General features: G+C 45.3%; 1 protein-coding gene across 4 annotated transcripts; it reads right to left on the reverse strand.

Moving 5' to 3' along the window:
- Positions 1–4854: 4854 nt before the first annotated feature.
- Positions 4855–208172, reverse strand: LHFPL2 (LHFPL tetraspan subfamily member 2). 4 transcript variants are annotated; one of them, XM_073584149.1, is made up of 6 exons: positions 207908–208172; positions 147513–147579; positions 109766–109865; positions 109504–109639; positions 49291–49975; positions 4855–9488 (listed from the first exon to the last, which is right to left on the reverse strand). In XM_073584149.1, exons 5-6 carry the CDS (start codon positions 49721–49723, stop codon positions 9232–9234), a joined length of 690 nt encoding a protein of 229 aa, XP_073440250.1. In that variant the 5' UTR covers positions 49724–49975; positions 109504–109639; positions 109766–109865; positions 147513–147579; positions 207908–208172; the 3' UTR covers positions 4855–9231. The 4 variants fall into 4 exon arrangements, with proteins under 4 accessions (XP_073440250.1, XP_073440251.1, XP_073440249.1 ...); XM_073584150.1 differs by lacking the exon at positions 109504–109639; XM_073584148.1 differs by lacking the exons at positions 109504–109639; positions 109766–109865.
- Between the last annotated feature and the right edge of the window lie 80186 nt (positions 208173–288358).

Here is a 288358-nt window from a genome sequence, read left to right on the forward strand (position 1 = left end):
GTTGACAAATACATAAAACAGTATATCTATCTGTAAGACCTAGCTGAATATGCAAGTCTATTGTCCTTATAAAAGGGGGAAATGCAATAGCCATTTTCATTCAGAGGGAGACGTAATGGACAGTTAGTGTCCAGCAAAAAACGCCCAACATGAACTTCTCTTGGAAGTACGTTGAAGAGACAGAATTTTTTTTCCAGATCCAAACTACAGGTTTCCATTGTTTTCAATGGGGTTCGGGTTCTGGTACCAGGAGCGAACTTTGGACTAAAGTTCAGGTCAGGTACCAGAACCCGAACTTCCACGGGTCAGCTCATCCCTAGTTTTGGTTTGTTAGGTCAAAGGCTGTATGGACTTGACAAATGACAACCACTTTTGCACATGAGACATGAACTCAAGTGTTGCTGAAATCCAATGTCATTTGCCACGTGAAGTCATTATTTCCCTCTACTCCAGTTTTGGGCACCACATTTTAAAAAAGACATCAACAAACTGGAGCAAGTTCAGAAAAGAGCAACCAGAATGGTGACCGGTCTGCAAACCCTGTCTTATGAGGAAAGGTTGCAGGATTTGGGAAGGTTTAGTTTGCAAAAGAGAAGACTGAGAGGAGACTTAATAGCTGTTTACAAATATCTAAAGGGCTGTCACATTGTAGAAGGATCAACTTTATTCTCATTTGCACAAGGAAAGACTAGAAGCAATGGGATGAAACTGAATGGGAGAAGACACAGATTAGATATTAGAAAAAACTTTTTGACAGTTAGAGTGATCAATGAGTGGAACAAGCTGCCACGAGATGTGGTGAGTTCTCCTTCAATGGAAGTCTTCAAACAGAGGCTGGACAGACATCTGACTGGGATGATTTAGCGAATCCTGCTTTGAGCAGGGGGTTGGACCAGATGGCCCAGGAGGTCCCTTCCAACTCTACGACTCTATGATTCTATGACTCTATGATTCTATGATTTGAATCAGCTGTGCTGATAATAATGTAGCAGACATAACATCTTAACCACTGAGTCATGGGATCCTTATCACATGATATGGATTTCTAATAAACCACATATCACATTAACTGTCTGACAGGGCGTACTGTTCCTATTGCATGTACGAACAACATGACAAATGCTATAACATGGCACATTGATTAGTTTCCTGGAGGATTAAACAGATACATTTGACCTCCCAATTTCCACATTCCAGCCGGGAACTTTCTTTACAGCCCATTGCTTGGTTGCACTATTCTTGTTCCACCACCCACCCTCAACTAGATGCACAAAGACCTCCACTACTATGAGGCACCGGAGACCCACAGGAAACAGAAATCTAAGATTTATATTTTTCTACTTTACCACTTGGAAAACTGGAGGAAAGTATTAATATCGGCAGAGCTAGGATCACCGTCTGTTATAAATCACTGCCACATCGTATATGGATGACGGGCACTTCTCATAGACCTTTACCCCAAAGGGAAACTCTATCTGGTTACTCTTCAATTCTACGAAAACTGGAATTGAGCGATGAGCAGCACCGCTATTACATTTATATTATTTACTTCTAGAAATCAAATATTTGACAAAAAATGAAACGCAGACGGCACCTATCAGACATTTAGGCACACGGTCTGGGTACGTTACTAGCAGAAGATCTCCTCGTCTAGAAAAGAAATCATCACACTTTCCATTCTCAACACTCGAGCTGTAAAATGAATTTCTCAGTTTAAACCCACAGCGGTGAGAGACTGGGGAAAGAATTTGAGGCGGACTAGTTAACCACAAACTCACAGAACATTTGGGGAAAAGTTTGTTTTTCCTCCTCCATTAGAGTGAATGTGATTATCAGGATTGGAGACTGTAGGAAGTCAGATTTTTAGGATTGTGACATCTGACACATGTAACATTTATTATTATAGAACGTATTTGATGTTAAATTAAACAAATTAAATTAAAAAGAAATTGAAATTTGCCTTGACAATCCGCCCCATGCCAGGTTTACATTAGCTAGAAATGGCCCTGCCAAATGTGTGGCCAGAAATGAACAACTATTTGTCCATATAGCTGACTGTGTCTACCATAGACTGCTATTACTTTTTTATTATTACAAAGATAAACCTTTTCCATCACATTTTTTTTATTTAGTTGTATTGAAAAGTATACATGACTATGCTGTTCATTTAACTATTTGTATAACAGTGTAAATTTGCTGTGTCATCTAACTAAATGTACTGTCACACTTAGCGATGTACAAGCGATTCCGACCAGCGATATGACGCAGTCAGGATCGCTGGTACATCGCTAAGTGGTCGCTAGTGAGCTGTCACACAGGCAGATCTCACCAGTGACATCGCAGGGGTCGGGGGTTGCTACTTACCTGTCAGACGAGGCGATCCTGACGTCCTCCCGCCCGCGTCCACGCGTCGCTCGTCGTCACAGCAGGAAACCCCAGCAGGAAGCTGACAACGAGAAGCGGTCCAGGACGTTCTCGCGCGATCAGCGATAACCAGCGGGGAAGCAGTCGGAGGTAAGTATCAGACATAGCGATATCGCTAGTGTGACAGGCCCTTAACTCAACACAGTCATTAAGGTCTAAACTGCTGGCCTCAAAAGTGAGCACACCCCTAAGAGAAAGTGGATAAATTGTGCCCAAAGTGTCAATATTGGTGTGGCCACCATTATTTTCAAGCTCTGCCTTGACTCTATTGGGCATGGAGTTCACTAGTGCAGGGTTCCCCAACTCCGGTCCTCAAGGCCCACCAACAGGTCATGTTTTCAGGATTTCCCTTGTATTGTACAGGTGATGCAATTATCACCTGGGCAATACTAAGGAAATCCTGAAAACCTGACCTGTTGGTGGGCCTTGAGGACTGGAGTTGGGGAACCCTGCACTATAGCTTCGCAGGTTGCCACTGAAATCCTCTTCCATGATGACATCATGGAGCTGGTGCATGTTGGAGACCTTGCATTCCTCCACCTTCCATATGAGGATGCCCCACAAATGCTCAATAGGGTTTAGGTCTCGAGACATGCTTGGCCAGTTCAGCACCTCTACCCTCAGTTTCTTTAACAAGGCAGTGGTGTTCTTGGAGGTGTGTTTGGGGTCATTATGTTGGAATACTGCCCTGCAGCCTAGGTGCCTAAAGAAGGGGATCATGTCCTGCATCAGTATGTCACAGTACATGTTGGCATTCATGGTTCCCTCAATGAACTGTAGCTCCCCACAGCCATCAGCACTCATTCGGCCCCAAACCATGACACTCCCGCCACCATCGTTGACTGTAGGTACTCTTGTCTTTGTACTACTCACCTGGTTGCCACTACACACGCTTAGCACCATCTGAACCAAATAAGATTATCCTGGTCTCATCAGACTCAAAGGACGTGGTTCCAGTAATCCATGTCCTTAGTCTGATTGTCTTCGGCAAAGCGTTCGCAGGCTTCCTTCTGGGACGACCCCCATGCAGGGTAATTTGATGCAGTGTGTGGCGTATAGTCTGAGCACAGACAGGCTGACCCTCCCACCCCTGTAACCTCTGCAGCAATGTTGGCAGCACTCATACATTATTTTAAAAGACAACCTCTGGATATGACGCGGAGCACGTGCACTCAGCTTCTTTAGTCAACCATGGCGAGGCTCGTTCTGAGTGCAATCTATCGTTAGACCGCTGTATGGTCTTGGCCACCGTAATGCTGCATCTCAGGTTCAAGGAGTTGGCAATCTTCTTATAGCCTACACCATCTTGATGTAGAGCAACAATTCTTTTTTTTCAGATCCTCAGAGAAATCTTTGACATGAGGAGGAGTCATGGAACTTCCAGTGACCAGTATAAGAGCGCTCAAGAGCAATAACACCAAATTTTACATACCTGCACCCCATTCACACTGGAACCCTAGTGACAATAATGAGTTACATGACACAGTGAGGGAAAATAGCTAATTGGACACAATTTAACCATTCTGACATAGGGGTGGACTCACTTTTGTTGCCAGCGGTTTAGACATTAACGGCTGTCTGGAGTCATTTATAGGGCATACCAAATTTACACCGTTATACAAGCTGCACACAATCAAAGTGTCATATCTTCAGTGTTGTACCATGAAGAGAGATAAAATAATTACAAAAATGTGAGGGGTGTAATCACATTCCCGGTTTATAGCCCAGTAGTGCACAACAAACTTGTAAATTTAGCTTTACAGTGGTCGTCCGGTTTTAAGCTACAACTCTACAATCACTCTGTGACTGCAGAATTGTGAGTCCTCACATCATGTGCACTGCACGGTGTGAGGATTCTCGGTGTCTGGAGTAAGCGGTCATATGACCGCAAGTATGCAACATGCATAATCCCAGCCACATTCTAACTAGATGGGCCCGACCTTGCTCAATGCAAGTGTACTGAGTGAGGTCAGGAACAGACTAGTCGGAATATAGCCGGGAGGATGCATATCACATACTTTCAGTCACATGATTGCCCGCTCCCGCCACCGAGAATACTCAGTGCGCAGTGCTCCTGATGTCAATATTCACAAGTTTGCAGTCACATAGAGCAACTTGTAATTTAAGACCAGACAACCCCTTTAAAGATACCATTATAGTCCATCGAGCCTGTCAATTTTTGAAAGCCTGACCCACCATCTAATGTGTGTGCGGGTCTCCAAACTCTCCACGACAGAATATGTATGAGCAAATAAGTGTCTCACTTTTTCTTCGATGAGAAAATCTGACTGCAGCCTTTCCACTTTCTATTGAAAACACATGAACGCTCCACCAAGAGTTATTTAAAATAGATGCACACTATCACAGTATCTTATGTAAAAACTAATAAAGTAAACAGAGCCCATCACATACAAATACGATCAACACTCATTTTATTTGACAATTTTTTATTATTTTCTATTGTAAGAGTCTCATTTTGCTTATTTCCAAGGACCCCAAACTCACAGTATCAAAAGCATAACATTTTGGTTGTGGCATTTAATAAAATGTTACAGGTTATGTAAAAAAAAAATGAACGTTGTATTGAGCTTCTTAAATGGGTTTCTAGGAAAAAAAAAAAAAAAAAGAAAAAAGAAAAATAGATCTAAATACTATTGTACATTTAAAGGGGATATCCGGGACTTCGTTCTATGGCACTTTTTTTTTCTTCACAAACAAGGCAAGTAGTTGCCCGGCGCCGTTCTTCTCTGGCACATAGTGGTCACAGACCGGCGATTCAGCTGCCTCTGCTGACATCACGTCGACAGAGCGGTGGCTTTTTTCCAACTCCGCTCTGTTGACAGGGCGGGACTTCTGACAGCTCGGTTCCCGCTGCCTAAGGCTTCTTTTACACTTCCCGTCGATCCGCAAATACGGTGTACCGCAAAAACAAGCTACCATTGTTTTTGCGGTACGATTGAAATCTATTGCGGCCGTGTCTGTAAGCCGTGAAAAATATCGAGCAAGCTAGATTTTTTAAAAGGTCGTATATATGGCCCTCATGACCATATGGCACACGGCGCTCTGATGAATTTTTGGGGGCAGTTTTTGCGGCCCCATACAAATCTATTGGGGCCATTTTTACGGCCCATAAAAACACGGCAAGTGTAAAAGAACCCTAAGTGGAGGACCAGACTGTCAATCTGCATGACGTTGGCAGCTACACTCCGTCGACATAGCAGGGTCGAAAAGTAGCTGCCTCTCTGTCGACATTACGTCAGTAGAGGCAGCTGAATCGTCGGCAGGAGCGGTCTATCACCATTCTGTGCCGACAAAGAACGGCGCCAGGCACAATAGGTTGTTAGGTAGCAACTGTGTGAAAAACAAAAAATGTGCCTATGCACCAAGTTCCGGATATCCCCTTTAAAATGGACACCACACTGAAAGAAATCTGTCCTACAGGGTCATCAGGACAGGAGACTGAGCATGTGCAGTTGGAGGATCTGCTGCTGTAACCTGGAGATGACCATACATTATATAGCTCGTCTCCAGGTCACAGCAGTGGTGCTTCCTACCACACATACTCATTGGCATTGGCCCTACTAACATTCTTGAACAGGTTTCTGTCAGAGTAACAAGATGGAGGCCATTTTAATTGCATAGTGAAGAAATGTATTTTCTTCATGGAGAACCCCTTTAAGAATGTTAGAGAACCTGTGGCAGAGGCGTAGTAGAGGTAGTACAGGAGTGGGCTGCACCTTCTTCATAATATAGTATAAGCCAGACATTACCAATACCTCACAGTAAACATGGAGGCCTCTACTGTGTCTAGGCCACAGGTGAACACTGAAGCCGACCATTTCATTCATATTGTATTGCACATTCTCACACAGACCTAAACCATTTTTATTTTTTAAATATGCTACAGATTAGTTAGAGCAAGAAATCTTCTGGCACAAGACAATACATCGCTTGTGTACACAGATTCGCCAGACCACAGACATCCTGATAAACTGTGCCACAATACAAGGACAAGACTTCATTCTGTTTCATGGCATCGCTCTCTATTAAATGGGGGATTAGTTTGATCTGGAGATGACTTACAAGATAAATACATCAGAGGTGGTAAGACTCGATGGTCGTAGTTTATGAACCAATGAAGACATTTGAGGTAAGGGAAAGATGAACACTGGGGCTCTATAAACAGGACATAAATGGACCCATAAACACATGTACATTGCCATACTACAACTGCGTTGGCTGTACCATAGCACCACCATATACCAGAGCTTTTATCGCTCAGACTTTGTATGAATCGGACACAAACTAGAGGGGGCAGGTTCCATTGAATGAGGCTTTGATGCAGATATGTACATCAAGTCTTAATTGTGCTTTAGTCTTTAGAAATCCTATATCATAATGATAATTGAAGGTCACAAAACATCCCAGTAAGCATTTACTAGATTTGGCACATAACAGATTAGAATGTAAATTTCATAAATCATAATTTTCCTCTCCCTATAATGGACAAGTTAGTTTTTATAGGATGTATTTTATTAAGTTTGTTGTTAACTGTTTTTCCCCAGAGAATAGATAAAACCTATAACAAGGTTTGCATCTGCATGGGGTAAGTGAGGTCGGCGACGTCACGTCTGATATACCTACCAGATCGCATGTTTGTGGTTCCAATGAAGGGAAATCTTAATGTTTCGGCATATAAGACACTGTGGCCAAAAGAAGCTTCCAACTTTGTGGGAACAGTGTGGGGAAGACCGCTTTCTGTTCATCAAGACTGTAACCACTGCACAAGCAAGATCCATAAAGACATGGTTGTGGAAGCTCAGTGTGGAAGAACATGGCTGGTCGCTCAGAGCCTGGACCTCAACCCCATGCAACACCTCTGGGATGAACTAGAGCAGAGATTTTGATCCCGGATATCTTGTCCAACTTCAGTATCTGACTTCACAAATATTCTCACAAGCTGCCTCCAAAATCTTGTAGAAGTTTTCCAAGAAAAGTTGGAACCGTTAAAGCAGCAAAGAGAGCCTACTCCATATTAATGTCTGTGGATTATGGGAGTTCATAAAAGCTACTGCAGGTCTAACGTGGAGAGGTCCAATACTTTTGTGAATATCATGAGCTTTTCATGACACTTGAAAAATGCCGTTATTAGTTACCTATGGGCTATTTAACATATACATCATGAAAAACTAATGATATATATTTAAGGTGACACATAGGTAGGAGGGAGTACAAGAAGAATGCTGTCCACATGCAACAAAATTTGATCTGGGATACAAAGACTAGGTTACTTTTGGGGAAAAATGTGTGAGGGTTCAGTCCTACTTAAATAGTTGGAAATCACTGCCCTAAATACTGGAAACCTGTTATCCTTATCAGGTTCTTTTGCATGTATGTAGTGAATTTTTATGCCAAACAATAAATCCCGATAAGTAATGGTTTACAGCTGCGATACACTAAGACTGGCACCACAACCTCAGTTCTTAATAGTCACCAAACCTATACTAAAGGTGGGGGGGACCCACTTATTCCACAAACTGGTATAAATTACGAGCAGTTATAGCAGATATAAAGCACCACATATTTGGTCCCTACTAACACAATTGACATATGAAGTGTGCTTTTACGACCCCATGCGAATGAACCACATAACTAAACAATCACAGTTCGGAATCAGTCCCTTGCTATTGGCATGGGTCAACGTTGTGCTGATTTTATAGCTTAACTGTGTACATATAGAATGTTCGTACATTCACTGGAGTCTAAGTGATTTTATTTATGGCCAAAGCTACAGACCAGAACCTGTGTGAGGTCCCTTTAGCTCATTGTGGCTAATTCACTAAGGCTACGGCCATGGCACTGTGACCGAGCTGACCCTATTGATATTTATTGGGGTCTGCCTGCTTTCTAGCCAAGTCCTACACATTCTATTTGCAGTTAAAATTATGGCAACTTCAATGAAAGCTTTGAACGTAGATAAGAACAGGGCCTAATACTGGATAACAAGGGCACGCTGTAAAGATCAAGGCCTGGACAACCTAGATGAACAGAAAATTCAGCCTCCTAAGGCCAGATGAGGTTCTAACAATAGCTTAAAATGCTCCAAATGATTTAGTAATATAGACTGAAGTGGCACAGCCTCCACAATGACTCATCTGCTGGGTCTAGGGGATATTGCAGCAAAGGATAATATCCTTAGGATATGGTCATTACCCCCAAGACCCCTTTAAAAGTCATTTTGAAATGGCTATAATTAAAGTATTATTAATGCAGTGGTTCTTTCCATACCTAAAAATATTAATCCTATATGTATCTACACATTCGTTTGCACCACATAAGAACCACACGAGAGAAAGAACAATGTTCCAGTTTACAATCACCAAGATTAGTGGCACACACAATTCAACAAGCAGTGGCTTCAAATTAGAAAAACTGGAAAATAGAAAAAAAAAAATCCTACTATGTTAAAAAAAAAAATAAAAAAAAAATACATGGTTAGCTTTCTAATATGTAAAAGGAGAAGATACAGTTTTAAAGTGACGTTCAGAAAACTGAAGGATCAGAACATTTGCAATATACACAAATCTTTGCACTTCATTTCCACGTGCTGAGCACTACAATCACATCTCCGGTCTCGTCTCCTGGTTTAGGACCCTGGTCGTCCACAGGATGGAAAAAGAGGAAGATGCTTGAACATGATAATACGCGAACGGGTATCGTCCAATCATGCAGAAAGGTGGCCGTGTAAACATGATGATCCCTTTATGAAGTCTCTAAAGTGTTTGATGGCCATTAAGTCTCTGCTCATTAAAGCAAGCATATGAGGTTCTTCCCCTCTTCTATTTCTTCTTGAACCTTGTCACTAGACGTGGCAATTTCGGCCTGTGCTGAGAAGACTGCGCAGATAAAGGTAAGGACGGTGCCTCCGATGGCCGTGTAGAAAGCCCACCCCAAAGAACACTCCCCAAGTTTGTATGCAGAGGAATAATGTCCACAGTAATCGGTCACTTTCTGAGATCCCCATCCAGCAGGGTATAAGATAAGGCCAAGTATAAGAAAAAGACCTAGAAAACAAAAGCAAAGAGACAATTATTATGAAGGAAAAACTAAATTATAAAATAATTTGAACTAATGCATAAGTGACCAATCCTGAATACATCAATCCTGGAAATGTCCAACAAAGATACGTTAACATCTACTTAAAGAGCAAGTAAACTTAAGCATAATTTTCTTTTTTTCAGGTTTTACATTGCCCATTTATTTGCGAGAAGATTGCTGGGTGACAGGGTTCTGAGACCCCCTCCTCAGTTTCAAATAGGAGAAGAACGGATGGCTTATTAGCAGATACATTTTCCATAGACTTCAAAAAGATAAAAAAAATGGATCCAGCTGACATTTAAAAAAAAAAAAACGGACAAAAAAAAATGTGTCTGAACAACTTTTTTGTAACAGATGAATCCAATCTAACGGACACTACTGTACATGTGAACATAGCCTTAGAAGTGCTGTCCTTAAGGAATGCACAACCCCTGCCTCAGAGCACACACAGAGTGGAGCATGTACGTACTCTGCTGTGTGCGTACGATCAGGCAAAAGCTGCACATGGATGTCTTCTGAGCTTCACGCATCTAAGGCTACTTTCACACTAGCGTTTTTTTGCGCTGCGTGCGCATACAAAAAACGCATAAAGCGTTTTGCATGCGTTTGCTTATTTTATGCGCATGCATTTTAACCAGTTTGTAGCCATATTGACTCTTAAAACGCATGTGATTTTAAACGCTGACGTGCGCATGTCCATGCGCACGTCTACGTTCCCATAGGCTGTAATGTGATTTTTTGTCGCATTCCGTGCGCACGCGTTTTTTTGAGACAGGTCGGACGGACCAAAAATGCAACCAGTTGCGTCCGGCGCGCCTGGGCGCACACCACAAAGAAAACGCATGCGCACGAAAACGCATACGAACCCGTGCAAACGCTCGACCATGCGCCCCCATGTTAAAGCTAGGGGATCAGGACGCATGTACACGCATGAGGCGCTGTGCTAAAAAACGCTAATGTGAAACCAGCCTAAGAGGTCTTTTTCTCAGGTTTTTTTTTTTACCACGTGGTGCAAATGCTGCTGTTCTCCTGAATCCGGAGTTGTTCACCTTTTGTCTCCGTGCCTCTCTGTTCCAGAGACATAGCCCCCTCTTTCTTGTAAATAAATGTCACTTTGACAAACTGGGTGAGGTCTTCAACAAGACTCCCGCAGAGACAGTTAAGAACCACACCCACTTTGCTAAAAAGACTAGATTTACATACAGGGAAAACGAGGCCATATCTCAGGAAAGGAGAGGCGAAGGAACAGAAGAAAAACAGAACCACATTCTGGGGAGTTGCATCTTTTATGCCAGGTTAAAAAAATGACATTTATGACAAATGACAAGTCCTCTAAATAAATTGACTACAACAGTGAACTCTGCAGAGTAAATGTGCTGGGGCGGCGCAATTTGTAATAGTATACATAATATTATTTGCCTTGCATATTTAAAATATAAAAAGATTGAATTTTAGTTTTGAAATCAATATTAGTTTAGTTTCATCAGATATGGGGACAGACAACTTCTCAATGTATTATTGTTTTTCCGCCCGAATAGAGCCAAGACAATAGCTGCAGTCCCTGACATCTCGGTTGGTTGGTGCACTCGGCCGGGGGAGGAACAGAGACAAACACTCAACTGTCCTAATGGCACAAAGTTGGATTTCTACCGATTTAATGTACACAGCAATTACATTGTCTCCGGTCATACTATAATGTCAGCCTAGCAGCCGTGAACTCATGTGGTGGTAAGAAATATGCACAGACATGGCTCTGCAGATTAAAGATCTCAGGTGCCTGAATGCAGATGATAATGTATTACAATGTAGTGCTACATTACCTGTAAATGGTTACTTACAATACTACTCTACAGCTGCACTCATAAGCCAAGATGATCATATATAAAAGCTGTACGTGCACTCAGAATAAATTGCAAAAAGAGATTTTTTTTCTGGTACGCACCATAAATGCAAAGCCCAAACCTAGTCGGCTGCATAACTGTAAAACAGAATGCTATAATTTGGAAAATGATGGGAGAACAGACTATAAATACACACTGAAAACGCAACTTCATTCACATTGTTTGTTCTCTCCATACAGTGGCGTAACTTGAATATTGGTGGGGCCCAATGCAAAATTCTCCAACAGAGCACCCAACTATCCTAATAGTATTGATGATGTTCTCATATGGGCTAGAGAGACTTTTTGGGCCACCAGAGACCTCCATTGTTCGAAAGCTTCAGTTATATTACATAAGGGTGCCGTTTCACTTAGCAACGCACCAGCGATCGTTACCAGGTCGTATCGCTGTCGGGATCGCTGGTGCATCGCTAAATGGTCGCTAGTAAAATGCCAAACAGGCAGATCTCACCAGCGACACCGCAACCATCCAGCGATCCTCGGCGGTCATTGGTACCTTGTCACACAGCAGCTTTTCTGAACGATTCCAGCCTGCGTCCCTGAGTTCTGCGTCGCCAACGAGGTCGCTCGTCGGGTCAAACACAGAGATGCATGCTGATCAGCGGGACACCTGTGACACCCCAGAGTCCGGTTGTCACAGTGACATTACCTCCCTCTAATGGGTAAAGTCATGCTTGGAGGCAGAAAGGGACCCCCATGCCAGGCAGCATAGATTTAATCACAATTTCCTGCTGCAGGTCAGAAAAGGGAGATGCCTTATAAATTCTGGCCAGCAGAGGGGGTTGGTGAGTCAGCTAGTGGTGAGCTGAGGGGGTTGTCATGGAAACGAAACAGCTGTGAGGAGAAATAATGACAGTTAGACGTGAGGTAAAGAGATCTTTCTGGAAGATCCTGTCAGATGAAGACAGGGAGCTGATCTGTGAAGAGGGAAAAGACAAGAGCAAAGACTGAGAGACTCTAGGGAAGCTAAAATACTGCATATAGCAGACCCCTGAGTGAAGCGCTAATAAAGAGAAAAGGGACATCAGACTCCTAGGCTGACAGGAACTGTACGCCCTGATAGCCGAATCTGAAAGTACAGAGGATTATAAATTCCTGTGCACATTGAACACCTGAGGGTACGTCAGCCCGGGGCCGATGGTGAAGAGAACAGTACCCGTGGAATAGGCTCACGCTGACAGCCGTACAGGTTAGTGAAACCATCACGAATAGAGGGTTGCAGCATAGTTATATACAGCGGAGACCCACACACAAAGCGCAGAAAGGAAGGTCCTAAATCCCCACTTGGCAAGGTGGATCCCCTGAATGCCTCCAGGTGAGCCGGACTCATTCCATCACCTGTATGTGGTACTCCGGACTACAACCAATTACCAGTAAAAGGTAAAGAAACTGCACCTCTCTGTCTTTCTCTCATTTATCTGCACCCCAACGTTCACAGTCATTTTTACTATTTATTTAACATCTTTGCCCTGGGACTACAGCCCTACCTGTGGAGGGCTACAACATCATAGCTGCGCCCAACATCCATCCCAGAGGAACAACACCGCAGCGCTGGTCACCTCTGACTAGAATACCACAGGTGGCGTCACATATTTAACCATCTAAAAACTTTATTTTCATTTTTACCACATAAATTCCACACAACTGTCCCCTATTTTATTACTGGACGCCTCTGGGCCACGGACCGGGTCGCCGCCGCCGTGACACCGTCCCCCATTGAAGTCGACGGGCCCAGTACCGAGTACCCCCAGGCCCCGCGGGGCACTCCACACCAACGATGAAAAAATGGCCCAGGACATTCGAGCACGATCAGCGATATCCAGCGAGGGGGCCGGTCGCCGCTGCATGTCACATGTAGCGAGATCGCTGGCGAGGTTGCTGTTGCGTCACAAAATCGGTGACGCTTCAGTGATCTCGCTATGTGAGACGGGGCTTTAGTCAGGTTAAAAACTGGCCCCAATCTTAAGATCAAGGCAGACCTGATAGAAGGCCCATAAAGGAAGGATCAGGGAGATAGAAAAGCTCTGAGTGTGCTCATTCAAGGTTAGTATAAATTCAGATTAATTTATTGGAATGTGAACGAGATCCTTTCTGCCCCCTGGTCGGTCGAAAACTGCACACAACTAGCCTTTTATGCAATTATGCATAAGCCAGGCCTCTTTTTGTGACGATCATGAAACGGACGGTTGAATGCCAATTGATGACAGCTACTTCTCTTGACTTCACCACACACATGTATACCCAGCTGATTGCGGGCTGCTGCCCAAAACCTCCAGGAGTGGCTTATTTCTATAGGACCGGGTATGCTAAAATCCAACATGTCCAATCTTTCTTTCCCATGACACTTGCTGTGAGGGAATAGTTGTCCACCTTGATACCGACTTATCTAATGGTAGTCCCCCCGTCCATGAAAAAGAATAAAGGCGGGGTCACATGGCTACACAGGCCGTGAGTTAACCTCCATTTTGTGATAATTTTGCCTCATAGGTTTTACTTCACAGTGGGGTTATTCAGGGGTCACATGGGTGGCTCTGGTCATTCAAGGGCAGTTTGAACTGGTTCTGACCAGCTCCCTTGGCGCCCTTTCTAACGGCTCTCATTTGTGATTTCATTTTTGGCGGGCTTTTAAAAGTATATATAAAGCCAGGTTTTGGGGTTTTTCCCTCATTGTCAAGTTCCTGTGAGGAAAAGAAGATCCCCCCCATCCCCCCTCTGTTAATTTTATTTGTCGTGATGTTTTATTTGTGGGAAAATCGCCCATTCTATGGGCAGATTAGTCTTGTGGTTTTAGTATTGATGGAATATTTATGGATTATTTTTTGAGGTTGGATTTATTTGAACTTAATTAACCCAAAAATAAAACTCACGGCCATTTTTCTTCCATTATATTGGTATTGTGTATTTATTTACTTCATGAATCGGTCTTGTGTGGCCATGTGGTTCACAAGCTTCACTGTAGCCAATCCAAAGTGACACATGGCCAATTTAAACCCTTCCTGTCCCATAATATTGCCCTTCCGCACTTTTGTTGTATTTTTTTTGTTTAAAAATGGTTTACATTAGAATATATGGTTCAGACAAAAAATGGCTTAAAAAAAGGAAGCAAAAAAACAAAAACAAAACATAGCTCTAAAAAAAAAAACAAAAAAAAAACCAAGTTGTACAAGGACCTGGGCAAACTTTGCTCTCTGGGAGCATTAGTCTGGTCATTTTCCAGGGCTGAAAAATGGAAGTGAAACTGGAAATCATCTTTTGTTACACTTTCGGTGAGGTTCATTAGTCACAGATCCCCACGTAATTCTCTCCACAAGACCAGATGTCAATGGGAGGACTTCCAGTAATGAATAATCGCTTCTGAAATGTGACCTATAATAAACACTGAACAATCGGGGGGCTCCAGTTACCCCTCTCTATGTGCCACTTTGTGGGTGCAATATCAGATAATATAAAGAATAAGACAGCCATAATTTCTCGACTACAATATTTAACGATTTGGGGAAAAGAAGCTTTCCGGCAGCCAGAATAGCACAGCACGATACAGTACTCTACCCCGTAAAAATAATGAAAACCTGATGGACAGGCGACAAGTCAACAGGATTCATCACAATCTGCTGGAAAATTAGTGAGCCATGGCTCCAGCAAAAGTGGAAGTCATGATGGCAGTGTAGACACCGTCCTATTATGAATCTGTAATGTTATGTCCATTTGCTATGATATTTGGTCAATTTTTTACCTCAGTATTTGTAAGCCAAAACCAGGAGAGGAACAATCAGAGGAAAAGTATAATAGAGACACGTCACCACTTCTGTATTTATCACCCACTCCAGGTTTTGGCTTACAGATACTGAGGTAAAAAACTGACCAAATACTGATTGTGTGATTGTGGCCATATACTGAAGGTAGCATGAAGGATGTCAATACACAACTTATAAAGTACTTGCTGAAGATATTTCTGCATCAAAAAGAGTCTCTTGGTTGTAAAACCACTGCATAAAATGTGCATTTTGGCGCACTTTTTTAAAAAAAATTTTAGGGTGATTTTTCCCATTCATTAAAAAGAGTGGAAAATGTTGCAAAAACACTGACAAAATTGGCAATTAGCAGATTTGAAACGGCTTAAAATCTGAAAAGAAAAAATAAGCAAAGTGTGCATGAGATTTCAGTAATTCACTTTGCTGAGACAGTAAAATGCAGAGTTTTTCATAGTAAAAAAAATGGAAAAAGGCAGTAAAAAAAGTGACGTGTACACCATGGCTGTGGAGTTCGTGTCCATTTTCGTGAGTCTGTGTAAAATAGACCGACACCAAAAATATATAATAAATTGGGCACAGTAGTACAATGTAAGATGTGTAGTAAATCTTTTCATAAGAATTTGGGAAAGTTATGAAATGTCCTATAAATGTCTGTTCTGTTCCTGATCTAAGGATCTCGGCTTTTAGTTGAGATGAATCTGTGCTGCACTTTATGTACATGCTCAGTAGTAATAATAATAATAAATTTTATTTCTATAGTGCTGACATTTTCCGCAGCACTTTACATTTCGGAGGGAACTTGTACAGACAATATACATTACAGCATAACAATAATCACATAGATCATAACAGATACCAAGAGGAATGAGGGCCCTGCTCGCAAGCTTACAATCTATGAGAAAAAAAGGGGAGACACGAAAGGTGGGTGGTAACAGTTGCCCTGATTGTATGGACCAGCCATAATGTTAAGTGTGTAACAGTACAGACACAGAGGGCTAATGGATGCATAAAGCATGTGGGAACATGATGCGGGGATCCTGGTTATGGTAAAAAACTTTTGGCTGTGCCACATAGATTAGGTTAATGTGTTGAGGCGGTAGGCCAGTCTGAATAAATGCGTTTTCAGGGCACGCTTAAAATTGTGGGGATTGGGGACTAATCGTATTGACCTGGGAGATGCATTCCAAAGAACTGGCGCAGCACGTGTATAGTCTTGAAGACGGGAGTGGGAGGTTCTGATTATTGAGGATGCTAACCTCAGGTCATCAGCAGAACGGAGGGCGTGGGTAGGATGGTATACTGAAACAACGGAGGAGATGTAGGGTGGTACTGAGCAATGAAGAGCTTTGTGGGTGAGGGTAATAAGTTTGTACTGGATTCTGGAGTGAATGGGTAGCCAGTGTAATGACTGGCGCAAGGTAGAGGCATCGGTGTAACGATTGGTGAGGAATATGATCCTGGCAGCTGCATTCAAGACAGATTGGAGGGGGGAGAGTTTGGTAAGAGGGAGACCGATTAGAAGGGAGTTACAATAGTCGAGACGAGAATGAATAAGAGAAACAGTCAGAGCTTTTGCAGAGTCAAAAGTAAGAAAAGGTCGAATTCTAGAAATGTTTTTGAGGTGCAGATAACAAGAGCGAGCCAGTGATTGGATGTGGGGGACAAAGGAAAGCTCAGAGTCAAGTATGACCCCAAGACAGCGGGCATGTTGCTGGGGAGTAATAGTAGAACCACACACGGAAATGGCAATGTCGGGTGTAGGTACATTAGTAGCGGGAGGAAACACAAGGAGTTCAGTCTTTGACAGGTTCAGTTTCAGATATAGTGAGGACATGATGTTAGACACAGCGTTTAGAAAATCGCCAGTATTTTCTAGAAAGGCTGGCGTTATGTCAGGAGAAGAAGCGTATAACTGGGTGTCATCAGCATAGAGATGGTACTGGAAACCAAATCTACTGATTGTTTGACCAATAGGGGCAGTATACAAAGAGAAGAGGAGGGGGCCTAGGACTGATCCTTGAGGAACCCCAACAGTAAGGGGAAGATGAGAGGAGGAGGAGCCAGCAAAAGATACAGTAGAGGAGCGGACAGAGAGATAGGAGGAGAACCAGGAGAGAACGGTGTCCTTGAGGCCAATGGAACGGAGTGCAGCACTGGTCAGTAGTGACCAGTGCTGCACTTTATGTACATGCTCAGCAGTGAGGCAGTGCTGCACTTTATGCACATACTCAGTAGTGACCAGTGCTGCACTTTATGCACATACTCAGCAGTGAGGCAGTGCTGCACTTTATGTGCATACTCAATAGTGAGGCAGTGCTGCACTTTATCTACATGCTCAGTAGTGAGGCAGTGTTGAACTTTATGTACATGATCAGCAGTGAGGCAGTGCTGCACTTTATGTACATGCTCAGCAGTGAGGCCGGGCTGCACTTTATGTGCATTCTCAGTAGTGAGGCAGTGCTGCACTTTATGTGCATGCTCAGTAGTGAGGCAGTGCTGATCTTTATGTGCATGCTCAGTAGTGAGGCGGTGCTGCACTTTATGTGCATGCTCAGCAGTGAGGCGGTGCTGCACTTTATGTGCATGCTCAGCAGTGAGGCGGTGCTGCACTTTATGTGCATGCTCAGTAGTGAGGCAGTGCTGATCTTTATGTGCATGCTCAGTAGTGAGGCAGTGTTGCACTTTATGTGCATGCTCAGCAGTGAGGCAGTGCTGATCTTTATGTGCATGCTCAGCAGTGAGGCAATGCTGCACTTTATGTACATGCTGAGCAGTGAGGCAGTGCCGCACTTTATGCACATACTCAGCAGTGAGGCAGTGCTGCACTTTATGTGCATGCTCAGCAGTGAGGCGGTGCTGCACTTTATGTGCATGCTCAGCAGTGAGGCGGTGCTGCACTTTATGTGCATGCTCAGCAGTGAGGCGGTGCTGCACTTTATGTGCATGCTCAGCAGTGAGGCGGTGCTGCACTTTATGTGCATGCTCAGCAGTGAGGCAGTGCTGATCTTTATGTGCATGCTCAGCAGTGAGGCAGTGTTGCACTTTATGTGCATGCTCAGCAGTGAGGCAGTGCTGAGCTTTATGTGCATGCTCAGTAGTGAGGCAGTGATGCACTTTATGGACATGCTCAGTAGTGACCAATCGGGAGGTTTGGTTTGCAGTGCTTAAAGGGAATCAGTCACGAGATTTGTCATATATCAACTAAAACTATCACCTTATTCAGCACCTGTGTTGCAATCCATAAATGCTTATATAACCCTGACTCCGCCGGTATAACCCCCAAAAACCTCTAAGTTCTCCTGTACTGCATGGTAATCAGTTTGGGCTGATCTGATGGGCCTGGTTTCAGGCCTCTCCATCCCTTCCCCCCAGCTGCTCGCACTCCCCCTCTTTTAATTGACATGGATGAAGTCATTCACATTGCCGGGCGAAATCTTGCACCTCCGCACAGAAATCGTAGCTATGCTTTACATTATGCTGTTCCTGTTATTCCTCAAAAAAAAATCTATGAATAATTTGAAAACCGGGTGAAATTAGTTGTGGGCGTCCTTATCTAATCTGACAAACAACACCTAGTCGTCAACTTATTAAGAAATATCCCAGAAGAATAACAGAGGCACATTACAAGGCCAGAGATTGGAGAGAAGATCATCGATGATTGCCACTTCCTGAAGAATACAGGGTCACATGTCAGGATAGCTGCTGGTTCTCTTTAGGCAATAACTCAGCTAGCTATATTGGGATATTGCATATGTATTATATTATATATATATATATATATATATATATATATATATATATATATATATATATATATATACTAGCTGAAGAGCCCGGGCATAGTAACAAACTGTGGTTAGTTATAGAAAATTATAATTATCCTCCATCCCATAGTCCCGTGCCCATATACCCATCATACATATCCTCCATCCCATAGTCCCATGCCCATATACCCATCATACATTCTCCATCCCATAGTCCCATGCCCATATACCCATCATACATATCCTCCATCCCATAGTCCCATGCCCATATACCCATCATACATATTCTCCATCCCATAGTCCCATGCCCATATACCCATCATACATATTCTCCATCCTATAGCCCCATGCCCATATACCCATCATACATATTCGCCATCCCATAGTCGAGTGCCCATATACCCATCACACATCCTTCATCTCATAGTCCCATGCCCATATACCCATCATACATCCTCCATCCCATAGTCCCGTGCCCATATACCCATCATACATATCCGCCATCTCATAGTCCCATCATACATCCTCCATCCTATAGTCCAGTGCCCATATACCCATCACACATCCTCCATCCCATAGTCCTGTGCCCATATACATATCCGCCATCCCATAGTCCCGTGCCCATATACCCGTCAAACATATCCTCCATCCCATAGTCCAGTGCCCATATACCCATCATATATATCCTCCATCCCATAGTCCAGTGCCCATATACCCATCACACATCCTCCATCCCATAGTCCCGTTCCCATATACCCGTCATACATATCCTCCATCTCATAGTCCAGTGCCCATATACCCCTCACACATCCTCCATTCCATTGTCAACCATTATGACATCATAATGAGCGGCGGCAGAGCTTGCAACCTTTGATGACATCAGCGTCGCCATGGCAACCATTGTGACATCATAATGAGGGGCGGGGCTTGATACGCACACACTGCTTCCCCAGTATGCAAATAGGGGCATTATGACATCACAATGAGGGGCGGGATTGACGCGCACACACTTTTTCCCCCAGTATGTAGATAGGGGCAAAATTGTTTGGTGAATTGGAACGCGCGGGGTTAAAATTTCGCCTCACAACATAGCTTAGGACGCTCTCGGGGTCCAGACGTGTGACTGTGCCAAATTTTGTGGCTGTAGCTGCGACGGTGCGGATGCCTATCCCGGACATACACACATACATACACACACACACACACACACACACACACACACACACACACATACATACATACACACTTTGAGCTTTATATATTAGATATATAAAAAAAGAAGGCTAATGTATAGAATAAGAGAACGTAAACATACGGCAATTTTGGAGTGTAGCCATTGTCCAGCATCCTCCCGATTATCTTCTCTGGAAGGTTTTGCTGTAATCCCTGTAGTACTTATCTAGTCAGCACATTACTTTATAGCATCTTTATAGCAGATGCAGCAAATATGGAGACACCGGCGCTAAGTCTTATTAGGATAAGATTTCACCATCTCTCTTGAAACCACAAACAAATGTTCTTAAACCTCAGGATTTGTTAATGGGATGTCAGAATATAGAAGATCATCATAGATCAACATGTGCAAGTAAGACTTAATGCATCTGTATCAGGGCGTTTACACACTGTGTTTAGGCAACTGTTCAGTGGTTCTTTTCGGGTCTTACATCCTACCCACCCTACAACGGGATTCGGGCGTGTCCACCTACTGGAGGCGTACACTCAGATGAAGTAGACTACGCCTGAGTGTCCATCTCCAATAGGCGTACACCCACGAAAATTCTGCATGACATGGCACATGTTCGCTCTATTGGCACCATTATAGTCTATAGCCCCATCAGCACATACTGAACGCAGTGTAAAAGTACCACTAACAGGGTCCTAGCATCCATACTTGTAATTATCCAGTGTCTGACTGCTGAGGGATGGGATCACATTGCTGGGACCTTCCGTAATAAATGCCTAAATACTGGTTCTCTCTCTGGGTCGAGCTACAAAAGGACTGTGTATTCGGAGCCCCCAAAATCCAAACACCAGTTAGTGGACGATGGAACAGATGGCTGGCAATGGAATACTATCAAAGCAGCGCAATCATATTTTAGCTGCTATGATGATCGATCTACATAAATAACATGTCTCAAACACATGAAAAATAAACATCTAAACATTTTCTTCTCCCTGATGACAGGCTCAGCATGGACATGCTGCAAAACAAATAGAGAGATTAGCTCAATAAAGCCTTAAACCTTATATGTTGGGAATCCTGATTGCATTGGTGGGTGGCCTTGGTTTAAAACAACTAACACCATAAAAATACACCTAGACAAACAGAAGATAATTACATTACTCATGTGGCATTAATAAAGAGAGGTGAAATCATACAGTTCTGTGTAAGCTGATCGCACACAAAGGGAACGCACAAAGTTTGCTGTATGGGTTTAACAGGCATCGTAACAGTGGTGTAAATCCAGGGCAGCATGGCCACACACAGTTATCTGCAGAGACCGGGGAAGTATCTGGATAGAACAGCCCTGACAAGACTAAAATCACTCACGGAAATTCCCAATAGTGGCGTTCAGTATCTGCTTGTCAGCACTATTTTGCAATGTAAAGTAAATACAAGGCTGTAAAGTTGCTGTAATATGGATTTATGGCAAAAGCTGCGTGGGAACTTTCTCACACAGCAATGCCAAAAGTGAGACTAGGGACTATTTTTTTACAGTGGCGGAGGAATACAGTGCAGAAGGATACCTACCTCCTGTCATTGGATTATTGAAGCCCCTAGAGAGCGGTCGCATCAGCTGATGCTGCTGTTCTTCACGGGAAATCGGCGTGGGACCCTCGTGGATTTCTGCGGATCAGGGAGTATATCGCTTGTTTGTTATTTTCTAATTTTTTATAGATGACACTGGCTTCGGGGATCAAAGTGACAAGTGATGGTGAGTATGTACGCTATGTTATATGTACTGTGTGTCTATGTATGTATTGTATGAATATATTGTATGCAGTATGTATGTAGTATGTATGTATGTTGTATGTATGTAGTATGTATGTAGTATATATGTATGTTGTATGAAAGTAGCATATATGTAGCATGTATGTAGTATGTATGTTGTATGAATGTAGTATATATGTAGCATGTATGTAGTATATATGTATGTTGTATGAATGTAGTATATATGTAGTATGTATGTTGTATGAATGTAGTATATATGTAGTATGTTTTTTTTTTTACATTCAACACATTAGCCGGATGATGGGACTACTACTGTCCCATCATTGGCTAATGTGTCAATCACTGTCATTGTAGCAGGAATCGGCCGATGGGACTTGTAGTCCCATCGGCCGATGCCTGCACACACACAAGACCCCCGGCAGGCCCGCACAGGCCCCCGGCACAGACCACCGACAGCCGGCACAGGCCCCCAACAGGTCTGTACAGACCCCCGGCAGCCTGCACAGACCCCCGAGAAGCCCGCACAGACCCCGCCCCCGCACACAGACACGCACAGTGTCCGCCCACACTCTTCCCCCCTCCCGAACAGGATGTACAAGGCAAGAAAGGTTTTTTTTTTTGTTTTTTTTTTCGATAATTCTGTCCCATTGACTTGAATGGGACTTCTGGTATCGGAATCGGCGATACCGATACTTTTTGTGGTATCGGGCCAATCCAATCCGATATTTCTGAATATCGGATGGTATCGCTCAACACTAATAGAAACCCCTCGAAAGAAAATTAAGGTGTTCTCACAAATTAGACACTACCGTCCTCACATTGTAGCTCTGGTAGAGACGCACCTGACCAGAGATACGATTCGGTGGGTACAGAAACCGTGGGTGTAATGGTTTATTCATGCTTTTCACACCAGCTACTCAAGGGAAGTTTCACTGTTAATTCATAAAGATGTTCGGTGGGAGATCAGGGAGGCCCGGAAAGACCACGAGGGACGATTTGTATTCGTACATGCGCTGATTAACTCTCAGAAATATGTCATTCTTTGTATTTATAATCCCCCTCCGGCCAATATATCAATTATTCATAAGGCATTGAGCTTTGCTTTAAATTACCCAGACGCACATGTCATCTGTATGGGAGACTTTAATTTGGTCATGAATAGCCATCTTGATAAATTGAGAATGGGTGATGGAATACAGGGTGGGGTCCCCCTATCGGGCACATCCCAACTGTCACAATTCATGGCGGGTAGTGGGTGGCTAGATCTATGGAGAGTGCGCCATCCAGAGACGAGGGAGTACACTTGTCATTCCTCCACTAAACGCTCCCTGTCTCGCATAGACTACATTTTTGGGTCCACCAGTCTGGCAGCATGGGTGGATGATATTAAACATGGAGGCAGGGGGATTTCGGATCATAGTCCAGTTATTCTTAAGCTTAAATATGGGCCATTGACTAATAGGATGGCATGGAAGCTGAACCCTTTTTGGCTGAAGTTGATAACATTCCCTGATAGAAAGATAGATCAGTTACGTTGCTTCGTCTCGTCCCACCCCGAACCCCGAGATATTAATGTATTTTGGGATGCTCTTAAAGCCTATTTACGGGGTTGTCTATCCTCTACGATTTCTCACATTAAGCGGGTGACATCAGAGGAGGATGGCGAGATGGAGCGACGTCTGAAAGACTCGGAGGCAGCCTATATATCGGATCAAACTAACAGTAATAGGGTAGAATGGCTGACCGCTCAAAGGTTATACGCTCAATACACTGACACCAAGACGAAACGTAAATTATTTTTTGCCCGGCAGTCTTATTTTGAAATGGGGAATCAGGCAAGAAGATTTCTGGCCTAGTTAGTACGACAGCATAATGCAACTAACACAATTCTACAGATTCGTGAGTCGGGTGGTACTTTGGTTTCCTCAACTGAGGAGATACTAAAATGCTTTTCTGATTATTATGGCTCATTGTACAATTCTAAGACTGATGTGGATGGCCCGGAGTGTCTAAGTTATTTGTCAGATATGGCGTTTCCTGCGCTGAGTCCTTCCCAACAGGCCTTTATGGATACTGAGTTTACTCTGGAGGAGGTAGAGGACGCCATAAAAAACATGGCTTCCGGGAAGGCCCCTGGGCCGGATGGATTTCCTGTGGAGTTATATAGGAAATATCAGGATATACTGGCGCCCCTTTTGTTGACAGTGTTTCGTGGGATTTGGGAGGGGGGATGCATGCCGGAGTCCTTTTATGAGGCCAATATAATAGTTCTTAAAAAGGAGGGGAAGGACCCTTTAGATTGTGGATTTTACAGGCCTATATCGCTAGTAAATGTGGATTATAAAACTTTTACAAAAATTTTGGCCAAAAGAGTAAATTCAGTTATATTAGATCTTGTACACCCTGATCAGACGGGTTTTATGCCGCGGAAGAGCACCTTCAGAAATATCAGACGTGTCCAGTCAGTGGTCCAATACAGCTCTCTGGTACCAGATAATGAATGGGCACTGGCATCGCTGGATGCGGCTAAGGCCTTTGACTCGCTTGAATGGCCTTTTCTCCGTGCATGTTTGCAGAGGTATGGATTTGGTGATAGATTTCAAAAATGGGTTAGTGTTTTGTACATGAAGCCAAGGCTCGGGTCATCGTAAATAACTCCATATCTGAATCATTTTCACTGCATAGGGGAACTCGTCAGGGGTGTCCCCTTTCCCCGGCCCTTTTTGCTCTAGCTATTGAGGCGCTGGCAATTCGTATAAGATCTTCCCCCAATATTGCTGGTATATAAATAGCAGGTCGGACGGACACCATAGGCCTATATGCTGACGCTATGGTGATATTTATGGACAAAGTGGGGGAAACCTTAACAAGAGTGATCACTACCATAAATAAATTCAGCAAATATTCTGGCCTATACATAAACTGGGAGAAATCTGCTTTGATGCTTCTTTCCCATGCGCTAATGCCACGACTTGAGACTCTCTCCTTACTGCCCATTGTAACCAATTTTAAATATTTGGGTGTTCATATCTCTCAGGGTAGTAAATTTGATCTGCAACTCAATATACAACCATTGCTGGAGACGGTCAAAGGTAAATTCGCGATTTGTGGTAATCTTCCACTATCTATAGCCGGATGTATTAATCTAATTAAAATGATATTACTCCCTAAGCTTAGCTACTTTCTTCAACATAGTGCGGTGGTGGTGCCCAAATCCTTTTTTGCTAATCTGAATTCCCAAACCACATCCTTTATTTGGGGGAAAGCCAGGCCTAAACTTATACTAACCACTCTACAGAGGCCCAAGAGGGGAGGAGGGGCAACGTTACCCGATTTCTTTTTATATTATTTAGCTGGACAGGCCAAGGCCATAAGTACATGGATGCCTGGAGGTCATCTCCCGAACTCTGTGAGTCATCTACTTCATGCTACAGGGATTAGTTGCCCGCTGGGTTTTTTTGGAAATGAGGAAAATAAATGTCCCGAAACTGCTACCTCTGCTTCGTCTGGCACGATCATTATGGAGACAGATTAAGGGGGTGGTTAGATTTGGGGATGTTATAGCTGAAATGCCCCTATGGAATAATGACTACCTCCCGGTACTACTTGAACATCCATCCGACGAGTTCTGGGTTCAGTATAGTGTCTCTACGATAGGTGATCTATATGCTCATGGAACATTGGTATCCTTTGATCAATTACAAGTTAATCGCAGTGTCCCGAGATCCCAGTTTTTCAGTTATTTACAGCTAAGATCAGCTTTTCAATCGCACATGAGATGTATGGGTATAGATAATGCCATTTCGTCTCTACCCCTGATAGGGATTCTCAAATCACAGGGCCCTCAAGGTCTCATCTCCTCTCTATATACATATATGTTGTCAGTGGGGACGGAATGTGCCATAGATTCCGTTAAGAAGAAATGGGAAAGGCTCATCCCAGATACACAGGGTGAAGAATGGGAAGAAATCCTGGAGTCACCAATCTGGGTGTCTCCGTCTGCCAACAACAGGATGATACAATTGTATATTATTAATCAATCGTATTTGACTCCAATTCAACTCTTTAAGATGGGCCGATACCCATCATCGGAATGTTTGAGATGTCACTCAATAGATGCGGACTTTATTCATATGATCTGGTGCTGTCCTGTTATTGCGCAATACTGGAGGGGGGTGACCTCATTATTAACATCCCTGGTACAAACCCCTGTTCCCCTTGAGCCACTGATCTGTCTGTTTGGAGTGTGGGATGAGGAAGCATGGGGTCATTATGTTGGGATTTTTTTTACGGGAAACACTGTTCATGGCATGGAAGATACTAGCATTACGGTGGATGGGGGGAGGGTTCACCTCCTTCTCTTGGGTCTTGGATCACTCTGGTAAATTCGATTATCCCATATGAACGTACACTGTATCAGAATAGGATGCCCGAGTAAATTCGGGAAGATTTGGGAGAGGTGGAACTCCTCTCACCTCACCTTGCAGAGCGGAGATGTCGCACAGTAAACTACCGTATATACTCGAATATAAGTCGAGATTTTCAGCCCAAAAAATTTGGCTGAAAGTCCCCCTCTCGTCTTATATTCGAGTCATATACAAAGGGGGTCGGAGGGGGCGGGGGTGTCAGGTCATACTTACCCGTCCTGACGCTGTGTCTTGAGCCCCCAGCTTCTCCCCGTGCTCTCTCTTCCTGCCTTCAGCGGTCACGTGGTGCCGCTCATTAAAACTCATGGATATGCGCATATTCATGAGTTTTAATGAGCAGTACCACGTGACCGCTGAAGGCAGGAAGAGAGAGCGCGGAGAAGCTGGGGGCTCAAGACACAGCGTCAGGACGGGTAAGTATAGCGATACTCACCTGTCCTGCGTCCATGGCTGCTTGCTGCTGTCTGTCATCGGTCAGTGACTTCAGACAGCAGAGGGCGCGGTGACGTGGTTAGTGCGCGCCGCGTCGCCTGCAGTCTGAACGTCACTGACTGATGACGTGGCAGATAGCGGTGAGCAGCCATGGTCGCAGGACAGGTGAGAATCTAACACCCAGCGACAGAGAGGTGAGTATGTCATTTTTTTTATTTTTACATGCAGCAGCATGGGGGCAGCATATGGGGGAACAATCTATGGAGCTTCTTATGGGGGCAGCATATGGGGGAACAATCTATGGAGCTTCTTATGGGGGCATCATATGGAGGAACAATCTATGGAGCTTCTTATGGGGGCAGCATATGAGGGAACAATCTATGGAGCTTCTTATGGGGGCAGCATATGGGGGAACAATCTATGGAGCTTCTTCTGGAGACACCATATGGGGGAATAATCTATTTCTCACCCTAGACTTATACTCGAGTCAATAAGTTCTCCCAGTTTTTTGTGGCAAAATTAGGGGGATCGACTTATACTCGAGTATATACGGTACTCATTGTATAGATGTAGGCTGCGGAATAGTTTAGGTTTTGGTAGATGTAGGTAGGGTTTAGAAGCTAGGCAGGTTTTATTACTGGTATAATAACATAATACAACACTATTGTGATTCAATTGATATGTTTGCTTTATTTACACACAATTGATGCACATATTATGCTTCATGTTCTCATGTTATCTGAGCATATATATATTTTGTATCAAGCTTAACATCTTGTACTAAATGTGTGTATTATATAACTGCTTATGGTTTAATAAACGAATTTAAAAAAAAAAAAAAAGAATGCTATTGTAAAGTGTGTATGAGTGGTTGAGGGACCTGTGATGAGGTCATAGCCATGTGACCCAGTGGGCGTGGCTACGGACCATATAAGGTGGCCAGGATAGGTCACATGGGGTGAATGCTGGGACCTGGTTGGTCCGTTGTGGAAGGTCCCGTCTGAGAGAGATGGGGCTGTCTTCCTGACAGCAAGTGAACGCTGTGTTAATGGCTGCACGTGCCTGATAGTTCCTTGGAGGGAATGGATGTCTGCAGCGTGGTGAAGCAGCCATGAGGTAAACCCAGAGAGGGGATATAACTGTGAGGCTAAGAGAGCCTGTGTGCTGGACATGGCACAACCTGTGTGACAACAGGGATAACAAAGTGAAGCTCTGTCATGGACGCTATGCTGTTAATAAGAACTTTATGTTGCTGGTCATGGTTTATGATGCCTAAATAAACCGCTTGGACTGTGATTGTTTTATGGAAAACCTGTGCCGGATGTGATTTATTGGCTGCCAAGCGAGTATCCCCTACCCGAATGACAGCGCTACCTTACAGTTTATATAAGGCTTGTATGTTAAAGCACTACTACAATTTTTTTTTATATTTCACCTCCAGCGTGGCATCAATTTCTGTTCCCTGAATGTAGCAAAATACTTACCACCTGCCGTCATCTGCTGTTCCCAGCACTGCCCCGGTTGTCTTCTGCTAGTTTTGACTAACCAGTCCATTGTTTGCTGGGCGAGCTGGAAGCCAGTTCTCAAGGCTCTCATAGACCTATACTGAGAAATTGTGACCATTACCTCTGACTTCGACTAAGCCATGAGCTGCGGTCACAAGGTAACCGAACGGGAATGGAGTGGCGCCAGGAAGAGAAGAAGACAGGGGCTGGTAAGTAACTTACTCTGGGCAGGGAACAGACATTAGTGATACCGCTCTGGTGGTAAAATAAAAAACATAGTGAACTATGTTTTTTTCTAATTTTTAGATTTTTTTCATATAACCATCAATATTTAACAAAATCGGAAAACAGAAATCTTGCTATTTTTATACAGGTCTCTAGGTCTAATACTGAAGAATCACACTTTCTGATCTTTCCAGAAGATTTGTCAGTAGCCTCATTATAAATCAGAGATAGAGTTACAATGATCGGCAACATCTGTATCTACTGTATTAGATAACACACAATTCACCATTAACAGTAGGCGATGTTATAGCTCACCTCCTCCCTCTTCCTTCATAAAGATTTTGGCCTTTATTGGAGCATGCTCAGTGCAGACACAAAAACCTTCTGTGCAAAAGGTAAGACCCGAGTCAGTCTAGTGCTGCAAATGTCTAACTGACAAGACCATCGATTTTCTCATCGCTGTTGATGAGGTGGTGTGGTGGAGCCAGACGCTCTCTGTTCATGAAGAGGTATCCTAACAAGTGAGCGGTGTGCACCACGCCAGAAATCTTACACCAGTCACTGACTAAGTAACGCCAAAGGTAGTCATGATTTAGACAAGTCATGGCGTTACCGTCCGCCGTGTCCCCGTCACGCTCCAGCGCGGCTCATTTTGGCATAGCTGAATGGAACTGGCTTGAAAACGTCAAAAGTTGTAGAATTTTTGTGCAACTCTGAGTTGTGCAAAAATATTTAGACTTTTCAAAGCAATTCATGTAAAAATTCCAGTGAAATTGCTTTTATTAATATGGGCCTGCATATTCAATGGGAAATAATAGTCTTAAATTAGGCCTAGTGGTCAATCAGGATATAAAAAAAATAAAAGTCACATTTTTAAAATATATTAAACTAAGGCCTTACATAAAAATTTGCTCATTTTTTGATGACACATTCAAAAAGGGCAGAAGGTACACGAGAAAATGCAGTCTCTGACCTTGTGATACTTCACATTCCTTGATCCCTTTTTACTTCCAGAAAACCCCGTGCCTATCTCTATACGGCAAAGCTGACTTAAGGGGCACATGAAAGAATGATTGATCAACAAAGCAAGAATCCCATGTGCAGCCGTATTCTTACATTTACATGAAGCAAGTTTTCAACATGCAACAAAGCGCCGCAAGCTGAAATAAAACTCCTAAAAACGGAACTGTCAAAATAAAAGGAACATTTACACTACAAGAACTTGTAAAAATACTCAAGGAACGATAGCTGGGAAACCACAAGCTATGCAAGACGACTGCCTTCATGTGGTTTGTCTTGTAGCATAAAAAGTTGGCATGAGTATATGCAGACCCACAGTGTTAGAGCAGACTCATCATCATGAGTAACACTTGCCTTTCCGCTCCATTACGATGGCTGAAATAAAGCAGGGCACACATACTGGAGACATTATAAAAAAGACCTGCACGTTAGTATGTGCATGTTCCTGTGGCTTAAAAGAATTGCATGATCGTGAACAAGCAGTTTAGATAAACGGAATCTATCAGTAGGGTTTTAGTGATAACCAGAATAATGTCATACTTAAGTTGCTAATCATACGACGTGTTTAAATTGGGAGAAAAATAAAATACAGAACAGCATCTGCTGTTCATCAAGAGTCACGTGGGCGGCAGTGGCGTGGCCAAGAGTCGTGTGGGTGGCAGTGGCGTGGCCAAGAGTTGCATGGGCGGCAGTGGCGTGGCCAAGAGTCGCGTGGGCAGCAGTGGAGTGGCCAAGAGTCGCGTGGGCGGCAGTGGAGTGGCCAAGAGTCGTGTGGACGGCAGGGGAGTGGCCAAGAGTCACGTGGGCGGCAGTGGAGTGGCCAAGAGTCACGTGGGCGGCAGCCTGCAACATTTTTCTGTAGATGAACAGGGGTCCTAGCAGTGGAAAATCCGCTAATTAGCATATTTTCAATCCGCTCTTATAATGGTTGATTGAAAAGTAATGAGAACGAGCGAGAAAAGCCGGGCAATTCTCATTGACAAAGCTGAGATGAAATGTATGTCGCGGGGAGAGGTCTCCATTCCATAGTATGTTACCACTTCATCTTATACCATTCCATTTATAGAAGGCAAATGTGGTGATTAATGTTGTTAATTAACTGGTGCACACACCCAGCTTATTTTGATAAATTTGATGTGTTCTTATTCATCTATAATTTTTATTGATTATACATTTTGTGCTAATAGAACTTTACATGGTTATCTATATTGTCTACATATGGATTCAGCTCATCCAAGCGAGACAAAAAGAAAAAGCAGCACTCATCATTTCCATTATTTAATAGTCTTTTATTGCAGTTCGGAACGTGCAGCAGGACCCCAAGAGGCATCAGACAAGGTGCGAAACGGCCATCATCCACCAATTCTCCCGCACGCACTGCCAGCATGTTTCGCTAACTGCAATAAAGAACTATAAATCTTGGATATGGTGAGTATTGCTTTTCCTCTCGCTTGGATGAACTTTTATCCGCATGACCTTATTCTATTTTTTGATATCGTAATTTGTTTAAATAAGGGCGACTTTTCATAAGCAAAAATTGGTGCCGAAGACTCATTTATTTAGCTGGTTGCATTTGACCATTTTACTATAATTTTCATTGTTCAGGATTTTACTTACTGTGTATTTCAATATGTTTGTGAAACTGAATAAAGCTTTTTGCTATTATACATGGCTTTTGGTTTTCTGGCATAGGTTTGTTGTTCGCAACAAGCGCTCCATCTTATAACTTTTATTGAGTATTTTAGAATTTACCGCAAGTCTATCAGATTATAGTAAAGAAACATTATTTTACTAAGTTTGCCGTAGCAAGAGTTATGAATTTTTGGATTGCACTTCATTAATGGGATATTCTAAAATTCTTAAATTGTTTTAGTTAAATAACATGAAAATAAGCAAGTTTGCAATTAGACTTGCTTTTCCTATCTGTTGTTATTCTCTTGCAATGAGAAATGTTAGCTTTTATTGTGTACATCTAGTTTCCTTGGAGCTTGGCCAAGAGTGTCAGTAGTTAAACTGCAAAAGATGAGAAACGTGAAGATTTAAAATCTGAGGAGGGATACATCCAAAACACGAACACAGACCAAATGAAGTATGAATGTGGTTTATTTTGTCAGTGTGTTTCGAGGTGTCATTTTGTCCTGCTGAAGAGGTTTGAACACCTCAGACTACGTTGACGAAATAAACTGAATTCATACTTCATTTAGTCTCTGATCGGGTTTTGGACTTTTTGCAGTGTGGATTTTCAACCACCACATTCCTCATCTTTTGCATCTCCTTTATTTGGTAGTCCTACAGCAGCCTATATGTGGCTTTGTAAAAGGAGTTGTGACCATCACAACCTTCCAGGTGAGCGCACATTGCTCTTTTAATACCCTTTGTTTTACTGGATAGGACCCAATTGAGCTTATTTTTCTCCAGTTATTTCAGTAGTTATATTCTAGCAGGCGTTAACTCTTAACATCCTAGTCAGCTCTCTCCAGACCATTCACTGATGTTCAGCAGTTACCGGCTCACCTCCTTTCCCCTCTTTTTGCTGCCTTTCATCTTCTGAACAGAGAGTTACAAGTCATCAGCCCAGCAGCTTTCATGCAGGTCTCCTAATCATGACTCCCTACTCTTGCTGTCTATGGATAACAGCATAGAGCAAACCGCTGATATCTGAATGTTTTATCGCAGAACTACTGCTTGGCTTTGTAGTTCTACTAATACCAGAGTTCTATTCACAAGAGCTGTCACTCAAGGAGGTGTGTTTCCGCCCTACCGGAAACCAGTAAATAAGGCGACTGTATGGAGATTGAATAGCTCTGACCTGCTCAAGAGACATCTCAAGAACACTCCTGTGACTTATTTTGCCTCCTTTTCTCCTAGTTGTAGTCCTGTATTAACTGACATGTTCAAGCTCTCCAAGAATCTATTTTCAAGTGCTTCTCAGCAAAAGTCAGTACTTTATTTACAACCTGTGTTAAGCCGTACTTACCCGGAGATTATTGTGAACAAGTATTCTTTAAGGGAATGTGTCAGTAGGATCAACCCTCCTAAGCAGTCTATATACGCATGTAGTTCATAGGAAGCTGAATAAATGGATATTTTGATACATGTCTCATACTGGTAACTCTCCCTTTCAATTAAAATCATTTCTGGAGCCAGATACTTATGCAGATCAATGTCCGGCCCATCGATCTTAACAGTTCTCTTAAATATTAAGAAAACACGGATTTCTAGAGAACAATGTATAAGGCTGGTTTCACACTAGCGTTTTATCGTGCAGCGCATCGTGCGCACGCGCAATATTCCCCTATCTCTAACATGGTGGTTGCAGGGTCTTGCGATTGCACGCACTCATCAGCGTTTAGTGTGCGCTGAACATTTTCCAGGTGTGCGCCCAGACGCGCCGTATGCTACATGTTGCATTTTTTGTTCCGCCTACATTGTTCCGCCTATGTGTGCGCCCAAAAATAGCATTACAGTCTATGGGGTCGCTGGCGTGCGCTTGGATGTGCGCATGTCAGCGCTTTGTGCGCGCACGCGATTTGAGTAAACAATGTCAAGACAGTTTAAATCTCCCCCTAAACAAGCAACATTGTTTGGGAGGAGTGTGGATAAAAGAAGGTGTCTTCAGGGCCACACCACTACAGCCTTGAAGATAAGAGCAGCTACAGAGAGCAAGAGAAGAGCAGCTACAGACAGCCTTGAATAGAAGACCAGACAAGAGCCTTGGATTCAAGCTTCAGCAGCCAAAATGTGAGTATTCTTCAACATGTGTGTGTGTCCTGTACAATTATGTACTAATGTATTTTTTGTTTAAATTTCAGCATGTCTTCTTCCGGATCGGTCTATTCGCCATATCGGCAAGAACTTGCCCAAGCTGATCGTGAGGTGAGGATATTGCTGCCTTTGGGCAAGTTTACAGACATCGGACACGGCCAGTGATGGTGAAGTGTGGGAGCAGTCTGAGTGGAAGCAGCGTAGCCAAGTCGTGGCGAGAAGACGCAATGTTAGTATATAGTCTTTCCTTTTTTTTTTCCGGTCTTTATTTTCATCTTTTATCTTGCTTCTTCTCTGATTCTTTTTCATTCTCCAAAATTACAAAGATTCTAATTTTTTTTTTTCTAGTTACCACAACGGGATGACGAAGAATTTTACATCGACAACGAGCGCCTGATCCGCCTTGTTGAGGAGCATATCCCGTTGTGGGACAGCCGTGACCAGCAGTACAAAGACACAGTGGTGACCCGGCAGCTCTGCAATGAGGTGGCCGCAGCGATGATGGATGGCTGGGACAGCGCCTCTCCAACTTCAAAAAGGGCGTTCAGCAAGTATAAAGCTGCTCTGCTGCATTGATTTTTGGTCCTGATGGTACAGGTGTGTTTGTGGCAAGATATATTCTTGCATCAAACACACCAATGCCTTCTGGAAAACAGTGATTGCTTTGTGTATTGAACTGCTGTCTTGAAGCTGCACTGATTTTTGGTCCAGATGGTACAGGTGTGTTTGTGGCAAGATATATTCTTGCATCAAACACACCAATGCCTTCTGGAAAAACAGTAATTGCTTTGTGTATTGAACTGCAGTATTGATCCTGCTTTCACTCTTGCTCCTGTTGATACTATTATGTTTGCTGCTACATATATTCTAGCAGGAAACATAACAGTGTCCTCAGGATCAACAGTGACTGCATTGTGTATAGAATTATTTTGTGCTGCCGCATTGACTGTTTGCAAAGTTCTATCAGGTGTGTGTGCTGATAATTATGTTGCCTTCAGTACATTGTCTAACGTTTTTTCTTTGTTTTTCCAACAGTGAACAAAATCCACACACGTTGGCGCTCGATGAAGGACCGCTTCAACATTGATGTTCGTGCTGAGGGACAGCTTCGCAGTGGTTCAGCGGCAAGGCGCAAAAAGAAAGTACCGCTATCATCGCGAGTTGGCTTTCCTGAGACCGGTCCTTGGCAGCAGAGTGTAAGTTTTATTTTTTTTTTTATTACTATGTGCTTTTCTATTCCACAGCTGATGCTTCTTGTTAATGCATGATAGTAATGTTTTCCCTTTCTTTCCACAGCACTTGGAACAGCACCCTGCAACCTGTCCCTGGAGCGGTCCATCGGTCGACCTCGGACCCGTCCCAGCCATCCGACAGCCAGGAAACAGCTTGCAGGTCAGCAACACGGACAGCTGTTGACCAGGAAGCTGGTCAAGCAGGTGTTCCCCTTTCCCAGGTCTCTGTCACTGGTTATGCGGGCACTACCCGCCAGCAGCAGAGGGCCTTGGAAAGGAATGTCTTGCCCGAGTTTATGCACTTGAGCGAGGCCTCTCATGCCAGCCTCAAGTCGCTGTCCGACAGAGTGGAAGGCGGTTTTTCACTCATGCAACGTGGTTTTAACCACATGGAACACCGCTTCCAATCTTTCGACCAGCGCCTTGACCGCTTGGAGGCCGACCGCAACAGACCAGCGCACCATTTTTTTTAGTAAAATTGAAAAGGGCATGGCGGAACACCTTAGACCTGAGCAACAGCTGAGTGTGTTGCAGGCCTGCAACACTGCTTACTTGCAGGCTATGCAGCAGAATCGGTATGTGCAGCAGTCAGTGGTGTTATTTCCAACTGTGCCACCACTGAGGGTATGTGCACACATAGCTTTTTGTCTCTGCGGATTTTGTAGAGAAAACCGCAAGTAAATCCGCAGGACAAAGTCCTGCGGTTTATCTGCGGTTTAGCTCTGCGGTTTTACACCTCATAATGGATGAGGTGTAAAACTGCAGCGTTTCTGCAAACAATTGACATGCTGCGTTTTGAAAACCGCAGCAAAACCGCGCGGAAAAAAACGCAGCATGTGCACAGCTTTTTATTTCCATAGGAAATAAAGGTACTGTACAACGCAGCAGAATCTGCTGCGTTTCTGCAGAGCCAAAACCGCTGCGGAAACGCAGCAGGAACCGCAAAGTGTGCACATACCCTGACTCGCTACACCTCCCTACCGACTTCTTCTGCATACCACTGCACGGCCACCTGCATTCCAAGCCAAGCCGGACACCACCCCAAGTCCGAGTGCTGCTGGACACTACTCCGCCACTATGGCAAGCGCTGTTCCTGTATGGAGGAGCACCACCACCGCCACTGCACCATCTGCTTGGAGCAACGCCACCACAGAACCTGCTTGGGCCACCGACACCACCAGTCAACATCATCAAAGGAGCACCGCCAGCACTCCTCATCAAAGGAGCACCGCCAGCACTCCTCATCAAAGGAGCACCGCCAGCACTCCTCATCAAAGGAGCACCGCCAGCACTCCTCATCAAAGGAGCACCGCCAGCACTTCTCATCAAAGGAGCACCGCCAGCACTTCTCATCAAAGGAGCACCGCCAGCACTCCTCATCAAAGGAGCACCACCACCACTCCTCATCAAAGGAGCACCGCCACCAATTCTCCTCCTAGGAGTCCCGCCAGAACTTCTCCTGTTCGGATCACCGACACGCAGCCTCCTTCTAGGAGCACCGACACGACTTTGTCTCCAAGGATCACCGCCACTTCTTTGAGCACCGTGAAAAATGAGGATGAATGAACAGACAGCTGTTCAGCACCAGTCTCTTCAGTCATATAATATTGCACAGACTGAATCGAGCAGGGTTCCCCAACTCCAGTCCTCAAGGCCAACAAACAAATCATGTTTTAAGTAATTCCATTACTTCGGTGATAACTGCTTCACCTGACCCAAAAAAAAGGAAATCCTTAAAACAATCTGTTGGTGGACATTTAGGACTAGATTTTGGAAACCCTGGCATAGAGGATGGTGTTGAGTGCAAGGCATATCTATTGTTACCTTGCCTTTTTTGTACCATCATCATTTAACTATTTTTGAGACAAGGGGATTGTAGATATACCTAGTAATTAACATACTCTATTTAAGTGTATGGAATAAACTGATGACCTGATGCTTAAAATAAATGTTATATTTACTTCACAAATACCCTGGCCTTGTATCATCACCACTATCACACCTGGGCAGGTGAATATACATGAGCTTTAACCTGCAGAGTTGCTTAACTCTCCATATATTTAAAGCAGACTTTATAGATGCTGCAGTTTAAGTAAAATATGTATTGTCATGGCCAAGTTGTATAAACTCTAGTATGTCTCCAGTGTGTTTTCAAACTCAAGCCACAGTGGTTATCGTACAAATAATATTTATAGTCACATGTTTTGGTGTAATAAAAAGTAAAGGATGCCAGTGCACCAACAAATTTTTTTTTTTTTAAATTGGTCCATGTGACAAAAATATTAGTTGTATTTTCTCCACCGTCGCTGCTAATTGAACACACTGTCGAGATGATAACGGTGATACAACTTGTGTGTGTGTGTATGTATAGTCACCTGGTCAGGAGTACTAGTAAATTCATGATGCACAAAACAAAGCATCATAATTTCACTGGTACACCTGGCGAGTTGATAATACTATTGGGAGTGTAAAAAGACACAATGCACTCAGTACAGGTATCAAAACATTGTTTTATTAACCCAACAACAAGAAATTTTTTTTACACCATTTGATCTCGCCATTCCACCCGGCCTACATCCGAGATGAAGTAGGCCGCAAATTGGTCCCTCATTTGGCCAACTTCAACCGATGACCTGAGAGGGTGCTGAGTAAATTCAGGCAATGGGTTAGGAGCAACATCATCAAGATCTAAGTTCGGATGCTCTCTAGCCATGACAAAATTATGTAGAACCACACAGACCTTCATCACCTCATCCACTGTTTCCAGTTTTAGATTAATGGCTGTGGCAAGAATGCGCCATCTGGATACAAGAATACCAAAGGCACACTCAACAGTTCTTCTGGCCCTGGTCAGCCTGTAATTAAAAATTCTTTTTGTGTGGTCCAAGTCCCAGCTGGAGTAGGGCTTGAGCATCTTTTGGCACATCTGGAATACCTCATCTCCAACCATTACAAAGGGCTGTGGCGGAGCTTCGGTGTTGGGAAGAGGACGTGGCATGGGAAAATTAAATTGGTTGCCATACAATCTCCGGCCCATGTCCGAGTTCTTAAAGGCCTGGGAGTCATTTCCACGTCCAAATGCCCCAATGTCCACTGCTACAAACATACAGTCTGCATCCGAAATGGCCATGAGTACTGTAGAAAAGTACGTTTTATAGTTGTAGTACTCCGATCCAGTACTTTTTGGCTTGATAATCCAGATGTGTTTCCCATCCACCGCTCTCAAACAGTTGGGGAAATTGCATACTGTCGAGAATTTTGCAGCGATTTCCAACCACTTTTCTGCGGTGGGCAGGGGCATGAATTCTGGACAGAGAACATTCCACAAAGCCCGGCAGGTGTCCGCTACAATTCCAGACAACGTGGAGATTCCAATACGGTACTGGAAGTGGAGTGAAGAGAGTGTTTCTCCAGTTGCCAGGAATCTGGGAAACAAAGAAAAAAAAACAAATATTACTTCTGTATATGGATTTTAAAAACACCAACAATAAATAAAAAAAAAGTTTATAAAAATACATCTGCAGCCTTTTGTTCATTACATGCCATAAAAAAACGCAGCTTTTTGTTAAATACATGGCAGAACTATAATTCTGCCAGATTTGTAATAGTATATGTCACAACAAAGAAAATTCTGCAGGCATTGGTTTTGCAATACTACGTACCGTAATGTAACCAGTAGCCGTTCCTCAGGAGTAATCGCACGCCGGAGCTGCGTGTCCTGTCTCCGGATGGCTTCTTGGACCCGACTAAGCAAATCATTAAAGCTTTGTTGGGACATCCGGGTATAATCTGTAAATTTCTCCGCGTTTGCCTGGAGCTCGCTGTAGAGGGTGTGGTACGCTCCACGGTTCTCCCGGAGTTCAATAATGGGATGTATCCACAAACGCCGCCGCTGCCGTCTTCGCTGCCTCTCTCTCTCCCTCTGTTCATGGCAAGCAACTGCATAAGCCTGAGTCATCCTGACGTCCAGATTCAAGTCAAAGTAAAAACTCTTCCAGCGCAGATCCATGTTTCACAAGGCAAATGCAAGCAAATGTGAATAATTCAGCTGTAAACAGGGTCTATATGAAGAATTTCCATAAGGCACGCCCACTGCTGTCCCATTGGTGGAGTGTGTTGCAAGAATTTTTCAAGGATTTTTTTCTCCTGTGAAGTGACACCATTGCACATAAAAAATGCAAATGCATGAAAAACGCTTACAAACACATAAAAACGCTGCAATTTTTTGTCGTAATGCGCACAATAATGCTACAAAAAACCGCAGCGTTTACATGCGCTTTTGACATGCGTTTCCTGTGCGCTCGATAAGCTGCGCAAAAAGGCGCAAGTGTGAATGCAGCCTAAGATCACAGATTTCAAGCTATCACTTTATTCTTTCTATAACCTACAAGCCAATATAAACGGCTTAGTAGGGTTGATCCTACTGACAGATGCCCTTTAAGAACACTCACTCAACGATAATACCTCAGTATAAACAAGTTGCTGATAACCCGATGATCGAGCAAAACACTCGTTTGTCCGTTGAAACGATTTCTTGCACAGTGCCAAATAAAAAAAAAAAAGTGCATTGTGTGTAAGAACGATGCTGAAAAGAAATCTCTAAAACATTGGGTTTGATGAACCAGGACTCCCGATGCACCAAGGTGGTCTGCGGGAGTCCGATGCTCCCGTTTCATGAAAATATGAACACCTCTTCATGAATCATGAGTGTCAGACGCGTAGTTTGCACCTCTGTATGTGCCTACTGGGGCAAGATTTGTGGTAGCGGTTGCCACACCGCTGTCCTGCCCCAACTACCCGCATGTCGGCAGAGCAGGCAAAATTTAGGCGCAACTCTTGAGTTGAGTTAAGCCTAAATTTTGCTACTTTTCAAAACTTTTACACCAAAATTACAAAAAAGCTTAGTCTTCAATATCAGAGATGGCAATTCAGTTGGCAAAACACTCCTACACGTGATTTCAGATTTTTAATATTAAAAGATTTTTTTGATACTTAATTTTGTTTTTAATTAAGACATTGCCATGAATAGGTTGGTAGGTAGTACTTCTACTCTTATCGAGGCTGGAGCATTTATTACATATATTTGACTTTGCAGAAGAACTGCACAGAAAATATCGACCCGATTATATTGCTGGCAACCTGAATTCTTATTCTTAACCACATCAACGTAGACCTACAAGAATGTTGCCTCTTTCGCAATGATTTAGTTTATTTTCTACATACGTCATTGATACATCTGTGAAGGCTTTTAGGAAAATGTGTCAGGGTGCAAGTCAGATCCTGCAACTGACAAATGCATGATTTTTTTTTCTGTGCCCAGAGGTTAGATATTTTACAGAAGTGCTTTAAAATCTGGGGAGGCAAGAAATGGTTCCCAGCATTAGGAAATGAGCTCACGTCATACCTGATTGATTACCAGCTATACTCTGTCCGACAGAGAAAGCACAGTGTGATTGAGGTTAGGGCAAAATGTCTGCAAACTAGGTATCTGCCCGCTAAACTTTCAGATTGTACATTATTGTGTTTAACATTTTCTTATTTCAGAGGGGAAAAATAATAAAAAAACGAATCTGTGCAGAAAGGCAGAACTGTGAATATGTTGGCACAGGTCAAGTTGCGAAAAATACTGTAAGGTCTAAAATACTGCACTAATTCAAAACCACAGCAAACTGGCTGCACTCTACAAGTTGCAAGAGCCAAAAGAAGCTTTACATACTGCAATAAAAGTTCAAGTTGGCAGCGGTATTACTCAGCCTATGATGAAAGGTTTACATGTAAAATATGGGTACTACCATGTGGAAATTGGCAAAAATTGCATGTTAATTCAATTTGAACTTTGCTGTAATGTTGGTAAGATACAATTACGTGAAATGCATGGATAATCATGTAAAGCAATCCCAAAAGATAATTATCTTTTTGGCCTTCAGTAAAGCATATCCAGAATAAAAAAAAATCCAAGGCTCCAGTCTCGAACTTTTTGAATGGAACTCTGGATCTCCATCGACCGTGACAATGAAATGTTAGCGTCAATATGAGGCTTATACAGTTCATTCGCGTGGTAGAGCAGGAAGCCACAGGTTTGCTTGCTCCATCACACTCCGTCTTGTAGGCTACAGGCTTCCGTGGGCCCACTGCCTACAAAACGTAAGCGTCCTGGTGGAGACATGTACTTTGGGGTTAGCAACACTGATCTTTTAGACTCTTAGGGTGTGTGCACAGCACACGCTGCGGATTCTGCTGCGGGTCCGCAGCAGTTTTTGTTGCGGTGTACAGTACCATTATTCCCTATGGGAATAAAAAACCACAGTGCAGACTGTGTGGATTTTTCCGTGCGGTTTTCCTGCGGATTTTTCCGCGCGGTTTTTCTTTCTGCAGATTCCGCTGCGGTTTGCCATCTGCTCCATTGTGGAGATGAAAAACCGCAGGGCAAAACCGCAGAGCAATCCGCAGGTCTTTTGACCTGCAGATTTACCTGCGGATTTTACAAAATCCGCGCGGCCAAATCCGCACCCCATTCTGCAGCGTGTGCACATAGCCTCAAGCTTCTAGTAACACCTTTGAACTTCAGTGAGGCTCAAATCAGTAAACAATTGGCAGAAGAGGCCATCAATAGTAGTTCACAAAAACACACAGCCGCATCAAGTCTACAAATGGATGGCAGCTGAATCTATTGATTTCAGCACATTTATTCTAATTTGATCATTGATTGGGTCCAGATTGGGCCAACAAACCTGACACATACTTGAAAAATTGGTTGTGCAAAATCTATAACTGACTGTCCAACATTTGCCAGATTTCTGTGTATTTTTGAAAACAATCATGGGAATGTCTCAGTCCAAAAAAGGGCAAAATTGGTGTAAAACACAACCAAAAGAAGACAGCCATGAATGTTTTCAGGCATTGTTTTGGTCGTTCCTGGGAAGAGAGACATACATCAATTTTACCAACTCAAGATGTTGGAAAAAATGAAAATTCGAAGGGCTTGTTTAAACGAGATGTCCTGTGACGGTAATCGTTTGCTAAGGCCTGTTTCACACATCCGTTTGTCACCATCAGTCAAAATCCGACGATTTGCAAAAAAAAAAAAATGGATCCGCCATTTATCTTGGCGGATCCGTTTTTTCCCCATTGACTTTCATTATCGGCGGATTTTGACTGAGGATCGTCCGTTGCATCCGTATTTCTGCTGATCCGCCAAAATTTTGGCGTCCGCTGAGATCACCGAACAGACAATGCAACGTTTTTTTGTTGTCCGGATCCGTATTTTCCTCTTTTGCTACATGCTTAACCCTAAATCCAATCTGGCTGCTGGATAAAAAATCTCTCTCTCTCTTCTTCATCGCCCGAGATCTCGCCTCCACTCACCTCGACATCGCCCGAGATCTCGCCTCATCTCGCCTCCACTCACCGTGACATCGCCCGAGATCTCGCCTCCACTCACTGCGACATCGCCCGAGATGTCGCCTCCTCTGACCGCTACATCGCCGGTAGTCATTTTTTTCTTTTCAGCCGCGGTTCCTTTAAAATTCCGAAATCGGCGGATCCTGGCGCACCAACGGTCCCGGTGGCTCCTGTTGGTGTTTCACCGCCCACTGATCCGTAAATCCGCCATTTTAGCGGCTGCCAACGCACAGGAAAAACGTAAGTGTGAAACAGGCCTAATCGGCAAACATCTCAATAGCCTGATTAGACAAGCAGGCCACACTTAAGATGTGAACAGAATGATAAGTAACAGCGATCCTTCAAGACCTCCCAATAAGTGTGTGTTCAAGGAAGAGTAGAAAGGCCGCTGTTAGACATCTCTGGTGGTTGATTATTAGAACTAAAGGAGCAGAATTTGCACAGTACAATCCTTCTTTTCCGCAATATTATCAATTGGGTGAAATTCAGGAGACCTCCTCCTATGGTTGGCAGCTCCTGCCTAAATAGACAGGTTCATCACATCTTCATCTCCTGTGTACAGGGGCACAGGTATAACGTTTATCAATACATGAGCTTTTTCCCCCATGATCCTGTTGCAGATTTCAGTCTTCAGCAGAATCATTAGCATTCAGACATTTGAGGAGAATGAACTGTTTTACTTGGGACATACAGCAACCATTATCTTCATCATCACAACATGGAGGATTACAGAAAGGAACAAAACAAACTGCTGAGAATATAGTACAGAGGGGAATTACTAAATATATCAACAAACTGTAATGGTGGACACAAAACCATCTGTTGTCCACTCAATATGGCCTCGTACAGCATAAGACTGCAGCTCCTGCAAAATCCAACAATTCCTACTGCTTTGATCATTGCTTATGTGGCTATAATTGCAGGGTCCTGTTAAGTTTTCTCATGGATTACATAAAACTAACCAATACTGCGATAAGGCACTAAGTATTAGATGGGCTCTTTATTATTATTAGAGCAGGTGGGTAAATCAGTTTGGGACCATTGGTTCAGTGCTTGGCATAACATACAAAACAACGAAATCCTCCAGGCATAGTGATGCCAGCTGTTCATTGCAGACCGGCTAATACTCATCAAGCCAAGAACCCAATCTGACATCCATATGCCCTAATAGGACATATAAAGGGATTATTGGGATGACAGGACCCCTTCACTCCATGCTAAATCTTATTTGCTGCAGCTGCCAGTGATGGCGGTGACAAAGAAGGGAAGGCAATAGACTAGCAGTTAATTAGGTGGCCAACCGATAAGTCAACACTGAAGCCCTCCATACACATTGGATAAAAATGCAATGATGATTGATCGTTTAGCAATGGTCCCAAACATTTCACAGCCTGTCAGCCAATATTGAGGCTTTTTCAGCCAATTATGCAACTAATGCTGAAGATAAAAACCTAATCCAGCTGATCGGAGGTTTTGAACGTCGTTAAACGTTAGTATGTAAAAATGAAAGATTGTTCATTATTGTCAAAACTGGCCAATTAATTAGATTTTTATGCAATGTATATATCACAATTCTAAAGCATAAGTTCCCACGAGGCGATTACTTGATTATGAGTAATATAAAGTTATGCTGGAACTTCCTAGACAGGCAAATGTTTCATCATTTACTGGTATCTACAGGAATCTTTGATTTGGTAAAATAATTACATAAATCAGTAAAACTTTCCAGATTCACAAAGAACAAACTGTTTTTAAAAAGTGAAATGTTGATAAGTAATGGCAAAGTGTCGAATGTGAAGCGAAAATCCTACAAAGTCTCACAATGGTTTGGATTTTCTGGAAGAAAACACTTCTGTGCTCTGCACACGGAATATCGCACACAGAAGATCATGCCACTCAGCTGTGTTTACCCACGAGGAAAAAACCTAGATAAATAGGATGGCGGCTGCCAGTGGATCTGTGATTGTTTGCTCCAATAATAGCTAATTAACCTTCATTCACCGAGTCAATTCAAGAACAGATCTCAGGGCAATTTAACGGCTGTCACCCATTATTACAGAGGTATATCTGCCTAGATCTGCACAATACATACAATTTATTATATACAGTTACAACATATAGTTGAAAACTTAAAGGGGTGCTTCAGGACCTTGAGGATAAGTCATAAATATTTGTGATTGGTGTAGATGTAATACCGGGCACCCCAGCCAATCACCTCACATGCTCCACTTATATGAATCAATAGTAGGCGGATGTGTAGTGCATGGTGATGACATATCCTAAGGATAAGCCATCAATGTAAAAGTCCTGGACAACCCCTTTAAAGATCACCTGGCACTTGCCATAAATATGTATTTTTTTTTTACTTTGTGTAAATGTAGATGTTCTGAATTTGACGTCTTTCTTCTGTTCCTGTACCTCATCGTTTCTGAGATATGGCTTCCTCTTCCTGCATTGAAATTTTATCTTTTTTAGGCTACTTTCACATTAGCGTCTTTGTGTGCGCAAGTAAAAACGCATGCAAAAACGCATCATGCGTTTTTGCATGTGTTTTTTTTATGCGCATTCGATCTCCAGGTGTCAAACCAGTGTCTACACCTGTGTACTCATAAAACGCATGCGTACGCAAACGCAGGCGTACGCATGTCCATACATACACCTGCGTTCCCATAGACTGTAATGCGTTATGATGCATTCCGTGCGCAAGTGAACGCATGCTTTTTTTCACGCCTTTGGACGGACCCAAAAATGCAACAGGTTGCCTCTGGCGCATCTAGACGCACACCTTGAAAAAACGCAGACGAATGCATGCAAACGCAAGACCATGCGTACGCCATGTTAAACATAGGTACGCATGACGCATGCGCAAAAAAAAACGCTAATGTGAAACTAGCCTTAAGGTGCCGTCACACTTAGCGATGCACCAGCGATCCCGACCAGCGATATGACGCGGTCAGGATCGCTGGTGCATCGCTAAGTGGTCGCTAGTGAGCTGCCACACAGGCAGATCTCACCAGTGACATCACAGGGGTCGGGGGTCCCGCCCGGCTCCACGCATCGCTCGTCTCCACAGCAGGAAGCGCCTGACGAGAAACGGCCCAGGACGTTCTCGCGCGATCAGTGATAACCAGCAGGGGAGCGGTCGGAGGTAAGTATCAGACATAGCAATATCGCTATAACGTCACAAAAACCAGTGACATTAAAGCGACACTGCTAGCGATATCGCTTAGTGTGACAGGCCTTTTAGTCAAGTGAGTGTCATCATTGATACTTCTGGTACACCAAGCCAATTTAAATAACAAGATTAGATTTCTATACCGGGAAGAGGAGGCCATTTGTTGGGAATGAAGAGGTGCAGGAACAAAAGAAAAACCATGCCATAGTGAGAACATCAGGTAGAACAATTACATAATTAAATATGGCAAGTGACAGGTCCTCTTTAAAACTAGCCTCAAATAGACACTCTACCAGAAATGGATGATCAATCTTTCTATATTGTTAAAAAACAACTAGTAGTGGAAACTCTTATAGGGTATACTAGATGGAAGCCTGATGCTATCGCATCGGGAGGGCCGTAATGTCACAATGGGGGCAGGCTTTGCAGCGTTGAGAATCTGCCCCCCCTACCCCATGTGCTTACCCACCTAAGTTCATTTTAAAAATGGTCTGTCTGACCGTGTACAGAACATACCACAGCTCCTGGGCAGGGGAGGAAACAAAAAACAATACTGACATTACAGCAGGAGATCGCAGACGATACATTTTGCTAGGTAAAATATTGTTTAAAAATAGTCAGTGAAATATTTTACCTCACAAAATGAATCCTCTGCGATCTCCTGCTGTAATGTCAGTACTGTCTTTTGCTTCCTCCCCTGGCCAGGAGATGTGGTATGCTCCGTACGGTCAGACACAGAAAATTTTTAAAATGAACTATCGTTCGTGGGACAAACCCTTTAATGTGATCGACTTCCTCTGCCTGTAGACAGATAGCGGCGGTCACATTATAACTGTGCATGCGCTCTTCCTGTACAAAGGTGGCGGCGGACAGTGAATCATTCGGCTGATCCCGGCTGCGGTGTGTTTGCGACAGTGTTCCCCTGGTGGTACCGCGCAAGAGGCTGCGTGCGGCGTATACCGCATATGCAGAGTGTGTGTGGTGCGTACAGCAGATACAGAGTGTGTGTGGTGTGTACGGCGTGTACAGTGTGTGTGTGTTGCGACGGTGTTCCGCTGGTGGTACCGCACAAGAAGCGGATACCACCAGCAGTTTCCATATTGAGACACCCATCACTTGGGTGTCCCAATAAGGCGGTCGGTGAACTTACACCGCTTGGAATTCTGGGATCTGGACACATCGGCACGGAACAGGATGTGAAGACATTACAAGGTAATTATATATTCGATAACCACAATCCAAGTTCTGTGCCATGGCATATAGCCATCACAGAGGGATGGTCCTTTGCTCAAGATCATACTCTATTAGCCAGAATATATTACATGGGCAGCAATTTACTTCAAAATTAGCAATTAGAAGATAAGTAACAACTTTGGATTTATAGAAGAGAACTTTATCAGCCTGACATGTTCATATGAGTAAATTGTTGCATTCTCAAAAAAAAAAAAAAGACATAGAATGCTAGAATGTTAGAGTTGGAAGGGACTTCCAGGGTCATTGTGTCCAAACCCCTGCTCAATGCAGGATTCACTAAATCATCTCAGACAGATGTCTGTCCAGCCTCTGTTTGAAGACTTCCATTGAAGGAGAACTCATCACCTCTCGTGGCAGCCTGTTCCACTCATTGATCACCCTCACTGTCAAAATTTTTTTTTCTAATATCTAATCTGTATTCAGTTTCATGATTCGTCAGTGTTAATGCAGTTCCTCTGTTATTCATCTGCAAATGTTTAACTATGTGTTAGGACTAGCCATGATAAACTGACCACAATGCCAAAATTGTCTCCTGTCCTGAACTTACAGCCCCATAGGCATATATGAGGTTATACATTTGGGTAAGGAGACCCTCGGTCTGTTTGACCATTGTGGTCTCTCCTTCACAACATGCCTTGAATAAGATTTTATATAAATTTTAATCAAACGTTAAATACCATCTACCCAACGCCAACGTAAATTCTTGATCTAATTTCTGGAGTTTGCGGGACACGTGAGCAGCAGAAACCATCGAGGTCTCTCCAATTATGTTACTAGAAGGAGAAAATGACTAGGGAAACAAAGCGGCTGCCTGTTGTATGTCTCTTCACAGCTAGATGTCAGATCCGGCTCCTTTGTGGCCTTAATCTCATTAGTCTGTGCCATGTGGTAAGAGCTGTGCAGCGCTCCTGCCCTCAATATGAATTTCCATAGGCGGCAGCAAAAATAGAACTAAACTGCTATCATTTAAACATGTCTGTCAACAGCTCGAGCCCGCGCCAAATCTCATTTCCTCCTGGTCCTCTGGCTTCCTTCAGCCCCAGTGGCACCTGTCTGAAGATCAAACTGTCTAGTGCAGCGGGCATGTTTGTCTTCACACTTTACAGAGCGAGATCACAGCAATATTAGGATACTCTTATACAGACTTATTCCAAGTAAAACTCTGCGCTGCTCACACACAAATACCTGAAAAGAGATACTCCGATATAGCAAGTGGTACAAACCCATCACTTGTGTCCCAAACAACCCTAAAATGTTGGCAGCACTTTGGTTTGTTCAACCATGTGCATAGAGGCAACGTTTTGGCTCAATAGTGATGAGCGAACGTGCTCTGATAAGGTGTTATCTAAGCATGCGCGTCGGGTAACCCAGTGACTTCGGCGTACTTCGAAGATGTGTTCGAGTCTCTGCAGCTCAATGTCTCACGGCTGTTATGCAGGAATTGCCTAACGAACAGGCAATCCCCTGCACGTGTTGCGACTATCGAACAGCCCGAGACATGCAGCGGCGGGGATTCGACCATATTATTCGAGGATGCTGATGTCACTCAGTTACCCTACGAACATGCTCGAATATCACCTTATCTGAGCACGTTGGCTCATCACTACCCATTAACATATGAGCCTTTGATAATTGTTAATGACTCAAAATGTGGCCACCATGTACAAGGGCAAATAAACTAGTTTTCTTTTGCATATGATTTATCTGGAGCACTGCCAACATTATTTGGTTTTCCATATAGATAAATAAAAAAATGGGGGCAGCACTCCAAACATTGGCATCAGATGGTGAGAAAATGGAGTTTAATGACTTCATGCAACATTTCGGCTTAAAACAGCAGAACACTTGGGTTGAGAAAGTCTCTATTTTGAGCCGAAAGGAAAATGGGCTGATTACAATCAGGACAAAAAGGAGAAAAATAGAAAATGTATAGATACACAACAGATAGATAGGAGATGGACAAACAAGCATAGCCAAAAAAGTGACATGTGCAAAAGAAGCAAAGTTGCCCCGTATGTGTCTATATACTATGGTGTTAAATTGCCGTACTATAGCCAGTTCCAGTGACTATGGAGCAAATCTGACAAGAACACTGGAGATTACCATATACAAATATTGACAAGGTCCCGACCGTTGATATGCAACAACCAAAGTGAACCTTGAGGTAGAGAAGGTAATAATCCATCAGGTAGAATGCAGGGCTGTGCAGTCAAATTAGTGGACTTGGAATAAAATAAGACAAACCCAGGCTCCTAAAAGATATAATAAACCGAGTACAGTAGTACAGTGCAGCACGTGCTGTAAATGTTTTCATAGTAATTTGGGAAAGTGATGAAATGTCCTATACATGTCTGTTCTGTTTCTGATCTAAGGTCTCAGCTTTTAGTTGAGATGAATCTGTGCTGCACTTTACGCACATGCTCAGTAGTGACCAATGCTGTGGAGTAGGAGTTGGGGAAATTTAGGAGTCGGAGGTTTGGCTTATTGACTCCACAGCCCTGGTGGAAAGTAACCATCCGTCTGTATGCAGTGATACATCTCAATGCTAGTTACAACAACCAGACATTCACTTATAGATCGGCATGAGGTGGACGACAATGTGAAGTTCATATAATCATCAAGCTCCTTCAATGCCTTCATTTACTTTGGCCACTGTGCACATCTGTAAATCTAATGTCTCTTCTCACAGAACCAGCCCTTAGTGGGCCAATGCATTTTCTAGAGGTCAACACTACATACTTTACCTTTCTGCTAAACACCAAGGCACCAAAGAGATGACTAAGCGAAACTCCTAGAGCTCTGCTGCATCCATATTAGAAGTGTCTGTCCAACCTGTGGATTCCCATCTGTTGCTGAGACATTTTGGAAGCCACAGGTTGGAGACCAGAGATATAGAGAGACAGAAAAGTGATAAGTGAGAATTATGGCACACAAAATACAGAATATTCTCATTGATTACGTACCTGCAATTCCTTGTAGCAGCCCGCACACATTGAATATACTTTTTTTCATTACACTTTGCACGCACATTGTAAAAACAGAAACAAAAGCTACGATACAGAGGATGGATATGCCCACGGCAAGGAAGATAGCTGTAGCCTGCCAGAAGCCACTCGCTATCTCACCGAAATGCTCCGCATACGGCCCACAAAGCGCATCTCTTCTGAAGTACTGTACTTTAGGCACTTTGATACAACGTCCATAGATGCCCAATGTTGGCCGATAAGGCTCATGGTGACCGCCGGTCCTGTTATCGATATTTGTGCTCTTTGCTTTGCCAATCAGCCAGTCCTCACTCATAAAAGCTATGAGCTCTCCAAAGGCAACGACAATGCTCAGGATGGTCCACAGCATAGAGCGGCATGTTACTATGACATGACACATGGTGTAGACCATCGAATGTCCACAACCAGTGCTAAATCAGATTTTAGGCACAGAGTAAAATTTGGAAATCCTGGAGAAAAGGGGAAAAAAAATCCTTCTTTTCGAGGCTTTATAATCCAGTGGTTTTGTAATCAATGAAGCAGCTCACTCCTCATCTGTCCGGCGGCTTCACAATTCCTCTGCTCTAACAGTCATAGTGAAACATGAAGCTTCAATGTTCCAAGGGAGCTCCCAGGCTCGGCCCACCGGGATGACATCACAGATCTGCGAGAAAGGCAGAGACAGAAGAGATACAGTAAAGATTGAGATACAGTAAAGATTGAGGACAGTTTCACATACGTAATCTCTTCTACAATATGTCAAAGTTACCGTAACACTGGAGAATTACAGCCTCCATGAAGCCTGCACCAACTATGTAAGGGCTATCAGGAATACATCAAAGTTTACAAAAGTGAACTGATAAGGAACATAGCATCGTAGTGGAATAATTCTTTATTAGATTTTTCCACACTGAGAATATAAACTATTTCACTTTTAGAAACTTTGATCCCTGAGAGGAAATGTTGGGAGCAAGGTCCTCCAGCCAGATTGCAGGAAGCTGAGTCAATGACTTTAATGTATGTACACATTATACATGCTAGTCATAAATAGTCATGATGTCCCCTAGTTGGCCACACATTGCATCTCATGGAGGTGAATTCTCATATTTTAGTCTTTCTGCTAAACACCAGTTAGCATGGTCTCTGATTTATTTTCTCAAAGGGAAGAGGAGAATAGTTTGCTGCCAAACACCTTGGACGGTGCTCTCTCCCCCGAGAGACCAAAATCATTGTGTGCTGACAAGAGATTGACAGGTTCATTGATACGTGAAGAGTATATTAGACGTTTTACATTTCTCAAAAAAGACATTTTAAACTTTAGGTGGTCTTCTTTAAAAGGGCAGCAACATTCTAGAAAAAAAGAATGCTGCGATTAATTTCCTGGGACCACATGTGCACGGCCCCATAGAATAACATGGGTATGAGTGATATCCGTGAAAACTATGGATAGCACTCATCTGATTAAATTAGTCATCTGCACAAGCCGTTATTCAAGAGCGGAGGATGTGTGTCTGCTATAACACATGCCATTTGGCTTATATGACCGAGTGTGCTACACCTATTGATATTTTGATAGAAGTAACTCTTGTAAGGTTCCTATACATACAAGAATTAAAAGGTAACCAGTCATATCCCCAAACATTATTATCTGTAGATATAGGGTTAATCTCCGGGTTAAAAGAATTACAGTCACCAATCTTTCAGCCAACTTCTACCTAACGAGCATGGTGGCCTTTCTGAAAGAAATGATACACAAGCAAATATCTCTCTGGCATTTTCAATAAGATTCTGAACATTCAAGATTTTCGGTTTTCCAGTGTTTGCCAATCAATTCTTGGGGTCAGGACTGAACTTAAAGGGAACCTGTCACAGGATACATGCAGCCTGAACCACGGGCAGCATGCACCAGACACTGGCTGTATGATTTCAGTCATGTATGTATGTTTGACTCTGAAACGCGGCAACATTTCAGAGAGAACATACTTTAAATGCCACCAGGGACCGAGCTACACAGAACACTAGTCTGACAGGCAGATTGCTTCTACCCGCCCCCTCCCTTTGAGTGACCGGTCTCTCTCTGTGTATAGTGAGAGACCCCAGTCATTAGCAATGGGAGGGGAGAAGCCGCCAGAGACCCACCGGCCTGACCAGCCTTCCGTGTGGCTCGGTCCCCAACAACTTTTAAAGTGGGCAGCATGTACCCACTGCCAGGAACACTTTATAAAGTCCAGACACTGGACAATGCTTATTTACTATATTACTTTGGCCAACTAGCTAAAGACTTACGCTAAGGTAAAAGACAGAATACCATCTGCAAATGGTAATGTGAGCGTGCCCTAGCTTATGTGGATTGTTATTTTCCTGGATATGGAATCAGTGGGATGACACACACTTAGATCACACTTTCTCCCTGAGTTACTCTTCAGCAATGGAGTGTGAATAATACAGTGTACCTGGCCAAGAACATATTACTAGGACTTTACATGACGGCTCCATAGACCAAACCGCACAGTGATGGAAAGGTGCTATAATAGTCACCAGGGTGCAATTACTACCATTTACAAGGAGAATGTAAACTATCCTTTCATTGTTTACTGCCAAGAGATCACACATGAAAGGCAAATGACCAACAGACACCCGTGATCATTCTGTGCTGGTGATGGGGTGAAGCAGCAGCACATACATTTTTCCATTAATACGAGGCAGTTAATATCTGCTTTCTGGAGTTTTTGCCTTCCTCTGGATCAATATGTTAGGTTATAGGTTGAACTCGGTGGACTTATGTCTACCTTCAAACTTTAAACTAAAACGATCACTCTACTTATGTAAAAGTATTTTAAAGACTCTTCGTGCAGTTTTGCATATCCTTCATCCCCAAAACTTTGTGTAAAAAGAGGTTGCAAACTTTCGACAATAATCACTTTTTTCTTGATTACGTTCCTTAAAAGTTAAGATGATCACCGGATGTTTACCTCTTAAATGGAAAATGGCCACTAGTATGTTATTCCCCTACAGGGCCATTATTGGGGAAATTAAGCATTATATGATGCCAATGAATTCAATAGGCTAACCTTTGAAATGCAAGGCCATGGCGGATGCTCCAGATTGAGACATATATATTGTAGCCGTTTAAAATTGGGCTGTCAGGACTAACCTATTGATGTCCTATGCATAGGATAGATCATCAGTATCAGATCTGTCCGATATCTGCTGTCAGGGGTTGGATGCAAATATACTGATCCTTATCTTCTATTCAAATTAATGGGAGATAAAGTGCAGTCTTCAGCAATGGCCTCTAATCAATGTATGGCCCGAGTTCTGTCCATCCATCGAAAAAAAGGAGTGGATTTCACCTAATCAGTGGGAGCGCCAAATCACCATCAATCTCATATTGATAACCTATCCTACGTACAGGTGATCAATAGGTTGGTTTAAGACCAGCATGATTATTCCAGGCAGTTCACATCCTCCGAGGGGTTTTAGAAGATCTTGCCATAAGTGTGTACAGTTGTGCTCAAAAGTTTACATACCCCGGCAGAATTTTTGCTTTCTGGCCTTTTTTTCCCCAGAGAATATGAATGATAACACCAAAACGTTTTCTCCACTCATGGTTAGTGGTTGGGTGAATTTATTGTCAAACTACTGTGTTTTCTCTTTTTAAATCATAATGACAACCCAAATCATCCAAATGACCCTGATCAAAAGTTCACATACCCTGGTGATTTTGGCCTGATAACATGCACAAAAGTTGACACAAATGGGTTTGACTGGCTACTAAAGCTGGAGTCACACATAGCGACTCGCCAGCGATCCCAACAACGATATCAAAGTGTCAGGATCGCTGGTAAGTCGCTATGTGATCGCTGGTGAGCTGTCAAACAGACAGATTCACTAGCGATCAGTGCGGCGTCGCTGTGTTCGTTAGTTGCCAGCGCGCTGATGCAGGGAGCTGGTAACTAACGTACACATCGGGTATCTAAGGGACGCACGTCCCTTGGATACCTGATATGTACATTAGTTACCAGCTGATCGCTGGTCTCCCGCCTGTCACACGCAGCGATGCGTGCTGGCCAGCGGGAAACCAGCGATGGAAGAAATGTCCAGCGGTTTCCAAGAGCGATCAGCGATACCAGCAGGGGGGCCGGTCGCTGACACACACAGCGATCTCGCTGGTGAGATCGCTGCTGTGTCACAAAACTTGTGACTCAGCAGCGATCTCGCTAGCGAGATCGCTATGTGTGACAGGGCCCTAAAGGTAACATCCTTACCTGTGACCTGTTTGCTTGTAATCAGTGTGTGTGCATAAAAGCAGTGAGTTTCTGGGATCCAGACAGACTCTTGTATCTTTAATCCAGCCACTGACATTTCTGGATTATGAGTCACGGGGAAAGCAAAAGAATCTGACAAAAATATAGATATATACACACACACACACACACACACATATATACATACAAGACAGAAGACCCCTCAAAACAAGCATTCTTGGATGACACATTAAGGCGCAACACCACCAGTCCCATTATAGGCCAAGGAGGAGAATTTTGCATTTGTGCTACATTTCTTCCATCGCTGGTTTCCCGCTGGCCAGCACGCATCGCAAGTTTTGTGACACAGCAGCGATCTCACCAGCGAGATCGCTGTGTGTGTCAGCGACCGGCCCCCCTGCTGGTATCGCTGATCGCTCTTGGAAACCGCTGGACATTTCTTCCATCGCTGGTTTCCCGCTGGCCAGCACGCATCGCTGCGTGTGACAGGCGGGAGACCAGCGATCAGCTGGTAACTAATGTACATATCAGGTATCCAAGGGACGTGCGTCCCTTAGATACCCGATGTGTACGTTAGTTACCAGCTGATCGCTGGTCTCCCGCCTGTCACACGCAGCGATGCGTGCTGGCCAGCGGGAAACCAGCGATGGAAGAAATGTCCAGCGGTTTCCAAGAGCGATCAGCGATACCAGCAGGGGGGCCGGTCGCTGACACACACAGCGATCTCGCTGGTGAGATCGCTGCTGTGTCACAAAACTTGTGACTCAGCAGCGATCTCGCTAGCGAGATCGCTATGTGTGACAGGGCCCTAAAGGTAACATCCTTACCTGTGACCTGTTTGCTTGTAATCAGTGTGTGTGCATAAAAGCAGTGAGTTTCTGGGATCCAGACAGACTCTTGTATCTTTAATCCAGCCACTGACATTTCTGGATTATGAGTCACGGGGAAAGCAAAAGAATCTGACAAAAATATAGATATATACACACACACACACACACACACATATATACATACAAGACAGAAGACCCCTCAAAACAAGCATTCTTGGATGACACATTAAGGCGCAACACCACCAGTCCCATTATAGGCCAAGGAGGAGAATTTTGCATTTGTGCTACATTTCTTCCATCGCTGGTTTCCCGCTGGCCAGCACGCATCGCAAGTTTTGTGACACAGCAGCGATCTCACCAGCGAGATCGCTGTGTGTGTCAGCGACCGGCCCCCCTGCTGGTATCGCTGATCGCTCTTGGAAACCGCTGGACATTTCTTCCATCGCTGGTTTCCCGCTGGCCAGCACGCATCGCTGCGTGTGACAGGCGGGAGACCAGCGATCAGCTGGTAACTAATGTACATATCAGGTATCCAAGGGACGTGCGTCCCTTAGATACCCGATGTGTACGTTAGTTACCAGCTGATCGCTGGTCTCCCGCCTGTCACACGCAGCGATGCGTGCTGGCCAGCGGGAAACCAGCGATGGAAGAAATGTCCAGCGGTTTCCAAGAGCGATCAGCGATACCAGCAGGGGGGCCGGTCGCTGACACACACAGCGATCTCGCTGGTGAGATCGCTGCTGTGTCACAAAACTTGTGACTCAGCAGCGATCTCGCTAGCGAGATCGCTATGTGTGACAGGGCCCTAAAGGTAACATCCTTACCTGTGACCTGTTTGCTTGTAATCAGTGTGTGTGCATAAAAGCAGTGAGTTTCTGGGATCCAGACAGACTCTTGTATCTTTAATCCAGCCACTGACATTTCTGGATTATGAGTCACGGGGAAAGCAAAAGAATCTGACAAAAATATAGATATACACACACACACACACACACACACACACACACACACACACACACATATATACATACAAGACAGAAGACCCCTCAAAACAAGCATTCTTGGATGACACATTAAGGCGCAACACCACCAGTCCCATTATAGGCCAAGGAGGAGAATTTTGCATTTGTGCTACAAAAAGAAAATGTTTCTCTAAAGTTAAGGAACAAACTCAAACAAAAACACATTGTTGGAAAATGTTGACAGCTAACAGTGCTCAGCAAATATCAGTCTCGTTAAACCAAGGAGAGATAAAAAGCAGATAAGTTACAGTAACACAGGGACAGATTGCTTTGACAGGGCACAGGAACAAAGTTTAAGTTTACTTTTCCGGGTGGGAATCTTCTGATAAGATTGCAATACCAAACAGCTCTGTTCACATTGTAAATGACTCACACTGTAAATGACATAAACACAACATGGTAGATCCATGCCCATTGCCCCTGACACCGCGCACATGAAAAGGATGAACACGTCAGGACATAGCTACAATGCCCAAAGTTTATATTAACAAGTACAGCATAAGTAAACAGTGTGATGAGTTGTTAGTATCAACAAGACCCTGAGGCTATGTGCACACGCTGCGGAATCTGCTGCGGATTGATCCGCGCGGATTTTCAAAATCCGCACATAAATCTGCAGGTCAAAAGATCTGCGGTTTATCTGTGGATTATTCTGCGGTTTTGCCCTGCGGTTTATCATCTCCACAATGGAGGAGATGGTAAACCGCTGAGGAATCCGCGAAAGAATAGACATGTCAATTCTTTCTGCGGTTTAGAAACTGCAGTTTCCATTTCCCATAGGGAATAATGGTACTGTACACTGCAGCAGAAACTGCTGCGGATCCGCGGGGCCAAATCCGCTACGGAACCGCAGCAGAATCCACAGTGTGTGCACACGACCTGAGGGTCACAATAATTAAATGGGAAGCAAACAAAAAAATGCTGGTTTTAACAAACTGATGCAGTAAATTAGCTCATTTGGCAAATGTTTTAATTAATAAATATTATCCAGAAAACTAAAAGAACATCACACTTTATAGAAACTTAAAATGGTTATTTAGAAGATTGTAAAGGCCTCTGTACACATTAGATAAGTTAGCGAAACTTGTAGATTTTGCTCAGATCAGCCAACCACCTAAAGTCCACCTCAGCTCAGTTCCTAGAACCCTCAGCCAACCACCTAAAGTCCACCTCAGGTCAGTTTCTAGAACCCTCAGCCAACCACCTAAAGTCTACCTCAGGTCAGTTCCTAGAACCCTCAGCCAACCACCTAAAGTCTACCTCAGCTCAGTTCCTAGAACCTCCGGGGTTCTGAACAGTCAGCCTACCAGCAATCAGTACCTTGTCTCCCACTCCATTAATAGAGGATACCTTAGTTTCTCGAGAATAACTCTTTAAAGGCTCCTTGCCTCCAATTCAAAATCTTTAACAATGATGCCCAACTTAACCATATCAAAAATATATGAGGCAGATGAACCTTTGGTCTTCACAGAATGAAGTGCCTAGGAGAAACCTACAAATAATAACTCTGATCTCCTGAAACTTCACCTTTGGGAAGACGTAATCCACAAACTCGAGATCTATATTCACAGAGTTGACCTGAGACAGTTTTTATAGAAAACAAATTATAAAGTTTAGTTTATTCACGATCTGATTGGTTACTCAGGGCACTAACTGTTTTCATGCATAAGGCCCGCCATGTTCAAAATGTAATCCTACAGCTTGGTGTTTGTATGTTTTCCTCATAATTGCTTGGGGATTCTCTAGGTAGTTCAGTTTCCTCCCTCATTACAACGCTGCAGAATAGGTTGGTGATCTATAAGTAAAAGAATTAAATGTCTGGATTGTTTGTAAAATTTTTGAGAAAACAATCAAGATCACATAAGACGGCAACCAACAGAATGTAAGTCCCCCCCCGTAAACATACAGGAATAAAGGGGGGGTCCCATGGCCATGCGGACCGTATTTTCATTACGTTTATCATATTAAAAGGTTAATTTAAGCCTGAGGTGAGGTGGAATCTGCCTGGAAACGGTTTTAACTGGCTATGTTTTCATTGGTTAGCGCCGTTCTAAATGGGCTATGATTGGTGAAAAGACATTTTGGTGGTCTTTTTTGTATTATATAAACACAGAGGTTAGCCGTTTTCTCCTCAGTCAGCGATCTACACTGAAGATAAGATGATTCTCCCTGAAGATATGGAAGCCCTCCTTCAACAAATGCTGTCTAGGGCTGGGGAGGAAGATGGTGTGGACTGGCTGAAGAACTGCCTAGCTATGAAACCTAATTTGGCAGTATCTTACGCTACCCCCATTACCTCAAACCCGTGCTCCCAGTCACAGCCGCAAGTTCAACAGGCTCCAGCCACAACAGCCTCAGTGTCCAGCGGAAGGAAAAGGCGTCCTCCATCGGCCTATTCCCCGTCATCATCTCCTCAGCGCTCCAGGACGTCCCGTCGCGAGAGAGGCAGAGAATCCCGCCGCCCAGCAGCTAGCAAATCTCGCAGCCCAGCGCGGGATTCTCGGCAACGTCATCGTCAAGGGCCGGACCCAGCAGCTGTTTCCGCCGGCAGGGCAGAAGGGCGTCGCGGTCGTACAAGCACCGCGGCGGCCATGAGAAATAATGCCCCGGCGCCTTTTATACAAGCACTGCCGGAGCAGCGGGAAGCATCTTCCGATGAAGAAGAGGACTCGGCAGATCCTGGACCTTCTCAGCGGTGCTCGCCCAACATGGAGGGCTTGAGCGCTGGCTGTGCTCCACCACGATCATCACCTGACAACAATCCCAGGAAGGGTCAGAACTTTGATGTGTGCATGTCCATGCAGGATATAAAAAAATGTTTAGAAATGTTCTAGCTGAGACATTAAGTGGAGCTATCCCTCCCATATCACAGCCTCTGGAAAGTGCAGATATTAATTTGTCTAATGACCCTGTGGCAGTGGGATTACCCTTCCCCAAAAACACATTTAAGGAAACCCTTACTTGCGAGCTATCTCCATTAGGCTTCCATTTAAATTCAAGCACAAAAGATCTTATTTGGCAAGGTAGTTATATCGATTCATTCTCCCTTCTGCCTCGTAGAGAGATTTCGAATAAATTTGATAAAAAAAGACGATAAGTTTGATTCGGAGGAAAACAAGGGGGTATCTCCAAAATCTGTTAACATTTGGTTGCAGGCATTTTCAATTTATTCGTCTGTCCTAGGAGAAAAATACCCTAGCCTGTGCAGTAAATTGTTTCAGCATCTAGATATCATCCTCGAGGCATACAGAAATTTTGGAGGTTCTGCATGGCTTTATGACTAAGCATTTAGGCAGAAATTAGCTGTTCACCCCCAAGTGAGTTGGGGGGTTAAAGATGTTGGATTATGGTTAAACCTAATGCTCCTTCAGAGGTAGCCTTTTTCCAAACAATTGTCAAATACAGCTAGTAGAAAAGGGGTTTGTTTCGCTTTTAATGAATCCTTTTGCAAATGGAGTCACAATTGTAAGTTCAGGCATGAATGCTCCTTTTGCGGCAATTCTCACCCCGCACTGCAATCTACGGTCAAAGATGCTAACTCTAAAAGCTCCAACTCCAGTGAATCTGGAAAACATGTTAGTTTGGCTAAATACTTACCCAAACAAGGAGAGCAGTAAATTGTTGTTTAATGGTTTCTCTTTTGGTTTTCATGTCCCTCCGTTTAATGGCACAGGTTGCGAGATAGTTAGTAATTTACCTTCTTTAAGCTTTCACAATGACATAGCTAAAGAGAAAATAAATAGTGAATTGGGTTTGGGCAGGTTTGCTGGCCCTTTCTCGACCCCTTCATTTAAAGATTTCAGGATTCTCCATTGGGCATTGTCCCCAAAAAAGAACCTGGCTCTTTTAGATTGATTCACCATTTATCATACCCGTACGGTGATTCATTAAATGACCAGGTTGATAGTTCTTTATGTTCCGTCAGCTATGCATCATTTGACACTGCCATTGATATTTTGAGAGAATTTGGTCTTAATGCCCTGATGGCTAAGTCGGATATCAAATCCGCATTCAGGCTCCTTCCAGTTCATCCTGATGGCTTTAATTCCTTAGGTTTTTATTTAAATGGCATCTATTTCTTTGACAAATGCCTGCCAATGGGCTTTGCTTTGTCCTGCTACTACTTTGAAAATTTTTCATCTTTTTTACATTGGGTTTTGGAGAGGAATTCCAGCAATGTTGGTATTTTACACTATTTGGACGATTTTTTACTGGTAGGCCCATGCAACACTTTTGATTGTTCCAAAGCTCTTTCCAACTTTATTAGTCTATGTGAGAATTTCGGAATTCCAATCGCACATGAAAAGACAGTTTTACCATGTAGATGTATTGAATTCTTAGGCATAACGCTGGATTCTACTGCAATGGAATCAATACTCCCGTCTGATAAGGTAGCTAAGCTTCACAACGCTTTAGTAAATTTTGTCAGTAAAGACAAGATTACTTTAAAGAATCTACAATCTCTATTGGGTCTACTCAATTTTGCAACTAGGGTTATTCCAACAGGTAGGCCATTTTCAAGATGCCTGTATGAAGCGTCTAAAGGATTTTCATCCCTAATTCTCATATCAGAATTTGCTCTGACCTAAAGAAGGATGCCAAGATTTGGTTAAGATTTCTTGCTGATTTTAATGGAAAGTCTTGTTGGCAATCGAATTTCATTTCAGCAGATAATTTCCTGTTTAATTTTTCGATCAGCAACTCGGAAGGATGCGCAATTTTATTTAACTCTCACTGGACTGTCCAAAAGATTCCACTACCTTGGATTTCTATCGGGGTAGATAAGGATAATTGGTATTAGAATTGATTGCTGCACTCATGGGCATCTTTTTATGGGGATCTGTTCATCAGAATTCCAGGATCATCTTATGGTCTGAGAATCTAGGCTTCCTAATGTCCATCAACACCTTGTATTCAAAAAATAAATGGGCTGCTGAAATATTGAGGCAATTAACATTACTGTGTTTGAAATTTAATATTTGGCTTAAAGCAAATTTGGGGGCTAGTAATTTTAACCCCTTCACGACCTTTGACGCCACGTACGCGTCATGAAAAGTCGTGCCAGAACGACCCATGACGCCAATGTGGCGTCATGACTTTAAAGCCCCCCTGCGGGTCGGGTGACCTAGGTCACTGAAAGGTCACCCGACCCGCAGATACAGGGGGCTTTGTTTTTCGCCACAGGGGGCGTGGCTTCGCCTCCACGTGGCTACGATCGCTCTGATTGTCTGTTAAAAGTGAAACAGCCAATCAGAGCGATAGTAATATTTCATCAATGAAAATTGATGAAATATTACAATCCAGCCATGGCCGATGCTGCTGTAGCATCGGACATGGCTGGAGACACCGATTCCACCCCCCCACCGGCGATCGCCCCCCCCGCAACTGAATGACAGCGGCGATCTGCCGCCGCTGTCATCATCTGCCCCCCTCCCATTCCCTCTGCTCCCCGCCAGATTCCGATAACCCCCTCACCCCCTCTCACCTCCCCCGGCACCTTCTAAGTCCCCCTGTCGCTCCCGGTGTCCGGCGGGTCCGGTTCATGGGCGCCGCCATCTTAGAAAATGGCGGGCGCATGCGCAGTGCGCCCGCCCGAATCTGCCGGCTGCAGATTCCATTCTTTCATTTTCATCACTCTCACAGTGATCAAAATGAAAGAAAAAGTAAATAAACCCCCCGATTATCACCCCCATAGGTAGGCACAACTAATAAAATAAAGAAAATATTTTTATTTTTCCATTAGGGTTAGGGTTGAAAAGAAGGTTAGGGTTAGGGTTGAAAAGAAGGTTAGGGTTAGGGTTGAAAAGAAGGTTAGGGTTAGGGTTGAAAAGAAGGTTAGGGTTAGGGTTGAAAAGAAGGTTAGGGTTAGGGTTGAAAAGAAGGTTAGGGTTAGGGTTGAAAAGAGGGTTAGGGTTGGAAAGAGGGTTAGGGTTGGAAAGAGGGTTAGGGTTGGAAAGAGGGTTAGGGTTGGAAAGAGGGTTAGGGTTGGAAAGAGGGTGAGGGTTGGAAAGAGGGTGAGGGTTGGAAAGAGGGTGAGGGTTGGAAAGAGGGTGAGGGTTGGAAAGAGGGTGAGGGTTAGGGTTGGAAAGAGGGTTAGGGTTGGAAAGAGGGTTAGGGTTGGAAAGAGGGTTAGGGTTGGAAAGAGGGTTAGGGTTGGAAAGAGGGTTAGGGTTGGAAAGAGGGTTAGGGTTGGAAAGAGGGTTAGGGTTGGAAAGAGGGTTAGGGTTGGAAAGAGGGTTAGGGTTGGAAAGAGGGTTAGGGTTGGAAAGAGGGTTAGGGTTGGAAAGAGGGTTAGGGTTGGAAAGAGGGTTAGGGTTGGAAAGAGGGTTAGGGTTGGAAAGAGGGTTAGGGTTGGAAAGAGGGTTAGGGTTGGAAAGAGGGTTAGGGTTGGAAAGAGGGTTAGGGTTGGAAAGAGGGTTAGGGTTGGAAAGAGGGTTAGGGTTGGAAAGAGGGTTAGGGTTGGAAAGAGGGTTAGGGTTGGAATTAGGGTTAGGGTTGGAATTAGGGTTAGGGTTGGAATTAGGGTTAGGGTTGGAATTAGGGTTAGGGTTGGAATTAGGGTTAGGGTTGGAATTAGGGTTAGGGTTGGAATTAGGGTTAGGGTTGGAATTAGGGTTAGGGTTGGAATTAGGGTTAGGGTTGGAATTAGGGTTAGGGTTGGAATTAGGGTTAGGGTTGGAATTAGGGTTAGGGTTGGAATTAGGGTTAGGGTTGGAATTAGGGTTAGGGTTGGAATTAGGGTTAGGGTTGGAATTAGGGTTAGGGTTGGAATTAGGGTTAGGGTTGGAATTAGGGTTAGGGTTGGAATTAGGGTTAGGGTTGGAATTAGGGTTAGGGTTGGAATTAGGGTTAGGGTTGGAATTAGGGTTAGGGTTGGAATTAGGGTTAGGCTTGTGGTTAGGGATGTGTTAGGGTTAGGGCTGTGGTTAGGGGTGTGTTGGGTTAGGGTTGGAGTTAGAATTGAGGGGTTTCCACTGTTTAGGCACATCAGGGGGTCGCCAAACGCGACATGGTGCAACCATTGATTCCAGCCAATTTTGCGTTCAAAAAGTCAAACGGTGCTCCCTCCCTTCCAAGCCCTGACGTGTGCCCAAACAGTGGTTTACCCCAACATATGAGGTATCAGCGTACTCAGGAAAAATTGCACAACTTTTGGGGACTAATTTCTCGTGTTACCCTTGGGAAAATAAAAAATTGGGGGCTAAAAAATTATTTTTGTGGAAAAAAATGATTTTTTCATTTTCACGTCTCTGCATTATAAACTTCTGTGAAGCACTTGGGGGTTCAAAGTGCTCACAACACATCTTACATACGTTCCTTGGAAGGTCTAGTTTCCAAAATGGGGTCACTTGTGGGGGTTTCCACTGTTTAGGCACATCAGGGGCTCTGCAAACGTAATGACGACCGCAGACTATTCCATCAAAGTCTGCATTTCAAAACGTCACTACTTCCATTCCGAGCCTTGACGTGTGCCCAAACAATGGTTCCCCCCCACATATGGGGTACCAGCGTACTCAGGACAAACTGGACAACTTTTGGGGTTCAATTTCTCCTGTTACCCTTGTGAAAATAAAAAATTGCGGGCTAAAAAATCATTTTTTGAGGAAAAAAAAGATTTTTTATTTTCACGGTTCTGCGTTATAAACTTCTGTCAAGCACTTGGGGGTTCAAAGTGCTGCTCACCACACATCTAGATAAGTTCCTTGGTGGTCTAGTTTCCAAAATGGAGTCACTTGTGGGGGGTTTCCACTGTTTAGGCACATCAGAGGCTCTGCAAATGTAACATGATGCCTGCAGACCAGTCGATCAAGTCGGTATTTCAAAACGTCACTACTTCCCTTCCGAGCCCCGACGTGTGCCCAAACAATGGTCCCTCCCCACATATGGGGTATCAGCGTACTCAGGACAAACTGGACAACAACTTTTGGGGTCCAATTTCTCCTGTTACCCTTGTGAAAATAAAAAATTGCGAGCTAAAAATTCATTTTTTGAGGAAAAAAAAAAGATTTTTTATTTTCATGGCTCTGCGTTACAATCTTCTGTGAAGCACTTCGGGGTTCAAGGTGCTCACTACACATCTAGATAAGTTCCTTGGGGGGGTCTAGTTTCCAAAATGGGGTCACTTGTGGGGGGTTTCCACAGTTTAGGTACATCAAGGGCTCTGAAAATGTAACATGATGCCCGCAGACCATTCCATCAAAGTCTGCATACCAAAACGTCACTATTTCCCTTCCGAGCCCTGACGTGTGCCCATACAGTGGTCATCCCCCACATATGGGGTATCAGCGTACTCAGGACAAACTGGACAACAACTTTTGGGGTCCAATTTCTCCTGTTACCCTTGTGAAAAAAAAATTGCGTGCTAAAATTCATTTTTTTTGAGGGAAAAAAAATGATTTTTTATTTTCACGGCTCTGCATTATAAACTTCTGTGAAGCACTTGGGGGTTCAAGGTGCTCACCACACATCTAGATAAGTTCCTTGGGGGGTCTAGTTTCCAAAATGGGGTCACTTGTGGGGGGTTTCTACTGTTTACGCACACAGGGGCTCAGCAAATGTAACATGACGCCCGCAGACCATTCCATCAAAGTCAGCATTTCAAAATGTCACTACTTCCCTGCTGAGCCCCAATGTGTGCCCAAACAGTGGTTCCCCCCCACATATGGGGTACCAGCGTACTCAGGACAAACTGGACAACAACTTTTGTGGTCCAATTTATCCTAGTACCCTTGCCAACTAAAAAAATTTTTTTTAGGAAAAAAAAAAGATTTTTTATTTTCACTGCTCTGCATTATAAACTTCTGTGAATTACCTGGGGGTTCAAAGTGCTCACTATGCATCTAGATAAGTTCCTTAGGGGGTCTAGTTTCCAAAATAGGGTCATTTGTGGGGGAACTCCAAAGTTTAGGCACACAGGGGCTCTCCAAACACGACATGGTGTCCGCTAACGATTGGAGCTAATTTTCATTTCAAAAAGTCAAATGGCACTCATTCCCTTCTGCGCCCTGCCGTGCACCCAAACAGTGCCCCCCCCCCACATATGGGGTACCAGCATACTCAGGACAATCTGGACAACAACTTTTTTGGTTCAATTTCTCCTGTTACCCTTGTGAAAATAAAAAATAGCGTGCTAAAAAATCATTTTTGAGGAAAAAAATGATTTTTTTATTTTCACTGCTCTATGTTATAAACTTTTGTGAAGCACTTGGGGGTTCAAAGTGCTCACTACACATCTAGATAAGTTCCTTAAGGGGTCTAGTTTCCAAAATGGTGTCACTTGTGGGGGAGCTCCAATGTTTAGGCACACAGGGGCTCTCCAAACGCGACATGGTGTCCGATAACGATTGGAGCTAATTTTCCATTCAAAAAGTCAAATGGCGCTCCTTCCCTTCCGGGCCCTGCCGTGCACCCAAACAGTGGTTTATGACCACATATGAGGTATCGGTGTACTCAGGAGAAATTGCCCAACAAATTTTAGGATCCATTTTATCCTGTTGCCCATGTGAAAATGAAAAAACTGAGGCTAAAAGATAATTTTTGTGAAAAAAAATACTTTTTTTTTTTTTTACGGATCAATTTGAGAAGCACCTGGGGGTTCAAAGTGATCACTATGCATCTAGATAAGTTCCTTGGGGGGTCTAGTTTCCAAAATGGGGTCACTTGTGGGGGAGCTCCAGTGTTTAGGCACACAGCGACTCTCCAAACGCGACATGGCAAGCGTTAAATATTCCAGCATATTTTCCATTCAAAAAGTCAAATGGCACTCTTTCCCTTCTGAGCCCTGCCGTGCGCCCAAACAGTGGTTTTTGACCACATATGAGGTATCGGTGTACTCAGGGGAAATTGCCCAACAAATTTTAGGATCCATTTTATCCTGTTGCCCATATGAAAATGAAAAAATTGATGCTGAAAGAAAATTTTTGTTGGAAAAATTAAAATGTCCTTTTTTTCCTTCCATGTTGCTTTAGTTCCTGTGAAACACCTAAAGGGTTAATAATCTTCTTGAATGTAGTTTTGAGTAGCTTGAGGGGTGCAGTTTTTAGAATGATGTCACTTTTGGGTATTTTCTGCCATATAGACCCCTCAAAGTGACTTCAAATGTGAGGTGGTCCCTAAAAAAAATGGTTTTGTAAATTTTGTTGTAAAAAATGAGAAATCACTGGTCAACTTTTAACCCTTATAACTTCCTAACAAAAAAATATTTTGCTTCCAAAATTGTGCTGATGTAAAGTAGACATGTGGGAAATGTTATTTAGTAACTATTTTGTGTCACATAACTCTCTAGTTTAACAGAATAAAAATTCAAAATTTGAAAATTGCGAAATTTTCAAAATTTTCGCCAAATTTCTGATTTTTTCACAAAAACGCAAAAATTATCGATCTAAATTTACCACTAACATGAAGCCCAATATGTCACGAAAAAACAATCTCAGAATCGCTAGGATGCGTTGAAGCGTTCCAGAGTTATTACCTCATAAAGGGACACTGGTCAGAATTGCAAAAAATGGCCAGGTCATTAAGGTCAAAATAGGCTGGGTCATGAAGGGGTTAAAAAAGCAACTGATTCTTTATTGTCAAATCAGCAAGTGATATTTTACCAACAGGTTCCAAATGCAGATCTAGAAGCCACCCCCTGCCCTCAGGAAGTTTGGGACTTGGTACAGATCTGATTCCTCATTTTATTCAACAGTCACTTTCCGCTCGATCATGGGCTGAGTATTCGGCCGCATGGATGCATTGGTTTAATTTTTGTAGTATTTTTCAAATAAATCCAAAAGATTCCAACCAACTATCTGGCCTGAAATTTACGGAATACCTAGTAAATAAAGGCTTAGCTTACTCTGCAGTGAATAAACCAATTTATGGAGTTTCATTTTTTCAAAAGATTTTCGGATGTCAACCTCTCTCCTCCTTTTTCTCTGTCAAACAGTTCCTAAAAGGTTTTAAAAAAAGTAATTTTACACCAGATGCTAGACGTCCGATTTCCCATTCATTGTTGAAAGACCTTTGTGTTTCTTTGCATAAGGTTTGCATCAACACTTACGAAGCTTTATTGTTTTCTGCTGCATTTTTAATTGCCTTTTTCGGAGCACTTCGTATCGGCGAATTGGTATCTCCAACAAAAACTGCGATATCTGGCTTATTGTTTTCGGACGTTGAGATATAAGACGATTTCGTAATTTTATTCATAAGAACATCAAAAACAGATCAAGCAGGTAGAGGTTGCAGAATTAAAATTAACAGTTTTCCCGACCGTTCTATTTGCCCGGTGGTTAATTTTAAAAAATGGTTTCGGTTTAGACCAGAATCCCCAGGCCCGTTATTCTTGCACTTGGATTTTTCTCTGGTTACCAATTTTCAATTTAATTCTTTATTGAAGAGATGTCTGCAGATTCTTGGTAAAGAGCACCTGAAAATTACCTCCCATCCATTCAGAATCGGGGCCGCGACTGAAGCGGCCAGGGCTGGCCTATCTAATTCAAGAATCAAAAAATTGGGCAGATGGGAATCATCATGATTTAAAATTTATATTAGTCATAATTTATATGATTACTAATATTTTATTTAAATTTCAGGCCCGTTGGTTGTTTGGATTATTGGCCATTCTTTTGTTTATTGGGCCCAGAATGAGCTAAGCTTCGTTATTACTCAGAGAACTTGTCTTTCAGCCCCGCTTCGATTCAGATATTCTGGCATGGATTGCGTGGAATGAAATGGTCAAGTTTCATCTTAGAGTTTAAGAAATGTTCTAATTTATTTCCTTTACCTGATTTAGTATTATTTCATGTTGGAGGTAATGATCTAGGGAAAATGAGAACGCTGGATTTGCTAGCCATTATGAGATCGGATGTTTCATTCTTGAGACAATCCTTTCTGAATACAGCCTTCATTTTCTCTGAGATCGTTCCAAGGTTAATTTGGATGAGAAACGGTCCTCAATTTTTTAATAAAATTCGTATACGTATCAATAGGGGGTTACAAAAATTTCTACCTCTAATTAACGGTTTTTCATTCAGACACGTGGAACTCGAGGGATTTATTGCGGGCCTCTACAGGCAAGATCTGGTTCATTTATCGGACATAGTCCTGGACATTTTTAATTTAGACTTACAATCGATGGTTGAAAGGTGGCTGTCTATGTGGAGGAGCGGGGCCATGTCTCTGAGCCCTGGCTCGTGGAAAATCGCCCGATAAGGGGCGGATTGTTTCTTGGTTTTGGTAATATTGGCTATTTATATGGTTGTATTTATTAATAGATTTTATTATTTATTTATATTAAATAAATCGGTCATGTATGGCCATGTAAGTCCCCCCGTAAACATACAGAAATAAAGGGGGGTCCCATGGCCATGCGGACCGTATTTTCATTACGTTTATCATATTAAAAGGTTAATTTAAGCCTGAGGTGAGGTGGAATCTGCCTGGAAACGGTTTTAACTGGCTATGTTTTCATTGGTTAGCGCCGTTCTAAACGGGCTATGATTGGTGAAAAGACATTCTGGCGGTCTTTTTTGCATTATATAAACACAGAAGTTAGCCGTTTTCTCCTCAGTCAGCGATCTACACTGAAGATAAGATTCTCCCTCCCTCCCCCCTCCTCTGTTTCAAGTAATTGTCGTGTGTTCTTTTTGTGGGAAAATCGCCCGATAAAGGGGCAGATTGTTTCTTGGTTTTGGTAATATTGGCTATTTATACGGTTGTATTTATTAATGGATTTTAATATTTATTTACATTAACCCCAAATAAACACACGGCCACTTTTCTTCCACGATTAATGTCCAAGTGTCGTTTTTTATATTTGAACTATTATCGATCATGTATGGCCATGTACCTTTGCCGATAAGGGATAAGACACTGCCCCCATCGGGTCTTCTACGCCATCGGTAATACCAGTAATACTCATTTTTGATAGTTTCCAGCCCCAATGCTCCACACTGCAAAATTCTTCCACAAACAACATAAACTGTTCTTACTGTTTTCCCAAGACAGAAATGGTCTTCAGCATAAAACAACATTTCTGGATTGATTTCATACCAGAGAAGTAGCATCCAGATGAAAAATATGTGCTGTGACCCCAGTATGTGTTGAAGAGGAAACCCATCACTGACACTTGGAGAAACCACACAATTCTATTGACAGAGAGCAGGACTCACTATTGGGACTAGAGGATTGATGAGCAATCTGCTTCAGCTCAGTATGGGGGCAATGTTATATTACGCATATGTCAAAGTCGCTCTGGTTTCCAGAAACGCAAAGTGATGCCTTAACACAGGATCCTTTCACATCATGCACTACAAAGATGTGAATACAACTTGTCATTGATTCCGAATACCTCACACAGTGCTGAAACTACTTTCCTAATAGTCCTGAATATGTCTTAGTCGTCTTTCAGAAAAAATGGTAAAAGGTAATATTTCTTACGTCTCATTAGTGATGAGCGAGCGTGCTCAGTGATCGTTATCCAAGAATCTCAGGCATGCTCGAATAATATGTTTGAGTCTTTGAGGCTGCATAATTAGCGGCTCTTAGACAGCCCCAAATAATACCGCCGTGGGGACTCAATCATATTATTTGAGCAAGCCCAAGATACTCGGATAACACCCGAGCACAATCATTCATCAGTAGTCGTCATAACATTTGTCAGCCCTTTTACAAGAGATGACTGGCATGAAAAATATGAATTTCATTGCGGATCATCTGGTTATTATCCATGCACATGGGAAGATAAAATGCTCTCATAGCCGGTGACAATCGAAAGGACTTTGAGGTCCAAATTTAACAATGAGAAGCACAGTAACCTTTCCTCCAAAAATGAAAACTTAAAACTTATAAATAAATGATTAAGTATTCCAGAGGAGGCAGATTAGCAATAAACCCATGATCATGGTCAATTATGACCATCTAATTTTATGAATACTACATCTGATTGATCCTTGATTTGGCAGGGTCCTCAATCATAGAATCGTAGAGTTGGAAGGCACCTCCTGGGCCATCTGGTCCTGCTTTGTGCAGGGGATAGGACCAGATGGCCCAGGAGGTCCCTTCCAACTCTACGATTCTATGATTGAGGACCCTGCCAAATCAAGGGATCAAACAAAGCTATTCTAATGTTCCCCCACACACTTTAGGTAGCGGTTGGTCGAACAATCATTTAATAATTGTTCATTGACCACTCTCTCTGCCGGTTTTCTCATACGCAGGAGAACTCACCTGGCCAAGCGCTCCTGTGTCTGCCATGAGACTGCTCCATGGCCAGGTGCTCCTATGTCTGCCATGAGACTTCTCCATGGCTAAGGGCTCCTGTGTCCGCCATGAGACTTCTCCATGGCCAGGTGATCCTGTGTCTGCCATGAGACTGCTCCATGGCCAGGTGATCCTGTGTCTGCCATGAGACTTCTCCATGGCCAGGCGCTCCTGTGTCCGCCATGAGACTTCTCCATGGCCAGGCGCTCCTGCATTCGCCATGAGACTTCTTCGTGGCAAAGCGCTCCTGCGTCTGCATGAGACTTCGCCACACACCACTCATTACCAACTTTAAACTATAACTCTAAAGTCGAGACTTTGGCAAAATTATTTTTGTAATGACAGTGCATGTAACCCTCATTGGGGATAACCAACTACTTGACTGTTTTTGTGATTTTTTTTTTGTTGTAGTGCTCTACTGACCTATTGTACTTGATTTTGCACTATGTGATATGTATATATAAAAAAAAACCCTTAAGGTCACTATTCCTGAAGACACCAAAATGACCTCTGAAAATCATCATCTATTTAGAGAGCTCATTGTTTCTTAGGCTATGTTCACATGTCCAGAAGTGATCTGTTAAAACGGATCAAGCAGCAATCCATTGGCAAATAAAAGTTGTGCAGAAAATATTTTAGCCTGTTTTTAACCCCTTTATTCCCAAGGGTGGTTTACATGTTAATGCCCGGGCCAATTTTTACAATTCTGACCACTGTCCTTTTATGAGGTAATAACTCTGGAACGCTTCCATGGATCCCGGTGATTCTGACAATATTTTCTCCTGACATATTGTATTTCATGTTAGTGGTAAAATTTCATTCATATAACTTGCGTTTATTTGTGAAAAAAACAGAAATTTGGCGAAAATTTTAAAAATTTCGCAATTTTCCAACTTTTAATTTTTATGCTCTTAAATCACAGAGATATGGCATTCAAAAAACTTAATGAGTAACATTTCCCACATGTTTACTTTACATCAGCACAATTTGGGAACCAAAATTGTTTTTTTGATAGGAAGTTACAACACCATTTTATTTTTAGGGACCACATCACATTTGAAGTCACTTTGAGGGGTCTATATGATGGAAAATACCCAAAAGTGACACCATTCTAAAAACTGCACCCCTCAAGATGCTCAAAACCAGATTCAAGAAGTTTATTAACCCTTCAGGTGCTTCACAGGAATTTTTTGAATGTTTAAAAAAAAAAAATGAACATTTAACTTTTTTTCACAAGAAAAATTACTTCAGGTTCAAAATTTTTATTTTACCAAGGGTAACAGGAGAAATTGGACTGGAAAAGTTATTGTGCAATTTGTCTTGAGTACGCCGATACCTGATATGTGGGGGGGGAACCACTGTTTGGGCGCATGGCAGAGCTCGGAAGGGAAGGAGCGCCGTTTGACTTTTTCAATGCAAAATTGGCTGGAATTCAAATCGGATGCCATGTCAAGTTTGGAGAGCTCCTGATGTGCCTAAACAGTGGAAACCCCCCACAAGTGACCCCATTTTGGAAACTAGACCCCCCCAAAGAATTTATCTAGATATGTGGTGAGCACTTTGAATCCCCCCAAGGGCTTCACAGAAGTTTATAACGTACAGCCGTACAATTAAAAAATCATATTTTTTCCACAAAAATGATCTTTTCTCCCCCAATTTTTATTTTCCCAAGAGTAACAGGACCCCAAAAGTTATTGTGCAATTTGTCCCGAGTACGCTGATACCCCATATGTGGGGGTAAACCACTATTTGGGCGCATGGCAGAGCTCGGAAGGGAAGCAGCGCCATTTGACTTTTTTGGCTGGAATTGAGATCAGATGCCATGTCATGTTTGAAAAGCCCCTGATGTGCCAAAACAGTGGAAACCCCCCAATTCTAACTCCAACCTTAACCCCAACACACCCCTAACCCTAGCCCTAACCCTAATGGGAAAGTGGAAATAAATACTTTTTTTATTTTATTATTTTTCCCTAACTAAGGGGGTGATAACGGGGGGTTTGATTTACTATTTATGGCGGTTTTTATTTTTGGCAGCTGTCGCACGCTAAAAGATGCTTTTTATTGTAAAAATAGTTTTTGCATCACCACATTTTGAGAGCTATAATTTTTCCATATTTTGACCCACCGAGTCATGTGAGGTCTTATTTTTTGCGGGACGAGTTGCCGTTTTTATTGGTACCATTTTTAGGCACATGACTTTTTTGATCGCTTTTTATTCCGATTTTTGGGACGCAGAATGAACAAAAACCAGCGTTTCATGAATTTGTTTTGGGGGGTGTGTTTACACCGTTCCGCGTGCAGTAAAATTGATAAAGCGGTTTTATTCTTCTACAGCGATACCTCATTCATTTTTTTATGTTTTGGCGCTTTTATGCAATGAAAAAATTTTTATATAAAAAATTATTTTTGCATCGCTTTATTCTGCGAGCTATAACTTTATTTTTTCGCTGATGACGCTGTGTGGCGGCTCGTTTTTTGCGGGACAAGATGTTTTCAGCGGTACCATGGTGATTTATATCCGTCTTTTTGAACGTGCGTTATTGCACTTTTTGTTCGGCGGTATGATAAAGCATTATTTTTTGCTTTGTTTTTTGTTTAAGGGATTCGCTAAAGGGGTTAACTAGTGGGACAGTTTTATAGGGCGGGTCGTTACCAAATCTGTACTTTTTATTGTTTTTTTTATTTTCAAAAAATGAATTTATTAGGGAATTTTTTTTTATTTTTTTTTAATTTATTTAGCGATTTTTTATAAATTATTTTCACACTTTTTTTTTTTTTTAACTTTATTACATTGTCCCGGGGGGACATCACTGTCATGTGACAGATTGCTGATTGTCACATCACAGATCAGCGATCTGTCACAGGCAGTGCTGGAGGCTTCCTCATGCCGATGCTTTGCAGGCATGAGGAAACCGGCTCCCTGCAGGCCTACGAAGGTCCCCGCCGCCATATTAGATCCGGGGACCTGCAGGGAAGGAGGCCCCTCGCGCTGCTGAGGGGGTCTCAGGGAAGCACGGAGGGAGCCCCCTCCCTGCAGATGCTTCCCTAAACCCCTGGTACACTGCGATCGTGTTTGATCGCAGTGTGCCAGGGGTTAATGTGTCAGGGGAGGTCAGTGACCGCCCCTGACACATAGTGCCGGGTGTCAGCTGTGATAATCAGCTGACACCTGGCTGCGATCAGCGTCGCTCCCCCCTTGAGCACAGCTGATCGCGCTAGACGTACTATTCCGTCCTTGGTACTTAGGTCCCAGGTCACATGGACGGAATAGTACGTCTAAAGTAGGAAAGGGGTTAAATTAAAAAAAAAAAAAAAAAACTGATCCAGCAAATATCAGATAACATTGAAGTCTATGGAAATAGATCTGTTAATTACCCATTTGTTATTTTCCTTAATTTGTAATGGATTTTTTTTCTTACTGAATCCAGTAAGTAAAAAAAGGATCAACTACAAATGAAAAAATGCATTGCTTAGTAACGGATCAGTTTTCCATAGACTTCAATGTTAAAAAAAAATAAAATATAGATCCAGCAGAGACCAGTTATTTAAAAACAGACTAAAAAGTTGTTCTGCACAATCGTTTTGCCAACGGATTTGCTGCTGGATCCATTCTAACTGATTTACTATTGGACACGTTAACATAGACTTCGTAATATATCACGTTTTGAAAAACCACTACTTTTATGCTTTACGATATGGACAAATTTAATGAGACCAAAGCTTGTCCAAATGGTGACTCTCCAAATACTTTGCTTTGTAAGTCTCCAAACTACCACGTAAAGAAACACGGGTATTACATACCTGGTAATGTGTTTTTTCATGACACATGACGGCACCACGAGAGAGAGGTGATCCGCCCCACGAGGACAGGAAACCTTCAAGATAAAAGGGGCGGCTCCTCTCTCCGCATCAGTTGTTTTACAGAGCACGAGAGGAACTCCGCAGGTTAGTGGACACATAAATAATACATATTTTATACTGCTAAATTTCGAACACCAAGGGAGTGTATAATACTAACAAAACACCCAACTAATGACGTGATCAAATAGGGCGGGAATATAAGGGTGCCGTCATGTGTCATGAAAAAACACATTACCAGGTATGTAATACCCGTGTTTTTCCATTCTACATGGCGGCACCACGAGAGAGTTACAGAGATTTGTATTCTCTTTAGGGGGGGATTACTGCCTGTAACACTCTTCTCCCAAATGTGAGATCAGAGGCAGCAGATAGGTCTAATCTGTAATGTCTGAAAAAGGTAGATGGAGAGGACCAAGTGGCCGCCTTACAGATTTGGTCGATGGAGGCGTCCGCTCTCTCCGCCCAGGACGTTGCCATGGCCCTCGTGGAGTGGGCTTTTAGGCCCTCTGGAACAGCCCTGCCTGCACTACTATATGCTAGTATGATGGCCTCTCTCACCCATCTAGCTATAGTTTGCTTAGAGGCTTTAAGGCCTTTCCTTGCCCCCTGATATGAGACAAATAAGGCCCTCTGTTTCCTCCATGGTTTTGTCACCTCTAAATACTGTAGGATACATCTCCTAACGTCTAAGCAATGTAATCTCTCTTCCTTTTTGTTACCGGGGTTAGGACAAAAGGATGGCAAGATTATTTCCTGAGCTCTGTGGAATTTCGACACTACCTTAGGGAGGTATGCTGGATCTAATCTTAACACGACTCTATCGTCCATAACCTGAGTGTATGGCGGGTCTGCTGATGCGTGCGTGTAAGTCCCCAACCCTACGTGCCGATGTGAGTGCCACTAACAAGGCTGTTTTTAAAGTTAACACTTTATCTGATGTTGCGTTTATTGGTTCAAATGGGCTTTTCGTTAGAGATGATAGGACTAAATTTAGATCCCAGGGAGGAGGTTTAGGAGATGGGACAGAGTCAGCTCTAGTACAGGCCCGGATAAATCTGGCGACCCATCTATCGTTTGCCAGGTCATAGTTGAATAATGCTGCCAGGGCTGAGACATGTACTTTCAGGGTGCTGACCGCTAAACCCAAGTCTAAACCCCTTTGTAGAAACTCTAGCACTGCCCTCACAGGTACTTGCCCCTCCTGTATTGGGCCTAAGGTGGACAAAAATTTTCTCCATATTCTCCCATATATTTTTGTAGTCACTGGCTTTCTGCTACTGATTAGGGTGGCAATCAACCTTGCTGAAAAACCTTTCTTCTCTAACAGTGACCTTTCAAATTCCAGGCTGTCAAATGCAGCCTGGAATTCGGAGGGTGATTGAAGGGACCCTGTGTTAGGAGGTCGTGGTCCTCTGGGAGCACCCATGGGTCTGTCACTGACATCACTCTTAGCCAATAGAACCACGGCCTTTTTGGCCAAAAGGGAGCTATCATAATTACTCTGGCTTGGTCCTCCCTGATCTTTTTCAGGACTAATGGAATGAGGCATATCGGAGGGAAGGCGTACAGGAGACCTGATGTCCATTTTATCCTGAAGGCGTCTACCGCCAGTGGCATGTCTGCTGGCCTTAGGGAGCAGAATTTTTGAACTTTTCTGTTGGTTTTTGAGGCGAAGAGATCTATTATGGGTTTTCCCCACCTCTGCACAATTTGTTGAAAAATGGACTCTTTTAGGCACCATTCGCCTTGCTTTAAGCGGTTTCTGCTCAGAAAGTCCGCCTTCAGGTTGTCCATGCCTCGGATATGCAGGGCCGATAATGAGAGAAACTGATGTTCCGCCAGAGTCAGGATTCTTCTTGCTATTTCCATTAATGCCCGAGAACGGGTGCCCCCCTGATGGTTCACGTATGCAACTGCTGTACGATTGTCCGATAGGACTTTCACATGATGTCCTCTCAGGTGTGTCAGCAATCCTTCCAGCGCTCTTTCGATGGCTAGTAGCTCCCACTCGTTTGAGGATAGATCTTTTTCCTCCTGAGCCCAAGGATCTTGGAGCCATAGGGTGTCTAGATGGGCTCCCCAGCCCCAGAGACTGGCATCTGTCGTGACTACTCTGGAGGCTGTATATGTCCAGGGTACACCCCTCGGAGAGGACTATCTGTAACCACCATCTTAGTGACTGGAGTACAGGATCCGGGATGGTGAGCTTCTGTTCTAACTGCCCTTGAAGCGTCAGATCGCTTTGTAACACACACCACTGAAGTTCCCTTGTGTGAAATTGAGCCCATTTTACCGCTGGTATGCAGGAGGTTAGGGACCCCAACACTGACATGGCTTTCCTCAGAGTCATTGTTGGCTTTCCTAATGTTGTCCTGATTAGATTTTTGATTTTCTCTTCTTTCTCCTTTGGGAGGCGACATTCCTGTATTACCGAGTCTATTGTTAGGCCCAAAAAATTCTGGACAATTGTTGGCTCCAACCTGGATTTTTTGAGGTTCAGTTGCCAACCCAGAGTCTGAAGAGTCTCTATCACTATCTTGACTTGTTCCTGACAGTGAGCGAAATCTTTCCCCACTATCAAGAAGTCGTCCAGATATGGTATTACTAGAGCATCTTTTTCTCTGAGATGTGCCGTGACCTCCGCAATTAATTTCGTGAAGACCCGGGGGGCTGTTGCTACCCCAAAGGGCAGAGCCTTGTACTGAAAGTGATGCCACTGAGATTTTATCTGGACTGTCACCCTGAGATATTTGCGGTCTTGCTGCCGGATCGGGACATGATAGTAAGCATCCTTGAGATCCAGGACCGACATGTAACACCGAGGGAAGAGGAGTTTCACTGTAGATCTTATCGTCTCCATCTTGAATGATGGGACTACTAGATACTTGTTGAGGCCTTTCAGATTTATAATCGTCCTACAGGAATCGTCTGGTTTCTTTATCAGAAATAGGGGGGAGTAAAAGCCTTCCTTCTTTTCTTTTTCTGGAACTTCTTCCAGTACGAGTTTTTGTATAAGTGATAATACCTCCTCTTCCAAACTCTTTTGTCTTTCTTGAGATGATTGTACCGGAGTTTGAATGAATTTTTGTGGTGGCCAGTGGTGGAATTTTAACTCCAGACCTGACCCTACTATCTGTCGGATCCAGGTGCTGGATGAGATCCTTTCCCAGGCTGGGAGGAAGTGAGAGAGCCTTCCCCCCACCTGAGAAGGACCGTCACTGGGTGGGTTTTTTGGCTTCTCTTGGGGGCTTACTGAAATAGAAGCCTCTCCCTCCTCTGTATCGTCTGTCAGAATTGTTTCTGTCACGATCTTTAATTGTCTTCTGAATTTTCGGCCCCTCTGAAAGGAGCGCCGAAAGGCTTGAAATGGTTGTTTCGGAAAATTCTTTTTTGTATCACTCGCTTTTTCCAACACTTCATCCAATGCCGGACCGAATAAGAAATTTCCTTCACATGGTAGAGAGCAAAGTTTCATTTTTGCCTGAGTGTCCCCCGGCCAGCATTTGAGCCATACCGCACGCCGTCCTACATTGGTTAAGGCTGCTGACTTTGACGCTAGCCTGGCCGAATCTGCTGACGCCTCTGCGAGAAAGTCTGCCGCCGCTCTAATAGCCGGTAATGCTTCCAGAATCGTCTCTCTGGGAACTCCTTGTTCTAATTGATCCTCCAAGTTGTCTGTCCATATCTTCAGGGACCTAGCCACACAAGTGGCTGCGATGGCGGGTCTTAGTGCCCCAGCCGAGGTTTCCCAGGCTGCTTTAAGGCAATTGTCCGCCTTCCGGTCCAGCGGTTCTTTTAGAAACCCCAGGTCCTCAAAGGGTAGGGAAGATTTTCTGGCGACCTTTGATATCGCTACATCAATTTTGGGGGCCCTATCCCAGGATGAGGATGCCTCTTCCTCAAAGGGGTATCTCCTCTTCAGGGAATTCGTTATCTGGGACTTCCTTTCTGGTTTTTCCCATTCGCGTTTTATGAGTGCTTTCAGTTGCTCATTAACAGGGAAGGTCTTACGTTTTTTCTTTTGCAGTCCACTGAACATGAGTTCTTGGGCTGTCTTTTTTGCTCGCTCTTCTACTAGCCCCATGGTAGATCTAACTGCTTTAATGAGTTCATCCGTAGTTTCTACTGGGAACGAATCTTCCCCGTCCGAGCTACTTCCTGAATACTGCGTCTTATTTGAGACGTCCTCTGACCCTGTAGAGTCTTGTTGAGAGACCCCTGAGGGGCTTGATCTCCTAGTTTTCCTCTCTGTATCTACAGATTGTAATGCTCTTACTGACTTGGAAACTTCTGTCTGAATTATGGACCTCAGACTATCCGAAAATGAGGGTGTCTCCTCCGCTATGGTCTTGTTAATGCACTCCTGGCATAACTTTTTGTTCCAGGCTGCTTCTACGGGACTTTTACATAAAGCACATTCTTTATTTTTAGACTTTCCTCTACATTTCTTAGGGACCTCCTATACTCCACCCCGCCAATGTATGTAAGAGGAGGAGGAGAGGGAAGAGAGGAGAAAAGAGAAAGAGAACAGACATTAGATTACTGGACTTTCTCGAAGTTCACTCACCACTCGGGCGCTTCACAGAACGGGTACCGGATCTGGAGGCTGACTGGTCCTTTCACTGTCTCCCAACGAGACTATGGACCCCTCTTTCCTGCGGTGACGATCCGCCCGTGCGCTGCCCGAGTGGCTCACACTACTGCTGCGGCGTGTCTTTGCTTTCTCCTCTGAGCACGACCGCCTCTCTTTTGCTTCCTGGCGCGGTTGCACATGCTCTGGCGAAGGGCTCTCCATTATGCTGCCTATGGCTGCGAGTAGTCACCTCCAACTCAAAATTGGTGCTGTGACTCCTGCTTAAATAGCACCTCTTTTTTTTTTTTTTTTTTGGACCACCTGGTCCCGCATCTGCCCCACTAGTGTCTGTGTGGGCGCGCGCACGTGCGTGCCCCATGCCTCTGCGTGCCCCCCCGGGACCGTGCACACCTTCTGCCTCTCGCAGGCCCCGCGGTGCTGTGCGCGTCGCTCTACTTCCGGGTCGCACGCAACCACTTCCGGTTCATCGGCCGTCATGCGCGCTCCCAACGCACGCGCCTCCCGGTGCGGCCATACGAACCTGGGCCGGGTAAGCGCCTGGGCCCTACTTGCTTCGGGGCCCCCAGACACCCCTTACCTGCCCGATGGCCTGGCGACCACTGACTGCAGGTATACCTTTCCTCGCTGCGGGGTCCGGTGTCTGGTTTTCAACAGGGAGGGTACACTGTCTGTGGCCTCCGAGGAGCCTTTTACTCTGCCCGGGCACCGATATGTCTCCTGGGCTGCATGGCCACTGTATGTCGACAGGGAGGGAACACTGCAAGTGGCCTCCCTGGACCTTCTTTGTGTGCTGTCATCTTGGAGGGTCCACCGCCAAGGTACCCCGCTTCGCCTGGGCATCTGCCCTACCGGCTGTGGCCATGCCTTCGCTCAGGGGGGACATAGGCATATATGGCCCCCGAGGCGACTACCGGTACCCGGCGTCGGGTGTAGCAAATCCATGCCTGCCATTAATCACCCGACCCGGGTCCAGGCATCCTCTTCTTTCTTCAAAATCTTCAAGAGGCTTTCATCTTGAGGGTTCCCCGTCGAGGACAGGAAACCAACTGATGCGGAGAGAGGAGCCGCCCCTTTTATCTTGAAGGTTTCCTGTCCTCGTGGGGCGGATCCCCTCTCTCTCGTGGTGCCGTCATGTAGAATGGAAAAATATTTATTATCAAACTGGCTCATCACTGGCTTAGAATATTGGGAATTATCAGTGATGCAGCAGCTCAGCGCTCTCAAATACGAGAAGAAAGGACAGTAAATACTTCATACTTCTTGATTTAGTCTAGATTTCTTGTTACGCTGAATCGTGTATACGCTTGACTCAACCCCATAGAGAATCAGTGTTGTATACACTGAGCATAAGAGGCCGCTCTTGTCTTTAAAACAAAGGACCGACTATAATGGATGTGTTCCTAGACAGAAGAGCAGCTTCTGTAATTACCTTTTCATTCACGACTCATCCCACACCAATAAAGACAACCAAAAGATAGGTGGATTACCAAAACAATAGTCCTTGTGAGCATGACCATTTCCATTCAATCATGGGCGTAAAATAAAACACAAGGCATTTAAAAAAAATAAAAAATAAAAAAAATCACAAGCTACTCCATAGTTCAGGTAAAATATACAGGGGTGCTTGAAAGTTTGTGTACCCTTCAGAATTGTACTTACTCCGCATACTAGTGACCTAAAACTACATGAGATTCTCACACAAATCCTAAAAAATGAGCCAAATCATACAAACGCGTAAAAAATATTGACGTTTGTTATTTGTCATTAAGGGAAATGATCCAGTATCATGTCTCAGTGGCAACTTTAAGTGAATGTTTGCTTTCAGTATCTGGTGTAACCCCTTGTGCAGCAATAAACATCTAAAAATGTACAGTAATTGTTAGTCCTGCACATGGGCTTTTTAGGAAGTTTAGCCCATTGCACCTTACAAAACAACTTCAATTGTCGTGGTGGGATTTTTCCCATGAACTGCTCGCTTCAGGTCCTTCTACAACATTTCTATAGGATTCATGTCAGGACTCTAGGACTTTATGGGCATTCCTAAACTTTTACTTTATTATTCTTTAACCATGGGATTGTAGACCCCATTTTATAACTTAACTCTAATCAGCTGAAATAAAGACTACTGTACAGGCAATGCTTTGGCGTGAGGTGGCCATAAGGCTTTATTGAGGGTCACCTATATATCACTAAAATACTCTTTATTGAATTAAACACCTTAAACAACTCAATCAGTTTAGTCGCAGACTTGACTAAAGAAAATACTTAAAAAAAAAAAAAAAAAATAACCCCAAATACATGGGTTAATTTATCCCTCCAATAAAACCGACATAAAAAGATGAAATGAAAATACACAAAGGCACGGATGGTTGGGTGCATATCTTCCAGATGCTAAACAGCTGCTGAGGTGATCCAAACCCAGAGGGCGTATAACACTTTGCTGCCAGAATAGCATCCATTCAGCACCAAGGTCCAGTCAGACGACTCAGCCAATCAATGATCACGAGCCACTGTTTCTAAGGTTAGGGCCGAGCCCCACTGCATGACCATCAGAATTACCACACAAACATTACACCTAATGGGATAGACAACTGTGACAATAATTGATTTCCTAACTTGGGATCCTAAACCATAAAACTCACACTCATTTAGGTGCCACAATCCCACGTGGCCCCTTCCGTTATCCCCTCCAGGGACCTTCCATTCTTCTGTAGAACTTGTTTGCTTTGGGTCATTGTCATGTTACATGACCTACATTCTCTTGAGATTCGGCTAATGGACAGACGTCCAAACATTTTCCTTTATAATTTGCTGATAAAATTCAGAATTGTTTAATCAATGACGACGAGCCAACCTGGCCCAGATGCAAACCCACTATTCAAATAGGTTATAACACAGAGGACCGTGAAACCAAGCATAAACACCATATAGAGATAAAAGGTCCTCCAAAAACACTTGATAAAAAGATATATATTTTATTATTATTACACAAAATTAAAAAAAAGAGAGAAACTGTAGACCATCCAGAAACTGGACAAAAGCTTGACACTGGATGAATGAAGGGTATTGCTTGAGTCACATCAAGTATAACACGTGAAAAAGCATACAAAAATGTGCATAATGAATACAAAAATACATAAAGTGCTAGTGCAGCATACAAAGCTTATAGCATATGATATATGCAAAAATTACATAGAATATTAATGCAAAAATAAAGTGCAAATTTGAAACTTAAATAGTTACTTATTAACCACAAGCTTTGAATATATGTCGTTTTTACGGTGCGTAGACCTGCGCCGAACGCAACGTGTTGGATTTTGTTGCGGTCACCGCACTGTCAAAACGACGCATGCAGAGGCATCCGCATATATCGGCATGGCCTGCGTACCTAATGCTAAAGATAGGGTACACAGGCCGCATGCCGACGTAGGCGGAGGTAAACGGAGGATGTGTGGCCGTGGGCGGAGATTCACGGAGGAAGTCTGCATGCCTTCGCAGCTCCTCCATATGCTAGTGTGAAACTAGCTGAAGCTTTCTTTTGATTTTGTCTACAAAACATTTCAATAGCCTCATTGTTTGTCCAGGTGATCTTTATCAAACTGCAAATAAAACAATGTTCTTTTCGGAATGCAGTGACTCAAACATGTGAAAGAGGCCTTTAAGTGCTTGGAGGTCATCTTGGGCTTCTTTATGGAAATCATTTACTATTATATGCCTTGCTCTAGAAGTGATCTTTTTTGGTCAAACTTTTCTGGGTAGTGTAATAACGTCCTTAAATTTTTCTAATTTGTACAAAAACAGTTGGATTGTGGATTGGTGAAGTCCAAACACTTTACACAGACGGTTTTGTAATAATTTTGAGCCAGGTGAGCCTCAACAACTCTTCTAAAGTGCTCAAAAATGTCCCTCATTTGTGCCATGATACACTTCTACAAAACAAGTTGTGAAGATCAAACTTACGGTATTTAAATAACAGGAATCAGACAGATCACACACACACACCTTACCGTCATCTTACTGATCGAAAACACCAAGGGGAAGCGGCTCTTTGTGGCCGCGAAACGCGCGTCAGGGAGCCTCACACCCTCCCTACTGGTGCCCGCTGCTTTCTTTTGGTAAGCTTGACAATTTGTGTTATCGCATATTGAGCCTGTGTTTACTTACTACTACTAAACGCTTGGTGAGTTCAGCGCCATGTTTGTTGTCAACTCATTGGATTTAACACTCACTGCTTTGGCTCATTTGGCTTATAATAATTATGTGTCATGCTTCTAATCCACCTACAAAGCAACGTGGCACCCAGGGATAGTTTTCCTTTTCTGCTTTATCACTGGGATTCGCATATTGTTACTTAAATATATGTTATGACTATTTATAAAATAAAAATTTGACTTTTATCTTTAGACACCTTTTGGCTCTTTATTTTCCTCCTGTGGTAATGGTTATCTTTGAGCTGGTGCATTCCTTTTTCTTTTCTGGACTGCTATTATGACCTAAGCTGTCCAGACTGTGTCTTGGGAATTTTGTGTGTAAATAAAAATGCTGACCTATGGTCACTGTGTCCCGCAATGAAGCAATCGAGAAATATAACTTCTGTTTCTCCAGGTATCTGGTGTCATTTTCTCTTTTAGTGGGTTTTGCACCATTTTTTTCTAGTTGTATTTAAGTCTTTTTTATTTTTCTTTGACAACTTTGTTTATTTATATGTTTAAGACAGACTAACAAATTGTGACTTCCAACAAATGGTACTTTTGTTTGTGCATCTCACTCCAGTACCTGCCTGGTGTAAGGTTTCTGGTGGAGTTTGATGCATATTTAGACAAAACAACTTTGTAAGGCATTTGCAACTTTTGACACAGAAAGGTCACAAAACATTAAAAACACAAAAGGAAACATTTTTGATGGAGCACCAAAGTCATGATGAACTTGGCACAAAAAATGCCAGTGAATACCTTAAGAGAAAAAAGGTGACTTTGTTTTTCACTTCAAAAACTGCAATAAAAATGGAATCACTGACATACATGTGACTTTGAATTGTTTAAAAAAACAAAAACAAATTACAAAGTTTGATTTTATTTTCTTCATCAGATTTTCACACAAGTCCAAAAAATGGATATGGTTTTAAGCCAAATTTATGTTGAAATAAGGAATATTCTGAAGGGTTTACAAACGGTCAGGCACCACCGTGTATTTAAAAAGTCATACATTAAATCATGAAATAAAAATAAAATGAAATAAACCATGAATGATCCATTCAGCTCAAAACTCATAGATGAGAATATAACCGTATGATATTGGAGCAGAAGTCCTATGGATAAGAGGCCTTTAAGTGTCTAAAACCATCTCTGCCGCCTCATCCTTATCCATGTACGCTTGGTCAAGGGTCTATGTGTTTTGAATGGGAAGTGCAGAGCAAGTCACTGCAAGACACCTATGGCTGCTAGTCTCCCGAGGAAACAAAAAGGATTGTGCATCGTCATTCTTTCAACCCCGCTAACAAGATTTCACAATACAAACTGTAAAAAATGTATAAGCAGATCTCAAACCTAATGAAATTGGTCTATTTACCATGTCGGAATGGCTGAATCATGTGAATATTAAAATGAGCAATTTGTGTATTCAGTCTCCATCCATTTAGCCAGCCTGACTGACAGCTGCAGCTTGTACTGTGCAGCAGGCAGGAGGGACACTGAGGAGCTGTCAGGTGGGTGGAGACTGAGTTTAAACTTTTATAAATGACTATACAACCATTCAGACATGGATTGTCACGGTAAATTCAGTATCATTAGCAAGTCAAAGAGATCTATTTAATAATGAATGCAGTTTGCACTGTGAAATCTGGTTTCAGATCTGCTACAACATACCTACCTCTTTACGACATTGTGTTTGTTGAAAAGTTGCACTTCTAGTTCAGGCAGTTTCCATATGCCTGCACAAAATGTCTTGTCATTGAGACTTCTGAGAGCGCATGCTCCACGCTCCCACTGTCTCATCAGCTGTAAGCCCACCCTACCAGTGTCAATCACGCATCACAGCCACATGGAAAGCAGGAAGAGAAGAGGAGAATATTGGTCAGGATGACTACAGAAGCAGTGAAATCCCAGCCGAGGAAGGTCAGATGACAACTGTTGCTAATGACGACTTTGGAAATAATATGCATTACATGTTTATACTATACATTAAATATAGTATTCAATTGCATTCTATTTATTGAAGATTTTCAATATATATATATATATAGAGAGAGCATTACATTTTAGCACTGATCCAGAGGATTTTATAGGCAAATATTCTCTGCTGAGAGGAAGAGAGCTATAACTCTAGCACCACCTATTGGATGTAGCAATCCTAACAGCCAATATCGCCCCTTTAATGAGCCTTGCTATATGACTTGCTGCGATAAAAGTATTTTATAGTCTCACAATTCTGCTAGTCTCTACTGGATACAGACAAGCTGTCAATCAGATGAAGGAAGTATGATTGCAGGATTAGACAGAGACAAGAGCTTCTTTGTCGGCTGTCACTGTCAAGACACATATAGGAGCTACAGAACCAAAATTGTCCTGGCGATATCATGATCAAAGCACCACTACAGTGTGGTTTTCTTTTTCAGCACTGGTGTGGTGCTTCTAATATAAAGGTCCCTGAGCCTAGAGTCTTACACTTACCTGCCACTGTCCTCACCTTTTCACAGCATCGCTCCATTCCCGCGGCGCCATCTTGCGACCACAACTTTTGACTTGACTGGAAGTCTGAAGTAACAGTCACAAGCGCTCAATGCGAGCCTATGAGAGTCAGAAAGATGCTCTCATTGACTTACATTGAGAAGTGACTTCCAGCTTACTCCAGCAAACAGCGGAGCGATCCAGGTCACAATCTGCCGAAGACCGAGGGAGCTGAGCCGATAACAGGTGAAGACGGTGGGCTGGTATATAATAAGACTATGGTCAGGTACCTTAGGCTAGAAGCACCACTCCAGGGCTGAAAAAAAATACCCATAAAACACAACTCTGGAGTGGTGCTTTAACTAATAAAAAAAAATAGTTTTTATTAACACTGCACAAAAGCTAAAGAAAACTATTATTCCAACATGACACCCATGAAAATGAGGTTAAAATGAACCAAGTCACTAAATTAGCTTAGAATGAAAATGTATAAAACCCCCCACAATCTATCGGTGGCACACATTCTGCAGCGCTTTTAATACACAAATCAAGATTTATCACCTCCCCACAGCTTTTCAAGTAGAAAGCACTACTGAATAATCTAACACAACTAATAATAAAAGCCGCTTTATATCACAACCTTCTCACCAGAAAATGATGAACAATGTTCTGCCAACTGAAGTACAAGCGAAGCCATAAATCAGCGCCATTTCCCACATTGTCAGCATGTTTGTAGGGTGGAACCACAGACGCAATGTACTAATCGGAGCTCCAATGCTAAACATATAATTCAGCTGTCTATTACCTGTGGATCATCCAGGGATTTATAGGGCGATGGCTCAAGGTTTCAAAGATGGGGAACCAGAAGAATATAAAAGGAGTATTCCAGTCTGCAAAAATGATCACCTCGCCATTTCATAGGCGATTTAGGTGGGATTGACAGATGATGTCTGGGGGGGGGGGGAGGGAGAGAAGGATCCGACAGCTGGAATTTCAACTGTGGATTCCGGCCGGAGGAGCCAGGCAGAGAACACTGTAGTCGAGTCCATGGGTATTGGCGGGAGTCAGCAGAGATAGTCGGCACTTGAACAATTGTTCAGGCGACTGCTATCTAATGTTTATTGGGGGCTTTTAGAAAGATGTGGGCCCCACCACTGCGTCCGTAACTGGTCACCACAATGGGGGACTTCTCAAGTCAATAAGGCTTTCTGGGCTTTTTCACTGACTATATGACATCACAATATGGAAGACAGCCTTTAAGGGCCGAGTAGAAATAAACATGCTTGTGCCCATTATAGATGTGCTATATTATATTGCATTTATAATTACTTTTAATATGAATGCAATAAGAAAAAAAAATTCAAGAGTATCTATCAATTGGTTAATGAAATGGCATCAGCTAAATTTATGGAGCAATTCAAAGATAAATCAAAAAGCATTACTTATTTTGTTTCTGAAAATTTCAGCATATATTCTCAACATAGAAGAAATTACCTTCAATCACAAGAATTTAGCTCATTTTCATTACATAAGTGAATTATATTTAGGAAACGAATAGAATTAAATTTATGTCAGTCTCAAGACTTGCAAGTAGCTGTAAAAAGTTTTGGCTTCATGAGAGTTGCGGCTGGCATGGTGTAATAGTTCAGGAATTCACAGGCTTGGAAAACCCTGCAAACTAACCTGAGAACTTTCAGGAGGTCAGGACCTGGCATGAATAGAGCCTTTTTTTCTGTCTACCCTTCATAAACCAAGACTCATTAATGGTTACTCTTTAACCTCCCTAATCCTCAAACTTATTGTCATGGGTACATTTCAAAGTCAAGATCTTCTCATTTTAATTGAGGTTCTTTGAACACACATCCACTTTTAAGTTGGGTCTACAAACTTTTGGCCCTACAAGAATTTGACCTGGAATGTAATTTTGTTGGTCTTATGAAGTGTTTTTTTTTTTTTCTGGACCAGCCTGCCACCTTCTAATATCTTATGGTAACTAGCACCCTAAATTCAAAATTCTTCATGAAATTAATCATGCCTCATTAAATATGTGAAAAGGTGTTACAGTTGACATGGTCTTGGTTAAAAATTGGTAAAAATTGAGATGACCTAGTAATGATTGGGCAAACTTTGATTTGTGCCATTTAGTCTTAGATTGCGCCCTGAAGTCTTTTTTTTTTACTACGTATACATAATAAAAACACAAATTGAGGAATTTAGTTTTTTCACTTGATTAGTCACTAAAGTAGAAGTTAATAAAAAACAGGATCCCAGGTAAAACTGGTACAGGAACACAAATACTGAAGTTACATTTTATATAGAGGTCTCCTAGTTCTAAATGAATGTACGGTATATTTAAGTGTATTTTTAAGTGGTAAAACTTACTAGCTTTAAACACAATTATTCAAGGTGCCCACATCTTCAGACACTTGCTCCACTCTCAGGTTCCAAAGCAATTCGTAATTTGGTAGTCTATGGCCATTGGACAGATGCCCCGAAAACCGCCTCCAACCTCCCGGCATTAGAGGCTCTTCATTTGATTAGTCGTCCTGGCACAATATCATGGCTGTGGCAAGATGCATACAGCTCTGGCAAGAGACCATCACATCAAAACCCTGTCATGGGCAGCCCATTTTCCACACCTGAACCCCCTTGAAAACCTCTGGAATGAAATCAAGAGCAGTGGTCCCCAACCTTTTTGCACCAGGAAACAGCTTCAAGCAAGACCATTCTTCCATGGCCCGGCAAGGCGAGGATGGAGGTGAGGCAGGGGCGGGGCTTTGGTCATATGGAGGCGGGGCTATGAACGGAGTTGTAGTATGTATAGCAAGATGGTCCCACACATATAATCCCCCCATGTATAGTATGATGGCCCAACAAAGTACTGATATGCATGGCTCTGCTCCCACCCTCCCATCCTTTTATACATGGCTCTGCACCCACTCTCCCATCCTGTATACATGGCTCCGCTCCCACTCTCCCATCCTGTATACATGGCTCCGCTCCCACTCTCCCATCCTGTATACATGGCTCCGCTCCCACTCTCCCATCCTGTATACATGGCTCCGCTCCCACTCTCCCATCCTGTATACATGGCTCTGCTCCCACCCTCCCATCCTGTATACATGGCTCCGCTCCCACCCGGTATACATGGCTCTGCTCCCACTCTCCCATCCTGTATACATAGCTCTGCTCCCACCCTGTATACATGGCTCTGCTCCCACCCTCCCATCCTGTATACATGGCTCCACTCCCACCCTCCCATCCTGTATACATGGCTCCCCTGTCCCATCCTTGTATGCATGGTTCCGCTGGGCTCCCCCATCATACTTACCCTGACACCGTTGCTGCACGTCCCTGCATCTCTATCCCGGCGCGTCAGCTTATTCCTGTGCGGTGCAGTCACATGGTACCGCTCATTAAGATCTTGAATATGGATGCCATGCCTATGGGAGAAGAGTGGAGTCCATATTCGCGAGAAACAGCTCAGCACAGGATGAAGCTGCCACGCCAGGACAGGGATGCAGGGACAGAAGGTGAGTATTGATGACTTCTGGAAGCCGGCGGCTGCAGCTGTCACTACAGTGCTACAGCCGCCGGCTCCCCATGTGTCCAGCATTTGAGCCTGGCTCCGCGGACCGGCAACAGAAGTGCAACGGCCCGGTCCAGGGCCGTGGACCAGTGGTTGGGGACCCCTGATCAAGAGGATGATGGATAGTCACAAGCCATCAAACAATTGAGCCAGAAGCAGTGTGAAAGACTGGTGGCAAGCATGCAAAGATGCATGAAAGCGGTTTTTAAAAAAATCATGGTTATTCCACAAAATATTGATTTCTGAACTCTGAATTAAAACATTAGTATTGCAGTTTCTAAATGATTAGGAACTTGTTTTCTTTGCATTATTTTAGGTCTGAAAGCACTATTTGTTTGTTTTTTAAATTTTGACCATTTCTGCTTTTCAGAAAAAAAAACCCAAAATTTATTGCTTGAAAATTCGGAGACATGTTTTCAGAAGTTTGTAGACTAAAAGAGCAATTTACATTTTACTCAAAAATATACCTATAAAGAGAAAAATCAGACAAACTGAACATTTGGGAGTGGTCTCTTGGTTTTTGCCAGAGCTGTATGACGTTGCACCAGGCTGGATAAGAAGACCTGCGAACGCTATCGGCCAAGAAGTGGTTCTAAGGACACACATCAAGTGGCTACAGATTACTGATGTACATCAGCCTTGACAGCTGTTGGGCAAAGAACTTTCTACAATTTTCTTTGTATAGCCATAACTTTACCCCAATCCCTGTACTTTCTGCAAAGTTATTGTCTCTGAAGAAGCCTCCTTCAAACTGTTTGGGCCATCTGGAAGAGTTAGGCTGTGTTCACACGTAGCCTTTTTTTGCGTTTTCGCAGCGATTTTAAACGCGCGATTTTGCAGCGAAAACGCAAAAAAAAAAAAAGCATCCCATGCAATCCTATGGCATTCCACACATGCTGTGCTAATGCTGCAGATTTTTCCACGGCGGAATTGCATCGCGGAAAAAGTCTTAGTTACTCACCGGTTAACGATATTTTTCGGAGTCCATGACAGCACCACCTGAGAGAGGGGATCCGCCCTTCAGGAACAGGAAACCTACAGATACAAAAGGGCGGCACCTCTCCCACGCATCAGTTGGATTACAGAGCACAAGAGGACCTCCAAGGTTAATGGCATGATTTATGTACAATACTATTATTTAACTATTTATCACCTGTGGACATATATAAGAGGAAGAAGTGCACACCAAACTTAAAGACCAGGGCGGGAATATACGGGTGCTGTCATGGACTCCGAAAAATACCGTTAACCGGTGAGTAACTAAGACTTTATTCGGTCATCCATGAAAGCACCACCTGAGAGAATTACAGAGCGTAATAACTACTTTAGGGAGGAACTACAGCCTGCAGCAGCCTTACACCAAAGGAGAGGTCTGCGGAAGCACCCAGGTCTAGCCTATAATGACTATAAAAGGTGCTTGGAGAGGACCAAGTAGCCGCCTTACATATCTGGTCAAAGGAGACTTCTGATCTTTCAGCCCACAAGGTCGCCATGGCTCTGGTGGAATGCGCCATCAGCTTCCCAGGTGCCGATCCGCCTTTTGAGGAGTATGCTAGCGAAATAGCCTCTCTAATCCACCTGGTTAGTGTGTTTTTTGATGCTCTAAGACCTTTCCTAGCTCCTTGATGGGAGACAAATAAGGCATTATCCTTCTTCCAGGGATCAATAACTGCCAGGTATTCTATGAGACATCTCTTAACATCTAGGGTGTGTAGTTTCATTTCCTTCTCGTTAACTGGATTAGGGAGGAAGGATGGAAGGACTACCTCCTGCGTCCTATGAAAACTAGAAGCTACCTTATGTAAGTATGCCGGATCAGGCCTAAGTATTACCCTATCGTCTCTGAACTGTATCTAAAGAGGATGCCTAGATAATGCCTGGATGTCACTCACTCTACGAGCTGACGTCAGAGCTAACAGGAAGACTACTTTGAGAGACAGGTATTTTATGGATGCTGATGAGATAGTTTCAAATGGAGCTTCTGTCATAGCCATGAGAACTAGGTTAAAGTCCCACGGCATGAACCTATCCTTTACTACTGGTCTGGATCTACCTGCCGCTTTAATGAACCTACTGACCCAGTAGTTACCTGCGATGTTGCCGCTAAAAAGGGCCCCCAAGGCTGATACTTGTACTTTAAGGGTACTGGTGGAAAGCCCCATGTCCAGACCTTTTTGTAGGAATTCTAAGATTTGAACTATTGGTGCTGATTCCCCAGCGACTACTCCTGAGTTCTGAAGGAATCTCTTCCAGATTCTAATGTAAATTTTGGTTGTAATGATTTTCCTACTTTTAAGGTACTGTCACACTTAGCGATGCACCAGCGATTCCGACCAGCGATATGACGCGGTCAGGATCGCTGGTGCATCGCTAAGTGGTCGCTAGTGAGCTGTCACACAGGCAGATCTCACTAGCGACATCGCTGGGGACGGGGGTCGCTACTTACCTGTCACACCAGGCGATCCTGCGTCCTCCCGCCCGGCTCCACGCGTCACTCGTCGTCACAGCAGGACATTTTTGCGGCATAGATCATGAACCTCGGCCTCCAGGGCAGCTTGTTCTGATGGGGGAAGATCTGAGTGGGGTAACCTTAAATCTGTTTTTGGGAACACAGGAAAATTCTAGCCGTAGTCCCGAGGCTATCAACCCCAGGATCCAGTTGCTACTAGAAATTAGCGACCAGGCCGGGTAGAAGGCAGCTAGTCTTCTTCCTACCGGAGCAACTAGTCATTGGGGTGGCTTTTTAGCCTCACGCGCTGGCCCTTCCTGGCGCCCCCCTCCTCCAAACATAAATCCTGTACCTTTCCTTCTTTTTTCATCCCATCTGCCTTGATCCCTGGATGACCTTCCTTCTACAGAAATATCCCTTCCTGGTAAAGGGACGTCTATAAGAATGATTCGGCAGACTGGGGAATTTCTTTTTATCATCCCCGGCTTTTTCTAAAAGTTCGTCCAGCACGGGACAGAATAGATATTCCCCCTCACACGGAATGGAACAGAGTCGGGACCTGGCCTGGATATCTCCCGGCCAACACTTCAACCAGAGAGCCCTTCGAGCTGCATTCGATAATCCTGCGGTCCTGGCCGCCATCCTTGCCGAATCCGCCGAAGCATCAGCTAAAAAGGCCGCAGCGTTTTGAATGATCGACAGGGTCTTCCGGATGGATGCTCTCGAGGCTCTGTCCTTCAGCTGAGAATCCAGTTGATCCAGCCAGACCATCATGGATCTGGCTGCGCACGTGGCGGCTACCGCTGGTCTTAGAGCGTCAGCTGACATCTCCCATGTTCCTTTTAGAAATGAATCTGCTTTTTTGTCCAACGGATCTTTTAAGGAGGCCATGTCGTCAAAAGGTATGGAGGATTTTTTGTAGACTTTGGCTACTGCTGCGTCAAGCTTAGGGGCCTTGTCCCATCTGCTTACCACTTGGTCATCAAAGGGGTACTGCCGCTTGAAGGCCGGTGGTAAGGTGCCCCTTTTTCCGGCCTCTTCCATTCTCTGTCTATCAGTCTCTGGACATTGTTATTTAGTGGGAAGGCCCTGCGCTTCCTTGGATCTAGACCACCGAACATCATATCCTGCGCTGAGTGTTCTGGTTTTGTGTCCACTACCCCCATGGTGGACCTTACTGCTTTGACTAGCCTATCCATTTGGTCCAAGGGGAAGCAGAAACGGCTAGAGTCTTCCTCCGAAGAAGAGGAGGAGGCAGAAGGCTCTGAGGAGTCTTCGTCCTTCCTAGGGGCGACTGAGAACTCTGAACCCGAAAAACTAGCTTCTCTTCTCCTAGAAGATTCCCCTTGTGATAGGGCTTTCATCTCTGTCCTGATTATTTCCCTCAGGCTTGTGGTGAAGTCAGGCGTCTCGTCCGCTACCTGTATCACGGATAGTGTAAGGGCCTGTCAATCTAGCCATGGGCAATCGTTCCCTTTTAAACTCTACAGTTTGACGCACGCACAGCTGACAACTTTTTAGGGTGGGCATCTGGCAAGGGGCAGCTACAGAGGGCACACTCCCTATGCTTCTGTTTACCCGAACTTTTCTTCCCCTGCGAAAAAAACATAAGGGAACACTGCATCAGGGTACTTTCACGGAGATCTCTTACCCATGCATTAGAAGCAGGTACCGGATCACGGAGGGAGGCAGCGGAATCCTTCAGTCTGGAGGAACTTCTGCGGCTCTGCCCGCTCGCTCGTCGTTGCTTCTTTAGCTGGGCACTTGAATGAGGCTTCACTGAAGCCTGTCTCTGCGGGTGCTCCAGCACCTCCTCCTGTTGGTCTATGGGGGCTACCGTCGTATCCATTGCTGCAATGGGCCTTCAGAAGCACCCCAGCAGCGTCCCAGCCTGCCTTATATTGCCTTCCTCCGGATATCCGGGTCAGCAGGGTTCTGGCCAAGGGCATCTCCCACTTGGGACCCTCCCCGTACCCTCCCACCCCTCGCTCCAGGCCACTGCACGCGACCCAGGACAGCCGCGCTGCTGCAGCGCATACAAAAAAGCCGGCCGGCCCCCGACTTCCGGTCTCGGCGTTCCCGGCCCTGCCCCCTCCGCTCAAAATGAGCCCACGGGAACGCGCGATAGGGAGCTGGCACGGCGCCCCCGGCCCGGTATGCCTCCAGCTTCCCGTGCGCCGACAAGCACCTCCGACTGGGCCCCAATGCAGGACCGGGCCGAAATGAAGACCGGACCTCGGGGGGGGGGGGGGGGGGAACGCACCAGGAAGGGTGCGGGGAATACATACCTCCGGTACCGTCACTGGAGACGGCTGTCCTCCGGACCCCTTGCTCCACCTGCTCCGCACACTGCCGTGGAGACCTGCCCGGCCCCACCGTGGCGCTTCCAGGGATCCCGCACTGACTGAGGTAGGAGACCCCCCGCTACCTGGGTCAGTCAGCCGGCCTGGGAAATTCCTTGACGATCCATGACGGACGATCTGTAGGAAATCCTGTCCTCTAGGAACAGGAAACCAACTGATGTGTGGGAGTGGTGCCGCCCTTTTGTATCTGTAGCTTTCATGTCCCTGAAGGGCGGATCCGCTCTCTCAGGTGGTGCTGTCATGGATGACCGAATAAATAAGCAGCATGCTCATTCTTTGTGCGGAATCACAGGAAAATCCGCACACATATGAATGCATTGCTCTGCTTACTTTCCGCATGTGGCTGTGCCCACCATGCGAAAAGTAAGCAGAACATTTGAGGATGGTACCCATGGTCTGGAGGAGAGGAGATTCTCCTCCAGGCTCTGGGTACCATATCAGTGTTAAAATAAAAAAAATCGTAATATTCTCGCCTTCCGATGTCCCTCGCAGCTTCACCAGGCCTCAGCGATACTCCCGTTCCCAGTGATGTATTGCGACAAAGACCTTTGATGATGCGAGACCGCGATTTCATCAAAGGTCATTGTCGCAATACATCACTGGGAACGGGACCTGCCGGGAGCATCCCGATGATCGGGAACTCTGCGCGGGACTCCTGAAGGTGAGAATAACACCATTTTTTTTTTTTTTATTATTATTTTTAACATTAGATCTTTTTACTACTGATGTCGCAGAGGCAGCCTCAATAGTAAAAAGTTGGTCACACTAGTCAAACACAATGTTTGACGAGTGTGACCAACCTGTCAATCAGTTTTCCAAGCGATGCTACAGATCGCTTGGAAAACTCTAGCAAATCGCTAATATTTCCTTCTGAATGGAATTCCTGCGGAAATTTCCGCAACATGTGCACATAGCCTTAATGTTCGAAGAAAAGGTGAGCGCTACCATGATTCCTGTGTCATGCCAACAGTAAAGCTCCTGAGACCATTCATGTGTGGGGTTACACTTTTGCCTTGTGACAGCACTGTATAACCAGGCAAAAGTGATAACTAAGTTGGCTTGGGTGAGCAAAACATTGAAAGTTTGTGTCCATCACCATGAAAAACCAAAGGTCTCAATCTCATTGAGAACCTGTGATCAAGCCTCAAAAAGCGGATGGACAAACAAAAACACAGAAATTGTGATAAAACGCTAAGCACTTATTAAGCAACAATGGGTTATTGTCATTTAGGATTTGGCCCAGAAGCCAATATCCACCATGTCAGGGGGAATTACAGAAGATCTGAAAAATAAGGGACAACACAACACTGTAAATATTGTGTCTTTGTATAAACTTGATGCATTTGTTATTATGTAAGAAATACTTGTACTAATAATAATTGTACTTTAGTAACCAAAGAAGCACCTAAGGCTAGTTTCACACTAGCGTTCGTGGGCGCAGCGCAGGGCCGCTGCTAAGCCCCGCCCCCTCCGGTCAGTTCCTCCTTTGATCGCATGAGGCTGCATGCTATCAGCGTATCCTATATTTAGCGTTGGATACACTGATCATGCGCTGGTCTGAGCGCCCACAGCACAAAAATGCAACACAGCGCGTCTTTGTGCGCTGGGCGCAGCGCCAGCAACATCAGACCAGTGCATGGTCAGCGTATCCAACACTACATATAGGATACGCTGATCGTATGCAGCCTCATGCGATCAGAGGAGGAACTGCCCGGAGGGGGCGCGGCCGGGGGCGGGGCTTAGCGGCAGCCCTGCGCCCACGAACGCTAGTGTGAAACTAGCCTAAAAGATCTAAAAACACTGAAGCAACAAACTTTGTGAAAACAAAAATTTCTGTCGGTCTTGAAACCTTTGACCACATCTGTACAGCCAAAGGCTTGATTCCAGCATTGTAACTTGGCTGTCTGCTGTAGTTTTGATAATATCACTTTTATAATCAGATCACTTGAGGACTAGTAGGACCTGCCACCATGCATCTTCCATATTTACGAGCTCTGTATAACCCCGCCTGTCCATCACTGATTGACTGCTTTCTATGTACAATGTGCATAGGCAGACAGCGGCCAATCAGTGGTGTGGGTGGGATTATACAGGGCTCAGCATTCAGAGATCTGCAAGATCCTTAGCAGATAAAGCAGTGATTTTATCAAAACTTCAACAAGCAACCCAATACCAGACATTGCTAAAATCAGTGTATCTGCCCCTACATCATGCTGCTCTCAAATTGATCTCTCCAATGAACTGTTTGTACCAAGGACTGTGAAAAGAACATGGGGGCATTCTCTTTGTTTGGAGGAAAGACAATTTCTGCACCAGCATAGAGGAGGGTTCTTCACGGTAAGAGCAGTGAGGCTCTGGAATTCTCTTCCTGAGGAAGTGGTGATGGCCAACTCACTGAATGAATTTAAGAAAGGAATGGATGCTTTTCTTCAGAGTAACAGTATAGAAGGTTACGAATAACAGAATATTATAGGTAGATGGTTGGCCCAGCTTAGGGGAAGGAATTTTTTTTCCCTATGGAGAAAATTGGCTTCTACTCTGTGGGTTATTTGCCTTCCCCAGGATCAACAATGCAGAACAGCTGCACTAAAAATAGGCTGAACTAGATGGACATAAGGTCTTCCTTCAGCCTTCAAAACTATGTTACTATGTGGTGACAAAACGCTGGTGACAGATTCTCTTTAAGTGATTTGATCTCCACTTCACTTCTGATTCAGCAAGATGCGTTGTACAATTCATACAGCGATTATTAAAGATGAGATAAATCACCATTTCACTGCACATTTGCTACTGGTTTTATTTCCATTAATCCAGTATAATTATTAAGGAGCTAATGTTTTGCCATCCTCAGGACGACGGCCGTGCATGATGGGGTAGTCACAGCTTCTACAAAGAGGGGTGTAAAAGGGAACCTGGAAACTATAGGCCGGTAAGCTTAACATCTGTTGTGGGTAAAATTTTTGAAGGGTTTCTAAGGGATACCATTATGGAATATCTCCTGTCAAACTTACCTGATCAGCTTCTATGAGGATGCAAGCTCTCAAATGGACCAAGGAGAATCATTGGATGTCATTTATCTCGACTTCTCTAAAGCATTTGACACTGTCCCACATAAAAGATTGGCAAATAAGATGAGAAAGCTTTGGCTAGGGGAAAATGTGTGTAGATGGGTAGGTAGCTGGCTTAGTGATAGAAAACAAAGAGTGGTTATTAATGGGGCATACTCAGATTGGGCCAGGGTTACTAGTGGGGCACCACAGGGTTCTGTATTGGGCCCCCTACTATTTAATATATTTATTAATGATCTAGTGGATGGCTTACACAGTAAAATATCAGTATTTGCAGATGATACAAAACTATGTAAGGTAGTTAACACAAAGGAGGACAGTTTGCAACTACAGACAGATTTGAGCAAATTGGAGAATTGGGCTGAAAAATGGCAAATGAGGTTTAACACAGATAAGTGTAAGGTTATGCACATGGGAAGGAGAAACAGATTCTACAATTACTTACTAAATGGGAAACTGCTGGGGAAATCAGACATGGAAAAAGACTTAGGCATCTTAGTCAATAAGAAGCTAAATTGGAGTGCCCAGTGTCAGGCAGCTGCCACCAAAGCAAATAGGGTCATGGGATGCATTAGAAGAGGTCTGGGGACACGAGATGAAAACATAATTCTCCCTCTGTACAAATCACTCGTCAGACCACACTTGGAGTATTATGTGCAATTTTGGACGCCGGTGCTCAAGAAAGACATTACTGAACTTGAAAGGGTTCAAAGGCGGGCTACTAAAATGATAAATGGAGTTGGTTCACTACAATACCCAGAAAGGTTATCAAAATTAGGTCTATTTACTCTAGAAAAGAGAAGACTTAGGGGAGACTTAATATATATGTACAAGTATATCAGAGGGCAACACAGAGATCTCTCCAATGAACTGTTTGTACCAAGGACTGTGACAAGAACAAGGGGGCATTCTCTTCGTTTGGAGGAAAGACAATTTCTGCACCAGCATAGAAGAGGGTTCTTCACGGTAAGAGCAGTGAGGCTCTGGAATTCTCTTCCTGAGGAAGTGGTGATGGCCAACTCACTGAATGAATTTAAGAAAGGAATGGATGCTTTTCTTGTAACAGTATAGAAGGTTACGAATAACATAATATTACAGGTAGATGGTTGACCCAGCTTAGGGGGAAGGAATTTTTTTCCCTATGGAGAAAATTGGCTTCTACTCTGTGGGTTATTTGTCTTCCCCAGGATCAACAATGCAGAACAGCTGCACTAAAAATAGGCTGAACTAGATGGACATAAGGTCTTCCTTCAGCCTTCAAAACTATGTTACTATGTTATGGACTTCTATTTGCCCAAACTAACTTGTGATTAAGGAATTTATAATATTTTGCCACACATTACTTCCACAGGAGGGACCCATGTCTCCTTGCTCATCTAGGATGGTTAAAAAGCAAATAGGAGAAAGGTAGAAACTTTTAAGACATTAAGTGCAGTAATTTTGAGATGCAAAACATGGTCACGGTTTCCATCTACCCATTAATGAATCGGTGGAATCCACCTTCTCATATGTAGGACATGGTGACACACAGGTTAATGACTGTTGCAGCAGAAGACAATGTGAACAGAGCTGGAGAAGGTTTTGCTGGAAACTGATATTTTTCTGCCTTGCTGAATCACAGTCTATTACTGAAGGCTAACAATGGCCGAGCAGCACGCCTGTGGGGAAATCATCAGTCACACAAGCTGGAAGATTTACTCCGCGAAATCCTAAGGGGGAAATCATGACTCAGTGCGCCGCTAACACAAGCTGCAGACATCTCTCAATCTCTCCGATAAGAAGAAGCAGACCGATGACTACAACTCATACGGCCTAATACAATGAGGTCTTCTTTAGTGATGTAATATGATTACTTTGGCAGAACATGGAAACTCAATATACAGACAGTATCCGAAAGGGAAAAGCGCACTGAGCACTAATCTCCGTTGACATCTTTATGAGTTACTGAAAACAACTGATGGACTGCTAGTTTAGAGGCGGTGTGTGACCCTAGTTACAGGCATCAGTCATCCCTGCAGTACATACATTATAGGGGCTACTGTGTCATTTCCAATGGCAAATTTCCATCATAGAGTGTCCACAAGTTCTATTAGCTGTATGAGATAGGATGAAAAGCAGGGACATTTCTTAAAGGGAGTTTGCCAGCACAAAATGACCAGTGGCGTAACTACAAAGTTATGGGCCCCGATGCAAACTTTCAAATGGGGCACCCCCCAATGCCAAAATACACGCGCCTATCTGCTCCGTACGCCTCGTACACACAGCTCCGCTCCATACACCTCGTACACAGAGCTCTGCTACACCCACCCTGTAAACCCCTCCTGACCCCACATAGAAACTTTACCTCATCCAGCGTCATGACAACCAGCACAGCAGATTCCTGCAGACACTGAGGATCCTGATCATGTGACCCGACTCCTCCCCTCCTGTGACCTCCTCACAGGTTCTGTGCGCACAGCCACAGAACAGCCTAGGACGTCATTGCAGGCTGTGGAGGGCTGCGGTGGGTCTATCTGGAAGGGCGAGGATGGGGTGCATGGGGGGTGTGGTGGCTCAGTGCAGGAAGAATAGACTCCCGGGCACGACGCGCGCGCGGGGGGGTTAAAGACGGGACTGTCCCGCGAGAATCGGGACGGTTGGGAGATATCATGGTCTGACCTGCCGGACCCCTGACTCCCCCGGGGCCCACTTGCAGTGGCGACTGCTGCGACCGTTGTAGTTACGCCCCTGAAAATGACTGTTCAAACAAAGCACAGGCGCTCAGTACATCTTTTACATAGCACATTACTGATAGGGGTTTGTTATAAGTCTCCAAAAATAATGGAAGCAACAGAGAATATCCTCATAAAGCAAATAGATGAAGCTGCGACTCAAGGAGAAGTCATTATTATGGGGGACTTCAATTACCCTGAAATACATTGGGGAACCGAAACTTGCAGTTCCAGCAAAGGTAATAGGTTTTTCACAACTATGAGAGACAATTACCTTTCACAACTGGTTCAGGACCCCACAAGATGGGGGGCACTGCTAGACCTAATATTAACCAACAGGCCAGACCTCATATCAAATATAAGGGTTGGGGGTCACTTGGGTAATAGAGATCACAAATTAATAAGTTTTCATGTATCCTTTAATAAGATGTGTAGCAGAGGGGTTACAAGGACACTAAACTTCAGGAGGGCAAATTTCCAACGGATGAGAGATGATCTTGGTGCAATTAACTGGGACGATATCCTGAGACATAAAAATACACAAAGAAAATGGGAGACGTTTATTAGCATCCTGAATAGGACCTGTGCACAATATATACCGTATGGGAATAAACATGCGAGAAATAGGAGGAGACCACTATGGTTAAACAGAGCTGTAAGGGGCGCAATAAGTGACAAAAATAAAGCATTTAGCGAATTAAAGCAAGTAGGTAGTAGTGAGGCATTAAATAAATACAGAAAATTAAATAAATTCTGTAAAAAGCAAATCAAAATAGCAAAGATTGAGACAGAGACTCATTGCCAGAGAAAGTAAAAATAATCCCAAAATATTCTTTAACTACATAAATAGTAAGAAACTAAAAAATGATAGTGTTGGTCCCCTTAAAAATAGTCTGGGTGAAATGGTGGATGAGGATGAGGAAAAAGCCAATATGTTCAATGACTTTTTTTCAACAGTATTTACAGAAGAAAAACCCATGACGGATAACATGATCAGGGATAAAATTCTCCATTGAATGTCACCTGCTTAACCCAGCAGGAAGTACGGCGGCGTCTAAAAATCACTAAAATTGACAAATCTCTGGGCCCGGATGGGATACACCCCCGAGTACTGCAGGAATTAAGCACAGTCATAGATAGACCTGTTATGAATGGGTCACCAAGGAGAAAAAAGCAAAACAAGTTAAGTCACAGAAAACCAGAGAGGTTGGTAGCTATGCAGATTGCAGATCCCTGATCCTACCACACAACTAGCAGCAGCCGTGGAGCGTTCCTACGATGTTCCTAGACGCTTCGTCACAGCCGGAGGACTAAATAAGCCTGAAGCATGAAAAGGGGAAAACTAACTGCCCCAGAGCAGACCCCAAAGGAATAGATAGCCCCCACACATGTATTGACGGTGAAACAAGAGGAAGGCACAAACAGAGGCAGGAAAATAGGCTGAGCAAACGATGGGGCTGAAACTAACTAGAGAGGAAAGGAAAGGAAAGACACTGTCTGCAACCTGCAAAAAACCCTACAAAAATAATGTCCAACACTTCTGAAAGCAAAATTAACCCTGAAGTCACTAGACTTCTCCCACTATATCAGCACTCTGAAGTATTCTGAGACAGAGCAAAAAGAGACCAAACTAGTAAGGGACAAAAAGCAAATTGGCTAAATACTGATAAATAAGAGTGGAAATTCAGCACAGCCCCCAGCCGGGGCTGGCTGACCACACCAAAAAACTGAATAGACCAACAAAATCAAGTGTGAACATTAGCAGAAAAACTTAGCTTTAGATGACTGGAACAGAGCTGAAAACCAAGAGCTGACAAGCCAGAAGGAATCACCAGCAACTGAATAGGGCGACGGCTGTCTTAAATCCAATCTGAGACTCCTGAGGTCCAATCGTCATCCTCATTCTCAGGTGGCAGATCTCCACCGATCAAATCAGCCTCACTACCTCCTGTTACCACCAGAGGGAGTCTGGAAGGAGAACTCACAACTGGTGAACCAGAGAATGAACTCACAACATAGACCATTATTTTTAATCTTTAAAGATTCCATATTAACAGGGTCTGTACCACAGGACTGGCGTATAGCAAATGTGGTGCCAATATTCAAAAAGGGGACAAAAACTGAACTTGGAAATTATAGGCCAGTAAGTTTAACCTCAACTGTGCGTAAAATCCTGGAGGGTTTTCTAAGAGATACTATACTGGAGTATCTGAAGAAGAATAACCTCATGACCCAATATCAACATGGGTTTACGAGAGACCGTTCCTGTCAGACTAATCTGATAAGCTTTTATGAAGAGGTAAGTTCCGGACTGGACCACAGGAATGCAGTGGACGTGGTGTACATGGACTTTTCAAAAGCTTTTGATACAGTGCCACACAAAAGGTTGATACATAAAATGAGAACAATGGGGATAGAGGAAAATATGTGTGAGTGGGTTAAGAGCTGGCTCAGGGATAGGAAACAAATGGTGGTTATTAATGGAGCACACTTGGACTGGGTCATGGTTAGCAGTGGGGAACCACAGGGGTCAGTTTTGGGACCGCTTCTTTTTAACATATTTATTAATGCCCTTGTAGGGGGCATACAGAGTAGAATTTCAATGTTTGCAGATGACACTAAACTCTGCAGGGTAATCATTACAGAGGAGGACAATTTTATATTACAGGAGGATTTATGTAAACTAGAAGCTTGGGCTGATAAATGGCAACTGAGCTTTAATGGGGATAAATGTAAGGTCATGCACTTGGGTAGAACAAACAAGGTGTATAATTATGTGCTTAATTGTAAAACACTGGGCAAAACTGTCCCTGAAAAAGACCTGGGTGTATGGGTGGATGACAAACTCACATTTAGTGGGCAGTGTCAGGCAGCTGCTGCAAAGGCAAATAAAATAATGGGATGCATTGAAAGAGGCATAGATGCTCATGAGGATTCACTACTAAAATTTAATAAGGGTCTGGATGCCTTTCTTGGAAAGTATAATATTACAGGTTATATACACTAGTTTCCTTAATATTGCGTTGATCCAGGGAGCTAGTCTGATTGCCGTATGTGGAGTCGGGAAGGAATTTTTTTCCACAATGTGAAGCTTACTGTTTGCCACATGGTTTTTTTTTTTTGCCCTCCTCTGGATCAACATGTTAGGGCAAGTTAGGATAGGATATGGGTTGAACTAGATGGACTTAAAGTCTCCCCTCAACCTTAATAACTATGTTACTATGTAATTACACCTACTTGTTATCCATATATTTCTGCCACCTTTTACTTCATTGACAGCACTGACTGCGCAGGAGGTGATAGGGTGCTTTCAAGCCGAATAATAACAATCTTTATTTTTATACGGCAATAACACATTCTGCAGTATGTCTTTGGAGTGTGGGAGGAGACCAGAGAACCCGGAGGAAACCCACGCAAACACGGGGAGAACATACAAACTCCTTGCAGATATCCTTGGTGGGATTTGAACCCAGGACCCCAGCGCTGCACAGTATACAGCATTATCCCTGGCTGCATAATTGCACATGTAGACAGTTGAAAGTCTTAGTTACTCACCGGTTAACGGTATTTTTCGGAGTCCATGACAGCACCACCTGAGAGAGGGGATCCGCCCTTTAGGAACAGGAAACCTACAGATACAAAAGGGTGGCACCTCTCCCACGCATCAGTTGGATTACAGAGCACAAGAGGACTTCCAAGGTTAATGCATGATTTATGTACAGTATTCTTTACAATTATAAACTTTTATCACCAGTGGGTATATACAAGAAAAAAGACGTGCACACCCCAATTAAACTAAAGGGAGGGAATATACGGGTGCTGTCATGGACTCCGAAAAATACCGTTAACCGGTGAGTAACTAAGACTTTATTCGGTCGTCCATGACAGCACCACCTGAGAGATTTACAGAGAGTAATATCAGCTTTAGGGAGGGACTACAGCCTGCAGCACCCTTATACCAAAAGAGAGGTCTGTGGAAGCACCTAGGTCTAGCCTATAATGACTATAAAAGGTGCTCGGAGAGGACCAAGTAGCCGCCTTACATATCTGGTCGATGGAGACTTCTGATCTTTCGGCCCAGGAGGTTGCCATTGCCCTGGTGGAATGCGCCCTCAGCTTTCCGGGTGGCGACCTGCCCTTTGATGTGTATGCTATTGCAATCGCCTCTCTAATCCATCTGGCTAGTGTATTTTTTGATGCTCTACAACCTTTTCTGGGGCCTTGATGAGAGATAAATAGGGCATTATCTTTCTTCCAGGGATCAGTAACTGACAGATATTCTATGAGGCCTCTCCTGACATCCAGGGTGTGTAGTTTCCTTTCCTTCTCATTAGTTGGATTAGGGAGGAAGGATGGCAGAACTATCTCCTGCGTCCTATGGAAACTAGAAACTACCTTTGGCAAGTACGCTGGATCAGGTCTGAGTATTACCCTATCCTCTTTAAACTGTAAATAAGGAGGACACCTAGATAAGGCCTGAATATCGCTTATTCTGCGAGCTGATGTCAGAGCTACCAGGAAGGCTACCTTGAGGGACAGGATTTTTAGGGAAGCCGACGAGATAGGTTCGAATGGAGTCTCTGTCATAGCAGTGAGGACTAGGTTCAAGTCCCACGGCATAAACCTATCCTTCATTATTGGCCTGGATCTACCTGCTGCCTTAATGAATCTGCTTATCCAATAATTACCAGCAATGTTACAGCTAAACAGGGCCCCCAAGGCTGACACTTGTACTTTAAGGGTACTGGTAGAAAGCCCCATGTCCAGACCTTTTTGTAAGAACTCTAATATCTGCATTATAGGCGCTGAATCCCCAGCGACTACTCCTGAGTTTTGAAGGAATTTCTTCCAAATTCTGACATAAATTTTTGTGGTAATGATTTTTCTACTCTTAAGTAGGGTGTTATTTAGGTCTGCGGAGAAGCCCTTCTCTTCTAATAATGACCGTTCAAACTCCACGCCGTCAGATGTAGGCCAGCCACCTGAGGATGGAAGACTGGGCCCTGGGACAGGAGATCCGAGATGTCCGGCAGAACCCAAGGATCGGACACCGACATGGTCCTGAGGCATGAGAACCATGCTCTCCTGGGCCAAAATGGAGCGATGACTATAACCCTCGCTCTGTCTTTCCTGATTTTCCTCATCACCAGGGGTAGAAGAGATAGGGGAGGGAAGGCGTAGGCTAGTCTGAAGTCCCACTTTATCAGGAAGGCATCTACCGCCAGAGGATTCTCTCTGGGATTTAGGGAGCAGAATTGTTTCAATTGCCTGTTGTCTCTGGTGGCGAAGAGGTCTACCTCTGGATATCCGCACTTTTGAACAATCAGATTGAATATGGAGGTGTTTAGGGACCATTCCCCTTGCTTTAGCTGATTGCGGCTTAAAAAGTCTGCCGTGATGTTGTCTCTTCCTTTTATATGCAACGCTGTTAAAGATAGAAAGTATTGTTCTGCTAGATGGAACAACCGTTCTGCTACCAACATCAGGGGTCTGGAACGAGTCCCGCCTTGGTGATTGATGTATGCCACGGTGACCTGATTGTCGGAGAACACTCGTACATGATGGCCCTATAGATACACAAGGAGCTTTTTAGCCGCCTGTTCTACTGCCGTTAATTCTTTTAGGTTAGATGACATTCCTAACTGATGATGTTGCCATCGGTCCTGGACTAAAATTTCACCCATATGAGCTCCCCAACCGTAAGGACTAGCATCCGTGGTGACTATGCGGGTTACGTTATACTCCCAGGGCACCCCTTTTAATAAGTTATCCTTGTGTAACCACCACTCTAGGGACTCCCTTGTGTTACGGGATAAGGTTAGCTGACCCTCCAAGTAACCTCCAAGGACTTTTTGATGTAATAAGACCTCGCTCTGTAGTTTCCTTGCATGAAACTGGGCCCACTGGACTGCCGGGATACAGGCCGAGAGAGAGCCTAGAAGGGACATGGCTTTTCTGAGGGACATGGTGGGGTTATTGGAGGCGTTCAGGATCTGATAATGGAGGCGAACGAGCTTGTCCGGAGGCAGACGGCATTCCTGTTTTTCAGAATCCAGGGTTAGGCCCAAGAATTGTTGGACTTTCATTGGCTGCAACCGGGACTTTTTGACGTTCAGCAACCATCCTAACCGTTCTAGGGCAGACATTGCCTTTTGTAGCTGTTGTAAACAATGGTTTGCCGTTTTACCTACAATAAGAAAATCGTCCAGGTAGGGGATCACCAGAATGTTTGATTCACGTAGATGGGCCATGACCTCCGCTATCACCTTAGTAAACACTCGGGGAGCGACTGCCACTCCAAAAGGGAGGGCCGCATATTGGAAATGTCGAATTGACCCATCCAAATGAACCGCCACTCTGAGGAACCGCTGATGGCCTGCATGGATGGGTATATGGTAGTATGCGTCTTTTAAATCTAACACCACCATGAAGCAATTTTTGAACAGCAATTTTATTGCAGATTTAATCGTTTCCATCTTAAAGGGACGTATGACCAAAAATTTGTTGAGGGCTTTAAGGTTAATTATTGTCCTAAAGGAGCTGTCCGGTTTGCGGACCAGGAACAGAGGGGAGTAGAATCCCTTCCCCCATTCTTCCTCCGGAACCTCTATCAGGACTTCCTTAGCGCACAGGATATGAACCTCGGCTTCCAGGGCAGCTTGTTCTGCCGCAGATGACCTGAGAGGGGTGATTTTAAATTGATCAAGCGGAACCCTAGAAAACTCTAGTCGTAGTCCCACGGCTATTATCCCCAATATCCAGCTGCTATTGGAGATCAGAGACCAGGATGGGTAGAAGGCAGCTAGTCTCCCTCCTACCGGGGCAACTAGTCATTGGGGCGGCTTTTTCGTATCCCGAGCTGGACCTTCCTGGCGCCCTCCCCCAAACATGAATCCTGTACCTTTCCTTTTTTTATCATCCCATCTGCCCTGATCTCTGGACGGCCTTCTCCGGAAAACCCCTTTCCTGGCGAAGGGACGTCTGTACGAGGGATTCGGGAGACTGGGAAATTTCTTTTTGTCATCTCCAGCTTTCTCCAACAATTCGTCCAAGACGGGACCGAATAGGTACTCCCCTTCGCAGGGAATGGAACAGAGACGGGACCGGGTTTGAATATCTCCTGGCCAGCATTTTAACCAGAGCGCTCTTCGCGCTGCATTAGACAGACCTGCGGCTTTTGCCGCCATTCTTGCAGAGTCTGCAGAAGCATCGGCTAAAAACGCTGCGGCATTCTGAATGATGGGTAAATTTTTCCGAATAGATGATCTTAGTTCGGAATCTAGCTGATCTAGCCAGACCATCATGGATCTGGCTGTACAGGTGGCAGCTACCGCTGGTCTTAACGCGCCTGCTGACATCTCCCATGTCCCTTTAAGGAAAGAATCCGCTTTCTTATCTAACGGATCTTTCAGGGAGGCCATATCGTCAAATGGTATGGCGGATTTTTTAGATGCTTTGGCTACTGCAGCATCTAGTTTCGGGGCTTTATCCCATCTATTTACTACCGGGTCCTCGAAGGGGTATCTCCGCTTAAAGGCTGGTGGCATGGAACCCCTTTTTTCCGGTCTCTTCCATTCTCTATCAATTAGGCTCTGAACCTTTTCGTTTAATGGAAAGGCTTTACGTTTTTTGGGGTCCAACCCCCCGAACATAATGTCCTGTGCTGAGAGTTCCTGTTTTTTGTCCGCTACCCCCATGGTGGACCGTATAGCTTTCACTAATTTGTCCATCTGGTCTAAGGGGAAGCAGAACCGGCTAGAGTCTTCATCCGAGGAAGACGACGAGGAGGCCGAGGAGTCCGAGGAATTGTCCCCCTTCCCAGGGGCGACTGAGGCCTCCGAGCCTGAACCACTAGCCTCTCTTCTCCTAGAAGGTTCTCTTTGAGGTAAAGCTTTCATTTCTGCCCTGATCATGTCTCTCAGGTTTGAAGTGAAGTCAGGTGTCTCTTCCGCTACCTGCATAAACGGGGGAGAGTATAAGGGCCTGACAATCTACCCCTGGACTCCCTGTCCTTAATAACTCCTACCGTCTGCCGTATGCATGGCTGGCATAATTTTTTAGGGTGGCCATCTGGAAGGGGGGAACTACAGAGGGCACATTCCCTGTGTTTCTGTTTTCCCGTAACCTTCTTCCCCTGAAAAAAAGCATAAAGGAACACTGCATCAGGGTACATTCACGGAGATCTCTTACCCATGCAGATGAGGCAGGTACCGGATCACGGAGGGAGGCAGGGGGGTCCTTTCTGGAGGAACTTTCGCGGCTCTGGTCGCTGGTTCGTTTCTGTCTCTTCTGCTGGCCACTCGCCTGTTTCTGCGGGTGTTCCTGCGTCTCGTCCTGCTGGACTAAGGGGGCTTCCGACGTCTCCATTGCTGGGGCCTTCAGAAGCACCCCAGCGGCGTCCCCATCTGCCTTATATGGCCTCCTGTCCGGGTTAGCAGGCATACTGTCCTAGCACCACCCCCCGGCATTTGCGTTCCCTCCCCCATGCTCCGGCCCCCCTCACCTTCGTCGGGTCGCCGCGCGACCCCCGGACCGGCATGCACCCGCGGCGCGCGCCGGAGGCCACCGGCACCCGACTTCCGGTATCGGCGCCATCGCTCCGCCCCTTCCGCCGCGTCACTTCCGCCGCTCACAGAGCCCTGCGGGAGTGCGCGCGAAGGAGCCGCGCAGGCCCGCCCGGAGTGCCAGCACCCCCCGCGCCCGCCGCCATGAGCCCGGCCAGGAGACAGCACTGACCCGGAGGACCGGGCCTGGGGAAGCGCACCGGGGTATACCTACCAGGTGCTGGCTCTGGAGACGGCATCCACCGGACCCTTGCTCCACCTGCTTCGTCCACTGCCGTGGTGACCTACCCGGCCCCACCGTGGCGCTTCCAGGGACCCCGCACTGACCGAGGTAGGAGACCCCCTCGCTACCTGGGTCGGTCAGCCGGCCTGGGTATTCCATGATGATTCTGACGGGCGATCTGTAGAGAGTCCTGTCCTCTAGGAACAGGAAACCAAACTGATGCGTGGGAGAGGTGCCACCCTTTTGTATCTGTAGGTTTCCTGTTCCTAAAGGGCGGATCCCCTCTCTCAGGTGGTGCTGTCATGGACGACCGAATAAAATACAAGTAAATGCATATACTGTTTATCTAGGCAAAGCACAAAGGCAAATCACACCATATCTCCAAGACATGGAAATAATACATTGCTTTATTGGACTTTATTGTACTCCAGACAGTGCAGTAAATCACAAGCTTCACTGGAGGTAAATCACCAGGTCCTAGTGCCCTGCCTCCATGGATGAGTCACTAGGATTTGTGAGAACATCTGCTGTTATGTACAAAGCTTTGTTGCTCTATATCTACTGGAGACAAGTTTGTGGTCAAGCAGATAAAGTAGAAAGATGAGCGGCTGCTTCAGACATTTATACATTTACGCTAGGTTTTGGGCCAGGTTCACACAATTTTTTTTTGAAGTTTTATTGCCTATGTGCACATTTATTTTCCAGTAAAGAAGCCTCCCATTACTGAGGTTGTCCACTACTTTAACACTGACTACTTATCCGTAGGATATTGATTTAAAAAGGGGATGGATGTGCAGTACCCAGCCGCGGCCACTATCAGTAGATGGAGCAGCTCCGTAACTGAGCACTTTCAGCAGAGAACAGCTGTTTGGCGGAGGTGTCGGGTGTTGCACCACTAAAGGGGGTTTTACACTAAGCGATATCGCTAGCAATATCGCTAAAACGTCACTGGTTTTGTGACGTTATAGCGATATTGCTAGCGACATCGCTATGTGTGATACTTACCAACGACCGGCTCCCCCGCTGTCCATCGCTGATCGCGCGAGAATGCCCGGCTCCATTTCTCGTCGGGCGCTTCCTGCTGGGGCTTCCTGCTGTGTGAGATGAGCGACGCTGGACGCGGGCGGGAGGACGTCAGGATCGCTGTGTGTGAAAGGTGAGTATCGTGCGCATAGTCGCTGCTGCATCGCTGTGAGATCTTTCTGTATGAAAGCTCACTAGCGATCATTTAGCGATGCACCAGCGATCCTGACCGGGTCGGATCGCTGGTCGGATCGCTGGTGCATCGCTAAATGTAAAAGGGCCTTAAGATCAGACATTGATGACCTATCCTAAGGATAAGCTATCAATGTTAAAGTAGTGGACAATCTAACTTTTTTTTGTCTAAACCTGGATGTTAGTGTAGTTCAGAGAGTAAAGCTATGTGCCTACGTTGCAGAAATGCTGCGGAATTGTCCGCAGCATTTCTGCAACTCCCCGCCATGGGTAAAACGCATGCGGAATACACATGCATTTTCCCGCAAAACACAAGCGTTTTTAGCTTGCAGAATGCTTGCGCTTTTCCAAGCGATTTGAAGCATCGCTTTTAAAAGTGATTGACAGGTTGGTCACACTGGTCAAGCATACTGCTTGACCAGTGTGACCAACTTTTTACTATTGATGCTGCCTATGCGGCATCAATAGTAAAAGATAGAATGTTGAAGAAAAAAATAAATAAATAAAAAAATAGGGATATACTCACATCCTGGCGACCCCCGATCTCCTCAGCAGCGATCCCGATCCTCATCGGTGCTGGCGGCAACTTCCGTCCCCAGGGATGCATTGCGTGAATGACCTCTGATGACGTAGCGGAAAAATCAGCAGCATTGGCACAGCAACTGCGGAATGCCATAGGATTGCATGGGAATGCGTTTAAGCGTTTTTTTAAGTGTTTCCGCACCGGTAAAAACACGGCGGAAATGCTTAAAAAACGCAACGTGGGCACACAGACTTAATATACTCACCGATTGCAGTCTACTCCAGCATCTTCTTCGGAGTCACGTGACGCCAAATTCAGACTCTCTGGATCACGGAGCCTCATTCTGTTTTGTGACATAAGTTCTTCTATATGTGTTGCAAAAAAAAAAAAAAAAAAGGAATTTGCCAAGCACCTGTCACCTTTGTGCTTAATTGTATAATTTGCAGCATTTTAAAATATAAAAAAATATCATCTTAATTTGTAATGACATGAAACTTAAATGGGTATTCCCAATGTTATCCCCTATCCACGGGATAGAACATGAATTACTTGCAGTCTCAAGATCTGAGCGTTGTTGAGCCCCATATTCAATAATGCAGGGATGCCCATGCTGGACGTCCACTCCATTCATTACCTACGAGACTGTTGGAATTATGCGAGCAATGTGTTTGCCTTTCCCTCATTCTTTGGGTTGCTGGGGGTCCCAGCAATCAGTAACTTATGTCCTACACTATGGATGATAGGAATTCCCCTTTAAGTTATATTTTGTCATTTTTTGTCCAGATCTTAGTAGTAAGTGTAGCATAAAACTGAAGTTGCAGTTTGCGTTTAAAAAACAACATTCCTTATAAATTTGACATTTTAAGGGTTGTCTGCTCTGTACAGTCCTCTTGTTTGCTTTAAGGGTCCTCCAACAATCTGATCACAAGGCTTTCTGCGGCTTAGACCCTTGATAAATCGCTGTAAATCTGTAAGGATAACAGCAAACATTCATTTTTCCTACAGCGTCACCTCAAAAAGTAATGAAGTATTACAAGGTTGACACTGAAAAATGGATTATCCATGTAATGCATGCAAGTGTAAGGTTGTTCAAGGTGCTAAATAGATTCATTATTATATAAATTCCATATAGCAGTAATATAGCTCCGATTTCATGTCTGCATACATCTTAACACTTACAGAGTGCTGCTGTATTCTTTGCATATTATACAGCCGTACAGTATGTCTGCATACATCTTGTGATAGATTAAAGGGTACAACCCTGCTGACAGGCTCCCTTTAATAATAAAGAACTACATTTTAGGTTTCTGCTTAGGTAGGAAATGCAACATGACACAACAGGAAAGCAGACCTTGGACAGATTGCTTCAAGGATATGGTTTGATCACATAGGGTCAAATAAAACAATACCATTAAGAGCACAAACATGCACTGCGGTATTATCTGTGGCTTTCATTTTAGATGGTCTTTAACGAAAGGCCAAAATAAACACTGCTGGACCCAACTTACTGGTACATTCGCTGCGTCCTCTCCTATGGAGCTACTTCAACAGGAACTCTATAATTAAGAAGTCACAATACCCTTTACTTATTTTTCAGAAATATCCCTGAATAAACAAACTTCTTCAAAAGACAAATAATAGCTAAAAGCTAGCCGATGCACGGCCAAAGAGAAATAATTAAAGATATACATCGCTGTTATGTGCTCCACCAAGAGAGTAATTTCTTATTGTAGTTAATGTGTCTTAGGGCCCCGTCAAACATAGCGACTCACCAGTGATCCCGACAACGATATGAACGTGTCAGGATCACTGGTGTATCGCTACATGATCGCTGGTGAGCTGCCAAACAGGCAGCTTCACCAGCGATCAGCACCAGCGACGACGAGCGCGCGGCGTCGCTGTGTACCTTAGTTACCAGCGCGCTGATGCAGGGAGCTGGTAACCAAGGTAAACAGCAGGTTTCTAAGCGCCGCGCGGCACTTAGAAACCCACTGTTTACCTTGGTTACCAGCTCCCTGCATCAGCAGGCTGGTAACTAAAGTACACAGAGGGTTTCTAAGCGCCACGCAGCTGTAGGGGTTGGGCTGAGGGAGGCGATTAGGTGGTGCTGATCGAACAGGACTGGGGGGTGACCCACTTCGTGGCGCCGGCAGACATGAGACTGAGACAAGGGTTGTGTCCAACAGTTCAGATTTTGTCCGTTTTTCGGACGACCACCGTACTTCACCACAGGAGTAGTCCACGATTCACTTTTACACACAGACCCGGGTACCTTCTCTTTCTCAGGCTGTGTGCACACACAGCGTTTTTTTAGCGGATTTGCCAATAAATACGCTATAAAAACGCTAAAAATAAGCTTCCCATTCATTTCTATGCATTTTGCACTTTTTGTGCATATTGATGCGTTTTTTTACCAAGAAAAAAAACGCTTTGCGGTAAAAACCGCAGCATGCTCATTAATTTTGCGGATTTTTCCACATTTCTGGCCATTTCTATGGGTCTGGAACCGTGCGGAAAACGCGCAGAAAAAATTGCGCGGTTTCTGGGAAGGGAGTCCGATATTTAAGCAGAAAATTTCTGCTACGTGTGCACATAGCCTTAGTTTCACCGTTCATGGCGTCCTCTATGGCTCTTCCCCGCTGTGGCTGCCCTAAGCACTTTCACCACAGCGTTTCACCCTTTAGAGTACGCCGTATACCTGACACTCACAGTCTGTCTCTGTCCGCAGCCACTGTCCTTTTGGGTCACCCCCCGTGACCGTCTCCACTGTCAGTTACTCTCTGTAGGTTTTTTCCCCACTTTTCTCCTTACAGCAGACCCTCCTCTCTAGTGAGCTCCCTTGGCTGACTGGAACGTCCAGAACCTTCCCTGACCCCTTATACTCCCAGTCCCAGTAGCCAGGGCTGTGGAGTCGGAGTCGGTATAAAATGGTCCGACTCCTGAAATATATAATAAATTGGGTACAGTAGTTCAATGCAGAATGTGCTGAATATTTTTTCATAGGAATTTGGGAAAGTTATGAAATGTCCTATAAATGGCTGTTCTATTCATGATCTAAGGCTACATTCACACACAGCGTTTTTGCTGCGTTTTTTGAGGATATGTTTTTCAGCTGCAAAAGCAGATCAGCTTTTGAAAAAACCGCATCACCTGAAAGGTTTTTGAGCTCATAGATAATGTTTTCAATAGCAAAAGCAGATTAGAAATCTGCTCTATCTATATATCCATTTATCCATATCTGTCTATCCATATCTTATCTGTACCAAAAAGAATGAAAGCTGGATAGCACAGAGACTAAAGGGCCTGTCACACTAACCCATATCGCTAGCAATATCGCTATAACTTGTGACGTTATAGCGATATTGCTAGTGATATCGCTATGTCTGATACTTACCTACTATAAAAGAACTTGGCACACACACGTGAATGATTGCAAGTGAAAAAAAGGGGTGATTTAATAAGATGCAGTACATACAGTAAACGTTTCGGTCACAACGACCTTCGTCAATGTACTGAAAATAAAAATTACAAAATTTCTAATAAATCAAACAAAGTATATACAATATAGATAATCTTGGGTACAAGTATATGCAAAAATTGAAATTATGTCGTATACCAATAACAGCTTAAGCAAAAATTGTAATACCGAATTTAATGATTACAGACACCCTGAAAGACTCAAAATTATATGTACGCACGTACCTATATAGTGTACTGACTGCACTTGTATATAGGGCAACCTGGTCTATAAAGAGAAGATATTATATTGTAGATGTTTATGAATGCCAATACCTAAGTCACCATGTGCCCATAATATCAAAAATGTGCTACATACCATAGGGAATAATGCTAGAGCATGGAGGGTTAATTGTCTCCTTAAAAAGAGCCTGAAAATAAGAGGTACTCAGGTGATCTATATGCGCCATGCTGCTGGTCCAGAAGTGTGTAACAGCAATAAGGTATCTTACCGGTGGTGGTAGCGTGGAACAATAAATAGCCTATAGTACCTCTTATTTTCAGGCTCTTTTTAAGGAGACAATTAACCCTCCATGCTCTAGCATTATTCCCTATGGTATGTAGCACCTTTTTGATATTATGGGCACATGGTGACTTAGGTATGGGCATTCATAAACATCTACAATATAATATCTTCTCTTTATAGACCAGGTTGCCCTATATACAAGTGCAGTCAGTACACTATATAGGTACGTGCGTACATATAATTTTGAGTCTTTCAGGGTGTCTGTAATCATTAAATTCGGTATTACAATTTTTGCTTAAGCTGTTATTGGTATACGGCATAATTTCAATTTTTGCATATACTTGTACCCAAGATTATCTATATTGTATATACTTTGTTTGATTTATTAGAAATTTTGTAATTTTTATTTTCAGTACATTGACGAAGGTCGTTGTGACCGAAACGTTTACTGTATGTACTGCATCTTATTAAAACACCCCTTTTTTTCACTTGCAATCATTTACGTGTGTGCGGCAAGTTCTTTTATACTAGCATACGGATTGGGATCCTACTTGTGCACCACCATTTTGAAGTTGTGCCAAAACGTCTCTATATGATACTTACCTACGACCGGCTCCCCCGCTGGTTATCGCTGATCGCGAGAGAACGTCCAGGACTGTTTCTCGTCGTCAGCTTCCTGCGGCGCTTCCTGTGGAGAGACGAGCGTGGACGTGGGCGGGAGGACGTCAGGATCGCCTAGTGTGACAGGTAAGTAGCGACCCCCGTCCCCAGCGATGTCACTGGTGAGATCTGCCTGTGTGGCAGCTCACTAGCGACCACTTAGCGATGTACCAGCGATCCTGACCGCGTCATATCGCTGGTCGGGATCGCTGGTACATCGCTAAGTGTGACAGTACCTTAAAAGGGGGCTTTACACATAGCGATATTGCTAGTGATATCGCTATGTGTGATACTTACCTCCGACCGGCTCCCCCGCTGTCTGTCGCTGATCGCGCGAGATCGGCTGGCTCCATTTCTCGTCGGGCGCTTCCTGCTGCGCCGACGAGCGACGTCTGGAAGCGGGCGGGAGGACGTCAGGATCGCCGCGTCTGAAAGGTAAGTAACGACCGCTGTATCGCTGCTGCATCGCTGTGAGATCTGCCTGTTTGGCAGCTCACTAGCAATCATTTAGCGATGCACCAGCGATCCTGACCGGGTCGTATCGTGGTCGGGATCGCTGGTGCATCGCTAAATGTAAAAGGGCATTTACACTCTTTTTTAGCACCAGTCAGGTGCACCTCATAGCTGCCCAAAAGGACACCCAGGACAGGTATTGCTCGTCTTCAGTAACACATCAACATCAATTGATAGTTGGAATAAATAGACTGCATTCACCACATCTTAAGGTGCAGGCTTTATTTTCAAGTGTAGGGGTGTGCAGTATGAGGTTCGCAGCAGCTGAGGTGTTAGTGGTGAACTCTAGCACCAGTGAAGCTCCGCCTCTACAGACAAGGGTACAACACAGACAAGTAAACATATTCAGAAAGAAGGAAGGCACTTATCTCAGAAGAATTGCTAGAGTAAACAGGATAACAAGATTAAGGTAACTACTTCTGAAAGCATATTTAAACTTTCAATAAACTGTGCATAAATCAATAGTCCAGTATACTGTATGTTCTCTCTGTACACTTGATGCTTGTTTGTTTTTTCTTTGAGCTCATATACTTTTGGGAAGCTAGCTTTTGTACAATATACAGGGAAAATACAGCAACAGGATTGATCAGGACTTACAGTATATAAGGACTTGTATAGGTATAGAAGCCAAAACATCAAGTTATTAGCTCTGTTATCAGTTTCTTTGTTCCTGGAGTATGATACACAACAAACTTGCTCCCTCCCTCCTCCCCTCTTCATAGACTGTGAAGCAATTAGTGAGCTGTACCCTAATAAGAAAAGCCTTGGAAATTCAAAGTAAAGCTATGTAATAACATATTTTACAAACTTTATATTTGTCATCTGTACTATTGATTTATGCAAAGTTTGTTTTATTTCTATCTAAAATTATACAGTGGGGAAAGTATGTATTTGATATGTGGCACCCCTGAGGCTCAGTCGCCACAGAGGTACTAATCCTTCTCCTAAGGTGTAGTGCCCCACCATCCAGGTAAGTTGGGAACTCCTTTCCACACTCCAACACTCACACCCCACACAACAGGGTAGTTCTGCATAACCACATTGCGGCTCAGTGCTTAGAGAGTAGCAGAGCACCTCTGGTGGTTCCCTGCTTGGAACACTGGATGTGATGGGAGGTGGGTGGAGTTAAGATACATAAAAGAGTGGGAAAGTATAGGATGGCAGGTCAGTCTGACAGAAGGTCAGTCGGGAAGGAAGCCACTCGGAAGGAGTGGGGATCCCTGGGAGGACTGCTGCAACTGCCTCATTGATCTGAGCCAGCTGGCACGGAAAGGAAAAGAAGGAGAAAGACGTAGAACTGCAACCTAAGCTTCCATAAGAGAGAGAAAGACCAGTACGGAACGAAGGAGTAAGGAGAACAGAGAGGACGTGGGTTGAAAGAGGAACCCTGCTTATAGGTTCTCAGCGCAAGGCCGGGGCCCGGTCCCCGAGGTTGTATGGACACTTATGGTTCTGCAGCAGACACCGGTGGAGTAGTTGGCTGTAAATTCACTACTCCCATCTAAGACTTGGGGCACAACAGCAACTGATTAGAGAGCCGGGGCTCAGGAGAAGGGAGTCACCGAAGCAGGCTACAGCTGTCTGCCATACGAGTAGAGTTCTTGGGAACATCTGACAGGAGGAACTCCAGAGTACCACGGTACTGGAGATCTTCACACTTTAAGGCGCAATAGAGGAGTCGTTCAGGAAAGGTACATGTTGGCGGAGTGTTGGAGAGGAGCTTTCCATCAGGCCTGGAGGTTGGCCGAGTCTCTGACCCAGAGGACACGGCCCGGAGGCAGGCACCCTTGTGTACCACAGACTGTGAGTAAAGCCTTGGAACTGCAAGCCTCGGTGTCCTCCATTCATTCTTGCACCAACCCGCTCAGCACCGCTACATCTGGGTACCATCCTTTACACTGCCTGCGCCTTTCCACAACCATTACAACTACACTGCCCTGGGACATCAGCCCTGCCTGTGGAGGGCTATACCATCACTGCTGCACCATATCATCTGTCCCAGAGAATCTGCCTGCAGCGTCGGCTTAACACCTCCCTTGCCGAGCACCACTGGTGGCGTCACAAACTATTACATTACAAACTTCCACAGATTTTTGGGCGCCCAGGGCCACGGACCAGGTCACCGTTGCTGTGACACATCCCCCTGACACCGGCCCGGTACAGAGTACCCCACAGCCCTGGGAGGGCAACCCAGATACACTCTTGATTCCCACCTACAAAGAATGGAGAGGTCTGAAATTTTCAATCATAAGTACACTTCAACTGAGAGAAACAGAATCTACAGGAAATGTCTGACCTCTGTAATTGCAAACAAAGGTTTCAGCACCAAATATTAAGTTCTGTTTTTCTATTGTATCAAATACGTATTTCATTCAATAAAATGCATATTATTTAAATCATACAATGTGATTTTCTGGATTTTTTAGTCTATCTCTCACAGGTGGTGTACAATTGTAGACCTCACCATTCTTTGTAGGTGGGAAAACATGCAAAATACTCAGTGTATCAAATTCTTATTTTCCCCACTGTACATGGTCCCTGTTCTTGCTGGAATTATAATATACGTTACTTAATTTTATAGTACAAAATTATTTTGAGTGTGAATTTATATGATTACAAAATGTCTAAGAAGCTCCCCATGAAGTCAGCTGTATTTGAGCATTTCACAGTCACTCAAGATGAAAAATATTTTGTGTGTCAATGTATGACAAGTGACCCAGAGGAAAACAAATGCTGTGATGCCAAAATCAGCGCATACTCAGGCAGTGATAAAAATGCTCCTACAAGAGGTTCCAATCTAAAAAGACATTTACAACGCTTCCACCCAGAAGTTTTCAAAGTTATGACTGAGAAAGATAACAGCAGCACCAAGAAACTCGCGTCCAGCACTTCCTGCCAGGCAAATGAGGAGGAAAGAGCATCTCAAACATCATTAACAAGATATTTTGTAAGTGACAAAGTTACTGTAACAATAACAGATGTGTTTAAAAGACAGCTCATACAGCTTGTTAAGGACGGTGTACCATTATCACTATTTGCACGACCAGCTTTTACAGCTCTTAATGGAGAAATGGCCCGCAAACTTGGTGTCTCTCTGGAAAGAGAAAGTATTAGAAAATTAGTGATTAAAGAAGCCCTTAAACAAAAAGGAAGATCTTAAAAAGACTCTCAAAAGACGCTTCATGTTTCTTAAAATGGATGCCTGCACACGTCACAGAGTGAACTATTCAGCCATCAATGTTCGATATGTTTGTGACAACAAAGAAATTGTTACCAAGACATTGGCAGTAAAAGATACTAAAGCTCATCACAGCAGCCAGTTTCTCCAGGCCTTAGTGGAAAAAGTCCTGCAAGATTACGAACTCAAAAAAGAACAGATTCTTGCTATTGTAACGGACAATGCGTCAAACATAAGTACAATTAAACTGATGAATGAGAGTAATGAACAACAGCTAGAAGAAAATTTAGGATTCAGTATGTTTGAGATGGAAGGCCACAGTACTGTTCATGTAGCTGAGGAACAAACAGATATTACAACAGAAGAACAGCAAAATTATACTTTAGAAATAGATGATCTTGTTGAAGCTGCTTCAAAACACTTTCATATTCATCACATGCGCTGTGTTGTGCACACGCTGCAGCTGGCAATAAGAGATAGTCTGCAAGAGGGACATGCTGGAAATCTGATTGGAAAAGTGAGGAAATTGGCTATTGCCGCCAGAACCCTAAAATTGATTCCATCTTGAAGAGACGTGCTGGGAAAGGGGCAATTGTTGATCAAGCCACTCGGTGGAGCCGCACTTATTTAATGATTGAGCGAATGCTTGAACTAAAACCGTTTCTTACAGATATGGCGAACCATCAGGTAACCCTAAATGAAGGTCAAAGGACACAGGTGGCTGAATTGAAGGAATTGCTTAACCACCCATTTGCCGTGGCTAAAAATTTACAAGCTGAGGATTTAACTCCTGGCATTTTCATAAGGGAGTGGAAGAACTTGCTATTTTGCTTGTCCCAAAGAGGTGGTTTAATCGCAGATGGCATTTCTGCTTCAATGAAACGGAAAGAGACACAGCTATTGGAAAATAAAATTTTTCTGGCAGCTGTTTATGTGGACCCAAGTCATCGTATTCTGCTTGATGATCAACAGCTTACTAAAGGAAAAGAAGCTCTGACTGAGGTAGCAGTTAGGATGAGTGGCCTACAGGAGGACTGCCAGGTGCAAGAGGACAGTGCCACTGATGCCATATCTTCATCCTCATCAGATGAGGAGTTTGACTTTGACAAGTATTTGGATGACATGGAGCAGGCAAAGCGTTGCCGCAAGTAAAAAGACTTCACTCCGTCTCCTATAGCAAGCAGATTGACCATATTTCAGCAAAATGTTTCACTTGCTCTCAAAGAAATAGAAAAATTCAACCGTTCATCAAAACTGACTATGCATGAGGCAATTCCTTTATACCCGGAAATTGTTAGAGATGCTGCCCATGTGGTTACGGCTTTGCCTCCAACCCAAGTTAGTGTAGAGAGGTTGTTCTCTGGCCTTAAAATTATTAGGTCAGATTTGAGGTCATCTATGAAGGAGGATCTGATGGAGGCAATTCTATTTCTTAGGACAAATTCATAGACTGCACAAATGTTATTTAGTATTCAACCATTAAAGGTCACACAATAAAGGACGGGCAGATAACATGAGGCATGCGGGGAAAAAAGACGGACGGCAGCCGTTTCGCGTACACAGACGCTTCAACGTCTGTGTACGGGAAACGGCTGTCGTCCGTCTTTTTTCCCCGCATGCCTCATGTTATCTGCCCGTCCTTTATTGTGTGACCTTTAATAGTTGAATAAATTAACACTGCACTGCAAATCTGGGTGAGTGCCGCATCTTTTTCCTTATTTTACAAATTTAGCATGTTTTTTCTGATGTTGAGCACCGTTATTCCCAGCAGTGTTTTACACACTGTGTGCCTGTGATTGATCCTCGACTTGTTGCTGGTGGATTAGAGCCTTGGTGCCGTTCATCTGGGCTTTCTTTGAATTGAATGTTATTTAGTATGTTTTTGTTGAAAACTGTTTTTTGCCACTTACATAGTTTATTACACAGTGTTATACATAGTGTATTAGATATTTACAATTTATTACAGTTTTTTGTGTTCTAAAGTTGTATTCCAATAAATATATATTATGTTCTATCTAAATATCTTGATTATTGTATCATAAAAATGATTAAGTATCTGATGTTCACATTGTACTACAATAAATTTTTCACTTGAATATAAGCAATATATGTGGGAGTCTGAGTCGGTGTAAGGGAAATTGAGGAGCCGGAGTCGCAGGTTTGGCTTACCGACTCCACAGCCCTGCCAGTAGCTCCGCCCACTATCACCTCACAGTAACCCCTGACACATGGCACTTACACAGTCACTCTCCTAAACTCCCCACTGTCCTCTAATGGTCAAACTACCACGACACCCTTTTCTCTTTATCTCAGCCTACACTGCGCTCTCTCTCTGTCTCCTACCACAGACAGACCCGTCCGTCAGCTCAACCTCCCCACACAGCGCTTAGAAACCCGATGTTTACCTTGGTTACCAGCTCCAGCGTCGCTGATCTCACGCCTGCCACAGGCAGCGATGCGTGCTGGCCAGCAGAAGACCAACGATCAAAAAAATGTCCAGGGCTTTCCACAACGATCAGCGATACCCGGCAGGGGGGCCGGTCGCTGATAGGTGTCACACACAGCGATCTCGCTGGTGAGATCGCTGTTGCGTCACAAAACTTGTGACTCAGCAGCGATCTCGCTAGCGAGATCGCTGTGTGTGACGGGGGCTTTAGAGACATGTCAGAAGTTTAGATCAGTGGGGGTCCGGGTGCTGAGAGCTCAGCGGAGAGTCACAACCAGTCAAAGACAGGCTAAGTATCAAGAAGTGCGCCACAAAATCAGGAATCAATTTTTTGGGCGTAAGGTCCGTACGGGGTCAGTAACGGTCGGCGCTGGTTCATTTTCTGTCCTGAGGAGTCACCATGGCGGTTCAGTATCACTTGAGGAGGATGAAAAATAACAAGGAACGTGGGATCCGCTCCCTCACTGTCAGTGTCGGAGTCAAGAAAAGCGTATGCTTCCACCACTGTGATTGGGATGAGCGAGACATTTTTTCACATATGCAGTGTGTGTGTGTGTGGGCTTGGGGTAACTTTTTTTTTTAATTAAAAGAGAAAAAAAACAAAAGAATCTAGAAAGAAAAAGATAAAAATAAAAGTAAAACGAATATAAAAAGTTGGTCAAATAAAAAACAGACTCACTAAATGGACGTCAGTAAAAAAAAAAAAAAAAAAAAAAAAAAGTTACGGAGCACCCGCAACTATCCGACACTTGCCCTGACTACATTCCATAAAAAAATACTGTAGTTGTTGTCGATTACTACAGTATGCATTTTAAATGTCCCTTCTCTAGTCATATCAACTAATTAAAATTTTTTTTAGTCTTTTTTCACACGCAAAAAAAAACACCGGCTGCCAATCAGTGAGACGTTGCTGATCAGACTCGACGGCTTTAGGACGCACGCAATTCTTTTTTTCCACGCCATCTGACACTATCCCTGACTATACTCAGTAAAAAAAAAAAAAAAAATACTGCAGCAGATGCGGATTACTACAGTTTATTTTCACTGTCCCTGATCTAAAATTTTTTTATTCAATTAATTTTTCACAAACCCCCCCCCCCCCCAAAAAAAACCGCAACCAACCGGTGATTCGTGTCACCGACCAGTAATCGTCGGCTGTAGTGCAAAAAGGGATACAAAAATTAGTTAAAAAAAAAAAAAAAAAAGTCCTGGCCAAAAGCGAGCATGGGTGCCAATCAATGATGTGCCTCTGATCAGTGGCTCGTTGACTGTAGGACACACACATGGAGTGGTGCAAAAGGGAGGAGAGAAAAGGTAGGGGAAAAAAATTCTTAGAAAACAGCGAGCAAGAGTGCAGATTAGTGATTTGAAGAACACCAGCAGCCGTGATGGCACAGGCTTCAAAGAGTCTGCGGCACCACAAGGCCCAGCACAGCGCGACAGAACAGTAGTACGACTGCACACACACGTCCTGTCATACTGAGGTCGAATCGCCTCTGTGCACTCTGATTGGCGAGTTTTGCGTCATCATCTGATCGCGCCACTCAGAGCTGGTAACGCTGGAGTTGCTAAGCTCTAAGTCCGTGATCAGTGCTCTTATAACACCGATCATAGGCTGGACATCAGTGTTTCAAAGAAACAGCAGGCACAATAATGCGATGGTCACGGTGCCGCATTTTAGCCATGACGTACCCAGTACCTTCAAGGTAAATACTTATCAACCATGACGTACTGGGTATATCAAAGTTCGGAAAGAGGTTAAATATATTTTCTACAATATCATACATAGGTTCGGCCATGCAATACTTAACTCTTCTCCGCAGACCACCCCAATATATCTCCCCCAGCATACACTTGGCGCTGGTTAGCAGGTGTGGAAAGCATGCAGTTATTCCATGAGCATCACTAATTGCCCCAATGTAAAACAAAGCATTCACCCTTTCAAATCTAAATGTGAGGTTCTCAAATGTCCCAGGGCAAGATAGGACAAGCATCCCCAAAGTTATGTAAACAAGGCAACACACTTCACACCAATGTATCACGTAACAACATTTGTAGTATAGGACATACGCGGCATAGCTGTCTACATTGTCCCTTCAGCAAGCCGAGCAAATGGTGGTGAGAAGTTAGAAGACAGCTGCTGGGTAGAATGGCCCTCCTGAGCCCAATTCTACAACCCATAGATGGTTATCGAAATCTTACAATATATCTGATGGAAAGATTCAAAAGAACAGGGAGATACATTATTATCAGCCTGATCCCTCTCTACCCTGACATCATCTGTCTTTATGAGAATAAGGCCCCAATACACAGACAAATATCAGCTGAACCTGCCGATATCGATGAGATTGGCCGACGGTCTAATGGGTATGGGGACGCCAGCCAATTGACAGTCAAGTGAGATGTTTATCATCCATGTCCGATTTTAGACTGAAGATTGCTTTGTCGTCCCTTAGATAAGCCACAGTTAGGTGTAAATACCATAGAGGCAGCCCACATGGTTGTTACTGGGTCCGTGGAGCGCGAACCTAGTCCTGGTCGGCCACATACATTTCTTTATTGACGTGAACTTGTGCAGGACATTCTTCCATGGAGGAACTGCAACATCAGCAAAAAAAAAATAAAAATAGTGAAATGGTCAAAAGCGACATGGAAAGCGTGTAGAGGGGTCTAACATAATATGTGCCCCAATTTATCTAGTCTAGCAACAGTGGGATGTTAAACCTCTCTTCATCTGTGGCTTTTTTAATCTTGGAGAAGGTCCATTTTTATGTACAAGAGGCGTAATGATCTTATATCAGGTCTGGAAAACATGTTAAAATGTAATGCACGATTAAACATTCACAGTTAGAATGCAGCATAACCATACAAAAATACTGAAGGCATAACCTTTCCAGCAAAGGGATTTCATCCAGATAGATAATGTTCTGGCTTCCCGAGCAGCAGACACAATAACTGCAAACAATATCCATGAGTCAGCGTGTTGACTCTTCTCCAAGTTCCTCATCAATGCTCTCATCCAACACACCATAGAGGAAGTAATCTTTTATCAAACTGACACTCATACTGACTGCACACCATCATTACTGCATCAATTAGGTTGTTATTGCCTTTGTGCAATAGTTATGAGCTCCAGCAAGAATATTCTGTGTTCTGTATCCCATATTCAACACGTCAACGATGAAGTGTGGTCACCTGTAGCTGAAGTTCCACCAAGTTTTACACTTTCTGACTTATTGACTGATCCCGGTTTTACCTTTGCAATGTTTTATGATCTGTTGATGAGCCATAAAACATTGAACAGCGGGGGTGACGGGACTTGGTAGACTTTGAGATACCGATCATATATTAGGAAAGTCATGAATGCATGATCTGCTCTACCATTACAAACAGCAGCAAAATTAACCCATTATCGGCACTAATGAGGACTCTAAACATCTGCATCTTATAACTCATCCTATCAAACATCATTGTAGAAAAGCCAATGAAAGTGGGGTGGGCCATCAACATCAGATCGGTGGATGTGTGACACCTGTGATAGGGATTGGGCTGCAGTGTCTGGCACAACCAAATGTATGGTAAAACAGAGGAGTGCCAGAGCTCCTTCATACAGCTGATCAGCGGTTGTGATGGGAGATCCACAATCAGATATTAATGGCCTAACCCAAGGAAAATCCATTAAAGTTTACAGTCCAGAAAAAGACTCAAGCGCTTCTATCAATAGAAGCGAACTGAGAGAAGTCTAGTTGGCATGTGACTGCAAGTATGCAAATCCCATAAATCATGACAGATTCAGAGATTTAGATTAGGTAAAACCATGACATTTTTTGACAAGTGACTGCTTTCCCTTAATTGCATCTTTATTTCCTGTAATCCTTTTATATTTGTAAGATTACACCTGCCACAATCTTACTGCAATTATATATAACCATGAGTCCAAAAGAGGGATGAGTAATAAAGTCTCTCTCAATATTCTGCTTCTTTCTGTGGATCTACCCGGTACAGAGCCACGGGTAACGTAAATACATACGTTATCGGCCCAGGAGACATAGTAAGGTAAAGCGAGCTGCAGATTACCGTACATAGCCCCATCCATCAAGGACTATTTCACATGAGCATATACACAATGCCGGCCCGAACACAGGGCCGCCCTCGATCACCACGTTACTGTTGGTTCTGGTCATCAGACTTGAGATCATGTTGGCATTTTTTTCCCTCAATATGGAAGCGAAAAGCTCTTGAATTTGGCTCACTGAAACCTTAACGGAAGAGGCGAAACTAAAAATCCTTACTGCCTATAACCAATATTCATGAGATCATGGAAACTTTCTGACTCCACAAAGATTTTTAATATTTTCTTACATCAATTTTACACCTTTATCACTACTGGCTAATTATAATTATAGTTCTATTCATTAAATAACTGGGGGACCACAATTTACTGGGACTGAATATCAACGAGGGATCATACAAAACTCAGCTTACAACATATCAACAGCAGAGGGAAGTCTGGAGCCACCGCACAGGCAACTTCCATCTTCCCAAGGGTATTCACAAATGGAGACCAGGCCCATAGTCTAATCCAGAAGGCCCCCACACCAAAAAACAAAAAGGAAATAAATCAGAGCTCATCAGTAATGGAACACCAATATGCCTCATTAATTCTGCAGCCAGAAGCTCCATTCATACACTGATGAACAATGAAGGACTGCGCCAAATGCAACAGAAATATGACCTAACAATGTAATAATAAACTTTCTCCCTAATAGGGATAACCTCACCTCGGGAATGCAGACACAGATTCGTTACTTACATTTAATTGTTTTGGATTAGGAGATTTCCATCTCGCAACAATAACCATTTACCAGTCACACAATCCCAAGGCCAATGCAAATATTTATGCTTTAGATAAGAAAAGGGAGACAGCAACAAGTTTTATCTATTTGGATTGGATGTAGCCTGAAGATCAGTGTTTCTTTATTACTCAAGTGTTTAAAAGCTTAGTCATCAAATAATGAGGAGAAAGGCCGGCCATAAACATTAGAAAGCGGTCTCTCTCGACGCTGCTGTGTGAGCTTGGCAAGTGGTCTCTCCCGACGCTGCCACGTCAGCTGGGCAAGCGGTCTCTCCCGACATTGCTACGCCGGCTTGGCTCGTGCATGTTTTCGCAGTACTACGAGGACAAAAATAAATGTCCATAAATATTGAAAGATGACTGAATAAGTGTTCCTAAGAACGCACATTTCTTGATAATCTTTCAGTTTAAGCAGCCTGTTCATCACCTGACGAACGAGCAAGAACATGTTTGTCAGGTGAAATGCATCTTTTGTACTGCACAAAAGATCACTGCTCTATATATAATGCAGTCATTTAGTGCAGGTGGTTTTCCATGTGAACGAACCTTTTCTATTCTCAAGCTGTCTCTTGAGCAGCACACAGTTTCCCAGTCTTTGTTTCTTCTTGGTCTCAGGCAGGACAGGCTCTCCACTTTGAGCAACAGTTCTGGTTAACAGAAGATGTAGTATTAGCAGAACTATAAAGCTCAGCACAAGTTCCACAGTGAAGACTCAGGACAAACCACTAATACCTATCACTGTATCTGCAGGTAGAGATAACAGTGCCCACGAACAAGTACACTGTTCTGGACAGTGAGAGCTGTGATTGTGATGCTGAGCATTGCCATTCTACAGGATTGATAAGAACAGCTCAGTCAGGAGCTGGGAGGAGGTGAGCAGCAAACGGCTAAATAGAAATTTGTGAGCCGGAGAGAGGTGGCTGATATTAGGAATCAACCCCTTTCCTGGAATCAGAGTACTGTGCATATTTGGCAAGGGTCTGCTCAGGCACTACTGGTCATGCTCCATGGAAACTAGTTGTACAGCATGAGAGATAAAGGCAGTCATTGCAGAAGAATGATAGCAGATCGAAAAAGACAATTGCAAATGTGCTTATTTTCATTCTGTTTAACTAGTTAAAGCAAATTTAAAAGGCACTCTCTCTTTAAAGGCACTGCTAGATTCATTAACATGGACAAGACAGAGTTCATCATCTTTCCCCCATCTCATGTGACCCCCCCAACGAACCTATCCATTACAGTAAATGGCTGCCCACTCTCCCCAGTCCCACAAGCTCACTGCCTCAGGGTAATCCTTGACGCTGATCTCTCCTTCAAACCACATATCCAAGCCCTTTCCACTTCCTGCCGACTTCAACTCAAAAATATTTCATGAATCCGTTCATTCCTCAACCAAAAATCTGCAAAAACCCTAGTCCATGCCCTCATCATCTCTCGCCTTGATTACTGCAACCTCCTGCTCTGTGGCCTCCCCTCGAACACTCTCGCACCCCTCCAATCTACTCTAAACTCTGCTGCCCGACTAATCCACCTGTCCCCCCGCTATTCCCCAGCTTCTCCCCTCTGTCAATCCCTTCAATGGCTCCCCATTGCCCAGAGACTCCAGTACAAAACCCTAACCATGACATACAAAGCCATCCACAACCTGTCTCCTCCATACATCTGTGACCTAGTCTCCCGGTACTTTCCTGCACGCAACCTCCGATCATCACAAGATCTCCTTCTCTACTCCCCTCTTATCTCCTCTTCCCACAATCGCATACAAGATTTCTCTCGCGCATCACCCCTACTCTGGAACTCTCTACCACAACATATCAGACTCTCACCTACCATCGAAACCTTCAAAAAGAGCCTGAAGACCCACCTCTTCTGACAAGCCTATAACCTGCAGTAACCACCAATCGACCAAACCGCTGCATGACCAGCTCTACCCTCGCCTACTGTATTCTCACCCATCGCTTGTAGATTGTGAGCCTTCGCGGGCAGGGTCCTCTCTCCTCCTGTACCAGTTATGACTTGTATTGTTTAACATTATTGTACTTGTTTTTATTATGTATACCCCTCCTTACATGAAAAGCGCCATGGAATAAATGGCGCTATAACAATAAATAATAATAATCTGGTGACAGCTTTTTTCCCAAATAATGAATGAATAAGCCAGCTGAAATCCAAAACCCAATCTGCTGGGTGGACTGCTATACACTTCAGATATTAGGCCATTCCGACCAAGGTCATCATGTGAACACTTTTCACAGGCAGCTCTGTTTAGAATGGAGCAGCTGCTGCTGCGTACTGCAGAACAATTCTTATTCCTTTGAATAGGAGCTGTTCTGCAGTACACAGTAGCAGCCGCTACACATTGTATGGCTATTTACCGTACTTAGTAGTATTCATCAATTCATTTCATTTTGGCTACATAATCTCATAGTAATTAAGTTACGTTGTGAGACCCCCTTGCTAGTACACTGTGAAATTTCTAATTTGTGGAGGAAACTATTTAAGAAGATACAGAAGAGGGTTGTTTTTTTATTACACATTGTATTATGTTGCTCTTTGCAGCTCTGTTTTAAGTATTTACATCTGGTGACCACCGAAGCAAATAGTAGATCCGTTTGCATTTGCCAGATGTAGGTCCCCACCGATCTGATATTGATGACCCAGAGGTCAATCCATATTTATAGATAGGTCATCAATAGTTTGTGCCCAGACAACCCCTAAACAGATCATCCACAGTATAGGGGGTTTTACACTAAGCGATATCGCTAGCAATATCGCTAAAACGTCACTGGTTTTGTGACGTTATAGCGATATTGCTAGCGATATCGCTATGTGTGATACTTACCAGCGACCGGCTCCCCCGCTGTCCATCGCTGATCGCGCGAGAATGTCCGGCTCCATTTCTCGTCGGGCGCTTCCTGCTGAGACTTCCTGCTGTGACGACGAGCGACGCTGGACGCGGGCGGGAGGACGCAGGATCGCTGTGTGTGAATGGTAAGTATCGTGCGCTGCGTCGCTGCTGCATCGCTGTGAGATCTTTCTGTATGAAAGCTCACTAGCGATCATTTAGCGATGCACCAGCGATCCTGACCGGGTCGGATCGCTGGTTGGATCGCTGGTGCATCGCTAAATGTAAAAGGGCCTTATGGCTTGCCAAATTGAACCCAGATTGTAGATGGCTAGCAAGAACAATATAAGGGTCTTTGTTCACAAATAGCTTAAAATATAGCCAGACTAATTGCCTCCTCTGAGGCGAGTATTGGAATATGTCAGCTTTTTTTCTCTTACCGACTCATTCATAACTTGTCCCAAGTAGAAGGACACTATCGACCTGATGAGACTGGTGTTCTTACTAATAAAATGCTCCATGTAATATCAGGATTATACAGTCTGATTTTTCAGGGGGCACGGAGGACCTGTCAGAGTGTGTGAGCATAGAAAGAGCTTACACCTTCACAAAGGATTGTACAGCGAGTCTGACATGGATTTTCAAAACAAGTACACCAGCTTTTCAGGTCCAACAAATTTATATAAATATTGGTTGCAGTTAATATTGTGAAGTGTGGTGACAGATCTGATCTTTTATGAAAAATTAATGTGCAAAACTTGCAGTTATCGGCCTCTACCATGGCTAAATTGCAGACATGGCAATACAGTACTACTGCTCAGATTGGTCTCAAGGAAGCAAGCCTAGGACAACATGTAAAATCTATTTTTCATTCTATATACTGGGTGCATCACAACTTCTGCTATGGATTTGGGCAAAGGAAATGTGAAGCAATTCTCCTCCTACTCCCGTTTCTCAGAATGGGGAGATGGAAACATTTACTAACACCAATATAATAGCCCTGCTCAATTCAACAGATGTTCTGGAGACCGTTAAGAAAACATTTTCCTCCCTCATTAGATCTGAAATCCATTTGAAGAATTAATCTGTAAAGGTTTTCTCTTCCGTTCAGAAGAGATGATCGTTTCTGTGTTTCATTATTTAGCCAGAAGCCAAAGATCGGCTCCTCTCAGGGGCAGGATGTGAAGTCACTGGGATAGGCACCTACACGGATCATGTCGGCTGGCGCAGGTTGAAAGGCTTCCATCTCCGGTTATGGTAATTCTTTTCAACTCAATTAATTGGGTATTAATCCATAAGAGAAAACAAAGACAAATACAAGAAATGACTTGGAAGTGCATTAATTACAATGTTCCTCACTTTCATCACTTTCTAAATCAGAGCGCAGATTTACGGGAAAGGTGTAGAGATTAACACATTTTTTTTAGCCATCATTTGAATCAAAAGTAAATTAATAAAAAAAAAATCTAAAACTTCTTTTTATTGTAGTTGGCGAGATGGAAGCAAGTAAAGGAATATCCCCAGGCAAAATACGATACAGTACAACAAGGTGGCGGCCTTTATTTATAAGGGGTACACAAGGGACGTATGGCACTCCACCTTTAAAGGAAAAGTTTACAGTTAAGATCCTTCATTTTCTAGCACATTAGATAATTATCTCTTAGGGTCCCGTTACACTAAACGATGCACCAGCGATCCCGACAACGATACAACCTTGTCAGGATCCCTGGTGCGTCGCTACATGATCGCTGGTGAGCTGCCAAACAGGCAGACTCACCAGCGATCAGGACCAGCGAGGACGCGGGTATCCAAGGTAAATATCGGGTAACTAAGTGCGCGCGTCACTTAGTTACCGGCTGTGTACCTTGGATACCAGCTTCCAGCACGAGCACGCAGGTATCCAAGGTGCACAGCGGGTAACTAAGTGACTCACGTGCTTAGTTACCAGATATTTACCTTGGATACCAGCTCCCAGCGTCTGCTTACAGCGCTGGGAGCTCGCTGATCGATGGTCTCCCGCTGCCACATGCAGCGATGCGTGCTGGCCAGCGGGAGACCAACGATCAAAAAATGGCCCAGGACACTCCTGCACGATCAGTGATACCCGGCGGGGGGGGGGGGGGGAGCCGGTCGCTGATGCGTGTCACACACAGCGAGATCGCTGACGCGTCACAATATCAGCGATCTCGCTGCTTGTGACGGGGCCTTTAATCCTCAACCCAGAATGATATTAGCAGTGCAACATGCCCTGGAGTCTCGAGTTACATAAGATTTGTCTCCATACTTCACAGCCATGTTCGCTCCCCGTAACACTATCATACGGAGGGCACCCCTTGAAGTAATGATTCTCTTCTGAATTAATGCTTCCCCTTATCAAGAATTCAAGAATGAGATGAAAGTTGGAGGTGTTTGTATTGACTACTGCCCAGTAGGGCACAGAGATCAGGGCTGTCTATAATTACAAGTCATAGGATAAAGCATGTTCTTCTAGTCTTCTGTGGGCGTGTTCTTCTTTCCCCCTGCAAGATGCCTCCTGCATATGATTAGTCAACATCATACAGGGGGAAAGTACACATCCCATAGACAAGTCTCTGGCAGCGCCCCCTTAAACTATGTTCCAAATTATTATGCAAAAAGAGTTTAGGAGTGATAAGGTTAGAAGTTTTTTGTTTGTCATTTAAACTCATTGATGGTGATGTGTGTCAGGGCTCTTTAAATCACTGAAAGCAATAACAGATACCTGTGCAAATTAGTTTGGCAGGTGTGTCCAAATAAAGGCAAGACTACTTAAGAAGGCTGTTCCACATTATTAAGCAGCCTACATTTTTTGCCAATATGGGAAAGAAAAAGGATGTGTCGGCTGCTGAGAAGCAACAAATTGTGAAGTATTTAGGTCAAGGCATGACTACAATCAACATTGCCAAGACACTTCATCGTGATCATCGCACAATCAATAAGTATGTAGCTGAGTCCCAGCACACACGTGTGCGTGCTGATAAGGAAAGATTGAGGACTCTTTCCAACAGGCAATGGCGTCCGGTTAAAAGAGCAGCTGCAAAAATGCCTTGTCATAGCAACAAACAAGTTTTTGAAGCTGCTGGTGCCTCCAACGTCCCCCGAACAAGATGCAGGGTCCTTCAGAGGTTTGCAGCTGTGCGTAAGCCATCCTGTCGACCACCTCTATCCACTGCACACAAGCAGAAACGGCTCCAGTGGGCCAAACGATACATGAAGACTGACTTCCAAACTGTTTTGTTCACCGATGAGTGCCGTGCAACGCTCGATGATCCAGATGGATGGAGTGGAGGATGGCTGGTTGATGGACACCCCATGAAAACACGGCTAAGGCGCCAACAAGGAGGTGGAGGAGTAATGTTTTGGGCTGGAATCATGGGGAGAGAGATTGTTGGCCCCTTTAGGATCCCTGAAGGGGTAAAGATGAACTCCATAATCTATGTGGAGTTTCTAAAACAGCACTTCCTGCCATGGTTCAAGAGGAAGAGCCGTGCTTTCTGCAGCAAGATCATTTTCATGCATGATAATGCACCGTCTCATGCTGCAAATAACACATCTGCATCTCTGGCTGTTATGGGAGGACAAACTTATGGTGTTGCCACCGTCTTCCCCTGACCTCAACCCCATTGAGAACCTCTGGAGCATCATCAAAAGGAGTGTCTATGATGGCGGGAGGCGGTTCACATCTAAGCAACAGCTCTGGGAGGGTATTCTGTCCACATGCAAAACAATTGAAGCACAAACCATCCAAAAACTGACAAATTCAATGGAAGAGAGAGTTCGGAAGATTCTTTCGAACAAGGGGTCCTATGTGCAAATGTAACATCACCTAGAATAAAGTTTTGACTTGAAAACTGTTTGATTTCATTTTGTAATAAGCTGATAATGCTTATAATTTCACAATTGACCATTTTTTTGTTCAAAATAAAAATAAAAAGGTTGAAAACTCTGCTGTACATAATAATTTGGAACATGCATTTTGAGTGTTTCTTATTTTTAAAAATATACTGTTTTCATAGGCAGTTTGTTCAAAAACATTACAATTATACTAGAATATTAGATGACTGGAAAAGAACGATGTCTGCAATTCATATTGGTAATTTAGAGAAAATATGAGGAAATATTTTTTGCATAATAATTTGGAACACAGTGTAGACTTATCATAAATTACTACCTAAACTTTACAACGTAATATCTCCATAATGGAGAGGAGAAATTATAAAATTAAAATGTATTTTACTAACCTCTGCAGCAACTATTTCATGATGTGGCCAGTTGGAACATGCAAAAACTGATAAAAAGGTCTTCTTTACATCAGAAAAAATTTCCAGCGAAATAGCCTTCTGACAAGGATTTAACAATATGAGAAAGGAAACCATTCCATGCTCTTCCCTAAGGATTTATTCATGTGCAGCGGTCGCACAAGTGGCCGAAAGCCACTCTTGGTCAATGCAGTCTTTTTACTCTGGCCCCTCACTTAATTTTTGCAGGGAAACTGCTGTTTCACCTGCAAAATCACACAGCCATTACAAATGACTGTATGGTCTTTCAGGTAAAAAGAAACCTCCAAAATTAAGTGATTGCACAGGGGAGAAGTGAATAGATTACAAAGGCGCAGGACTGCCGAGATTTCTGTTCACATTGAATGCAGCTTACTTTTGCATTTTGCAGATTTCAACCATTCAACTCACCTTAGCTAGTGCTAATTGACAAGTCCATCAACACTCATATACTGGCCTGGACAATGAAGGGAAATTAACGATTGCAAATACAATTGCTCTGACTGTAAACATGTGAGTGTAGTAGGCAGTACAAACGGTATACACAGGGCGATGTGCTGCCGATAAAGATGATTTTCAAGCTGACAAACTATCCAATCACCTTATAAACGAACATTGTGCTCGTACTGAGCATCATAAGTCTTAAAAAGGAATCTATCCGAGGGCAAGAGAGTTAATTCTCCTGAACTGGATGGAATCCCTTTGGAATATCAAATACTTGCTGAAAGGTTCCTCCAAAAATTACAGAGGAGCCAGGGCCGTCTAAAAGAGATCAGCTTTGCTTGCTCTTAATCTTACAAAATTAAATCACTCAACCCTGTATAGTGTCAAAAGGCAGCCCATCATGATGCAAATTCTTTATTAGATACTATATAAAGCAGAGAATCAAAAAAATTCTAATATCTCATGCCACAAAGCAACTTCAGGTTTTTCCACATACGGTTTTTACGCTGTGCAATTTCAGCACTTTTTTCAGACCTGGCTATGCACACAGACATCACGAGTATTTAAGTTTAGCAGAGGGGAACAAAAAAATACTGAATGGAAACTTTAACTCACAACAGTTGTGCCGTGCGACGCCAAAAAGGAAAAAAAAAAAAAAAGAACTAACATTTCTGAATTTTAGGGACATGCAAAAGTATGAAGAATTTTTTTTTAATTAAATTAAATATAGTATAAACCAGAATATTTTAGTGACTTGTCTCATACTGGGTATATTCAGATGTCGCAATCTGTGCATGCACTGTTTTTTTTAGCATAAAATCCTTATTGGTAACATTGGGCCTAAATCATCAGTGCTTTCTCGCCAGAATTCTAGCATAAAAGCTTTGAAAAGTCTCAAAACTCAGGTGCAATTTGGAGTTGCACCTAAATTTTGCGACTTTTAGAGTTTTCATGCCAGTCCCCCCCCCCCCCAATTCCACCAAAAAAGGCTGAGCTGAGATGTGACAGGGTGTGGTGCAACAGCTCCTCCAATTCATGATGAGCTATGGTGATCTGACCGTCAGATACTTCACTCCAGTAACTGACTGGTGTGACATCTCTGGTGTGGTGCACGGAGGCGCACGCCACTCGTCAGACACTCCAGATTTATGAAGGGGTGTACACCTATTCACGAATCAGGAGCGTCTGACACCAGCAAGCTCCGGTCTTGATGAATCACCCACTGTACGTAAAAGGGGTTGTCTGTAATATATATATATATATATATATATATATATATATATATATATATATATATATATATATATATATATATATTATAATTTTCTTGCTAAAATAGTGCCACACTTCATAATATGATCAGTTGGGGGTTGTGGGAGAAAACAGCATTTTTTTTCTTTTTTTTTTAATACAATCCCAAAAAATTGTTTTTATACTGAAGTGATTTCTTTTTCTTTTACATTGGAGTGATTTACACACTGTACTTTTTCTGGGAGGGAGGGGCTTCACAAGCTTTTTAAGAATTGCAGAGTGACATCTACCCGTGCTTCATCATCTTTGGAACAACTCGGCCCTCAGTGGTCCGCGGTACACACAGACCCATTTTACATTAAGAAAGGTCTGCCTGGACAGAAATCGTTACTTGGCTGTGCAATTTACGCCAATTGTTAACTGGAAATAAGTGTCTTGTTGACAGCTCTTATATGGTAGGGGCATGTCACCCACTGAGGCACCCGAAATCCAAGATTCCCTACCATTCTTTTCCCTGACTTCTGCGGTTGAGATCTAGTAAACTTGCTATCATACACAATAAACCGACAGCCAATCCAGTTTAAAAATGGACTGTACGACTGACTTTGTTCTACTGTGTGTGGCCAGTGTAGGCCCCAAACCCTACCCCATACAGACTTCATTTACTATCATAAAATTAATACAAACAAATGGGGTTTTCCCAAAACCACATGTAGTGAAAACACTCTAGATGAAGGAGCACAAGCTGAGGTGACCCCTGACATCCAGTTGCAGAGGTCATATACTGTATCGGTGTCAGGAGGTCACCGGTAGAGCATGTAGTGGGGAGATCAATACGGAAAGATTGGGATCAGGAAGTTTTGGAACAGGAATGGCAACCATAAGAAAAAGAAGGCAGTTTAAAGGGGAAAAAAAACACATATGTATAAAATATAAAGTATTAATACATCAATGTACATATTTGTGTCATGTGTCTGCACAGCACTTTTAATTTTGTGTTATGGTTCATAAAATTCTTCGGCACTTTTGTTGGCAATTTTTACTGTAGCAAAATCTTTGGTAACGTCTACATGTACGCCATGCAGGTTTGTGGGCACGCCTGTCTGATGTATGAAGCCTGGTTATCTGCTCTTTTCGCATATGCAAATCCTTAAAGATCGGCCATGGTCACTATTTTAATATCTTCAAGAAAATGTCATCAAGTAAGATTGGTGATCTTTACATAATATCCCCATACCGGCTGCTATAATCTGAAAACCCATCTCTGTAATAATCACAGGATCAGAAAAAAAAAACGCTAAGCAAGTCTTATTATTAAACGACAAGAGGACGCCCCATGAAAATCCCCTTCAACAACAGCGGCCAAAGAACGACTAGCGGCTCCAGATCCGAGACTGGACAAACAAGGCTATCGTATTGCTTTGTGCGGATATTAGGTCAGGAATAATGTGCTCACGCATTAATCCCCACCTAGCAAGCTTTACCCCACATCAGCAGTCCGCAGGCTTTGATGTTCGGTGCACGCATGATTTGTACTGTCCATTACACAGGGCTGCCCTTATCCTCATTCTTGGCCTCCACATAACTGGGGCCATGGACATAACACAAGGATTTATTAGCCGGGATTACACAGATATCTGTGGGGAGCTGCAGACAGACTGATCTGTTAGGAGGCCATCTCTGACCTACAAGAACAGTTTATATAAACAGCAGGACACAGGATTTTATTACTATCTGTACAGATCTGTGTCTCAGAGGCAAATTCTGAAACAAATTGTCTAGAAGTTTTCATAATCCGGGCATTGTTCATTTATGGACTGGAAATAATCATCTTAAAAATGTTGAAAATTAGATCTGTAGGTAAAGGAAAAAAAACGATGCTGCAAGTAGGAGAGGAGACTAAACTATAGGGCAGGGGTGGGGAACCTCAGGCCCCAGGGCCATTTACGGCCCTCGATGACCTTTTATCAGGCCCCCCGCAGGCAGAATCTCAGGGACCGCATTCTTGGGCAGGGAGCTGTATTTTGGATTGCCACAATCTCATTAATTTCTTCTTGCTCTGTTAGCACACACACGCAGTGTTCACTACTGAACATTGAAGGGACATGCAATGAAAGATTAAGTCATGAAACCAGTGCCAGAGTCAGGATGTACTTTGTGGGCGGAGTTTGTACGGCCCCCGAAGGATGGTATAAATATCCAAATGGCCCTTGGCAGAAAAGATTCCCCACCCCTGCTATAGGGCCTCGTTCAGACAGACAGAATACGTATATATGAAAAATAGATGCCTCAAAGAGGTCCAAGTCACTGTCTGACCCTTCAACGAGCCTTGCAGAACAACTAGAGATAAATGCCATTTATGCTGCTCAGCTTGTCTGTTTAAAGGGGATCTGTCAGCAGGATCAACCCTCCTAAAGGCCCCGTCACACTAAACGATGTCCCAACGATCCGACATGATAGGATCGCTGGGACATCGTTAGACAGCCCCAGCGATCAGGACCAGTGACGCTCGACGCTGGTTTCTAATGTAAATGTCGGGTATCCAGGAGCCACGCGACTCCTGGATACCCGACGTTTACATTAGCAACCAGCGTCACTGATAGCTGGTGTCTCGCTGCCACACGCAGCAATGCGCGCTGGGCAGCGGGAAACCAGCGACCGAAAAAAGGCCCAGGCCACTCGAGCACAATCAGCGATAACCGGCAGGGGGGCCGGTCGCTGATCCCCGTCACACACAGCGATCTCGCTAGCGAGATCGCTTAGTGTGACGGGGCCTTAAGCCGTCTATATGAGCAAGTAGATCATATGAAGCTGAACAAAAAAGATACCTTGATATCTGCGATACGATGTCTTATTCCAGAGAAACACACGCTTTTCTTATATGTAAATGAGCTGTTCAGAGCTATGGGCCGCACATAGATCTCCTGGGAATCTGCCTCCAGAGCTTTATTCAGATTCCTGTGATCTGCATGTCCACATACACTGTGTTCCAAATTATTATGCAAAAAGAGTTTAGGAGTGATAAGGTTAGAATTTTTTTTGTTTGTCATTTAAACCCATTGATGGTGATGTGTGTCAGGGCTCTTTATATCACTGAAAGCAATTGCAGATACCTGTGCAAAGTAGTTTGGCAGGTGTGTCCAAATAAAGGCAAGACTACATAAGAAGGCTGTTCCACATTATTAAGCAGCCTACATTTTTTGCCAAAGTGGGAAAGAAAAAGGATGTGTCGGCTGCTGAGAAGCAACAAATTGTGGAGTATTTAGGTCAAGGCATGACTACAATCAACATTGCCAAGACACTTCATCGTGATCATCGCACAATCAAGAAGTATGTAGCTGATTCCCAGCACACACGTGTGCGTGCTGAGAAGGAAAAATTGAGGACTCTTTCCAACAGGCAATTGCATCAGGTTAAAAGAGCAGCTGCAAAAATGCCTTGTCATAGCAGCAGACAAGTTTTTGAAGCTGCTGATGCCTCCAACGTCCCCCGAACAACAAGATGCAGGGTCCTTCAGAGGTTTGCAGCTGTGCGTAAGCCATCCTGTCGACCACCTCTATCCACTGCACACAAGCAGAAACGGCTCCAGTGGCCCAAACGATACATGAAGACTGACTTCCAAACTGTTTTGTTCACCGATGAGTGCCGTGCAACGCTCGATGGTCCAGATGGATGGAGTGGAGGATGGCTGGTTGATGGACACCCCATGAAAACACGGCTAAGGCGCCAACAAGGAGGAGGTGGAGTAATGTTTTGGGCTGGAATCATGGGGAGAGATTGTCGGCCCCTTTAAGATCCCTGAAGGGGTAAAGATGAACTCCATAATCTATGTGGAGTTTCTAAAACAGCACTTCCTGCCATGGTTCAAGAGGAAGAACCATGCTTTCCGCAGAAAGATCATTTTCATGCATGATAATGCACCATCTCATGCTGCAAATAACACATCTGCATCTCTGGCTGCTATGGGCATAAAAGAGGACAAACTTATGGTGTGGCCACCATCTTCCCCTGACCTCAACCCCATTGAGAACCTCTGGAGCATCATCAAAAGGAGTGTCTATGATGGCGGGAGGCAGTTCACATCTAAGCAACAGCTCTGGGAGGGTATTCTGTCCACATGCAAAACAATTGAAGCACAAACCATACAAAAACTGACAAATTCAATGGACGAGAGAGTTCAGAAGCTTCTTTCCAACAAGGGGTCCTATGTGCAAATGTAACATCACCTAGAATAAAGTTTTGACTTGAAAACTGTTTGATTTCATTTTGTAACAAGCTGATAATGCTTATAATTTCACAACTGAAATCAAAATAAAAAGGTTCAAAACTCTGCTGTGCATAATAATTTGGAACATGCATTTTGAGTGTTTCTTATTTTTAAAAATATACTGTTTTCATAGGCAGTTTGTTCAAAAACATTGCAATTATACTAGAATATTAGATGACTGGAAAATAACAATGACTGCAATTCATATAGGTAATTTAGAGAAAATAGGAGGAAATATTTTTTCATAATAATTTGGAACACAGTGTAGACTGCTTTACAGACTTGATCCTACTCACAGATTCCCTTTGATTCCCTTTGTCGGGTACAACAAGTCCAAGTTTATTCAGCCGCCGTCCGCCTGACGGCCACAGAAGTACACCGCACTTCACGGCTCTCCGTTCCTCGGGCCCGCTATGCACACCGCACTGTTACACCAGGGACGTATTAATACGTACCGTCCCTTTACACTTGTGACGCACTGACAGCTCCTCCGTCACTGTGGCTGCCGTAGGCCTGAACACCAACAGTACTTTCACTAGTCAAACGTCGTCCTTAACACGGTATGCGTACTCTCTTGGCTTCGTCTCTGTTGCGGTATTCCTGTCAGGACCACCCCCCTGACGTTCTCTCTCCTCAGGCCCCACTCGTCTGGTTCTCCTCAGAGAGCACGAACTGTCGTAGTCCTCCTGTCACCTGAGCTCCACCTGGGGACTGGAATCTTCTGGAACCCTCCCTCAGTATTTATACTACTCCCGGTTCCCTGTAACTCCGCCCCCCATGACCAACGGTTTCCTAGCCCTAAGCTGCTGTCAAGTCCTTTTCCTCACACTCCCCCCTGCCACCTTGTGGTCACCCAGGGTAGTGCCTATCACTTTTACTGCACAGCTGTTATCCATCTGTTATAACTGACAAGTACGTCTGTCCGTCAGGTCACTGTCCCTACAGGTGCATTGTTGGAGAGGCCAAAGTTTCAGCACATGGTTCCGCCCACTTGTTTTGCATGCCCCGCCTCCCTCACTGGCGACTGACAGCACATGGATTGCCTAGTATGAGCATTGTCTGCAGAGAAAACTCCAGCAATCCAGTGCTAGGGGTATGTGTAACGGGGGCTTAAATGTATTGGTCACACCCAGGGACCACAAAGCACCCTAATTAAAATACAGTATTTGTTTAAAGGTCCATTTCTGTAGAACGAAGGCAGCAATCAAAAGAGTAAAGGATCTATATCCTTTACAAGGCTACCTGCTTAGTTTATACTGGAAGGTAGGACTGACAGACTTCTTTAAAAAAAAAAAAAAAAGAGTCCCTGTAAACCCAAATCTAGAGAACCACGAAAACAACATTAAAGAGGACTTAGAAGGCCAATCTGAAAAGATAAGAGTTGATCCATCAGTACAATATGTGGTTAACTAGGGGAAAACGAACATTAAAGAGGGTCTCCAGCTTGGGATTCCCTCTATGAACCAGATTAGAAAGCCACCAACCAGTAATATTTCTGGTGGGCCCAAGCCTTACAAGGAGTACACTGACAGCCGTTAAAGAGGTATTCCGGTCATCATAAATTATCACCTGTCCACTGGAAGGGCGATAACTATTAAACGAGTAAGGGTCTATCTTTTTAACTTTAGCACCGCAAACTTTGAAAGGAGCAGCAGAAACATGGGGTCCAACAGTGGGGCCCAAACCCATCTAACAATTCTCACTTATCCAAAAGGTGGGCCTGGGCTCGTGAAAACCCTGACAAAGAACTGATTTTGTGAGATATATATGTTGTGGCGAAGTGGTTGTCTGCTACTCATGTCTCCAGCCATTAAATGTAGTATTTCAGTTGTGTGAAAAAGTGTTTGCCCCCTTACTGATTTCCTACTCTTTTGCATGTTTGTCACACTTAAATGTTGCAGATCACCAAACAAATGTGAATATTACACAAAGATAACACAAGTTATCACAAAATGCAGTTTTTAAATGAAGGTCTTTATTATTAAAGTGAAAGGAAAGCCAAATCTACAAGTTCCTGTTGTGAAAAAGTGATTGCCCCAACTCCCCCCTAAAAACAAATTAACTGTGGTTTATCACATCTTTGGGAAGTGGAGATCGATTTCCCTAGCCACCCCCAGGCCTGATTACTGCCACACCTGTTCTCAATCAATAAATCACTTAAATAGGACCTGCCTGACAAAAGTAGAAAAAAGTCTTAGTTACTCACCGGTTAACGGTATTTTTCGGAGTCCATGACAGCACCACCTGAGAGAGGGGATCCGCCCTTTAGGAACAGGAAACCTACAGATACAAAAAGGGTGGCACCTCTCCCACGCATCAGTTGGATTACAGAGCACAAGAGGACTTCCAAGGTTAATGCATGATTTATGTACAGTATTCTTTACAATTATAAACTTTTATCACCAGTGAGCATATACAAGAAATAGACGTGCACACCCCAATTAAACTAAAGGGAGGGAATATACGGGTGCTGTCATGGACTCCGAAAAATACCGTTAACCGGTGAGTAACTAAGACTTTATTCGGTCGTCCATGACAGCACCACCTGAGAGATTTACAGAGAGTAATATCAGCTTTAGGGAGGGACTACAGCCTGCAGCACCCTTATACCAAAAGAGAGGTCTGTGGAAGCACCCAGGTCTAGCCTATAACGACTATAAAAGGTGCTCGGAGATGACCAAGTAGCCACTTTACATATCTGGTCGATGGAGACTTCTGATCTTTCGGCCCATGAGGTCGCCATGGCCCTGGTGGAATGCGCCCTCAGCTTCCCGGGTGGCGACCTGCCCTTTGAGGTGTAAGCTATTGAAATCGCCTCTCTAATCCATCTGGCTAGTGTATTTTTTGATGCCCTACAACCTTTTCTGGGGCCTTGATGAGAGATAAATAGGGCATTATCTTTCTTCCAGGGATCGGTGACTGTCAGATATTCTATGAGGCCTCTCCTGACATCCAGGGTGTGTAGTTCCTTTTCCTTCTCGTTAGTTGGATTAGGGAGGAAGGATGGAAGAACTATTTCCTGTGTCCTATGGAAACTAGAAACTACCTTCGGCAAGTACGCTGGATCAGGTCTAAGTATTACCCTATCCTCTTTGAACTGTAAATAAGGAGGACACCTAGATAAAGCCTGGATATCGCTTATTCTGCGGGCTGATGTTAGAGCTACCAGGAAGGCTACCTTGAGGGAAGCCGACGAGATAGGTTCGAATGGGGTCTCTGTCATAGCAGTGAGGACCAGGTTCAAATCCCACGGCATGAATCTATCCATTATTGGCCTGGATCTACCTGCCGCCTTAATGAACCTGCTTACCCAATAATTACCAGCGATGTTACAGCTAAACAGGGCCCCCAAGGCTGACACTTGTACTTTAAGGGTACTGGTAGAAAGCCCCATGTCCAGACCTTTTTGTAAGAACTCTAATATCTGCATTATAGGCGATGAATCCCCAGCGACTACTCCTGAGTTTTGAAGGAATTTCTTCCAAATTCTGACATAAATTTTTGTGGTAATGATTTTTCTACTCTTAAGTAGGGTGTTATTTAGGTCTGCGGAGAAGCCCTTCTCTTCTAATAATGACCGTTCAAACTCCACGCCGTCAGATGTAGGCCAGCCACCTGAGGATGGAAGACTGGGCCCTGGGACAGGAGATCCGAGATGTCCGGCAGAACCCAAGGATCGGACACCGACATGGTCCTGAGGCATGAGAACCATGCTCTCCTGGGCCAAAATGGAGCGATGACTATAACCCTCGCTCTGTCTTTCCTGATTTTCCTCATCACCAGGGGTAGAAGAGATAGGGGAGGGAAGGCGTAGGCTAGTCTGAAGTCCCACTTTATCAGGAAGGCATCTACCGCCAGAGGATTCTCTCTGGGATTTAGGGAGCAGAATTGTTTCAATTGCCTGTTGTCTCTGGTGGCGAAGAGGTCTACCTCTGGATATCCGCACTTTTGAACAATCAGATTGAATATGGAGGTGTTTAGGGACCATTCCCCTTGCTTTAGCTGATTGCGGCTTAAAAAGTCTGCCGTGATGTTGTCTCTTCCTTTTATATGCAACGCTGTTAAAGATAGAAAGTATTGTTCTGCTAGATGGAACAACCGCTCTGCTACAATCATCAGGGGTCTGGAACGGGTCCCGCCTTGGTGATTGATATATGCCACGGTGACCTGATTGTCGGAGAACACTCGCACGTGATGGCCCTGTAGATACACAAGGAGCTTTTTAGCCGCCTGTTCTACTGCTGTCAATTCTTTTAGGTTAGATGACATTCCTAACTGATCATGTTGCCATTGGTCCTGGACTAATATTTCACCCATATGAGCTCCCCAACCGTAAGGACTAGCATCCGTGGTGACTATGCGGTTTACGTTATACTCCCAGGGCACCCCTTTAGACAAGTTATCCTTATCTAACCACCACTCTAGGGACTCCCTTGTGTTACGGGACAAGGTTAGCTGACCCTCCAAGTAACCCCCAAGGACTTTTTGATGTAATAAGACCTCGCTCTGTAGTTTCCTTGCATGAAACTGGGCCCACTGGACTGCCGGGATACAGGCCGAGAGAGAGCCTAGAAGGGACATGGCTTTCCTGAGGGACATGGTGGGGTTATTGGAGGCGTTCAGGATCTGATAATGGAGGCGAACAAGCTTCTCCGGAGGCAGACGGCATTCCTGTTTCTCAGAATCCAGGGTTAGGCCCAAGAATTGTTGGACTTTCATTGGTTACAACCGAGACTTTTTGACGTTCAGCAAGCATCCTAACCGTTCTAGGGAAGACATTGCCTTTTGTAGCTGTTGTAAACAATGACTCGCCGTTTTACCTACAATAAGAAAATCGTCCAGGTAGGGGATCACCAGAATGTTCGATTCACGTAGATGGGCCATGACCTCCGCTATTACTTTAGTAAACACTCGAGGAGCGACTGCCACTCCAAAGGGGAGGGCCGCATATTGGAAATGTCGAATTGACCCATCCAACTGAACCGCCACTCTGAGAAACCGCTGATGGCCTGCATGGATGGGTATATGGTAGTATGCGTCTTTTAGATCTAACACCACCATAAAGCAGTTTTGGAACAGCAATTTTATTGCAGATTTAATTGTTTCCATTTTAAAAGGACGTATGACCAAAAACTTGTTGAGGGCCTTAAGGTTTATTATTGTCCTAAAGGAGCTGTCTGGTTTGCGGACCAGGAACAGAGGGGAGTAGAATCCCTTCCCCCATTCTCCCTCTGGAACCTCTATCAGGACTTTCTTGGCGCACAGGTCATGAACCTCGGCCTCCAGGGCAGCTTGTTCTGCAGCAGACGACCTGAGTGGGGTGATTTTAAATTGATCAAGGGGAACCCTAGAAAACTCTAGTCGTAGTCCCACGGCTATTATCCCCAGTATCCAGCTGCTATTAGAGATCAGAGACCAGGATGGGTAGAAGGCAGCTAGTCTCCCTCCTACCGGGGCAACTAGTCATTGGGGCGGCTTTTTCGCATCCCGAGCTGGACCTTCCTGGCGCCCCCCTCCAAACATGAATCCTGTACCTTTCCTTTTTTTCCTCATCCCATCTGCCCTGATCTCTGGACGGCCTTCTCCGGAAAAAACCTTTCCTGGTAAAGGGACGTCTGTAAGAGGGGTTCGGGAGACTGGGAAATTTCTTTTTGTCATCTCCAGCTTTCTCTAACAATTCGTCCAAGACGGGGCCGAATAGGTACTCCCCCTCGCAAGGAATGGAACAGAGACGGGACCGGGCTTGAATATCTCCTGGCCAGCATTTTAACCAGAGCGCTCTTCGCGCTGCATTAGATAGACCCGCGGCTTTAGCCGCCATTCTTGCAGAGTCTGCAGAAGCATCGGCTAAAAACGCCGCGGCATTCTGAATGATCGGCAAACTTTTCCGAATAGATGTTCTTGAAGCTCTGTCTTTTAGCTCGGAATCCAGCTGATCTAGCCAGACCATCATGGATCTGGCTGTACAGGTGGCAGCTACCGCTGGTCTTAACGCGCCTGCTGACATTTCCCATGTCCCTTTAAGAAAAGAATCCGCTTTTTTATCTAGCGGATCTTTCAAGGAGGCCATATCGTCAAATGGTATGGCGGATTTTTTAGATGCTTTGGCTACTGCTGCGTCTAGTTTCGGGGCTTTATTCCATCTGTTTACTACCGGGTTATCAAAGGGGTATCTCCGCTTAAAGGCTGGTGGCATGGAGCCCCTTTTTTCCGGTCTCTTCCATTCTCTGTCAATTAGGCTCTGAACCTTATCGTTTAATGGAAAAGCTCTGCGTTTTTTGACGTCTAGACCCCCGAACATTATGTCCTGTGCTGAGAGTTCCCGTTTTTTGTCCGCTACCCCCATGGTGGACCGTATTGCTTTCACTAATCTGTCCATCTGGTCTAAGGGGAAGCAGAACTGGCTAGAGTCTTCATCCGAGGAAGACGACAAGGAGGCCGAGGAGTCCGAGGAGTTGTCACCTTTCCCAGGGGCGACTGAGGTCTCCGAGCCTGAACCACTAGCCTCTCTTCTCCTAGAAGGTTCTCTTTGAGGTAAGACTTTCATTTCTGCCCTGATCATCTCTCTCAGGTTTGAAGTGAAGTCAGGTGTCTCTTCCGCTACCTGTATAAACGGGGGAGAGTATAAGGGCCTGACAATCTACCCCTGGACTCCCTGTCTTTATTAACCCCTACCGTTTGCCGAATGCATGGTTGGCATAATTTTTTAGGGTGGCCATCTGGTAGGGGGGGGGAACTACAGAGGGCACATTCCCTGTGCTTCTGTTTTCCCGTAGCCTTCTTCCCCTGCAAAAGAACATAAGGGAACACTGCATCAGGGTACATTCACGGAGATCTCTTACCCATGCAGATGAAGCAGGTACCGGATCACGGAGGGAGGCAGGGGGGTCCTTTCTGGAGGAACTTTCGCGGCTCTGGTCGCTAGTTCGTCTCTGTTTCTTCTGCTGGCTACTCGCATGCGGTTTTGTCGTGGCCTGTTTTTGCGGGCGCTCCTGCGCCTCGTCCTGCTGGTCTAAGGGGGCTTCCGTTGTATCCATTGCTGGGGCCTTCAGAAGCACCCTAGCGGTGTCCCCATCTGCCTTATATGCCTCCTGGTGTCCGGGTCAGCAGGTATCCTGCCGTAGCACCACCCACCCGGCGTTTCGCGTTCCCTCCCCCATGCTCCGGCCCCCCTCGCCTTATTCGGGTCGCCGCGCGACCCCCGGACAGGCGTGCACCCGCGGCGCGCGCCGGAGGCCGGCCGGCACCCGACTTCCGGTATCGGCGCTATCGCTCCACCCCTTCCGCGGCGTCACTTCCGCCGCTCACCAGAGCCCTGCGGGAGTGTGCGCGAAGGAGCCGCGCAGCGCCTCCTGCCCGGAATGCCCCCAGCCCCCCCGCGCACGCTGCCATGAGCGCCGCCAGGGGCCAGCACTGACCGGGAGGACCGGGCCTGGGGAAGCGCAGCAGGACCGGGGCATACATACCAGGTGCTGGCGTTTTGGAGATGGCATCCACCGGACTCCTGCTCCACCTGCTCCGTCCACTGCCGTGGTGACCTACCCGGCCCCACCGTCGCGCTTCCAGGGACCCCGCACTGACCGAGGTAGGAGACCCCCTCGCTACCTGGGTCGGTCAGCCGGCCTGGGTATTCAACGACGACTCCATGACGGACGATCTGTAGAGAGTCCTGTCCTCTAGGAACAGGAAACCAACTGATGCGTGGGAGAGGTGCCACCCTTTTTGTATCTGTAGGTTTCCTGTTCCTAAAGGGCGGATCCCCTCTCTCAGGTGGTGCTGTCATGGACGACCGAATAAAAAAGGACCTCAAAAGCTAGACATAATGCCACGATCCAAAAGAAATTCTGGTACACATGAGAAAGTAATTGAAATCAGTCTAGAAGAGGTTATAAAGCGATTTCTACAGGTTTGGGACTCCAGCGAACCACAGCAAGAGCCATTATTCACAAAAGGCAAAAACATGGAACAGTGGTGAACCTTTCCAGGAGTGGCCGGTCAACTAAAATTACCCTAAGAGCATAGCGACAACTCATCCAAGAGGTCATAAAAGACCCCACATCAACATCCAAAGAACTGCGGGCCTCATTTACCTCAGTTAACGTCAGTGTTCATGACTCCTCCATAAGAAAAAGACTGGGCAAAAACGGCAGAAGTCCAATATGAAAACCACTGCTCAGCAATAATAGTCTAAAGGTACTGTCACACTTAGCGATGCACCAGCGATCCCGACCAGCGATATGACGCAGTCAGGATCGCTGGTGCATTGCTAAGTGGTTGCTAGTGAGCTGCCACACAGGCAGATCTCACCAGTGACAACGCAGGGGTCGGGGGTCGCTACTTACCTGTCAGATGAGGCGATCCTGACGTCCTCCCGCCGGCGTCCACGCGTCGCTCGTCTCCACAGCAGGAAGCCCAGCAGGAAGCTGATGACGAGAAATGGTCCAGGACGTTCTTGCGCGATCAGCGATAACCAGTGGGGGAGCGGTCGGAAGTATCAGACATAGCGACATTGCTAGCAATATCGCTATAACGTCACAAAAACCAGTGACGTTATAGCGATATTGCTAGCGATATCGCTTAGTGTGACAGGCCCTTAAGTCCTGACCTTAATCCGGTGGAGATACTGTGGCATGTGCTTAAAAAAAGGCAGTTCATGCTTGGAAACTCTCCAATGTGGCTGAACTAATTCTGCAAAGATGAGTGGGCCAAAATTCCCCCAGAGGGTTATAAAAGACTCATTGCCAGTTATCGCAAACGCTTGATTGTAGTTATTGCTGCTAAGGGCGGCCCAACCAATTATTAGTTTAAGGGGGCAATCACTTTCACACAGGGCCCTGTAGGTTTGGATTTTTTTTCACTTAATAATAAAGACCTTCATTTAAAAACTGCATTTTGTGATTAGTTGCGTTATGTTTGTCTAATATTTACATTTGTTTGGTGATCTGAAACATTTAAGTGTGACAAACATGCAAAAGAATAGGAAATCAGGAAGGGGCAAACACTTTCACACAACTGTATATGGCAGGTGATACATTACAAGGACTGTCTGGGAAGAGATAAACCCTTTAATGCTCAGAAAAAACAGACATCTTAGGACGTTGTGTCATGCTACGTAAAGACCATGAATCATCAGCCACGATGGTCAGTTGATTTGCTCTACTTGCCAGTGCTGGAGTTAGTAAGGGTGTGATCGGCAGTGATACATCTTATACATCAGAATGACAGAAGAAGAGTTCCTACGGGAAAATAATAAATCATTTACAACAGCTCACTTACTTTTCACATCACTCAGCAAAACACAATCACGGCTCCAGCCAGAGGAGGAGAACTGCATCAGTCATTCCTGAAATGTAAAATGATAAATATAACTATCGGAGTATGAAAACAGGACATACAGTTACCAATCTATACCTAATACTTCTGTAGCTGGGTGAGTTTACACCAACACAAGATCAACACTTTTTTTTTCTCCTACAAACAGCGCCACTCTTGTCCGTGGGCTGTGTCTGGTACTGCAGCTCAAACCAATCCACACAGGAGGCTGGACAGTCACATAAGCTACAGTCCACAGACTAAAGTGGTGTTGTTTTAAGAAGCCATTCTATAGAACAAATGACTTAAAGCTTTTTTATGAGAGTAGCAGAGCAAGTGTTTAGCAAACTCCATAAAACACACAGAAATAGATCATTTATATTATGCAAAATACACAATATATATCTGTATGTAAACATCCCGAGCAGAAGTCACAATTATTTGGTCTACTTCTCTATAATATGACCCGTTACCCAGAGGCAGATCTGCCACGTATCACTCTGGAACCCTACCTAGATAATCCCGGGATTACGGAAAATGCTACGGCATTTGCAAACATCTCATTAAAAAGGTTGTATTACAGAACTCCGCTATAGCGAGCATGGAAAAGAGATTTCCTCTTTGACAGCACGTCAAAAGCAGTGTGTAAGGAAACACCTCTGTTTATGACATTTCACAGACATGGAGTTTTGATAATGGCTCGGTAATTAAAAGTTTTACCCCTTTTTGCTGCATTATAACCATCAGCAGAATAAGTGGCTACTGGTTAGATCCTAGGAATGCACTTTATTGTAAAGTGAAATGTAAACGTGGCTGAAAGCAAGCAAAAGTGTCTATAATTATTGCATTCATGACACTAAAACTACTGAATCCCAACAATTAACATTTTTTTTAAAATTACACAAAATTTTCTTTTGCCAATAGCCTCCTTAGAGAAGAGGAGATCTGGAACTCCAGCGCCACCTATAGGATACTACAATCCTAAAGTCAATATAAACCCTTTAAACTAGTCTTGCCACATCACTTATGATAAGAAACTAAACAAGACACTTCATTTGCAGACACGTGTTTTGCCCCTCATCAGGGCAAAGCAAGAGACATTTCCTTTGTATTGACGACTAGAAAACCCATTTAACATTGCATTTAGGAAACAAATGTACAATAAAAAGAAATATATGTAAAAATATACATATACTTTTTAGTGAAGTCATTTTTTTTTTTAAAAAAAGGGACCTTGTGTATTTCGGTGGCAAATTGTTAAAAACAGCAGAACTCCTCGTTAACAGCCCTCAGTGCAATAATATGTGCTAGGAGTTATCAAACAACCATATGGCCTAATAATATCACAACTTATTCAATATAACGACAGCACATTCCACAGGAAATCTATACTTTAGCAGGAAAATTTCTGTACAGATGATACTAATCTTAACTGCAACACTGGATATAGCAAATATGAGGGAGATGATGGAGATAATTGCAGAGTCTTTGCTCCTGTTATTCTGTACATCGGACTCACTTGCAGTACATTTTAGATTCTGATTCAAGATCAACTTGACCTTTAAATCACTGTTACACCTGGCCCCCGTCCTGGCACTGCGTCCAGGCATGCCGCTGCTCTCCGTTCTGGGCACTCACCTCGAGCCTCTCATGCTGCTGCTCAGCGTTCTGTCCTCCCTCCTGCCTCCTCCTCCTGGCGTCCTGTGAGGAGATCTGTAGCTAAGGCTATTAGGGCACGCCCGGCCGCACTCTTGCCTTCTTAAAGGGGCGGCGTGCATTATTCAAAAAATGCAATCAACCAATGGCAGCGCACTGGCTGCTATTTCTAGCCTCTCCTCCATAGGGAGAGCGCCGGATCAACGAGTATCTATCATTGATAAATCCGGGTCTCATGGTAACCTGTCTGCGCTGCATCTGCAGTCTCTGTGCATTGTCTAATGCTCTCTGTTTCCACAGCATATCAGTATCCTGTGCTACCTGGTTATATCAGCAACCATCTGGACCTAAGCCATCCCGTTCCGTCTACAGCCATCCGAGTCCAAGGACTGTGTGAAGGTCACTGGAACCGACTCCTTACCAACTAACCGGATCCAGGACCCAGCGCATTACGGACTCTGCTGTAACTTTTGTTATACCTTTTGGTCCCGCTGGGACAGCTGCCACGTGTTCGGGGTCTAACTGGAGGTGGCACCTGTGTCCTCCGGGTATTCCATTCTGGCCCTGCCTGAGAGGCTTTACTACGGGTGCCCGGGGCTCACTAGTCACGCCCCCTTCGGAGCCCCCCGGACCGTGGTCCCGAGGTTCCACTCTAAAAATAAAAACGAATGTGAACTTCACCATCTCTGCCTCCGCTTCCATTTGTTACAATCACTATATATTTAGTACCCTGTCAACTGAAAAACACAAAGAATTGGGTATGAGTCAAAGTTTGTGCATGATCCGCTGTTTCTTGCTTATATAAATTTACCAAATTTATCCAAGTGAAGGAAGTCTTAATAATTAAAAAAAAAAAACACCAAAACTAGGTGAACACCAGCATTTCCATCAGGTTAAAAAAAATTAACTGTGGCAAGTGACAAGTCCTTTTTAATACAGTGGCTAGGAAACCGTATAGCCCAGTTTGTTGGAGGGGCACAGTAGAGATTTTATGCTATACAAGACACCAATCGCCATCATAATGGACTGACTTTGTTTGTATTTTACTTTTAATCTTTTACTGGGTGTAGGTAATAAACACCAAGGTTACTTACCGGTAGCCGTTTTTTTCCGGAGCCCATGACGGCACACGAGAGAAGGGATCCGCCCAGTCAGGACAGGAACCCTACTGAAGATAAAAGGGCGGTACCTCTCCCTCGCTTCAGTTGGTTTACAGAGCATGAGAGGCCCCCCCTGGTTAGTACACTTGGTAAAACTATCACATTATATCTAACTAAAAAAACACCCAAACTATAGCGCACATCAAAGGAGTGAAAAAGGGGGGGGGAATATACAGGTGCCTTCATGGGCTCCGGAAAAACCGGCTACCGGTAAGTAACCTTGGTGTTTTCCAGTCTCCCATGATGGCACACATGAGAGACTTTTGTAGAATAAGACACCTTAGGGAGGGACCACCGCTTGCAGCACCCTTCTACCAAAGGTTAGGTCAGTAGAGGAAGACAGATCAAGTCGGTAGTGCTTAAAAAAGGTGGCAGGTGAAGACCAAGTAGCGGCTTTACAAATTTGTTCAACTGATACCTCAGCCTTCTCTGCCCAGGAGGTAGCCACGGCTCTGGTGGAGTGAGCCTTGATGCCTTCTGGAACCGGAGCGCCACTTGCGGAGTAGGATAACATAATGGCCTCCCTGATCCATCTGGCAATGGTACTCTTAGCTACCCCGTGCCCTTTTCTACTACCCTGAAAGGCTACAAAAAGGGACTGATCTATCCTCCACTGACTAGTTACTGACATATTGTACTATGGATCTTCTTACATCTAATGTATGGAACTTTTGCTCTCCAGGGTTTCTAGGATTGTTACAGAACGATGGCAAGGAGATCTCCTGAGTCCTATGAAACTTTTGGACTACCTTGGGGTGATAGGCCGGGTCTGGTCTTAGAACCACTCGGTCATCCAAGATCTGTGTATATGGAGGACATATAGACAGAGCTTGAAAGTCGCTGACTCTTCGGGCTGATGTTAAGGCTACCAGCAAGACAGTTTTAAGTGTAAGTAGCTTTGGTGACAGTTCTAGTAGTGGTTCAAAGGGGTCTTTGGTTAAGGCCTCTAAGACTAGGTTGATGTCCCAGGGTGGTATCTTTGGGATAATGACCGGCCTTGACCTGCCACAGGACTTTATGATTCGGGACACCCACCTATTGGCTGCTAAAGTTGCAGCTATATAGGGCCCCTAAAGCTGAGACTTGGCCTTTGAGTGTGTTAGTGGCTAACCCCAGTTGTAGCCCCGACTGTAAGAACTCTAAGATAGGTCCCACTGGCACTACATCCCCCAAGGGTTCCCCCAGGAAGTCTAGGAACTTTTTCCACGTTCTACCGTAGATTCGGGATGTTATAGGTTTCCTACTTTTCAACAGGGTGGAGACTAACCCTGGAGAGAATCCCTGGCGACTCAGTAGCGCCCTCTCAAATTCCAGGCTGCTAGATGGAAGCCCTTCACCTGAGAGTGGACCACTGGTCCCTGGGAGAGCAGGTCTGGAATCTCCGGTAGTATCCATGGATCTGTCACTGACATGTGCCTCAGAAGGGAGAACCAAGGCCTTCTCGGCCAAAACGGAGCTGTAAGAATTATTCTCGCTCGATCCTCCCCGATTTTCCTGACCACCACTGGGATCATTGTTATCGGGGGAAATGCATAGGCCAGGATGAACTTCCAGGGTATTTGTAGGGCATCTACTGCGAAGGGGTTTTCCCTTGGGTTTAGTGAGCAGAACTTCCTGACCTTCCGGTTGTGTGTGGTAGCGAACAGGTCTATTTCTGGTTTGCCCCAGGCCTGAACTATTTGTTGGAAGACTTGGGAGTTTAGGGACCATTCCCCTTGTCTCAGATGCCTGCGACTCAGGAAGTCTGCCTGTATAATTTCTGCCCCCTTTATGTGCAGTGCTGAGATGGATAACAGATGTTGTTCTGCTGGCTGGAAGAGTAGATCTGATATTTGCATGAGGCCCCGAGATCTCGTTCCCCCCCTGGTGATTGATGTAGGCTACTACTGCCTGATTGTCCGTCATGACCTGGGTGTGGCGGCCCCGAAGTAAGGGAAGGAAATGTCTCACGGCTTTCTCCACTGCCCATAGTTCTTTTACATTTGAACCGTGATCCCTTTCTAGCGAGGACCAGGTTCCCCTGTATTGAGTGGGATATCAGGTGTGCTCCCAATCCTGTGGCACTCGCGTCTGTTGTAATGATGTCCTCGACTGGTTTTTGCCACGGGACACCGGCTGTTACATTCTTTTCTGCAGTTCACCAGAGCAGGGAATTTCTTACAGCCACTGAGAGACATAGTTTGCCTTCTAAATGCCCTTTTAATTGTTTCTGTGCTGACAGAATTTCCCACTGTAGTTGCCTTAAGTGGTACTGCGCCCATGCTACTGCGGGTATGCATGATGTCAGTGAACCTAAAAGGGACATTGCGTTCCTCAGTGTCATATTTGGTCTTTGAATTGCTGTGCGAGCTAGGCCTCTTATTTTGGTCACTTTGCTCTCTGGTAGGAGACAGAGTTGTTGCTCGGAGTCCAATATCAACCCTAGGAAGGATTGCTCTTTTACTGGGGTTATCCTTGACTTGGGGATGTTTACTATCCATCCTAGTCCTACTAGAATTGCTATCACTTCCTTCACTTGATGTGTGCAGTGGGACTCCGACCTCCCTATTACCAGAAAGTCGTCTAGGTATGGGACGATCACTATGTCCCTGGAACGCAGAAAAGACATTACTTCGGCCATCACTTTGGTGAATACTCTGGGGGCTGTAGACAGGCCAAATGGAAGGGCTGCGTACTGGCAGTGTTTCACCTGCCCCTGGACATAGAGCGCTACTCTCAAATATTTTTGATACTGCCGATGAATTGGGATGTGATAGTAGGCATCTTTTAAGTCTATCACTGCCATGAGGCAATGCTGGAACAGGATCTTTGTGGCCGTGTTGATTGACTCCATTTTGAAGGAGCAATTGTCTACCCACTGAGTCTCCTCAGGTTGACAGTGGTTCTCCAAGAGCTGTCTGTTTTTTGTATTAAGAAGAGGGGGGAATAGAACCCCCTTCCTTCTTCTTGCACTGGGACTTCCTGTAGGACTTGTTTTTTCACTAGTCCCAAGACTTCCATCTCCAGGGCCAGCTGTTGCTCTTGGGCTTTCCTTCTGGGTGTCATTATGAAGGTATGCCTGGGCGGACGGATGAATTTTATTTTTAAGCCGTCCTTGATTATATTTAGGACCCATGTACTGGGGGAGATATTTGCCCAGGCGGAAAGGAAGAGAGAAAGCCTTCCCCCTACCTCCGGCCCAACGCCATTGGGGAGATTTTTTGGAGGACGTGGAGGGCCCTTTAAACATATAGCCTGATCCTCTTCTTTCTTTAAAGTCCCAGCTTTTTCTATCTCCCGGGGGACCACCCCTGTTAAATCTTCTCCTCCGAAAGGGCTGCTTTTTAGGTTCTCCCGGAAATCGGGGAAAGCTTTTCTTCCTATCCCCCGCATGTTCCAAAATCTCTTCTAGTTTTTTCCCGAAGAGGAATTGGCCATCGCATGGAATGGAACATAACCTATGCTTTGACGGTAAATCTCCCAGACACCCTTTAAGCCACAGGGCTCGTCTTGCCGCGTTTGACAGGCTTGCTGCTCTAGCTGTCAATCTTGCAGAGTCTGCAGAGGAATCTGCTAGGAAAGCCGCTGCTCCGTGCACCAGTGTCAAATTAGACAGAATTTTGTCCCTAGGAACTCTATCCTTGATCTGGTCCACTATTTGTTGTAGCCAGACCATGAGGGCACGAGCGGTACAGGTACCAGCTATCGCTGGTTTCAATCCACCTGCTGAAGCTTCCCAGATATGTTTTAGGAAACCGTCTGCTTTTTTGTCAAGCGGGTCTTTCAACACGCCAGAGTCCTCTAATGGTAGGGATACCTTTTTTTGAGGATCTGGCTACGGCCCCATCAATTTTTGGGACTTTTTCCCAGGCTTCTGAATCCTTCTGCTCAAAAGGGTACCTCCTCTTTGATGTGGAAGGTAAGCCCCCTGACCTCTCCGTTTTTTTCCATTCCCTGTAAATTAGTGCTTTTATTTTATCATTTACAGCAGGGCTGTGGAGTCGGAGTCGGAGTCGTGGAGTCGGTGCTCATTTTGGTGGAGTCGGAGTTGGAGTCGGTATAAAATGGACCGACTCCGACTCCTAAAATATATAATAAATTGGGTACAGTAATTCAATGCAGGATGTGCTGAATATTTATTCATAGGAGTTTGGGAAAGTTATGAAATGTCCTATAAATGGCTGTTATATTCCTGATCTAAGGCTACATTCACACACAGCGTTTTTCCTGTGTTTTTTGAGGATACGTTTTTCAGCTGCAAAAGTTGATCATCTTTTTAAAAAACTGCATCACCTGAAAGGTTTTTGAGCTCATAGATAATGTTCTCAATAGCAAAAGCTGATTAGAAATCTGCTCTATCTATCCATTTATCCATATCTGTCTATCCATATCTTATCTGTACCAAAAAGAATGAAAACCAGGTAGTACACCAATATATATTCTGTTCTATCTAAATATCTTGATTATTGGATCATAAAAATGATTAAATGTCTGAGGTTCACATTGTACTACAATAAATTTTTCACTTAAATATAAGCAATATGTGTGGGAGTCGGAGTCGTGGAGTCGGAGTTGGAGTCGGAGTCGGTGTAAGGGAAATTGAGGAGTCGGAGTCGGAGTCGCAGGTTTGGCTTACCGACTCCACAGCCCTGATTTACAGGGAAGGTACGTTTTCGTTTTTCCTCCAGTCCTCCAAACATTACATCCTCTAATGATTTGGGAGTTTTTTCCTCTTTAAGGCCCATTGTAGCCCTAATCGCTCTGACCAGTTTTTCCACATCCTCTGTTGGGAAACATGGACGGCCGCCTATATCGCTGTCCGAGGAGGATTCTGAGGACTGAGTAGAGGAAGAGGAGGTGGAGGGGGACAAGGATCTATCCCGCCCCTTCGGCCTTGGCGAGGCCTCTGAATCGGAGCTTCTACGATTTCTTTTATCTTTCTTTTTAAGGGCTGCCCTTAGGGAACCTTTCACCTCCTGTCGAATTAACTGTTTAAGGCTAGTCACCAAATCAGGGGTCTCTTCCTGTATAGTTTTATTTATACAGTCAGCGCAGAGGTCTTTCTGCCACTGATCTGCCAGCGGGTGTTTACATAGGGCGCATTCTCTATTTTTGGTTTTGCTGCTGGCCTTCCTCGACCCCTAGCGATCAAACAGAGAAAATGGAACCCCGTTACCATAAGGGCGACATTCACGTAGATCACTCACCACCGCTGTCAATCAGGGGTACCGATCTCGGAGGCTCCTCAGATGAACTCGTGACATTTCTCCTGGACGTCTCAGAGTCATGCCGATTGCGTTTATGACTGCCGCTCCCACCACTCGAGCGACTGCTCCTGGTATGTTGGCGGCTCGGCCTGGCATCTGGCGAGAGGTCTTGCTGCTGACGCTGCTCGTCTTGCCACTTCCATCATGAAGCCTTGGGCATGAGTGCGTCTTCTGTGGTCATCCCCCTTTTGTAAGGGGCATCCACTGCACTCTCTGCCTCCTCCGGTTACCCCACAGCCCCTCCCCCCCTCTGCCATGCCGCCGGGATCTCCTTTCGCCGGCCGGCGTTATTTGCTATGGGCGTCGCCATCTTGGGTTGCCGGCGCCGACTCCCGACTTCACGCAGGCACGCCCCCTCCCAGCGTGCCCTGCGTGTGACGTCAGGGGAGCGGGACCCGGAAGTGGCCGTTCCCTGACGCTGGCTGCTCCTGGATGCGGCAGAGGGGGAGAGGGCGGCGCGGCAGCCACGGCAGAGCCCCAGGACCCCAGGCCGTGCTGCTTCTGCGCCCACTCGGACGCTGAGCCCCTGGGGGACCCGTGGACGGCGCTTCCCTCCCCCGACGCACGGCGCCCAGGACCCTGCCTGTTCTTCCACGCTGGCACGAGAGAGAGGGGCAGGTACGTGTTCCTTCAGTACACGGGTCCCTGTCAGGACAGGAAACCCAACTGAAGCGAGGGAGAGGTACCGCCCTTTTATCTTCAGCAGGGTTCCTGTCCTGACTGGGCGGATCCCCTTTCTCATGTGTGCCGTCATGGGAGACGGGAAAATTTAAGATATTATTTCAATTCTACTTAACTTTTGGCCTGAACTATGACAATTGGTGAGGTCCAGGCGTCCACTGCGTTTTCCTGTTTTCTCAATCGAAAAAGGTTTTAAATCCTGCTGTAAAATTCCCATAGGCTGAATCAGTACTTGCTATGAGGGCCATGGAGTCATTTTGGTGGTGTCGGTATAAACTGAACAGACTGACTCAGAACAATTTTGGGAAAGTTACGAAATTCCTATAAATGTCTGTCCTGTTCCTGATCTAAGGATCGCGGCTTTTTGCGGAGATGAATCTGTGCTGCACTTTATGTACATGCTCAGTAGCGAGTGGGACTCGTGGCACCAGTGTTGTAGAAAATTGTCTGAGATTTGGCTTACCGACTCCACAGCTCTGCTATATCCATGATTCCCACTTGCTTTCTGAATGACCAAGGATTTCCCAATGAAACTCCACAACCGTCACCATTTCTTCTGTGCTCATAATCATTTCCAATGAGGATTGAAGCCGGGACACAAGGTTCAATTCGTTGTGGATTTTCGGTTTGGCTTTATCCTTTGCATTTATATCCATAGCTTCTGTTTAGCAGTCAACTGCTTCTCCACCATAAAACTTCTGAAGAATAATTTTCTATAGAATTTATACAGGAGTGTGCCTTCTTCAACTCTTTCCTGCAGATTTTTTTTTTTTCATCTTCTCAGATACTAAAAGCGGTAACACTGAACTCAATAACCCATGCTTGTCTTCTGAGGAAATGTACACAATGTATTGAAAAGCCATAAAACGTTAAGTCATGCTCTTTTTATAACGCAGACAATTTATGACCAGCTGACAACATTTTATGCTACAAGACTAATGAGGCAGCTCGGTCCATTAACAACTATCTTTTGCACTCCACTCTAGTCTTATTAGAATTGGCACTGTATAAAGATGGAATCATAGCTCTTTATGTCCATTTGCCCATCTCTAGCATACAGAAACCACTATTCCCAGTTGTACTCTGGTACAGAAAAAACTCCAGCAGACTTGTGTGGGCGGCAAAGCAGCCAAAGCTGGCCATACACACGAGAGCCACCGATAAAACGTTCATTCAATACACATGAGCACTTTGCTTGGTAAGTGTTGATTTGAGAGAGGAGAAAGTCATTACCATAGGTGTCATCTTTACTGAAGAAAAAAAAAAAAAAGCGACCGGACGCCGAAATCAATGGCCTATTCCTTTTCACCCATGACATCCTCTGGTGTTTTGTCTTCAAATCCAATCAGTATGGAGTTCATATGTTCTTCCTACATTTGTCCTTTGGGTACTCTGGTTTCTTTCCACACACACATACTGATGTTTAACCCCTTCATGACCCAGCCTATTTTGACCTTAATGACCTGGCCATTTTTTGCTATTCTGACCAGTGTCCCTTTATGAGGTAATAAATCAGGAACGCTTCAACGCATCCTAGCGATTCTGAGATTGTTTTTTCGTGACATATTGGGCTTCATGTTAGTGGTAAATTGTTAGTGGTAAATTTAGGTCGATAATTTTTGCGTTTATTTGTGAAAAAAAACGGAAATTTGGCGAAAATTTTGAAAATTTCGCAATTTTCAAATTTTGAATTTTTATTCTGTTAAACCAGAGAGTTATATGACACAAAATAGTTAATAAATAACATTTCCCACATGTCTACTTTACATAAGCACAATTTTGGAAACATTTTATTTTGTTAGGAAGTTATAAGGGTTAAAATTTGACCAGCGATTTCTCATTTTTACAACAAAATTTACAAAACCATTTTTTTAGGGACCATCTCACATTTGAAGTCACTTTGAGGGGTCTATATGGCAGAAAAAACTCAAAAGTGACACCATTCAAGCTACTCAAAACTACATTCAATAAGATTAACCCTTCAGGTGCTTCACAGGAATTAAAGAAACATGGAAGGAAAAAATGGACATTTTAATTTTTCCAACAAAAATGTTCTTTTAGCATCAATTTTTTTCATTTTTACATGGTTAGCAGGATGAAATGGATCCTAAAATTTGTTGGGCAATTTCTCCTGAGTACACCGATATCTCATATGTGGTCATAAACCACTGTTTGGGAGCACGTCAGGGCTCAGAAGAGAAGGAGCGCCATTTGACTTTTTGTATGGAAAATATGCTGGAATATTTAGCGGTTGCCATGTCGCGTTTGGAGAGTCGCTGTGTGCCTAAACACTGGAGCTCCCCCACAAGTGACCCCATTTTGAAAACTAGACCCTCCAAGGAACTTATCTAGATGCATAGTGAGCACTTTGAACCCCCAGGTGCTGCACAAATTGAGCCGTTAAAAAAAAAAGTACTTTTTTTTTTTTTTTTTTCACAAAAATTTTCTTTTAGCCTCACTTTTTTTCATTTTCACATGGGCAACAGGGTAAAATGTATCCTAAAATTTGTTGGGCAATTTCTCCTGAGTACACCGAAAACTCATATGTGGTCATAAACCACTGTTTGGGCACACGGCAGGGCCCGGAAGGGAAGAAGCGCCATTTGACTTTTTGAATAGAAAATTAGCTCCAATCGTTAGCGGACACCATGTCGTGTTTGGAGAGTCCCTGTGTGCCTAAACATTGGAGCTCCCCCACAAGTGACCCCATTTTGGAAACTAGACCCCCGGAGTAACTTATCTAGATGTGTGGTGAGCACTTTGAACCCCCAAGTGCTTCAGAGAAGATTATAACGCAGAGCAGAGAAAATAAAAAATCATTTATTTCCTCAAAAATGATTTTTTTAGCCTGATATTTTTTATTTTCACAAGAGTTACAGGAGAAATTGGACCCCAAATGTTGTTGTCCAGTTTGTCCTGAGTACGCTGGTACCTCATATGTGGGGGAGGAACCAGTGTTTGGGTGCACGGCAGGGCTCAGAAGGGAAGGAGCGCCATTTGACTTTCTGAATGGAAAATTAGCTCCAATCGTTAGCGGACACCATGTCGTGTTTGGAGAGCCCCTGTGAGCCTAAACTTTGGAGCTCCCCTACAAATGACCCCATTTTTGAAACTAGACCCCCTAAGGAACTTATCTAGATGCATATTGAACACTTTGGACCCCCAGGTGCTTCACAGAAGTTTATAACACAGAGCTGTGAAAATAAAAATATTTTTTTTTCCTCAAAAAATGATTTTTTTTGCTCGCTAATTTTTATTTTCACAATGGTAAAAGGAGAAATTGGACCCCTAAAGTTGTTGTCCAGGTTCTCCTGAGTATGCTGGTACACCATATATGGGGGTACACGACTGTTTGGGAACACGTCGGGGCTCGGAAGGGGAGTAGTGACGTTTTGAAATGCTGACTTGATGGAATGGTCTGCGGGTGTCATGTTACGTTTGCAGAGCCCCTGATGTGCCTAAACAGTGGAAACCCCCCACAAGTGACCACATTTTGGAAACTAGACCTCCCAAGGAACTAATCTAGATGTGTGGTGAGCACTTTGAACCCCCAAGTGCTTAACAGAAGTTTATAACGCAGAGCCATGAAAATAATAAATCATTTTTTTTCCACAAAAATAATTATTTCAGCCCCCAATTTTTTATTTTCCCAAGGGTAACAGGAGAAATTAGACCCCAACAGTTGTTGTGCAATTTTTCCTGAGTACGCTGATGCCACATATGTGGGGGTAAACCACTGTTTGGGCACACGTCGGGGCTCGGAATGGAGGGAGCACTGTATGACTTTTTGATCGCAAAATTGCCTGGAATAAATGGTGGAGCCATGTCACGTTTGGAGACCCCCTGATGTGCCTAAACAGTGGAAACCCCTCAATTCTAACTCCAACCCTAACCCCAACACACCCCTAACCATAATACCAACCCTAATCTTAACCCTAACCACAACCCTAACCCCAACACACCCCTAACCCTAATCCCAACTCTAACCCTAACCACAAGCCTAACCGTCATCCCAACCCACCCCTAACCTTAATCTTAACCCTAATTCCACCCCTAACCCTATTTCTAACCTTAACCCTAATTCCAACACTAAACCCTATCCCTAGCCCAGACCCTATCCGAAAAATAAAAATATTTTCTTTATTTTATTCGTTGTCCCTACCTGTGGGGGTGATAACCAGGGGGTTTATTTACTTATTTTTATTTTGAGGTTTATTTACTTTTTTTTTTTTTTTATTTTGATCACTGTGAGAGTTTACCACAGTGATCAAAATAAATGAATGAATCTGCTGGCCGGCAGAATCCAGCGGGCGCACTGCGCATGTGCCCGCTATTTTCCAACATGGTGGCGCCCATGATGCGGGACACCGGGACGGCCAGAGGGACAGGAGGTACCGGGGTGGGTGGGTGGGGGGGAAATCGGAAGGCTGGGGGGAGCGGAGGGAAGGGGGAGGGGAGCTGATGTTGACTGTGGCGACCGATCGGTGCCGTCAGTCAGTGGGGGGGGTCTCTAAGGGTGTCTGCATTCCATGGCTTGATTGTAATATTTCACCAAATTTCATTGGTGAAATATCACAATCGCACTGCGCATGCGCCCGCCATCTTCCAAGATGGTGGCGCCCATGGGACGGCGGGATATCGGGAGACAGAGGGGGACTCGGAGGCACCGTGGAAGGTGAGGGAGGGTGATCGGACTGCGACGGCAGCAGCCAATCGCTGCTGTCAGTCCGTGGCGGGGGCCGATCGCCCCCGCCAGCCGGTGTTGGGGGGGGGGGGTCAGATTAGGGTCTCCAGCCATATCCGATGCTACTGCAGCATCGGCCATGGCTGGATTCTAATATTTCATCAATTTTCATTGATGAAATATTACTATCTCTCTGATTGTCTGTTAAAAGTGAAATAGCCAATCAGAGCGATCGTAGCCACGTGGGGACTAATCCACCCCCTCTGGGGTGAAGTACAAAGCCCCCTGTATCTGCGGGTCAGGTGACCTTTCAGTGACCCCGGTCACCCGACCCGCAGGGGGGGCTTTGAAGTCATGACACAGGGTATGCGTCATGGGTCGGATTGGCACCGACTTTCATGACGCATACGCTGTGTCACAGGTAGGGAAGGGGTTAATTGGCTTTGTAACCACCTTAGGCCTCATTCAGAATTCTCTTTTACACACGTACAAGAAAAATCGACTAAATGTTTGAGCACTGAGTCGGGTGTCAATTTTTGTAGTACATGGAGAGAGAAAAAAAAGAAAAAAAAAAAAAAGATGGAATTAGTCCAACCAGTAATTGTATTTTTAGAAGTCCATCAATGAACGCACACCAGGAGGTAGTCCTTCACATCCTCTATAGGGACAGGAAAACACAGGAGAGGTTAAATAGTCCCTCCAACTCTCACCCACCAGTGTCTTTACTAAGTATTACACCAGAGTATTACACCAGAGTGGATGCAACTCAATTTTAATTAATTCTCTTCTACAAATGTTAGCTTTCATATAAGTACAAGTAATTCAAGTGAGGGAATGTATGGGTGCTATCATGATGGACTCCTGGAAATAAAATTACTGGTAGGACCAATTCCTCCTTTCCAGGATGTCCCTTCTGACAGAACAGCAGGAGAATACCAAGTGATGGAACTAGGGCGGGACTAGTGCATCAAGGACCATTCTCCAAACGGCAGTCTGCTGACAAGACAAAAATGTCAACCTTGTAATGACTGTAGAAGGTGTTTAGGCTGGACCACATTGCAGCTCTACAGAGCTGGTCCACCAAAGCTACTACTCGTTCAGCCCATGAAATGGAAATAGCTCTTTTCGAATGTGCTCTAACATTTTCCAGAGGTGTTCTTCCTTCAGAGGAATACTCCACACAGGTTGTAGATTTAATCCATCTAGCCAGAGAGTCATTTATGAAGCCTTCTTGCCTGTGTTTCTTCCCCCAAATTGGATGAAGAGATTCCAATCCAGTCTCCACTCCTTGGTAGCCTCCATATAGGGCAAAAGGAGGGCAGGATAATCTCCTTTTTCCAAGTTGAAATTGGATACCACTTTTGGGAGAAATGTTGGGTCTAACCTGAGAATTACACAGTCCTCCATCACCTGGAGGTACGTTTCTCTGACAGATATTGCCATAATCTTTCCTATTCTTCCCACTGAAATGATTTCTAATAAGAAGGATGTCTTCAGGGAAAGCATCGTGATCCGTATGAGCTTTGGTAGTAAATAAGAATTGTTTCAAAGAGCGTTGAACACTAGATTTAAGTCCCAAGGGGGGTATAGACTTCCTTATTGTGGGTCTTATTATGTGGACTGCCTTAAAGAATCTGGCGACCCAGGGATGACTAGCCAGAGGGTAATCGAAAAAGATGCTCAATGCTGAAATCTGAACCCTTGATGTATTCTGCTTCAGACTCTTATCGAATCCTGACTGTTAGAAAGTCTAAAATATTTGGACAGGGGGCGTTTATTACTGTCTCCTCGTATTGAGAGAAGAAGGTCTTCCAAATTTTTACATTTATAGCAAAGGTTACTGGTTTCCCGCTTTCCTGACTTGTAGAAATTACTTTGCCTAATCAGAACAGGTTCAATAATTTCACGTTGTGATGCCAGAGAGGGCCCTCAACAGTAGGTCATCTCTCAAATGAAGCACGATAGGGTCTTCCAGAGCAAACTGATTCAGATGTGAAAACAAGCTCCTCTTCGGTCAGAAATGATCTTCCAGGATTACTCATGATATTATCCAACAGGATCCTGACATGCTGGCCTTTGAGACAGTCCTGGCGCTTCTGCAGTGTTTCCCATACTGCTCCTAGCTCTCTGCAATTCGAGGACCTGCCCTGGTTTTCTGGTGATCATGTGCCTTGTAGGTATTGACCGACTTGAGCTCCCCAAGCACACTGACTTGCATTGTTTGTTGACGCAGGGAGAGGACCCAAGAGATTCACTTCGGAAGATTTTTTGAGGCCATCCACCAATTTAAGGAATTCCATAGTACTGGACAGGAAAATATGCTTAATGGCCATCTGTCCCAAGAGGATACAATTTCTAGCTGAAGCTCTCTTAAATGGGACTGTCTCCATCGCACAATGGGTATTCTAGATGTCATTACCCCCAGCATACTCATTGCACACGTGGTTAAAATCTGTCTAAAATGCTGAAAATTTCAAACTCTGTTTCTGATTTCCATCTGCTTTATCGGTGGAAGGAATGACCTGCTTTGAAAATACAAGAGGACCCCCATAAAAACTTTTTGCTTCCCTGGACTTAAATAGGTCTTTTCCCAGCTCAGCCTAGCCTTTTTAATGTGGAGATATTCACCATGAAAAGGCTTTCTGGTTCCTGTGCCGAGTCTGCTACCAAGAGGAGATCATCTAAATATGGAATGATCATTATTCCCCTCTTCCTCAGAAAGGCAACTATTCCCGCTACTAATTTTGTGAAGATCTGTGGGGCGGCGGAAAGAACAAGAGAGAGGTAATGGAATTCAAAGTAATTAACCGTACCCCGATCCTCTATTGCAACCCATAGAAATTTTGACAAGAGGGGTGGATGGGATAACCACATGGTAATAGGCGTCTTAAGTCCAGAGTAATATTACTGAATCTCTTCATATAAAAGGGAACTGTTGATCCTATTGATTCCATACTGAATCTTTATAAGCGACCCACTCATTTAAGGGTTTTACATTTATTATGGTACGAAAGTTGCCTGAAGGTTTTCTTATGGAGAAGAGACCTGAATAGTGGCCCTGGCTCCATTCTGGCTAAGGAACAGGAATAACTGCTTCGGATTTTATTAGTTTCCCAATGTGTTTACTGAGCCTTTGAGGGGTTACGGGAGACTGAGCAGTCATTAGTTTCCACCAGAGAAATTTCAGCTGAGTAGATCCTATTTTGCAACCCTCTGCAATAATCTGAAGTACCTACGGATTCAGAGTAAGCGAAGACTGTTTTTAAAAATCCACTGCTCTAACTAGTTTTCATGGCATTTCTAACTTGCTGTAGGAGCTCGTCCAAATTTTCTAACAAAAAGTAGTATTACTTTATTCTCCCTCTTCCAAGCACTGGGCAGCATAGTACAAGTCTTCATCCATCTCCCATCTAGGTCTTATATGATGAGGCATAACCTGCACTGGCTGAGGACAAACCAGACTGGAAACTGTGCTCTGCACCTCTTCTCTTAAGATTGACCTCATGTCTGCCATGAAAGTGGATTGTTTATCCCTGACAATTTTGGCAATGCAGTCAGCACATAATTGCTTCCTAAATGCTTCTGGTAATTTGCGATTACATGTAACAAATCTTTTGGCTCTTTTTTTGCAGACGTACCTGACCCTAAGGGTTCCTTTATCCTACACTATAGTGTTATGATTGGGTCACTGAGGAGGAAAGCAAGACCAAGCTAAGCCACAGACAACCAGAGAGATTGGTATCTAAGTGGATTGCAGACCCCTGATCCTATCCACACAACTAGCAGTAGTCGTGGAGCGCACCTATGATGCCCTAGACTCCTCGACACAGCCGGAGAACTAAATAAACCTAAAGCAAGAAAGGGAAAATCTAAACTACCCCGGAGCAGACCCCAAAGGAATAGATAGCCCCCAAACATATATTGTCGGTGAGACAAGATGAAAACACAAACGCAGGTAGGAAAATAGACTGAGAAAATGATGGGGCCCACACTAACTAGAAAGAACAGGAAAGGAGAGACTGTCTGCAATCACGCAAAAAACACTGCAAAAAATGCCCAACACGTCTGATAGAAATAATACTGAAGTCACTAGACATCGCCCACTATATCAGCACTCTGGTATATTCTGAAAGCAGAGCAAAAAAGAGGCCAATCTAATAAGGGACAAAAACAAACTGGCACAAGCAGTAACATAAGGATGGAAATTCAGCACAGCCCCAGCCGGGGCTGGCTGACCACACAAAACTGAAATAGACAATTAACCAAATCAAATGTGAATAATAGCACAAGAAAACTTAGCTTGAGCAGGCAGGGACTAAACTGGAAACTAAGACCTCAGGAGGCAGGAAAAAAAATCACCAGCAGGGATAGAGGGAGTCAGCTGTCTTAAATCCAGTCAGAAACTCCAGATCTCCAGTCATCCTCCTCATTATCAGGTGGCAGGCCTCTGTTAATTAAATCAGCTCCATTACCTCCAGTAACCACCAGAGGGAGCCCGGGAAGAGAACTCGCGACCCCTCTATCAATATAACCAGCTCCCCTACCTTCACTATTAACCAGAGGTAGGCCAGAAAGCGAATTCACAACACTATAGTTTGCCATTTATGCTTCCGTGTGTTTGCTTTCCTGTCAATATAGAGCAGTGGTCCCCAACTTTTCGGACCTAGAGAGCCACCTACAGTGCCGAGAGAGGGTCACGAACCACATCCAGCTCCCTCCCCCCTCACAGTAGTGGCAACCAGAGCCCCCATTACGGGTATAATGATAATCAAAGCTTTTCCACAGAAATCCCCCAGAAGCCGTATAACAAGATCAAGTGGTCCCGACAATACCCCGATTTAGCATTCTCCTATCCTGCACGCCCAACACACAGTCACATCCGGCTTCAGGCACCTTCTCCGACAGGTAGTATCATCCTGTCTCCAGCATTCCATACTTAAAAAAACATGGAAACCTCTAAGACCAGTATATTTGCATCCAGATCTGTTCTTCTGTGCAGGGCTATTCACAAAATTCACCATTTTGAGATGTGCTCCTCATACCCGTTAGCTAGACCTGGAGCTAATGCACCAAGCTGCAAGCCACAATTCATGGGACCGCGAGCCACATGTGGCTCCCGAGCTACAGGTTGGGGACCCCGGATATAGAGCATGAGAAGGACTGGTGTGCTGTCCTGGGGGAAAAAAAAAAAAAGTTTCTTACCTTCTCCTTTCAGACAAGCCGTAAAAAAAAAAAAAAAATCGGACCACACTCATGTCATCCAAGTGCAGGCCAATATTTTCCCAAACCCATCGATTTGCATTGCAGATTTTGATCCAACCCTAGGATTAAAATTGGACATGTCTGCCATTTTCCACAAACTGCTCTATTCCTGAAAATTCATAGGCATGTGAATGGCTCCAAAGAGTATCACAGTTATGAGTGCTATCTGTGAAAAAACAAATGGATGTCAGAGTGAGGACTTCGATAAGTCCGACATAGAAAATTAGAGAAAAGACAATGTTTCTACAGCAGTGAAGTATACTGTATGGTTGCCTCATTTAATTTTATTCACTTATCTAGCGCCATCATATGGGATGGCAGGCACCAAACCCCTCCACCCCTTAACACCTTCCCAACTAACTAAATGAAGCACAACACACGGTGTGCAGATAAAAGGCCGCAGTATTAATGGTTACTCAAATATTAAATAAACAAAACCAATAACCAACCATAAAAATTACTCCATAGCAACTTAAACCCATCCAATCTCCAGCCAGCATAGCTGGGCGAGCACTCGTCTAATAAATACCACGACGACATTATGCATTAGAGGAGGGCGGACGGGCAGCGGTTTCTTCAAAATCCCAGGTGCTGTGAGACTTCTGACAGGAATGCTGGGCTTAAAATGGCTCTTCTGTTTGGTGGACAGATTTCGGCACCAATCAGGCTCCTGTCGCTCATTTCTGCCTGGTACCTGGAGACTAAGAAACCAATCTAGAGAAGGTAAGCACCATCAGACATTACATAAGAAAAGGGGGGGAGGAATAGAAGCCCACTGCTAAAGCCTGTTTCACACTTCCGTTTTTGACCATCAGTCAAAATCCGCCGGTTTTTGAACAAAACGGATCCGCCGGGTTTTTTTTTGGCAGATCCGTTTTTTTCCCCATTGAGTTGCATTACCGGCGGATCTTGACGGATGGCCATCCGTTGGATCAGTTTTTTTTGCGGATCCGCCAAATTTTTTGCGTCCGCCGACATGCCTGGACGGACCCTGCAACATTTTTTTTGCTGCAAGATCCGCATACAGTGCGCATACCCAGAGAAAGGAAGTCAGCCGGGAAATTAACCCTGAAATCCTTTCTGGCGAACGAAAAAAACTCTCTCTCTCTCTTGGGCAGCGGTTCCTTTAAAATTCTTCATTCGGCAGATCCGTCAAAAAAACGGATCCGGTGGCATCCGTTCACATCAGTTAGGAACGGATCCGCTTTCCGCATTTTTGGCGGATTTTGACTGACACAAAAAACTGAAGTGTGAAACAGGCCTTAGAGAAAAAACGGGACATACCAAGACTTAACCCTAACTAACTAGACTTTAGTCAACAGGGGGGAGTTGGTGCCACAATCCCATGTAGCCCCCACGCTATTTGGTAATGACTGCTTGGTTAATATAGGTCTCTGAAAAACACTTCTCTCGTTTGTACCCATAACACACAATGAGCAGCTTTCCTCCCGATTAACAATTGGTCCCACACATTGGAAAAGCTAAAAAAACGTAATATGTAAATAAGACTAGACTTAATTGAATGAACTTTGCAGGGGACCTGCTTCGAAATCCGTATAAGAAAAAAAAACCCTCTGCGAACATACCCAGGAAATCCACTTTAAAGGGGTCTTACGTTTGGAAGTTATCACCAATCCATGGGATAGGGGATAACTTACCAATCGTTGCGGGTCAAACCAGAAGGACCCCACTGATCCCAAGAACCGTGTGAGTGGAGCGGTGGTTGACCATGCGAACACACGCTCCTTTTATTTTTATGAGTTGCGAAGACCAGCCGGGGGGATGGATAGGGGATAACTCACAAACTAGGAAATACTCGTAAGTGGTAACACAGATAATTACCTACAGTTTTCTATGTGACTGCCACCCACATTTTGACTTTTTCTCTATATGGAAACACTGTTTGCATATGTGATTTTACAGTCACTTGTGGGAAGATGCATGGTCTCGGCAACCTTAATAACTAACCAGGTTCTGAAGAGTCGCCCCACCCATTAAAAAGAACAAGCCGCATACAGACAATCGACAGTGTGAAAACAAAATATGGAATGAGATTTTAGTCCCAAGGATTTAACAACCTTACTGACTGGATAAACCACAATTAGTTTTTATGCAAAAAAAAAAAAATATATATATTTCTCAATTGCTTCCAGATGACTATAGCGGAAGTAGTGTTAAAATCCAATTAAGCATGGAGGGCAGTGAGAGTGTTTAGAAAGAACAAGCCAGGAGATCTGACAAGGATCAAATGACAAAACCACTGGGAAGCCGACTGGAGGCTCCAAAAGACAGGAATAACACGATTATTCCCTTATTGATCAACATGGCTGAAATACAACTCTGTCAACAACAAAATTACCTATTGTTTAATTGAGTCTTTATTGTAATTTCTTTTAATATTTGTTTTTGGATTTTTTTTTCATATGACTATCTACATAAAAAAAAAAAATAATTGGAATTTTCTCACTGGGCACAGTATTATACTCCTTACTTCCTATTCTTCACATGGACATTAGCAACAACAGACTGACTCAGACCCTATTTGTTTATTAGACCTCATACATGGAACTTTTGTAAACCTTTAGAAGAACAGGTTCTAAATTACAACCTCAATTAAAAAAATGACCCATTATGGAGATTTAACAGCACTAATAAAACACCAGGAAAAAAGACCAACATTGACAGATCTCATAAGAACTCCATTAAAACTGTGAGCAGCGACTTTGCTTTATTGTTCGATGCTTTTAAGGCGCACATATGGGATGTTCTATCTTCTAACATCAGCATAAACCAGCTATAAACACTTCCACATAACATTCCTTCCATGTTTACAAAGACCCCATGAAAACAATGCAGCGAAAACATTCCGCCTAATGGTGCACAGCATGTCCAACACACAATACCAGGGGGGCTCATCCACAAAACAGAACACTAAACTTTACTACACATTACAGAACAGACAGCAGATTGAAATGATCAACCAAAAGCACTATTAGAATTTACCGAACCCAGACACCAAGCAATAAAGAACGTGCATAAATAGACAAATAAGTCTATAAGTTTATATCCTCAAAAATAGATCGCTTTAAACCTTATGATAAAATGGGGTAATTTTACACTTTTTCCTAAATATAACTGGCCAGTGTGTAAGCAGGGCATGATGTCACTGCATTGTGCCCCCCCCCCGCACACGGAGATCAGTTGCTGGAATATTCACTGCTCCCCACACCAGAGACTATGGGCGTGGGGAGCAGTGATTATTCTTCATGTTTTTTAATAGCGGACACAAGTGATTGCAGACTCGCTGCAAGAAGCCGGTGGCTGCGGCTAACACATGTGCCTGTTATTAAAGAGAATGAATATACACTGTTCTCCACTTCTATTAGTCCCTACCACCTCTCAGCAGCAGCTTCAGTGCATAGAGGTGGGAGGGACTATGGAGGTGGGGAGCTGTGAAAAATCTTAATTACTTACCGGTAACGAGATATTACAGAGCCCATGACAGCACCACCTGAGAGAGGGTATCCGCCCACTTGGGCAGGAAACCTACTGAATAAAAAGGCGGTACCTTTCCTCCGCATCAGTGTGAGTTTCAGAGCATGAGAGGACCTCCAGACATTTAGTATCATAACCATCACCAAATATATTTTTCTTAACACCCTTAAAAGTACACACAAGAGACAAAGCGGGGGAGGTAATATAAGGGTTATGTCATGGGCTCTATAAAATCCCATTACCGATAAGTAACTAAGATTTTTTTCCCTTCTCCCATGACAGCACCACCTGAGAGACTTAAAATAGATCAAAGCACCCTAGGGAGGGATCACAGCTTGCAATACCTTCCTCCCAAAGGATAGGTCAACAGAGGAGGACAGTTTAAGGCGATAGTGTCTATAGAAGGTGGAAGGGGAAGACCGTGTGGCTGCCTTACATATTTTGACGATCGAGACCTCTGCTCTTTCAGCCCAGGAGGTCGCTATGGCTCTGGGGGAATGGGCCTTCAGGTTTTCAGGAACCGGCCTATTACTAGAGAAGTGTATGCCAAGCTAATGGCGACCCTAATCTAGCTATGGTCCCTCTTGTAACACCAAGCCCCTTCCTGATTCCCTGGAATGACACAAATAAGGCCTCACTCTTCCTCCATTGCCTTGTCCTGTCTAAGTACTGTAGCAAGGCTCTCCTAAAGTCTAGTGTGTGAAGTCTATGTTCCTCTGCAGTCTTTGGTTTTCTACAGATGGAGAGAACTACCTCCTGGCTCCTATTAAACTTTGAGGCCACTTTGGGGAGATAAGCTGGATATGGCCTCAAAATCACTATCATCTGATACCTGCATAAATAGATGATTAATGGATAGAACCTGTAGATCACTAACCCTGCAGGCTGACGTCCGGGCCACCAGTATCACTGTCTTTAGTGTTAGTATTTTAGCTGATACTTCATGTAGGGGCTCAAAGGGCGATCTTGTTAAGGCTTCAAGGACTTAAGCCCCAAGGAGGCATCTTTGGAGCTGGCATTGGTCTTAACTTCTGGCATGCTTTAATGAACCTAGCCACCCACTTATCCACCTCTGAGTTATAGTTGTATTGGGCTGCCAAGGCAGATACCTGCACCTTAAAGGTGATGGTGGCTAGGGCCCTTCTCCATACCCCTCTGAAGGAACTCTAATATAGCTCTGATTGGGATCCTACTCCCGACAGCCTGTCCTGAAAAAGCTAAAAACTTAGCCCATGTCCTGCCATATATCCTAGTTGTTACAGTCTTCATACTCTGCATTAGGTAGCGACTAAGACTGGGGAGAACCCTTTCTGTGCTAGAAGCGCCCTCTCAAAATTCAGGTCATCAAATGCAGACCTGATTTCTGAGGATGTGATACTGGGCCCTGCCTGAGGAGACCGGGAACATCCAGGAGAATCCAGGGATCTGACAAGGACATCCTCTTCATCTATGAGAACCATGGTCTATTGGGCCAAAACAGAGCAATGAGGATGACATCTGTTCCTTCCTCCTGAATCTTCCTCCGAACTTCCGGGATCAACACCAACGGGGGAAATGTGTAAGCCAGTTGGAAACCCCAAGGAATCTGTAGTGTGTCCACTGCGTATAGCTTTTCTCGAGGATTTAGAGAGCAGATTTTTTTCCTCCTGTTGGCAAACAAGTCTATTTCTGGCTGCCCCCAAACAGCCACAATCTGCTGAAAAATTGATGGATCCAGTTCCCATTCCCCCTGTTTTAGGGTTGTCCAGCTGAGGAAATCTGCTTCCCCGTTTCCCTTTTCCTTTACGTGTAGAGTAGATAGCTGTAGAGGATGTTTATCCATAACCTGGAGAATTGCTCAAGCTAGCAGCATTAGGGGCTGGGATTTTTAGCCCCCCCTGGTGATTGATATAGGCCACTATAGGCCGGTTGTCTGACATTATGCAAACATGGTTTCCTTCTAAATGGGGAAGAAACTCTATTACTGCCTTCTTTATTTCCTTTCCAGCAGTTCCAGTTCCTTGTAGTTCAAGGAATGACCAGCTTCTGCCTCTGACCAGATCTCCTGGACTATTCAGTCCGGGAGATGTGCGCCTCATCCTTCTGTGCTTGCATGTGTCACGATCACGTCCAATACCTGGTAGGAGCATGGAATTCCCCACAACAGATTCCTTGGATCCCGCCACCAGGTCATGGAGCCTAACGCTTCCTGGTAGAGCATAATCTTCCCCTGTAGGCGCCTAGCACGCTTCCTTTCTTCCCCACTAGGACATCCTGTTCTAAGGCCCTGGAGTGACACTGGGCCCACTGTACTGCTGGAATGCACAACGTAGATAGCTTTAGGGACATGACCGGATTGATCAATGCTGCAGATACCAGGGCTATAATTCTGTCTTCTCTTCTGGCAGGAGACAGACCTGCCTCTATGAGTCCAAATAAGCTGATGTGGAGGAGAGGTACCACCTTTTTATTCAGTAGATTTCCTGTCCTGGTGGCCGCATACCCTCTCTCAGGTGGTGATGTCATGGGAGAAGGGAAAAATTCATTTTCTTTAATAGTGGGAACACGTGTTAGCCACAGCCGGCTCCTGCTTCCTGTGTCCCACTACTCCCCCCCCCAAGCCGGGATATGTTACATAAGTTACATCCGGACCATAAGATGCACCCGCCACTTTCCTTCAAACATTTTCGTGAAAAAAAAGTGAATCTTCTAGTCCGCAAAATACGGTATTTTGACGTGACGACAATCGATTGTTCGTCATTCCATTTTCATCTGAAGTGTACAGGGGCCTCAGGTACATTCAGATGTCCACACGAATCGTCCAGAGATCGGTCAACAATGCATGTACTGGCCGTGGGTCTCCCATCTCCAGTGTAACAGCTTGATAGAAATATATGAAGCCGTCATGCTCGGGACAGGAGACCCTCGGCCAGCCATTGAATTGCGGTCTGATCTTCGATCAATTAGTAGGAACTTCTGAATGCGCCCTTAAAGGAAGTCTATTCAGTATAGAATACTGAATGCGCCCTTAAAGGAAGTCTATTCAGTATAGAATACTCAGTGCACACTTGGTGTGGCCAATATTTAAGCCCACCTTTCCACCTTATCTTTTGCCCCAGCATTTTGATTCACAGCACACTCTGAAAAACCTTTAATTAATGACTTTAAATACCTGTGTTCTCTATGAAAAAAACAATCCCGCAGAATCTATTCCCATCTTCCCCCCCCCCCCCCCCCACACACACCATAAATAATAGGTAGATGCCCTATGAATGACGGATTGGCTGATCATTTGGCCCGCCCCCATAATATTAGACCTGCAGGAACATTTGGCAAATTTTGCAAGTGGCTAGTTTTGTTCGTTTTTGCCTACAACCAACCTGAAGTTACATATACACATCCACTCACATGCAAATACATACACACTTTGTCTGAAACCTAGTTCACTGGTATTAGAAGCGGGATGATGCTGTCCGACAATAGTTTGAGGAGGATGTAATCACAAGCATCTGTAACAGTATCAGCACATCACACCCTATGGCTTTCACTCCTGCTTTTAACATTTCAAGCATTTAAAAACTTGGCTTTTTTTCACCTTTGCTTTTTTTTTTTTTCCAAATGAGAAAGAAAATGGAAGTCATCAGATTAGATTTTCTTTTTGTTGGGGAAGAGAGATGAACTGATTAGTAAAGATGTGGATGTATGACATCAGCTAATAGCTCGATGGACTTCTGAAACCACGAGGTATAACAGACCCTGCTTTATATTCTACCTCCCATAGATCACCAGAATACAGGAAGAGGTCAATCAGGCTTCTTACCAAAACACCACTTTGTTCTAAAAGGATGGAAACCAAAGACCAGGTGATACTCAAGCCAATAAATCATAGAAGAGACCACCGCTATGTGGACGCATACTGATCCATTAAGGCTATGTGCACACTTGGAGTAAATGGATGCAGAAATTTATGCACCAGTTCTGCTTTTCTTGGCAGGAAAAACGCAGCAGCCGTTTTTTGTCCTGCGTTATTTTGACTGATTTGAGTGGTGTCAATGGTGAAAACCGCAGGGCAAAAAAGTACGGAGAACTGACGTGCCGCAGATTATTTTCTGCACCAAATCTGCAAGTCAGAAATATTCAACATGTTCATGACACGCCAGGTTTCTCATTCACTTTGCTAGCATCGGGTTTTGCTCGCAAATCTGCAATGTGTGCACAAGCCCTAAAAGGGAACTGTCACACTCTGGTAGCCAGTGCAAGTTGTCTCAGAAGGCAGAATTTTCAAACTTTGTCTCACAAAATGGAAAAACCAGAAAAACGCACATCTATCTCAAGAACAGGGCACTGTCTCGCTCCACTGGGAGCGGAGAGATGGTGGGAATTTCCATACAGCCCACTCCAATCATATGCATGGGACCTCTAGCCACCTTTCCATTGGGACTCGTTCTTGAGGTAGATGTGATCCGCATCTACCATACATCTACAGATCAGCATCCAGTCCTGCTCACCACACTTGCCGCGTTCTTGCTATATTTGGGCTACCGAGACCAATACTAATAAGGTTCATCCACTATACCAGGGGTGGGGAACCTTTTTTCATCCGGGGGGCCATTTGGAAATTTCTACCATCATTCGAGGGCCACACAAAAATCATCACCTTGAGGCTGTGTACCCAAGTAAGCGTTTTTTTTTACCAGCAAAAATGCTTAAAAAATGCTTAAAAGAAGCATTCCATTCATTTTAATGAATTCCGCACTTTGTGCATATTGATGCGTTTTTTTTTCCGCGAAAAAAAAACGCACTGCGGTAAAAAACGCAGCATGCTCGTTAATTTGTGGAAAAATCCGCATTTCTAGATATTTTCTATGAGACTGGGGATGCGCGGAAAACACGCAAAAAACGCTTGGAAAAAAAAAAAACAGAGTTTTCTGGGAAGGAGTCCGGTTTTCATGCAGAAATTTTCTGCATACGTGGGTACATTGACTAAATATACCGGGGTAATTTTCAGGCTAACAATTAATTACGGTAACTCACCCTTAATGTGACGGATGGAGCTGCTTCTCCATCACTGAGGGCTATATATATCACAGGTGGCAGGATATACAGTACTCGGGGGGATATATAGCACTGGGGGTGACAGGGATCGTCGGGGAGGCTCATAGATCACCGGGGGGGACAGATCACAGAAGGGTGACACGAAGATCACAGGGATGCACATAGCTTTGTGTGACAGATCACAGGGGGCACATGGGAGAACAAACATCACAGGGGGTACATAGCAGGTGGGCACATAGATAACATGGGGCACAAAGCTGGGAGCCACAGATATCACAGGGGTGCACATAGCTGGGGGCACAGAGCTGGAGGGCACAGATCACAGGGGGCATAGATATCACATGGGGAAACAGCTGGGGGGGCACAGATGGAGGGCACAGATCACAGGGGGTATATATAGGTGGGGGGCACAGATCACATGTGGAAACATAGCTGGAGGGCCCAGATCACAGGGTATATATAGGTGGGGGGCACAGATAACATGTGGAAACATAGCTGGGGGCACAGATCATGGGGTATATATAGGTGGGGGGCACAGATCACATGTGGAAACATAGCTGGGGGCACAGAGATCACGGGGGGGCACATAGCTGGAGGGCACAGATCCCCAGTGAGGCACAGAGCTGCGGGCATGCACTCAGAGAGATCGCTGACTCTCTGGCTGCATCTCCTCTTCCGGGACATGTGGACGGGAGAGCATTGGGCGCTAATCCCGCCCACCCAGACGACGTCATCATCATGTGTAGGGCAGGCAGCGTTTTGTAATGATCGCTGCATGCCCGTGCACTTGGGGGTTAAAGGGCCGGCAGCTGACAGGATACAGCTGCCACCCGAGCATTGAGGACTCCAGGGACCTACCCGCGGGCCGAAGGTTCCCCACCCCTGCACTATACAGACGAATTCTATTATAAAGGTCTAGCATTATTTATGACATCTCTATATATAAATCTGAATGTGTGTGTGTGTGTGTATATATCACCAACCACGGAGCAGCAGAGTGGGACACCAACCAAACACGAAGCAGCAGAGCGGGGCTGAGGACGGATACAGCAAGACAGTGCATGGAGAGTGGGGCTGTGGAGGACGACAGTCTTCAGGAAAGGGGCCGAATAGTGCCGAAACCCTCCCAACCATGTCCCGGCTCAGTCGGTGCTCCCTGTCACTAACTGCTCTATCCCCCTCTCCCCTGCAGCTTCCTGGCCTAAATTTAGTCCCCGGCTCCTACTGCAGCCTACTACAGTGCTAGGCCACGCCCCCCGCAGGCCGCCCAATCCCATGCGCTGCAGCTCCGCTCTAGCTCAGCCCAAACTAACAATCTGCGCACCTCTCTCTCCTGGTTCCGGCATCACCGTGTGGTGCATGGATGTGGAGGAAGGAAGACAGCTGGACTGTAGAGGGAGAGAGCGGGAGAGCAAGGCTGTGGACGAAGACACCGGGGCTGTGGAGGGACACGGATGTAGAGCGCAGCTGCGGAGGGATAGAACGGGACGGCGGGTGGACAGCGGGGCTGTAAAGGAAGACAGCGGGACCCACAGTTAAGTACTATGCCCGGGCAACACCAGGCTCTTCAGCTAGTATAGGATAAATACCAACTGCACTTACAGGACAATGCATTACAAATTATGTATGGCCATGAATAAAAATACATACATCAAAACTGTTGTCCATTATGTGGCATAGGTAATTTCCCGGAATGTTAAAAAAATGCTGGACATTAACAGGATTGGGTGGGATGAATTTTATTAGTATTACCAGAACATTTATGGCATATATATTAAGATGGGAGTAACCATTTAAAGCAGAAGCTCACATGACAAATTATCTAGAACGTAAACTCTAGTTCAGGACGTCATTGATGAGACATAATACATATTCCGTATCACTCGACGCCGCTAGTTCTGTCCCAATGAAGGCTTTGGTGTAATAGCAGGAAGCGTGCCGGCTGCAGGATAAGCCATTACCGGCACTCAGCTCAATTAGGCTGCAGGAGGTGGAAAACGCTCCCTGTTCAACCGAGCAGGCTGAGAAAACAGACTTTATAGTAGTGATGTAACTGACCATTATCTACTTAGCTGTAATAGATTTCCGAACGACAACTTATTATTGTGGTTCTGCTAAATTGCTTTAAAAAAAAAAAGTGAACCTGTCCTGTTGTACAGTCCCATCCTATCCATGGACAGCACATTACAGCGGAGGAGCAGCGGAGAAGATTGATATATAGTTTGGCAGGAAAAGAATCAGTATAATTTGTATTTTAATGAATATGATCCTCACTCTTACTAGGATTAGGAGTCCAGTGGGCGGTCCTATATAGTGATTGACAGCCAAGTATGCATAGTCTTGCAGTGGACATTACAAGCATATTTTAGAGTATTGTATATTGGCAGGCGTTGCGCCCTATTTTGTCTTCACCACTTAAAAATCAACAAGAGATATTAATCTTTTGGATCCACTTTATGTCCATGAAACAGGACATGGAGATTCACCCGTCTCGTCCTGAGCCGAACAGTCATAAACTTTCTATTTAGGCATAATGTAAAAAGTCTCAAACCTGCCAACTTCCTTGAAAAAAACAAGATCTAATTCACATAGAACAGTATCCAAAATATCTGTCAGCTTCTACCACCATATGTAGACAAACCAAAGAAAAAGGAGTCTATATCCAAAGATAAAAATTACTTTATTATTTTATTTATCCTCATAAAAAGCGTATAAACAGTACATTGACACATTGTCCTATTTATGGTTGTTAATTTTAGAGAGACTAAGGTGCAACCTGGGTGCAGGGTTACTAACAGAAAACAAAATTACCATATACAAAGCAAGTGCTATTATGTTCAATAGGCCCCAGGTACTATTTAGCATAGGTATAATAATCCCTCAGTGAGGTGAGACTTACTAAATAAGCCCCTGCTAATAGTCTGTAGGTCATAACCTCAGGTCATTGCTCACCCATTGCTGTCAGGAACACCACACACTGTGCCCCAACGCGCGTTTCGCGTGGGCTTCTTCCGGGGCTGTTGCCACCATAGCCACGAATGGTCCCTCAAGCCAAAAAATAAACTATTTGGTTATTAACTTAAAGGGATAATCCACATTATTTAATATTCCGGCATATCGCTAGCATGTGCTGCAGCAGTATGTATGGTCAGTGAGGGATCCACTTCTTAGACCTCCTAATATCTCTAAAATGAAAAGCTGAAGGTCCCATCTTCATTTGTGCTGCAGCCAGTCTCTGGCTGTGCAGTGAAACTCCATACAGTTTCATCTGGGCATGGATATATTCTATATGCTTATAGTTATAGGACAGGACTGAAGCTGGTCATACACTTAAAGACGTTAGCCGTTGTTCACTAATAGGACAACCCCTTCTTGATCTAAATTTTTGGCCCCGATAAAATTAAAAAAAGCCTATACTCCCCTCCCGTGAGTATTTTATCGGAGCCAAACATTTACGTCAAGAAGGGGTTGTCCTAGAAGTGAACAAGCCCATTAAGAAAGCTAGAGATAGGAGGAAGGACCTGCACACCAATAGGCTAGGCATGGAGGGATGAACACTATCAGGAGTTTCTCATAGCCACAGATCACAATGGATGAGGTGAAGGGATAATTGGCACAACATTTTGGGCATAATAACCTTCATCAGGCTGGTAGGAAAGGATCACCACACAAGATAGAAAGATCCAGGCCTTAAGGTGGGCTTCTGCAAAAGCCAAACCAGTACACCATTATACGTCACTCCTGTGTGTTGTACGGTGATCGGTTGCCATGTTCAGCTTTTGCATGATGCAGTCTCAGTCACATTCATATCTGGCTCCACACTTTGGACAATCCATTAGAAAGGTATCCTGACAAAAAGCGGACCACAAAGCGCTCCCTACTGCGACCCCTGGCCATCAGCAGTGGTTTGTTCAGTGTGTCAGTAGCGCCACCACAGGGAAAATTAGGCATTGCATGGTGCTCATTGCAATAAATTGGGCTATTTGTGTAAGGCAAAATAGGAAAGGTACTGACCTAAAGATGAAAATCTTAACAGAGGTCACCTTCTATTAACTAAAAATTCACTAAAAAGAATTGAGCTTTATAAGCTTGATGACCACCTCTGAAATCTAGTGCTCCCTGTAAAGGCCCCGTCACACTAAGCGAGATCGCTAGCGATACCGCTAAAACGTCACCGATTTTGTGACGCAGCAGCGATATTGCTAGCGATATCGCCATGTGTGATACTTACCTCCGACCCGCTCCCCCGCTGGCTATCGCTGATCGCGCGAGAACGTCCTGGGCCGTTTCTCGTCGGCTGCTTCCTGCTGGCGCCGACAAGCGACGCGTGGACGGGGGCGGATGTCTTCAACGCCGCATCTGACAGGTAAGTAACGACCGCTGCTGCGTCGCTACATCGCTAATGAGATCTGCCTGTTTGGCAGCTCACTAGCAACCACTTAGCGATGCACCAGCGATCCTGACCGGTCATATCGTTGTCGGGATCGCTGGTGCATCGCTAAATGATCGCTAGTGAGCTTTCACACAGAAAGATCTCACAGCGATGCAGCAGCGATACAGCGGACGATACTCACCTTTCACACACAGCGATGAAGACGTCCTCCCTCCCACCTCCACGAGAAATGGAGCCCGACATTCTCGCGCGATCAGCGATAACCAGCGGGGGAGCGGTCGGAGGTAAGTATCAGACATATCGATATCAATAGCAATATCGCTATAACGTCACAAAATCGTTGACGTTGTAGCAATATCGCTTTGTGTAAAACCCCCATTAGTTTACATGCTCACTTACAAGAAATTTGCATTAAAAATGTGTGAATTAATATGAGCCAATGTTCTTAAAATCTGCACTTACATTCTGCACTTACAGTATATACAGTACTTATGATTTTGTTTTGATGCTCCTTTAAAGGGAATCTGTCGGCAGGTTTTTGCTATGTAATCTGAAAACAGCAGGAGATAGAGGCTGAAACACAGAATTCAGGGATGTGTCACTTGTCAAAGTGCGCGGTGATTACTAACTTTCAAGGATTTATCACTAAGAGCCTAAGGGCCCAGTCACACATAGCGACGCACCAGCGATCCCGTCAACGATATGAACTTGTCAGGATCGCTGGTGTGTCACTACATGATCGCTGGTGAGCTGCCAAACAGGCAGCTTCACCAGCGATCATCACCAGCGACAACAAGCGGGCGCATCGCTGTGTACCTTAGATATCAGCGCGCTGGTGCAGGGAACTGGTAACCAAGGTAAACAGCTCCCTGCACCAGCGCGCTAAGAAACCCGCGGCGCTTAGAAACCCGCTCTTTACCTTGGATACGAGCTGGGAGCTCGCTGATTGTTGCTCTCCCGCCTGCCAAACGCAGCGATGCGTGCTAGCCAGCGGGAGACCAACGATCAAAAAAAGTCCAGGGCTTTTGAGCACGATCAGCGATACCCGGCAGGGGGGCCGGTCACTGATAGGTGTCACGCACAGTGATCTCGCTGGTGAGATCGCTGTTGCGTCACAAAACTTGTGACTCAGCAGCGATCTCGCTGTGTGTGATGGGGGATTAACATTGCTGGACTAATCCAGCAACGCCCCCTCCCGTGATAGGCAGCTCACTGTCTATGAACTTTGTACACAGAGAGCCTGGTGTGGGCGGGGTTAGCTTTCTCAGCTCAGCTTCATTCTAGAACTAAAAGCTCTGATTGGGTCAGAACAGCTGCACCCAGTAAACTAAGTGATACATCGTTGAATTGAGCTTTGATCTACTTATATTATGCTGCTCTCAGAGGAGGGAACAAAAACCTACTGACAGATTCCCTATAAAACGAATATATGAAGTCGCTCCTAATGTAGTCATCCACGTATATGCTATACTATTTTATGATTTAGTCCTATATAGTTCTTGGTTCATGCAGCACAATGCAGGAGTTTACTGGAAACACCGACGGCCTCTTGTTTTCCACTGACGATAAAAAAAAAAAAAAAAAAAAGAAGAGAACAGCAAGTGACAATCCACAGAGCGAGCAGTGGCCAGTGTGAGAATTGCAAGGCTACTAACATTTTTTTGTTTAAATTAGAGATATTACAAAAAAAAAAAAAAAAAATACAAAAATACAAGTAACACAAAAACCTGATTTAAACAATAGATCATTTTCTGATGATTACTTCTCTTCCATCTAAGGGTCACTTCTTTTCAGATCAGGAAGAGTCAAAAGGAAATTAAACAAATCATCACCATAACCCAAAAGCTACATCCTGTAATCAAGGATAGGTCTCACCCTTCACTTCAGCAGGAGGTGCAAACCTCCACCTTCCCCAAGTATATAGTCCCAAGAACACAGCATACCACCCTTGGAGAACACACAGGGCCATGATGGACCGGCAGCAGCTACATCAACAGGGAAACCAGCAAAAAGTTTGGAAACACAATATGGAAATACCTTAATCAAGAATGTGCCAAATATAGAAAGCAACAACTGGAATAAAATACCATTATAAAGCAGATTCTGTCTGAGAAAATGTGTTATTAGCAGCAGATGACACATCTTGTAATGCTTTACAATAAGATGTTATTATTTATAGCTCATTATTCACAAAGAAGTAAATTTACTAAAACAAAACAATATAGACAATAATATTATTTACGGTATTTATTTCTCTTTTTGTTGACAATCCACAAAAATATGAAAATTCTCGAAACATGAAAAACACAGAACACATACGTGAAACACTGACAGATGAATGAGGTCATATGCAAGTAACAATGATTTTTATGAATGCTTTTCCAAGATGCTATTTCAATATGTAGTGGGAGTAATAATAAAAGTAAACATCTCCAATTAGAAACGCTAGTATAGTTCTTCTGATTCTCTGTGTCACTTACTCCATGTGCAGGGCATTGCAGTAGCTTAGGCATCCATGGTTACGATACGATTTTAAGGGACTCAGAAAGAGAATCGGAGGGGTCCAATGGCTGGATATCCTTAAGGACAAAAATGTCCAGGAAGGATTGGAAATTTCGAAAAATTAGATTCTCAAAGCACAATCGTTAGCAATTCCAAAAAGAGGGAAGAATAGGAAGCATTTAATGAAATCAGGATGGATGAACACAAAACTTAAACATGGAAGAAAGAAATGTTTATCAAATGGAAGAGGGGAGACATATCTAAAGAAGAATATAATGCTGTCTGCAGAACCTGCAGGGGTCGCATCAGATTAGCTGACAATGAGTTGAGGCTTGCAAGAGACGTCAAAAGCAATAAAAAAGGATTTTGGGGATTTGTCAAAAGTAAAAGATGCTATAGGATTTTTACAAGATGAAATGGTAAGAAAGGATGTTGAGAAGGCCAAACTCTTAACTTCCTATTTTTCATCTGTTTTCTCTCAGAAAGGAAATGTAACATCAATTGTTCTTCACAGTCCTATTAAAGGAATAGATGAATCCAGGCTATCTATAAACAGAAAGATAGTGACGAAACTCTTAGCTAACATAAATGAATTCAAGTCTCCAGGTCCAGATGAATTACTCTCCAGAGTACTGAAGGAGATAGAAGAAATTTTTGAACCACTCTCCATAATCTTTGAAAATTCTTGGAGATCAGAGGAAGTCCCAGAAGACTGGAGAAGAGCAAATGTTGTTCCTCTTTTCAAAAAGGGGAAGAAGTTTGACCCAGGGAACTATAGGCCGTAGATCTGAGTTCTATACCAGGAAAGATCTTTGAACAAATTATTAAACAACATGTATGTAAGTACCTGGATAATAATGAAGTGGTTAACCAGAGTCAGCATGGGTTTGTAACTAATAAGTCATGTCAGACTAAATTAATTTCCTTCTATGACAGAGTCACTGACTGGGTGGATCAGGGAAATGATATTATATCTTGACTTCAGCAAAGCATCTGACAAAGTATCTCACACCATCCTTATTGAAAAAAATGAATAAGTATGGAATGGACAAAGCAACTGTTAGGTGGATTCATAACTGGCTTAGTGCTCGGACCCAAAGAGTGGACGTAAATGGCTGCACATCCAGGTGGAAGAACGTCTCAAGTGGGGTACCCCAGGGCTCTGTTCTGGGCCCTGCATTGTTCAATATCTTTATCAATGATTTAAATGAAGGCATTGAGGGTACACTGAATAAATTTGCTGATGACACAAAGTTAGGAGGGATAGCTAATACTACAGAAGAAAGAGGATTCAAAAAGATAAACTGGAGCAGTGGGCAGTAACTAACAGAATGGTTTTTGACAGGGAAAAATGCAAAGTACTACATCTGGGCAAAAAAATGAAAAAAGCATATATAGAATGGGAGGAATAGGGCTAAGCAACAGCACATGTGAAAAAGACTTGGGTATACTAATATATCATAAACTGAACATGAGTCAACAGTGTCATGCAGCTGCAAAAAAGGCAAATACAATTCTAGGATGTATTAACCGAAGCATACAGTCTAGATCTTGTGAAGTCGTTATCCCCCTCTACTCCTCTTTGGTCAGACCTCATCTGGAATACTGTGTCCAGTTTTGGGCACCACGTTTTAAAAAAAAGACATCAACTGGAGCAAGTTCAGAGAAGAGCGACCAGAATGGTGACCGTTCTGCAAACCCTGTCCTATGAGGAACGGTTGCAGGATTTGGGAATGTTTAGCTTGCAAAAAAGAAGACTGAGAGGAGACTTAATAGCGGTCTAGAAATATCTGAAGGGCTGTCACATTGTAGAAGGATCAACTTTATTCTCATTTGCACAAGGAAAGACTAGAAGCAATGGGATGAAACTGAATGGGAGGAGACCAGATGGCCCAGGAGGTCCCTTCCAACTCTACCATTCTGTGATTCACTCAGTGACAGTTAGGGTATCCATGATTACAACCACAAACAACTAAGCTACTGCACATTGGGTAATCAACACAGTGAATCTGAAGAACTATACTACATATCTAATTGGAGGCATTTGCTAATATTACTACACCCACAACATATTGAGATTGGATCTTGGAGACGGGAACACCCCTTTAAAAATGCATTCACACAAAGAATGAGAGTTTTAAGCCCCCGTTACACACTGCGATATCGCTAGCAATATCACTGTAAAGTCACTGGTTTTGTGACGCAGCAGCGATATTGTAGCGATATCACTGCATGTGATACTTACCTCCGACCGGCTCCCCCGCTGGTTATCGCTGATCGCGCGAGAAGCTCCTGGACCATTCCTCGTCGGCCGCTTACTGCTGCGTTTCCTGTGGCGCCGACGAGCGACGCGTGGACGCGGGCGGGAGGACGTCAGGATCACCTTGTCTGACAGGTAAGTAGCGACCCCCGACCGCTGCTATGTCGCTGGTGAGATCTGCCTGTGTGGCAGCTCACTAGCGACCACTTAGCGATGTACCAGCGATCCTGACTGCGACATATCGCTGGTCGGGATCGCTGGTGCATCGCTAGGTGTAACGGTACCCTTATTTGTTCCTGGGGTAACTGTTTCAGTCACCTGTCATATTGTCAGCTTGAGTAAAAGATTGGTTATGTTAGATAGAAGCGATAAAAGAAAGTGGATATAATGTTTCAATTTATAAAATTTGTTTTTTTGGTTTTTTTTAAACTTTTACTTAGAAATTTAAGAACTAAAGTACTGTGCAATGCAGGGAAATATATTGACGTTATGAAGAATGAGACCTGCGGACAGATGACTCTGGTCACCGATACAACACGTTAGAAATGGTCAAGATGTAATTCTAAAACATATAAACTGTATAAAAGGGCCAGCGATCGTGTCTGTACGTCGACGGATGATGAAAATGAATAATGTGCATACACGCAAGGACTATCTGGGCTACTCACTGCTCAATAAAATCCCCCAGCATGTTGGTACATAGAAGAGAGGTGACACCCCCCCCCGCCCCCCACCTAGACGGCACAATAGGAATGGGAATTCCAGCAGTTTCCTGTTTTAAGTGTACAAACGACATTCCTAGCTCCAAGTTCACAGCCTCTCTAGGACACCATTATAATATTTCTGGCTGAGATAGAATAGGCTAAATAACCATGAAAGAGAAGAGCAAAAACGTATTGTTTCCCTATAGCTCCGCCACATTCCAACGTGCTGTACAAAAACAAAGCTGCATATGTAATGTAGACCCATGGTACGAGCTACAATGCAAAACGATCAAAGAAAAGGTTTCTACCAGATAGGTTCACCAAAATTTATTGTGACTATGTACCCTACATTAGTGAAGAGGCCATCCGAGCTTGGGAAGAGAATGGCCTGGTGAGTGATGCTCTCTCCTCTCAATCTGGAGGTGGAAGGACATCCATTTAATTGAATTTTTGCAGAGTAGGAGTAGTCTTTTTTCTTTTTTTGCACTTTGGATTTTCTTTCTCCTTTTTCAGAAGCAATTAAAGGGCTTTTCCCTAAACTGTAAGTTACGGTATTCTCCATCCATACGATAGGGATAGCTGGCTGATCCCTGGGGGATTCCACTGATGGGAGCCCACCTCTGCTTTCCCTGCCAGTTCTATAGACAGTTAATGGAGCAGTGATGAAGCACAACCAAAAAAAAAAACACACTTGAAAAAGTGATGCATTAGATCGGTTTCATATTTGCGGGTGTGTCCGCAGCGTTTCTGACGCATACATCCGCATGTGTCGTGTTTTCCCATCTTTAATGTTGAGGACGCAGGTACAATCGTTTATATATGCATTTGCTTATGCATTGTTTTGGGTTGTGCGGTGGGGCACGGCTAACGCAACATGTTGCAATTTTGGAGGCGGTAAATTGCCGCCTTCAAAGGAATGCGGACGCTTGCGGAAGGAATGTGTCTAAACAACGCATTACAGTCTATGGGAAAGAATGTGCACGCTTTGCGTTTGCCTACGCAAGAATTTACATAAGACACACCCATTGGGTGTGGCTTGTGTACATTCAAAAATTCGCTGGGAAAACAGCATTTGCCAATCGTCCGCAACCGCATGCATTTGTATGCGTTTTTGTTTGCGTTTGCCAACGATACGCTGTGTTCTCAACCGCAAATGTGAACCTAGCCTTAGTGATTCAAACCTGCGACCCTTATTCTTGTTCTACATCCTTTCATTCTCATACAAGTCTTCTCTGTACGGTGTTCAACACCCACAAGATCCTTTATGATTTGCCTAACACAGGAGATACTGATACACAAACAAGAAAGACCTTTCGTTTGCACTTCTGATATCTCTTAAGGTCCCGTTAGATTTAGCGATGCACCAGCAATCCCGACAACGATACGACCCGGTCAGGATCTCTGGTGCATCGCTAAGTGGTCGCGGGACGCCAACGAGGAAGAAATGGCTCAGGACGTTCGCGCGCGATCAGCGATATCCAGCAGGGGGGGGGGTGGTCGGAGGCAAGTGTCACATGTAGCAGGATCGCTAGCGATATTGCTGTTGCGTCACAAAATCGGTGACGCTTTAGCGATCTCGCTATGTGTAAAGCCCCCTTTTGTACTAGGATCTACCAGTAGACTACAATTTGCTATTTAGCTGAACACTGGAGTAGACAGTATATAGAGAGTCAATGTAACCTGAGATTAGTGGCTGCAGATAACAGATGAGGGCATTTACTCCTTTCATCTACATGGACGTGATTGTGTACATACAGTGCCTACAAGTAGTATTCAACCCCCTGCAGATTTAGCAGGTTTGATAAGATGCAAATAAGTTAGAGCCTTCAAACTTCACACAAGAGCAGGATTTATTAACAGATGCATAAATCTTACCAAACCAAAAAGTTATGTTGCTCATTTAAATTTTAATAAATTTTAAACATAAAAGTGTGGGTCAATTATTATTCAACCCCTAGGTTTAATACTTTGTGGAATAACCCTTGTTTGCAATTACAGCTAATAATCGTCTTTTATAAGACCTGATCAGGCCGGCACAGGTCTCTGGAGTTATCTTGGCCCACTCCTCCATGCAGATCTTCTCCAAGTTATCTAGGTTCTTTGGGTGTCTCATGTGGACTTTAATCTTGAGCTCCTTCCACAAGTTTTCAATTAGGTTAAGGTCAGGAGACTGACTAGGCCACTGCAACACCTTGATTTTTTCCCTCTTGAACCAGGCCTTGGTTTTCTTGGCTGTGTGCTTTGGGTCTTTGTCTTGTTGGAAGATGAAATGACGACCCATCTTAAGATCCTTGATGGAGGAGCGGAGGTTCTTGGCCAAAATCTCCAGGTAGGCCGTGCTATCCATCTTCCCATGGATGCGGACCAGATGGCCAGGCCCCTTGGCTGAGAAACAGCCCCACAGCATGATGCTGCCACCACCATGCTTGACTGTAGGGATGGTATTCTTGGGGTCGTATGCAGTGCCATCCAGTCTCCAAACGTCACGTGTGTGGTTGGCACCAAGGATCTCGATCTTGGTCTCATCAGACCAGAGAACCTTGAACCAGTCTGTCTCAGAGTCCTCCAAGTGATCATGAGCAAACTGTAGACGAGCCTTGACATGACGCTTTGAAAGTAAAGGTACATTACGGGCTCGTCTGGAACGGAGACCATTGCGGTGGAGTATGTTACTTATGGTATTGACTGAAACCAATGTCCCCACTGCCATGAGCTCTTCCCGGAGCTCCTTCCTTGTTGTCCTTGGGTTAGCCTTGACTCTTCGGACAAGCCTGGCATCGGCACGGGAGGAAACTTTCAAAGGCTGTCCAGGCCGTGGAAGGCTAACAGTAGTTCCATAAGCCTTCCACTTCCGGATGATGCTCCCAACAGTGGAGACAGGTAGGCCCAACTCCTTGGAAAGGGTTTTGTACCCCTTGCCAGCCTTGTGACCCTCCACGATCTTGTCTCTGATGGCCTTGGAATGCTCCTTTGTCTTTCCCATGTTGACCATGTATGAGTGCTGTTCACAAGTTTGGGGAGGGTCTTAAATAGTCAGAAAAGGTTGGAAAAAGAGATAATTAATCCAAACATGTGAAGCTCATTGTTCTTTGTGCCTGAAATACTTCTTAATACTTTAGGGGAACCAAACAGAATTCTGGTGGTTTGAGGGGTTGAATAATAAATGACCCTCTGAATAAACTTTTCACAATTTAAAAAAAAATTAAACAAAGAAATAACATTCTTTTTTGCTGCAGTGCATTTCACACTTCCAGGCTGATCTACAGTCCAAATGTCACAATGCCAAGTTAATTCCGAATGTGTAAACCTGCTAAATCTGCAGGGGGTTGAATACTACTTGTAGGCATTGTATATATATATATGTGGATGCTATGTACGTTTCAATGTATCAACTACATACAGTACTTACTAATTATGTACACTAGCCTCTCATCACTTCCGTATGTTAAGTAAAGGATCTCCGCCCCAGAACCCAAGCCAAAAACTAATGGCAGAAAAGAAAAAAGCCATTAACCTAAACTAGTCATCAAAAGCAAATGTACAAAGTGTTAGTGATTACTTTTATAGTCAGCATGAGGTTATTGATCCTTCCTGGGCTGGTTTCTGAGAGCACTTTGCAATGGGCATGTGTTATGGAAACAACTTGTCTCGTGTGGAATTAGTGTCTGGCTCAGAGTCACGTCTTCAATTAGCCTGGAATCGCCTCCAATTCCTGCATTTCATCTGCCTATGAGACTATTGGATCATGGCGGCTGGCATGGCACTGCAATTGTTGTCCATACTAAGCACTGCTGTTTTCGATATATATGAAATTATATTGACCAGATCTGTTTGGTGAAAAAATATAGTTCTTTATTTCATACATGCAACAATACAAAAAGTGCCATAAAGTAACTTTCACATATAGGCAACGTGTTTCCAAATGCAATTATTTTTCAAGCCTTGCAAAAAATTACACACACAGGCCCTCTAGTCGGACGCGAGGCCCTCTAGTCGCACGCGAGGCTGCTGGCCGTCCACGTCACTAGACGAGGCGCAGCATCGCTCAATCGGTTGTGACCGGACAAACCCTTTACGGTCATTGATTAAAGCTATTGCGGTGTTATTAGGCATAGTCGCCCGGCTAATGCTGGCTGGACTTGGTCTATTTGATATTTAAGCTTGAGGTGATTCTTGATTGTTTTTGAATTTATAAAATATATACCGTATGTGGTTGTACCATTTAGACTAAGCTGACTAATAATCGTGGCCTATTTTATCTAAACATCGATGCGTTGTTTTTATTTCAGTTTAGAGAACGCTTTATACATATGTACATTTAGTACTGGGCATTATGCTACCATGAGGCATAGAAAGTCACTTTGTACTTTGTTTAGCCTCCGTTCAGGCTATATATGGCTTTTTTTAGGAGGACACAAGAACTTGAAACTATGCTGTGGTTTCTGTGTAAAAAAGATGGGCACCGCCAGAATGGAGGCCAATCATAGTACAATGAGCATCAAAGTAAAACAGAAGAGGCGCTCCACAGTGTGGATCAATGAGACAAAAATGTGGGAGTAGACTTTGAAGGAAACTTGCTCACCTGGTCAGGTTCTACGTAGACAGCCACAACATTCCGTACCACTGGTGATTACCGTACATGGATCTGGCTGCAGATCCCAAACAACTCCAAAGAAATGTAGTATGAGGAGGAACAAACATCTCTTGGGAGCTGCCATAGCCCAGAATGAGCAGGATCCGTCGGGTACAAGCCACATGAAGTAACCTTTGCTCTTTTACACCATTGGATCTTGTTTATTCTGGGCTATGCCAGTGCCCAAGTGAAATGAATATTTCTTCTAATATATTCATTAAAGTGAACTGCTTTGTCATGGTAATGTCCAAATCCCATTTTTTGGGTGGTTCAGAAGCATCCCCAGATGGAGTCAAGAACGTGTGGAAGAAGCCTAATGTGAACTGGCCCCAACTTCTACAGAACAAATCCACCATCTGTGCTCTACACCAAAAGTAATAGAGCGACAGACAAAGGGTGACAACAGCCGCCTAATTATGTTATTCACACCTGCAATGTGTTTTGTGGCCATAAACATATGCAATATCTGAAATCAATTCCCAATAGTTGTTTATGCAGTTTTCAGGCAGGTCATCCTGGAATTTTCCATTACTATCTGCTACAGACTGTCAGGAAAAAAAAAAGAGCAAACACAACAGAGATCACTCCTGTGCCGTCAGCGGAGGATTCTGCCTGCCGATTGCACCTGAAAGGCGGCCTCCATCACAGCTGCTGCGAGCGAAGGAGAAGACTGCAGTCAATATATAATATATGCAATCCTCTGCTGACAAACAAGGACAGTGTTCCCATCAGCAGGTGACACCATGTTCCTAGCAGATCATGGTCACAAGTAGAGGCTCTCCTCCTGCTGTTCTTGGCACAACCTTCCTCACAGGTCGCACAGCTCTCCTGAGACCATGCAAATTCTGCTTTCCCATATACAATGCCTTGCGCGCTCTCTGTGCATCAAACAGAACCCTGAGTCTATCACAGAGCAGGTGCATTTATACGGAGACTTGATTACACACAGGTGGATTATATTTATCATCATTAGTCATTTAGGACAACATTGGATCATTCAGAGATCCACAATGAACTTCTGGAGTGAGTTTGCTGCAATGAAAGTAAGGGGGCCGAATAATATTGCACGCCCCACTTTTCAGTTTTTGCATTTCCACAAAAATGTAAAATAACCAATAAATTTCATTCAACTTCACAATTGTGTCCCACTTGTTGTTGATTCTTCACCAAAAATTTACATTTGGTATCTTTATGTTTGAAGCATGATATGTGAGAAAAGGTTGAAAAGTTCCAGGGGCCGAATACTTTCGCAAGGCACTGTACATCACGTGCTCCTCCATCAGCAGGCATGTAGAGAATACTAAATTATGCATTCGTAATTTCCACAAAATAATGTCCCAACCCATTTGCTGTAATAAAAATAAAGTGAGCAACCTATTTAAATCAGGTTTTGCATTGTTCAATGTAACAATCATGTATAAAAATGAGGACCAAATGACTGTTCAAACCAAGCACAGACTGTGTAACCTTGGCGTGACTGAACAGTTCAATGCTCCTTCCCATCTACTTATTAACCATCCATCTCCGCTCCCTCTTCTATGATTGACATCTCAGGCTTTACAAGAGAAGGGCAGAGAGAAAATAGTGCACCAAATGAATTGTGCTTGGTTTGAACAGGGTCCTAAACTTCAATAAATTAGCACCCCTAAAGACAGTATTGGGACAAGTGCAAAAAAAGAATAAAGTTTGACCTCTTTTAAGAAATAATACTAGAGAAAGGGAGTTCATTAGTCCAAAAACTGTTCAAACCAAGGATACATAGCTTTGTATCTATCCCTTCCCCTCAATCCTTGATTAACAGCTTTGCCTTTACAGGAGGAAGAAATGGGAGGCAAAACAAATAGGTAGAAGGTACACTGAACTGTTTAAGCATGCTAAAAGTGCACGCAGCGGATGTGCTTGGTTTGAACAGTCAAAATTTGTAGTGGGTGAAAAATGCAGAAGTGGTGACGTGTCTCTATTATACTTTTAGGGTATGTGCACACGCTGCGGATTCCGCTGCGTTTCCGCAGCGTTTTTGGCCGCCTGCGGTGTACAGTACCATTCAAATGAATGGTAAAAAAAATGCTGTGTAGACGTTGCGGAAAAATCCGCGCAGATTTGCTGCGGTTTTGAAACCGCAGAAAGTGACATGTCAATTCTTTCTGCGGAATCCGCAGCGGGTTCCTATCTCCACCATTGTGGAGATGGTGAATCCGCAGGACCAAACCGCAGTCAAAACCGCAGATAATCCGCAGGTCTTTTGACCTGCGGTTTATCTGCGGTTTTTGCAAAATCCGTGCGGATTAATCCGCAGCAGATTCCGCAGCGTCTGCACACACCCTTACTGATTGTTGCACTCCCGGTTTTGGCTTACAAATACGGAGGTAAAGTACTGAATGTGTGAACGTGGCCTGAGGGTACCGTTACACATAACGATGTCCCAGCGATCCCACCAACGATCCGACATGATGGGATCACTGGGACATTGTTAGCTGATCGCTGGTGAGCTGTCACATAGACAGCCCCTCCAGCGATCAGGACCAGTGAGCAAGCTGGTTACCAACGTAAACATCGGGTTTCTAAGGGCTGCAGGGCACTTAGAAACCCGATGTTTACCCTAGATACCAGCGTGCACTGCAGGCAGGGCGGAAGGTGGAGGCAGAGCAGCGCACAGACAGACCGGCGTAGCTCTGCTACTCCGGTCTGACAGACTGGAGTAGGAGATAGCAGAGCTACTCCGGTCTGTGCGCCGCTCTGCCTCCATCTCCCGCCCTGCCTGCAGTGCATGCTGGTATATAGGATAAACATCGGGTTTCTAAGGGCCCCGCAGCCCTTAGAAACCCGATGTTTACGTTGGTAACCAGCGTGCAGCGTCACTCATCGCTGGCTCCCGCTGCCACACGCAGCGATGCGTGCTGGCCAGCGGGAGACCAGCGGTGAAAAAACGGGCCAGGACGATCCAGCACGATCAGCGATACCCTGCGGGGGGGCCAATCGCTGCTGGATGTCACACACAGCGATCTCGCTGGAGAGATTATTATTATTATTATTTATTGTTATAGCGCCATTTATTCCATGGCGCTTTACATGTGAGGGGGGTATACATAAAAACAAGTACAATAATCTTAAACAATACAAGTCATAACTGGTACAGGAGGAGAGAGGACCCTGCCCGCGAGGGCTCACAATCTTCAAGGGATGGGTGATAATACAGTAGGCGAGGGTAGAGCTGGTCGTGCAGCGGTTTGGTCGATCGGTGGTTACTGCAGGTTATAGGCTTGTCGGAAGAGGTGGGTCTTCAGGCTCTTTTTGAAGATCTCGCCAGCGAGATCGCTGTGTGTAACGGGCCCTTGAGTCTGTGACATCTCACCTAGACCCCATCACGTGCCATACTACAAATGAAACATGTGGTTTCATCAGTGCTTAAATGAAAAAGAAAAATGGTGGAAACCTCTTTCTAAGAAAGGAAATGACTCACTACAGAAAAAAAAAAAAAAAAAAAAAACTAAAAGCAAACTCAGACACAACACACAAATCCTGACAATGTGAAAAGCTGAAGATCACTCCACACATCACAGCAAACTCATTAAAGAGCTGCATCAGCGGCCGTATTTATTTATGCACGTCGATCCAAATCTCCCTCCCTGGAAGAGACGAGCACATGCTGGGGGACAATGGCCGATCCCTTACAAATAAATAGCTTCAGACGTATGGGGTTCTCTAATCCAGGACAGTGTGGGGTAAAAACTACCAATAATGAAAAAAAGAGTATGATCACATCTGAAACCCACTACAATAAAATATTTGAGGAGAGAGGCCGTGGTGGGATTTATTCAAGAAGGTCAATAGTGCAAGGAGTGGGGGCATTCAGAAGCAGCACGCGACAACCACAGAGCAACAAACGGCATTGTCAGATGTGGGGACGTGACAAAGATGTGAGATTAATAGAGGAACGAGTACAAGTGACCACAAGTTTGGGCTAAGGTCCTTAAAAGGTTGTTCACTTGTCTACTTTCTGCCCAAATTCTATTAGTGGACAAATAAAAAGGCCGAGATTCACCTTAATTCTAAGTCTGCAAATCAATGTTAATGTATTTCTTAACATATCTTCAGAACACTCAAATCTACAGGTAGCCAGCATGTAAGGCTGGCCAATGAATCCCCAAACAATCATGAAGAACGTGGTTCCCATGTCTTCCACGTGAATGGAGTGGTGGTCATTAGAGTTGGTGTGAATCGATTTGTATGTTCTCGTTCATCGATCACATAAGTGGTCAGTGGTAGCTGAACGGGAGCAGGAGAGACGTCCCTTACCCAACAGAAGGCTCTTTTTCTATTCGTTGGCCTGGTGTGTCATGCCAAAACGATGACGTTGCATCCGGCTGGCTAATCCAAAGAAGAGACACGAATGCTGTGAGGTCAGCGGATCTCCTGTTCATGGCCTGGGACTTCCAACTCTACCGGTAATCCATCTGCACTGCAGCGCAATTCAGTACAGAGCTCAGCTCAGTACTACTGACACTGGAGGCAGCTGCACTTCAATGTAGTGCGCCAGCCTGACCACCACTATATTCAAAGGGGAACACTGAGGGCCATTCTACCAAGCAATGACTTTCCCAGTGTTGGGCTAAAAACTTTACCTAAAGTTTTTTTTAAGAAAATTTCGAACCCCACTTAAGAAAAAAGGAGCTACGGCTACTATAAAGATATACTAATGTAAAGCAGGTAAAAGGATGCAGTAACACAGAGCAAGGGTGTGGTTTACTTTACACAAAAAGGGGTTCTCCTCATTGGGAACCAACAAGAGGTTAAACAACTTTAAGAATGAAAGGGTTATGTAACTGTTACACTAAGCGACGCACCAGCGATCCCGACAACGATACGACCTGCTAAGGATCGCTGGTGCGTCACTAAATGGTCGCTAGTAAGCTGTCAAATTGACAGATCTCCGTGACGCAGCAACGATCCGGAGATCCGTATAACGACCTTTGCGGTCGTTGGTACCTTGTCATACAGCAGCTATTCTGAAGACTCCCGCGTCGGCAACGAGGTCACACGTCGGCGTCAAACACAGCGATGCATGCTGGCCAGCGGGACGCCAACGATCGAAAAATGGCCTGGGACATTCGAGCACGATCAGCGATATCCAGCGGGGGGGGGGGGGGGGGGGCGTTTTGGCCGGTATGTGTCACGCGTAGCGAGATCGCTGTTGTGTCACCGATTTTGACCGCTAACGATCTCGCTATGTGAGACGGGGCCTTTAGTGTAAGGGTTATTTTAACTCAATAGTCTTTTTATCTGGTTCAACTTATCATGACTCCGCTGTCCTTTACACACTTGTAGTCCGATGGAAGATGGGATGCCGGCGGAGACCGGTGCTGCGTCTTCAGGCTTCCCCACCTAACACACAGTCCCGCTTCTGGCGGCAGCGGGCAGTGACCAGTTTTGCCCGCTGAGCCCCTAGTCCATTGAATTGCCGAGACGAAGAATTAAGCTATGCACAAGTCTACTCTGCGTGTGCTTTCCTGTGCACCCGCCAATACCTGGATGCCCGCACCGCAATGCTTCACTTGGCGCCTGACTCTCAGCACACCCACTGGTACCTGGATAGCTGCACTGCAACGCTCTGCCCGGCGCGCATCTCCCCGCACACCTGCTGATACTTGTGAGTCTTTACTGCGCCTGTCCTTTCGCAACAAACTCCCCCTCGGCATGCTCTGACATGCACGCTTGGCGACGCTCCCCACCTCCTCACTGCACCCGACCCTTATCACTGCCGCGCGGTATATATATATCTTGTATGTTATGCCCTTGTTCATCCCGGTACCATATGTTATATTGTGTATTTATGTACTTTGGAATGCTTACCCTTTCGGTCGGTAACTGCATTGTGTCTATTACACAGGGAAAGGGTAGTACTCCTAGTTAGCCACTAGATAGGGTACATTGTAGTTCTATAGATAAGAAAGTAAATAGTTAAGATAGGAGGGGCATGGTGGATAAGGTAGTAAGGACTTCCTTATAGAGTGGGGCCAGGGCGCCCATGTGCTCAGGTGAGCTGGCTAGCCCTGGGCACCGCCACGCAAAGTTAGAAGAACAGAAGGCCAAGCCAGACAGTATACAGAACCAGGACCTTATCAGGAGAAACAGCAGCAGTGCTAGCGGTGCAGTATAAGTGGGACTACAGGTGCTAGAAGAAGACTAAGCAGTATGGGCAGGTCGCTCATGATGTGGCAGCTTATTACGTGGGTAGATACCCTCAGAATCTAGGCGAAATGGCTGAGGGGGTCCCCAAATGGAGTAAGACTGGGCAGAGAGGACGCTGAAGGATAGGAAGGTACAGTCTATCCCGGAAGCGAGCTTAGTGACAGAGAGAGAAGGACAGGGACAGAAGAGTTGCATGTTGTGAAACCTGATGTTGATGCTGGAAAGAATGCTAAGATGCTGTGTACAAGATTCAGTAAAGTTTCCTATTATAAAGTTGAGTTGGACTGTGGCTCATTTTGTGTAAAACCCGACCGAGAGGGCCTCCAGAAACGTACAGAGGATTCCGAAGGTGCTGGAGAAGGAGCTACAGGTATGCAGAATGGGGGAACTCTGTATGCATGTGATGGGAGGCCAGGGCATAGACGCCCCGGTGACCTCTGCCTCGACTACCGCCCTGGCCCTCCCTCACACTCTCTTACTCCGCCCTCTGGCGGGAAGCCCCTCTCTTTTCCCGCGCAAGCCTCCTTATACTCCCCTGACTCACCACGCCCCCTCTCTACAGGTCTCCTCCATCCTCAATTTCTTTCCCCCCTGCAACAGGAGGATCGGCCCCAAGTGTTCTGGACCTGAGGCTTCGGCAGCACTTGCGGCCTGGTTCTCTCTTCTACACCATGAAAATGATTTCTATGGGCGGCACGGTGGCTCAGTGGTTAGCGCTGCAAGGCAGCGCTGGGGTCCTGGGTTCGAATCCCACCAAGGACAACATCTGCAAGGAGTTTGTATGTTCTCTCCGTGTTTGCGTGGGTTTCCTCCGGGCACTCCGGTTTCCTCCCACATTCTAAAGACATACTGATAGGGAATTTAGATTGTGAGCCCCATCGGGGACAGTGATGATAATATGTGCAAATTGTAAAGCACTGCGGAATATGTTAGCGCTATATAAAAATAAAGATTATTATTATTATTATGGAATAATTATTTTTTGTAGGGCTCAGACTCCCATACTGACATATCCAGTCTACACTGTTATTTTAAGTCCCATATCAGCACACTTGAAATGGTCTTGACACGCCTGCCCAGTCAGTCTGGACATCTCCAGGGTATTGAGATGAGACCAGAAAATAGAAACCAGATAAGACAGAGCAAAGATAAAGGCCAATACACATTAGCCAGACTCCCGGATACCAGTGGGCTCTGTTGTCAATCTCATGTATATGCCCCCCCCCCCCCCCCCAAATGAGGCAAAAACAATCCAACATGTCTGATTTTGGATAGGTCGTTCATTTGTTCTCAGAGGGATATGTCACCGCCAGAGGAGTCTGGCAGCAGCTTTCTCATGGAAGACATACTGTAGGTGCTCTGTTTTGAGCAAGCGCTCCTGCTGTGTTGGACAGCTGGGGGAGATAGCTGCCAGTTGAATGATCTGCCAAACCTTAACAGCTATTTTGTGGGGGGTCCGAAGCATAAAAAAAACGGGCAGTGGCAGATGATCGATGGGTGCAAAGCATTACTTCATTTAATTTTAAGCTGTCGGAGACATTTAAAAAAATATACTTTTTTGTCTTTGAAAACCCCTTAAATGAGCAAAGAATTTTGTACCCATGGAAACCATAAAAGAAATGCATGGAGTTTGTAGTGTGATATGGACGTCTCTAGTTTTGAGTAATGGCCTCACAGTGTTACAAGTCTCGCACATTTACATAAGTCAACAACGATTTTCCAGTTTTCTGTTGATCAGTTTGCAGATCATCACGGGTTAATCCGTTGTGACTACAGCCGTCTCTTGATAGATGACAAGTGGGACATTTAAACAAAAATGTGACCCTTAAAACCTCAGACCCCCTACTTTAAAGCACTTTGTTTATTTCGTGCATGAATTAACCCTAAGAAGCAAAGGTCAGAGGTTATTTTGTGAAGCTTTAAGGCATTTTAAGGGTAACAGGCAAGAAAAAAAAAATACACAATGGAGCTACACTTAATTTAGGGAAGGTTTGACAGGACACTAACCACACTAATGACAAATCACTGATGCATCTATGGGATCTCGAAGAAGGGAAAGTGGAAACTGCAAAGCGGAGATTTATTCTTCATAATGGCAATGTATAAAACAGGTGAACACATTCACTTTGCATTGGCGGCTCCTCCACCACTTAGAAAATCACTGTTTTTCAGACAACTCAATCTCATCCGATAGATAATGCGAGAAATAGACTGCAAATCATTTTATTAAAACATTATGGTGTATAGACTAGGTGTATCCCTTCTGTCTTGTTGCCCTGCCTGTTGTTGATTTAATTTGCCGACAGCAGAGGCATGTAGACGGATTACATGAAAGAGGAACTCAATTTTTCTTACATATAATTTTGTCCAACATGGAAAGTTATGCAACTTTGTACCTTACTTTATTAGGGGGATTTGCTTACATTGTTGTTAAAAATTGCATGTTATGCATGTTTTTCCCCCCTTCTATTTACCTGTCTTCAGATGCATGTCAGAAGATACTCATTTGGAGTACAGATGATGGCAGTGATGGGTCAGCACCTGTCTCCTCCTCTGAGTGTTGTCTATCAAAACAATGTCCTGCAGCAGCATATCCACAGACATAGGGAGAAAAATGCCAAGCTGACCCATCACTGCCATCATTTGTACTCCAAATGAGTACGTTCTGATATCAATGCAGGTGAAGACAAAGAAATACTGTAGACTGAGATTAGATTTAGAAGCCAATTACATGTATTTTATTTTTACAGGACTGAAGACATATTCCCTAATAGTGATTTGCAAAGTTTCATAACTTTCCATGCTAGACAAAATAATAAGAAAAAAAATAAAAAAAAGTTTAGTTACTCTTTAAGTAGGTGTAAATCTCTTCTCCTGTATTGTAAAATGCACACAGGGCAAGTCATTTACCAATAGCAGGAGCAATGCATAATGGGAAGGGAAAGGAAGCTTCAGCACCTATAGTTCTGGTAGAATGCTAATGCACTAAAATGGGATATTGTCTGAAGTAGACTTGTTACACTCTAAGAATGCAATTTTCTCTGTTTGTGTGCACAGAGCTGATACAATGGCACACAGAGACTGGAGCCACAGGCACATATGGTGCCTCTTTAAAACAACATGCCTGATTCTTTGTGATGCCGTCACAAGAGGTGCCTGGCTATTCACTTTCCTCCCAACGAAATAAACAAGCACAACGTGGGAGGTCGGCCGACAGCTGTCTCATGTGTATGACCAGCTTACGTTTTTGTCATATGATACTTAGCCTTCAGTCAATACCACCAGCTTATCCGTATCTCCGGGATCTGCTGACAGAATCTAGCAGACATTTCCCAGCTGCCGGACTGTTAGCGGTTCATTCTACTGGGGGTCTCATCAGTATCTTTTTAGTACAATCTCTTCAAAATCTTCATCACGGTCCTGAATTGCTAATACCACAAATTTTCTGGAGCAAAGTATATAAAAGCCGTTCACCATTATCATCATCAAAAGTCCTAGCAGATCACTGAGCGAGCAGACCGTAAGGAGAAGGGTTAACAGGCCAAATAATAATCAATGCCCACACAACTTCAGCATCAATGTCTTTCAAAGCAGCTAACATTACAAAACTGGAAAACCCTTTCATCATTTCAGCAATTATTTCCATAAATTATTCCTGATGACATACACATTTCCAGAGTCGTCACGAACTTCCACCAAGGAACGCTTAAAATAAGCTAAGGCACTCGCATGTGAAGAGTGGGGTCCTCCGTGGGGACCCTACCTCCAGCCGCCCGCATGCAGAGAGCAACCAAAGACCTAAAAGAGAGCTGGTTAATGTTTAAAGTGGTTATCCACTTCAGGACAACACATGCTTAAAGGGGTCTTGAACTAAATGTTTGGCCCGATAAAATAAAAAAGCCTATACTTACCTCCCGTGCTGGCACCGTTCAGTCAGATCAGTTCCAGCCCAGACTTCCTTTTCATGTGTAACGGTGGGGACAGTAACGGCAGTGCCGATGGGGCACCGGGGTCGCGTGTCACAACAACCGCACAAGAGTCCTGGGACCGTGAGCGCCGACATCCCTGGAGCAGCGCCAGCACAGAAGAATATAGGCTTTTTTATTTTATTGGTCCCAAACATTTAGATGAAGAAGGGGTGGTCCTAGTAGTGGACAACACCTAGTAGTGGACAATTCAGTGCCCCATATAAAATGAAAACAGTGGATGCTCACCTCCTTCAGTGGAGTCATTCCAGCGAAGTCGGCATCGCTATTCACAGTGGGTGACGTGAAATTGTTAAGGTGCCATTTACATGGACCTACCGGCAGCACGATACAACTGATCAGTAAACTTTTACCAATTGGTAGTTGTTTAAATGCCCATATACATAGGCAGACCAAAGTAAAATGGACACTATCCAAATCGCTCAGAGCTTATGGGCTGCTATAGTTCTTGGCAAAGAGAGTTCTGTTTACACAGGACTATTTTCCTTCGAGAATGATTAAGCTTTTGTGCCGAGCAAAAGATAATTTCATCCAAAAAAACAATTGCCGACATCTCCAGACAGGCAGTGCAGGAGAGGGGTAGTACAGCAGAGGTGACAGTGCTACGAAAAGAGGAGAGCTGGTAGAAAGGATTGTAATATGATACAGCTAAACTCAACTGCACTGCACCAGCCACACAATGACTTCTGGAAGCTCATCTGAAAGGTGTTCCTTTTCTGTAGTTTACACCCAGAACTTTCTAAGGCCACATTCACATGTCCAGTAATGATCCATTAGAACCAATCCAGCAGAAATTAGTTAGTAAAAAAGTTGTGTTAACACAACTTTTTAGTTCGTTATTCACTAACTGACCTCTACCAGATCCATTTTTTTTTTTTGCAATGGAGTCAATGGGCAACGTATACATTAATGCGGCATCCGTTGTTGTCTATTTCTAACGGATGCAGCAGAGATCGGTTAATGAATAAGGCATTAAAGTTGTGACAGCACAACTTTTTTTCCAGTGGATTTCTGCTGGATCCGTTCTAACGGATCATTACTGGGACATGTGAACATAGCCTAATCATGCAGGATGTTAGACCAGCAGACCAAAGCTGTCTGTCATACATCTCACCCACTGAAATACTTGCTATAATCTACAGTGGGGTGTGTTCTTTTTTTCTATGATTGGGTAACATCATACAGGAGGAAGAAGCACACATCTCCAGTGAGAACTCTATGATAACCCCTGGGACTTATGAAAATTAACTCATTAGGTGCCATATACTTTGATTGCGGATAGTTCTGCAACAGGGAAAATAGTTCCGCAAAGGGGAAATTTTTTAAAAAAAGTTTTATTCTACTCGGCAAACACTATTACATCATGTGTCCAGTTCAACAGCAAAGATTTGGCAAAAGGTCCTCGTCAATTGAATATTGCCAATGGGCCTCCGAGCTTTTTGCAGGTTTACCCACAAAACAGTGTGGCTAGTTAAGATCAACAAATCAATTAAACAACTTTTAGCGACTAATTTGCACACCACATTTCTTGGCCGTCTGGGGACACTAATTGGAACCGTAATCTTTGGGCAACATCTCTGCAATAAGTTCTTAAAGAGGATGGACAGACATCGTGATCTGAGGGACTTTAATAAGGGCCAAACTATGACCGTTGAATAACTGTGTGAAGGCATGTCAAAAACTGCAGGTGAGGTGTTGCCAGTATACAGTGGTTAGTATCTACCAAAAGTGATCCAAGAACAACCAATGAATTGCCAACAGGGAGCAAAGGCTAGCAAATTTAGACCAATCTCATAGAAGAGCTTATTAGCAAAAGGAGAATTTTGTATGGAGGTTCCGCTTGAACCCCACTAAAAATGTGATTCAACAGGCAGCAAACTGCGAGGACACAAATAGAATCCAAATGAACTCAAATTGTGTTTTTCGCAGGGCTGTGGAGTCGGTAAGCCAAACCTGCGACTCAGACTCCTCAATTTCCCTTACACCGACTCCAACTCCAACATATATTGCTTATATTTAAGTGAAAAATTTATTGTAGTACAATGTGAACATCAGACATTTAATCATTTTTATGATACAATAATCAAGATATTTAGGTAGAACATAATATATATTTATTGGAATACAACTTTAGAACACAAAAAACTAATAAATTGTAAATATGTAACACACTATGTAATATCAATTATATATATATATATATATATATATATATATATATACACTCACTGGCCACTTTATTAGGTACACCATGCTAGTAAGGGGTTGGACCCCCTTTTGCCTTCAGAACTGCCTCAATTCTTCGTGGCAGAGATTCAACAAGGTGCTGGAAGCATTCCTCAGAGATTTTGGACCATATTGACATGATGGCATCACACAGTTGGCGCAGATTTGTCGGCTGCACATCCCTGATGCGAATCTCCCGTTCCACCTCATCCCAAAGATGCTCTATTGGATTGAGATCTGGTGACTGAGGAGGCCATTTGAGTACAGTGAACTCATTGTCATGTTCAAGAAACCAATCTGAGATGATTCGAGCTTTATGACATGGCGCATTATCCTGCTGAAAGTAGCCATCAGATGTTGGGTACATTGTGGTCATAAAGGGATGGACATGGTCAGCAACAATACTCAGGTAGGCTGTGGCGTTGCAACGATGCTCAATTGGTACCAAGGGGCCCAAAGAGTGCCAAGAAAAAATTCCCCACACCATGACACCACCACCACCAGCCTGAACCGTTGATACAAGGCAGGATGGATCCATGCTTTCATGTTGTTTACGCCAAATTCTGACCCTACCATCCGAATGTCGCAGCAGAAATCGAGACTCATCAGACCAGGCAACGTTTTTCCAATCTTCTACTGTCCAATTTCGATGAGCTTGTGCAAATTGTAGCCTCAGTTTCCTGTTCTTAGCTGAGAGGAGTGGTACCCAGTGTGGTCTTCTGCTGCTGTAGCCCATCTGCCTCAAAGTTCGACGCACTGTGCGTTCAGAGATGCTCTTCTGCCTACCTTGGTTGTAACGGGTGGCAATTTGAGTCACTGTTGCCTTTCTATCAGCTCGAATCAGTCTGCCCATTCTCCTCTGACCTCTGGCATCAACAAGGCATTTCCGGCCACAGAACTGCCGCTCACTGGTTTTTTTTTCTTTTTCGGACCATTCTCTGTAAACCCTAGAGATGGTTGTGCGTGAAAATCCCAGTAGATCAGCAGTTTCTGAATTTCTCAGACCAGCCCTTCTGGCACCAACAATCATGCCACGTTCAAAGGCACTCAAATCACCTTTCTTCCCCATACTGATGCTCGGTTTGAACTGCAGGAGATTGTCTTGACCATGTCTACATGCCTAAATGCACTGAGTTGCCGCCATGTGATTGGCTGATTAGAAATTAAGTCTTAACACACAGTTGGACAGGTGTACCTAATAAAGTGGCCAGTGAGTGTGTATATATATATATATATATATATATATATATATATATATATATATATATATATATATATATATATATATATATATATATATACACACACACATACACACACACAAACATACACACAGTATATATATAACTATGTAATAAACTATGTAAGTGGCAAAAAACAGTTTTCAACAAAAACATACTAAATAATATTTGTGCAGTCTATGAATTTTTTCTAAGAAATAGAATTGCCTCCATCAGATCCTCCTTCATAGATGACCTAAAATCTGACCTAATAATATTAAAGCCAGAGAACAACCTCTCTACACTAACTTGGGTTGGAGGCAAAGCCGTAACCACATGGGCAACATCTCTAACAATTTCCGGGTATAAAGGAATTGTCTCATGCACAGTCAGTTTTGATGAACGGTTAAATTTTTCTTTTTCTTTGAGAGCAAGTGAAACATTTTGCTGAAATATGGTCAATCTGCTTGCTATAGGAGATGGAGTGAAATCTTTTTCCTTGCAGCAACGCTTTGCCTGCTCCATGTCATCCAAATACTTGTCAAAGTCAAACTCCTCATCTGATGAGGACGAAGATATGGCAGCAGTAGCACTGTCAGGACCCAAGTCCTCTTGCGCCTGGCAGTCCTCCTGTAGGCCACTCATCCTAACTGCTACCTCAGTCAGAGCTTCTTTTCCTTTAGTAAGCTGTTGATCATCAAGAAATATACGATGACTTGGGTCCACAAACAGCTGCCAGAAAAATTTTATTTTCCAATAGCTGTGTCTCTCTCCGTTTCATTTAAGCAGAAATGCCATCTGCGATTAAACCTCCTCTTTGGGACAGGCAAAATAGCAAGTTCTTCTACTCCCTTATGAAAATGCCAGGAGTTAAATCCTCAGCTTGTAATTTTTTAGTCACGGTAAATATGTGATTAAGCAATTCCTTCAATTCAGCCATCTGTGTCCATTGACCTTCATTTAGGGTTACCTGAGGGTTCGCCATATCTATAAGAAACAGTTTTAGCCAGGATCAAAACTAGGGGGGGCAGAATCTCATACTGCACACCTCAGCTGCTGCAGAACCTTATATTGCACATCCCTACACTAATAAAATAAAGCCTGCACCTTAAGATGTGGTGAATGCAGTCTATTTATTCCAACTATCAATTGATGTTGATGTGTTACTGAAGATGAGCAATGCCTGTCCTGGGCGTCCTTTTGGGCAGCTATGAGGTGTACCTGACTGGTGCTAAAAAAAAAAAAAAAAAAAAAAAAAAAAAAAAAAAGAGGAGTGTTAATCTGTGCGCTACCTGGCTTTCATTCTTTTTAGTACAGATAAGATATGGATAGACAGATATGGATAAATGGATATATAGATAGAGCAGATTTCTAATCTGCTTTTGCTACTGAAAACATTATCTATGAGCTCAAAAACCTTTCAGGTGATGCGGTTTTTAAAAAGCTGATCTGCTTTTGCAGCTGAAAACCGCAGCAAAAACGCTGTGTGTGAATGTAGCCTTAGATCAGGAATAGAACAGCCATATATAGGACATTTCATAACTTTCCCAAATTCCTATGAAAAAATATTCAGCACATTCTGCATTGAACTACTGTACCCAATTTATTATATATTTTAGGAGTCGGACCATTTTATACCGACTCCGACTCCACAGCCCTGGTTTTTCGTTCTGTTGGTGTACGTCAGACGGGTACAAAAATGTCTGCTACATTATTGCGCCCGTCCGAAAACCGCGGCCATTTAAACTCCTTTCGTATCATTACAGTCTTTGGCAACTTCAGGGTTCATCTGGATCTTGTTTGGGTCAAACTTCCAAAGAATGCAAAAATACAGTGTGAACGGGGCCTTGAATAATACCGAACATTTGCAAAAAGTTTAATTTCTTTGGCCCGGTAATTCCCTGCAGACTGGTTGGGATCCAGTGTGATTTTGCAGAAGATCGTCGAGAAGCGTGCAGTTGTCTTTTGAGCCAATCAGTACTCCTCTCGGTGCACGTTCGTGCCTTCTGAGCTCCGTACTTCTCACCTGTGTTTTGAGCAATCAGTGGTCGTCTCTCCCTCCAAACTGTAGAGAATTAACTGACCAAAAAGAATATAGACCGTTTTGCAAAAGTTTAGTTCCTCATTAAAAAATAAAAAGCTCATTCTGAATGATCGGAAACCATCAGAACACACAGTGCCCTTTTCGTGTAGCCACAGACTGGTCATACTGGTTTATGCTGCACATTGACTAAAGAGCGCACTATGGGCATGTGATCAACGGAAGAAGGTGGTCTGGTATGAATGATGTGGATGGCTGGCTACATGCAGGGGGGCTTATCTGGGGAAAAGATGGCACCAGGATTCATTACAGAAAAGAAAAAAATACAAGCCGGAGGAGGCAATGTGCTCCTGACATTCAGGTGGAGGATACTGTGAAATGAACACCTACCTAATCATTGCTGTACTCCTTCATGGTAAATGTACTCCCTAATGGCAGTGCCTGCTTCAGCAAAATAAATTGATATATCTGTGGGAAATGCTGGGAAAACAAGGCTGATCAATGGAGGCCCGTACCACACAACTGTCTGCTGCTGACATCTTGGTGCAAAATACCACAAGGCACTGTGAAAGGTCTTGTGGAGTTCATGCTTCAAAAGGGTCAGAGTGCTCCTGATGGCACACAAAGGGGTCTCCATAACAGAGACACAACAACTTCACGTGAGCCCCGGGACTGCGCATGCGACACCGATGGAACAGCGCCGCCACAGGAGCTGAGCATAATTATTTTTATTTTAACTCTGGGGCAAACATTCAGATTGAGAAAGGGTTGTCCTAATAGTAGACCACCCCTCTAAGTATTTTCGGCTTTAAGGTAGGTACATTCGTGGCCATAGATGGGATACTGATTGAACCACCAAAATGGCCATCACAATAAATATTGATTTACAACTATCCGATAGATCACAATCCACCCAGGGTAGCCAACTTGCATTTTTTTTCTGGACACCCTAACAAAACATCATGTAAAGACAATATTACAGATACCTTGAAATTTTTTTATTTTTTTTTATACGGACAGGGCAAAAAAGTGCCCCATTTTTACAGACTGTCTTGGAACTTCTCGACGGTTGGCAACCCAGCATCAGTCCATGAAATGTCCCAGAAATTTAGGTCTGGATGGACTTAAACTGATCATAGAAGATCACGTATCGGCTGCAGACATGATATGTCTTAGTAATGATTGTAGTTATGGCCACATTTTGCGAAAATTGTTACACAAACTCCTTGTAAGCGTATGCCAATGGAATAGACACTATAGTTACCGTATTTTTCGTACTATAAGACGCACTTTTTTTGCTCCAAAATTTTGTTTGTTGCGTCCGGGTGCCAGCCGTGTTTTTTATGAATAGCACTCATACCTGTAATAGTGAATGGGGCTGATTTCACTTTTTTTTGGGGGGAGAGGGACTAAGCATAGCGCACACTCATGCTACATGGGTCTTTATAGAGTAAAAGAAACACCGAATTCAGTAAGAAGAGCACACCACCTAATTAATTTGGTCTTTTTTCTGAGTGCCATGCGTCAAGCCAGAAATGCTACTCCAGTCTGAGTAGCATTTCTGGCCTAAAAAAGTTATTTTTCGTAATTGTATGGACAGGCGTCCCAAGAAAGGGAAGAGCTCATCCGAACTGGCTTAAAATGCCCAAAATCACAGTTTTTCAGTAACAAAAAAAAAAAAAAAAAAGTGCAACTATTCAAAGCTTTTACACTGGCTTCGTGGTATAAAAGTTTTGATGAATCAGCCGAAGTGTGTTTATCTTCTCTACAGCCAAGATAACATTTACACGACTACAAGAGTTACCAAGTTTGTATACTTAAAGAAAAAAAATAAATAATAGTATTTATTACTCAGACTATAAATTGAAAACATTTATTCCCAATATTCACAATTGCCACAAAAATCAGGGAACAACGGGGGGATAACTCCCAGCGGATCAGATCTGCTGGTCTCAGTAGTCAGTCCCCTATACTGTCAGCCCGCATGGCCGTCTGATCTCTGTAACAGTCTGTCATTGCTAGTCTGTCTTCTGTAATCTATATTCGTATTCCGCATGTAACCCCCTTCTCACATACAAAACGATTAAAGCAATAGTGGGCTAAAAAATAAATAATATGTGCTCATCTAAAAGCAATGATGGAAGGGGTCAGCGGCAAGACCGTATTGCCCCCCACATGGGGATATGTCACAGTATACAGACATTACTCCTCTTCAGTCACTGATGCCTCCGCTGTCAGTAAAGGACCATAAGAGGGCACTCTACTGCCTTTGCTGGACATATAGAAAACTGCAGCTGGAAGAGAAAGGCAGTCCCTCTCTAGATTGCACTTTTATTGCCTTTTTTCCTAGAAGATACAGAAGTAGAGCAGCCAAGTGCGGACAAGCCACACGGCGCCGTCCATTCATACACACGCTTGGCCAGCTCTAGACTTAATTTTTCTTAATACCAGATGAGATAGAAGGTGTTACATTTTGACTTATTCTGAATAAAAAAAAACCAACAACAAAAAAAAAAAAAACAGCTGCAGAACAAAAAACAAAACTAGATTTAAAGCGTAACCTATCATTGTCCCAAATTATGATGGGTCATGCATTAACCAGGCTTGGCATGAAGGGTTAACAGTTTTGTAGATCAGGAGGTAACCAGCCCCCCCAAAAAAGAGGATTCAAGATAACTGCCCACCTAGTGGGGGGAAATCCATCAGACCTGGTCACAGATCAGAAAAATGAAGGAAGAGGGGGGGCACACTGCACATATACGACCCTGAAAATAGGGAAGGGTCAGCATGAGAGCCCCCCCATCACATCACCTGCCCATACACTGTGCCAACCTGATTAACCCTTCATGCATGCAGCTGGTGGGGCTGCAGGGGTTAATTAGAAGCCCTCTGTGGAGAAATGCAGCGGTGAGGGCTGGAGCCGCGCATCCATTCATCAGCAAGGGAAAGTTTCATTCACCAGACACACTGCAAGGGAATGAACTCACCCAAGGAAAGGCAGCGCCGGAGAAGTAGTGCACGGCTGCCCCCGTTATTCGGCTCCTGCTCGGTGCGCCCTCCCCCACTCTCACTAAACGTGCACTGTGGAGCGAGCGCACCCGGTGCAGCGGCGGCGGCGGCAGCCTCAGTCTCCAGGTTGTCCCCGCCCCGTGACGTCACGGCTCCGCCCCCTCCAGACTCCCAGTCAGACAGTCCCTGGTGGTTTGGGGACAGGGCTGCCCGGGTTTCCCGGCCGCAGTGCTGCAGTGTGGTGATTTCCTCCGCCAGCACAATGCACACACTGTCTGCTCTGCTGATACGTCCCGGGACTGTCTGTCAGGATTAATGCACGAAAAACAAACATTTCACTTATTTCTTTTGCGTCTTCAAAAAAAATATTAATTATAAAGGATTTAAGAGTTTTTCAAGCAATAAAACACTTCAGGAAACGCCTGTTGTTGGGGAGTTTTATTTTCCTGAGGTGTGCGCTGTGTGCACATAGCCGAAATGTGGGTCACCCCTGCATGGCCGCAGGATGGCGCAGTGCTCTGTATGGGAAACAATGTACAGCACAGTGCAGACATACTGGGGTCCTTGCTCCCATGCGGAAGGTGGCAGGGGGTGGCAGTCATGGGTGAGGTACTCGTCTCTTTGGAGGTGTAATAACGTGCAGGAGAGTTACGCCGGGGTCACACTGGCGAGGAATACGGGAGAGTGAGAGGCGCTAAAAGCACGCATTACACACGGACCAATGATTATATTGGTATATTTCTCATCTGTATTCTACGGTCCGTGCCACTCGCAGCATGCTGCGATTGTCAGCGTACTACGCCCGTAGTACGCCAATGCAAGTCTATGGGTGCGCAAAAAATACGCATTACACACGGACCAGATGTGTGACTTGCGAGAAATACGCACCCGGTGTCTTTTAGAAAAGCCGGCAATTCAGTGCACGATACAGTAAACTCACACTGACAGTTTTAATAAAGAAAGAAAGAATAGATACAGACACATAGAATACACACACACATATATATATATATATATATATATATATGCATTCTATGTGTCTATATCTATTCTTTGGTTTCTGTTAGAAACCCTGTCATAGGGCTCCATTATATGTCCATTTTGAAAGCCTGCGAGAAAATCTCGCCATACGGATGGCATACGGATTACATACGGATGCTTACATGCGCAAAATACGCGACCACACCTTGGTTACGGATGATATACGGAGCACTGCTTAGGGGCCATTCTTCCGTATTACGCATGTAAAATACTGACCGTATTTTGCATCGGTTAGTGTGACCCCGGCCGTATACGTCACCACGGAGCAGGCAGACCAACAGTAAAAGGGGAGGTTTATTTACAGGGGATAATACTGGTAAAACATCTATATATGCTGTATATAAACACCTTATCGTGTCTGTCTGTAACCAAAATCGCTGGCGACTAATTGGTCGCGGCCGCCAGGCCCCCGCCAGGCCGCAACCAATCAGCGACAGGCGCAGGCCTTAATCTGTAAAAAAGAGAATTAAAATTAAAAAAAGTTATTCTCACCTTCCGACGGCCTCCTGTCTTCTTTCCACGCGCCTGGCCTCGCATTCCCAGTAATGCTTTGCAGCTTAGATCGCTGATGACGTCACTCTCGCGAGAGCGAGAAAGAAGACCGATGTCACTCTCGCGAGAGCGAGAAAAAAGACCGACGTCATCAGCGGTCCAAGCCGCAAAGCATTACTGGGAACATGAGGCCGGGCACGTGGAAAGAAGACAGGAGGCCGTCGGAAGGTGAGAATAACTTTTTTTAATTTTTTAATATTATTTTTGTACAGGGCCACGACAGTGATTGGTCGCGGCTACAGGGCCGCGTTGCTGATTGGTCGCGGCTACAGGGCCGCGTTGCTGATTGGTCACGGACAGAGGGCCGCGGCGCTGATTGGTCGCGGCTACACGGAAAGGGGGGTGAGAGGACCATGCATACCAGGAAAGGAGGGTGAGGGGACCATGCATACCAGGAAAGGAGGGTGAGGGGACCATGCATACCAGGAAAGGGGGTGAGGGAACCATGCATACCAGGATTGGGGGGTGAGGGGACCAAGCATAGCAGGATTGGGGGGTGAGGGGACCATGCATACCAGGATTGGGGGGTGAGGGGACCATGCATACCAGGAAAGGGGGGGTGAGGGAACCAAGCATAGCAGGATTGGGGGGTGAGGGGACCATGCATACCAGGATTGGGGGGTGAGGGGACCATGCATACCAGGGTAGGGGGTGAGGGGACCAATGCATACCAGGATTGGGGGGTGAGGGGACCATGCATACCAGGATTGGGGGGTGAGGGGACCATGCATACTAAGAAAGGGGGGGTGAGGGGACCATGCATACCAGGAAAGGGGGGTGAGGGGACCATGCATACCAAGAAAGTGGGGTGAGGTGGACCATGCATACCAGGAAAGGGGGGTGAGGAGACCATGCATATCAGGATTGGGGGTGAGGGGACCATGCATACCAGGATTAGGGGGTGAGAGGACCATGCATACCATGACAGGGGGGTGAGGGGCCATGCATACCCCAAAAGGGGGTAAGAGGACCATGCATACCAGGATTGGGGGGTGAGGGGACCATGCATATCAGGAAAGGGGGGTGAAGGGACCATGCATACCAGGAAAGGGGGTGAGGATACCATGCATACCAGGATTGGGGGGTGAGGGGACCATACATACCAGGAAAGGGGGCAAGAGGACCATGCATACCAGCAAAGGGGGGTGAGGGGACCATGCATACCAAGAAAGGGATGTGAGGGGACCATGCATACCATGATAGGGGGGTGAGGGGACCATGCATACCAGGATTGGGGGGTGAGAGGACCATGCATACTAGGATTGGGGGGTGAGGGGACCATGCATACCCCGAAAGGGGGGCAAGAGGACCATGCATACTAGGATTGGGGGGTGAGGGGACCATGCATACCCCGAAAGGGGGGCAAGAGGACCATGCATACCAGGAAAGAGGGGTAAGAGGACCATGCATTCTAGGTTTGGGGGGTGAGGGGACCATGCATACCCCGAAAGGAGAGTAAGAAGACCATGCATACCAGGAAAGAGAGGCGAGAGGACCATGCATACCAGGATTGAGGGGGTGAGAGGACCATGCATTCCAGGATTGGGGGGGTCAGGGGACCATGCATACCAGGATAGGGGGTTGAGGGGTAGCATGCATATCAGGATTGGGGTGAGAGAACCATGCATATCAGGATTGGGGGTGAGAGAACCATACATATCAGGATTGGGGGGTGCATTATTGCATTATTATTAAATCTTCAAAAATAAACTGCATATATATTCTAGAATCCCAATGCGTTAGAATCGGGCCACCATCTAGTTCAGTATAACAGCGAATATGAAGTGATAAGATTATACAGTCATATGTAAAAGTTTGGGCACCCCTATTAATGTTAACCTTTTTTCTTTATAACAATTTTGGTTTTTGCAACAGCTATTTCAGTTTTATATATCTAATAACTGATGGACTCAGTTATATTTCTGGATTCAAATGAGGTTTATTGTACTAACAGAAAATGTGCAATCTGCATTTAAACAAAATTTGACCGGTGCAAAAGTATGGGCACCCTTATCATTTTCTTGATTTGAACACTCCTAACTACTTTTTACTGACTTCCTGAAGCACTAATTTAGTTTTGTAACCTTATTGAGCTTTGAACTTCATAGCCAGGTGTATCAAATCATGAGAAAAGGTATTTAAAGTGGCCACTTGCAAGTAGTTCTCCTATTTGATTCTCCTATGAAGAGTGGCATCATGGGCTCCTCAAAACAACTCTCAAATGATCTGAAAACAAAGATTATTCAACATAGCTTTTCAGGGGAAGGATACAAAAAGTTGTCTCAGAGATTTAACCTGTCAGTTTCCACTGTGAGGAACATAGTAAGGAAATGGAAGAACACAGGTACAGTTCTTGTTAAGCCCAGAAGTGGCAGGCCAAGAAAAATATCAGAAAGGCAGAGAAGAAGAATGGTGAGAACAGTCAAGGACAATCCACAGACCACCTCCAAAGACCTGCAGCATCATCTTGCTGCAGATGGTGTCACTGTGCATCGGTCAACAATACAGCGCATGTATAATGCCTTTTTGTATGACCAAACAACTCAATCTTTGTTTCATCAGTCCACAGGACCTTCTTCCAAAATGTAACTGGCTTGTCCAAATGTGCTTTTGCATACCTCAGGCGACTCTGTTTGTGGCGTGCTTGCAGAAACGGCTTCTTTCGCATCACTCTCCCATACAGCTTCTCCTTGTGCAAAGTGCGCTGTATTGTTGACCGATGCACAGTGACACCATCTGCAGCAAGATGATGCTGCAGGTCTTTGGAGGTGGTCTGTGGATTGTCCTTGACTATTCTCACCATTCTTCTTCTCTGCCTTTCTGATATTTTTCTTGGCCTGCCACTTCTGGGCTTAACAAGAACTGTACCTGTGTTCTTCCATTTCCTTACTATGTTCCTCACAGTGGAAACTGACAGGTTAAATCTCTGAGACAACTTTTTGTATCCTTCCCCTGAAAAGCTATGTTGAATAATCTTTGTTTTCAGATCATTTGAGAGTTGTTTTGAGGAGCCCATGATGCCACTCTTCATAGGAGAATCAAATAGGAGAACTACTTGCAAGTGGCCACTTTAAATACCTTTTCTCATGATTTGATACACCTGGCTATGAAGATCAAAGCTCAATGAGGTTACAAAACCAATTTAGTGCTTCAGGAAGTCAGTAAAAAGTAGTTAGGAGTGTTCAAATCAAGAAAATGATAAGGGTGCCCATACTTTTGCACCGGTGAAATTTTGTTTAAATGCAGATTGCACATTTTCTGTTAGTACGATAAACCTCATTTGAATCCAGAAATATAACTGAGTCCATCAGTTATTAGATATATGAAACTGAAATACCTGTTGCAAAAACCAAAATTGTTATAAAGAAAAAAGGTTAACATTAATAGGGGTGCCCAAACTTTTACATATGACTGTATCAACAGCAGAGAGACATATACGGGGTTCAAACAGTAGAAAAGTTATTCTCCTATGAGACACACTTATAAGTCCTCAGAGGTCTTGATTGGAGGGATCACTCTTGTCCAACGTTGGCACCGAGGCACCAACGGTGCTTGCTGTCCTCTGTCTCTGAGGTCCTTAATGTAGTCAAGCTGGAGTATGAGGGGTTAACCCAGTAGCCAAAAGGGTATGAGGCTGACAATATCCCCCTGTGCTCCAAGTCCTTCTCTCTGATACGACAGCGGTGTTCTCCCACCGAGGTCAGGGGCTCTGCCTTACACAGTCTCTCTTTACAGGTCACTGCCGTCAGTGAACGCCCCTTGGTCACAGGGGAGCGTCTCAGCACATAACCCGGTCTCTCTGCAGGGGAGCGTCGGGTCAAGGCACGCAGTCTCTTTGTGGGGCAAAGTCTCATCAAGGTGGGGAGTCAGCAGCCTTCCTGGCAGTGCAGTGACAGGCTTTTCGTACTCACTGCCCACCGCCTATGTCCGCGGTCTCTCTGACTCCAGCAAATGCACCTGTCTCCTCTCCCCTCCTGCGTCAGCATCCTCTGGTCTCTGTGTAGGGAGGAGGACCCCCACAAAGTGTCCGGGCCGGAACCAAGGGGACCGCCATCTGAGTTCCTAAGGAAACAGTACCCGAGGGACAGAGGAGGAGAGTGGACTGTTGAGAGTGACAGGACAGCAAGGGGAGGGGCGAGTATAAAAGGGGCAGGGAGCGCGCAGAGGAGGCAGTTGGTGATACGTCAGACACGGAGCAGGAGACGGAGGAGGCGTGAGAGAACGGGAAGGACACTGACAGTTCAGAGAAGAGACCAGCAGCAGAGGGTAGACACGCAGTGGCCCTCAGGAAGGAGGCACCAAGCTTACCGACAGGGGACTGCCTCTTCACCCCAATCCCGGGTTACGATCTGCCCCCGGTCATCCTCGGCAGTTACCGCTGAGCTTGAGCCCTCCGTGGCCTGTCCGCTCCCTCTCCCGGCTGCTGCCATCCCCCTTCAGCCCGCGGTTGCAGCCTGCCCGCTGCCACCCACGGATGCTGCCGTTTCACTTCAGCCCGTGGTTGCGGCCTGTCTGTCACCGCTCACAGCCACCTTCACCCCGCTGCAGTTGGGGCCTGTTCCTCGTCATCAGAGACACTCTGCACACAGCCCCAGGCTGTACGCGTAGCCAGTAAACCGCCACTCTTGAGCACTGCGACACAACCCTGCTTGGGGACAGGAGTCCCATTGAACTCGCTAACAAGCGCAACCCCGCTGTTACAACAGGGGGTTACTTCAGCTCAGGACTCCATCAGGGCATGTTGTGCCCCAACTCCTCCTGGGCGCAGGAACACCCGAAGACTACTCCAAATCTTCAGCAGCTGGGCCCAGCCCAGGCAGCCTCATCAAAGACGCCACAGCAGCCTCCTCAAAGACGCCACAGCAGCCTCCTCAAAGACGCCACAGCAGCTTCACCAGCAAAGCAGCTTCCACAGAGACGCCGAGGGACACCAGGACGGATAACTGACATTATAGAGTATAAGGACCCGTAGACGGCCATACCGTGGCCCCATGGTAACCGGCCTCGGCCGGGTTAGTCGTGTTCTTTACAAATGGTGTTTGATTGTACTGAGTCGCAGCGAAGACAACTGTTGTTATCCCTTTTTGGTTGCTTAGTATAGCCCTAGCAGCTTTAAATTATAAAGGTTTGCTTTTCAAAGTTCAACCAGTCTCGTGTCTCGTCACTGCATCCTGCGAACCTGCTGTTACCTACACTTAGCGTAGTCGGCAGGATGCAGTCTCCGAGAGCAGACAACAATGCCCCAGACCAGGGCAGGGCCGTGAACTCTCAACAGCTGACAAGGGCCCTCGTTACAGCATTTTGTTGGGGGCTATGCTGTGCAACCTGCCTAGATTTTCCGGCTCCAATACCATGCTATGGAGCTGGACAGAGCGAATGCGCGGGCTCTTTCGAATGCACCCGATGACTCCTGACCTGGAAGCAGAAGTAGCTCTCATGGCATTAGACGGGGAGGCTCGGAATTCAGTGATGTTAAAACCCTCGGGACACCGCAACACCTTTGATAAGGTTTTGCAGATTTTAGAACAGACCCATGGGGACCCAACCAACGTGGCAGAGTTAAGAACCCGATTGTTCAGTCGGATGCAGGGGGAGGGGGAGACCATCACCCAGTATATGAATGTCCTCCAAGAGTTACACACGGCCATCGAAAGAAAGGATGGCGTAGGAGTAGGACCTGTTGACATTACACTACGTGACCTGTTGGTGACTGGACTGCGGGACCCGTTAGTAAAGCAGGCATTATGGGAACAGATTAGAATGAATCCACGTATAGACTTTTCCGAGGTGGGAAGTCAAGCACGCGCTCGAGAGCAAGAGCTGGGAATGGCGGTCCCCGTGGGGATGGTCCGGAGGTTGGCGGCTTCCCTGAACGCAGTTGCGGAGCCTCAATGGGTAGAGGAAATGAAACAGGAGTTGAAGAACATCCAGGGTGAGTTGGCTGAAGTGAAAAGAAGGACGGAGTCCGGGACTGGACGGCCTAGTGTTAACCCTGGTCTTTGGGGACCCCGCTCCCCCCGGGGCGGTCGGTCTGCACAGACCTGGTGCTATGAGTGCGGGGAGCTGGACCACTTTGCCCGAGAGTGTCCGCGGCGTGGGAGATACCCACCTCGGCGGCCATTAAAACTAGAGGGCTCCGGGCTGGGGGGACGCTGCTCGGAGCCAGAACCCACAGTTAGGAGTGGTGGAAGTCCCGAAGATTTGGTCGCAAAATGTCCGGTGGTATGGGCAGAAGTAGAAGGCCGGGCAGTCCGGTGCCTAGTGGACACATGCACAGTGACAACTATGCCTGCAACTTATTTCCGGCAAAATTTTCCTGAAGCAGCGAGACCCCAGTGGGGACCCATGATCAGACTGGTAGCCGCCAATCAACTACCGGTCCCTGTTGCCGGGGTGGTGTGGGTACAGGTGACACTGTGCGGTAAATTCCTCGGCCACGGTTCTGACCCACGGAGAAACTGATAAACAGCACCCAGTCATTTTGGGCATGAACATACTGCGGGAGTTTGGCAACCTACTCCTCAATGATCCCACACATGAGACCTTGAAACAGTGGAGTTCCCGCACGGCCCAAGGACATGTATTCCAGCAGTTGGTGCGGGAAGCACGAGTCCTCCAAGGCTGCCAGGAGGGCGAGGCCCTGGGCAAAGTCATCGCGCCAGCGTCTCCCCTGCTTGTACTGCCCCCTGGACAGACAGTGGTGGCCCTACCCATCCGAGCCCCGATACCATTGGAAGGCGTGGAGATGCAGGTGGAGCCATGCTACTCGGAGCTCTTACCCCTGGTATACTGGTGGCTCGCTCCCTGACCACACTGCAGAAGGGGACTGTCCTGGTGCACTGCGTCAACCTTGAAGACCAAGACATTGTCCTGAAGCCCTGGACAGAACTGGCCAAGCTAGTAAGGCCTTTTGAAGAAGTGCTACCGGCCCCTGCGGTTCAATTGAGAGTGCAGTCCGAGGACCCTTGGGAAGTAACTATCCGGACTCTGCAGGCTACCGAAATTTCAACTCAGGAAAAGGGTCGAGACATCCTGGAACAAATGCGGGCCGAGCTCTCTGGACTAACTGCGGCCCAGCTCTCTCAGATAAAAACAGTGCTCGGACAATACCACAAGGTATTTGCTAGTCATGAGGAAGATTTTGGATGTACCACTGCCATCACCCATGGAATTCCCACGGCAGGAGCAGCCCCCATCCGTGAACGATATCGACAGATTCCTCCACAACTCTACCAAGAGGTGAAAACTTTGCAGGCCCAAATGCTACGAAAGGGAGTGATTCGAGAAAGCCAAAGCCCCTGGGCAGTTCCCATTGTGTTGGTCCGCAAAAAGGATGGCACCTTACGATTCTGCGTGGACTATCGAAAGCTGAATGCTTGCACCATCAAAGACTCGTGCCCACTACCCCGAATAGAAGAATCCTTGTCCGCCTTGGGGAAGGCGATGTACTTTTCTACTTTGGACCTGGCCAGTGGGTACTGGCAGGTGCCCATGTCAGAAAAAGACAGGGCTAAGACGGCGTTCATACTTCCTATGGGACTATTTGAGTTCAATCGAATGCCGCTTGGACTGGCCTATGCCCCGGGGACCTTTCAGCGGTTGATGGAGCGGTGTCTGGCAGATATCAATTTTGAGGCCACGTTGATATACCTGGATGATATCATCATTTATGCTGCCACGTTTGAGGACCACCTGAAGCGGTTGAGGCAGGTAATCGGTCGGCTGCAAAAGTACGGGTTGAAGGTACAACCCCAAAAATGCCACCTATTTCACACCCAGATCGAATATCTGGGCCATGTCGTCTCGGCGGAGGGCGTAAGGCCGTGCCAGGAAAAGGTTGCTGTCATTCAGGGATGGCCTACCCCCGAGATGATAAAAGACGTGCAGGCCTTCCTAGGGTTGGCCAGATACTACCATCATTTCGTATAGAATTTTGCATGCCGGGCTCGAGCCCTGCACGACCTGCTGAAGGGGGCTCCCGCTGGGGCAAATGGACGAAAAATCCAGTGGCGACAACCTCAAGAAGAGGCCTTCCAAGACCTTAAGGCTGCACTTTCGGATGCTCCGGTGTTGGCTTATGCGGATTTCTCGCAACCTTTCATCCTGCACACTGACAGGAGTCTTCACGGGCTGGGGGCTGTGTTGTCACAAGTTCAAGACGGCCGGGAGAGAGTGATCGCGTATGGAAGCCGCTCACTTCATAATTCCGAGCGCAACCCTGACAATTACAGCTCCTTTAAGCTCGAGCTACTCGCAGTAGTGTGGGCCATGACGGAGCGGTTCGCAGAGTACCTAGCGGGCTCCGAGGTAGTGGTGCGGACCGACAATAACCCGCTGACCCATTTGGAAAACGCCAAACTGGGAGCTCTGGAACAAAGATGGGTGGCCCGGATGGCAAAATTCAACTATAAAATTATCTATAAAAGAGGGGCCGAGAATGTACACGCTGATGCTCTCCTGGATTCGACATACAACCCCAGGGAAGAGTCGAGACGACGAACTAGAAGGGGAAGAGATACCATTTGCCCTCACCGCTGCCGTGCTTGCAGCTGCCATCCAGGAAGTACCTCCCACGGAGAACCTAAGGGGCATGCTGGAACCATCCCGGGATAAGTGGAGCAGCAAGAAGACGAAGAAATTGGGCTTCTCCGGAAGTGGGTAACCGCTGGCAAATTGCCCACTGACTCCCAAAGACAGACTTTGACTCAGGACATGTCGCTGATGTTACGACAATAGGAGAGACTGGTTATCCGAAAGGGACTATTGTATCGTAAAATAACATCACGAACAACATCTTTGACGACTTGGCAGGTAGTTACGCCAGGAGCCCAACTTAAAGAACTGGCTCGAGAAGCCCACGAAAAAGGGGCTTACTTCGGAGCTCAAAAGACCTTGCAATGGTTACAACAGAAAATTTACCATCCGCGCTTGCACGCTGTTGTGGACAAGACTTGCTGGACCTGTTGCCTATGCGAATTAGCTAAACCGCCCGCACAGCGAGCCCCAGTACAAACAATCGTGACCTCAACGCCCCTCGAGCTTCTGACGGTGGATTACCTGACCATTGGTCCCGCATTCCCGGGGTATGAACACTGCCTCGTCATGATAGACCATTTCACTAAGTTCGTTGTGGTCACCCCCACTCGAGACCAGACTGCGGAGTCGGCCGCCTCCGCAATTTGTAGAAACTTTATACAAGTTTACGGCTGCCCTCAATGGATACATTCCGATCAAGCAGCAAGTTTTTTGGGAAAAATAATGGAGGAACTACACCATCTCTACGGTATTGACAAATCCAGGACCACGCCATACCACCCGCAGGGAAACCGGGCCTGCGAGCGATTTAATCGGACAGTAATACAAATGTTGCGTACTCTGGAGAGTGACAACAAGGCACGTTGGCCCGAATATGTCCATGTACTAGTATGGGTCTATAACAACCGAGTACATCGAATTACCGGCTATACCCCTTATTCCCTGTTGTTCGTACGCGAGGGCAAGGGGATCACGGAGGTAGAGTGGGACCCAGAGGAACCTCAGCCCTGGACTGGGGTATCATCATGGGTCCGAAATCACTGGCACAGGCTGCAAACTCTTCATCGAATTGTACATACCAAACTTCAAGATTTAGAACACCCAGGAAAGAGTTCATTTCTGCCTCCCGACCTTTAAAGCGGAGACCGAGTACTCGTACTAGACCAACGTCCCTAGAACAAATTAGAGCCACGCTGGGAAGAGAGTCCCTATCGGGTCCTAAGCCGTATAAACCCTGAAGGACCTGTGTACGAAATACAACCCGAGAAAGATGAAACGCTGCCTACCCATGTAGTGCATTGGAATATGCTATGCCCCTGTATTTCCACCGATCCAAAACAACCTGATCCTGCTCCTCAGGTCTCTGAACCATTGCCCATGTTCTGGGACTCGGACGACGAAGAAGACTTCCCCACAATAACCAGGGGCTCTCTACTCAATGACAAACCAACTGACACAATTAGCCCGCCCGAACCAGCTAGCTCACCACCGACCACCACCCCAGAAGACTCCACCCCGTCATACTAAGACGCTCCGAGCGGGCGACAGCCGGCAAACCCCCCGAACGATATGAACAGGACCAGTTCATATGGCAATGAAAACTGACACCTCCGCAGATCAGCCCAAGTATACTGAGGCCCTCGCCTGAGGACTGGCGAGCTTACAGGATGGGAGAATGTAGGGTGGAGGACCCCCACAAAGTGTCCGGGCCGGAACCAAGGGGACCGCCATCTGCGTTCCTAAGGAAACAGTACCCGGGGACAGAGGAGGAGAGTGGACTGTTGAGAGTGACAGGACAGCAAGGGGAGGGGCGAGTATAAAAGGGGCAGGGAGCGCGCAGAGGAGGCAGTTGGTGATACGTCAGACACGGAGCAGGAGACGGAGGAGGCGTGAGAGATCGGGAAGGACACTGACAGTTCAGAGAAGAGACCAGCAGCAGAGGGTAGATATGCAGTGGCCCTCAGGAAGGAGGCGCCGAGCTTACCGACAGGGGACTGCCTCTTCACCCCAATCCCGGGTTACGATCTGCCCCCGGTCATCCTCGGCAGTTACCGCTGAGCTTGAGCCCTCCGCGGCTTGTCCGCTCCCTCTCCCGGCTGCTGCCATCCCCCTTCAGCCCACGGTTGCGGCCTGCCCGCTGCCACCCACGGATGCTGCAGTTTCACTTCAGCCCGTGGTTGCGGCCTGTCTTTCACCGCTCACAGCCGCCTTCACCCCGCTCCATTCGGCAATTGGGGCCTGTTCCTCGTCAACAGAGACACTCTCCACACAGCCCCAGGCTGTGCGCGTGGCCAGTAAACCACCACTCTTGAGTACTGCGACACAACCCTGCCTGGAGACAGGAGTCCCATTGAACTCGCTAACAAGCGCAACCCCGCTGTTACAACAGGGGGTTACTTCAGCTCAGGACTCCATCAGGGCCTGTCGTGCCCCAACTCCTCCTGGGCGCTGGAACGCCCGAAGACTACTCCAAATCATCAGCAGCTGGGCCCAGCGGCTGCGACGCCAAGGCAGCCTCATCAAAGACGCTACAGCAGCCTCCTCAAAGACGCCAAAGCAGCTTCACCAGCAACGCAGCTTCCACAGAGACGCCGAGGGACGTCAGGACGGATAAGTGACATTATAGAGTATAAGGACCCGTAGACGGCCATACCGTGGCCCCATAGTAACCGGCCTCGGCCGGGTTAGTCGTGTTCTTTTCAAATAGTGTTTGATTGTACTGAGTCCCTGCGAGGACAACTGTTGTTATCCCTTTTTGGTTGTTTAGTATAGCCCTAGCGGCTTTAAATGATAAAAGTTTGCTTTTCAAAGTTCAACCAGTCTCGCGTCTCGTCACTGCATCCTGCGAACCTGCTGTAACCTACATCTGCGCTGCTCTGCAGAAAGCACGCGCAGTTTTCCCGCTCCCAGTCCTGCCCTCTTCCTGTTTCTGGTTACAGTCCAGTCCCCTAAAGCGTTCTTCGGGGAACCTAACGCCCTGCTCAATGGTTCTGGGCACAGAGCTGGGAAGGCAACTCCCCCTCGGCTGCTTCGGTGCTTCACCCCCTTACAGAGGTCCTTGCTGGGTGTGTGGGCTTGTGCTGTGATGGCATTACACCCGTGCAGGCCGCATGTAACTGATGTTGCTGGTTTGCCAGGACCAGATGTTTCACAGTTCAATGAGGGAGGCTACCAGTCAAAAATAAAGTTTTGGGGAGCCATGTCATCTGCTGGTGTAGGTCCACTGTGTTTTATCAAGACCAAAAGTCAGTGCAGATGTCTACCAGGAAATTTTAGAGCACTTCATGCTTCCCTCTGCCAACAAGCTTTTTGGAGAGGGAAATTTAATTCTTCAGCAGAACTTGGCACCTGTCCACACTGCCAAAAGTACCAATACCTGGTATAAAAATAACAGTATTACTGTGCTTGATTGGCCAGCACAGGGTTGCCACTAGGAAATTCGGGGCCCCATACCGGCAAAATTTTCAGGGGGCCCCTTGAGACTCTGCCCAGGCTCCACCCCAGCCCCGCCTCCACCCCTCGAACTGTCCAGAGTCCCACCGCTCTCTTGGAAAACTCAACTTCTTATCAATTGCACATTAACAGTTCCCATCACCAGATCACACATAAAGCCAGCAGCTTTTGTTTTGGCCAAAAGATTTGTTTTAACCTGCCACCACACCAAGGTTGAATCCTCTGGTTGGGCCCTACTCTACTCTAACCTATTAAATATTTATTAAAATATCCAATACAATTTACATATAAATTTATTTTTCAATTTTTAAAATGACCAATAATATCACATCAAAAGGGACAAATACCACAGCACCATATCCAGATCACATATTACCATCACATGGTGACCAATAATACCACATACAAGGAACAAACACCACCACACCATGAGCAGACCACATATTACCACCACATAGTGACTGAATACTACAATACGATCATTAATAAAAAAAAACACAATACTATCACCATAAGTGCCATTTTGCACAGGAGATCTGTACTTAGTATGCAGTGTCTGTGTACAGGTAATACAGTGATCACCAGTGACATTATACACAGGAGCTCTGTATATACTATACTGTGTATAGCGTCAGTGTATAGGTAACACACTAACTCACCAGTGATGTCTCTAGGTGAAGTCCTTCATCTTTGCTTTTCATCTTTCATCCAGCACAGACCACCATCACTTCTTCCAGCCAGGGCTTGTCTCTGCAGGAAATAACACAGTTATCTAGAGCACCGCTTGCAGAACACATTCATTTTTTCCCAACATCTACAATACACCACGTGAAGAAAGAAAGGCGACATAGTGTCGCTCTGCACAGTAACAGGACTGCCCACCCATTTAAAACAGTATCCTTAAAAAATAAAATACATCACTGCTGTAATAATATCCCTTAGTTAGCCCCTATGGAAATAATATCCCCCATCCTGGCCCCATGTGTCTTATTCCTGGCTCCAGCCATATGGTCTCCCATCCTGCCCTCATGCGTATCCATTCTGCCCCATATGATCTCCCCATCCTGCCCCATCTGTCACATGATCCTACCCCATCTGTCCCAAGATCCTGCCCCATCTGTCCCAAGATCCTGACCCATCTTTCCCAAGATCCTAACCCATCTGTCCAAGATGCTGACCCATCTGTTTCCATCCTGCCCCATGATCCTGCCCCATTTGTCTCCACATCCTGCCCCATGATCCTGCCCCATTTGTCTCCACATCCTGCCCCATGATCCTGCCCCATTTGTCTCCACATCCTGCCCCATGATCCTGCCCCATCTGTCTCCACATGCTGCCCCATCTTTCTCCACATCCTGCCCCATCTGTCTCCACAAGCTGCCCCATCTGTCACCACAAGCTGCCCCATCTGTCTGCACATCCTGCCCCAACTGTCTCCACATCCTGCCCCATCTGCCTCCACATCCTGCCCCCAACTGTCTCCACATTCTGCCCCATCTGTCTCCACATTCTGCCCCATCTGTCTCCACATGCTGACCCGTGCCTCCACAAGCTGACCCGTGCCTCCACAAGCTGACCCGTGCCTCCACATCCTGCCCCAGGCTTGCCGCTTTGAATAAAAAAAAACACTTTCTCCTTACCTGGCCCGGCTAGCTGCGGTCCAGCACCGACGTCCACCCCAGGTATTTCAGCGCGCACTTGCCGGCAAATGACAATGACGTCATACGCCAGCGACGTGCGCGCTGACGTCAGCTGCCAGCCTCCAATTGGCTGGCAGATTTAACTATTGCTGTGCGGGCCAGGGTGGGCCCTGCACAGGCAGAAGCCTGCCTCTGGGGCCCGATAACCAGAAGAGATGGGGCCTGATGCGGGCCCCCTCTGGTCATCGAGCCCCATACCCCAGTCAGGGCAGTAATGTTCTGATGGCAGCCCTGGGCCAGCAAACTCACCTGACCTTAACCCCATAGAGAATATATGGGGTATTATCAAGAGGAAGATGAGAAACACCAGACCTAACAAAGCAGACGAGCTGAAGGCTATTATCAAAGCAACCTGGGCTTCCATAACACCCCAGCAGTGCCACAGGCTGATCGCCTCCATGCCACGCCGCATTGATGCAATAATTGATGCAAAAGGAGCCCCGACCAAGTATTGAGTGTATTTACTGAACATACATTTCAGTAGGACAACATTTCGGATTATAAATTCATTTTTCAAGCTGGTGTTATAAAGTATTCTAATTTACTGAGATAATGACTTTTGGGTTTTCATTGGCTGTAAGCCATAATCAAAATTAACAGAAATAAACACTTGAAATAGATCACTCTGTTTGTAATGACTCTATTTAATATACGAGTTTCACTTTATCTATTGAAGAACTGAAATAAACTTTTTGATGATATTCTAATTTTGTGAGTTGCACCTGTATATACAAGAGATAGCAGGTATATAAGATGCTCAATTGACATAGTGGTGGGAAATCTTCTGTTCCCACTCACTTTGGCATCCTACAGACACTCACTTGTGTCCCAGTCCCGGTGTGTTGCTGTGTGTGAGGGGCATCACAATTATTTCAGGGCCGCAGGACTTCAGGACTCCCTCTGCTGCAATCAGGGCAGCAATCAATCCAGGAGAAACGAGGATCATAAAAAAACAAACTTTTACTTGGTGAATGTCAGTATTTAAAGGCAGATGTAGAGGTAAGGCTCAACGGGTTGGAATTTTTCCCACAGGTACAGGACACAACTTCAGCGCTGGTTCTAAGTTTAGGTCAAACATCCCTTTTACTATCTTCTCTAGCTCTAGCAAAACTTTTCCTTTTCTAGCAGTATATCTGGATTCTATCTCACTCCGCCTCTTAGAGTTTGAGTCCAATTTCTCCTGCAGCTTCACAGGCAGAATGTGCTCCCAGGCTCCGACGTCTATCTCGAGGTTCCTAGGCTGGTATAAAGGGGACACGTGCGGAGGGGTTCTCTAGCAACCTCTAGTCTCACTCTGACCCTAGCAGCCCCTGACCTGAGCCTTCTGATTGTCATTGCTCAGAACTGACTGTCACTTCCTGCACTTCACACTAACTCTCGGTTCCCCCTCCCAAAATGGGCAGGCCTAAACTGTTAACCTAAGCTAAACTGCAGCCCCTAGGAGTGTCACTCTTTTATAACACACATAAACATCAAATACATTTAATCCTTTAGAGTGTCAGTGAGCAGACACAGTATTATGAATGTTTGCTTTACAACTCAAAGCATTTTCCATAGTTGCTTTCCTTGTTTTCTCTTTGTTCTCTATCTTCAAACCTTGCCTCTTTACTCACTCTACTTGTCCTCTATTTCCACTGTTTCACGCTACTTCACTACAACCCGGCTTTACACTACAGTCTTGCTTAGCAAGGGTCATGTACTCGACCCCGGTCCCATGTCTTCTTTCCCCTAATGTTGCTACTATACCTTTAATTCAGTCTCCGCTCACTTCGGACAAACCAAAATGCGGCACTCCTCATAAAGGACCTTAGGTCCTCTTGTTATGCACACTTTATTTCACTTACTAAGAGAAAATTGTTACTTTCCCTTCAACTCAGCCCCTCCATCTCTGGGCTAGTCCCAAACATTAACTCTCACTATCCCTACTGTCAAACTACACACATGATTAATATCACCAATACCTTTAACGCACTTCACAGTTCACATTACATCGCATAGCTGTCATGATCCATGCTGGATCATGACAGATAAAAGCACTAGTAACCTTTTTTTTTTCCTCACTGTGTGGTGGAAGTGTGTTGCGGAGTCTTACCAACTCGAGTTTCTCCCAAACATGCACATACACAACTCGTTCCCCAGGTCGGCGCTTCGGAGATGTGTGGTGCCTCCAGAACATACATTGCCAATACCAACGGTGCTCGTTTGTCATAAACCTGAAGTGCAGGTAGTTGCAGGGGTGAACTCTGGACCTGGGTGTCCCCTCTGTAGGTGGTTCCCTGATGAGGAGCGGTCTTGAGGGTCCGGAGGCCCCTCATTAAGGGGAGGGTACTGTCATGATCCATGCTGGATCATGACAGATAAAAGCACTAGTAACCTTTTTTTTTCCTCACTGTGTGGTATCAGTTCTAGTTTTGCCCCCGGTGGCCGTTAGGGTCATTGCACGTGATGTTTTCTTTGCTTTGCCTTTTGCCCCTGGGGTTATAGCAGTTTTTGGCCCCTGATCATTTGACCATTCCCTTTTCCTATATAGGGTCACATGGTCTTTGAGCAGGTGTTGGTGATAGCGTCTTTTTTGGATTCCAACCACGGTGAAGGGAGCAGCTGGCTGAGGTGTGAAGCCACTGCAGAAACCTGGTGAAGTTAGCAGCTGGCTTGAAGGTTGGAGCCACTGCTAAAACTGGTGTTGAACTCTGGCTGCCCGGTGTCCGCAGCAGAGTGAGATGGTGAAGGTGGCAGTTGGCTCTGAGGTGTCGAGCCGCTGCGAAAAGTTATTCCGGTGATGCACTCTGCTGCCTGGTGCTGCAGCAGAGCAAGATAAGTCTTTTTGTGTTTTCCCTGTTTGTATTTTTCCCTGGTGTGTATTAGTACAGCGGAGGGGCCAGTGCCTGCACCACCCAGCTCCCTAGCAAGGGATAGGTGTAGGGTGTGCTAGGGTGACAGGTATCCTGATCCGCGCCTGGTGCGGAACCGGCCTAGGGATCATTAGGAGTGGAGGTACTCAGGGGAGTGCAGGAGGTCTCCACGTCCCCGTTCCCTATCGCAGGGCCCAAAGTTGTAACTGTTGCCCCTTTCCCCACGTCTTGCTGTTTCAGTTACCGGCGGGTCGTGTCACACAGGCCAGTTACACGTGCCTTGTCTTGTTGTTTCAGTCGCCGACCTGCGGGTCGTGTCACACAGGACAGTTACACGTGCTTTGTCTTGTTGTTTCAGTCGCCGACCTGCGGGTCGTGTCACACAAGACGGGTCCACGTGACAATAGCATTTTATAACAATAAACTTATTTCTGCAAGAGGGAAACGTGGACACCATGTCCATGTCCTTACACATTGATTAAAGGTCAATCGAAATGGCTGACTTCAACCATAATGAATTATCGTTGAAAGTTTTGGTTAGATTAATGATTATTTGTGTTGACCAATGATCACCCAACAAGCACTCTCTATCTTTCAAAAACCCCGTCGACCATGATTTTTTTGGCCAAAGATAAACACTGACTGCATCATCAGCCGAAAATTGTTTAATGTGTATGGACACCTAAAAGAATGGGACAATGAGAGAAACTGGGAAGGGGTAATAGGAATGGAGTCACTTAAAGCAGCACTACAGCGTTTTATGTTTGAATCATAGAATCATAGAATCGTAGAGTTGGAAGGGACCTCCTGGGCCATCTGGTCCAACCCCCTGCTCAAAGCAGGATTCGCTAAATCATCCCAGTCAGATGTCTGTCCAGCCTCTGTTTGAAGACTTCCATTGAAGGAGAACTCACCACTTCTCGTGGCAGCCTGTTCCACTCATTGATCACTCTAACTGTCAAAAAGTTTTTTCTAATATCTAATCTGTGTCTCCTCCCATTCAGTTTCATCCCATTGCTTCTAGTCTTTCCTTGTGCAAATGAGAATAAAGTTGATCCTTCTACAATGTGACAGCCCTTTAGATATTTGTAGACAGCTATTAAGTCTCCTCTTAGTCTTCTCTTTTGCAAACTAAACATTCCTAAATCCTGCAACCTTTCCTCATAAGACAGGGTTTGCAGACCGGTCACCATTCTGGTCGCTCTTTTCTGAACTTGCTCCAGTTTGTTGATGTCTTTTTTAAAATGTGGTGCCCAAAACTGGACACAATATTCCAGATGAGGTCTGACCAAAGAGGAGTAGAGGGAAATAATGACTTCACGTGATCTAGACTGTATGCTTCTGTTAATACATCCTAGAATTGCATTTGCCTTTTTTGCTGCTGCATCACACTGTTGACTCATATTCAGTCTGTGATCTATTAGTATACCCAAGTCTTTTTCACATGTGCTGTCACTTAGCCCTATTCCTGCCATTCTATATATGCTTTTTTCATTTTTATTGCCCAGATGTAGTACTTTGCATTTCTCCCTGTTAAAAACCATTCTGTTAGTTGCTGCCCACTTCTCCAGTTTATTTAAATCTTTTTGAATCCTCTCTCTCTCTTCTCTAGTATTAGCTATCCCTCCTAGCTTTGTGTCATCAGCAAATTTAATCAGTTTACCCTCAATTCCTTCATCTAAATCGTTGATAAAGATGTTGAACAATACAGGGCCCAGGACAGAGCCCTGTGGTACCCCACTTGAGACATTCTTCCAACTGGATGTGCAGCCATTTATGACCACTCTTTGGGTCCGATCACTAAGCCAGTTATGAATCCACCTAACAGTTGCCTTGTCCATTCCATACTTAGTCATTTTTTCAATAAGGATTGTTTTTATTGCAGCGCTAGAGTGTTGCTTCTAATCTAAGTTCCATGCACTTAGTCTAAGATCCCTTTCACATGTACGTGTTTCAGGTATGTGTAGGTCTTTTTTTATACAAACACCATACATACACATTATATTCTATGGTGGTGCAGAGTATAAAAAATTGGTTAGGCACACTACTCGCACAGACACGAGTGCAGAATACACACGGAGTCTTAACGGCACAGTACTCCCACAGACACAGGAGCAGAGTACACACACAGAGGCTTTTTTGCATTGTGCGCACTGTGAGCCAGTGACTAGTATTATATGTGAGGGACGCTACGTATCTCCCAGGATGCGCATAGAGGAGTATTAAGGCTGCTGGGGTGCATTGCAGTCACAGGTATAGCTGTGGTTGCAATGCAGAATAAAATTAAGTGTGGTCTTGGACAAGCTATTTGCCCAGGCAGATTTAAAAAGACCCAGCACGGGCTTTTATTGTTGGAGCAAACTACAGGATGGTAGTGGGGCTGTTTGCTCCCTTCAGCTGGGTCTTACAAGTGGCTGATGGCCACAGATCCCATTTAAAAACCCTGCAGTAAAGGGATTGGGTGTGTCAGCGTTTGTTTTGCAAGCGGCAGAGCACGTGGCTCTGCAACAGCCGGCTTGTGTGAGGTAACACAGAGCTAAGAGAAGCGAACGCCTGGCACCCCTCAGCGTGACACGATGGTGCAGTCGCCCACAGTCTCGGATTTGAACTGTTTCGACACCCCAGCTGCGATGTGGAGGACACCATGTGCTTTTCATTTTGTTTGAGTTTTTGGACATTAAATATGTTTGCTTTGAACTTTCCTGGGTCACTGCCTCATTACTGCAAGGTGTGGACACCAAGAAACAAAGAAAGGAGAGCACCACTAAGCAATATTGGCGGGGTTCTCTGTGAGCATATGGAAAACACCGTTGAGAAGTCAGAAAAAGTTTATGCTCACACAAATGGGAATACCCACACATAAAAGCAATGACTTTTATTGAATGCAAAACATGTATATCACACTACAATAGGACAAAACGCAGAGTTGATTAAAACATTTAAAAATACACAACCTAGTCATGCCTTCATATGGAGGCAATGACAGCCCACAGAAGACGATCCCCTCAAAGCATAGCAATATGTACAATATGGCTATATGAATCGCAGTTTGAGACTCAGAAAGAAAGCATGAGCAGCAGTTCATAAGAAATTGCCATATTTCCCTGAAATAGAAGAGAAAAGTGAGTGGAGTAGCTCAAGCCAGAAAGTATAAGAGATCCTCGGGTCACAGACAAGCCATAGAGGCTGAGAGGGGAGCGAATGTTGGGTGAATATGGCAATTTCTTATGAACTGCTGCTCATGTTTTCTTTCTGAGTCTCCAACTGCGATTCATTGCAGGAGTTTGATAGTGATTAGGCTTATCTAATTTTGTTCATATGGTACTGTGAATGAGCGTGGTGTTCAGCAGAGCTACTTAACTATGTGTCTAAATACTGTGGTTACCTATAATATTTATATATACTGAGCCATATTGTACATATTGCTATGCATTGAGGGGATTGTTTTCTGTGGGCTGTCATTGCCTCCATATGAAGGCATGACTAGGTTGTGTATTTTTAAATGTTTTTAATTAACTCTGTGTTTTGTTCTATTGTCGTGAGATATACATGTTTTGCATTCAATAAAAGTCATTGCTTTTATCTGTGGGTATTCCCATTTGTGTGAGCATAAACTTTTCTGACTTCTCAAGGTGTGGACACCGCTGCACTACAGCACACATAGAATCTAAGGGTACGTGCACACGCTGCGGATTGGGGTGCGGATTTGGCCGCGCGGATTTTGTAAAATCCGCAGGTAAATCTGCAGGTCAAAAGACCTGCGGTTTTACCTGCGGATTGGCCTGAGGTTCTGCCCTGCGGTTTTTCATCTCCACAATGGAGGAGATTGGAAACCGCAGCGGAATCCTCAGAAAGAATTGACATGTCAATTCTTTCTGCGGTTTCAAAACCGCAGGAAAACCGCGCGGAAAAATCCGCACCGTCTGCACTGCGTTTTTTTATTCCCATAGGGAATAATGGTACTGTACACCGCAGCAAAAACTGCTGCGGACCCGCAGCGGCCAAATCCGCTGCAGAACCGCAGCAGAATCCGCAGCGGAACCGCATCAGAATCCGCAGCGTGTGCACACACCCTAACACTGTCCCTCAGTCCAACTGCATCCTATCTCTATGCTAATCAGAGCAAAATGGTGGCGGCATTTAAACAGGCCAGGTCACATGATGCGCCAGCCAATCACAGCCATGCCAATATTTGACATGGCTGTGATGGCTCTGGAAGTGCCCACAGCCTAAAAGCTTGTTGATTGGCTATGCTGTAGCCTTTCAACAAGCAATTTTAGGCATCCGAAACCGAACAATAAACCGGTCTTCCAGTAAAAAGTCCGTGTTCGGGATTCGGTATTGGACACTAGGTGTCCAGTATGAACCCCGAACTTTACAGTTCAGGTTCACTCATCGCTACTCTATTGCTGGCCTCTTAAAATGTTAATTTTAATACCACCTGAGTAAACTTTCAAAAAAGGGATTTTTCAGATATTCAGATATTCTGACATGAATTTTCAAAGTACATAGTCTAAGAAATCTAATATAGTATGCAGTTTGCACAGTACTGTGCAAATTATTGTGAAAACATGATGATAAAGAGACCAAAGAAATGCTATAAAGTCTAATTTATTTCACAAATTGTTATACATGACATGTCGTGTCCTCTTGTGTGATTAGTTGCTTCACCTCATGGTCATCAATCAACCAAATTACCTTCTCATATCTTTCACTACTTGTTCCTGGAACCACACTTTAAACATGCCATCACACCTGATGATAAGAGGGTCATCTTCAGAACAGTCACGTATCTTCACTGTTCATAATGTCTGCAGTAAGATGGTTGTCCAGGACTTTTACATTAGTGGCCTGTCTTTAGGGTAGGTCATCAATATCTGATCGGTGGAGGTGCGACACTCCCACCGATTAACTGCTCCCGGCCCAGGTGGCACTGGGCACTGCACATCTTCGTCCAATTCATTCATGTTGTTGATACCAGAACCAGGAACAGCTGATCGGCAGCAGTGCCGGTTGTTGCACCCGCATCGATCAGATACTGACGATCATTCCTAAGGCTGGGCCATCAATGTAAAAGTCCAGGACTCCTTTGATAATTTTAGAATGGCTTCATGGATTATTTTTACCCCATTATTAGTACAGTACTGTATTGTGAAATCAAAGTGCAGAGAAGGACAGAGGGACATGGGTAAAAAGTAGTGGTTATTTTTCTCCAAAAGAAGAACACTTTGGACATATGTGCAGACTTTACAGGGATTATAGTCTATCAGGAGTGTCAATTTGACCTGCATCCAGGGAGGAACTGGGAGTGAAATTCAGCCCTGGCATTTGAAAGCACATAGGCCCATGTTGTTCCTCCCCCCTGATGCTCCATCTCAACTGCATCCTGAGGAAGCTGATACTGTTAACAGCATAGCAGACAATGCAGCCCATGACTGGACCAGCCCACCTAGCATTTGCCAGAATTGTCAGATAGCCAGTCCGGACCTGCCTGCATCTATCGTGACAATTTGGCTGCAGTATGCCTCGTCAGGAAAGGAGAGGTAGTTGTCAATGTGCTTCTTTTTCCACTTATTTATATGGTACCTCTGTAAACTGACCGTACTTCTATTGCCATAGTACATCTAGAACAGTGTGAATACACACGTAAGACCTTGGCGGAGCTATGCCCTTGATCCACCTCATATACAATAACCTAAAGTAGTTTCTGCTTGTTTCGCACATATTTCACGGCATGTGATCTCTTGTTCTAGCTTTCATGTGTTTGTTTATAGGTCACATTTATTGCTAAAATGCTAGTAACTGGAGGGGGGAATCCCTGGAGTACTGTGAGGATGTAGAAAAGAAAACAGGAAAGTGATGGAAGCAGCGTTAGCCCCCTCATTTGTCCTGTCCAGATTTCTAAAAAGTGATATCATAGAAAAACACCCACATGTATCATGCAGAGATGAGCATGGCCGGGGACTTTTTGCATTGTCTATGGCAGATTGTTTTAGAGATGTACACTCTGTTATTGACAACATCTACTGAGAAAGTCGTAGGTTCTCGCCAGATACAAAATCTTAACACTAAATTCATTCAACATAATTTTGTGCAGGTCTACTTTCTTTCACCACAATCATAACTGAATCCTAAGACCTCAAGGATATGGCTATATAATGTCTGTCATTATGTCCAGTTTCATGCATATGGAGAGTTTTCTGTATATATTCGTCAGAAATTAATTCTCCATTCAATGCTATTATTATGGCAATGCACAGGAAAATGAAAAAAATGTCATAATTAGTAATAAATGCCCAAAGACAGAACTAATGAACCAGACAGACAGCCTCCTTCATCACGTTACTGATACACAGGAAGAGAAAGGAAGCTTCTACCTGTGCTAGAAAAATGCAGAAGTTAGAAAGCCTGAAATTGGGGCAGTAGTAAATGTACATTATTATTATTATTAATAATAATCATCAATTTATTTACACATGCTCCACTATTTGTTACAAATTAGAGGCACAGGTTCAAATATTATCAGACATTACAGAGTGAGGGCTCATTCAGACGTCCATGTGAATTGGTCCGAGCACGGACTGTTTGCGGATCTCCCAACCCAAGCATTCCATTTTCACATATTTCTATTAGACTTTCACACTCAGGTCGGCAGACCGGCAGCAAGTCCACGCACTGCGATCAGAGGATGTCTGAATGAGCACTAACACACAATTACAAAAAATCTAAGTCGGCAACTGACTAAAATCTTCAAAGTTTTATTTCAAAATATAGAATTAAAATTCATGATGAGGCTTTGAACTTTTTTTCCTCATTATGAATGTATTAACACATAATTAACTATTCAAACAAGAAAAATGAGGGTCCTGCTCAAAAGGAGGATCCTGCTTACAATCTATGTGGAAAATAATAGGCTTTATTATTGCAAAAATTAACTTTATCTCAGGGGACAATCCCTTTAAAGTAGGACAAGTACAATGGAAAGCTTATTGTAGTTTTTATTTTAGATACTTTTCTGTCTTTTATCCGAAACCTAGTACTCAAAACCATTTGATAGGTACAGTGTTGTGATTTCGCTTTCTGGCCTCCCTCTTGTTATTACTATAGGTAGTGGAGCTGGTCAAATTGACAGAGGGGTTGCGAGTTCTCTTTCTGGGATCCTTCTGATGGTTACTGGAGGTAATGGGGCTGATCTGATTAACAGTGGCTTGCCACCTGATAATGAGGACGACGACTGGAGATCTGGGGATTCAGATTGGGATTTAAGACAGCCGACTCCCTCTATCCCTGCTGGTGATTTTCTTCCTGCCTCCTGAGGTCTTTGTTTCCAGCTCAGTCCCTGCATGTTCAGCTAAGTGTTCATTTGCTATTCTGTTTACTTTTGATCTGGTTTTGTCTATCTCAGTTTTGTGTGGGTCAGCCAGCTCCGGCTGAGGCTGTGCTGAATCACCATCCATTTGTTACTGCTTGTGCCAGTTTGTTTTTGTCCTTTATTAGATTGGCCTCTTTTTGCTGTGCTTTCAGAATATACCAGAGTGCTGATATAGTGGGCGAAGTCGTGCAACTTCAGTATTTTTGGCATCAGACGTGTTGGACATTTTGCAGGGTTTTTTGCGTGATTGCAGACAGTGTCTTTCCTTTCCTGTCCTGTCTAGTCAGTATGGGCCCCATCATTTGCTTAGTCTATTTTCCTGCCTGCGTTTGTGTTTTCATCTTGTCTCACCGACAATATATGTTTGGGGGCTATCTTTTCCTTTGGGGTCTGCTCTGGGGCAGTTTAGATTTCCCCTTTTTTGCTTTAGGCTTGGTTAGCTCTCCAGCTGTGCCGAGGCGTCTAGGATCATCATAGGCACGCTCCACGGCTACTGCTAGTTGTGTCGATAGGATCAGGGGCCTGCAATCCGCTTAGTTACCAACCATTCTGGCTTTCTATGTCTTAGCCTGGGCCTGCTATCCACCTCGATGACCCAATCATAACAGAATCACCAGCCTAACCGCAGACTCTAGGGTACTCAAAAGAAGGAGAGAATTGTAAAAAAAAAAAAAGCGTCAGAATTTTTTAATATATTTTTTCCTCTTTTTCTCTGGGGCTGTAGGTGGATTTTTTCTTTCATTGAGATTAAGCAATTGTCCGATTGTGTTGAGCAGCTCGCTGCTGAAGTGTGGGGAATTTCTGCCTTTCTCGCTCAATAATCTGCTGTTGAACCAAAAATTCCTACTCCTGATGTGTTTTCTGGGGATCGGTCTAAATTTTTGAATTTTAAGAATAATTGTAAACTATTTCTTGCCTTGAAACCTAACTCATCGGGGAGCTCTGTGCAGCAGGTTAAAATTGTCATCTCCCTGCTGCGCAGCGATCCCCAGGATTGGGCTTTTTCTCTGACACCTGGAGATCCTATTCTGGCTAATGTGAATGCATTTTTTCAAGCCTTGGGGTTGTTGTATGATGAACCTAATGCTATTGAGCAAGCTGAGAAAACCTTATTGGCATTGAACCAGGGTCAGGACTCTGCAGAGTTATATTGTCAAAAATTCCGAAAGTGGGCGGTACTTACTAAATGGAATGACGATGCCCTAGCAGCTCTCTTTTGGAAGGGATTGGCAGAAACCATAAAAGATGTTATGGTGGGATTTCCTGTTCCCTCTGGTCTTGACGATTCTATGTCATTGGCCATTCAAGTTGATCGGCGTTTACGTGAACGAAAAACTACATGAGAGGCATTGCCGCCTTTTGAACGAACGCCTGAGCCCATGCAATGTGATAGGGCTCTGTCTAGGGTGCAACGTCAGGAGTTTAGGCGTATTAAGCTGTGTTTTTTCTGTGGGGACGCCTCTCATACTATTTCTGTCTGCCGTAAACGAGAAAAACGTTTTGCTCACACATTTGCTGTGGGCAGTGTACAGCCTAAGTTCCATTTGGCAATTACCCTGATCTGCTCCTTGTCTACATTTTCCGCTAAGGCTTTTGTAGATTCAGGAGCAGCTTTGAATCTGATGGATTTAGGCTTTGCTAAACGTTGTGGTTTTCCCATGATACCCCTGCTGACTCCTATCCCTTTGAGGGGTATTGATGCTACTCCTTTGGCAGAGAATAAACCCCAGTTTTCGACCCAGGTGATAATGCGGGTTGCTCCGGACCACCAAGAAAATTGTAAATTTTTGGTGTTGCACAATTTGCATGATACTATTGTTCTGGGTTTTCCTTGGTTGCAAACTCATAATCCTGTTTTGGATTGGAAATCTGCGTCTGTGGTGAGTTGGAGTTGTCAGTGTGTTCTTAGTGACACTCCTGTTTTCTCCACCTCTCCCCAGTCTCATGATATTCCTGACTATTTGGCTGATTTTTCTGATGTATTTAGTGAGAGTAAGTCTGCGTCTTTGCCTCCTCATAGGAATTATGATTGTGCAATTGAGTTAATGCCCGGGTGTAAATTTCCCAAGGGTCTGCTTTTTAACTTATCGGTACCCGAACATGATGCTATGCGATCTTATATCAAGGAGTCGTTGGAGAAGGGTCATATTAGACCATCCTCTTCACCTTTAGGTGCTGGGGTTTTTTTTGTGGCCAAGATAGATGGTTCATTAAGGCCATGTATTGACTATCGTTCCCTTAACAAAATCGCTGTTAAATATCAGTACCCGTTACCGCTGATTTCTGATTTATTTTCCAGAGTCAAAAGTGCCTGCTGGTTTACCAAGCTTGACCTCGGGGGGTGTATAATCTTATTCGCATCAAGCACGGGGATGAATGGACTGGTGAGACCCAACACCGACCCACATCCCCTGACGCCCTCCCCTGGACCAATGAAACAATCACGCCAATTTTATTCCAAACATATAACTTCTTTTATTGAACTTTGAACTTTATCGAACTTTTTCCATTTAAATAACATCTTTATATATTTTGTAAATCTTTTGTTGGGTAAGAAAGGTCACAGCATTAAGGAAAAAACCCTCTCTCGCTCCAGTGCTTCCATTAACATAACGTTCCAATAACAAAACCCCCAGACACAAAGCGTGGTGCGCGTCGGACTCCCAACGCGCGTAACAGCCTTCGTGCCCACAAGGTCTTAATACACTTGACTTAGCGCCAAGGAGGAGCAGAGGGTCCTACACTATGCTCCGACCCCCCCCTCCAACAAGGAAAAAGAATGCTCAATCCCCTCCTGGATTCCTGCCAGGAATATGTCCAAGCCTATATCGGTCAGGTGGACCCCGTCAGGCAACATTAATCCGGTGTTCTCACCCTCTAATTGCCTGTGACGCACTGTAATCCCGGCCCTGAAATGAACAAATCGGGCCATACGTGCATTGAGTGTGCGCCTGGACCGCTCAACCGCCCCCCAATCCCTGGCACCTTGCCAAGCCACCCGCGGAACGATTTTAGACCAGACAATAACTAATTCCGAAAAAAAGGCGTGAAAACAGTCCACATCAGAACGCATCATGGTGAACAACTCAGCTAACCGATAGGAACATATGTCGTTCCCCCTGCGTGAAGCACTAGAACAACCGGGGACGTCACCGCTTGAGCGATTTGGACTACTTCAGGTAGCACCTGTGGCCAGGTCAGGCCCCTTACTTCTCTCCAGAATACATCACAGTTGTGGAAGCCCAGGCACTGACCTCCTGGCCTGACTTCCGCTCTCCGAGCAGCCCAATAAACGTAAGAATGACCTACGATCCACACACCCGGTCGCCTTTCTTTTGTAAAGAAATACAATGTTAATGAAAAAGAAGGTCAGGGCGAACATTTCTCGCATAACATTGTGAGTTCCATCTCCCAATGCGCATTATGTGAGGTCCAGAAAAACCAGCCCTTGCCACCTCGGTCACCACTCCGATTCTAAAGGAGTGTGTACCAAATTCCCGTGCAGGGAGGCCCAAAGACACCAAGCATTTACGTAATACCGTTTGAAATTGGTATCTGGTGACCGATGACCTGTCCTCGTGAGCTAAAAAGGAAAAACCGTTGCGCCTAACCGCCAAGTATGAACTGACTAAACCAAGTGGACACACCGGCCCTAATATAGCGCGGACGGTAATCCATGAGCCAACACCAGCAACATCAGTCTTCGACTTCCTGTCTCTCATGCGCAAAGTATCACCCTCTATGACCACATCTTCCCACAGAAGCGCACTTTCCATGCCCTTCTTAGCCACTACTAGTTCCCCTACACGGAAAGCCCCGAAAAAAGCCATGGCAAAAACGGCTGCAAAAAGAGACCTCTCGAAAGTTGATGATGTGACCTCCGGCAAAACACCGATGATTCGTGATAGTAACAGAAATGAAATGCGCCTTCTGCTGTCGCCCCGAGCGCGTTCTCTGACCCATCCCTTCACTGCTTGCCGGATAATAAAGGTTCATGTAACATCCGGCAAGCTGTTTAATTTAAAGAAAAAAGATAAGCCTGCTAAGCGGTGGCGCGCCACTGTGCCTGACACCCCTTGCTGATGAAGGTGTAACAAAAATTCCGACAGGGTTTCCAAAAGAGAATCTGAGGAGTCCAACGACCTCTGACCAATGAACTGTAACCACTCATTGCAGGACTTACCATAAGCCATCCATGTAGACTGTGCTAAGGACATCTGTACTAGCGGCATTAATCAGGCTCCACTACCTCCCACATGCTGAGCGGGCAGGGTTGCCCCTCCAGTTGGGCGCTGGGACTGGTCTCTCGAAATTTCTGCCAATGGAAACGAGACAAAGCATCAGCAACAGTGTTATTCACCCCAGGGACCTGCTGCGCTCTGAACCAAATGTTTAAACGTAAACATTTCAACACTAAAAAACTAAGGAGTTTAATAACCGGCATTGACAAAGACGACAAGGAATTGATAGATTGTACGACGCTCATGTTATCAGACCAGAAGCGAATTCTGTGGTTACGCATGGAGTCGCCCCATATGTCGACTGCACAGGCAAGGGGAAAAAGTTCCAAAAGGGTCAAGTTCCGCACCCATCCTCGGGATACCCAAAAATCGGGCCACGCCTCCGCGCACCATTCCGTGCCAAAAATTACGCCAAAGCCAGAAGATCCCGCAGCGTCGGCATAAAGAGAGATATCATCGTTGGTAATTTCCGGGGTCTGAAAACATGTGCGACCATTGTATGATGATAAAAATTCCTTCCAAATCAACAAGTCATCTCTCATACTCGAGTTAATGCGAATTCGATGATGCAGGAGCTTAACACCCCTGGTCGCAAGTGATAAACGCCTAGAAAAAATCCTTCCCATAGGCATGACTTTGGACTCAAAAACAAGGAGGCCTAGAAACACTTGCATTTGTTTTAGCGTGACCTTCCTCACCGAGCAGAATCCTTCTAACAGATCTTTGAGTTTCTGAACCTTGTCGTGCGGAAGTCGAAAAACCATTTCTTCTGAATCAATCTCAATGCCCAAAAATGAGAGCCTGGTGACTGGTGAGAATGTTTTTTCCTTCGACAATGGAACCCCAAATTCTCTCATTAGGAAACAAAACTTATCAAGGAGCTGGTGGCATAGATGAGAATTAGCTGGACCGACGAAAAAGAAGTCATCTAAGTATTGCGCAACTGACGAAAGGCAAGAAGCGCACCGAACGACCCACTCCAAAAAGGTTCCAAATTGTTCAAATTAATGATACGAAATCGAGCATCCCATAGGGAGGCACATGTCATAAAAGTAACTTCCATCTGCAAAACAGCCTAACAGATGGTGGCAATCGGGGTGAACCGGCAAAAGCCGGAATGCAGACTCAATATCGGTCTTTGTCAGTAAGGCCCCTTTTCCTGCTTTCCTTACTAAAGACACAGCCCTGTCAATGAAACGTATGACACGGATGCATCTTTGTCGGGAATTCCGTCGTTAACAGATTCCCCTTTTGGGTAAGAGAGATGCTGAATCAGGCGAAACTTACCCCCTTCTTTTTTTAGAACTAGTCCCAAAGGGGAAATTCTCAGATTGTGAAAAGGCGGGGTAGAAAAGGGGCCGGCCATTCTTCCGGTGTTTACGTCTTTTTGAATTTTTTCCGACAAAACTTCTGGAAATTCTCTGGCCAATTTTAAGTTCGGTGCGAACGACGGATGGGTGCAAAAGTTAAAAGGAATAAAGAAGCCGAAGGAAAATCCAAAACGCAACGATGCCACTGCCTCCTTATTGGGGTACCGGTCGAGCCATGGCCCCATCGCGGCTACACTCACCGGTGTCTTTGGCGTCCGCGGGGGGGGTTTGGCTGGCAATTTACCGGTGGGACGTGTACACTTAGTGGCTGCCTGGGCTCCTCCACAGCTGGAACATTCGTGCTTGTATTTACACAAGCCGAAAAACCTACAGTGGCCTTCATTGAACAGCCAGCATGTTCCAGGTCTGCGCATGGTCACGGCCCCACCACCGGTTGCTGAGGCCGAGGCCGCTGGCAGAAAGGACGACGCAGGTTTCTGTGCCATCATGAGGCAAAGCCAAGCGTCCGTGGCCTTCACGCCCCAACCCAAGGTTGGCTGCAAGGCCAACCGTCGTCTGAAATCCTCGTCGTACATCCACCACGCCAATCCCCCATGTGTTTTATACGAGTTGTAAATTGAGTCGATATAAGCGAAAAGCTCCGAACACCTTTCTGGATGCTTCTCGCCCATGACCGAGCCCAGAACGAAGATTGCTTGCAACCAATTATTGATTGTCTTTGCAACTCTTGGTTTTCGGTCAAAACTCTATCTTGTACCCGACGCTCCTTATCCACGGTACTCTGATCCGTGGACACCAGGGACCAAATGTCGACGTAATCATTCGACCATATTTTTTCCTTTGTTTCCGCATCCAAGTGCGCCCCCAAAGGTGAAAGGCCGCAGAAATAAGCATCTTTGTGCACGCTAGCCAGAACTGGGGAAGGCTTGGGAGCGGAAGCATTTAATACCGCAGGATTCACTAAAATCCTCCTGCCCTGCCCCTGCATGGGGAGCTGGCTTAACAAGGCCCCCTAAGTGCTGGTGCTACTGCCGCCGCATCCCCCCATGCCCCAGCATATGGGTACTCACCGTTCGCTGCAGTCGGAGGAACAGTGGTGGGCTGAGACGGCAGTAAATCTTCAGTCCTAGATCGGTGTTCTCTGGTACGTCTCGGGCTGCGGCGGTAACGGCGTGATTCCCCAGATGTCTAATCTGAGGAGGATGGTGACCTCCAACGGGAAGACCTGGAGGGCCGCTTCGCCTGGAAGACTGAGAACGACTTGTGGAGCGGCGATGACGCCTTGCGCGACCTCGCCCGCTGTGCCGATCCGATGTGTCCGACGAACAGTACGCAGAGGATGAAACTGTAGAGCGACTTCCGTGACCCCTCCAATGGCGACTGAGGGTTGGGCCACCTGCACTAAGTACGTTAGCGTGTGCCACACTGGGAGCCACCGTGAGGGTAGGCGCAGGCAGCGTCAATGCCTCGCCTGTTCCTCCTGCCATATTTTGCCCGGTGAGGACCCCCCCTGAAGGTGACATTAACAGGTCCTGTGTCCCCTCCGCTGCAGCCCCTAGCCCAGGAGCTGACATGGAAGGGTTAATACTAGTGCATGGGACATTGTTAGCAGCCTCCTCTGCGGTAGAGGAGCTGTTAGTCTACTTAGCCCCAATGACTTGTTGCAGAAGGTGCGCAATGGGGTTAATTGTCTGTGTAATATGCAGCGGCGCGTTCTCCTCGCTTCTTAACACAGTACCGGCCGCTGCATGTTTCAAGATGGTGGGGGGGAGTGACAGACAAAGGCAGGTGCAAACTTCCAGTGCGCATGCGCAGTGACGCCATGTGGGCGGGGCTATAATGCTCCGGTGGGCGGGTACACCTTGCGGGCCGCTGGCCACCGGTAACAGCGTCTGGTGCAGGAGCGGAGACGAGGTCCTGCTCGCACAGCAGTGCGGCGAGCCATGAGACTCCCTCCCTCCTAATCCTGTCTCTCACAGCCTCTGCTGTGGAGTCAGCCATCTGTCACCAGCAGGCAGCGTGAAGTAACAACCGCCTCCGGGTCCCAGCGCTGAGGAGAGGCCGGATGTCACATGGGCCTCTCCTTATCTACCCTTCCTTGGCTGGAAATTCCTTCCCATTCACCCCGCTCAGAAAGGGGAGGGGAACCACCGCCTTAACCCTATGCTGCCCTCAGCACACCATTTCCCACAAGGAAAGAAGGAAGGGAGGGCGCCCGCAAACTATCCCTTTGCCCAGGGCTCCACAGTCCGGCTGCAGGCAGAACATCTGCTCAGCCTGCCGCGAAGAAGACGGCGTTAAATACTCCGGAGGGACATTTTGAGTACCTGGTGATGCCTTTTGGGCTCACTAATGCCCCTTCTGTCTTCCAGTCCTTTATGAATGATATTTTCCGGGACTTTGTGGATAAGTTTTTGATCATTTATCTGGATGATATTTTGATCTTTTCCAGTGATTGGGATTCTCATGTGGAACATGTCCGGATTGTGTTCCGGATTTTGAGGGAAAATTCCCTGTATGTTAAGGGATCATTTTTGGGATTTATTTGGTCTCCGTCGGCTATTGAAATGGACCCGGCCAAGATACAGACCATATATGATTGGGTTCAGCCCACTTCTTTGAAGGCTCTCCAGAAGTTTTTGGGTTTTGCTAATTTCTACCGTAAATTTATAAGTAATTTTTCTGATATTGTCAAACCACTGACTGATCTGACCAAAAAGGGCGCTGATGTGGTGAATTGGTCTCCAGAGGCAGTCTCGGCATTTCAGGAGCTTAAGCGGAGATTCACTTCTGCTCCGGTTCTACGGCAACCTGATGTCTCACTCCCATTTCAGGTGGAGGTAGATGCTTCTGAGATTGGTGCAGGAGCCGTTTTGTCTCAAAAAGATCCGGTGACTTCTAAGATGAATCCCTGTGCCTTCTTTTCTCGAAAATTTTCCCCATCTGAACGTAACTTTGACGTGGGGAATCGGGAATTGTTGGCCATGAAATGGGCATTTGAAGAGTGGAGACATTGGTTGGAGGGAGCTAGACATCAAGTTGTGGTCCTCACCGACCACAAGAATTTGATTTATCTTGAATCAGCCAAACGCTTGAATCCTAGACAGGCTAGGTGGGCCTTGTTTTTCACGCGTTTTAATTTTGTGGTCTCTTTTCTTCCAGGCACTAAGAATGTTAAGGCGGACGCCCTTTCTAGGAGTTTCTTTGCGGATTCTCTTGCTGTGACTGAGTCTACCACCATTCTAAATGAGGATGTAGTTCTTTCCGCCATCTCACCCGATTTGAGACGTGCCCTGGAGGAATTTCAGGAGAACAAACCTGAACGTTGCCCTATGGGAAAATTGTATGTCCCTGACCAGTGGAGGAAGAGAGTAATATCTGAAATTCATTGCTCCGCATTGGCTGGTCATCCAGGTATTTTTGGTACCAGAGATTTGGTGAGTCAGTCTTTTTGGTGGCCTGCCTTATCTCGTGATGTCAGGAATTTTGTGCAGTCCTGTGGGACTTGCTCTCCGTCCAAGCCCTGTTCTCGTTCTAGTGGGTTGTTGATGCCCCTGCCAGTGCCCAGGAGGCCATGGACCCATATCTTAATGGATTTTATTTCCGATCTTACTGTCTCTCAGAGAATGACTGTTATCTGGGTGATTTGTGATAGCTTTTCTAAGATGATCCATCTTGTACCACTCCCAAAGTTGCCATCTTCTTCTGAGTTGGTGCCCTTGTTTTTACAACAGGTGGTTCAGCTGAACGGGATTCCTGAGAACATTGTGTCGGACAGAGGAGTCCAGTTTGTTTCCAGATTTTGGAGAGCTTTTTGTTCCAAACTGGGAATTCAGTTATCTTTCTCCTCTGCATTTCATCCTCAGACCAATGGGCAGACTGAAAGAACAAACCAGACTTTGGAATCCTATTTGAGATGTTTCATATCTGCTGATCAGGATGGCTGGGTCTCATTTTTGCCTTTGGCCGAATTCACGCTAAACAATAGAGCTAGTTCTGCCATTTTTATGTCGCCCTTTTTTTGTAACTTTGGGTTTCATCCTCAATTTTCTTCAGGGCAGGTGGAATCTTCGACCTGCCCAAGTGTGGACACTGTGGTAGAGAGAATGCAGCAGATTTGGGACTAAGTGGTGGATAAGTTGTCCCACTCTCAGGAAAAAGCCCAACGGTTTTCCAACCGGCATAGGACCATTGGTCCCCGGTTTAAATTGGGTGATATGGTTTGGTTGTCGTCAAAGAATATTCCTATGAAGGTTGTGTCTCCAAAATTCAAGCCAAGATTCATTGGACCTTATAAGATTTTGGAGATCCTTAATCCTGTTTCTTTTCGATTGGCTCTTCCAGTTACGTTTAAGATCCATAACATGTTTCACAAATCTTTGTTGAAGAGGTTTGTGGAGCCAGTAGTTCCTATGGCACGCCTCCTGACGCTGTACTGGTTAAAGGCAATATGGAAAATGAGGTAGAGAAAATATTGGATTCTCGTTTGGCTACACTGAGACTCCAGTACTTGGTCAAATGGAAGGGTTATGGCCAGGAGGATAATTCTTGGGTCTCTGCTTCTGACATTCGTGCCAAAAGATTGGTTCGTGCTTTTCACCGGGCCCATCCTGATCGGCCTGGTGGCGTGGGTGAGGGTTCGGTGACCCCTCCTCAAGGGGGGGTACTGTTGTGAGTTCACTTTCTGGCCGCCCTCTTGTTATTACTGAAGGTAGTGGAGCTGGTCAAATTGACAGAGGGGTTGCGAGTTCTTTTTCTGGGCTCCCTCTGGTGGTTACTGGAGGTAATGGAGCTGATCTGATTAACAGTGGCTTGCCACCTGATAATGAGGACGACGATTGGAGATCTGGGGTTTCAGATGGGGATTTAAGACAGCCGACTGTTATGAATGAGTCACCATAGGAGGCAAAAACAGAAATACTAGTTATTTCCAGAAAACCAGAGAAGTTGGCAGCTATCGGATTGCAGACCCCTGAACCTAACAACAACAACTAGCAGTAGCCGTGTGGGGTTCCTACGGTGCCCTAGACCCCTCGATCACAGCCGGAGAACTACATAGCCTAAAGACAGAAAGGGAAATCTAAACGGCCCCAGAGCAGACCCCAAAGCAATAGGCAGCCCCCAACATATAATGATGGTGAAGCAAGATGAAAAAACACTCACACAGATAGAAAGATAGGCTGAGCAAATGATGGGGCCCAAGCTAACTAAATAGGACAGAATAGAAAAGCTGCTGTCTGCAATCTGCCAAAACCCTCTCAAAAACAAGAGCCAACAGACTGATTGTTAGCGTGGGTGGTCAGGAGCGGGAGCTCCGAGAGTGGACCCTCTGGGCCGTGGCACCGAGGGACCCCGGGCGAGCTGCCAGGTGGAACCGACCCCTATACAGGGACCGTTAGGAGCAGGCCCAGGGGTTCGAGTACCACGGTAGCCGGTACCGAGAGGGGCGGCTCAGGATGGACCGGAGTAAGACTGAGACTGGAGTAGGACGGCAGGAGCACTGAAGACAGGACTGGAGTAGGACGGCAGGAACACTGAAGACAGGACTGGAGTAGGACGGCAGGAACACTGAAGGCAGGACTGGAGTAGGACGGCAGGAACACAAGGCAGGACTGGAGTAGGACGGCAGGAACACTGAAGGCAGGACTGGAGTAGGACGGCAGGAACACAAGGCAGGACTGGAGTAGGACGACAGGAACACTGAAGGCAGGACTGGAGTAGGTAACCAGGAACACGGGTAGCAGGACTGAGAAGCTGCTGTGAGGAGCAGCCGAGACAGGAACTGCAGGAGCAGAGTGTGCACGATGGAGCGAGGCCAGAGTGTCAGGAAACACAACGATCAGGCGCCTCCCTCAGGGGGAAGCGGCCTGATATGGCCCCGTCTGGTCAGCCATTGGTCCAAAGGTGCTTCTGGGTCAGGGCACAGCCGGAGCATAAGGAGCAGGAAGGAGGCGCGGCCGCGGCCTATGGCGCATGCGCATAGCATGCAGGGAAGGCATCGGTCGCGGGCCTGTCTCAGGTGACCGCCGCGGCCGTCGGGTGGAGAGAGGCTGCGGCGTGGGAGCGGAGGGCGACTGCGGCGTGGGAGCGGAGGCCGGGTAAGTATGGCGGAGCGGTGTAACAGTACCCCCTCCCCTAAGCCGCCCCCCCCCGGAGATAAACAAGAAACCTCTTGAGGATACGGGGAGCATTAATATTCTCCCGAGGCTCCCAGGATCTCTCCTCAGGACCAAAGCCCTTCCAATCAACGAGAAAGAAAGTCCTACCTCTAACCCTTTTCACAGCGAGGATGTCCTGCACTTCAAAAACGTTGTCGGCACCCACCGGCTGAGGACCAAGATCAAGCGAGGAATGGAAACGATTCAGCACCACAGGCTTCAGGAGAGAGACGTGAAAGGTGTTCGGGATCCGGAGCGAAGCAGGCAACCTCAATTTGTAGGCAACTTCGTTAATACGTCCCAGAATTTCAAACGGACCGATGTAGCGTGGACCCAACTTGTAGGAGGGCAGTTTTAGTCGGACGAATTTGGAGGAGAGCCAGACCTTGTCGCCAACACGATATGGAGGAGAATCCAACCTCTTTTTGTCTGCATAGTTCTTCATCTGATCAGCGGATCTCTTGAGTGATGTGTTGGTCTCAGCCCAAATCTTAGAAAATTCCGAGGACAAGGCATTGGCCGCGGGTACCTCAGAGGCAGGGGTTATCGGAAGAGGGACAACAGGATGTCTGCCAAAAACAATGAAAAACGGAGACTTGGCCGAAGACTCACCAGCATGGTTGTTATAAGCGAACTCTGCCCAGGGGAGTAAGTTGACCCAATCGTTCTGGTGGGCGTTAGAGAAGTGGCGTAAGTATCCCGTAAGTGTCTGGTTGGTACGCTCTACTTGTCCGTTGGACTGTGGATGGTAGGCCGAGGAGAAGTCGAGGGAAACGTTCATAAGCTTACAAAGCGAACGCCAGAACTTGGAGGTAAACTGAACCCCTCGGTCAGACACAATGCGTCGAGGTAGTCCATGAAGCCTGAAGACTTGATGAATGAAGATCTCGGCCAGCTCTGGTGCTGAGGGAAGACCGGGCAGAGGGATGAAGTGAGCCATCTTGGAAAAACGATCCACCACCACCAGAATGACTGAGCAGCCCGCAGAGCAGGGTAGGTCGGTGATGAAATCCATGGCGATGTTCTCCCAAGGAACCGTAGGGACAGGCAACGGAAGCAACAAGCCAGACGGAGATCTCCGTGGCACCTTGTTCTTTGCACAGGATGGACAAGAAGCCACAAAGTCAAGTACATCTTGGCGAAGTGAGGGCCACCAGTAGTGACGTTTGATAAGGTCAAGGGTCTTCTTAGTTCCGGCATGGCCGGCCAGTTTGGAGGAGTGCCCCCATAGAAGAACCTTTTGCTTGAGATTCTCTGGCACAAGCGTCTTGCCAGGCGGAGGAGTAAGCCAGTTCACTGGAGCCATGGTGATGATCCTAGTGGGATCAATGATATGTGACGGTTCCTCCGTGGATTCGTGTGGTTGGAAGACCCTGGACAGGGCGTCGGCTTTGGAATTCTTGTTGCCGGGATGGAATCGGAGCTCGAAATCAAATCGGGCAAAAAATAAAGACCATCTGGCCTGGCGAGGGTTTAGTCTCTGGGCAGACTGGAGATAGGCCAGATTCTTGTTGTCCGAGAAGATGACAAAAGGATGGACAGCTCCTTCCAGGAGGTGGCGCCATTCCTCCAAGGCCAACTTGATGGCCAAAAGTTCCCGGTCACCGATCGAGTAGTTACACTCGGATGGAGAAAAGGCCTTCGAGAAGAAGCCACAAGGGTGCAGGCGACCGGAGGCGGTTCTCTGGGACAGCACCGCCCCGGCACCAGTCGAGGAAGCGTCCACCTCGAGTACAAAAGGTCGATCGCTCTCAGGGCGATGCAGGACCGGAGCCGTGGAGAAAGCCCGTTTTAGGGACAGAAAGGCCTCCTCTGCCTCAGGAGACCAATCCTTGGAAGTAGACCCTTTACGGGTGAGCACAGAAATGGGTCTTGTGATCGCGGAGAAGTGGGAGACAAATTGCCGGTAATAGTTGGCGAACCCGAGGAATCGTTGTATCGCCTTTAATCCGACGGGGCGAGGCCATTTGAGGATGGCAGACAACTTCTCGGGATCCATCCTTAGACCAGCGTCGGAGATAATGTATCCCAGAAATGGCAGAGAGGTCTGTTCGAAGAGACATTTCTCGATCTTTGCATACAGACGGTTCTCCCGAAGACGCTGAAGCACCAGGCGGACACTCTTTCTGTGGGACGAGAGGTCCGGCGAGAAGACGAGGATGTCGTCTAAGTACACGACCACACAGGAGTACAAGAGATCCCGGAAGATCTCGTTGACGAACTCTTGAAAGACTGCAGGAGCATTGCAAAGACCGAAGGGCATGACCAGGTACTCGTAATGGCCATCTCGAGTGTTGAAAGCGGTCTTCCACTCGTCACCTGCGCGGATACGGACCAGATTGTAGGCTCCTCTGAGGTCCAGCTTGGTAAAGACCCGAGCGCCTCTGAGACGGTCAAACAGTTCCGGAATGAGTGGAAGAGGGTACCTGTTCTTGATGGTAATCTCATTCAAGCCCCTATAGTCAATGCATGGCCGTAGAGTCCCATCCTTCTTTTTGACGAAGAAGAACCCGGCTCCCGCGGGCGAAGAGGATTTCCGTATAAAGCCTTTGGCGAGGTTCTCTCGGACGTACTCGGACATGGCGGTGGTCTCCGCGGGAGACAGAGGGTAGATTCTGCCCCTTGGGGGGGTTGAACCAGAAACAAGTTCAATTGGGCAGTCAAACGGCCGGTATGGAGGGAGGACCTCCGCTTCCTTCTTATCAAAAACATCGGCGTAGGAGCTGTAAGCTGGAGGAAGACCCGGGAGGTCTGGAGGTGACCGTGGAGCGGCCGCCAGGCGGACAGGAGTCAGACAGCGAGCTTGGCACGGGTGCCCCCAGCGGAGTATCTCCCCAGAAGACCAGTCGAGAACAGGCTGATGAGTCCTTAACCATGGAAGACCGAGTAGAATGGCGTGAGAGAGCTTAGGTAAAACGTAAAAGGCTATCTTCTCTCGATGTAAGGCTCCGATTTGCAATTCCACCTCTTCAGTGACCAAGGTGACGGTCACCTGTAGCGGTTTGCCATCCACGGTGGCAATCTGAATTGGGTTAGATAGAGTGACTACAGGAATTTGGTATTTGTCTACCTCTTCCGGCCGAATGAAGTTACCCACTGAGCCCGAATCCACGTAGGCCACCTCGGAACCACGCCTCCCTCCTGAAACCAAAAGCACAGAAATCGTAAGGGGTTGAGAGGAATCATCATCATCACCTAGGAAGGCCTCTCTTACCTGACCTAGGTGGAGTCGTTTCCCTGTCTCTTAGGACAGGTGCGGATATAGTGTGACGAATGACCGCAATAGAGGCACAGACCTTGTGCCCGTCTCTCTCTCTGACGTAACTCGGCCAACCTGAGATGATCTATCTGCATGGGCTCACCCGAAGAGAGGGAAGAAGATCCGACTGAACGTGAGCTGGCCGACTGAGTGAAAGGAGAAACTGACCTGGAGGAGCGCCTGTCTCTCACTGACTCCCGAGCGCGCTCCAGGAAGCGCAGGTCAATGCGGGTAGCCAGCGAGATAAGTTCCTCTAAGGTGGACGGGGTATCTCGACCAGTGAGTTCATCCTTTATTTTACTAGAAAGACCGCGCCAGAATGCCCCCACCAAAGCTGCGTTATTCCATCCGAGCTCAGAGGAAATAGTGCGAAAGCGAATAGCGTACTGTCCGACCGTGAGAGAGCCCTGGTGTAAGTTAAAGAGTGACTCAGTGAGAGAGGCTAACCGGCCCGGCTCATCGAAAACCTTACGAAACGTATCCAGGAAAACCGGGAGACTCGAAACGACCGGGTCGTCACGTTCCCAGTGCGGGTTTACCCAAGAAAGGGCCTCTCCCTCCAGATGGGACATGATGAAGGCCACTTTGGCCCGGTCCGAGGGATATTGCTGCGGCAGCCATTCAAAGTGGAGACTACACTGATTTAAGAACCCCCTACAGAGCTTGGGATCCCCGGTGAAACGAGGCGGCTTGGCGAGGCGGGGCGTCGGAGCAGCAGACGCAGGGGGAGGAGTCGGCACTGCAGCGGCAGCCTGGAGGGCCGACAAGCGACTATCAAAGGAGGCCATGTAGGACAAAATGTGGGTTTGAGTATCTTGCTGCTGACCCAGCTCCTGTTGGAGACTGGCCAGCTGAGTGGCATTTCCAGGATCGGCCACCTGTAAGGCCGACAAACGGGTGTCCATCGACTTCATGATTGACATAATGCGCCCCTGATTCTCCCGTAGGAATAGCAACTCTTTCTGGGTAGCAGCCGTAGTACCGGCGGAGTCCATGGCCTGATCGTACTGTTAGCGTGGGTGGTCAGGAGCGGGAGCTCCGAGAATGGACCCTATGGGCCGTGGCACCGAGGGACCCCGGGCGAGCTGCCAGGTGGAACCGACCCCTATACAGGGACCGTTAGGAGCAGGCCCAGGGGTTCGAGTACCACGGTAGCCGGTACCGAGAGGGGCGGCTCAGGATGGACCGGAGTAAGACTGAGACTGGAGTAGGACGGCAGGAGCACTGAAGACAGGACTGGAGTAGGACGGCAGGAACACTGAAGACAGGACTGGAGTAGGACGGCAGGAACACTGAAGGCAGGACTGGAGTAGGACGGCAGGAACACAAGGCAGGACTGGAGTAGGACGGCAGGAACACTGAAGGCAGGACTGGAGTAGGACGGCAGGAACACAAGGCAGGACTGGAGTAGGACGACAGGAACACTGAAGGCAGGACTGGAGTAGGTAACCAGGAACACGGGTAGCAGGACTGAGAAGCTGCTGTGAGGAGCAGCCGAGACAGGAACTGCAGGAGCAGAGTGTGCACGATGGAGTGAGGCCAGAGTGTCAGGAAACACAACGATCAGGCGCCTCCCTCAGGGGGAAGCGGCCTGATATGGCCCCGTCTGGTCAGCCATTGGTCCAAAGGTGCTTCCGGGTCAGGGCACAGCCGGAGCATAAGGAGCAGGAAGGAGGCGTGGCCGCGGCCTATGGCGCATGCGCATAGCATGCAGGGAAGGCATCGGTCGCGGGCCTGTCTCAGGTGACCGCCGCGGCCGTCGGGTGGAGAGAGGCTGCGGCGTGGGAGCGGAGGGCGACTGCGGCGTGGGAGCTGAGACCGGGTAAGTATGGCGGAGCGGTGTAACACTGATAAGGAAAAAAGCCCTGAAGACGCTAGTCTTCAAAATGACTATATCAGTACTCAGGTATTATCTGAAGACAGAGCAAAAAGGAATTCAGCTCACCCAGCAGGGAAAGGCAGAAATGCAGAAAAACAAGGCAAAACAAGACCAAAACACAAATGCAAAAAGTAGAGCAGAAAACTTAGCTTTTGAGGAGCAGGAATCAGACTGGTCTCCAAGAATCCTTCAGAGTAATCACCCGCAAGGCAGAAGGGCGTCGGCTGCCTTATATCCAGTCAGCAATCCCAGTCACCCAGTCATCATCATTCTGCTCAGGTGCTTTGTAATCAGCCTCACTACCTTCCTTCACCAGAAGAGGGAGTTCATCAGACCTCAATGGTGAAGGGGAAAATGAACTCACAACAGCCGACTCTCTCTATCCCTGCTGGTGATTTTCTTCCTGACTCCTGAGGTCTTTGTTTCCAGCTCAGTCCATGCATGTTCAGCTAAGTGTTCATTTGCTTTTCTGTTTACTTTTGATCTGGTTTTGTCTATCTCAGTTTTGTGTGGGTCAGCCAGCTCCGGCTGGGGCTGTGCTGAATCACCGTCCATTTGTTACTGCTTGTGCCAGTTTGTTTTTGTCCCTTAATCGATTGGCCTCTTTTTGCTCTGCTTTCAGAATATACCAGAGTGCTGATATAGTGGGCGAAGTCGTGCGACTTCAGTATTTTTGGCATCAGACGTGTTGGACATTTTGCAGGGTTTTTTGCGTGGTTGCAGACAGTGTCTTTCCTTTCCTGTCCTGTCTAGTCAGTGTGGGCCCCATCATTTTCTCAGTCTATTTTCCTGCCTGCGTTTGTGTTTTCATCTTGTCTCACCGACAATATATGTTTGGGGGCTATCTATTCCTTTAGGGTATGCTCTGGGGCAGTTTAGATTACCCCTTTCTTGCTTTAGGCTTAGTTAGCTCTCTGGCTGTGCCGAGGCGTCTAGGATCATCGTAGGCATGCTCCACGGCTACTGCTAGTTGTGTGGATAGGATCAGGGGTCTGCAATCCGCTTAGTTACCAACCTCTCTGGTTTTCTGTGGCTTAGCCTGGGCCTGCTATCCTCCTCGGTGACCCAATCATTTCAGTACAGGTAAAAAAAATTTGCAAACCACTACCTAAATTCCAATCAGTAAAGCATAACGTGTATTATTATTACTACCATCTACATTTTTAAAAGGGTAGTCACATCCTAGACACATGTACAGGATATACCATAAATCAGTAGCGTACCGCTACTGTAATGCACTCGGACTGGGCATTCGCTGAACATCCAGGTCATATCACTGTACATACAACTCATGGCGGGTCACTTATTACCATGGCAATCAACACTAAATATTCCAATCAAATCATCAGTGAAAACTTTCTCCTTCCACAGAGCGGAAGCAATGCCTATTATGTGCACCCCTAATATTGCCTTAGATCCATTCACACAGGCTTGCACTGTCCCACAGGAGAGCAGGAGAATCCTGTGGTAGGCCTCTGTGCAAGAGATGTCCACCACCCTCTTATACGAGCAGTATTTGACACCATATACTTGAGTCACTATGTACAGACAAAGACAGCATCTTATTCATTTAACTATCTACCCAGTTCATTGTTATATACATTTGTGATTGAGGATAATGTCCTAATTGCATGTAGCTGACAAGTGGGGCTCTGGAGTTGGATACTGGGGGGCCCTTGGCACCTCAGTCCGACACCATCTTGTTATGTAATTCTGGTAGCAAACAAATGACCCCTACAAATTCACTTTTAATTAGATAATTAAAAACTTTGTTCCCAGCTCAGTAGGGTACAGGACAATGAATCACCAGAAATCCACAAAAAATTTATTTTGGTTTTATTCAGGACAACTGTACTCGCCCTAAAGGGCCCTAGTGAGTCCCTTCCTGCCTGCGGAGGTTGGCACCCTAGTTGTTGACGATGTGGCGCCCACGCTCAACTTCGGTGACCCTGTAACACCCTAAAAATCCCTAGTCAATGACGAGGATACACAGAAAAAACACAGACATACATAAACGCCCGAAAAAAACCCTAATGGAAAGACTAGATAACGTCTCTTAAAGTGCACACTTGCTGTAAACTTATCTCGTAGTATCAAAGTGAGCACTCGGCCCACAATAATAAGGTAGACTTATCTCGTAGTCAAAAATTCTAATGAGGTAGACTTATCTCGTAGTCAAAAATTCTCAATATTGCAGCTTAAATGACTTATCTCGTAATAAAAAGGACTTATGCTGCATGCAATGACAGACCAAGCAAAAAAGCCCCCCCCCAATAAACAAAACCGTCTACACAAAAAGAAAAATATGGAGGAGAATCAATATTCCCATAAACAGTAGTAAATATCGCACAGTTGCTGCACTCAAAATAAATCACCAAAAAATAATCCACCAGGTGGAACAATTGTCAAATGGCATAAAGACGCTGATCAGTCATCCATAGTGGACATAATAGTCCGAACATAGGCAAAAAAGGCAGCATAGACACCCCCTATAATCCAGGATACCTGCTGTTTACCTTTGGAAACCGGCGTTTCCAAGGTAAACATCGGGTATCTAGGAGCCGCGTGACTCCTGGATACCCACTGTTTACCTTGGAAACCAGCGTGTACGCCGGTTTCCAAACCAGCGTGTACTCCGGTTTCCAAGGTAAACAGCAGGTATCCAGGAGCCGCGGCTCCTGGATACCCGACGTTTACATTAGAAATCAGCGTCCAGCGTCGCTGATCGCTGGTCTCTCGCTGCCACACGCAGCGATGCGTGCTTGGCACGGGAGACCAGCGATCAAAAAACGTCCCAGGCCGCTCGAGCACGATCAGCGATACCCGGCAGGGGGGCCGGTCGCTGATCCCCGTCACACACAGCGATCTCGCTGGCGAGATTGCTGATGTGTCACAAAATCAGCGATCTCGCTAGCGAGTGTGGGGAGGAGGACCCCCATATAGCGTTTTGGCCGGAACCAGGAGGACCGCCATCAGAGTTAGTGAAGGAATCATATCAGGGGGATTACAAAGGGAGACATGCGACTGAGGTTGTCAGGGCAACAGGGGGCGGGGCTAGGGTAAAAGGAGCAGGGGACACGCTGAAGTGGCAGTTGGGGAAGAGAGCGAGTGAAGGCAGGACGCAGGGTGACTTGCTGGGGCACCGAGAGGAGCCTGCGAGGAAAAAGCTGGACATTTACCGACAAGAGAGACGTGAGAGACTGTTCCCAGAGACTGCTCCCCGCTCCCGTTCTGAGAGAAGCATCCCCGCTACCCCCCGCCTTGGCGAGAGAGGAACTTTACTTCGGGTTGTGGCTGTGAGTACCCGAAACCAGGTCACAGAGGCCTGGGCACTTCCCCCCAGCCTTCCCCCATCACGCCGACCCGGCCGTCACCGGCCTGAAGATACGCCACCTCGTCACAGGCGAGATAAAAGGCTCGCTACCCTGGCTTTGGGAGAGACTCCTTGATAAGGGACGGCTACAGGTCATCTGGGGAACTGCGTCATCACCGCGCGCCACCTCCATCATTTTCTTTAGGGCCTGTTGCGCCCCAACGACATCGCTTTCTTCAGGGCCTGTTACGCCCCAGCGGCAGCGCTTTCTTCAGGGCCTGTTGCGCCCCAACGGCATCGTTTTCTTCAGGGCCTGTTGCGCCCCAGCGGCAGCGCTTTCTCCAGGGCCTGTTGCGCCCCAGCGGCAGCGTTTCCTTCAGGGCCTGTGGCGCCCCAGCGGCTGCGCTTTCTTCAGGGCCTGTTGCGCCCCAACGGCATTGTTTTCTTCAGGGCCTGTTGCGCCCCAACGGTATTGCTTTCTTCAGGGCCTGTTGCGCCCCACCGTCATCACTTTCTTCAGGGCCTGTTGAGCCCCATTCCTTCCTGGGGAAGCGAGACTTCAGGACAGCTGCCTCAGAGACCTCAACGCAGCCACGCTCACGAAACCAGCAGTCCCTGGAAGGCTAAGTGGCTTTAGAATTTGAATAGTATTGGTGAGTCCCTGCGTGGACTGTTTGTTTGGTTCACAAATTTTATGTTTCTTCAAACAAGCCCAGTGGCTAAAACTAGATAAAAGTTATTTTGCAAACCATCAGTCGTCTAGTGTCTCGTCACTGCATCCGAGCATAGACGGTGGTGGCGCAGGTCAGGGGGAAGCTGTAGACTCTGTAAATAATGAGGGCCCCCGTACTAGCATTTCATTGGGGGCCATGCTGAACAACCTGCCTAGATTCTCCAGCTCCAATACTATGTTATGGAGCTGGACAGAGCGAATGCGGGGGCTCTTTCGGATGCACCCAATGACCCCTGACCTGGAAGCTGAAGTGGCACTCATGGCCCTAGACGGGGAGGTGCGGAGGTCAGTGATGTTGAAACCTCCGGGGCACCGCAACACTTTTGAAAAGGTGTTGCAGATAGTGGAACAGACCCACGGGGATCCCACTAATGTGGGAGAGTTAAGGACCCGTCTGTTTAGCAGGATGCAGGCAGAGGGGGAGACGATTACTCAGTATATGAATGTGCTCCAAGAATTGCATACGGCTATTGAAAGAAAAGACGGGGTAGGGGTAGGACCTGTTGACATTACCCTACGTGACCTACTGGTGACTGGACTGCGAGATCCAATGATAAAACAGGCATTACGGGAACAGATCAGAATGAATCCCCAAATAGACTTTTCAGAAGTGGGAAGTCAGGCACGGGTTCGGGAGCAAGAGCAGGGGATGGCGGTCCCCGTGGGGAAGGTCCGAGGTGTGGAGGCCTCCTCGAACACAGTTGAGGAACCTCAGTGGGTGGAGGAGATGAAGCGAGAATTGAAAAATATTAAGAGCGAGTTGGCTGAAGTAAAGAGAAGAACCGAACCGGAGACTGGACGACCCAGTGTTAATCCCGGTCCCTGGGGGTCACGTACTCCGCGGGGTGGTCAATCTATACCTGCCCGGTGTTATGAATGTGGAGAACCAGGCCACTTCGCCCGAGAGTGTCCGCGGCGTGGGAGATACCCACTCCGGCGGCCATTAAACTAAAGGGCTCCAGGCTGGGGGGACGCCGCTCGGAGCCGAAAATTTGGTAGCAAAGTGTCCGGTAGTTTGGGCAGAAGTAGAGGGCCGGGCCGTCCGGTGTCTGGTGGACACGGGGTCACAAGTAACCACTATGCCCGTAGCGTACTTTCAGCGAAACTTTCCGGAGGCAGCAAGGCCTCAGTGGGGGCCCATGATTAGACTAGTAGCCGCTAACCAACTGCCGGTCCCGGTTGCCGGGGTAGTGTGGGTGCAGATGACGTTGTGCGGAAAATCCCTCGGCCACAGAGGGGTGGTGCTGACTCCAGGAGAAGCTGATCAACGACACCCCGTCACCCTAGGCATGAATATTTTAAAAGAGTTTGGTAGCCTGTTGCTTAATGATCCCACACAAAGGACACTGAAGCAGTGGGATTCTCGCACAGCTCAGGGACAGGTATTCCAGCAGCTGGTGCGAGGTGCGCGGGTGCATCGGGACTGCCAGGAGGGTGAGGCTCTGGGCAAGGTCATCACGTCAGCGGCACCCCTGCTTGTGCTGCCTCCTGGACAGACAGTGGTGGCCCTGCCAATTCGGGCCCCGATACCTTTGGAGGGCGTAGAGGTGCAGGTGGAACCGTGTCACTCAGAGCACTTACCTCCTGGCATACTGGTGGCCCGTTCCCTCGCTACGGTGCGAAAAGGAACCGTCCTTGTCCGCTGCGTTAACCTTGAAGACCGAGATACCATTCTGAAAGCACGGACTGTACTGGCCAAACTAGTAAAGCCTTTAGAAGAAGTGCTGCCCGCTCCTGCATTTCAATTACGAGTACACCCCGAGGATCCTTGGGAGGTAACAATACGAACCTTACAGGCCCACGAAGTCTCGACACAAGAGAAGGGCCGAAATATTTTGGAGCAGATGCGGGCCGAGCTTTCTGGACTAACTGCGGCCCAACTTTCACAAGTAAAAGCATTGCTGGGACAGTACCATGAAGTATTTGCTAGCCATGAGGACGACTTTGGGTGTACCACCGCCATCACTCATGAGATCCCCACAGCAGGAGCGGCCCCTATCCGAGAACGATATCGACAGATCCCGCCACAACTCTATCAAGAGGTGAAAACTTTGCTGGCTCAGATGCTGCAAAAAGGGGTGATACGGGAAAGTCAAAGCCCTTGGGCGGCCCCCATCGTGTTGGTCCGGAAAAAAGATGGCACACTACGATTCTGTGTGGATTATCGTAAATTGAATGCTTGCACTATTAAAGACTCATACCCACTGCCCCGCATAGAAGAATCTCTGTCTGCATTGGGCAAAGCAACATATTTTTCAACCCTGGACTTGGCCAGTGGGTACTGGCAGGTGCCCATGTCAGAAGAGGACAGAGCTAAGACGGCGTTCATAATGCCCATGGGACTGTTTGAGTTTAATCGTATGCCATTCGGGCTGGCCAATGCCCCCGGGACCTTTCAGCGATTGATGGAGCAATGTTTAGGGGATCTCAATTTTGAGGCCACGTTGATCTACCTGGACGACATCATTGTCTATGCCGCCTCCTTCGAGGACCACCTGAAGCGGTTGGGACAGGTACTCAGCCGGCTGCAAAAGTACGGGTTGAAGGTGAAGCCTCAGAAATGCCACCTATTTCGCTCTCAGATTGAGTATCTGGGTCATGTCGTTTCGGCAGAGGGTGTGAGACCATCCCGGGAGAAGGTTGCTGCTATCCAGGAATGGCCTACCCCCGAGACGGTGAAAGACGTGCGGGCTTTTCTGGGGTTAGCTGGATATTACCGTCGTTTCGTAAAGAATTTTGCATGTCGAGCTCGAGCCCTGCATGACCTGCTGAAGGGGGCTCCCGCTGGGGCCAATGGGCGAAAAATCCAGTGGCAACACCCTCAGGAAGAGGCCTTCCGAGATCTCAAGGCTGCACTCTCGAATGCCCCAGTGTTGGCTTATGCGGATTTCTCTCAGCCGTTCATCCTGCACACTGACGGGAGTCTTCACGGGCTAGGGGCTGTGTTGTCACAGGTTCAGGATGGCCGGGAGAGGGTGATCGCTTATGGAAGCCATTCACTCCATGACTCCGAGCGTAACCCTGACAATTACAGCTCTTTTAAGCTCGAGCTCCTCGCAGTGGTGTGGGCTATGACGGAGAGATTCGCAGAGTACCTAGCGGGCTCCGAGGTGGTAGTGCGAACTGACAACAACCCACTTGCTCATTTGGAAAACGCCAAGTTGGGGGCTTTGGAGCAGCGATGGGTGGCCCGAATGGCGAAGTACAATTACAAGATTATTTACAAAAGAGGGGCCGAGAATGTTCATGCAGATGCTCTCTCCAGGATTCGACATACAACTCCCGGACAGAATCGAGATGAAGAATTAGAAGGAGAGGAAATACCGTTCGCTCTTACCGCTGCCGTGCTCACCAATGTTGATGCAAAAGTATCTTCTCCAGAGGCCCACAGGGGCATCCTGGAACAATCTCGGGATAAGTGGATACAACAGCAACAAGAAGATGAAGAAGTTGGACTTCTCCGGACATGGGTCGCCTCTGGTCAATTACCCACTGATACTCAACGACAAACTTGGACCCAAGACCTGTCGCTGATGCTGCGATAATGGGAGAGACTGATTATCCGAAAGGGACTACTGTACCGTAAAATCACTTCGCAAACAACCTCAACGACTGTTTGGCAGGTGGTTACGCCCGGAGCTCAACTACACGAACTGGCTCGAGAGGCTCACGAAAAAGGGGCCCACTTTGGAGTCAAAAAGACTTTGCAATGGTTACAACAGAAAGTTTATCACCCACGCTTGTCGGCTGTTGTGGACGAAGTTTGCCGTACCTGCCGCTTATGTGAATTGGCCAAACCGCCTGCTCAGAGGGCCGCAACACAGACGATTGTGACTTCAGCACCCTTTGAGCTCCTGACGGTGGATTATCTGCACATTGGTCCCGCATTCCAGGGATACGAACACTGCCTCGTCATGGTGGATCATTTCACCAAGTTCGCTGTGGTCACCCCTACTCGAGACCAGACCGCGGAGTCAGCCGCCTCCGCAATTTGCAGAAACTTTATAGAACTGTACGGCTGTCCTCACCGTATACATTCCGACCAGGGAGCATGTTTTTTGGGGAAAGTTATGGAGGAACTACATCATCTTTATGGGATTGATAAATCCCGGACCACACCATATCACCCGCAAGGGAATGGGGTTTATGAGCGATTTAATCGGACATTGATTCAAATGCTACGCACTCTGGAGAGTGACAAGAAAGCTTGTTGGCCTGAATATGTTTCTGAATTAGTATGGGTTTATAATAATCGGGTACATCGAGTTACGGGCTATACTCCTTATTTTCTGCTGTTCGGACGAGAGGGTAAAGAGATCACAGAGGTAGAGTTGGACCCCGAAGAGCCTCGGCCCTGGACCGGAGTGTCGTCTTGGGTCCGAAATCATCGCCACAGGCTGCAAACTCTTCACCGAATTGTACATACCAAACTTCAAGACTGGGAACACCCAGGGAAGAATACAGCCTCCCCTCCCCATCTCCAAAGCGGGGACCGTGTGCTTGTACTAGATCAACGCCCCCAGAATAAACTGGAGTCACGTTGGGAAGAGAGTCCTTATCGGGTACTACGCCGTATCCATCCAGAAGGACCTGTGTACGAAATACGGCCCGAGCAGGATGAAACACTGCCCACCCGCATTGTGCATCGTAATATGTTACGCCCGTGTATTTCCACCGACCCAAAGCAACTGGAACCTGTCCCGAAGACATCCGAACCTGAGTCCATATGCTGGGACTCGGACGACGAGGATTTCCCTCCAGTTCCCAAGGGCCCTTCACCCAATAATGAGCCAGTTGACACAATTAACCCACCGGCACCATGCAGCCTACCGACGTCCACCACCCCAGAAGATTCCACCCCAGTCGAACTTAGACGCTCCGAGCGGGCAACAGCCGGCAAACCCCCCCGAACGGTATGAACAAGACCAGTTCGTATAGCAACGAATATTGACACCTTTACAGGCCAATCTTAATAGACTAACTCCCTCGCCCGAGGACTGGCGAGCTTACAGGGTGGGGGAATGTGGGGAGGAGGACCCCCATATAGTGTTTGGGCCGGACCAGGAGGACCGCCATCAGAGTTAGTGAAGGAATCACATCAGGGGGATTAGAAAGGGAAAGGGAGACATGCGACTGAGGTTGTCAGGGCAACAGGGGGCGGGGCTAGGGTAAAAGGAGCAGGGGACGCGCTGAAGTGGCAGTTGGGGAAGAGAGCAAGTGAAGGCAGGATGCAGGTTGACTTGCTGGGGCACCGAGAGGAGCCTGCGAGGAAAAAGCTGGACATTTATCGACAAGAGAGACGTGAGAGACTGTTCCCAGAGACTGCTCCCCGCTCCTGTTCTGAGAGAAGCATCCCCGCTACCCCCCGCCTTGGCGAGAGAGGAACTTTACCTCGGGTTGTGGCCGTGAGTACCCGAAACCAGGTCACAGAGGATCGGGCACTTCCCCCCAGCCTTCCCCCATCACGCTGACCCGGCCGTCACCGGCCTGAAGATACGCCACCTCGTCACAGGCGAGATAAAAGGCTCGCTACCCTGGCTTTGGGAGAGACTCCTTGATAAGGGATGGCTACAGGTGATCTGGGGAACTGCGTCATCACCGCGCGCCACCTCCATCATTTTCTTCAGGGCCTGTTGCGCCCCAACGACATCGCTTTCTTCAGGGCCTGTTGCGCCCCAGCGGCAGCGCTTTCTTCAGGGCCTGTTGCGCCCCAACGGCATCGTTTTCTTCAGTGCCTGTTGCGCCCCAGCGGCAGCGCTTTCTCCAGGGCCTGTTGTGCCCCAGTGGCAGCCTTTCCTTCAGGGCCTGTGGCGCCCCAGCGGCTGCGCTTTCTTCAGGGCCTGTTGCGCCCCAACGGCATCGTTTTCTTCAGGGCCTGTTGCGCCCCAACGGTATTGCTTTCTTCAGGGCCTGTTGCGCCCCACCGTCATCACTTTCTTCAGGGCCTGTTGAGCCCCATTCCTTCCTGGGGAAGCGAGACTTCAGGACAGCTGCCTCAGCGACCTCAACGCAGCCACGCTCACGAAACCAGCAGTCCCTGGAAGGCTAAGTGGCTTTAGAATTTGAATAGGATTGTTGAGTCCCTGCGTGGACTGTTTGTTTGGTTCACAAATTTTATGTTTCTTCAAACAAGCCCAGTGGCTGAAACTAGATAAAAGTTATTTTGCAAACCATCAGTCGTCTAGTGTCTCGTCACTGCATCCTGCGAACCTGCTCAACCCTACACGAGATCGCTGTGTGTGACGGGACCTTTAGAATTGTGCAGCGATACATACTATTAGCACAAAAGTAGGCTGCTTCTTTGTGTTTGCAAAATAGATGAGTCTGTGTATGCCCTGTGTAAACATACCATTAAAACAATAGCTCCCTGGAGCTTTATGAAATGCATTACACAATGCCACCATGCTAATGAGGTTTTTGCTTCTCAGCCAGAATAACAAATAATAATAAATGCTTGTCTCCTTCATTATTACTCTCATTTTGTTCTGTAAACTTCAAACACCTATTATTTTCTTTAAAAAATTGATACGCAATTTGCTTGATACAAATTCTTTAGAAAACTCCCCCCACACAAAAAATTTTTTTAAAAAAATCACCAATCCTATAGGCTATGGGCTTGGAAGCCAACATTCCTAAAGCCCCCGTCACACATAGCGATCTCGCTAGCGAGATCGCTGTGTGTGTGACACTGACCAGCGACCGGCCCCCCTGCCAGGTATCGCTGATCGTCCTGGAATGGCCAGGACATTTTTTTGATCGCTGGACTCCCGCTGGCCAGCAGGCATCGCTGCGTGTGACAGGCGGGAGACCAGCGATCAGCGAGCAGGAGCTGGTAACTAATGTAAACGTCGGGTTTCTAAGCTGCGCGCAGCGCTTAGAAACCCGATGTGCACCTTAGTTACCAGCGCGCTGGTGCAGGGAGCTGGTAACCAAGGTACACATCGGGTTTCTAAGTGCTCCCTGCACCAGCGCGCTGGTAACTAAGGTACACAGTGGGTAACTAAGCGACGTGCATCGCTTGTTACCCTCCTGTCGTTGGTGCTGATTGCTGGTGAAGCTGCCTGTTTGGCAGCTCACCAGCGATCATGTAGTGACACACCAGCGATCCTGACAAGGTCATATCATTGTCGGGATCACTGGTGCATCACTATGTGTGACGGGGCCCTAAGACTGGAGCTCTGGAACTGCCGGAAAAGAGCTGAGCTCTGAACTTGGCCGTTCCACGGACAGCTCCATTCAGGACTAACTTGTTCTTTCAGAATAACTCTTAAGTCTCTCTACTAGGCAATCATAAAAATGAGCAGAATAAGAAGAACATCAAATTGGAATAAGAAAATCGGAACCGTGATAACCCCCCTCCCCATTACTGACTGCAATTAATAGCACGATAGATCCCTGTTATAATGTTAGTTCTCATCATTGGCTTTGTGGCAGGTTACAGATGGAAAATGTATTATACCTGATGTCAAAGAAAATGTAATAACCCTTTTACATAAGCCGATAAATGACATTCATAACAAAGATCATTGCAGATCATTGGCTCATTCAAAATGGTGGCAATCAAAAAACGGAGGAAATTCCAACCTTAAAATCATGGCTGTGTAAACAGGATATGTGCTGCAAAGTCAAGGCAAACTATGCTAACTCATAATAACAATTATTAGTCCCCATAAAGATTGCATCTGCCGATACGAAAGGGACTCTAGAATACCCTGATCAACTTGTGATATCACCAATTAAAAAGGTTATCTCAACTACTTTTGAAGTGTGCCCCAAGATCAGCAGACAATCACATTATATCGTAGAGGGAAACTTTGGTTTATCGTTACAGGAGAAATGCAGTATTACATTATAAGAAATGTGATCAACTGGGTTCTGTCTCAGAAAGGGCAGTCCTTTGTAAGTGGTTGAATACTTGCTGTAGACTAATATTCGGGGTCTCGATTGGGATTGTATGTAATTCCTGATAGGTCATATAGAATAGGGTTATAAATAACAATGTAATGACAATCTACAGACGAAACTATAAGAAGAAAAATACAGTAGTAATAAAAACAAAGACTTGAGAATATATAAATTCAGGGGCACTCTTCACCCTGAGTTAAGCTGCTGGTCGACATGTCAGTTGACAGATCTCTCATAGAAAACACAGGAGCGCTGTGTCGGCCGTCAGCCATCTCTGTCATACACATTAGAGCTTACTCGGTTGAGCGCTCTCTGTGTGCTCTGTGGAGAGAGCAATTGACAGACACATTTGGCGGCAGCTTATCGTTGAAAGAACAATGCAATCGGCATCTCCCCTGCCAATTATTGATCCACCATTCCGATAAACATTAGATTGTCAGACAAACTCATTGATATTGTCGAGTTTGGTAGACATTAGTCTAATGTGTATGGGAGGGTTAAAAAGTCCATTTGCACTGCAAGATTATCATGAACAAGCATTCCTAAGAACTAGAGATGAGCGACTTTGCCTTTTTTAGGGTCGAGTCGGGTTTCATGAAACCCGACTTTCTCAAAAGTCGAGTCGAACGAAATCGGCCGACTATAGGGAAAAGTCGTGAAAAGTTGTGAAACATGAAACCCAATGCAAGTCAATGGAGAGAAAAGTCGGCAGTGAGTGGAGGACTGTAAACACACCTGGCATGAATTTTAACCCTAGAGGCGGTGAAATCTCTCTCTCTTCTCTCTCTCTCTTCTCTCCCTCTCCCTCTCTCTCTTTCCCACTCCCACTCCAGCTACGCTCCCGCTATGCTACGCTTCTCTCATTGGCTGAAAAAAGTCACGTGCAAGCATTCGGCGAAACCCAACTTTGGCGCTTGGGTCGCGGACCGCATGGCTGACTTCACACTGTGGTCGGGTTTCGTTTCATGAAACCCGACTTTGGCGAAAGTCGGCAACTTTTGAATCTGACCGACCTGTTTCGCTCAACTCTACTAAGAACACGCATTTCCCAATAATAATGAAATGATCTTTTATGCTGCACAAAAGATCATCGTTTTCGGCACCACATAGTTCAGAATGAGATATGGGCAGGCACTATTGTAGATTAATGTGTGGGGAGGTGTAGCATGACAACCTGTATGTATAATACTCATAAGCACTTTATCTTTAGAGTAGAGATGATAAGATGAGAGAGTCATGAAAAATTCCAATTCATCTGTTCACACATTTTTTCCTAGGAAATGGAATATAACTTTTTATGGTATGGGGTCTATAAATGTAATAAAAAAAAAAATCTTTGTACTCACCTTACCGCTCACCTCTCCAACTCCTCCGTTACTTATCGCAATTTGTCACATTTTCTGATCCTCTGCTATTTGTGCTAGAATAACCCAGGCCTCTTATACTCATCCGGGCTTTTCTTTTTTCATTAGACTAGGGATGGTTCTGCACAAGTAGATGAAAGGTCAGGGCGTCATGGCACGCGTCATGAACCTCCATGGGCATACTCAGAATGATCCCAAGTCTCATGAAAGTCCTAACTCCTGGTTTTCTAAAAGGTAAGCATCCTTTAATGGCCTTTTATGGTTCAGAAAAATGGCGGTCAGTATCTACCATTTTGCTGAATCTGCGCAAAAGCAAATTTTGGCAAATGCAGAATTTTGTAAAATTGGAGTAGGATTCAGTTTCACTAAAATTGATTTACTCATCACTACTGTAGACTGCAGAGTCATGACATAATAGTTCTACACATGTTGAGATGAAAATATACATGTTATCGAGGTAGATATACAGCCTCAGGGTGTCTGATAGTGCCTTACTCCCCACTGAGAACATTTGATTATATATTGAAAGTTTATAACCAACTTTAGTATATAATGTATTACTAAGTATTGAATAACTTTTTGGGGGACAGATCAAGTCAGAACTTGGTTTAAAGGTGGTAGTGAATTGTATTTTTGAGGATGATGTAATGTGGAACAGATTAAACCTTTCCAGTGGCAACCAATTGATAAAGGCAAGTGATACAAGTAACAAGTTTTATAAAATACACATAACTGTAATTCAAGTTTACTATTTTCTTTTTGCATAATAAGCTTTCATTGATTTTTTTTACAGTAAAAACATATCAAGATGCATAAGTAGATGGCATTAGTCCAATTAAGTCATCTTCAGACTACGCTCTACAGTAGAGATTGTAAATCTGAATACATCATCTGTCAGCAAAGGATGCATCTTACCCGGTGTGGGTATAAATATTGTCTGTGATCATAATGGTTACTGCTGAGTGCTTATTTTACATATATAAAATATGAAGACCATGATAGAAAGAAAGAAGAGATGAAGAAGAAGAAGAAGGGAAAGAAAGAACGGGGTGATGGGAATAAATAAGTTATAAAAACAGACAGTATCAATGTCAATTCAGCATTCCCAGATGGACATAATTTAATACATATAGTTGATCATGAGCTGCGGATGTGCATCCATTTTCATGAAATGATCCATTTGTGTGACTCATTCCTGAAATGAAGACCCTTGTGTTCACCTGCCTTTTCAATAGAGGCAATAGAACCTAGTATACACTAAAATGGTGCCAGTTTGGTGAGGAAGACAACGAGTTCTCCAGACAAAAGCTTGAGAAGTGCAAAAATGGCATCCCAAAAGGGTTAGATGGCAGGAGCATCCCACCAAATGTAGAATATAGTTCATAACTCCATGTTTCAGTACCAAAGAGTACTTAGAACTCCTGGGTAGAGATCATATCATGGACATCTTGGCCTCTATACCATTTGAACAATATTAACATTTTTGTTGACTGCCAACTTGGTCCTTTTATGAAAGTCATCCAAGGTCTGGGCTTCAAAGAAAACCATAATTTTCACTCCTTACTAGAATGGACAGGGCTGCCACCAGGAATTTCAGGGTCCCTGTCAGATATGGGAAAATTATATCATTTTGATTTCTGATGGAATTCCCCATCAAGATAAGTTTGGACCAGAAATACTTGCTTCAGACCACTGAGCCCCTTCCCTTGGCATGCATTCCCCAAGGCCATAAAAAGCCATGCCTTGTTTATCTTTAATTAAAAGCCAGGAACAAACCCTTAGAAGTTCAGTGACCAACTATTAGCACCAGGGTGTGAACTCTCCTGCAGCTACAGGCAAACTGACTCAAGCACATGGAGACAGCGTGGCACTGTAGGTCACAGCAGGCTCTGAGGTATTGAATCTGGAAAATGACCTATAATAACATAATGCAATATCTCTGAGACTAGCCGAGCATATTATCTGAATCGGCATTCCTTTCCCCCATACGCTCATGTCTGGCAGCCACCTGTAGCACCCTGCATTAGTGAGTTATAAAGCATAGCTGCAAGGAATTACATATGGTATTCATATTTAGTCACCATGTGCAGATAAAATCCAGCAGAAACCAGTGGCGGTGCCACCGACCCATTCAGAGCTTCGGGCGGAAAGTTATGGCCATCCATGATTCTGGGCAGAAAATCATATTCTCAGACATGGGAGGAGGGAGGCAGCTCAGCCCAGGGGTGGCAGCAGAGTTTGGGGGGGTGAAGCCTAGGGGATATAAGGCAGCTCCTTATTTTTGGACTTAGTTCTTTTACTGGCAGGAAGTCTGTTACCTGACACCACCAAGGGAAACACGTAACTAAGATTTGGACCTGTGATCCATCAGTACCTCCCTGTGGTCACATGCTATAAAACAAAGTAATTGCAACCAATCTATACCCTACCCTTGTACTGCACTCCTGGCTGTAAACTTGCATATTTGTTCTTGTATATATACCTGTATATTTCTAGTGCACCTTTTCGGCAATTAAATATAAAATTAATATTGGGTTGGTCTTTTATCTCGATTCATGAATCCCCACGTCCTCAATTGGTCAATTATACACTACCCGGGTTTGTTTCTGACCTGTTATAAGCCTGTTGTCAGACGGGGCTTATTTCGAACGAGGAACTCATGGCAGAATATTGTACTGTGTTAGTGAGGAACTCCGGCAGTGAGAGTCGGGAGGTTTATATATACAGTATATCCCCAGCCTGGACTGGTGATATATATCCTTCCTCACTGGGAGCGTGTTAGGCGTCAGGTTCCTGCAACTGCACAACAGGGATCCATAGCCTCAAATTCAGCGGTCTCCCATTCTCCATCGACCACTGAGGAGCCTGCTCAGCAGTCCCGTCGTTCCCGATACTCTGCTCAGACCAGCTCTGTGGGTCTGGCTGTTGCTGCCACCTCTGGGCCAGCAATAGCAATGCAGGCTGCTCAGCAGCAAGCCACTCCAGAGGCTAAGTCCTTCCGTCGCTCCACTGAGCATGCTCACGAGACGATCTCCCATTGGAGATCAGGAGTCACATGCACATGTCCTTCTCCAGATCTGATTGGTCCATCTCAGGGATCTGGAAGCTTCCGGAAGGTCCCGGCTATAAATGGTTCGCATGGCTGCTCGGCCATGCGCTAGTGGGTCGCCCTCCAACGGCCGTGGGGTACTCGGTACCGGCCCGGTATCAGAGAGATGTGTCACAGCGGCGGTGATCCGGACCGTGGCCCTGGGCGCCCAACAAATAGGAAGATGTGAATGGTGGAATGTAGTTAGATGAATAGTTCATGACGCCACCTGTGGTGTTCGGCAAGGGAGGTGTTAAGCCGACGCTGCAGACAGATCCTCCGGGACAGATGGTGTGGTGCAGCAATGATGTTATAGCCCTCCACAGGCAGGGCTGTTGTCCCAGGGCAGTGTAGATGAGGAGACACTTAGATGTTGTAGTGTTTGGCGCAGGGGATGTAGCCATGCCAGGCGGACGGACGCAGAAAGGAATGGAGGACACCAGGGCATGTAGTTCCAAAGCTTTACTCACAGTCTGTAGTGCCCGCTTCTGTGCCGTGTCCTCCGGGTCAGGGACTCCGTCAACCTCCAGGCAAGATGGAATGCTCCCTTCCACACCCCGCCAACTTATGTGCCTTTTCTGAACGTCTCCTCTATAGTGCCTTTAAGTGTGAAGATCTCCTAGTACTGTGTTACACTGGAGTTCCTCCTGACAGATGTTCCCAAGAGCTCTACTTGCACGGCAGACAGCTGTAGCCTGCTTCGGGGACGCTCTACTCCTAAGTCCCGGCTCTCTATCTGTATTGCTGTTGTGCCCTCAAGTCTTAGATGGGAGTAGTGCATTTACAGCCCACTACTCTACCGGTGTCTGCTGCAGAACCGTTAGTGTTCATACAACCTCAGGGACCGGGCCCCGGCCTTGCGCTTAGAACTTCTAGGCAGGGTTCTTCCTCTAACCCACGTCCTCTATGTTCCCTTTTACTCCTACGTTCCGTACTTGTCTTTTTCCTTCTATGGAAGCTCAGGCTTCGATTCAATGTCCTTCTCCTTCTTTCCTTTCCCATGCCAGCTGGCTCAGGTCACTGAGGCAGCTGCAGCACTCCTTCCTCCATCCCTCTTCCAGGGATCCCCACTCCTCTCCGAGTGGCTTCCTCTCCCAGACTCCCCGTCTGACTGACTCCTAATCCTAAAACCTTCCCGCTCTTTTATGTGTATTCTCAACTTCACCTACCTCGCAGCACGTCTAGTGTTCCAAGCAGGGAACCACCAAAGGTGCTCTGCCTCTCTCTAAGCAAGGAGCCGCAATGTGGTTTTGCTGAATTACTCTATTGTGTGGGGTGCGAGTGTTGGAGCATGGTCAGGAGCCTCCAACTTACCTGGATGGTGGGGCACCACACCTTAGGAGAAGGTGCAGTACCTCTGTGGCGACTGAGCCTCAGGGGCGCCACACTAGTATAGACTCTAGCTGCTACCTGTGTGAATGATGACGGATGCATGGACTTGCAAATGACTCATTAAGATTCCCCTCCCTCTGATATTACGTGTGTGGATAGGGAACTAGTGATAGAGTCAGCGTCAGTCAGTGGCAAGCTACAGGCCACAGTGCATATCATCCACGGTACTAGCATCCGACAGTTTGCCTGCTACCGGGCATTGTCGTTTTGCGGCAGTGTCTGTCGCCGCGCTGCATTCAGCAGTACTTATTGGCGTCTGCGGTAGCGACGCCGTACGCACGGTAGGTCTAGAAGGACGCTGACCCTGTGCTTTGGGCCCAAGTCCTGTGACCATATACCGTGCGTGCATTCCGCTGAGACCTGTGAGTTCAACATTTGTCGTTTCTGTGAATTAACACAGCGCACACCGGGTGACGTTCAACCCGCGTGCGCAATACCGTCATATTGTGCGTCTGCCATTACATAGCAGCAGTGTAACACCTCTGCACGGTGGACCCCGGGCGGCGAACGCACTTTCTATTATTTATTATTTAGTGTGTTCCGCCGTCCCTAACAGGAGCGCCTCAATAACTCGTACCTATAAGGGAAGCCTTTCCGGCGACTATTTGCCCTCGGTGCAGTTCCCTGACTGACCAGAGAGATGACCCGTGCTAGGTCTTTCTCTCCGCCCCCCTTGAGGTGAGCTAAGTCGACACCCCCTTCCCCTGTGAAATCCCTCATTGTCCCATACTGGTAAAATTTTGGGGCCCCCTTGAGACTCCACCCAGAGTCCACTCCAACTCCACCTCCACCCCTCAAACATTCCACAGTCCCAATGCCCACTCATAGAAAAAATCCAATTCTGCACCACATCCTCACCAATCACACATCAACAGTTTCCATCGAACACCATATCTCATACATAGCCATCAGCTTTTGCTTTGGCCAAAAGATCTTTTACGCTACAACCAAAATGAGGTAGACTCTTTTGGCCGGGCCCTGCCCTACTCTAACCTATTAAACATTTGTTAAAATATCCTGTACTCTTTTAAGATATAGTTTTAATTATTTTTCTTTAAGGGAATGTGTCACATACATTTTTTTTAAATGAACAATAATATCACATACAAGGAACAAATACCATCACTCCATGACCAGACCACATATTATCACCACATTGCGACTGAATAATACCATGTACAAGGGAGAAATACCACCAACACCATTGCCAGACCACATATTACCACCATATAGTGAATGAATAATACCACATAGAAAGGGCAAATACCGCCACACTATAAACAGACAATATATAACCACCACAGTCACAAAATAATACCACAAAGGACAAATACTGCCACACCATGGCCGGACCACATATTCCTACGACATTGTGACCAAATACTTCAATACTAATAATTAATAATAAAAAAAAACAATACTAATACTACCGTAAGTATAACGATATCATCCAAAACAAAAATATGATATGGTAATATATTACCAATGTTATGACTATGTTTCAATAGATAGCCAAAAAGGTAAAAGGACACTCTAATAGAGTATATAACCTATAATAGACTAGGAGTCAAAGTCCAAAAGAGATTTTTTTTTTAAAGTACAAACAAATTTATTACAGAACGAAATTAAAAAAAGCAGACAAGGTATAATAATACAATCCATGGTGACGGCACAGGAGATCAATATGCAGCAGGATAATACAATAGTAATGGGTATATGTTAAAGGATAAGCCCCAAAACATGCATATCATGCAGGAAGTATATAGTATCTATGGTACAGAGACACGTATATTCAAAAGTTAAAGATAAAAAGTCATGAAAAAAAACATTTATCTTGTGCCACAGTAGAGAGTAAGCTATATAATAATTGGTAAAAACCCCCAGACATAGAGTAAGCAAAACATGTGTATGCAAACAGATTCAAGTGAAGTGGCAGAGGAGAGAATCAGTCCTTCATAGTCCAATACAAAGTTTAGAGCCACATGCAAACATGGGAGGAAGGAAGAACATGCATGTCAGAGTGCCATCTTACCCATATTGCCCCCTGTAGAAATGTGCAAAAGCTGGCCGCCCCAACGCGTGTTTCGCGTGGGCTTCCTCGGCGGGCTGTCACCATGGATAGTATTATTGTACTTTGTCTGCCTTTTTTCATCCTGTAATACATTTTTTTATACTTTGACTCTTAGTTTCTTATAGATTATATAACATTACCATAAGGGCCATTGTACACAGGAGCTGTTATGAATGGGTCACCGAGGAGGATGGCAGGAATAGGCTAAGCCACCAGAAAACCAGAGAGGTTGGTAACTAAGCGGATTGCAAACCCCTGATCCTATCCACACAACTAGCAGTAGCCGTGGAGCATACCTACGATGCCCTAGACACCTCGGCACAGCCGGAGAGCTAACTAAGCCTAAAGCAAGAAAGGTGAAATCTAAACTGCCCCGGAGCAGACCCCAAAGGAATAGACAGCCCCTAAACATATATTGTCGGTGAGACAAAACGAAACACAAACGCAGGCAGAAAAATAGACTGAGCAAATGATGGGGCCCAAACTGACTAGACAGGATAGGAAAGGAAAGACACTGTCTGCAATCATGCAAAAAACTCTGAAAAATCCAACACATCTGATGTACAAAAAACACTGAAGTCACACGACTTCGCTCCTACTATATCAGCACTCCGGTATTAACTGGAAGCAAAACAAAAGAGACCAATATAACAGGGGACTGAACAAACTGACACAAGCAGTAACATATGGAGTGGAGGTCCAGCACAGCCCCCAGCAGGAGCAAGTTGAACCCGCACAACAAGCAGAGATAGACAAAACCAGATCAGATGCAAAAGATTAGCAAGTGAATCACTTAGCTGAACAATGCAGATACAGGGCAGGAGACATCAGACCTCTGAATGTAAATACCCCAATCCGTAACCCCAGATCTCCAATCGTCATCATCATCATCATCAGGTTGTTAGGGATGGTGGAACGCACTAAATATGAAATAATAGAAAGTGCATTTGCTTCCCGGGGTCCACCGTGCAGAGGTGTTAAACTGCTGCTATATAATGGCAGACGCACAATATGGCGATATATCACACACGGGTTGAACATCACCCGGTGTGCACTGGGCGTACTCTGTTATATTCACAGAGTCTCCTTAAGGCATAAACATAAATGCCGAGCCTGTTGACCTCACAGGTCTCAGCGATGTGCACGCACGGTATATGGTCACAGGACTAGGGCCCAAGACACAGGGTCAGTGTTGGTCTAGACCTACCGTGCGTGCAGCGTCGCTACCGTGGACGCCCACAAGTGCTGCTGACCGCAGCACAGCACTGACTCAGGCGCTATACGACAATGCCCAGGAGGGGCGCACTGTCGGACGCTAGCTCTGTGGAGATGAGCACTGTGGCTTGTAGCATGCCACTGACTGGCGCTGACTCTAAGGCTAAGGCCTGTTTCACACATCAGTTTTTTGAAATCCGTCAAAATCCGCCGTTGTGCAAAAAAAAGGATCCGCCATTTTGCTTGGCGGATCCGTTTTTTTTCCCATTGAGTTGCATTACCGGCGGATCTTGACGGATGGCCATCCGTTCGATCCATTTTTTTGCGGATCCGCTAACATGCCTGAACGGACCATGTAACGTTTTTTCGGTGGCCGAATCCGCATTCCACATTGTGCATGCCCGGAGGATTTGCCTTTCTCGGAAATTTAACCCTAAACTCTGTTCTGGTGGCGAAAATTTTTTTTCTCTCTCCTTTAAAATTCTTCCTTCGACAGATCCGTTAAAATAACGGTCCGGTGACAAACGTTGTCATCAGTCCAAGAACGGATCCGTTGTCCGCCATTTTAGCGGATTTTAACTGAAGCAAAAAACTGATGTGTGAAACAGGCCTAAGTCCATATCCACACACGTAATATCAGAGGGAGGGGATCTTAATGAGTCATCCGCAGGTTCATGCATCCATCATCATTCACACAGTAGCAATTAGAGACTATACTACTTTTTATAGCCATGCGGTACCTTCCAGATCTCCGAGATGGACCATTGAGATCTGGAACAGGACCTGGACACATGACTCCCGATCTCCAATGGGAGATCGTCTCGTGAGCATGCCCAGTAGGAGCACAGAGGGACTTAGTGTCTAGAGCGGTCTGCTGCAAAGTAATCTCCTCTGCAGTAGAAAGACAGCAGGAGACCGCAGAATGTGAGGCTCTGGATTCCTGCAGAGCAGACGCAGAAACCTGACGCCTAACACAGGTGGCAGATCTCTGTCAATCTGGCCAGCTCCACTACCTCCAGTAACCACCGGAGGGAGTAGGGGGAGCTTTGGCTCAGAAGTCTGAACTAGGGAATTCACAACAGGATCTCTGTAAATTGTATACAATTACAATGTATAGTGTCAGTGTACAGGTAATACAGTGATCACTGTTGACAATATACACAAGAGCTCTGTATATTGTATCAGTGTACAGGTAATACAGGGATCTCCAGTGACATTATACACAGAAGATCTGTATATTGTGTCAGTGTACAAGTAATACAGGGATCACCAGCTATCCACACCAGCTCTCTATACAGGGGCTGGCACTTTCACTCTGAGGCGCAATCACAAGGCAGTGTCCCTCAAGTTGCGGTGGCCCTCCTTTTTTCTGCTTATCTCTGGCCATTGCATTAAAATAGCAGAGATAACAGGCTGTAAAAACAGAATTCAAAGGATTAAGGGGTGCTCACTCTAGACGTTCCTTGTAAAGTTGGTGCTCAGAAGAAAACTAGTCCAAAATAATCAAAAAATTCTTTTTTGAAATATCTGACCATCAATCTGTGATGGGACTCAAGCATTATCAGATAATATATCTTGATATTTTGAAGTATTTTCATGGATTTCTCTAAATATTTGGTTAGTGGTAATTGAAATGCTTCTTATGTATATATATCTTATGCTGTGTTTTATATTTTCATGCAGATGTAGGCTTGACAAAGGCTTATATTAGCCGAAACGTTGCAAGTGTCTGAATGTTCAAGAATATTTTTTTAAAGGGTTATGTCTTACATACCCTGATGTTCTTTTGTAAAAGCCTCCACCTGACATTTTGTGAGAAAAAAAAATAATAAAAACAATTTTGAGTGCCAAAGTTTTTTTTTTATTATTTAGGCTTTAAAAACAGGCTGGTACGTTGATATGGGAACAGTAAGGAGCTTGCTGCATAGATATGGGAGCAGAACATAGCTTACTCCAGAGAAATGGGAGCAGAACAGAGCTTACCACAGAGATATGGGAGCAGAACAGAGCTTACTCCAGAGAAATGGGAGCAGAACAGAGTTTACTCCAACGATTTGGGAGTAGAACAGAGCTTACTCCAGAGATTTGGGAGCAGAACCGAGCTTACTATAGAGAAAAGAGAGTAGGACCGAGCTTACTACAGAGATAAGGGAGCAGAATCAAGCTTACTACTGAGATATGGATCAAAATGGAGAATACTCCAGAGATATGGGAGCAGAACGGAGCTTACTAAAGAGATATGGGAGCAGAACGGAGCTTACTCCAGAGATATGGAAGCAGAACCAAGCTTACTACAGAGATATGGGCGGACAACTGAGCTTACTATAGAGATATTGGAGCAGAACTGAGCTTACTACAGAGAAAAGGGAGCAGAACCGAACTTACTACAGAGATTTGAAGCAGAAATGAGCTTCCACCAGAAATATTGAAGCAGAACAGAGCTTACCACAGACATATGGGAGCAGAACCGAGCTTACTATAGAGATATGGGATATATATATATAGTATATAGTGCGATGGCCACAGTTCCCACTAAAAATATAGTGTGATGGCCCCAGCTGCCCATATATATTGTATGATGACCCTTGTTCTTCCCACATATCAATTATGATGGCCCCAGTTTTCCCCACATACTGTATCTAGTATGATGGCCCCAGTTCTCCTCACATATATAGTATGTTGGCCCCAGTTCTCCCCATGTATATAGTATGACGGCCTCAGTTATCCCCATATAGATAGTATAATAGACCCAGTTCTCCCATATATATAGTAGGATAGCTCCAGTTCTCCATAATAAAAATAATGAAATTTATACTCACCTCATCCTGATTCCCGACACTCCATTTTCTCTTCCAGTCCCCAGAGCGGCATGTGACAATAATGTCATCACACCGCCTGCGTGAGCACACTGAAGTCTCAAGAAGCTGCGGTCTGCAGCTTATGAGACAGACCAGGGCTTCCACTAGGAATTTTGGGACCCCATACTGGCAAAATTTTCAGGTTCCCTTGAGACTCCGCCCAGGTTCCACACCAGCTTTGCCTCCACCATCCCACTGCCCACTCTTGGAAATACTCAACTTCACCACCACATCCTCACCAATCAGATATTAACAGTTCCCATCGAACAGCAGATCACATTCATAACCAGCAGCTTTTGTTCTGGCCAAAATAATCTTTAAGCTGATATCATGACACGGTAGACTCTTTCGGCCGGGCCCTACTCTACTATAAAGTATTAAAAATAAATATACATTTAAGTATTTTTCTTTAAGGGAATGAGTCACATACATTTACATTTCTTTAAACAACCATTAATACCACATACAAGGAACAAATACCGCCACACCTTGGCCATACCACATATTACCACCACATAGTGACCGAAAAATACCACATACAAGGAACAAATACCACCGCACCATGGACAGACCACATATTACCACCACATAGTGACTGAATAATACCACATACAAGGAACAAATAGCGTCACACCATGACCAGACCACATATTACCAACACATAGTGACCGAAAAATACCACATACAAGGAACAAATACCACCGCACCATGGACAGACCACATATTACCACCACATAGTGACTGAATAATACCACATACAAGGAACAAATAGCGTCACACCATGACCAGACCACATATTACCAACACATAGTGACTGAATACTACAATACTGATCATTAATTGAAAAAAACAAACACAATACTAAGTGCCATTGTATACAGGAACTCTGTAATTTCCTGTCAATGTACAGGTAATACAATGATCACTGGTGACATTATAGAGAGGAGCTCTGTATATAGTGTCAGTGTACAGGTAATACAGTGATCACCAGTGGCATTATGCACAGGACCGCTGTATATAGTATACAGTGTATAGTGTCAGTGTACAGGTAATACAGTGATCACCTGTGACATTACACACAGGAGCTCTATATAGTGTCAGTGTACAGGTAATACAGTGATCACCACTGCCAGGGACATTATACACAGGAGCTCTATATATAGTATACAGTGTAAAATGTCAGTGTACAGGTAACACACTGACTCACCAGTGACGTCTCTAGCTGAAGTCCTTCAGCTTTGTTTTTCTTTTTCATCCAGCACAGACTGCCACCACTTCTTCCAGCCAGGACTCATCTCTGTATAAAATAGCACAGTTTCCTAGAGCACCACTTTCTTCTACACTACACATCTGAATACAGAGGTGCACCCACAATCAATATATAATTGGTTATTATGCAACACACCATTCCAAATATAAATTATAATCCACCACTGTGCACCCACTTACTATAAATAACCACTTTTCCCATTTAATATATAAATTACTTCGCACCTGTAGTCTTTCCCCCAAATCAATACCAGTCACTTCATCCTCAACGCCCCCCACTATGTACCTCCTGCTCTAACCCTAACCCCGATTCATTATATTTACATGCCCCTCCCACACCAATTCATTGTCATGTTTTTCTCTTCCACCCTCTATTCATTATCAACTGCTCTACCCAACATTCAATACATCATTTACTCCCCCACCCTCAAAATTCATTATTTGTTCTCCCCCTAGATCATCATTTGCTCTCCCCACCCCCCACCTTCAATTAAATTGCTGGGCCCTGTCACTCACACTGAATTTATCATTTGCACTCCCCTGTTCTCTTCCCCACTTCATTATTTGCAGTTCCCACACTTTAATTTGAAGTCCCCTTACTTCATCCATTGCAGTCCCCTATCACCTCTCACTTCATCTGCAGTGCCCCTTCATCATTTCCAGACCCCTATCCCCCTTCCATTTCATCATGTGCAGTCCCCCTCAGACACTTCATCATGTGCAGTCCCCTTCCCCCCACTTTATCACGTCCAGTCCCCTTACCCCCACTTCATGTGCAGTCCCCCTTACCCCCACTTCATCTTGTGCAGTCCCCCTTACCCCCCACTTTAATGTGCAGCCCTACTCCCCTCCATCATGTGCAGTCCCCCTTACCCCCCACTTCATGTGCAGCCCCACTCCCTCACTTCATTATGTGCAATCCCCCTTACCCCCACTTCATCATGTGCAGTCCCCCTTACCCCCCACTTTCTTGTGCAGCCCTACGCCCCTTCATCGTATGCAGTCCCCCTTACCCCCACTTCATGTGCAGCCCCACTCCCCTTCATCATGTGCAGTCCCCCTTACCCCCAGTCATTATGTGCAGTCACTCTTACTCTCCAATTCATCATGTGCAGTCCCCCTAACCCCCACTTCATGTGCAGCCCCCACTCCCCCTTCATCATGTGCAGTCCCCCTTACCCCCACTTCATCTGCAGCCCCACTCCCCCTTCATCATGTACAGCCCCACTCCCTTTACTTCATCATGTGGAGCCCCACTTCATCATGTGCAGCCCCACTCCATCATGTGCAGCCCCACTCCACCCACTTCATCATGTGCAGCCCCACTCCCCCCAATTCATGTGCAGCCCCACTTCCCCTTCATCATGTACAGCCCCACTCCCTCCACTTCATCATGTGCAGCCCCATTCCATCTGTGCAGCCCCACTCCCTCACTTCATCATGTGCAGCCCCCACTCCATCATGTGCAGACCCACACCACCCACTTCATCATGTGTAGCCCCACTCCCCCCACTTCATCATGTGCAGCCCCACTCCATCATGTGCAGCCCCACTCCACTCACTTCATCATATGTAGCCCCACTCCCCCACTTCATCATGTGCAGCCCCACTCCATCATGTGCAGCCCTACTCCCCCCACTTCATCATGTGCAGCCTCACTTACCCCTCCCCAAACTCCATCATGTGCAGTCCCCCTTACACCCCCACTTCATCACTTGCAGTTACCCTCACCCATTGAATTCCTTTTATAAAGAAAACAAAAAAGTTTTTCATACTTACCTCACAGTCACTCCCCAGCAGCACCTCTCTGCTTCCAGCATCTGGTACATGTCGGTGCATGCGCGATGATGTAATTGCACATGCCCAACACCTGACTCGGAAGTACTCTCTGTACATGGAGGGAGCGGGAGCTGCGCAGATGTCAAAGTTAGACGGCCATGCACAGGTCCTGGCCCCGGCGTGATAGGACTGTGATGCGGGCGGTTTTGTCTGCTGCCAGCTGCGTCACAGTACAGCGGACACGGCCGCACACAATTTGCTGTGCGGCCGGTCTTGTACAGCTGCTGGGGGAGCGGCCCGGGGTGCATTTGCCTCTCTGCCATCCAGCCCAGCCTGCCCTTGTCTGTATTTATTGTTAGAGTGTAGGTAACACAGGGATCACTGGTGACATTATACACAGGAGCTCTGTATATAGTATAATGTGTATAGTGTCAGTGTACAGGTAACACACTGACTCACTGGTGACATCTTTACTTGAAGTCCTTCATCTTCATCCAGCAGAGACCGCCATCACTTCTTCCAGCCAGGACTCTGCAGAAAATAACAGTTGTCTACAGCACATTCCCCAATTCTTTCCCAACTTCTACACTACCCCAGGTGAAGAAAAAAAGCGACAGTGTCGTGGTGCACAGTACCAGGACACATACCCACTGAAAACAGTATCCTTAAAAATAAAATACATCACAGCAGTAATAATATCCCTTAAATAGCCCATACAGTAATAATGTTCCACATCCTGATCCCATATGTACTCCATTCTGGACCCCACATGTCTCATTCCTGGCCACTTGTGTCTCATTCCAGGCCCCTTGTGTCTCATTCCTAACCACTTGTGTCTCATTCCTGGCACCTTATGTCCTCCCATTCCTAGACCCGCATGTTCTCCCACTGTGCCCCATGTGACTCCATCCTGTCCCCATGTCTCTCCATACTGCCCCCATGTCTCTCCATACTGCCCCGATGTCTCTCCATTGTGCCCCCATGTTTCTACATATTGCCCCATGTCTCTCCATACTGACCCTATGTCTCTCCATACTGCCCCCATGTCTCTCCATTCTGCCCCCATGTCTCTCTATTCTGCCCCCATGTCTCCTCATACTACTCCCATGTCTCTCCATACTGCCCCCATAGTGCGGCTTTACAAAAAAAAGTAAAAAACAAATGTTCTCCTTACCTGACCATGGTCCAGCGGTGTCCTCTCCCCTATTCATCTCAGGCGCAGACGTGCTGGTGTATGGCAGTGACGTAGCCGCAGTAAACAGGGTTAGTCAAGGGGCTGTATAAGCATTGATGGACTGCAGCACAGGCTCTTATTAAGGTCATAATTTTAGTTGACATGGGACAAAACTGGTGACAGGTTCCCTTTAAAGTTTGGCATGGCCGTATTCACAGTGACCCAGAGAATCATATTATTAGGTCATGTTTACTGCATAATGAAGGATGTAAAAACGAAACAAAAAAAATTGCAGAATTTCATTTTTTTACCATTTCATCCCACTGGGAATTTTTTTAACGTTTTTATGAAAATGGCATAGTAAAATGAAAGGTGTCATTCAAAACTACAACTCGTCCGGCAAAAATAAAAAGCCCTCATAAGGCTACTATGTCAGTGCAAAAATAAAACAAGGTTATGGCTCTTGGAAGTAAAAAAAAATAGAGCATAAAAACTAATAATGCCCAGGAATGAAATGGGTATACTCTTGCTCAATTTTTAATACCAACAGTCATAAAAATGAGGTAAAAATGCAAAGTTTGATAGGAACACAGAAAATGGTGCAAACATACAGTCATTACAGTCAGATACAGATATATATAGTGCGTGAATAACTGGGTGTAAGGTTTATTTGTCAAATGACACATATAAGGAAGTTTCATGTCATTTCTTCTTTCACAACAGAAGAATCACTGAAGTATTTCACGATGTAACCGTACTCCCATGATTCATAAGGTGAAACTAAGAGATGTCTGCACTGTGTCAGGAATCGCCAGAAGACAGCCTGAAAAGAGCAAAAGTATCATGTATCTACCAGAACAATCAATGAGAAATGATGGGATTAAGGGTGCAATATTTCTTGTCAAACTATGTAAATGAAAGCCTTTGATGTGGCTGAGGTCGTGAAACTACAAATGGATGAAACCTAGGCGCAATATTTGCTATGTGAAATGAAGACGTAGACTTGTCTGGCCTGTTTGACTGACCTTGGATCAGAAAGGTCAATTCTTAGTTCTTAGAGTCATAGATCAAGATTTTATTGTATGATCATAAATGCAAATAACAGTTTCAGTATGAAAATCGCTATTGATGACGGAAAGAGGAGACACTAAGGCCTCATTTTGATGGATGGCACTCATACCCATGATAGTCTATGGGGCCATTCACATGTCAAATTTTTTTCCTCAGACCGAGTGGTCTACAGAAAATATTGGAGACATGTCCTATTTTCATCCGAGGGTCGGAACAAAATCTGCAATGCAAGTCAATAGGTTCATGAAAATATTGGACTCGGACTCCACTCGGATTACAGCCGCATGGGGTCTGATTTTCCCAGAAAAATTATTATTATTATTTTTTTTTTTTTCATTTCTCCACATTGACACTCATACACAGGGCTGACTCCCAGGTTTTTGTGTATCCCGGGCGAAAGAGTCTCAGTGAACTCCTTTAACACATACCACAATTCATGATGCACAGATAGGATAGTGACATATACAGTAGGTACTATAGTACTTCTTACATTACATGAGTGATATCTATTGTAAATTCTACAATAGCTAAGAAATCAGACAATATTGTCCTCCATACAGTTTTATGGGTACCACATAGTGCTCCATACACAATAATGGGCCCCATATATTGCTCCATATAGAATAATGAGCCCCATATATTGCTCTATTTAGTATTATGGGCACCACATAGTGCTCCATACAGAATAATGGACCCCATATAATGCTCCATACAGTATAATGAGCCACATATATTGCTCCATACAGTATAATGAGCACCATATATTGCTCTATACAGAATAATGAACCCCATATATTGCTCCATACAGTATATAATAGGCCTCATATATTGTTCCATACTGTATAATGAGCTCCATATAATGCTCCATATATAATGAGCCCCATATATCGCTCCATACAGTATAATGAGTCCCATATAATGCTCCATACAGTATAATGAGTCCCATACATTGCTCCATATAGTATATGATGGGCCCCATATATTGCTCAATACAGAATGGGCCACATATAATGCCCCATACAGTATTTGATGGGCCACATATAATAATACAATATATAATGGGTCCCATATAATGTTCCATATATAATGGACCATGTATAAAGCTCCATATATAATGGGCCCCATATATTGCTCCATATATAATGGGCCCTATAAGATGCTTCATAATTATTGGAACCCATAGGATGCTCCATATATAATGGGCCCCATATAATGCTCCATATATAATGGGCCCCATATGATGGTCCTCATATATTGCTCTATACATAAAAAAATAATGAAATATTCACCTCTCCTCGCTGGCCACTGCTCTGCACCGGACTGCTCAGCATCGGCGTCTTCCAGCTCTCTGCACTGTTGTTGTTCAGGCAGAGGGCACAAACTAGTCACTTTTTTGTGCCCTCTGACCTGAAACGTCACAGTCAGACGTTGCGGAAGATGCCACAGTGCAGGTACGAGGAGAGGTAAGTATCACATATGCCGGGGCCCTGAGCAAGCGGCGGGAGGCCCACTCATGGGCGCTGGCAAAGGCACCGGGCCCCCATAGCGCGCCAGTGATACCAATGGCGAGTGGGCCCCCCCACCTGCTTAGGGCCCTGGCCCTTGCCCGGGTGCTGACGCTGTCCCTGCTCGTATCACACTCTGATCAAACTCTGATCAGAAAACTCTGTCCAATTTTGTTGTACAGGAACAAATCAGAAGACGTGTGAATGAGGCCTTTCAGCAAGGTACGGTCAGCCTGAAAAGGGCTAACATGACAAACCTTCCTGTGGCAACAACTGCACAATTATTGCAAAGAAAGAGGAGACAAAATAGCGCAATAGGGTCTTATCCACGTTACAAGAGAAAGGATATACCAAGAAATTTGCTCACCTGGTTAAGATTAGTTAGAAGCATATAGGCTGGCGGCTGCTGCAGATCCACAGGTCATCCACGACCAGAAAAAATCATAAAACCAAGAGGAATTTGTGAATTATCTTTGCGGCAGCGCAGAGTTTAACCACAAATTCCTCTTGGTTTTATAACTAATGCACAAAACATACTAATACATTTTATAAGGAATGTATCACTTTATATCTTTAATAACTTATTTATTATTTAGGGCTTATTCTGCACTTTGATAATAAACACTGCTGACCACTCTATACACAGAATAAGCTGAGAAGGGATCTTTACACAACAAGACGTGTAAAAACTGCAAAATTTCATACAAAAATAAAACAAAACAAAAGGTAAATACCCTGTAGCCGATAGTTTGTGGTGCAGTCCTTAAAGACCTTGCATTAAAAGTCCGCTATACTGATTTAATATAGGGTTACTGAACCCAAGACCCCATTCTGGTTGCTCTAATGGATTGAATTGCAGAAAGTGTCAGTCTATTGTGGGAAGAGTGAAAACTGCAAGAGTTCATGATTGTTTTCTTAGTTACATGGAAAATTAAATCAAATTCATCCAATTCTTGTGCACTAATTTCTTCATCTTTGCGTTTGTACTTAATCCAGAACCAGACATACTTTATGTTGTCCACTATCTGTGTAACAGGCAAATAAAGAATTTACATCATGTAAAAAAAACTAAGAAATGCCATCTATAGTTATGTGGAGAACTTTGATAAAGCTAGCATTGAATTAGTTTAAAAAAAAAAATTGACTTTACAACATCACAGACACAATGACTGATTTCCAAAGTATCCACATAGACAAGAACAGGTCATACTGGTACTCTGTGATATGGGAATATTATCATGCAGTATCCTATGACTTGGGCATCTCAAATAAAAAGCACAAATAGTATTTCAGTGTAAATTTGGCATCATGTGGTTTCCTGAGCTCTGCTTCCTGAGGTTGCCCAGCAAAACAGACAATTAGAAGACAGCCGAACTTTAAAAGCAAAGTGAAAATTGATTTCCTATCCTATCATGCAGTTGGATCACGAAGGAGCTGCCACTTTGACCTCTTCTACAAATTATCAAAGTTGCAATCTACTTGTCAATGTTTGGATGGGAACTATGGATTAGTTCTCTTACTGAAAGTCACACCCAGAATCAAAATAGTTTATAGATTATGTTAATATAAAGACTGATCAATGTAAAGCAACGTGGCTACTGTTTCTGATAATCTTCCATCAAGTCTTTGCTTTAGAGGAATAGACAATGATCATTTTTCTGCCATGTGTCATTTATTTTGGGTCCCATCAGAAGATGAGTAAGGCCACCTGTACACAGTAGAATAAAGTCGGCTGAACCTGCCGATATCAATAAATTCGGCCGATGATCTAACATGTATGGGGGAGATGGTCAACAGATGGTCTGGAGAGTTGCTGACTGTGCATAACTAAATTCGGATTTATAATGTAAAGTGCTGCGGAATATGTTGGTGCTATAGAAATAAAATTATTATTATTATTATTATTGCCAATCGTATTGTTCTCCCTGAGATAAGCCGCTGGTTTTCTCACAGATAACACAGGCTTTCTCTGCCACAGGAGTTCTCTGGGAGTATTTGCTGAGATGGCTGACGGCTGAAGCATTGTTCTCCCGACAGCCATCTCCATCTATGTATGTGTAGTAATAGCAGGTACACAGGATGCAGTGACGAGACAGGAGACGGGATGAACTTAGGATGTAACTTTTTTATATATATGCCTTTAGGCTAGCTCGAGCAACCAGCAAATTAACAATGGTTATCCACGCAGGGATCAAACACAAAATACAATGGCAACACAAACACGACTAATCCGGCAATGACTGGTCACTATAAGGCCACGGTATGACCGACGGGTCCTAAGTATCAACTACAACGTGTCACTTATCCTCTCTGACATCCGGCAGAGTGATGGTCGACGCTGCTTCGGCATTTCAGCTGCTGGGCCCAGCCGACGAGGATCTGGCGAGACTTTGGGCGTTCCTACGCCCCGGCGAAGACTCCCTCTGCGTTGCACCTCCTGATGGAGGTGGGTCAGCGTTGCCTGGGGATCGGGACGTGCAAGCCGCAGCAACCAGCTGCGGGCGGGTAGCGAACAGACTGCAGCCGTATGGCGGAACTGGGCTGCCGGGGCCAGGGGCGGCGACGGGCAGGACTGGAGTGGAGCAGGGCCGGTCATGGGCGGTAGCGGACAGGCCGCGACCGCGGGCTGGAGTAGAGGGCCGGCGGCTGTGGGCGGCAGCGGGCAGGCCGCAGCCACGGGCTGGAGACAGGCGGTAGCGGCCGCGGGTGCTGGGAGCATGGTCGAGCGGTCAGTGTCTTTCCGCTGGGCAGCTCGGTGTCATCCCCCTTCTGTCGGTGGTGAGCCTCCCTTCAGCCACTACTGTTGCTGTGCTCTCCTCCTTGCTCTGGCTCTAGCTTCCTGACTCCTTCTCTCCCGCTCTGGCATCTGACGTCCCCTGGCTCCCTCTGCCTCTTTTATAGTGGCTCCACCCCCTACTGTTCTGGAACCCTCTGTGGTCCGTCCTCCAATTCTGTCCCCCGGAAACAGTCCCCCTAGTAACCTTGGTGACGGTCGCCTTGGTTCCGGCCCGGACACATAGTGGGGACTCCTCCTCCTACATATGTTGGGCATAGGGTTTAATATTAGAGATCATGCAGATATATAAATAGTTGTGAAATATTTGTTCTATCAGGTGTGATAAAGTCACTGGTAAAGTACTGGAGGGAAGATATATATCACTACGCTTAATGGAGTCAGTGATGTAAAACCCAGAAATTTTCCTCCAGCACACTACGTGCTGTGAGGTTTAAACTAAGTTACATAATGGGCTGGTTTTTATGTGAGCATCCATAGAGTGGGTGGGAGGATGTCCACCTTATCTCCACCTGCAGAGCTGGCACCGCCATCTGCTGACAGGACCTGTGTGATGTCACAGTCATGTGATCAGTCACATGGGCGAAGGAGTCACATGGTCTGGAGCTTAAATAGCTGGGCTTCAGAGGCAGTCTTTGTTCAGCAGGACTGGAAAGATGTCTCTACAGTGGTTTGTGTGAAGAAGAAGGAAAGACTGAATCTGTGGTGCTGCAGAGCGTGCAGCTCCCCTCAAACATATGACTCCCTCTATCCCTGCTGGTGATTTTTTCCTGCCTCCTGAGGTCTTAGTTTCCAGCTGAGTCCCTGCAAGCTCAAGCTAAGTGTTCTTTTGATATTGTTCACATTTGATTTGGTTTTGTCTGTTCAGTTTTGTGTGGTCAGCCAGCCCCGACTGGGGCTGTGCTGAATTTCCATCCTTATGTTACTGCTTGTGCCAGTTTGTTTTTGTCCCTTATTAGATTGGCCTCTTTTGCTCTGCTTTCAGAATATGCCAGAGTGCTGATATAGTGTGCAAAGTCGAGTGATTTCAGTATTTTTCTATCAGACGTGTTGGACATTTTTTGCAGGGTTCTCTACGTGATTGCAGACTGTGTCTTTCCTTTCCTGTCCTGTCTAGTTAGTGTGGGCCCCATCGTTTGCTCAGCTTATTTTCCTACCTGCATTTGTGTTTTCATCTTGTCTCACCGACAATATATGTTTGGGGGCTATCTATTCCTTTGGGGTCTGCTCTGCGGCAGTTTAGATTTCCCCTTTCTTGCTTTAGGCTTATTTAGTTCTCCGGCTGTGTCGAGGTGTCTAGAATCATCGTAGGTACCCTCCATGGCTACTGCTAGTTGTGTGGATAGGATCAGGGGTCTGCAATCCGCTTAGTTACCAACCTCTCTGGTGTTCTGTGGCTTAGCTTGGTCTTGCTTTCCTCCTCGGTGACCAAATCATAACAAAGCACGTTCTTAAAGAGACAATGTTCCATTTCTACCCCTGTGTCCAGCTGAGTGAGCCGATTTACCACAGGTGGTGTTAGATGTCCAGGGAGAGTTCCCATCGAACACATGTGACAGCCACAAGCCAGCGTGCGATGTCAGGCAAGATGGAGGACCTGCTCAAACATCTGCTACAAGCACAGCAGCAACAGCACTAGCAATCATTACAACAGCGACAGATGGCGCAACAATAGACCAGTAAGCTTCTTATACAGCAGATGCAGCAGCAGCACCAGCAGCAGATTGATTTGCTTACACAAGCATTTCATGGAAAGCCCTTCCCCCAAGTCCAAGTGACGACACATATGTCCAGAAAGCGGTAAGACGAGCCATGCAAAAAATGAACCCGGATGATGATGTGGAGGCTTTTTTGACTGTGTTTGAGCAGGTGGCAGAGTCTGAGAAGCTACCGCCAGAGCAGTAGGCAGAGGTGCTGGTCCTCTATCTGAATGGTGAGCCCAAGAAGGCCTGTTATGATTTGTCATTGCAGTATGCGCAGGAGTATGTCAAATTAAAAACCCAATGTTGCCATGCACAGGAGAGATTATGTCAGTCAGAACACAATGGGTTCACCACTGGGCATATTATGGGGACTAACCGCCTCGCTCCCAAATGTTTGACTTGTTGCATCTTGTGCAAAATGGTTGCAGCCAGATTATTCCACTCCAGCCCAGATGGTCGAGCGTATTGTCATGGACAGATTTGTGCACTCCCTTCCTAGACTGGTGCAGACTTGGGTTGCCCAGGGAGATCCCTGAAATGCGGACGAACTGGTGGGTCTGGTGGAATGGTACCAGGTGGTTCCTAAGAATGCCGGGGGGGGGTGCATCCTCATACTGGGGAACCCAGCAGGAAATTGAGCCTTAAAAGAGGGGTAGTAGAGCCACCACTAGAGGGAATCCTGGATTCCAAGGGGTCGCTGAGGGGTTGTCAAAGGCGACAGGTAAAAACTTGCTTTGCTGGAGATGTCGCGGTCCAGGACATATAGCAGCTCATTGTCTCTTGTCCTCCAAAGAGATGGACTGCAGCCTAGGGAGGCACTGCTCATACTATGCATATCCCTCCTGCAGTGTGGCAGTGTGGACTATCAGCCCGGTGAGGGGCCACAGGCATGTCCCGTGTTAATAAATGAGGTGCTGGTGTCAGGACTCTTAGACTTAGGGAGGTTGGTGACCTTGATAAAGGCCACACTCCCACACCAGTTGATCCCAGTGAAACACATGGGTATCCGCTGTATCCATGGGGACTCCAAAAACCATCCCATTGCCAGAGTTTCAGTACTGAGTCCCATGAGGTCGGGGTAGTCAGTGGTTACCTACACCCCGTGATAATCGGGCAGGACTTCAGCACTTTCTGGGACTTGTGAGGAAAGGCAGAGATACCAAGGGACGCAGACAGGGGCCAGCGCAACCCTGATGAAACCCTATCACAGTCGGAGATGGATGAGTACCCCTTGTGTGTCCTGGCTGGTGGCAAGGATGAGATGGTGGCCAGTGAGGCCGAAATACCTGAACTGGGGATTTCTGTCGGGAATTTGTGGACTGCCCAATTACAGGATTTAACTTTAAAAAAAATGTACTGGAAAATGTGACTGTGACAAATGGGGTTGCCCAAGAGCCAAGGGACGACACCAGGTTCCCATACTTCGCAAAAAAAAACAAAACACAAAAATTGAGCTTGTCGATGGTGGGACGGCTTTTATGCTATGTTTGATCAAATACAGTATTACTAAGAACTCTGTATGATTTAAATGCACTTTTGCTTTTTACTTATTTAATTATAGCAGGGTTTTTTTCATTTTGTATTTTGTAGGTTTCCCATACTTCGCAGTCAATGAGGAGCTGCCATATTAGGTCACTAATCAGAGAGGTGAAGTATTAGCGGAGCTGTTAGTCCCAGGACCCTATAGATGTAGGGTAATAGATCTGGCTCATGCTCATGTCTTGGGGGGGCATGTAGGCATAGATAAAAGCCACGAGTGAGTCCTTCAGAGGTTTTACTGGCCTGGGTGTCACAGGGACATTGTTAATTTGTAACAGTCCTGCCTCACCTGTCAGGTAACTGCACCCATATCCCACTTCCGCAGTCCCCTAATTACATTGCGCATAATCGAAGTCGCATTTGACTGGATTGCCATGGATATGGTCAGGCCCTTAGTTACGTCCCCTTTGCCCGGAGTATAGCACGGGAGTTAGTTCATATTTTCTCCCGGACGCGCTTGCCAAAGGAGTTCCTGACAGACCAAGGGACACTGTTCATGTCCGAGGTAATGAGAGAGTTGTACAAGGTCCTCCAGATTACCCAAGATAGGACGTCGGAGTACCATCCGCAGACAGACGGCCTGTTGGAGAGGTTCAATAAGACCTAGAAATCCATGTTAAAGAAGGTCGTGGAGAAGGATGGCCGAGATTGGGATTGCCTCCTGCCAAACCTACTATTCTCCATTAGAGAAGTCCCACAGGCCTCTATGGGGGTCTCGCAGTTCGAGCTCTTATACAGACAGTACCCTCTGGGTCTTCTGGACATTGCAAAGGAGACCTGGAAAGCAGAGGTAACACCCCACCGAAGCGTTAATGAACATGTGGCCCAGATGCAGGACAGGATCGCGAGTGTGATGTCGATTGTAAGGGAGAGTTTCCTCCAAGCACAAGAGGCTCAGGCAAGGGTCTACAATCGGTCTTCAAGAGTGAGACAGTTTAGCCCTGGAGACCGAGTGTTGGTATTGACCGCCACAATTGAAAGTAAATTCCAGGCCAAGTGGCAAGGGCTATACGATGTGGTCGAAATTTTGAGAGACGTCAACTACAAGGTCCACCAACCAGGCAGAATAAATCCATATCAGGTGTACTACATTAACCTGCTGAAACCATAGCGAGACAGGGATTCAGTAGAAGCAATGTGCCTAGGGGCCAATCCTGAAGCCAAGGTCGAGGATGTCACAGTGGCAGAGACACTGTCCCCCGCCCGAAACAACAGTGCTGTGAGCTGTTTCAGCAGAACATAGACCTGCTTTCTGCGTAACTAGGATGTCCTCAGGTTGTGGA

This window comes from Dendrobates tinctorius, unplaced genomic scaffold (genome assembly GCF_039654945.1).
Source record: "Dendrobates tinctorius isolate UK_male_01 unplaced genomic scaffold, ASM3965494v1 ptg000083l, whole genome shotgun sequence".
In the NCBI taxonomy this organism is placed as follows: Eukaryota; Metazoa; Chordata; class Amphibia; order Anura; family Dendrobatidae; genus Dendrobates; species Dendrobates tinctorius.

Coding starts and splice junctions, on each gene's coding strand:
- LHFPL2 (XM_073584151.1), bottom strand. CDS start 49,723: ATGGTCTACACCATGTGTCATGTCATAGTAACATGCCGCTCTATGCTG. Junction 9,489..49,290: donor GCTGCTACAAGGAATTGCAG/GTACGTAATCAA, acceptor TTTGTTTTCTAG/GTCTTTTTCTTATACTTGGC.